At 41.2% G+C, this 288,358-nt stretch overlaps 6 protein-coding genes and 2 pseudogenes across 10 annotated transcripts; 2 read left to right on the forward strand and 6 right to left on the reverse strand.

The window, feature by feature from the left end:
- Positions 1–10,393: 10,393 nt before the first annotated feature.
- Positions 10,394–14,705, forward strand: COL8A2 (collagen type VIII alpha 2 chain). Its single transcript, XM_060142697.1, has 2 exons — positions 10,394–10,593; positions 11,209–14,705. Exons 1-2 carry the CDS (start codon positions 10,395–10,397, stop codon positions 13,125–13,127), a joined length of 2,118 nt encoding a protein of 705 aa, XP_059998680.1. The 5' UTR covers position 10,394; the 3' UTR covers positions 13,128–14,705.
- Positions 14,706–16,861: 2,156 nt separating this feature from the next.
- ADPRS (ADP-ribosylserine hydrolase) lies at positions 16,862–22,489 on the reverse strand. Of its 3 annotated transcripts, none has more exons than XM_060140565.1 (7): positions 22,244–22,489; positions 19,473–19,569; positions 18,979–19,186; positions 18,694–18,878; positions 18,266–18,366; positions 17,870–17,983; positions 16,862–17,692 (listed from the first exon to the last, which is right to left on the reverse strand). In XM_060140565.1, the coding sequence occupies exons 1-7, from the start codon at positions 22,455–22,457 to the stop codon at positions 17,400–17,402; spliced, it is 1,212 nt and encodes a 403-aa protein (XP_059996548.1). In that variant the 5' UTR covers positions 22,458–22,489; the 3' UTR covers positions 16,862–17,399. The 3 variants fall into 3 exon arrangements, with proteins under 3 accessions (XP_059996548.1, XP_059996546.1, XP_059996549.1); XM_060140563.1 differs by having other exon boundaries at positions 17,840–17,983; XM_060140566.1 differs by lacking the exon at positions 17,870–17,983 and having other exon boundaries at positions 22,244–22,488.
- Positions 22,490–23,088: 599 nt separating this feature from the next.
- On the reverse strand, positions 23,089–26,890 carry TEKT2 (tektin 2). The gene is made up of 10 exons (XM_060142698.1): positions 26,749–26,890; positions 25,764–25,971; positions 25,555–25,680; positions 25,172–25,377; positions 24,511–24,654; positions 24,321–24,435; positions 24,034–24,141; positions 23,765–23,908; positions 23,524–23,603; positions 23,089–23,356 (listed from the first exon to the last, which is right to left on the reverse strand). The coding sequence occupies exons 2-10, from the start codon at positions 25,917–25,919 to the stop codon at positions 23,143–23,145; spliced, it is 1,293 nt and encodes a 430-aa protein (XP_059998681.1). The 5' UTR covers positions 25,920–25,971; positions 26,749–26,890; the 3' UTR covers positions 23,089–23,142.
- A 5,297-nt stretch (positions 26,891–32,187) lies between these two features.
- On the reverse strand, positions 32,188–34,690 carry LOC132515567 (succinate dehydrogenase [ubiquinone] cytochrome b small subunit, mitochondrial-like; annotated as a pseudogene).
- A 1,726-nt stretch (positions 34,691–36,416) lies between these two features.
- AGO3 (argonaute RISC catalytic component 3) lies at positions 36,417–164,359 on the reverse strand. Its single transcript, XM_060140571.1, has 20 exons — positions 164,026–164,359; positions 143,464–143,635; positions 125,461–125,581; positions 121,542–121,750; positions 120,602–120,738; positions 94,486–94,620; positions 90,228–90,315; positions 89,955–90,102; positions 89,408–89,527; positions 86,539–86,661; positions 86,073–86,206; positions 82,711–82,895; positions 69,806–69,965; positions 68,455–68,545; positions 64,919–65,113; positions 64,452–64,586; positions 61,985–62,086; positions 50,423–50,622; positions 49,615–49,852; positions 36,417–38,148 (listed from the first exon to the last, which is right to left on the reverse strand). Exons 1-19 carry the CDS (start codon positions 164,042–164,044, stop codon positions 49,744–49,746), a joined length of 2,583 nt encoding a protein of 860 aa, XP_059996554.1. The 5' UTR covers positions 164,045–164,359; the 3' UTR covers positions 36,417–38,148; positions 49,615–49,743.
- On the forward strand, positions 103,150–103,228 carry LOC132516627 (U2 spliceosomal RNA; annotated as a pseudogene).
- Positions 164,360–174,316: 9,957 nt separating the features above from the next.
- LOC132514955 (protein argonaute-1) lies at positions 174,317–204,507 on the reverse strand. Of its 2 annotated transcripts, XM_060140567.1 has the most exons (19): positions 204,389–204,507; positions 199,242–199,425; positions 196,856–196,976; positions 196,233–196,414; positions 195,698–195,834; positions 195,339–195,473; positions 195,101–195,188; positions 194,295–194,442; positions 190,135–190,254; positions 189,641–189,763; positions 189,372–189,505; positions 186,039–186,223; positions 180,609–180,768; positions 180,333–180,423; positions 179,040–179,234; positions 176,719–176,853; positions 176,004–176,105; positions 175,476–175,675; positions 174,317–175,237 (listed from the first exon to the last, which is right to left on the reverse strand). In XM_060140567.1, exons 1-19 carry the CDS (start codon positions 204,411–204,413, stop codon positions 175,129–175,131), a joined length of 2,574 nt encoding a protein of 857 aa, XP_059996550.1. In that variant the 5' UTR covers positions 204,414–204,507; the 3' UTR covers positions 174,317–175,128. The 2 variants fall into 2 exon arrangements, with proteins under 2 accessions (XP_059996550.1, XP_059996551.1); XM_060140568.1 differs by lacking the exons at positions 195,698–195,834; positions 196,856–196,976; positions 199,242–199,425; positions 204,389–204,507 and having other exon boundaries at positions 196,233–196,302.
- Positions 204,508–229,208: 24,701 nt separating this feature from the next.
- On the reverse strand, positions 229,209–271,677 carry LOC132516283 (protein argonaute-4). Of its 2 annotated transcripts, XM_060142699.1 has the most exons (18): positions 271,628–271,677; positions 265,148–265,313; positions 252,892–253,012; positions 250,924–251,105; positions 250,613–250,749; positions 250,385–250,519; positions 249,606–249,693; positions 247,276–247,423; positions 246,914–247,033; positions 246,646–246,774; positions 246,271–246,404; positions 244,984–245,168; positions 243,755–243,914; positions 240,094–240,409; positions 239,809–239,943; positions 232,854–232,955; positions 232,400–232,599; positions 229,209–230,317 (listed from the first exon to the last, which is right to left on the reverse strand). In XM_060142699.1, exons 1-18 carry the CDS (start codon positions 271,644–271,646, stop codon positions 230,209–230,211), a joined length of 2,586 nt encoding a protein of 861 aa, XP_059998682.1. In that variant the 5' UTR covers positions 271,647–271,677; the 3' UTR covers positions 229,209–230,208. The 2 variants fall into 2 exon arrangements, with proteins under 2 accessions (XP_059998682.1, XP_059998683.1); XM_060142700.1 differs by lacking the exon at positions 271,628–271,677 and having other exon boundaries at positions 252,892–253,004; positions 265,148–265,276.
- Between the last annotated feature and the right edge of the window lie 16,681 nt (positions 271,678–288,358).

Consider the following 288,358-nt stretch of genomic DNA (forward strand, 5'->3'; position numbering starts at 1 on the left):
CTCCAGCTAATTCAGGGCAGGGCATGGGGCTGAACCATTTCTTTGTCCCAAGGCCTAGCCTCAGGTCCCCTACCTAGTACGAGCTTCCCCAGGCAGGAACCCTAGTCTATAGTAGGGGCCACCCCAGCTTAGGGCCTGACAGAGTGTAGGGACTTCTCCGGTATGGACCCTGGCCCACAGAAGGGGCTTCCTCAGCCTGGGCCCTAGGACAGGAGGAACTCCATCAAACCAGGGCCAGGTCCCCCATGGGCATTGCTAAGTGCATGGAATGAATGGAGTTGGTGAGGGGGGGACCTGGCTCCCTGAGAGGAGACCGAGGTTGGGGGCCAATGTTCCAGCAGGGGCTCCTGGTAAAAAACCCATGGCAGGCGCTGGGGTGGCTGAGTTAGCGCAGGAGGCTTCGCCAGCTCCTGGCATCTTCCTCGCGTCTCCCTCTTTCGTGCTCAGGCCTTGTCTCTGCTGGCACCTTCAGAGGCGCCTCCGACCTGAAAGGTGAGCTAGATTTGGGGGCAGGGCTCTCTGACATCCCCAGCTGGATGAGACCTGTGCCTGCCGCTACCTACCCTTGCTCCCTCCAGCTGCAGCAGATGCCCCTCCCAGGCTTGGGGTGGCCTAGCGGGCAGGTGACCTCAGCTCCCTCCGGCCCAACTTGGAAGCGGCTTTTTCTCATTTGTGAACTATTTCGCCCGGCTCCTTGGCGTGGCCGTGTTTGCTTGGCCTGCCCGGGTGCAGTGGCCTGGCCGCGCTCCCGCCGGGCCCGCTCCCTGCCCAGCTCAGCCCCTCCTGCCGATGCCGAAGCTGCCGCCACTGCGCGGGGAAGCCGCGAAGGCCCAGGAATCTTGGCAGGCGTCGGGAGGCAGCGGGCGGCGGGCGGCGGGTGGCGCTCCGGAAAAGGCTGCAAATGCGAAACAGAAGGCGGGGGACTGGCGGCTGAGAAGGCCCCGCCTGGCTCGGCCTGGAGCCTGGGGGTGCCTGGGTCCGGTGGCCCACCCTTGTCCGGTCTCGATCAGAAGCTCAAGGCCTCTTCTGGGAAATGAGCAATGGCACCAGCTGAGGCCTGAGCCCCCCGGCGAGGAAGGGCCGGTCTCCTGGCCACCTGCCTGAGGATACACTGTTGCCCTGGGTCCTGTCCACTGCTGGGCCTCTTCTGGTTCATCTCCCCCCGCCTGGCTGTCCCTACCTCCCTGGATGCTTTGTTGCCCCGCCGGAAGCTCCTACCCAGGGTGGTAGTGGGGTGGCTAGCCTCAGAGATGGGCAGCGGCTGGGGGTCTGGGAGGTAAACCTAGTTACCTGCAGGGAGGGAGGTTCACCGCAAGCCCCCTCCAGCCCAGAGCTGAGAAGGACCCTGGAAGAGCCACAAAGAAAAAGGGACCCTATGAGAAGCCATCTTGCAGGCTTGTCTGGAGGTGGGAGGTGGCGTTGTCAGAGGCCAGGAGCTGGAGCACACAGGCTGCAGACTGTTCCGAGTGCCAGTGTGCTGAGCCCCAGCTGGGGATGGGGTGGGGTTGGGGGAAGACATGCCCTGGAGGAGGAGCTGTTCTGCCTGAGAGAGGCACGGAAGGCTGCTTGGAGGAGGCGGCATTTGAGCTGGGTCTTAAATGAGGAATAACATGTTTGCCTGGAAGAGAAAGAAAGAGGAATTCAGGCAAAGGCAGGCAGGTGCGTACAGGGAAACATCGAAAAGCTTGGGTTGTCTGGATTCAGGACGCTGGGGCTCAGGGTACAGTGGGCTCCTCTCACTCCCTGAACATGGGTGATTTCCCTAAGGGTGAGTCCATGGCCCTCACCCAGGCTGCAACAACCCTGCCGATGAAGCCCTATTTTTATCTCCAGGCAATCTCTCTCGCTCTCAAGTTTCAGAACCACAGGTTCTCTGCCTCTTAGATACTGCCCAGCCCAGAAACCCCTCAGTCTTCCTTGACGAGATTTTTGCTCTGCTCTCAGTTTGGAATATTCCACCATCACTTGCGCCTATGAGTATGTTGAACTCTCCTCTGTCCTTCAAACCTCCTTCCAATGCTGCTTTGCAAATGGAGGTCCCCTGTGGTCTGGGAGCCTCACCTGCAGAGGTGAGGGATGTTAGGACTCTTGAAGCCTGGTTGGGTAGACAAGGTGTGAAGAGGGCAGCACTCCTGTCCTGCCATCAACCTGGATGATAAGGTGTCCTCCAGGCAGCCTTGTCCCAGCCTGATCACCTCCCCCCACCTCGCCAGCTTCCAGGTTCCAGGCAGCCCTTTGACTCATGCCTGCACATTTAAATTTGAGGGGTTCAGAGTCCCAGTGGCCTGTAGGACAGTGAGCTCAGCTCATGGGCTCTGGGCCCCACAAGTCTCCACCCAGACCTTGTGGGGCTGCTTGTGGATCGTCCACGGTGGTCAGCCCCAGACCTGACATTAACATTAAAGCCATAAGTGCTGGCCTCCTAGAGGCTCCCATCAAGTGACCCACAGCTAGAGGTTTCAGAACCTGGAACTCTGACAGGATCTAGGTACAAGGAACAAGAGAGGACGGAGAGAGACAACAGAGAAAGACAGGGTCACAGAGGTGGGAAGACAAATGGGATGGCGACACAGAGATAGGAGGAGAGAGACACACCAGGAGATGCCTCAGATACACAGGCAGGTGAGGACCTGGATTCAGCGACACAGAGACACAGAGGAAGGGACACAGGTGGGCATGTCACATACCCAGAAGTAGAGAAGACAGAGTCCATAAGACTGGATTGGGGGTTTGAGGGTAAAGGAACAGGGCTGTCATGTACAGTTGTGCAGGTTGGTTACTGTTCAAGGGCACTCGGGAAAGGCAATGAGTAAGGCCTGAGTTGGCTGGAAGGAGGGGTAGCCTTTTCTAATTGTGCTAAGGCATGGTATAGGCTAGAGAGATTCCATGTAAGGAAGGAAGGGTCAGAAGTGTCAGAAGTGACGTCCAGATTTCTGGCCTGGGCAACAGGGAGTGGGGGAGAAGCAAGTAATAGGGGAGAAGGTAGTGACAGCAGTTTGGGTGGAGGTGTATGAGGGACAGCCAGGCGAAAATGCTCAGCTCATAGTCAAACCCAGGAGTCTGGGGCTCAGGAGAGAGGTAGCTGGAAACAGATGTGGGAGTCCTTGGTGATGGGATTGGAACTATGTGAGCTGGGGAGAGCTGGAAACTGCAGGAGAAACATCCAGAGAGAAGAGAAGAGGCCTGAGCCAGCTCCTTGGGGCAAGCCTGGGTCTGCAGAGTGGGCAGAGGGAAGGAGCAGAGAAGAATCTGAGGAAGAGCCTTTCCAGGAAGGAGGAAAGCAGGGCCACAAGGCGGGAGTCAGTGCTGGCGAGAAGGAAACACGAGGTGAGAGGGTGAGGGGTAGAGACAGTTCTTTCGAGAAGCTTGGCTGAGAAGGGCTGGAAAGAGATGAGGTGGCCAGGGGCGGGGGTGAGGCCTGTGTAGATGTGGGATGGAGAGGCTGGAGGCTGGGGGAGGCATCCACAGAGAGCGAGAGGCCCCCGAGGAAGAGGAAGAGGTGTGGAGGGGCCCGGGGCCTTGAGTGGGAGACAGGACCCCCTTCCTCTGAGACTCAGGAGAGGGGGGCGGGGAAGGGCTCTCTGATCTCTGCAAGCCGGGAGAGAGGTGGGGGGGCTGGGAGGCTCAGGAACCCCAGAGAAGTCCGGAGCCACCCTGCTCAGCAGTGGGGGTGGGCATCATGCCCAGTGAGGGAGGAGGGCAGTTCCTCTGCTCCTCTCCAAGATGCATAACTCCATCCTTGTCCTGAGCAGGCTGTGTGACCCCTGCTCGGTGTCATCTCAGGGCTGGTTAGGGAAAAGGCCTAGCAGGCCAGAAATTTGACTTTAGGCAAATTCACAAGGTGCTGGCCTTTGGCGGCAAGTCACCTGAGGTTTTCAAGGGTTGGAGGAGATGTTGCTTTGCAGCAGGAGGAACTGAGGTTAGACTGAAGGGAGGACTTTCTGGCCACCGGGGTAACAGGACAAAGCCGCATGGAGGGGCTGATGGCTTAGACCATCTCAGTTAACCCTTTCACAGATGAGGACACCGAGGTTCAGAGAGGTTAAGTCACTTGCCCAAGATCACCCAGCCGGTAGGTAGCTTTGCTGAAATGGGAGTTCAGGGGCTGCCGGGACCTAGAGGGCCTTAGGGCCCCCCAGGGCTGGATCCCTGATAGGGAGAGCCTGAGCAAGAAATGCTGCTCACCTGTTGAAGTGGCAGTGACCGGGTTGGAGAGAGAGAGAGAGAGACAGAGAGAAATGAGTCAGGGCCAGAGACCCAGGGACAGAACAGAGCAAGGCTGGACGAGTGGGGAGGCAGGAGGCACCGGGGGAGCAAGTGGGGCAGCCGATCCCGCAGAAATGTCTCCACAACAGGAAGCGTCTCATAACATACCTGTGGTTTGGCCAGGCCCCGGGCTGCCTCAGCTCCCCAGGCTTCCTCAGCTGCAGCCGCCCTTCTGGGGTTGGGGGCTTGGAGCAGCGGGAGCCTGCACAGAGCCGCGTTCCATCCACCCACCGGGGGTGGGGTGGGGTGAGGTGGGGGTGCTGCCAGGGCCACGCTAGCCACACCCCTGCACGGTCTGTCGGGAGCCTGCGCCCCACCCTCAGGCTCCCCTTTTTATCTGGACCTCTGATAGCTCACGTGTAAAGTGGGATGGGGAGTGGGCAGGCCCTTAAATTCCATGGAATCACCTGGGCCCCCTCTGCTGGCCGCCCCCTGGGACAGGACCCTTTGAGAGGGGACTGGTGGGGAGGAGTCACTGCTGCTGATGCCCCTTCCCCTCCCAAAGCCCTGTCCAGGGAGAGAGGGGTCTGTATTCATGCGCTTCTTCTTCCTGCTGGGGTCCAGTCCCCTCCCCTCTCAATTGGTCTGAAAGACCCTGGAGCGCTACCCGCTCCCAGCCAACCTCCTCGGCCGCCCCTGGAGGAGGCCCAGGCTGCCACAAAACGCTGACTTGGACAAAATGCTGTTTTACGGGGATTTGTTGAAAAGGGGGGAAATCCCCGCTAAGGACTTGCAGCTGTCCAAACACCGCGTCTACCCTGCTGCCGCCACCGCTCCATCCCTTGAATTACCGTCTCCTTTTGCATCCCATCTCCTGCCCCTGCCAGCCCAGCCCCTTCCCAGCTGCCCTGGCTCCTGCCTTCCTTCCTAAGAGGTCACCAGAGAGGGTGATGGACTGCCCAAGGTCACCCAGCAGAGCCAGGCTTGAGCCTCAGGGCCCTCCGCCAACCCCTGACACCCCTGCTTGGCCGCCATTCCTCACGGGGAGACCAGGAGGAAGCAAATGGATCACAGCTGTTCCTCCCTGTGTGCCTCTATTCCCTGCGCAGGCAGTTCTTAGCTGAAGATCCTTGATTGAGGCCACGGGGATGTCCCACCTGTTCCCATTCTAGCCAACAGATAAGCCCATCTGGCGTAGGGAGGGGGCTCCCAGGGCCGTGTGACATGTGTCTGTGCGAAGTCCTGGATGCTTCCTGGAGTGAGTTACTGGTGTGATCATTAAATCTGACGGCAAATTGGGCTCATCAGACATTTATGGAGCATCTCTGTGTGCCATCAAGTCCTGTGCTGGTCATGGAGTCGGGGGAATGTGGCGGGGAGAGAGCAGAAGAGCCAAAGAGGGAAACAAGAGCTGTGAGGGAGAACTGCAGGTGTCAGAGGAGCCCGGGGAAAGGCATCCAGTAGGCGTCCAGGATGTCCAAGAATGAGGAAGAGTTAGGAGGTGGAGAAGCAGTAGGGTGAAATGAACGTACAGAGGCCAGAGAGCCTGCGGAGCCTGCAGTGGGGGGGGAGGGGTGGCAGTGAGCAGGGGCTCAGGGGCGCCCAGGCACCCTCGGCTCTGACGGTGGCCGGCGTTGGGGGGCAGTCCCTCCCACCTGGGCTGCCACGTCGCACCATTCCAGGGCCATCAATTCTCAGCCCCTTCTCTGGCCAAGCCCCCCACCTGGAGTGGCATAGCCACCTCCCCTCTAAGAGCTAGAGCAAGTTTTCCCTCCTCAAACCCCCAGGCAGCTTGGAGCTGGAAGAGAGACTCTCTCTCTCAGTTTGCTTCTCTCTCTGTCTAGCTTGTGCTCTCTGGCGCACTCTCCCCCACTCCCTCCCCCATGGCAGTCTGTCCCAGCGGTTAAGAGCTCAGGTTCTTAACAGACCTCCGCTCAGATCCTGGCTGCCAGCTGTAGCCAGTGGGCACATCACTGTCCTTGTCCCAGCCTCAGACTCCTCACCTATAGAAAGAGGAAGCACAATAGTTCCTTTTTCCCAGGGACCTTGTGGGAGTTAAATGCAGAATATGCAGCACTTAGGCGGTGCCCAACCAGTGGTGTGAGCTGTCATCCTCACTCAGACACCCCTCCCTCCAGAAGAAACACCTGCTCTGGGGTCCTGCAGCAGATCTGCCCCACCTCCACGATGCTGGCAGTGCTGGGATAGGGCAAGTTCAGGGAGCCACAGGGTGTAGGGTGCGGATGCTTCCTGGAGATCCACCGTGCCAAGGAGGAAAGAAAAGTGGGCAGCTGGCAGGGGGCCCTGCCCCTGCCCGGGCTCCTGAGTGGACTGGGGGCTCTTCCTCTGGCGCCCGGCCTGCCTGTGCTCCTCCACAGTTCTTCCCACCCCAGACACCCTCCCAGCTGAGCCTGAGGCTGCCTGCACCCTCCATCACCCCCCCACGCCTAGTGAGGCCTCAACTCAGCATGGGAAGGGGACCAGGGCTCCCCAGAGCCAGGGTTCTCTTGAGTCCTCCTGTGGTGGTGCCGCGACCTCGGCCTCTGGCCCACCCAGGCCAGAGCTGCTCCCTCCCCTCCCCCTGCTTCCTGCTGCGAGCTCTGCCCCTCCACCTGCTCCCCCAACCCTCTGCCCCCCTACCAGGCAGAACATCCTGGCTCTGTGCTGTGTGAGCACCACCTCCACCCCAACAGCCCCCCCAGCTCGGGTGGCAAGTGCAGGAGGGCCCTTCCCCCTCTCCGGAGAGGACGCGTGGTGTGGTGGTTAGAGATTGGGGCTCAAGAGTCAGACTGCCTGGGTTTAGGCTCTGACAGCACCTCGGTTTCCTCATCTGTAAAACAGGGCCGACAAGCCTCGCAGGGCTGCACGGGGATGGAATGTCCAACAAACGTCAGGGCAGTGCATGGCCAGAGCTGCCATCAGCAGTAGCTGAGTGCCAGGCCTGCACCCTGTGGCCTCTCGAGGCCCAGCACCAATTATGGTGCGGACAGAGCAGGCGGCCTGTGTCGAGGGAAGGTGTTCTGGGCAAGATGCTTAGTCTAAGCTTCTGCTTCTACGTCTATAGAATAGGGGATTATAATTGTAGGAGCTGGTGGGGGGTCATTAAGAGGGTTAGTGATGTGAAGCTGGTGAAGCCCCGCCTGGCACGTGGGGAGCCCGTAGGTCACAGGTGTTACTATTATGCTGGGGCTGAGGGAGGCTGAACGACCCGCCCAGGGTTACAGAGAGGTTATGGCAGAGCTGGGCTGGCAGCTTCACCGACCTTCTCCGGAGTCCCGCGTTCGTTCCTGCAAAGCCCTGAGTGATACTGAGTTTGGAGGAACACCGCACTGCAGCTCCAGACTCAGCCCCACGTGCATCCCTGGGTGTGCACAACGCGCCCGCACTCCCTCCTGCGCCCGGGCAGGCGCAGGTGTGGAGAGGCCCCTGGGTGGGGTGAGGGGAGCCGGGAGCAGGGATGCCAGGGCAAGTGAGACTTTCCTGGGGCGTGTGAAATGCCAGGCTAGTCCACTGTGCAGATATTGATGGGTGCTTGCCGTGAGGCACTGTGATATCTCTAATCATCACAGCAGCCTTGAGAAGCAGGTGGTTAGCCTAGCTTTAAAAAAAAATTTGTTTTTTAATTTGTTTTATTTTATATTTTTGGCCACGACCAGAGACCGAACCCGGGCCCCCAGCAGTGGAAGTGCAGAGTCTTAACCACTGGACCACTAGGAGATTCCCTAGCCTAGCTTTTTCTAAAAAGAACTTTATTGAGATACAATTCACATAGCATACAATTGGTTCATTAAAGTGTACGAATCAATGTTTTTTTTAAGGTATTCACAGCATTGTGCAACCATCACAACAAGCAATTTAGAACGTTTTCATCACCCCTAATAGAAGCCCTGTGCCCATTAGCAGTCACTCCCCATTTCCACCCCCCCAGCCCTAGGCAACCACTCATCTATCTACTTTCTGTCTCTATAGATTTACCTATTCTGAACATACAAATAGAATTAGATAATATGATTTTGTGACTGGATTCTTCACCTGGTATAATGTTTTCAAGATTCATCTGTATTGTAGCATTTATCAGTATCTCCCTTCTTTTTATTGCTGAATGACAGTCCGTTGCATGGATATACCACACCATCCATTCATCAGTGGGTGCACATCTGTGTTGTTTCTACTTTGTGACTGTTACGAATAATGTCACCATGAACATTCATGTACACGTTTTTGTGTGGACGTGTTATTCCATTTTACAGATGAGGAAACTGAGGTTCACAGAGTGGAAACCTCTTGTCCAGGCTCCCCCAGCTGGTGAGCGGAGGACTCAGGCTGGCCATCCAAAGCTGGAGCCTGTGCTTCTTCCCAACCCAGGCCTTGTTCTCAGAGCTGAGCTAAATGCTGTGACAGGGCTAGATCGGGACACAGGAGTGAGGGGTTAACTCTATAGAGGAAGGGATGACAGCTTCCCTGGGCCTTGAAGGACGAGTTGGAGAGAGGAAGAACACTGCAGGCAGAGAAATAGCAGGTACAAAGGCCCAGAAGTGTGAGGCTGCCTGGTGTCTGGGGCAAAGGTATGGGGGAGGGGAGAGGCAGAGAAAGGGGTGGCAGGTGATAGGCAGGCACCCACTAGGTGATTAGATTTAAAAGGCTTTGAACGCCATGCTGGGCACCAAGGACTTTTTTTTAATGTTTGTCTGCATTGGGTCTTCATTGCTGCGCGCAGGCTTTTCTCTAGTTGCGGCGAGCGGGGGCTTCTCTTTGTTGCTGTGCGCGGGCTTCTCATTGTGGTGGCTTCTCTTGTTGCAGAGCACAGGCTCCAGGTGCGCAGGCTTCACTAGTTTTCGCACACGGGCTCTAGAGCGCAGGCTCAGTAGCTGTGGCGCACGGGCTTAGCTGCTCCACTGCATGTGGGATCTCCCGGACCAGGGCTCGAACCCGTGTCCCCTGCACTGGCAGGCAGATTCTTAACCACTGTGCTACGAGGGAAGCTCTTTTTTTTTTTTTTTTTTAAATCAATTGATTTTTGGCCACACGGCTTGCGGGATTTTAGTTCCCCGACCAGGGACTGAACCTGGGCCCCTGGCAGTGAGAGCACGGAGTCCTAACCACTGGACTGCCAGGGAATTCCCACAAAGGACTTGATCCTGAAGGCAGTGGGGAGCCCCAGAAGGGCATCGACATAATGTGAGGTCAGAGAGACCTTAGTCAAATCCCAGTTCTGGGACTTCCCTGGTGTCACAGTGGTTAAGATTCCACGCTCCCAGGGCTTCCCTGGTGGCGCAGTGGCTGAGAATCCGCCTGCCAGTGCAGGGGACATGGGTTTGAGCCCTGGTCCGGGAGATCCCACATGCCGAGGAGCAACTAAGCCCGTACGCCACAACTACTGAGGCTGCGCTCTAGAGCCCGCGAGCCACAACTACTGAAGCCCCCGTGCCTAGAGCCCGTGCTCGGCGCACCACAACGAAGAGTAGCCCCCTCTCGCCACAACTAGAGAAAAGCCTGCGCGCAGCAACGAAGACCCAACGCAGCCAAAAATAAATAAACAAATGAATGAATTTATGTTAAAAAAAAAAAAGAATCCACGCTCCCGATGCAGGGGCCTGGGTTCGATCCCTGGTCAGGGAACTAGATCCCACATGCATGCCGCAACTAAGAGTTCTCATGCCACAACTAAGAAGCCTGCCTGCTGCAACCAAGCCAAAATATAAAATAAAAATAAAAAAATCCCAGTCTGCTTCCTAGAGACCTCTGCGTTAGTTTTGTCATCTGGAAAATGGGGATGACAATAACAATACCTCGTTAAAGTGTTAGGAGGATTAAGTGAGCTTCCATCTCTAGAGAGCTTAGCCCCTGGCTGGCAGAGAGCCAGCCCAGCACATGGTAGTGGGTGTAATCACCAAACAGTTTCTGGCAGAGCTGTGCCAAGGTTAGAGATGCTCTGGAAGGGCATCTGGCCGCCAAGTGAATAGTTAGGGGGAGGCTACTGTCCAGGGAGGGGTCCTCGGTAGACTTGGGGGGGCGGCGATAGAGAGCTATGGGCAGGATTAGGAGAGACTCTGAGACTTTGAGAATTGCTTGTGAATAATATCTAAATCCTGATCTTTTTGTGAGTCCCTGGGCCCGTTGCCAACGTACCCATGGGCTGGCTTGATGGCCCCTCTCGTTCCTCCCTGCAGCAAAAGCCTAAGGACGCCATGCGGGGGGCTCTGACGTCCCTGTCTTCGCTGCCGCCACCTCTGCTGCTGCTGCTGCTGGTGCTAGGGTGCGGGCTGAGGGCGGCCGCCAGCGGTGGAGCCGCCGGGGCAGCGGGCTACCCGCCGGTGCAGTACGTGCAGCCCATGCACAAAGGACCCGTGGGGCCGCCCTTCCGCGAGGGCAAGGGCCAATACCTGGGTGAGCACCTCCCCGCCCCGCCCCGCCCCGGACAGTCCTGACCCCCAACTCCCTGCCTCCCGACCTCCACCAGCTCTTCCCAGGCGCCCCCGCCTCCGGCCACAGCCCCTCAATCCCCACCAAAGACTTTCCCATCTCCACTTTCTTCCTGATGCTGGTCCGGGGCGGGTGCAGAAGTGGGGTGGGGAAGTGGGGTGCCGCTGGCTGGCGGAGATGGTCTTTAGGTAGAGGGTGGGGCGGGAAGGTTTGTGGGGAAGTGGGGAGGGCGGGGCGGCTCAGATCGGCTCTAAGGAGGGATGCTGCTGCCACCTGGTGGCCACTCCACCCCGGTCAGGCAGGGATGAGAAGCTCTTAGGGAAGGCCTAGTCTGGGTGGGTTGGGTGCTAAGAGCCCTGGGTGTGGATACCCTGCGGTTCCCAAGGTGGCCACTGAACCGCCTAAATTCCATCTTCCATGAGAGCAGGGAGGGGGAGACCGGGACTGGTCTTCACGAACAGATACAGAACCTTGTCTTCTCAAGTTGCACCACACGCTGGTATGGGGAGTGGGAAGATGGGTCCCCTGTTCCCACTGTTCAGGCCCCTGACTGACCCCTTCTCTCTCTTTCTCTCTCAGAAATGCCTCTACCGCTGTTGCCAATGGACCTGAAAGGAGAGCCTGGTCCCCCAGGAAAACCCGGACCGCGGGGTCCCCCTGGCCCTCCTGGCTTCCCAGGAAAACCAGGCACTGGAAAACCAGGGCTACATGGGCAGCCTGGACCCGCTGGCCCCCCTGGCTTCTCCCGGATGGGCAAGGCTGGTCCCCCAGGGCTTCCAGGCAAGGTTGGCCCACCAGGGCAGCCGGGGCTTCGGGGGGAGCCAGGGATACGAGGGGACCAGGGCCTCCGGGGGCCCCCAGGGCCCCCTGGCCTACCTGGGCCCTCAGGCATTGCTGTCCCTGGAAAACCAGGTCCTCAGGGGGTGCCAGGGCCCCCAGGATTTGGGGGGGAGCCAGGGCCCCAGGGAGAGCCTGGGCCCCCGGGTGATCGAGGCCTCAAGGGTGAAAATGGAGTGGGCCAACCAGGGCTTCCTGGAGCCCCAGGCCAGGGGGGTGCCCCCGGACCCCCTGGTCTCCCTGGTCCAGCTGGCTTGGGCAAACCAGGTTTGGATGGGTTTCCTGGGGCCCCTGGAGATAAGGGTGAGTCTGGGCCTCCTGGGCTGCCAGGACCCAGGGGGGAGCCAGGAGCTTTGGGCCCAAAAGGGCCCCCTGGGCTGGATGGTATGGGGGTACCAGGGTCAGCAGGGGTGCCAGGGCCACAGGGCCCACGAGGGGCCAAAGGGGAGCCAGGCACCCGGGGCCCTCCTGGCCTGATAGGCCCCACTGGCTATGGGATGCCAGGGCTGCCAGGTCCCAAGGGGGACAGGGGCCCAGCTGGGGTCCCGGGGCTCTTGGGGGACAGGGGCGAGCCAGGTGAGGATGGGGAGCCGGGGGAACAGGGACCACAGGGCCTTGGGGGCCCCCCTGGACTTCCGGGGTCTGCAGGGCTACCTGGCCGACGTGGGCCCCCGGGGCCTAAGGGGGAGATGGGGCCTGGAGGACCCCCAGGAGTGCCTGGCATTCGGGGTGACCAGGGGCCTAGTGGCCTGGCTGGGAAACCTGGGCTCCCAGGAGAGAGGGGGCTTCCAGGGGCTCATGGACCTCCTGGACCGACTGGGCCCAAAGGCGAGCCAGGTTTCACGGGCCGCCCTGGAGGACCAGGGGTGGCAGGAGCCCTGGGGCAGAAGGGTGACTTGGGGCTCCCTGGGCAGCCTGGCCTGAGAGGCCCTTCTGGAATCCCAGGACTCCAAGGCCCGACTGGCCCTATCGGGCCGCAGGGTCTGCCAGGCCTGAAGGGTGAACCAGGCCTGCCGGGGGCCCCTGGAGAGGGGAAAGTGGGAGAACCTGGCATGGCTGGGCCTACAGGGCCTCCTGGGGTCCCAGGTTCCCCAGGACTCACGGGCCCTCCTGGGCCTCCCGGACCTCCCGGGCCCCCTGGTGCACCTGGGGCCTTCGATGAGACTGGCATCGCCGGCCTGCACCTGCCCAATGGCGGCGTGCAGGGAGCTGTGCTGGGCAAGGGGACCAAGCCCCGGTTTGGGCTGGGCGAGCTGTCGGCCCACGCCACGCCCGCCTTCACCGCTGTGCTCACCTCGCCCTTCCCCGCCTCAGGCATGCCCGTGAAGTTTGACCGGACCCTCTACAATGGCCACAGTGGCTACAACCCGGCCACCGGCATCTTCACCTGCCCCGTGGGCGGGGTCTACTACTTTGCTTACCACGTGCACGTCAAGGGCACCAACGTGTGGGTGGCCCTGTACAAGAACAACGTGCCAGCCACCTACACCTATGACGAGTACAAGAAGGGCTACCTGGACCAGGCGTCTGGGGGGGCCGTGCTCCAGCTGCGGCCCAACGACCAGGTCTGGGTGCAGATGCCCTCGGACCAGGCCAATGGCCTCTACTCCACCGAGTACATCCACTCCTCCTTTTCAGGATTCTTGCTGTGCCCCACATAACCCATGCTGCCCCGGCCTCCTCCTCTTTAGCGGTAGAGAGACCTTCTCACTTACAAAGAACCTCCATTTAAAGAAAAAACCAAAGGCCAAACAGAGGCGGGAGCAGAGGCGGCCGCGGCCTTGGCCCGAGGAGACTGACTGGGTTTCTCCCTCCGCGCAGGCTGAGGTGGTTTCTGGAAGAAGGTGGCCTGCGTTCCTCTCCCCCGAGTGTCTGTGCAGCGTCGGGGTTGTGCCCCCTCTCCTGCCCTGCCTGGCCTGCAGGCAGGGCCCCAGGACGCTCTGCCCAGCTGGTGGAGACCCCTGGCCCCCGTGAGTGCTGGGCCCTGCTGGGCGGCGAAGGATGCTGCTGCTGTGCGAGTCAGAGCTGAGAGGGGACTGAATTCCCCTACCCGTTCCCCCGGGGAGACATCTTCGCAGCCCTGCCCTTCCTGCCTGCCCACAGACGGCCCCCTGCTCAAGGAAGGGGGCAGGGCCTCCCTCAGTTCTTGGCTGCCCCCGCGCGGGACCTCCAGCATAAGACGGTGGGTCCCCTGAAGAGTTTTTGTTTCTCTCCAGGGGAAGGGAGAGGAGGGGGACCATCGAGGTGGCCAGTGGACACCCTGTCAGGACTGCCACCCTAGCAGTGGGGCGGTGGCATCAGGCCTGTCCCTGGCAGGTACAGGCGTGTGGCCCCTCCTTCAGGCTCCCAGGAAGTGCCGACCCCCCTTCACTGCTCAGGCTGCAGCCATGGGGAACGGTGGTTTGTGAGGGGTAGGGGCATGGGTCTGAGGCAGGATGGCAGCTCTTCACGTTCGTCTCCATCCCCCAGGCTGCCTCCACCAGCTCTGGCTCTGTTCATCATGAGGCCAGCCACCCAGGCCCCTAGGGACCGCCACAGGCGGGCACGAGGCAGGATGGGCAGTCAGCGAACATGAGTATTCCTCCCTTTCTCTCCTTTCACCTGCTGGGGGAGGGCTGATTTTCTCAGACAAAATTGTAAGGGATCCTTGCCACCCCCAACCCCAGTATCCGCAAGGCAGAGAGCTTCTTGTTTGCCCTCAGAACAAGGTGCACACAAGCTTGGGGATGAAGGCCACCGCCCGCTTTTTCTTAATAGCCATATGATGGGTGTGTGTCGACTACAGGGGTTAGTCTGCTGGGGCTTCTTCTCCTTCACCCTCTGGTTCCAATTTCCTGTCCTAGGCAGGATTAAGGCCCAGGAGGATGAGGCCCTGAGAAAAAGGGTGCCAACAGGCCCGTTTGGAATGAGTTGGATGTTTCTGCCGTTTTCCCCAATCAGAGCTCCACCCTGCAGGAAACAGACAGGACCCCCTCCCATGCCCTCAGCCGCTAGTTCAAGCCGAGTGGATAGAGCTGAGGACCCAGCGTGAACCTGCTCCAGCTCTGGCCCATGCCAGCCTTCCTTCCCATGTTGAGGAAGGAGACTGGCCACTGACTTCTTTTTTTTCTTTTTTTAACATCTTTATTGGAGTATAATTGCTTTACAATGGTGTGTTAGTTTCTGCTGTATAACAAAATGAATCAGCTATACATATACATATATCCCCATATCTCTTCCCTCTTGCATCTCCCTCCCTCCCACCCTCCCTATCCCACCCCTCTAGGTGGTCACAAAGCACCGAGCTGATCTCCCTGTGCTATGCAGCTGCTTCTCACTAGCTAGCTATTTTACATTTGGTAGTGTATATATGTCCATGCCACTCTCTCACTTCATCCCAGCTTACCCTTCCCCGCCGCCCCATGTCCTCAAGTCCATTCTCTAGTAGGCCTGCGTCTTTATTCCCGTCCTGCCCCTGGGTTCTTCACGCCACTGACTCCCGACTTGTGACTCTGTGGCTCCTCAGGCCCATCGCCTGGCCACAACTTCTCCAAACAAAGCAGACCGTTTACTTGCTTTAACTTGCAAAAGGAGAGACAAAAACCCAAATCTGCCCAAGTGGCACTTCAAGAGCAGGTTGTGGCTACGGTTCCTGGTGGGTTTCTTATTCATCGGCCCCCACGGGTACTAAGTCTCAAGTCGTAGCTCGGGGAGCCATCTGCTCAGCCTCCTTCCTGGGTCAAAGCCGCTGCCATCTGACCTGTTAGGGAGGCTTCTGTCGGGCGGAAATGCATCAGGTCCTAGTGGGAGCCCAGGGCCCTGAGGAGGGTACAGGGAGCCAAAAAAAAAGAAAAAGTGCTGTTTCACAGAACTGAGTTTCTGCTAAATGTCATTCCTGAAGCCTTTGGGGAGAGGTGGGTGGTGCTTCCGAAATATTTATGGGATTTCCAGGTGTCCACTTAACTGACTAGCTTTGATAAACTATGTCAGGTTTTAACAATGAAAACTACATTACCTTGTGCATTTTTATATTGATTCCTCATTTTAAGATTAAGGTTTAAATGTTTTCCGTTAGTAATTTCATTTCTAACCTGGTATAGGAGCTTAGTTCTCTACATACCTATTATGTACCCTGTGTCACAGAAGATTCGGGGAAAAATGCACTTGGGAATCAAAGAAAATGGGACTTCTTTTTGAAAAGAAAAACAACGGTATTGACTGTATTGACACAATCTCAATAAAGCCTGTTGAATAAACAGCCCTGTGCTGAAACTGGCATTGATTCAGAGGTGTCTCGAGCCTCTGGATTTCATGAAGCACCCAGGGAGCTCTCTGGGGCTCTTGCTCTGCACCCTCTCGAGGAGCGTGCATTCCTCCCAGCCAGGGGTTCTGTCACCACCGCATCAGAAATGCTTGATTCTCTGAAGCTGCCGAGGCTCTGCACCAAGTAAACGCCAAGAGGCATTTTAAGAAAGCAAAGTGAGGCAGTGGCTGGAGCTAGGGGAGACGGATCAAGCTTCCCTGGAACATTCCTGCAAGCTCTCAAGGGTAGTGGAGCATGACAGCTGGCTCAGGATCCCAAGGGTCAAGTTTCAACATCTGATACAAATTATGAATGAAATCAGGAATCTTTGCTCCTGTGGGGCGGGGCTAGTGCCAGGCCCAACGCTGAAGGCAGGGCCAGGGGAGCTGTCCTGGGAGAAAGCACTGCCCCATAACTTGCCGTACTCTGGGAATCTGGACAGCAGACCTGAGACCAACCTGTGCCCTGAAAAATCCTGTGGTTTTCCCCAGCCTGGAAGAACCCCATCTTGGCTGAAAGCAGGCCTGTCCGACAGTCCTGAAACCTCAGGCTAGCTGCAGAGCTGGGCATGCGTCTCTCTCCACCGAGGCTGGAATATCCCTCAAGTTTGAGGGGCGGTGTCTCCTCCATTTCGATTTTCCTTTCTTCAGAATGGATGGTGTGCAGAACTTCCCAGCAGGCCAAGGCCTTTGAGGCCCAAGATGCAGAACGAGGCCCGGCCTTCACCTGAGGCGATGTGCCCCCCTCACACAAAGGTCAGCGGTCCCGTGATAACACGGTCCCCTCGGCATCGTCCTACAGCGTTCTGGTTCCTGGCTGGGCCTGGGTTCTATCTGGGGAGCAACCTATGAAGCCAGGCTCTGAGAGCAGGAAAATCTGGCTTGTTCCTGCCCGCTGCCTGGGCCGCTGTGAGGGATCTCCACCAGGACAAAGCGCCAGACCATGCCTGCTCTGCTTTTCGTGGCTGAACAGCTGGAGGAATATGCCTCCACAGGCCAGCAGCTTGGGTCCCTGGCTCCTCGGAGAGTGAGGCCCAGACAGAGAGGCACAGGCACAGAAGGGCGAGGGGGGAAGAATCCGCTCAGGGCAGAGGAGAAACACAGGAAACAGTGGTGGGATTTAAAGAACTGTTTATTGCTCTGTAACTTCGTCGGGAAGCTGTTAACAAGACCCATGACAGCCAAGGGCCAGGTGTGCATCTAGATCAGCTAGATTCACGTGTCCACCTCCTGATCCATATAAACTTGGCGCTTGGGGCCCTGTGCAGTCAAAGGCAGGCATCCTGGCAAACTGGTTAAATCCCAACAAGGAGAAACGATGCCGCAGATCATTTCCACCTCCCCAAATCCCATGTCCTAGATAATAAAGGAAAACACCACAAGTACTGCTCCAAAATAAAACCTGCCCCGGTCCCTTATGTCTGACTGAGGAGCCAGGAGCACCGAGGCTCTGCAGAAGCCAGGAACCCAGCACCAGAAGGCACCCGTCCCTCCCTCACTGTTCAGTGACCTCCCCAGAGGAGTCCCCAGCCCCAAGGGTGCACTCCGGCCACACCGCAGGAAGGCCGAGGCAGGGAGCCAAGCCTAAGGGAGCCCAGGGTTTCCAGTCCGAGCTGTAGTTGGTCCTGCTGGGTATGGCGGAGCTGTGGCCCTCACAGATTCTTCTGGAAGACCCGGTGCAGGCTCTGGGCCAGGACGTCAGTCTCCTCATAGCCCTCACAGCTTTGCTGCCAACTCTCTGGCACCTGTTCCATGCCATAGTAGGCGCCAGCAATGGCCCCGGCCATGGTGGCAATGGTGTCTGTGTCCCCACCAAGTGAGATGGAATAGATGAGAGTCCTCTGGAGGCTGTTGAAGGCAGAGGGGATCTCGGGGTCGGGCTCCATGCAGCGCAGGAAGCAGTAGATGGCGGTGGGCACAGATTCAAAGGCAGCAATGCCATTCCCTGTGGGGAAGCCAGATTATGGGAACTTGAGCCACCCCCCTTCCCGAGCCCCACATGTCCCCAGGCTTCCTGCCACCTGCCACAAGTCAACACTCTCAGCTTCAAGCTGGGCTGCGATTAAGAGCACAGGCTCTGGAGTTAGGCTACCTGGGTTCAAATCCCAGCTCGCCGACCTACTGGCTGTGTGATTCCTGTATCCTGGGTTCAGCTCCTCGTGTAGAGAGTGAATAAAGTTAGGAATTCTCGCAGGGCTGGTGCAAGGGTGAAATGACATCCTAGAGGTGAAGCATTCTGCATAGTGCCCAGAACACAGTAAAGTACTATCACCATTAGCTGTAAAAAACCAGCGGCCGGCTGCCATCTCTGGGATGTTTATCTTTAAGGCTGAGGGTACTGTTGCCCTAGAACAAGAAGGAGCTGTGCTCGCAGCCTGCCAAAGACCCTACGGAACGTGGCTCTGCTGTCTCAGCAACCCTGGCAAAGGTGTGACGGCAGCAGGCGTGACTCCAGGCACCCCTCCCACTCCTGAGCCCAAGACTGACCCTGAAGGATGACGGGTGGGGGACTACCCACCTAGCTCGGACACCACCTCCTCTCTGGTCACTGAGTCCTGCTCTAGAAGCTCCCCAATCTTCTTCAGTCGGCTGGAGTACGGACGCTCCTCCATGCCCAACCTGTGGGTTGGGGGCGAGATTTCAGGGAGGTCGGAGCCAGCAGGGTGGAGAAGGCAGGAGGGGGAAGGGCTGCATGGGAGGGCGAGGCAGGGACGTGGGCATCTGACACTTAAGCACGGGTGTCAGGGCAAGAAGTGGGAAGGGCGAGCCACCCGGTTTGTTCTCTGGGACCCGGAGAGCCCTGAGGCACAGCCAACGCAAAGGGCTTCTTCCCACCCCTCCTTAGGGCCTGCAATTAAAGGAAGGTCTCAGCTTGAGGCAGGGCCACCCCACCAGCATGCACATGCACAGACGCGCCTCCAGCCCGCCTCCAGCCCGCATACTCACTCCCGGGCATCTGACACAGACTGGGCATCACTCTCCAGCTCCTCCATGTGGCCCAGGAGTTGTTCAAGGAAGTGCTCACTGGACGACTCACCCTGCAAAGCCAGGTGCACAGCCAGGGCCTGCAGGATGGCACCGTTGTAACCCAGGGAGGAGGCGTGTGTCAGCTGGGCCGAGAGCCGGGCAAACTAGGGCAAAGATGAGGGAGGCAAAGACCTGCTGTCACAGCACCCAAGCTGCAGAGGAGGGAGGGACGAGAGTGTCCAGAAGCCAGCCAGCCCTAACTACCTTCTGCACATCCTGGACACTGCTATAGGCCAGGGAGATGCCGGCCACCCGCATGGCGCCCCCGTTGCCGTAGGAGCCTTTGCCATTAAACTGGGCCCGGGCAGGCTCGAAGACATCACGGCACTTGGGGCTCAGGAGCTTCCTGAAGACGGTGATCACTCCAGCACCATAACCCCGGTCAGGGTCCTTCTTGTACTCCTGAGCAAACCTAGGGGAGAGAAGGGGACAGCGTAGTGATCTAAGAGATGCCTGCCAGGGCTGGGAGAGAAGAAACCTGGCTGGTTTGGGAAAAGAGGAATCCTTGGGCCCTCAGGAGCCTGTGTCAGCGGTGCTGTCACTTCTAGCTTGGGAAGCTGCAGCTGCCCTAGGGAGAGTGTCCTGCAGCGGGGTGTGCGGGGAGGGTGTCCCGGCATGCACAGATGTCACTGCTCTGGTCAAGGGGTGCAATAACTCTGCCCACCTGGTTTGCTTCACCCCAGGACCACTGCCCTCACCTGTGCGCCATGTCCATCTCGTCGAAGGCCTCCTTGGCCAGCAGGGACTGCACCAGCGCCCTGGCCATGGCTGTGTCGTCTGTGTAGCACAGTGCTTCTGCAGGGACAGGGCGGGGGGCGGAGATCGAGCTGCAGGGCTCGAGGGTGGCGGCTTTGGCCTCCCGCTCACTCCTTTTATCTACTACTTCCAGAAGGCCTCAAGTCAGCCTCTCACTCCCATCCAGTTTCCAGGGCTCTGAGTCAGTCACACGCCCTGCTGATTTCTGGAGGAAAACCTTCCACCCCTTCTGGCTGCATCTCCAGTCTTAATGGACCTGCTTTGGGCCTCTCAAATCTCCTGCATATTCCCCACCCTCCAGCCCAACCTATATGTGCAGCCAGAAAGAGTAGCATATCACTTTCCTCATCTCACTCTCCTGCTCGAATGGCTGTCTGCTGCCTTCAGGATGAGGTCCAAACTGACTGCCTTGGCCATCTGAAGCCCGCCCTTCCTCACCCATCTTATATCCCACTGCTCCAATCCACATCCTCAGAACCAATCCTGGAGCCTGGGCCAAGTCCTTCCCACCTGGGGCTGCCCCCCGCCCTCCTCTGGCCCTGTCCCCTTCCTCTGGGTGCCCAAGTCTACTGCTCTGGCACTTGTAACACACACCATTGGTTACGTGGTAGCTTCTCAAATAGGCTATAAGCCAGCTAGGCCCAAGGACTTGGTTTTATCTGAAGAAGAGACAGTTACAGAGAACTAAGCATACTCCCTAGTGAGCCCCTTCCTATTCCTCACATCTGCCTTCTGCCCTTGCCCCCCATCCCTGCCCTGCTCTGTGTATCCCAAGTCCCAACCCTGCCTTCTCCTCCCCTTTCACTCTCAGGAGCCTCCACACCCTACTTCACCAGGAAGAGAGGCTCACAGGCACCTACTCACAGCCACACTCTCCAGTCTGTCCTCAGAGGGACTGGTCCCTCTTGAAGTGCCCCCCAAGCCCAGTTCCCCAGGGACCTTGCCCTTCCTTTGTCTCAACTCCTCCCTCTGTAATGCAGCAGCACCTGGTCTCCCTCTGATCGGTCCCTGCACCCTGCTTTCCCCCAGGGAATCACTTCTCTCCCACTCCCAGTCCAGATGATAGGGGAGGGAGCCAATGCCACCTCCAGCCCAGCCAAACAGCACCCCATTCCCTGTTTCAGTGATGGACGGGTGACATAAGCGAGACCACTGAGACTCCATCAGAGACCTCTGCTGGTGCCACTGCGAAGAGAAACTTCCTCTGCTGGAGATGCTGAGCTGGGAACTGCTGAGGGCCACCCCGTGGGAAGGGTCTGTTACAGTGAAGCCCACCCAGAAGAACGCAGATCTGAATAAGGAGAGGAACTGAGTCTTGAGGAGATGGCTTGATTTAGCTCTGCTTAAAGCCAGACCTGCCCTGGACTTCTCAGTGATGCCAGCCAATGCATTCTTTTTGCTCAGGCCATTCTGAGTTGGGTTTTCTGCCACTTGCACCCAAAGGGTCCTAAAATCTCAAACTAAAATGTCTTCCCCTCATCTTAACATCAAACCAAAAATGAAATTATGAACTGTCCCCCCCATCCTGTCTTCACCTCAGCCACAGCTCATCTCTCTCCTTCCCTTCATACCAAACATACTCTATTTTCTCCTTTTCCATTTCCTCCTAAACCCACTGAAATCTAACTTCCAAGGTTCAACCTTCTACTGAAGATGCTTTTCTAAGTCTAGACTTCCCCCCACTTAACCTCTCTGTAGCCTCACACCAGTAACCAGTGTCTTCATCTTGAATTTTTTTTTTTTTTTTGCTGTACGCGGGCCTCTCACTGTTGTGGCCTCCCGCCGCGGAGCACACGCGCAGGCTCATCGGCCATGGCTCACGGGCCCAGCCGCTCCGCGGCATGTGGGATCTTCCCGGACCGGGGCACGAACCCGTGTCCCCTGCATCGGCAGGCGGACTCTCAACCACTGCGCCACCAGGGAAGCCCTGAAATTCTTTTCTTGAGTTTTGTTGTTACCCACCTCCCCTCTGCTTCTCCTCCTATAAACTGTTTCCTTCTCTAGCTCCTTTTCCTCCTCCAGGGTTCCGGGTGTGGCCCCTTTTTCTTACTATTCTACATGCTCTCCAAGAAGAATCATCCTCAGCCGTGATACTGCGCTGAGATCTGGGTGATGAGTTGACTGCACAGGGAGGGAGAGGCAGAGGGGAGAGAGCTTTACAGGCAAAGGGATAGCAGTATATGCAAAGGCCTGAGCTAGAGGAGGAACGAAGTGAGAGGAAGTGCAGCGCAGACAGCAAGGCCAAGGGTGGTATAAGGTGAAACTGGAGACGCAGGCGAGGGCCGGCCACGTAGGGAACATTAAGGAGTTTGGCTATGTCCTAAGGGTAATGGAAAATTACTGCAGAGATTCATGAGGGGAGGCCGCGATAAGATCTGCTCTCAGAAGTGCCCTCCAGCTGCGTGGAGATGGACTGGTGGCCAACTGACTCGGGAGACCCGGGTAAAACGCGTAAAATGGGTAAAATCGGCAGGGACTTAAGTATTAGACTAGGCGCAATCTAGGCGTGGCTTGCACGGCTGGGAGGTCTGTGTAGCCAAGCCCCGGGCTGGTGCACGTTCGGGGCGAGACGTGCGAAGACGGGGCTCGGATTTGGACACGCTGAATCCAAGGTGCCCGCGGGTCGTGCAGAGCGGGCCCCTCCGGCCGCTGTCCCCTCCCCGCCTGAGTCCCTCGCAGCTCCCCGGTGCCCAGTGCGCCCGGCCCCGCCCACCTGTCCGCGCGCTCCCCGGCGAGCCGGGGTCCGGCTCCAGGTCCTGGACCCGACGCAGGACTGACGTCAGGTCGACGGTGTCGCGCGCCTCGTACACGGCGCCCACGCAGTCCCCGAGCAGCGCGCCCGCCAGGCAGCCGCGGAAGCGGGAGAGGGAGCGAGCCGCCCCAGCCCCTCCGCAGCCCGCCGCCGTCATCACCGCAGCCGCCGCCATCCGCGCGTACCAGCCGCCACTTCCGGTGCGGCCCGCGCGCGCCCCACCGCGCGGCTTTCCCCGGCCCCACAGCGCCACCCGGCGGCCCGGAGTCGCAGCTGCCCCGCGGGTGACAAGGGGCGGTCCCGCAGACCTCGTTTCGATTGGGCCCGGCCTCTGTATTTAGCCCGCGTTTCCCCGACCTGTAAACGGCGTCACAGCCGGGCGGGACGGCCACTAAAGGGTCCCCGAGGGCTGCGCACTGAGCCAGACCTTCGGGCCACTGCCCCCACGGTCGGCCAGCCGTGCCACAGCAGCCCCAGCTCGGGTCATTCAGTCCTGGGCGGCCACCCCCAAGCCCTCCCCCTGTCACCCTAGCCCCCTCTGGGCCTCCCCTAGGCGTCAAGAGGGCACGCAAGGGTCCAGCTGGGACAGAGCTGGTTAGAGATCACGGCGCTGGAGCCCAGGGTGCTGGCCTAGCCCAGAGAAGGGCATGGGATTGGGAACATGGAGCTTGAGGGATGATGTTACCATCTTTGCTCCTCCGTGCACAGGACAGCCAAGAGCCCTCTCCCCACTGGCTACATGCAGGGGTAGCAAAGAACCGTCTGGACTGAGAACCCCCGACCTTTATTAGATTCGTTCTCTCCACTGCCCTCCCTCTTTCATTTTCCACCAGCCTTCCCCTCCTCCCTCAGCCCCCTCGCTAGGTTAGCTCCAGCGGGCAGGTTTGGAGTGGACTCAGGGTGCGGTTTGTGGTGCGGGTGAAGGTGTCCACCTCCGGCACAAACTTCTCAGCCGGCATGGTCAGCTTCCGCCGGGTGTCCATGCACTTGGTGTCCAAGAGCATGGAGTTGGCCTTGCAGGCGATGTCAGCCTGCAGCCGGGCCAGATGCTGGTACAGGGCGTCCAGAGCATCCCTGGGGAGGAGGGATTAACAGCCCACCACCGCCGGTGTGAGGCTGGGAGGTCAGGGCTGAGCTCACCAGCCTTGAGTCAGGAAGACAGCAGGGAAGCTGGCAGGCAGCAAGGGACCCCAATGGTGGGAGGTGTCTCTCCGCCCGTCCTGCCCACTCCCCAAACCTACTGTGCCTGCGCCAGCTTCTGCTTCAGGGCAGCAGTGGTTGCCTCTAACTGGTAAACCTCCTCAGTGAGGCCGTACTGTGCCTGGAGGCAGAGGGGCAGGTTGGGAGTCCAGGTCAGCCACACTGTCCTTCTGCCCACGGGTCTGGGGGCTGCCCTGCGCCAGCACCCCTGCTTCACCAGGGAGTGAGTCATCCTGAGGAACCTTAGCCAGGGGCCCATGCCCCACTGGGGTGCCCTCGTACCTGGTCCCTGCAGAGTTCCACGTTGGGCCGGTAGGTCCTGGTCTCTAGCCGGGTGTGGCATAGCTTCAGGTTCTGTAACTTTCTGCGCAGATCCTCCTCCAGATGCCGGATGTCCTCCTGCAGCTCGGCAATCTCCTCCAAGGTCTGCAGGGACAGAGTGACTGGTCTCCACCTGGTGCACCCAGTCCGGGGCTTCCTGGCAGGGCCTCAGGCTCCTCATCCCACAGCGGGAAGTCCAGGCCCCAGGAGACCAAACGGAGAAGGCTCACATTCTTCTCTTGCCACTTGAGCTCACTGTACACTTTCTCCATCTCCCACAGCCGCTTCCTGAAGGCAAATTCCGTTGCAACCCTCTGGGCTTCCAGTTCGTTGTTGGTCTGAGGACAGAAAGTAGGCAGGGCAAGGGGAGGGTATGAGCTCTGGCCAGCTGAGGATGTCGCTCAGGTGAGGGGTGGGATGCCACATGGCTGACAGGGAACAGAAGACAAGCGCTTGAGTGCATGCTGGGGCCATCTCTTAGTCATGGAGGATCGGGGTAGGGGGAGTGGTCAGTCACCTTGGCAATAGTTAGGGCGATGGCCTCCCTCAGCTCTATGGACTCTTTCATCTCAGCCTCTGCTCGGTTCTTGTTGAACTGACTGTAGTCATCCCACTGCTGGAGTGTGGTGGAGCTGCAGGTGGCAGGAAATAATCAGAATATGGCCTCTGCGGGGAGGAAGAGAGACTGAATGAAACGCCCTTCTTACCCGTTGGGGACACGTGTGGGATTAATCTTCAGAGAGATGTTCGGGGACTTGAGGTTGAGAGAGAAGCAGCCTCCGTCAATGTCCACTGCCTCCATTTTGCCCCGATGGTCAGAGTTGAGCTGCTGTCGGACTTCCTGCAGGAGGCTGGGGACAGAACAGACTGGATCAGGAGCCATACCTCCAAGGCCCTGGAACACAGCGCCCATGGTACTGAAGGGACAAGGAGGGATGGGAAAGCTGAGGTGACAGTGGAGCTGCCGCTGCAGCTGAGACAAATATAGGCACAGCTGGATGAGCTCCCCACAGACAAAACTATGGCACCAAGTGCTTGCACACACCCACAGGGCACACTCCAGTAGCCACACTCACAAGGCTCACACTCCCAGAAAGTCGGCGTGGTGGCACATGGGCTTCATCTCTCATGCTTCCAATAAATTGATAATGGCTGCCTAGAGCAGGTTCATGAGAAGTATTCTGAGACCACGTCCAGGTGGTGCAAAAAGTACTACGATCAGTGGGTGAGTGGTTTCTGCCATGGGCACGGCGGGGGCAGAAGGCGGCCTGAGAGCCAGTGACTTGTAACCCACGATACACATGTCCTACATTTAAAACACAGCCTTCAAAGGCGGGTGAACGTGCGAATGACACATCTCTCTCTTACCAGAGCTTCTCAAAGGCCTGGCTGATCTTCTGTTGCAAGGCCTCCTTGGTGGCTTCAATGACCTCTACCTCTTTGTGCAGCTCTTCCTCCACGGGGTCCTTCACCACATCAATGTCACGCCGACTCTCCCGCAGGGTCAGGCACTCAATGGCCACATCCAGAGGCAGGTTCTTGGCCTGCAGGTTTTGTTCTGCTGACTCTTTCATCTAGAAAAGAGAGGGCACAGGAGGCTGGTGGGGCCATCCGCTGGGAAGCAGCTCTCATCCCCACTTAGGCCAAGTGACTCAGATGGACATGCCACCAAATACCCTGACCCGGAAGAGGGGAGGGAGAGGGAGGTCCTTGCAGGCAGGGTCTCCTGGCACCCTGCCCTGGCTCCCTGCCTGTGTCAGGGCGTCGATCTCGGCATCTAAATCCGTCAGACACTTGTCCAGCGTCTCCTTCCACCGGTTGACAGAATCAATCCTCTCTGCCAGTCGAGTCCTATTGTCATGTTCGTCCCAAATGGTCTGGAAGAGACAGAGCCAGATAAAGAGGTTATCGGGAGTTGGGGGCTATCCCTTTCCCACCCAACTGGGCTCCGGCCCCCAACCTGGTTGTTGGTTTCGTTGCAGAGGACCCGGGCCTCCTGGCGGATCTGGTGTGAGGCATCTCGCTGCCGCTCAGCGTTAGTGGACAACAGGCAGCTGTTGGTGTGCCAGTCTGGCAACTGGAAACGTGGCCTGGGCTTGACACTCAGGGTGGCCATGGCGCAGGAGCCGAAGGCTCAGGGACCCAGGCCTGTTCCAAGACACCCACCTCTGCTGGAGGGAGCAAACAAGGCTGCAGGAGACCACTGAGGAAAGCCTCCAAAGGATGTGCTCCCGTCCGTTTCGCTCCAAGCCCCTTCCTGCTGGAAGCCTGCTTGGAAACAGCACTCCCTACACTCAACTTCGTGTGAGGCATTAACTAAGTTTCCTCCCACCCATGCATCCACAGACACAAACTGCTGGATCCTACAGGTCCTGGAGCAGGTGAAAGGGGATAATGGGGCTCCTCAGTGTGTGTGTGTGCGCGCGCGTGTGTGTGTGTGCATGTGCGTGTGCGTGTGCGTGTGTGTGTGTAGTGCCAAGTGCTCGGCGGGGCTGGCGGAAGGGGGGGGGCAGGTAGCAGGAAAAGTAGTCCTTAATCCAGTTTCCACCACTACTTCCAGTAACCAAGTCCTGTGCAACTTTCTTTGCTTTCCTGCCCCAGCTTTGGGCTAGGGCCCTGCGGGATCTAAGAGAAGGAGCCCTATCCCCATCCAGAGAGGACCGGCTTGTTTCGAAGGGGCTTCGAATTGGCCCTAGGGAATTGGTGGTGGGGGGCTGGTCCCCTCCCCACCTGGGTCATATTCCCTCCCTCGGCCCTCTGCTGGAGGAGGAGGAGCGGGTGTGTGAGGGGCCCCAGCGGGAGGAGCTGCGGTTTGTCTAGTTCCAGCCCAATCCCTCCCTTCCCCTCCTAGGATAATCATCTTCAGTTTAAATTAATACCCCGGCGCAGAGAAAGGAGCGGGAGCGGGTGAGCACCTCCCCACCCCTGTCCCCTCCTCCTCTCACCTTCCCAGCGCGCACTTCCGCCTCCCTTCGCCGGCTCCTCTGTTAAGCGCCCCCGGTTGCTAGGCACCCCTCTTCCGCGCGCGGGTCATCACAGCCCGCGTTCAGCTTGGTCACCGCCGGGCGGCGCGACGGTGGCGGCGGCCATTGGGGCCCAGAGGCCTTCCGGGTAGGAAAGGGCCGGCGGCGGGGCTGGTGCAGCAAGAGGATGCGGAGGAGGAGGGCATCAGGATATCGCGTTCACTTCATTCACAAGTTAAAAATCTTTACTTTGATAAAGGTTACGCATCGACATGGCAAAAAAAAAAAAAAAAAGAAAGAAAAAAAAAGGTGCCGTGCATAGCCAGACTAATCTCCCAGTCAGGCTCACTCTCCAGCAGGTATCCTTCCCAGAACTTAACATTATTTACACACATTCTACTGATTCTGTCTTTCCCAATAATTTCATCATCTGCTTGACGGCATAGAAGGAATGATCATCGTAATTGGAGAGGGCACGTCCCTGGGAGAGGTAACAGGTATTAGAAGTAATGCTCAGTATCCAACCATTTCTCTAAAAAGGAGAAGGAAAAAAAAATCCAATCGTGCTAGTACCGTTCTAGACATTGGAAGATGTTGACAGGTAATGTACATAACTAATAGGTGAGGTAGGCATTACCCCCATTTTTGCTAGTAACTGAAGAGACTGGTAAGGATGGAAACCCAGATGCATCTGGTCCCCAGGTCTACCTTCTCTCAGTTACGACTCCGCACTGCCTCTAGTGGTGGCGCTGGACAGCAAGAGGAAGGCAGGGATGCTATCCCCAGCTTGCCCGCCTGCTCCTCTCTGAGGGCTGTGCAGAAAAATCCTAGGAGATGGATGCTATGACCACCATCGTCTTACAGGCGAGGAAACTGAGGCACAGAGAAGTGAGGAACGTACCCAGGGTCACAAAACTAAGTGGTAGAGCTTGGATCCAAACTCAGGCAGTCTGCTCCAGAGGCTAAGTTCTGGTTTGATGGATGGAGGGTAAGAGAGGAGTCCAAGAAGAGTCCTCAGTTTTAAAACCTCAGTGATTGGTGGGATGGGGTCACAGTGGGAAGAGAGGCAGAGAACCCAGGGCTTGGCAGGCAAGGGGATGATGAGGTTGGCTTTTGAGTAGTTTGAGGTGATTGTGGTGGATCTAGGTATTGCTGTCCAGGAGGCAGTTAGAAATGTGAGTCTGGAACTCTGCAGAAAGACAGACTGGAACATTTCCAAGACTTCCTTGATCACAGAATTTTGTTTTTTCACAGAATATTTTCTAAACTCTAATACATGGCTCATAAACCAGACATGCATGGGAATTTGTGATATAGCTCTTTTACTAGGATTAAAGAAGACAGACAAATAAAAGGTCCTGGACAAATTAATTGCTGGGAGAAATGATAAGATTTTGGCATAGATATTTGGAAACTTAACAAAAAGAAGTAAACAAATATGGAAGAATGGTGGTGGCTTTGGCGTGTATCTCTGACCATGGTGGTGGTTTTGGTGTTCATGACTCCCGAGGCTCCTGCACATCCTGGACAAAGGAAGAAGATATTAGCAGAAAAGGTCGGACAGCTGATGGACTGGACTCAGAAAAACAGAGTGATAAGAATGAATGATGCCATGTTCAATCGTTTTGTATTAGAAAAACCAAGAAACTATTCTGTTATTGTGATGTTTACTACTCTCCAGAAGTTTAGATTATGTATAACATGCAAACTTGCTCTTCAAGAATTTCAGATCTTGGCAGATTCCTGGCAATTCTCCAGTGCATTCAGCAACAAGGTATTTTTTGCTATGGTGGATTTTGATGAAAGCCCCGAGGCCTCTGAAATGCTCCAGGTGATGTCTGTTCCGAATGTCCTCCACTTTTCTGCTAAAAGTAAATTTACAGCAGATGACATTTAAAATTTCAAAGAGAGGGGTATCATAGCGCAGCAAATGTTCACATGGGTAGCCGAGAGAAATGAGAGACGGATGGTCAATGTCAGAACCAGGAAGCCTATAAATTATTACTATTCCTTCAAGTTAGGGATATCTTTGGCTCTCATCGGTGGACTTGTGTATGTATTGAAATGGAATAGGAAATTTAGTTTTAACAAAAATTTATGGGCAGTTTTAGCTGTGTTTTGATGTCATCTGGTCCAATGTGGACTCATATACGAGGAGCCCCATTTGCTCAAAGCAATACACAGGACAGACACATTATATTCATGAAGTGCATTACTTTCAGTTTGTAGCAGAAATGTATATCATTGCTCTGTTTCATGTGTGCATTACCCTGGGAATGTTGCTCTTCGATACAGCTGCCACCTCTCCTATGATCATTATAAATAGGAAGATAATGTCCATGACTTGTTTGTGTCTAGTTGTAATATTCTTCAGTTGGCTGCTTTCTCTCTTCAGATTTAAAGAACATAACTATCCATTCCACATTCTCGTGGATTAAAAAGGATCCTAGAGATGTAGACAAGGAAGCAAGAAATTTTTTTAAAATGTGAAAATAAAAACATGAAAACAGCAGAATATGAACTTGTAACTTTTTTAATTGATTAAGACTTAGCCAAAGGAGACATGAGGTGCCCTGACAATAACAAGCTATTTTCTCTCAAAATCTGTGAAGTGTTATGTTATGTATCTTCTCTGTTCTTCTCAATTTTCTCCTCCCAGTAAATGTCATAGATTACCTTACTTAGTGAATTCCAATAATTAAAATCCTCAGAGTATACACCTTTTACTGAATTAGGACAGTGTTTAAAAGTACTTTAGTTAATATTTGGTCAGCTGATCTTATTCTAATATGAAAAATGTCTTGATAAGGTATCCATCCCCACATCTAGCTACTGAAGTTAAAACTGTATTGCCTTTTTTGGAGGTGTATATTTGCACAGCTTACTTCGTGTGTTGTTCCCTGAAAACTTATCTTTCTTTAGCGTGCACTTCCAATGTCTAGAGGCAGATACAGTACTACGTGGTGCTCCATCTCCCAAGTCTTTTCTACTGAAATACGCTATTGTGCTTCCTGATGGTTGTAGATATTACAGACTAATTAAATACTGGATTGTTTCTCCACGATCGTTAACGACTTTTTATCCGGAAAGATTTCAGGTAAATTATCTTTCTTTATTTCTCTTCCAAGAGGGCAATTTCTAACAAAATAGTAGTTCCTATTTTGGTGTTGATGTGAGGTTGTTTTCAATTAAATTTAAATCTAAGGGAAAAATATAAAGACAATTCAGAGGATGAATGATGATTTTATTCACCCTTTTCTGTTTAGAAGCATGCTAAAATGTCAGGTTATTTCCAATATGCAGAAATGTAAAACTGAATGTCTTAAAAGCTGTTCTATTTTGGCCTTTCTACCTTCTTAAGTGGAGAAACAAAGTACAAATTTGGAGATTCCACCCCCCCCCGCCCCCTTACCTTCATTCTGTCGTATGTAGATAACCAAAGTTAAGTTCCAAATGGCTTATTAATGTGCTTGGCAAATGACAGCAAAGTTGTATTCTACTATTAAATTGAACTCTGGTCTTCCCTCTGGAAATTGCAATTTTAGAAAAGTGAGAACTGTGATTGTGAAAATGTTTTTCAAGCAACAGCAATTTAGTGTCACATCAGAAGATTTCTGCTTTAAATTGGGACTGGCTTTGGCTACTTACAACCAAGTGACCCACCTTCGAGGTACAGTGGAAGATCTTGATGTTTTTTTATTTTTATTTAATTTATTTATTTAATTTATTATTTTTGGCTGCGTTGGGTCTTCATTGCTGCCCGTGGGCTTTCTCCAGTTGCAGCGAGAGGGGGCTACTCTTCGTTGTGGTGCGCGGGCTTCTCACTGCAGTGGCTTCTCTTGTTGTGGAGCATGGGCTCTAGGTGCGCGGGCTTCAGTAGCTGTGGCTCACGGGCTCAGTAGTTGTGGCTCGCGGGCTCTAGAGTGCAGGCTCAGTAGCTGTGGTGCACAGGCTTAGTTGCTCACGGCATGTGGGATCTTCCCGGACCAGGGCTCGAACCCGTGTCCCCTGCACTGGCAGGCAGATTCCTAACCACTGTGCAACCAGGGAAGCCCCGAAGCTCAGGTTCTTGATGTCTCATCGCAGAAAGAATTCAGTGAGAGACAAAGTGATAGGTAAGAAGTGGATTTATTTAGAGAGAAACACTCCACAGAGTGTGGGGCATCTCAGAAGGTGAGAAAGGCCGATCTTGATGTTTTTGTATGAGTTGTTTGCCAAGGGATTTGGGTATAGTTGCTCTAGTAAATTGCACTTTTTTAAAAACACAGAGAGAGTGGAAATAGTTTCTCTCTCTAACTTAGACATTTTTGTTTGTTTGTACACTACTCCAAAGGAAACTGCTTGACTCTGGCCTTTTTTCCAGCTTACTTTTCTGTTGCTCTCACACCTGTCTCAGGCCAAATAAATTCACGTTGACATCCTCAAGGTTGAGACTTAAGTGAGACTAAGTAGTTTTGTATACAATAGTCAGAGAGAATGAACCGCTGTTTCAACTACACAGCTGCAGATGATTTAATCTGGAGGTTGAAACAACCAACAACCCCCCTCCTCGACTCTATTTGCCCTTCCATTTTCTTGTATAAGAAAGAAAAGTCTATCAGTTTAAATGAATGGAAAGTAGCTTTGCTGCATTCAAAGTAAAGTGTTATACTTTTGTGCAGATTTAAAAATGAGTATCTAGGGCTTCCCTGGTGGCACAGTGGTTAAGAGTCTGCCTGCCAATGCAGGGGACGCGGGTTCGAGCCCTGGTCTGGGAGGATCCCACATGCCGCGGAGCGGCTGGGCCCGTGAGCCACGGCTGCTGAGCCTGCACATCTGGAGCCTGCTCTCCGCAACTGGAGAAAGCCCTCGCACAGAGATGAAGACCCAACGCAGCCAAAATAAATAAATTAATTAATTAATTAAAAAAAAATGGGTATCTAAAGGGTCTTTTTTTGGAGTAGAATAAATTTTTATTACACAGCATCTTATTTTAAAAAAGACTTTATCTTCATAGAATACATCTTCACATTAGAGATTCCCACAATGGGAAAACAACAACTTATTACTTATAATTTTATATCTGTGGACAGATTATTTTAGGACAAGTAAAATAAACACATTTGATGATTAAGTCTAGGTTTAGAATCTGTAACAATTTGAAACATCTATAAAGGGACCTCTTCCCTACATGGAACTTCTCTATATTCAGGAACTCTCCAGGCTCTTCTTCCTAGGATTTAGAAATCAGTAATGTGAAACATCAGGATTTCTAATTTGCCAGTTTACCTTGGACATGTAACCATCAGTAACTGGTATCGACTGAACAGAGCGGGAAACTTTGCAAAAACTAAACACTGCCTAATTTTCTGAAAGTCTTTATTCTCGAATTAACAGTCTCTCCCTTTCTCTACCATCCTAGGACAAATATAGAAGTCTGATCAGCTATTGAGAGCAATAAAGCTGAATTCCCTTTAAGAGTTTGATAAATTAAAAGGCAAAAGCTCATATATAATGTTTAGTTATACTGTGAGTCTTGTGAGAAGCTGAGAGACACCCCATTAACTCCCCAGCATAGAGAACTCAGTCTGACAATTTTTTGGTTACAATTGCTCTCAAATCTTTCCTCAAAGATTACATTCTAAAAATAACGAGGTGATTAGGAGAAGAGGTTTGTCTCACCAGTGGACTTATCTGTTATTTCCTCCTTATTGTGAATTGAATGGCATGACAGAGCAGAGGCAAGGGAGGTGTACAATCAATTTTCAAGGTATTACGTCTAAAAGGTCAGAGCTTCCATAGCATAGCAACAGCTATGCAGATGCCCTCATCATGATCGTTGAAATAACAAAGCCTAGCAAAGGTGAAAGCTGAGAGTGCCAATCCCTGGAATATAGTCACAACTTGTCCAATGTCCCAGTGACTATGAAGAGGGAGGGGCTGCAGCCAGGGAGTAGTTCATTGCAGAGCAAGGATTCAAATAAGCAGCTGGAATTAGGCCCAGGAGCAAACCACTGACAACCCTCTCACCAATCCAGTGGAGACATGCAGCCTTGGAACCAGAATGGTGGCTGGGTGACAGGTGAATGTCCTGTATTCCACACCATCCTGGGGTAGGTTGGTCCTGGAGAAATGCTGAGACATGAATGGTCTGACCACTGGTGCTCAGAGGAACAGAGCTTGTCCTCCTCAGGCACCACAGAGGACACGGCCTCCAGAGAGTCGCCCTGTCGCTCCTTAAAGGGTCTTAATGTAGATATTAGTAATACTTTTAAATTAAAGATTTAAAACACACCTTTTAATATAGTAAAAAAATAACACTATTCAAAGAAATACCACAAACGGCAAACATTTATAATCTAAAATCTTTATAAAAGTACAAAAATAAATTAGAAAAATTAAACTCATAAAATGGTTAAGCAACCTTAATTTTACATTTGTATAAAATACAAGTGAAAACCATCTGAATGATGGTGGTGACTGAAATCCTGTTTGGTAAAGTATCCTATTCCTATGTTGTTTTTGGTTTTGCAACATAGTATGCAATTCCATTTGACAGTTTATGTTGCAGTAAATAAAGAGTAATATTGTACAGTTAGCAGTTGCAAGTACTTTTTTTTTTTTGCAGTAAGCAGGCCCCTTTTTGCGGTACGCCGGCCCCCCACTGCTGTGGCCTCCCCCGTTGCGGAGCACAGGCTCCAGACGCGCAGGCTCAGCGGCCATGGCTCACGGGCCCAGCTGCTCCGCGGCATGCGGGATCCTTCCGGACCAGGGCGCGAACCCACGTCCCCCGCATCAGCAGGCGGACTCCCAACCACTGCGCCACCAGGGAAGCCCACAAGTACTTTTGAGTTGGGCTGTTTCTGAGGTCCGTTAGCAAAAAAGTCCATTAACATTTTATTTCAGCTGAGAATCAGACATCATATAAAGCTTCATAATCCTAAACCACGAATATGTCTGCTTTGTTTATAAGTAAATCTTGAACCCAAGCATTATTCTTTTTTTTAAAAAAATCTTTACTGGAGTATAATTGCTTTACATTGTTGTGTAAGTTTCCCAAGGATTACTCCTTTTTAAAAATTATTTATTTATTTATTTATTTAGGCTGTGTTGGGTCTTTGTTGCTGCGCACGGGCTTTCTCTAGTTGCGGCGAGCGGGGGCTACTCTTTGTTGCAGTGCACGGGCTTCTCATTGCAGTGGCTTCACTTGTGTGGACCACGGGCTCTAGGTGCGCGGGCTTCAGTAGTTGTGGCACGTGGGCTCAGTAGTTGTGGCTCGCGGGCTGTAGAGCACAGGCTCAGTAGTTGTGGCACACGGGCTTAGTTGCTCTGCAGCATGTGGGATCTTCCCGGACCAGGGCTCGAACCCGTGTCCCCTGCTTTAGCAGGCGGATTCTTAACCACTGCGCCACCAGGGAAGTCCCCCAAGGATTATTCTTAAAGGAAAGTATTTTAATAGAGAAAAGTATGAGACAAGTGCTGCTCTATAAAGGCATTGCAAAGATCTCTATAGACTGTGGAAATTACAGAAATAACAAAAGTGGCAGAAGGCAGGAAAACAGTCTTTTTTCTACAGATAAAACTAAAGATTCCAGTCCCCTTTATGATAGAGACATTTTATCAAGTATAGTAAAAATGATCCCATCCTTTCCTGGCACTGACAGATTAACCCAATTAATTTCCTAAAAGCATCTGCAAGGCATGCAAAACTCAGCAGCCAAAGAATTTGTCACATGATCAGACGACTGAAACATGGAAACTACATGAACTGAGAGTTCAAGATGTATGGCCCCCCTCCAAAAAAAAAAACCACCTCGGAATTTTACCTTAGATTGCCGCCTCATTTCTCCATGCTTTAGTGTAGTGCTCTGAGCACCCTTTTACCTGAAGTTTCAAGCAGGTGAACTCTCATATAATTGGTGACTTGTTCTGTCCAGTCCAGCATGTCTTATTAATCAATTAGAGCAATCGTCCGATTACTGTCTGCCTAGATAACCGTCATGCTTTTCTGGTACTACACTTAGGGATGCTACAGCCTGATTTATCAGAGCATGCCTTCGCATCACCGTTACACATATTTCCCCCATTTAACTGTATGAATTTGGGTGTAGTTATTGACGTTTTTAGAATTTTCCTTATCAGTGTAGTTACTGGGAAGATTGACAGTAGAGTGATCCTCTTCAATTTGTCAAACTTAACAACTGACACACATAGTTAAAAAAAACTCAACCCATCAGCATTTGTTAGTTAAGCTAACTAGAGCTTCTTCAGCATCAGTAACAAGGTCCTTTAAGAAAACAAACTGTACTGTTAGGGCTGCACAGACTCTGGCGACATGTAGGTGGGAGAAGACTGGGGTGAAGAACACATAATAGCCAGAAGGGAACAGACTGAATTCTCTGATGTTCTGGAGAACAGAAATAGGGTAAATGGAAATAATGAAGGGACAAGTTTTTAATATTTAGGCTGGACTGCTTCAAAGTAGTGAGTTACCCCCAGGTAAGGCGCTCATCCTCATAGGGATTCCTGCTTGCTTGGAGGCCTCACCTCACACTAGGGTTCCTTTGAGTCCAGACCTGTGCAGACTGGGCAGAGTGGCGGGGCTGTGGAGAGTGTGCTCCATCCAAGGGGACCAACCACTCTTGAGCTTCCCCTGGTGGCAGCTGTAAAGGGATACTGAAGGAATAGTGAAATCGATGACCGTCCTTACTTTTTAAGGGATTTTTATGTGAGATCTTCTGATTTTTTTAAATATTAGGGACTAATAAAAATATTTTAAATACCAAACAAAAATTATTTGCAGGCAGAAATTGGCTGCCAACTTGAGACCTCTGATTTTACTCTATTAACTTCAATTATGGAATGAAAAGTGATATACCTGAAGCTATGCCGTTAGGACAGTTGAGAGCTGGTTTTCAAAATTTCAGTCCAGGGTTTTCTTGCATATCATACCTGGGCTGTGTATCCACTTCAGTGCCTGTGACGATTCCCCGTCCATTTCAGTTTCTTTTTTATCCTACCTATTCTTAAGTTCTTTCACTGCCTGGCAGAGTTCGCAAGCCTGGCTTCTTGCTTACCCCTCTTTCCACGCCACCCAATGTCTTAAGGGAGGAGAGTCTAAAAGACCCAGTGTCTTTTATTTAAGGTGGGGGAGAAACTATTTATTTATTTATTTATTGAATTGTATTTTCCATCACTTTAATTTTTTTTATATGGAGCCCCAGCCCCACTAGCGTTTTTTTTTTTTTTTTTTTTTGGCCGCACTGCAGAGCATGTGGAACTTCTCCAAGCAGGGGTCAAACCTGTGCCCCCTGCAGTGGAAGTGCAGACTCTCTTAACCACTGGACCGCCAGGGAAGTCCTGGGTTGGTGGGGGGCCGGCGCAGCAGAACCTCTTTAAAACCTGAGTTCCATCTACATGCCCAGCACTATTAAGTACCCTCCATCTATTAACTCATTTAATGTCCCAACAGCCCTACTATTATCTCATTATAGTGGAGGAAACTTGAGATTTAGAAGCATCAAGGAACTTGTCTATCGTCACGCAATCACGCAATCCAGGTTTGAATTCAGGACTTCGTGATTATGAAAGCCTAAATTCTTTCCACTCTATCACACCAACTCCCTTTCCCTAAGCCTGAAGTGCTGTAATGATGTGACCACAAAACAAAGTTTGGAGCAAAGCTTTTCTTTTTATTGCAGTTATTAGTGAAAGTTACACTTCAAACTGAAGCTAAGCAACACTAAAACCATTAATATTTTAAAATCAAGGATTAAAAACAAATACAACTAAGAACACTTCCAATACACAGAATGGCAGAAAAAAGAGGAGTGGTTCTGTCACAGGACATTTTAGTGACAGTTTGGCTCAGAAAGAATTATGACAATTTCTTTAACATAAAATATTGTAAGTGACTGAACTGCTTAAAAAGCGGCTTGAAGCTTCTCAGTCTCAACCCTAGGTTTTTTTGTAGTAAATTTTTTTTGGGGAAAGAAAATTTAAATACCCCCCAAAAGTAGTTTTGTTTAAAAACTTTATTTGCCTTCTGCTCATCTTAATGACATATAGTCTTTGAGGAATTAAAATGACAACCATATCCAAAGCCTGGCCCCCAAGTACACAGTGATAGGACTCAACATTTGGTGTTTCTAATTATACAGTGATTACATATATATCATAGACTAGCTCCCACCCACCATATAATCCAATTTCCTCTTAATAAAATGTGGCAGTCAAGTTTAATATCACTCAAGATTTTATCTTGTAGCATATTACAAACTCAGACTTACTCCATTGTTTTAACTAATGTTATCGTGTAACCAAACATTAACAAAGGAAGGCTTATAAACATTTTGAAATTCTGCAGTCTCTAAAGTACTACAGTAAATTGTTCTTACTTATGAAAAGCCAACAAAAAATATAAGGCCAGACCAGGTGTAAGACAGGATAGGGAAGATGAGGAAGGAGGTTTGAGTGTCCATCATTTTACCATGCTGAAACTTGGTATATTTGGCAAGAAGAGTCAGTGTGGAAAAGGAGGATGGAGAAAGAGGTTACTCTGATTTTATGTAATAATTCAGTTTCAAAACATACTGATATTAACTCCCCAAAATATTTCACATCTGCAGTACAAATAGGCACACACGGTTAAGATGGTTAAAAAGTAAAATTTAAAAGGCTATTTGTCCATCTGCAGGGCATTTGCAGGAGGCCCCACCTCCCCACATGTCCTACATTTACATTTTACTTTTCAGAAAAGCCCCTTTTAAAAGAGTGCTATTTCCTGTCCACTACTTCGGGCTTAAAAAAAAAGCAGCAATTATCTCAAGTGGGAGCAGTTAGCAATGCTTTAGGGGTGTGTATTTGTGTGTAATACAAATGTTCTCTAGACTGAGTGGTCAGATTACACTGGAATGGTTATATTACAATTTTAGTCCCCCAAACACTAAAGAAACACATTATTTTTTCTATATAAACTTATGTAATACACAGTGTTATAAACATAGAATATTTATACACACACACACACACACACACACACACACACACACATACACACATCACTGCTTCCCACAGCCTATGAATGCATCCATATACTAGTTCACAAGAATGATCTTTATTCACAAGATACAGTAATACTTTCATGGGGTCCATAACTGAAGACAGATATTAAAGCTACACATTACAGCAAAAATTGTTTAAGTAAAAGTATTCCTGATATATCCAATGTTCTCAGCTATCTCACCCAGCAAGGTGGATTTTTTGTTCATTTCCCAAGCATGAATCTCCCCAACTTTTCAGTACTTGTAATTCTCATTATCCTATAAAACTAAGATAGATCTCATCCATGTTAGTGATGAGCTGGAAAAGCCCAAACTGCCTGCAACAAGGGGAGATCAGCATCTACAGAGATAAAAAAATAAATGTTGAATGCATTCATACCCTGTGTACCTAAAATGCATCCTTTTATTTCTTAAAACAAAACACAAACCAAACTTGTCTGTTTCAACAAGGAATTGCTTACACAACCTGTGGTGATGTGCCCTTTGTTTTTTTCCTAGAAACAAGCGCCCCTTCCCCTCAGGAAAGTGGGTAAGCCTGTAGAAATGTAAGGTTCTGCCCACAATCCATAAAGATAACTGGGTCAGACACCAACAGGCTGCCTGATATCACCTGCAGATGCTCAGAACTGAATTTAAATGAAGAAAAAACCCTTTACTATATTTTAATTTTTACAGGTACATGGTGATTGGAAAGCAACGGTCAACTCTGCAAAGTGGTAAGTGAAATAAGCACACTTTTCCTTCTTAAAACCTAACCCCTTACTCCAAAAAAAGGTTCCAAAAAAAGGTACCAAAAATCTGCAAGAAACAAAGGGATAACTATCTGGTTGTACAACAGCCTCTGATGCCAATCTGTAGCAAAAATGCCTGAAGGCAAAAGGCAAAGTTAATTTCTGATTATCTGATGGTTTCACCACATTAATCTAACTCAAAATACAATCACAGCTGCCATAGCACCACTAAAAGGAGTTTGGTTTTTGAAGTTACACTTTTTCCAAAGATTATTATAAAGAAAAATTCAGCTTGTGCAATAAATATCCAGCAGGGGAGAAACAGAACAGAATACGTTTGTAGGTGAACACCATACCATGATAAAGCCTCAGTTTCCCTTACACTTGTTTGATAAAATGATCTAGGGTAACTAAAGATACTTTCATAGAAGCAAACTGGAAATGAACCCTTCACACAACAATATTCTTTTATCTTGAACTTCTGAATAGCTTTGCTTTTGGAGAACTCAAGCACTGTCACAAACATTATCCTATTCTTACAACTACTTTGTGAGGGAGGTGAGGGCAGGTATTATTATCACTACCATTTTATAAGAACCTAGGCACACAGAGATTAAGGAAATTGCCTTATGGACACAGAGCAAATTAGTGGTAGAGCTCTGACTAAACTCCAAATCTCAGTTCAAGTTTTAGAGCCCTTTCTACTCTCAAAGGCAACAAGTTCTCAACAGTCTTTTTCCAGTTGTGATCTTCTAAAATTTCCTGCATTTTAAACCTATTTATGCCTTCTTTACAGTTCAGGTTTGACTAGGAAATGAGTTTAAAAAAACTTTTAATATGGAATTCTGCACACACCAAGAGGCATATATGTGAGAAAGAAATCAATATCTATAGAACTAAGGTCTGAAAAAAATCATTATGTAAATTAAGAGGAAAGAATAGTCTTAAGTATTCATTCAGTGTAATTTTTACATATTTAAGAAGATGTGTCAGAATAAAAGTTACAAATCTTCTGAAGTTTAAATCAGAGTCTGATTCATTAAAACCAGGAGCTACATTCATTTTCCTTAAGAATATGGGCATCTCTGTTAGAGAAGATTGAAATATTACTTTCAAGAATAATTTCTTTTATCACTTTGCTGTAACATCATATTTCAGGTATATATTCTGTTCATATTACCACTCTATAGCTAGCAAAAACCTCTATGGATAGAGATAATACCTGCAGCACTAACACTTTCAGTCTTAATTCTCATTTAGCCAAGTTAGGATTTCTTTCCATCTATATTAACTAAAGTTACATTCTAATGATTCTCATTACCTCTCTTTTTTTTTAGTCCTCCCCCTTTTATTTTTAACAGTGTGTGTGTGTAGGGTGTGGAGAGGGAAAAACTGCACAATTCATAAATGGCATAAAACACTGATTTCATCCCAATATAGAATCATGGCACTCAAGTAAATCAAAGAATGGTAGGTCAAAGAAAAAACTTTAGAACCCAAACATGAAAAACAGTATTCAAAGAGTCTCTCAATCAAGCTATAAATTGCGGCATGTGATCTTCCTTTCCCAAGTATTTTGAAGACCCTATTATTTTTTTTTTTTTTTTTTGCTCTACACAGGCCTCTCACTGCTATGGCCTCGCCCGTTGCGGAGCACAGGCTCCAGACGCGCAGGCTCAGCGGCCATGGCTCACGGGCCCAGCCACTCCGCGGCACGTGGGATCCTCCCGTACCAGGGCACGAACCCGTGTCCCCCGCATCAGCAGGCGGACTCTCAACCACTGCGCTACCAGGGAAGCCCTGAAGACCCTATTATTTACTCATAGTAGAATTCTATCTAAACTGCCTCTAAATCCTTTTTCTTTTCTTTTTTAAAGAGGAGCAAGGCATTGTACCCTGGGCTAAGAAAGGAGAAAGCTCCTGGAAAACTTTTAAAGAATCTTATAGGACAAAGTGTTAGGAGATTTTGGTTAGTGCTTGCTAGTCCTGATTTTTGAATTAGAGAAAGAGCACAGGCACATTTGCAGGATCATCATCAATACTATGAGATCATTCCCTTTCTATGAAACAGGGAGATATCCGCAGTTAACACTGGAGATCCAAATCTGTTGCTACCAAAACCAAAGGTTTAACCTGCTACCAAAGGCTCCTCTTGTTAAACTCCCTGGGATCAAACTGTATCCATTAACCTGGTTGGACCGTCCATGTTATTAGGCAAAATTCCCCCTTCATTACAATCTACCAGTGTTTCCCCCAAATCTGTTATCAAAAAATATTTTCTTTACAGGAAAGACTACCTTGTCTGGAAAGGTCCTATTTTGTGTTTTCTATATAAAGGGAAAAGCTGGAGAAGCCGTGTTGATAGCAACGCCATGGCTCTATTTAAGGATAAATACTTCGTTTCTTTATTCAGAAGCAACTTCTCTAATCAAAATAGATGCAGCTTTAGATCTGGGACAACAACATAAAATAAATTTAGGTTACAGAGACTCTCTTCCTAGGTTCAAATGGCAACAGTTCCTCTTTTACAATGTGACTGTGAGAACCAGACAAATATCAAACAATTATAAGGTTTCTCTCCAAGGATTCCGGCAAAGAAACCTTTTCTTTTTCCTCATTTACCCCCTCACTACATACTCTTACAATCCCACTAGTCCATTTCTTCACAAAGATCTCCTATCACACCTGCAAACATTTTTTGTAGAAAGAGTCTTTCCTTCTTTGGTTCTAAAAATAAAGGGCCAAATGAAAGGATTTTTGTTTGTTTGTTCTTCCAACTAAAGCCATGAAGTAAATGAAGATGGAAAGTTTTAGGCATTAAATACCAGGGTAATCTCCCTCTCTAGTTTCTGGCATGGCCTCTTAAACTTTAAACATAAAATTACAGATGTGCATGCAGTCAATTTTTAGAAATAATAAAACCAAAAAAAAAAAAGGCAAAGAAAATAAAGTTCTAATGACCAACAATCCCATCTGTTTTCTACTCACATAAGCCTATTCATGACAGTTCTAAGAGATGACTGTAAACTTGAACAAGTCACCAAGTACTTCACTGTGGTAATTCAGTTACTGATGCCAGGTACCCTGATTTATGGAGCCAACCAGTTAAAAGAGCAAAATAAGCTCTATGTGTCAGGTTCCTATGAGCTTTTGGAAGGAAAAAAGAAAATAAAGGATGATTTCTACTCAAAGCTGCCTTAAAAATATTGATCTACAAGAATTATATGCCTGTCAATCTAGGACAATGTTGAAGCATAATGAATAAAACTATTAAAATTATAACTACAATAAATATCCTTAAGAGGGGAGCATATATTTGCAATAAAAATATATCTGATTGAAACATATTTAGTTTTTTAGTATCAACAAATTCCTATAATCAGAATACCAACGTTCAATTAATACTTGATGTAGGGTAAGGAATAGCTGTGTGTGTGTGTGTGTGTGTGTGTGTGTGTGTGTGTGTGTGTGTGTGTGTGTGTGTGTGTGTGTGTGTGTATCAACCTACTGAAACTGGCAAAAACGTGGGGAAAAAGTGATATGGCTAATGTCTATACGAAATCACATGCTGATTCATTTTAAATCGTTAAATTTCACATAACATAAAAATAATACTTTTCCAATTATAGTTACTTGAAACTTTCTCATTTACCCCTCTCAGTGAAAGAATGCAGTATGGCAAAATGTCATACATTAAACCCATTTAAAGCTCAGAGGAGGGATAAAGTTTATCTTTTAATCTCTTACAGAAAAAAATGGCTTACCAAGCAAATTCACTGTGTAAAAACACAATGGAAATATTGTACCTGTTTAACAGAATTCACTTTTTTCATGCACCTTTATAAAAAGTTAATGTCAATACAAATTACCTTGATCTATTCACTAGGAAACTGGAGTAACCACATATGCTTGAAATTAATTTTCTATAATCATACTTTTAACTGTCTTCCAATTAATTCACATTCATAATTATTACTTAAATTTTTAAGTAGCTGAAATACTATATTAGCCTTTATCTCTGATTCTACCTAGCCACTTAAACTCTGTTTCTTCATTGATGAAGAAGAAACAACTTTAAAAGTAAGGTAGGGTTGAATCAACGTTAAAGGTATGGTAGGGAAAAGATCAGGGTAGCAAATCTTCCACTCAACATAATCATGGTGGGGGCTGGAGCAGCCCATTTCAAAGTCAATTATCACTGACTTCTGGATCATTTGCTCTTTGTTTTCCAGGCCTATGAGAATGGTATCACAATCCTAACGCTGGATGATGTATCCACCTAAAGCAGTTTCAATGTAGCTGAAGTGAGAAATAAGAAGTGTAAACAATCAAGTTGCCCCAAAACTGCAGATCAGGTAAAATAAATCCAATCCATTAGTGTTAGTTTTCTACTTAAAGGAAAGAAAACTAAAGAAAAGCCCCACCTCCCCTCCACGTTTAGAAATCTGTCTAAAGACTGTCTTTAATGCCCACTATATAAACAACATTAAGTATTCTAAGTTAGAAAATAGTGTTAATGGTTTATTGGTAAAAATCCAAACTCTAGACTTTATGGAATTAGTAGTTTGGTTGGCATATTAACATTCCATCTTAATCTTTGCTAATATTACAAAGAAAGAGGAAAAGCTAGAGATATCTATAAAAATAAAATACCTTAAAACCAATATCTAAGCAAAATATAAAAGTTGCGCACAAATTGCCAATAAATATAAACATCACAATAGAAAAATTAATATTAAAAAAATAAACTCGTAATTGCTATTATGACATTATAAAAAATGAAAAAGTTTAATGTGCATGTGTATTTGCAGACAGACATAGTACACTCCAAACAATCAATATAATTTTACTATCATTATTACATAATGCAGCATACAAGGTTACTGAGGTGTGTTTTTTTGTGTGTTTTTAAGTCTATTTTCTGGAAGAGTGCTCACCAAATTCACAAGCAAGAACTGGTTAGGTGATCATTTACTGCTGTTTACTACTTCCTAGTTCAGGGGAAAATCGCTTTCTGGTAGATTACCAAATTACCAACCAGTATGAATAGTCCTGCTATTATCCTCCCTCTTACTTATTTCCTCCAAAGCCCAATTTTACCTGTTCTATTTCTAATTAATTGATCATATAGATGCACTGTCATCATTTTTCACCTATGCTAGAAAAAAGAGGGAAACATTTAGAATATTTCTTGCTGCCTGAAAAAGAAAAAATTTCCCTAAAGATAGAGAATCATTTTACTTCTCCTCTTACACTGATTTCCATGATGACTTGGCTCCATCTTTATAAGCAGTCTTCTTTAATAAAGATTAATTAGAAAAGGCTGCCAGTAGATATTTACAAAAGGGTCAATATGCTGGGGGGGAAAACGTAGCCTATGACATAATTTCTGGCAAGTTACCTTTGCCGTCGGGCACTTACTACTATATCCATACTCTTGTTAAAAAGTTAAGCAAACTTGCTGTTTTATATGCCTTATATAATACCTGCAACACAGCTGAGAACTGAAAGGGTTAATTCTGTTAAAAACTGTGTTTTTAAACTTACAAAATATATTTGGTGAGCATTTACTTAGATACTTTACTGAATAAAAGCTTTACTTGGTTCCCTTGGACCAGATTCAGAACAACAAATAACATTATTTATATGAAACGGTCATACTCTTGGAATTCTAAAATAATTTATCTTTCAAATTTTTAGCCTCATGCTATTTGAAAAATAAAAATCTACAGCACCATCTTCTGAAAAGGCACTTTCTAAGAACCGCCTTGCTTTAAAAAATGATTTAAAAATTTAATTCATTGTCTACCCTGAAGAACATCTCTGCTTTACTGACACGCTAACATGGACACCACATTAGAGTTTGGTTACCTAAGACACTGATTTCAAAAAGGAAGGGAGACCAATGGCCGGATAGATGATTTGATAGCATCTTAATTTTGTCACACTGTTGGCTACCTGATATTTTAATAGGGCTTCTCATTGGTAAATCTCAACCCTCCATATGAAATTTATTAAACTTCTATCTTTAAATCAAATTAAAATCTTTAACTTCCGTACTTTAAGAGCAAAAGATTCTTACAACGATGTAAAAATATAGAGCACTATCTTTGATGGGTAAAGAAAAATAAAATTGAACTAGCAGTAGATAATATTAGCATAAGCCTTGACCATTATATCTTAGTTAAAAGAAATGATTTTGACCAAAATGGAAAATTATAAACTGAAATGTACCACTTTTAAAAGTAGGAAAAAGTTAAAAATATTTTTCCCTTTGAGGATATATATATATATATATATATATATATATATATATATATATATATATATATGTACAGAGAGAGAGAGAGCGAGAGAGAGACTGAATTTTTCTTCCTGGGAGTCAGCTTAGGTTTCACTAATCACAGCATCATTTCCAATATTGCCACCGATCAAAAATGTTCTTAGTATAAGCAGGAAATTTTTTAAAAAAGATTTTTTGGAGAAAATTCTGACTTTCACATCTATGTACTGATTTTACACATTATTCTTGGCTTGTTTTTCGACTCCTGTAGAATCACAAAGTGCTTTATATGATCAAATGAGAGGGAAAAAGGAAAATAAAGACAGACTTTAGAGTCAGGGTTATACTGCCACTCACAAAGGCCTCACTTGATAAAGTCTCCCAGGTATTATTATTGAAGCTTTAAGACATCCATGAATTCTCAAAAAGAATGAAAAGGATTAAAAAAGCCAAAATAAAGATGCCAGTTCAATGGTGTCCTTTCGCAGCTTGACTGATAACTCATAAAAGATAATTTAAGTAGCAAGTTACTGTTAGGGGCAACTTGTCTTTAAAAACTATTCAGTAGGAGAACATCTAAGAGGATGAGTTAAATAAATATTTAACCCAGGTTTAATGATACTGAATAAAATTTATGCCGAGCTGTCAGTTAAGCTTCTTGGCAAAACATCACTATCAAGTTTTAACAGCAAGACTACAAAATATTCTAGCTGAATCCAAGTGGCTAGCTTCACAGATTTCATAAAAATCACCACCCATGGCAAATTCATGTTGGCCTCTGAATCAAACACCCACCAAATTCCTTGAATAAGAGTCTCTAATTCCTGGTCTATAATCCATCAATAATAGATCCTTCAGACTGATTACTGGCACTCTGAGTGTTCACCTTGTCCTTAAACATTGAGATCCTCAGCCAGCCATTTTTACTGAATGGCAACTCAGCTTCTATCTCCTTAGTCATACTTTAAGTCTGTCATGACTAAGCCTGTCATGAGGTCTGTCATACTAAAATCCATTAGAGAATATATAAGTAAACTTTAGGCAGTGGTGGGTCATCAGAGAACCTAGTTTGGAAAACCAGTATAGGCGTTTAGAGGGCTAGAAGTCTCCATGCTAGAAAGTAGAGATGAATCTTTATCAAGTGCCTTCTAAAACACCCAGTACATTCCTACTAGAATCCCACCTAGACTCTCTTGTAGGAAGATAAATAAATTAATAGGTTACAAACAGGAAGATTTCCACAGAGTACTTTTTCTGAGAAACTTGTTTAAAGGTAAATATTAAGAAAAAAATAAAGGGCACCTGTACTCCTGTAAAAAATATGCTAAAAACCAGTACTGAGGAGGCTGAGGTACCCTTTTCCAAAACTGCTAAAGTAAAAATCCACATTTCTAAAACAAAGAAAGAGTATCCTGATATTAAATTGAAACTAAATTGGCAGCACCCTTTGTTACCTTGATATTTCATGTTCTTAAATCTTATTTAGGAAAAAAAAAAAGTCTAACACTAGCCTTGAATCCTGCTCATTTCCTTACTGTTAAGTGCAGTAACTGTCAGACTCTACTTCATTAAATAAATATAGCAGCTACGGTATTATAAATGCATGGTCCTCAATGCCAGTAACTTGATACTGTAATATAAAACATGTATCAGCACTTTACACATTTGCCATCCAGAATATACATTAAACTCCCAATTCTGCTTCACATGAAAATCTATTATACCAGTTGCTGGGACTGACATTTTAAAGTCACTCTTACATCACAGAAAACAGCAGACAGAAATTTAGCATTCACTGTATAGTTAGTGAGCAAGGGCAGGAACAGAAAGGTCACTGTTGAGTTTCATAACCATTAAACTCAAAACAACCTTTTTTTTTTTTTTTAAATAAAAAAAGATCAGCAATTCTACACCAGAAGTATAATAACGAAACAAATTTCAAAAAATATTTGCCACTTAGTATTTACCTTAAAGTTCTAAGCACAAAGTTTCTTATAATTAAGTTTGATATACCAATTTGTTAGTAAGCAAAATAGAATATACTATACATATTCTTTCAAGTTAACCAACTTTAAACTAGCAATGTTGAAACTCTAAGAGCACCCTAAAAAGAACTCACTTCAAATGTAAAGCTTTATATTAAAAAAATTTTTTTTTTCCTCTGTAAAAGTCCTTCTAAATAGTTTTAAATTATAGGCTTTACTTTAGCACATGTGAGATTAAGTGACTGAAAATTAGGTAAAGCAGGTAAATAGGGAAAGGTTATCTACAGTTCTTCCCTGGGCTCTAAAGTTTTCCACATCAATCTGTACAGCTCCCACTGATAAAGGAAGATGTTTTACTCATACTGAGCAAACATACGCCATCAGGTTTTTACCACCTAGGATATACTATTTTCTTCTCTTGCCTATGTTCTTGCCTATATTCAGTGAAATTTCAATGTAAAAAAAATACACTCTTTATAGAAATTTTTTGGAGGAGGGGGGAGGGTTGGGAGAAAAATGTATACACTACACAAACATTACCTTATGTAAAGAGCTTTAAAACAGTGTTGTAAATTGCATTTCATACACGTCAATATAATAAACATACAAAATACAGTACTTTCTTAGTTTTCTGGCAGAGGGACAAAAGATTTCATACCTGTTGGAGGATATGGGCTCAGATTTTAGGCTCAAAATACAGTAAATTGGCAATAAGTGTGGATTATAGGTAAGAGAGAACTAAAGAGCTAATCCATTTGTTTTCATGTGCAGATGGAATTCTGAAAGGTTAACAACAATGCCCACTGGAAACAATCTGTAATATCTATACTCTGAACCAGTGCAAAAAAAAAAAAAAATTAAAATGCTATTTTCATGAGTTACAAAGTGCAAAGCTCCCCTGAATCCAAGGTTACTGATAAACTTGGTTTTGACAGCTTTATAGTATTTTTTAATATCTTAAAGTGAAGTCAATAAAACAAAAGTTTTGCAAAACTTTTTTCAACATTTCAGTGATTTAACTAATTTCAAATGCTCAAAGTCCTAACTTCCTTTGTCACCATCACCCTAATTTTAAAAGGAAAGTTACACTGGTGATGAATTAGCAAAAAAAGTTTTTAAAATATCATTTTATATTTTCCTGACTCATGTTAGTAAGTGAAAATGGGCACCTTACCAGTATGATTCTTCAATAAACATGATTTATTTTCAAAGAATTTAAATATCTTCTAAATCTAAAGCTAGTTGCTGTCATTACTTAAATCAAAGTTCTTCAACTTTATTTCTAATATTCAAGGTCAACACTCATTTAGGAAATTTAACTTCCTTCATTTTCATTATGATTTTTATAAGACATGCTTTAAACTTGAAAATTACAAAACTTTCCTTCTGAAATTAAGGCTATATACTTTGCCCTTTTAAAATTATGGAGGTGCCTGTTTCTCCCACTATCTGTGGTAAAGATGTCAAACAGACACAGCTTTCTTTTAAAACTGCTTATTGCACTAAAAGAGAGCAAAAACAAGTTGTCAGTTCTTAAAATAAACATGATTATATTTCTATAAAAGATGTTGCCAATATGATTCTATAATTATTAAAGCACTATTCTAATAAATATAAAAGAAAAGGAAGCTATACTTCAAAACACATACATATATGTTTATATATATACAACACACATATATATAAAAATATATATATATGAAAATCACATTAAGGTATGAGAGGCAGCAAATAAACTAGTAAAAAAAAACCCAAAAAAACCCTCCGCAATCCCTTCTCTCCACCCAATTTCAGAGGCCTCAACCCTACACAGTTCCAATCATTTAAAATATTTACCCTTTGTAAAAGTTTTAAGGGATTTCCATGTATAACACATAGAAACAGAAGACTTTAGAATACATATCGCTTATATATAGAGTTACAACTTCTGACAAAGTTGTGTGTTTTTTTTTTTTATATATTTATAGCAGCTTTAACAAACTCACTAGAGAAAAAGAATAGTTTAGGTTGCTACTGCTTATGTACACATTGCACAAATGGCAAATGTAAGTTGAGAGCAGGAGGGGGCAGACATTCACTCTCACAAAAACATATTTTTTATATATATATGTGTGTATATATATATATAGTTTCTTAAGAAAGCAATACTAAGAGTTGAGGACTCAGAATTATGTATGAGACAAGACAGGAGTAGGGCGTGCAAAATAAAAATCTAGTTTGCCATGCTTCATATTCAAATGAACCAGATACATGAACATCTGAATGTTACTGGTAGCATCAGGGAAAAACAAATGTAGGTGATGAAGGCAAGGGCGGTAGAGAGAGAAATCATAGTGGTGGTGGGAGGATAATAAAAGGGAAAGAAAGTTCCCCAATGGAATGAACTATAAAATATATACAGAGATACATATATATCTATTATCAGTGTAGATACAGATATATATGCATATGCAGTATGCATGTATATAAGTAAAATATACAGATAACTTTTACAAGAATACATGAATGCACATTTTTTGCACACATAATTGTGAACAATCACTTTGATTATTCATATAGGTGTGTTTTTTAAAAAACCATCATTTACTTTTTCTTTACTTTTTTTTTTTGCAAAGAGTTGTGCTGCCAAGCAACTTGAGGTAAAGGCATTAAAAGGGTTAGACTACAAGAAAGTGAAAACTAAATGATCGCGATACTTCCTACAGGAGACCGCACAAAAAAGCAGTTGGCTGGTTTCATATTGCATAATGGTGCTGTGTTCCTTGATGAAGTAAACAATCTTCCTTGTATCAACATAAAGATCATACCCTGGCCCCCACACAGTGTTGGTTTCTGTATGGCTGGAGGCATCCCCACTCAGCTGACTCCACTGGAAACATAAGTTGTATGTTGATTCATCTTCCAGTTCTTCCTCTCAGAGAATATTCTTAGACTTTTTAAGCAAAGTACATTGTGCGTAAGGTATCTTGGTGAATCTGTACAGCCTTGGCAAGAGCTTGTGGATCTCGTCCATTGCTCTGTCCTGAAACGTGACTTCCTTCAGCACTGTAAGAAAAGTGGCAGTGAACACAAAACCAAACCCTATTCTGATGTAAAAATTCTGAAAAATATTATTTGTAGAAAATTTTTTAAAAATTAAAAAACAAGAGGCCGGTATAATGAACCCCTACATGTCCATCATCCAGTTTCAATAATTATTAACTCAAGGCCAATTCTGTTTTACATCTCTCACCCCTCCAGGACTATTTAGAAGTAAATCCAAGACATCCTATAATTTTGTCTGTATATATCACTTTTATTACCAATAATCTCTCCCTTGAATTAATCTGGTAAAGCAACAAAATCACTACATCACACTATTACTAATAAGCCCAGACTGCACATTTTAATAGGAACCCTCATCTTGGGCAGTCAGTTCTATCATAGCTTTTCATTTGGATCACTGACTCTTCTAACAGCCTGTGGAACTTTAATTCTAAATGGCAGTACTTTATGGCAAAGACAGAGGCACCTACTTACATGTAAACACTTAAAGAAATTTCCCACGAAAATCCTAACACACAGAGCATACTTGGATTTGGGTGAGAATCTGTACTTGTTATGCTTTTATATTACCTGTCATGTTCTTTGTCCACAAGATGATATCTGGCTCTAAATGCTACCAGGTGAGCATAATACGCTGGTGCAGGTATAGAAACAGATCGTGTGCAGCGCACGTAAGTGTGGCAGAGCTGGTAAGTTAGCAGTTGAAGTTCATCTGCAGTAAAGCAGTTATCATCCCATAAAACATGATAGTGTGAAGGACGGCTGGTACCCTATAGAAGGCAACAGAATATTCTGCTGATTTCTAAACTTTTAAATAAATATTCACCACAGACTAAGTTAAGTGAAAAAACAAGCTTTGTACATTAGCAAAATATATCCTAATTTAATAATCAATAAAAAAACATTTAGTTGATTTTGGGTATATATCCCAAAGAAGTAAAAACAGGGACTCGAACAGATATTTGCACACCTAGGTTCAAAGCAGCATTATTCACAATAGCCAGAAGGTGGACACAATCCAAGTATCCACTGATGGCTGAATGTATAATAAAAGGTGGTGTGTGTATATATATATATAACGGAATACTATTCAGTCTTAAAAAGGAAGAAAAATCTGCCACATACTACAACATGGATGAACCTTGATGATGTTCTGCTAAGTGAAATAAACCAGTCACAAAAGGACAAATATTGTACAATTCGCTTACATGAGCTACCTGAAGTAGTCGAGTTCATAGAGACAGAAAGTAGAATGGTGATCACCATGGGTTGCGGGGATGTGGGAATGGGGAGTTAGTGTTTAATGAGTACAGAGTATCAGGGAAGATGGAAAAGTTCCATAGATAGAAGGTGGTATGACTGCAGAATAATGTGAATTACTTAACGTCACAGAACTGTATATTTAAAAATGGTTAAAATGGTACATTGTATGTTATGTGTTTTTTACCATAATAAAAAAACAAGAACATTAGTTGAGCTCCTATGTATTAGTCACTATGCTAGGAACTGTGAATTCAAAGAAAAACAAAGTCAAAACAATGGAAACATAATTCAGTAGAGGAGTAGAGGAAATAGAACATCTGTAATTATAAAACAACTAATAAATGGCTATAGTACTACTGGTACTTAGTCCTATATGAGAATACCAAAGGAAGTAATTGTGAGGGTGAGCCCTGGGGGTTCTTCACCAAGAGGGGAATGAGTGAGATTTGGCCATTATGGGATGGGTAGGGTGAGGAGACACTGGAGAGAATGAACAGCCTTAACAAAAGCACGGGGGCATAAAGTTTCATGGCACATTTGGGGAATAGCTAATAGACTAGGATGAACAGAATATGGGATGGGGCATGAGGGGAAAAAGATGAAATTGAAATGAACATTTGGAATCAGACTGAATGACATGCTTAGGAATTTGAACTTTCACTTGTAGGCAGCAGGGAAAGCACTGCACAGCTTTTTTTTTAACAGGAGAGGTTTTGGGTGTGATAAGATTGGGGGTTTTATAAAAGTAACATCAGCAGTAATATGGAGGATGGGTTAGAAACAGAATCATGATGAAGCAGAAAATAGAAAATCTGAACAGACCTATTACTAGTGATTGAATCAGTAATCAGAAGCCTCCCAAAAAATAAAAGTCCAGGACCAGACAGCTTTACTGTTGAATTTTACCAAACATTCAAAGAAGAATTAATACCAATCCTTCTCAAACTTCCAAAAAACAGAAGAGGAGGGAACTCTTCCAAACTCATTTTACAAGGCTAGCATTACCTTGATACCAAAACCAGACAAGGATGCCTCAAGAAAAGAATTACAGGCCGATATCCCTAATGAACATAGATGCAAAAATCCTCGACAAAATATTAGCAAACCAACTTCAACAATACATTAAAAGGATCATAAACCATGATTAAGGGGGATTTATTCTAGGATGTAAGGATGGGTCAACATCTGCAAATCAATCAATGTGATACACCACATTAACAAAATGAAGGATAAAAATCATATGATCATCTCAATAGAGGCAGAAAAAGCATTTGAGTATTTATAATAAAGACTGTGAACAATACAGGTACAGAGGGAACGTACTTCAACATAATAAAGGCCACATATGACAAGCCCACAGCTAACATCATACTCAATCATACTCTAAGATCAGGAACAAAGACAAAGATGCCCACTCTCACCACTTTTATTTAACATAGTTATTGAAAGTCCTAGCCAGTGAAATTAGCCAAGAAAAATAAAATATTATACAGATCTTCGTTGACTTACGATGGGGTTATGTTCCAATAAACCCATTTTAAGTTGAAGATATCCTAAGTCAAAATGCATTTAATATACCTAACCTACCGAACCTCATAGCTTAGCCTAGCCTAACTCAAACGTGTTCAGAACACTTATGTTAGCCAATAGTTGGGCAAAATCATCGAACACAAAGCTTATTTTACAATAAAGTGTTAAATACCTCATGTAATTTATTGAATACTGTACTGAAAGTGAAAAACAGAATGGCTATATGGGTGCAGAATGGTTGTAAGTGTATCAGTTTTTTTACCCTGTGATCATGTGACTGCTTGGCAGCTGTGGCTTGCTGCTGCTGCCCAGCATCATGAGAGTGTTGTACTGTGTAACACTGGCTGGGGAAAAGACCAAAATTCAAAATCTGAAGTACAGTTTCTACTGAATGCATATCACTTTTGCACCACTGCAAAGTCAAAAAATAGTCAAACTATCATATGTTGGGGACTGTATATTATAAAGCTATACTAATTAAACAGTATGGTCAAAACAGGCACATAGATAGATCAGTGGATCAGAATAGAGCCCAGAAATAAACCATGCATATATGATCAATTAATTTATGACAAAGGAGGCAAGAACTTACAATGGGGAGAGGACAGTCTCTTCAATAAATGGGGTTGGGAAAACTGGACAGCCACATGCAAAGAATGAAAATGGAGCGCTATCTTACACCATACACTATACACTAAAATTAACTCAAAATGGTTTAAAGACTTAAATGTAAGACCTGAAACCATAAAACTCCTGGAAGAAAACATAGGCAATAAGCTCCTTGACATAGGTCTTGGTGATGATTTTTTCTGATCTGACACCAAAAGCAAAAGCAACAAAACCAAAAATAAACAAGTAGGACTACACCAAATTAAAAAGCTTCTGCACAGCAAAGGAAGCCATCAGGAAAACAAAAAGGCAACCTACTAAATGGGAGAAAATATTTGCAAATCATGTATCTGATAAGGGGTTAATATCCAAAATATATAAAGAACTCATAAAATTCATAGCAAAAGGAAAAAATCCAGTTGAAAAACGGGCAGATCTGAATAGACATTTTTCCAAAGAAGACATACAGATGGTCAACAGGCACATGAAAAAAAGGTTAACATCATTACTCATCAGGGAAATGCAAATCAAAATCACAACGTGATATCACCTCATACTTGTTGGAATGGCTATTATCCGAAAGATTAGAAATGACAAGTGTTAATGATGACAGAAAAGGGAACTTTTTTTTTGGGGGGGTGGGGCACATGGTGGGGCATGCGGGATCTTAGTTCCAGGGATTGAATTTGTGCCCCCTGCGTGGAAACGTGGAAGTCCTAACCACTGGACTGCCAGGGAATTCCCTGGGAACTTTTTAAAAAAAAAATTTATTGTATTGAAGTATAGTTGATTTACAATGTCGTGTTAGTTTTTGGTATACAGCAAAGTGATTCAGTTATACATATATATACATTCTTTTTAATATTATTTTCCATTATGGTTTATCACAGGATACTAAATATAGTTCCCTGTGCTATACAGTAGGGCCTTGTTGTTTATCCATTCTATATATAATAGTTTGCATCTACTAGTCCCAAACTCCCCATCCATCACCCCTGCCACCCCCAGCAACCACAAGTCTGTTTTCTATGTCTGTGAGTCTGTTCCTGTTTTGTAGATAAGTTCATCTGTGTCATATTTTTGATTCCGCATTAAGTGATACCATATGGTATTTGTCTTTCTCTTTCTGACTTACTTCACTTAGTAGGATAATCTCTAGGTCCATCCATGTTGCTGCAAATAACATTATTTCATTCTTTTTTATGGCTGAGTAGTATTCCATTGTAATATATACCACATCTTCTTTATCCATTCATCTGTTGATGGACATTTAGGTTGTATCCATGTCCTGGCTATTGTAAATAGTGCTGCAATGAACACTTGAGTGCATGTATCTTCTTTTTTTAAAAAAAATATTTATTGGGCTTCCCTGGTGGCGCAGTGGTTGAGAGTCTGCCTGCCGATGCAGGGGACACGGGTTCGTGCCCCGGTCCGGGAAGATCCCACATGCCACGGAGCAGCTAGGCCCGTGAGCCATGCCCGCTGAGCCTGGGCGTCCAGAGCCTGTGCTCCGCAACGGGAGAGACCACAGCAGTGAGAGGCCCGCGTACTGCAAAAATAAATTTTAAAAAAAAATTATTTATTTATTTATTTTCTCTATTTTTTTGGCTGTGTCGGGTCTTAGTTGAAGCATGCGGGATCTCTTGTTGCAGCGCGTGGGTTTTCTCTCTCTAGTTGTGGCACACGGGCTTCTCTCTAGTTGTGGTATGCTGGTTTTTCTTTCTCTAGTTGTGGCGCACAGGCTCCAGAGTGCATGGGCTCTGTAGTTTGTGGCATGCAGGCTCTCTCATTGAGGTGTGAGAGCTCAATAGTTGTGGCACACAGGTTTAGTTGCCCTGCGGCATGTGGGATCTTAGTTCCCCGACCAGGGATCGAACCCATGTCCCCTGCATTGGAAAGCAGATTCTTTACCACTGTACCACCAGGGAAGTCCCTCATGTACCTTTTTTTTTTTACTAAATTCCCTCACTTCCTTTCCTTCTTTTTAAAAAATTTATCTATCTACCTATCTATCTATCTATCTGTCTGTCTATCTTTGGCTACTTTGGGTCTTTGTTGCTGTGTGTGGGCTTTCTTTAGTTGCGGTGAGCAGGGGCTACTCTTTGTTGCGGTGCACGTGCTTCTCGTGGTGGCTTCTCTTGTTGTGGAGCACGGGCTCTAGGCACGCGGGCTTCAGTAGTTGTGGCTCACAGGCTCTAGAGCACAGGCTCAGTAGTTGTGGCACACGGGCCTAGTTGCTCCACGGCATGTGGGATCTTCCCAGACCAGGGCTCGAATCCGTGTTCCCTGCATTGGCACGTGGATTCTTAACCACTGCACCACCAGGGAAGCCCCCCACATGTATCTTTTGTATTTATAGTTTTCTCTGGGTATATGCCCAAGAGTGGGACTGCAGGATCATATGGCAACTCTATTTTCATTATTACTTTTTTAAATTAATTAATTAATTAACTAATTAATTAATTATGGCTGCATTGGGTCTTCATTGCTGCATGCAGGCTTTCTCTAGATGCGGTGAGCAGGGCTACTCTTCGTTGCTGTGTGAGGGCTTCTCATTGCGGTGGTATCTCTTGCTGTGGAGCATGGGCTCTAGGCGTGCAGGCTTCAGTAGTTGTGGCACGTGGGCTCAGTAGTTGTGACTCGCAGGCTGTAGAATGCAGGCTTGGTAGTTGTGGTGCATGGGCTTAGTTGCTCCGTGGAATGTGGGATCTCCCGGACCAGGGCTAGAACCCATGTCCCCTGCATTGGCAGGCAGATTCTTAACCACTGCGCCACCAGGGAAGTCTTGGCAACTCTATTTTTAGTTTTTTGAGGAACCTCCATACTGTTTTCCATAGTGGCTGCACCAGTTTACTTTCCCACCAACAATGCATAAGAGTTCTCTTTTGAACCCTCCTACACCGTTGGTGAGAATGTAAATTGGTGCAGCCACTATGGAAAACAGTACGGAGGTGCCTCAAAAAATTAAAAACAGAAATACCATATGATCTACCAGTTCCACTTATGGGTATTTATCTGAAGAAAACAAAAACACTAATTCAAAAAGTATGCACCACTATGTTCATTGCAGCAATATTTGCAATAGCTAAGACATGGAAACAACCTAAGTGTCCATCGATGGATAAATAAAGAAATTATGATATATATATATATATATGGACATTATGCTAAGTAAAATAAGTCAGACAGAGAAAGACAAATGCCATATATCTGGAATCAAAATGAATGAATGAAAATTTAAAAAGCATGGTCAAAGATACAGAGAACAGATTGGTGGTTGCCAGAGGCAGGGGTGGGAGAAGTGGGTGAACTGTTTTTTGTTTTTACTTTAAATAAACACCACCACCACCACCACCCCCATGGGAAAAAAAGAAAAGAAAACAGGAAGAGACTAAAAGCAAGGGGAGCAATTAGGAGGCTGGTGCACTAGTGCTGGTATGAGATGATGAATGTATGAAGTATGAAAATGGCAGTGGTAAAGGAGAAAAGAGACAGGTTAGCTCGTACGTTAGCAAATATTTATCATTTTTCAGACACTGTGCAAGATTTTGGGGATAAAGTTCAAATTACTACCAAATCCTTCCTCCTCCCAGGGAAGTCCGGATCTTACCTGTTTTAATTAATCTAATGAGAACAGACTAAATGAGGGCACCCAGGATAGGAAAGTAATAATGAGAACTTGAACTAAGCAGGGGAGGTGAGGATAAGGATAAGAGATAGGGGCTTCCCTGGTGGCACAGTGGTTAAGAATCCACTTGCCAATGCAGGGGGCATGGGTTCGAGCCCTGGTCCGGGAAGATCCCACATGCCACGGAGCAACTAAGCCTGTGCGCCACAACTACTGAGGCTACGTACTACAGCCCGTGAGCCACAACTATTGAGCCCGCGCACCTAGAGCCCACGCTGCACAAGAGAAGCCATGACAATGAGAAGCCCGTGCACTGCAACAAAGAGTAGCCCCCGCTCGCCACAAGTAGAGAAAGCCCACGCACAGCAACGAAGACCCAACACAGCCAAAAAAGAAAAAAAAAGAATAAGAGATAGGTCTTAGACTAAGAAGATAGATTCTGTAGAGTTCAGGGATTCCATTAGATAAGGGTGGCAGGTGAGAGGGTACAATCAAAAATAACTTCAAGATCTGGAAATCAGGAGAAAAGTTGTATCTGTAAAAAGAGATTTCAAAGTCATAAATATTACTTGAACTTAAATTTTTTTTCTTTTTGGATGTGCTGCACAGCCTGCAGGATCTTAGTTCCCTGACCAGGGACTGAACCCAGGCCCACGGCAGTAAAAGAGCTGAGTCCTAACCACTGGACCGCCAGGGAATTCCCTGAACTTAAAATTTCAAAAGGTGGGTGGGGGCTTCCCTGGTGGCGCAGTGGTTGAGAGTCCGCCTGCCGATGCAGGGGACACGGGTTCGTGCCCCGGTCCGGGAGGATCCCACATGCCGCAGAGCGGCTGGGCCCGTGAGCCATGGCCGCTGAGCCTGCCAGTGCGTCCGGAGTCTGTGCTCCGCAACGGGAGAGACCACAACAGTGAGAGGCCCACGTACCGCACCAAAAAAAAAAAAAAAAAGTGGGTAGAAGAACGAAACCTAGAAAAAACATAAGGGTAAGATGACAGGTAGGATAAAATGTGTAGTGGAAGCCAAATGGTAGACGGTTTTGATGAGTGCATGATTATAACAGCGTCAGAAGTTACAGAGATCAAGGAGAAATAACGGTGGGGCAGAAGGCAGTTTGCTATAAGTTGAAGAGGAAATAAGTGTAGTCTTTTTTGTTCTTAATGTAAACCTTTTATAGACGTAAATATATAGAGAGAAAAATTCATGTACCATACATGTAGACTGATGAATTTTTCACAAAGAGAATATACCCATGAAACCAGCACCCAAATCAAGAAACTAAACGTTAACTGCAACCACAAAGCCCCTTTGTGCCCTCTCAGGGTCACTACCCTACCTGCCACCCTGCTCCCTGTAACCTGACTTTTAACATCATAGATTAGTTTTGCTTGTTTTTGAAGTTTATAATGTATGTACCCTTTGGGTCTAGCTTCTTTGATTTGACATTGTGAAATTTATACATACTGTTGTATCATTCTTACTGTTGTATAAATCACATTTGTATAGTTATTTATCCAATCTACTGATCATGGGCATTTGAACTGTTTGTACTGATAGTTTTTGTATTGACCATTATGACCAGTGCTACTATGAATATTAACATACTATCTTTTGGTGAACATAGATATGCATTTCTGTTGGCTATCTTGGAGTGGAAATCCTGGTCATAGAGCGTACGTATATTTAAGTTTAGTAGATAATGCCAGCCAATTTTTAAAAATGTTCACATTAATTTACACACCTACCAGGAGAGTATAAGAGTTCCAGTTGCTCTATATCCTTAATACGATTTGTCTTTTAAAATTTTAGCCATTTTGGTGAGTGTGTTTAGGCTATCCTTTTAACAACAGTTTGGTGACAAATGGTAGAAAGACAGTACCTTAAAGGAGAACAGCAGGAGCAAGGAACTGTATTTTAGGACAGGGATAACTATAAGCTAAGGGAATGGAATCAGAAGCTTAAAGGAGACTGAAGATATACGAAAGAGGGTAACTGGTGAACTAATGCCAACTTAAGGCAGGCAAGAGCAAATGAGAACAGTTCTACAGGTTGACCCTTTTTCCTGTGGGAAAGGAGGGAAGAAAGTAGGCATGACTGACAATGTAATTTCTTAGTGAGAAAAAAGGAAGGGGTCATGTGCTGAGTGGTGGGGCAAAAGACCAAGTTAGGAACCCAAAGAAAATGGTAGAGAGAGCTAATTAAAGTGGAGTCAAAGGAATGTTAAATCACAGTGAAGGACATCTTCGAAGTTTGGGAGATTCATATTAGGAAGTTATAATTTAGGACGCTGCCCACTCCTCAACAGGTACATTTATGTCTTCAGAAGAATTTCCTTTGGTAGGTCAGAGGGGTCACATGCTCCACCCGGTTAATGTGTTTCTAACAGTATGGTAAGTAGGATTTTTTTTCCCTGCTGTCCTAGAATTTCAACTAAGGTCCAAAGCAGGGGACTAAAGGTGCTAAGCATCTTACATTCTAAAGAGCTACCAACCTTTGGAGTCAGCTACCCTCCCTTAAGGGCTCACCGAGAGGAGACAGTTCAGGACAGGTCTTACCATCAAATCCCGGGCTCTGGCCTCTTCTCACCTTACCCCTATCCTCTCAATATAGGAAGAGATTGAGAGTTTTGTGAAAATACAGAATTTCAGTTGTGAGGAAAGGCACTCTCTCTCCGCTAAAGACATGTAAGGGGTACTCCAAGAGAATGAGTTGTAAAGATGAGAGCCTGTTAGAAAGGGAGAGACTATCCCATCTCATTCCCCAACTGGATTATTCCTGAGTTCAGAGTCCATAGGCCCACTCTCCCAACTCCATACAGCTAGAGCGATGAGAGCTCTTGGAAGCAGTTCTGGGAGTCTAAAAAAATGAAGTTGAGTAGAGAAGGAGGGGCCATGGAGCCATGCAATGCGATATCTAACCTAAAGAAGGGGCTGGGGTCTATACCACAGATGGGGCTAAAGAAGGACACTGCTGCCCTTTGAGGGTTCTCAGCTCCATGGAGGCTAAGGGATTAGAAAGAATCAGAACGGACTAGAGAAAGACTTGTGTCATCTCCCCATTACTGACATTCTGGCAGTCAGCAGTACCAGATGAGTTAGAGTCCTAGAAGGAGGAGGGGAAGGAGGTATTTCGGAGGCAAGCCATGGTCCCCTCCCCTACTCAAAACACTAGGACCAAAGCTCTAGAGCCTGTCTTGGGCAGGTGGAGAGTAGAAGGGAAAAGCCAAGCTTTAATTTTATTTGTAAATTTAAGTTTTAAAAATGAATGGGAATTTTATCTCAAAATGGGGAGGGGAGGAAACGGAACTAAGCTGTAAACACCAATATGACCAACATAAATGTCAAGAAGTTACAGAATTTGGCCAAAATGTTGTTAAAGGATCTGTTGTTCACTGGTAAAGTTAAAAGTAGTGATACAAAAAAATTATCTCATACTGGTTAGGAATGATTCGATTTTAATTTTAGCTGTTAAAATATAAGACTCCTCCTTTTGATCTCAGAGAAGTTAGAAAAGTCTAATAAAGCTGGGAAGACATGTAAAGAACGGTCTTTGGGTACTTCCCTGGTGGCACAGTGTCTGCCTGACAATGCAGGGGACATGGGTTCGATCCCCAGTCTGGGAAGATCCCACATGCCATGGAGCAACTAAGCCTGTGTGCCACAACTACTGAGTCTGTGCTCTAGAGCCCGTGAGCCACAACTACTGAGCCCGTGTGCCACAACTACTGTAGCCCGTGCACCCTAGAGCCTGTGTGCCACAACTACTGAGCCCATGTGCTGCAACTACTGAAGCTTGTGCACTCTAGGGCCCATGTGCTGCAACTACTGAGCTTGCATGCTGCAACTACTGAAGCCTGCACGCCTAGAGGCTGTGCTCTGCAACAAGAGAAGCCATGGCAATGAGAAGCCCGCACACTGCAAGGAAGAGTAGCCCTCACTCACTGCAACTAGAGAAAGCCCAGAAAGTCCCTGTGAAATATTCCTGGTTATTTGCTGACTAGAGCAAAGTTTCAATTTGGTGTCCCCCCAAAATACTGGTCCCTAAAGTTTCTGGTTAAATACATTGGAGAAATAGTCCTGTCCTGAAAATTCATAACAACCATTTGCATGTCAATGGTATCCAAAAGTTCTAGAGTAAAAAAACAATCTGTTTGACCAGCATTTCTAAAATTTACGTGAATAGAGAACCTTTTTTCCCCCTCCATTATATTAACTAAAAAGTCATAGCAGTAGGGTTCCTTGGGATACATGGAGAGAAACTTAAGGTTAAAATATGTACTCGAATGATAATAGATTTTATCTCAGAAGGTACTTTTAACTTTGTTTTGCTGTTACCACCCACCATGAAAATGTACCACATTGACTGTAAACAGAAGCAGTTATAAGAACATATATAAATGAGTAGGACAATAATTTTAAAGCCCTAAGAGTGAAACTGTGGTTAGTGTATGTGGGACATATAAAGCTTTAAGATTCAGATATACAGTTAGCTACATCTTCCTGAAATTTCTATTTTAATCAATGGCAAGTAAACTAAAATAGTTTTGGGCTACATTCTCTCAGGTATCCTGCGAATGTGGATTCACTCTCTGCTGCTGGAAAGTTTGAGAAGCACTCAATTACAGCTTATGTTTTACTAAGTACAGCTAACAAATTAACAAAAAGATTTTCTGAAAAATAAGAAAAGACTTAGAATTATTTAACTGAAACTTAAAGCTGTAATTCTACAACTAAACTCTTTCACATGCTCAATATCTGCCAGTAAGTGTCAAAGTTTTCTATGAAGTATTATTATGAAAAAGAATATATCAAAGGAACAATCAGGTATTTTAGATTTTTTTGAAGTTTTGCATTAAATTAAGGACATAGTTTAGGGAGATGCCTTCTATTAAAACACTTATATTCTGGTACTTCCGTAGAAATAAGTCCCTCTCAAGGTGAAAAAGGGGATATGATTTAGTTACCGAAAGTTTCATTCTAATTTCACGTGGAAACAATCTGATGTGTAGAGAAGAATATTTCTTTCTCTCTTTTCTGAGATTTAAAAAATATGCCTAAGAATAGAAGTTCCTGAATAAAAACATTTCACCCAAAGTATAGGCTTACCTGTATTCCAGCATGGCTACAGAGGTAAAAATCAAACTCATATGGGTGTGTAATGTCTGTATCAACTGTTGTTCCAGCTGGGATATTGCCACTTCTTCCGACCTAGATTGTTTGGTCAAAGTTTAAACAAACAAGACAAAGGTAAAGAATGTGTCTGAAAGCACTTTTAAAAAGATATAAATACATAGGCTGATCCCATGTTTCACTATTTTCGGCTTGAAATATTACTTAAGCAGCCATTAAGAGCAGACCTTATTCTAGTCCTAGTTCCTATTCTTAAATGTTGCTGAAAGTGAAAGCTGATAACAAAGTTATTAGTTTCTACTGATGCTTAGCTGGTAGTTGATCGTAATACAGGTAGAAAACTTAAAAAAATTTTTTAAAAAAAGTTACGTTTAGTGCTCCAATTTATGATGTCTGTGCAGAGCAGGTACTCTTGAATGTGCAGTTTTATGAAAATTAGCATTTTTCTCAGAGAACCCTATATTTTTAGAGGGAAAGAATGCTGACCACAGCATCAACTAGAGTCACCATTTGTTAACCATTTATATGCCAGGTACTTTACATACGTTATTTCTAATCCTCATAATCCTGCAAGTTAGGTATTATTCCCATTTGTCTGGGGGGAATCTACAGCTCAGGAATACAAAATAACTCGCCCAATAGCATACAATAAAGGGCAGAACTGAGAGTCAAACATGGAAATGACTGCAAAGGCCCTATTTCTTTTATTTTATATTAGCAGTTTCAACATCTTGTAAGAAAACAGACACCATGATTTTCTCTGAGTAATACATGATGTAAATGAAAAAGTTCGAAACTCCTGATAATGAAAGTCTCCTAATAAAACACTTTAAATGCATATACATACTTACCTCTACCTCCTTATCCCTAACATATTTAAACTCATTAATTGTAAGTCGAGGTTTAGAAGGCTAACAAATCAGAGACTCTTTTACTGACTCAGACATTATTTCTGCTGTGTGAGGGACTGTTACCAGGTGGTGGCTGGAGTTATATCTGTGTGGACCAACCAGCTAGCTTCACCAAATCACAAAATAAAGAAAACAGTTCATAAACTACTAAGTTATGCCTATTCTTAACACACAAATCTCCTAATTAATATATATTTAAAAGCTTTATTCTCTTTAGAGAGGCGGCAGAATGCCTGGGTTCATATCAGAGCTCCACCAGTTTCTAGTCATGAAATCTAGGGCACAGTATTTTCCTCTCTGTGCCTATTTCCTCATTTATAATTATCTCTCATCTATTATGATTAGTAGATTTAGAGCAAAGATGAAAGAGAAGCAAACAAATGAAGGAAAGGCACAATTAAACATCAGTTGCAAGAAATCATTAAATCTAACTTAGGTTTTCCTGATCTAACTTTTGAAGAAAGCTTTGGTTTTCTAGGTACAGAAATGTAATTTGGGGCACAGGCCTTTAACAACACGGAGGCCAAAATAAAACTATCATTACTGCTATTAGAGATGTGGTATAGGACAGTGATTAAGAGTACTCTGGAGCCAGATTGCCTATTTTGAGTCCTAGCTCTACCAATTTAACCTCCACGTGCCAGTTTCCTACTGTGAAAAATGGGGATAATAGTAAGTACCTCATAGTGTTGTTTGTGAGGGTTAAATGAGCTAAATTTATAAAAAATATCCAGAACAGTGCCTGCCATTATGCCCTCTTTTTCTCTATCACTACCACCATTATCACCACTCTACAACTAGGTAACCTCCACTGAGTGCTTAGCGTGTGCCTAAGCACCGTTCTAAGTACATTACACATTTTAATTTAAAAAAAACCCTTTCAAAAACCCAAATAAGGCAAATATTAATATTATCCAAGCCTTGCTCAGAAAGAAACTGGCACAGAGATGTTAAGTTACTTGCCCAAAGCTACACAACCAGTGTAATCAAAGACCAAATATGTACCAAAGACAAGACACACTCCTTTCTTTTTCAGTCTTTTCTATTGATCCCCTTTCCCAAGGGGACTCTGACCCTTGTACTCCTCAGATTTCTCTGCTCTAAGGTTTACAGGATGGGGGCAGAGCACTGAAAATGAAAGTTAGTTTGCATGAATTTTCACTAATCACTCTAGAATGTCCCTAGCTTGTGAAATTAATTTTTACAAGATATTTAAAAAATAGAACATACCTTTTTTCTTCTGAATATTTAAGGAAAATATGAATAAAAAGAACAATTTTAAAACTATGAGTTTCTTCACAACAACAAAAAAGTACAATGGGATTTTGAACATTTGGAGTGTTACTAGAAATTCTAGAAAGTTAAAAATTAACTTATTTTGATGCTCCTATACTCATAATCAATCTGCTTTGCTGTAACCTACTACTATATATCAGAAACTCTGCTGTTGGCAGAGAGCCTTTGTTAAGTGCTCTATGAACTATGTTAGATAACCTTTGCTTATAATAGTATTACAATAAATGTAAGATTACCCTTTCAGTCCTATCAGCACAAAATAATCGAGTGTGATGTCTCTTCTGAACTACAATGTAAGTTATTCCAGGTTGATAGTCTTTCTCCAAACTGATGCAGGCTTCTCGAATTGCTAGTAGTTCATAATATAATACCTAGAGAAGATGAAATGGAAAGACTTGATCTAGTCAGTTGTTCTCCTATACATACTTCAAAGTAAGACAATGATTTAGACTTAGAATTTCTTAAATTCATCACCTCACAGCTAATTATACTTCTCTATTCCATTTTAACTATTATCAGAGCATGGTCTTAGCGATCAAGGCTTACATATCCAGTAAATATTTTAAAAGGGAAAATCTAAGGAAGTATCAAAATTTGACTTTAGGAACTCTCAATTAAGGCTCCTAACTTCAGAACTGGACACCATATTATAAACACAGTATCTGATTTAACCACAGTATGATGAGAATCCCAGGCAACCAACCTGCCTAAACTGTCCCTCTGAAACACCATCCCGATAAAAGATGATACGAGTAGGTTTGAACCGAGTTGACTTATAAAACTGAATGAGAAGTTCTCGGACCATGGAGGCAAGGTCCTGGATGATCTCCTGTCGGGGTCTCTGAACTCTTACTGTAGCACAGTATCTGCTTGGGTGGGCATCCATACTACCTACAACCTAGGTTGAAAAAAGTAAAGAAAACATAGAAATTAAGGTATTCAAAACTATATGAATATGAATTTTACCATAAAAAAGTTGAAAAAAAAAGGATTTCATTTAAATTTGTATTTTATTATAACCTTAACTATTTATCACAGTTCATTTTGAAAGTAATAAAAATAGATAATTCCAGTGAAGAACAAAATAAAAGACACAGTCTAGGGTCAAAAACTATTTTCCCATAAGTAGGCTGTACTTTATATTTAACAATTTGGCTCTAATTTACAGATGTTGCTGGTAAACCTAAATATTAGTAAGGATAGAAAGACAAAGAGATGTACATAGAGGAAGGAGATAAATAAAAAAGGTCCATTCAAACTCTTGATTTCTCTTTATAGCTCTTACAGTTTAGCAAACTATCCCAGAAGCCATATTCAAGATGACTTTGGCATTACCTTAAAAACTCTTATGCTTCATAAATTTTAAATCTTGGTTTTGAGAGCAGCTATCTTAATTTTTTCTCTCTGTCTCTTAATATTGTTATGTGATTGGAGCAGAGGGAACTCTGAAGCATGAACTTATAAGTTCTCCTTGACTGTAGTCACTCATAGATCTACTGAAGCATGATCACTGGAACCAGAATATTTAAAAGTGTTCACACATCAGTGATCAGAGCCTGGGCCAAGAACCAGCTGGTTATTCTACCTCCAGCTTCTCTTTCTTCCAGGGTAGTATCTATAACAAAGTCATGCTTCAAAAATGGACCTCTGCACCTCCATGTTCACTGCAGCATTATTTACACAGCCAAGATGTGGAAACAACCTAAGTGTCCATTGATGGATGAATGAATAAAGAAAATGTGGCATATACATACAATAGAATATCATTTGGCCATAAAAAAGAATGAAATCTTGCCATTTGTGACAACATGAACGAACCCTGAGGGCATTATGTTAAGTGAAATAAGTCAGACAAATACTATATGATGCCACTTATATGTGGAATCTAAAAACAAAAAACAAACAAAAAATCCCAACTGATTTCACAGATATAGAGAACAGACTGGTGGTTGCCAGAGGGGTGGGGTATGGGTGAAATGGCTCAAAAGGTACAAACTTCCAGATGTAAAATAAATAAGCCATGGGGATGTAACGTACAGCATGGTGACTATAGTTAATACTGTACTGCATATTTGAAAATTGCTAAGAGAGTAAATCTTAAAAGTTCTCAGCACTTGCAATTCAGGGGATGCCAGTTTGATCCCTGGTCAGGGAACTAAGATCCCAACATGCCTTGGGGCAACTAAGCCTGGGTGCCACAACTAGAGAGCCCTCACGCTGCAACTACAGAGCCCACGCACTCTGAGCCCACGAGCCACCAGAAAGATCCTGTGTGCCACAACTAAGACCCGGAGCAGCCAAAAAAAAAAAAAAAAAGTTCTCCCCATAAGAAAAAACTTTTGTAACTATGTATGGTGACAGATGTTAACTAGACTTATTGTAGTGATCATTTCACAATATATATGAATATCAAATTATGTTATACACCTGAAACTAAAATAATGTTATATGTCAATTATATATCAATTAAAACATAAATAAATAAAACCACACTATTTCAAAAGAGTACCTAAATTCCTGTCAGTAATTTAAACATCTTATTAGAAACCAAGATATGGAAAATTCTTACATTTCTCTTCAGTCTTAGGTCAGATTAGAAAATAACCAAGAGTTTTTTAAAAAGTGAGCTACAACTTGTCTACTTCTTTAGGTACATGGAATTGTATCTGCTTTTTTAAATCTTCTCTAAGTAAAAAAAAAAAAAAAAAAAAAAGGAACCTGACCATTTCTTTTCCACTGCTAAAAATAAATCCATACCCCCTCTGATGGCAAAATAAGCCTTACAAAATCTTACAAGCCTCACAGTCTGCTATGCTACATTCCAATTCCCTGCATTTGGAATTCCTCAACACACCAGATTTTTGCAATTTTAATTTACATCACTATCATGGTAGTATCTATTATACTATATGGCATTTATTACTTACATTGTTTCTCACACTAGTTTTTAAGTTCTTGGGAATAGAAGATATATAGCAAAAATAATCAAATTCTGTTTACAAGACCTCTGATAATTATAAAAGAAAGTGAATATTTGGTAGAAATGGATTTAGCAAAAAAGGACAATGACAACCCAGAAGTCCAAAAGAATTTAAATGTGCTTAAACTTCCTTGGAAAACAACCCTAAAATAGCAAATCCAAAGTAAGTCTTTAGAAATTTTGTATTATTTTATCTTCTCTAGGAATATTTTAATGAATATCAGAGATTGCTCAATACTACCTCTAGGACACTTGAAATGTACAGAATTTATGCATAACATTAAGAATACAAGGAAATATAATTTATTAATAGATAAAAGTCAATTTTCTTCATTAATGAAAAGAGCTTTGGAAAAATCAGTGAAAAATTTAATATTACTATCATTTTCAAGGAAAGATTAAGATTTATCAGATTTTTAAAAGTAAAGATTATAATGAATGATAGAAAAAATATATAAAAAGTCTTACAGTTTAATTTCTGAAATTTATCAAGTATGCCTAAAATATGTTGACATTTTCAAAATGTTGGCATTTGTTAAAATCAAGCAATTTTCTTTCTTTCTTTCTTTTTTCAACATCTTTATTGGAGTATAATTGCTCTGCAATGGTGTGTCAAGCAATTTTCAAGTTGGGTAAAATATCATCTGGCTTTATGAAATTTATAAGAAATACACTTTTGAACTGACACAGAAAGGTTACAAATATAAAGGTGGGCAAAAGACAGAACAGGCAGATGTTAAAAGTAAGAGGAGCAGTAATAAAGAATTCAAGTGCAAAGTATAAAACTGGACAAAGATGAGATATTTTATACTGAAAAAAATGCAATCCAGCAAACTTATATGTAATGCATCTTTCTGTAACAAAGACACTACTGAAATACATAAACAAACTCTGAATTACAAAAGGTAACTGAAAATATACAACCATGGAGAGGTCAAACAGACAAATTAAAGTAGGATACAGAAGAGTTGAGTAATATAATTAATAAACTTCATTTAATAGATATATACAGAACTTGCAGCCTCCAAACCAGAGAATAATCATTCTTTTAAAAAACCCAAAGAACATTTGAAAGTTGGCTCTGCATAGATCTACATATAGATATATATATTTATAAAACTTTATAAACATATTTTTTAAACTTTATATTTATAAAAGTTGGTTTCAAAGAAAATGTAATTAAAATTCAAAAAGTTAAAACCAAAATGTTGATCTTTGTCTAAACTTTAGATAAGATAAACCTGTCTAAAGATACTCACAGCAGCAATAGAAGGCTTCTTCCCATCACCAGCTGGTGGATGAGTGACATCTGCTCCCAAAAAGATCACTGGTTGCTGGAACACAGAAGGTCTTAAACACAGTTTTAAAAAGAGTTAGATCATTTTTTTCATTATTCTTTTACCTATTTCACACTACTGCAACACAACTGCAAGTTGCTGGCATAGCACAGAGGAGGTCCGTTACAGACAACTTCATAGGCTTGAACTACTGACAGCTTTATTCTCTTAAATCATGAATCTCTAGTAAGAGAAGTATTCAGAGCAGTTTTCTGCCTTAAGCAGCGGTGCTGGTGGTTGCAAAGGTCAACTGCTGCTAGCATTCTTAATAGGCATAAAATGATAAACTTCTTCATATTAATCCACTGATTTGTATCAATAATTCTTTAACCTACTTACATTTTAAGCCAATGTAATCTCTCAAGGAGATAAAGAATCATTAAACCACATTGGAAGGGATTATGGGACTCTACTACTCCCCCGCCTCTGACCAAAAGTATAAAATTTGAGTAACATACATTTAATAGTCATAAAGTAGCTAGCACTTCATTTTATTTTAAAACTGTATCCTTTAAGATTCAAATGACTCTTAGCTCTTGGAGTTGTTGATAAAATTCTATATTCATGTCATTTATGAATCTCATATTTAATAGGGATGGGAAATAGAGGCAGTATGGAAAAACAGGAAAAAAAGAGCTTCTGTGTCAACAAGATATTTAATTTTTTAGAGCCCTAGTTGCTTCAACTATTAAAAGGAAACCTGTTGTTCAATTCTCCAAATAACAGCCTCTTCCCCAGCACCCTATTTCTAGGTCATTACGTGTCATACTTCCTAAGACCTCTTAGACATGATGGTGATATAACAGTAACATCTGTTGTCCCACTGACTCCACCAGGAGTTGATATGGCTTCCTTAATTGATTTACTTAATTGACATGCCCCCCCATCCAACTCCACCCAAAGCCCCTAAAGGAGGGAAGAAAGGCTTCCCTCACTTTCTAGGTGAGTGAGTTGCCTCATGACACCAGCTTCAAGATGACTACCAAACAATGAGAAAGTTCTTCAAGCTGGGCTCTCCAGTGAAAAATAAATAAAATCCTCAATACTTTCTAGCCAGGGATGAGGTACTTTGCACACTAAATGAAAATGGAGATGGGAGGGGATTTTTCATAAAGAAATCTTGTAAATTTTGCCAATCAAAACTCCTAAGTTTTTGCCAAAACGTCTACTTATTTTCCTTGGCAGGAATCAACAAAGCTGTCTCTTACACAGGTGTTAGATATGGCAATACAGAGAAAAATTAATATTTCATTAGGTGATTAGCTTATCTTACCTTTGATGAGGTACAAGAATATTATTGATCCCTCCAAGTTTAACATTTATCTTTAGGCACAGGTTTGAGAGAGTTTGAGGGGATGTTTTTATTACATTCTTGACTTGAACACACTGTGTAGCCATACCCAAAAGTGTATCTCCAACACGTTTCACCTCCGCTGTGGAACAAATACAGATACCTCTGGTTATAAAAAGGCAAATTTTACTGAAAATTAAGCTGCTATGTATGTTTCCCCTTGTGAAATACATCACTGTATTACAGGATACCAAAACTTATACCAATACTGAAACAATGCTATTAAAATTTAAAGTATACTGCCTTTTTTTTTTTTTTTTTTCAGCCATGCTGCGTGGCTTGTGGGATTTTAATTCCCTGACTGGGGACTGAACCCGAGCCCTCTGCAGTGAGAGCGCGGATCCTAACCACTGGACCGCCAGGGAATTCCCTATACTGCCTTATTTGATTATATAAATGTGCAGAGTTTTGAGGGCATTCAAGAGTGCAATTAGTGGGACTTCCCTGGTGGTCCAGTGGTTAAGAATACGCCTTCCAATGCAGGGACGGAGGTTCGATCCCTGGTGGAGGAACTAAGATCCCACATGCTGTGGGGCAACTAATCCTGTGCGCCGCAACTACCGAGCCCATGTGCTCTGGAGCCTGCGCCTGCAGGCCACAACTAGAGAAGCCCTCACGCTGCAATGAAGACCGAGCGCGGCCAAAATTAAAAAAAAAAAAAGAGTGCAATTAGTAATATACTGTCTATCTTAAATGTTTTAACTTGATATCTAGCCAATTAAAATAAACTAGATCTTTTTTTTAAACTAGATCTTTTGAATGAACTGTTTCCAGCATTTGTGAAAACTGTGTTCTACAATATACAACTATAAAATATGAAAAATAATCCTGAAAAATAAAGTATACTTACTGCCTTGAAGATTAGCTTAAGTATTTAGTGATAATTTTTTCCAGTTGTTTTCTTCATATATAAGGAAGCATACTTTTGTCTTCACAAAAATAGTATAACCACAATAACCGAAAAACCAGAGAAAAATATCATACATAAACCCTTATTAGTATTTAATTGTACTCTCTTCCAATAAGGTTCTCATTTGCATTATTTTAATGCAGTTATAATCACAGTATACTTATAGCTTTCAATCCGATTCTCTAAACTTTAATTTAGAAATATAGAGGTATTACTGTATAAAGGTTTTTATCCTGTTCCTTTCCTTATCCTGTTTCCTGTTCCTCTCCCCCTCTCTGCCATTGTAACTACCATAAAGAGTTTGGTGTCCATAACTTCTTCTTTTTTTTTTTTTTTTTTTTTTGCAGTACGCGGGCCTCTCACTGTTGTGGCCTCTCCCGTTGCGGAGCACAGGCTCCGGACGCGCAGGCCCAGTGGCCATGGCTCACGGGCCCAGCTGCTCCGCGGCATGTGGGATCCTCCCGGACCGGGGCACGAACCCATGTCCCCTGCATCGGCAGGCGGACACTCAACCACTGCGCCACCAGGGAAGCCCCATAACTTCTTATATATAACATATGGAAAACACTTTTAAACAAAAATTGAGAATATACTATACACTCTATTGTGTAACTTGTCATATTCACTTAATAATATAGTATGTTCTGAATGCCAATATATAGATGCCCTTATTATTTATAACAACAGCAGTTACTTTGTTTTTAAATGCCATAAGGTATCTAACCACTACTCATACACCGACATATTTTTAACTTTTTCCAGGTTTCCATTATGTCAAACAATGCTATGAATAACATCCTTGTACATTTAACTTTCATTTGGTTGTATAACTATAGCTTCAGGATAAATTTCTACAGGTAGAATCGAGGGATCAGAGATATATATACTTAACATTTTTATAGATATTGAAAATTTGCCCTCTAAAAAGGTTTATTAATTCATTCAACAAATATTTAACGAGCCACCTAATACATGCTAGTACTGTGCGAAGCTCTGGATATACAATGTTAAGTCAAGAGAGACATTGTTCTTGCCCTCACAGAGCTTATAGTCTAGTCAGAGAAATAGCCATTAATTAAATAACTTCAAATTTAACATTGTAACTGTGAAACAACATAAAGGAGTGGTAACAAGGTGCTGTAAGATATTAAAAGTGAGAGAATTTGACCTTGTCAGGGAGGTCAGGCAAAGCTTCCCCAAGGAAGGGATGTCTGAAATAAAATTCAAAAGAATGTGTGTTTACTTGGTAAAGGGTGGAAGATGGATTATGAGAAGCAATACAGGTAGAAGGAAGAGGATAAACAAAGAGTTTCTGTGGGGAAAAACAAGCATAAAGTGAGCTGAATTCTGAAGAGGTAAGAAGTCATGGATTAAGGGCTTCCCTGGTGGCGCAGTGGTTAAGAATCCACCTGCCAGTTCAGGGGACATGGCTTCAAGCCCTGGTCTGGGAAGATCCCACATGCTGCGGAGCAACTAAGCCTGTGTGCCACAACTACTGAGCCTGAGCTCTAGAGCCCTGAGCCACAACTACCGAGCCCTCGTGCCAGAGCTACTGAAGCCTGCGCGCCTAGAGCCCATGCTTCGCAACAGGAGAAGCCACCGCAATGAGAAGCTCATGCATTGCAATAAAGAGTAGCCCCCACTTGCCACAACTAGAGAAAGCCTGTGTGCAGCAACGAAGACCCAACTCAGCCAAAAATAAAAAATAAATAAATTTATTAAAAAAAAAAAGTCACGGATTAGAACATGCAAACCTTTGGAAGATAATCTTAAATATCAATTTTACCAATTGTTAAATGAAGAACTACTGAAGTGGGGGTGATAGGGAAGGGGATAAAATCAGATTTGTACTTAAAAATACCATTCTGGACATTAACTATAGCACCAACACACAAAAGATTAGAAGTCATCATTTCCATCTTCACAACAACAACAAAAAATCAATGACTGAAAATCAATGACTTGTCTTAGTCTTAGATCCATCAGAGAAAACTGCCACCCCCAAAACAGGTGAATACAAAGAATCACAGCCAAGATCAGCTTATTAGAAGCAGAAGCTGATGAAGCCATTAACTGCAGGAACAATTAAACACTGACTCCTGGGAATTCCCTGGTGGACTCGTGGTTAGGACTCCACACTCTCACCGCCAAGGGCCTGGGTTCAGTCCCTGGTTGGGGAACTAAGATTCCACAAGCTGTGCAGTGTGGCCACAAACCAACCAACCAACCAGCAAAACAAAACAACATGTACAAAAAACCCACACACACTAACTCCTATAACTCAATAAGAAAAAACCCAAACAATCCAAATAAAAATGACCATAGGACTTGAATAGACATTTCTCCAAAGAAGATCTACAAATGTTCAGTAAACACATGAAAAGATGTTCCACATCACTAATCATTAGGAAAATGCAAATGAAAACCATAAAGAGATACTACTTCACACCCAATAGGATGGCTAAAATAAATAAATATTGGCAAGAACGTGGAGAAACTGGAACCTTGTACACTGCTGATAGGAATGCAAAATGGTGCAGACTCTGTACAAAACAGTAAGGCAATTGCTCAAAAAACTAAAACAGAATTATATAATCCAGCAATATCACTGCTGGTAATATACCCAAGAAAAGTGAAAGGAAGGACTGGAACAGAGAGCTGTATACTCATGTTCAAAGCAGCATTATTCACAATAGCCCAAAGGTGGAACTAATCCAAGTACCCATTGATAGATGAATAGATAAACAAAACGTGTATATACATACAATGGAATATTATTCACCCTTAAAAAGGAAGAAAATTCTGATACGTACTATAACATGGATAAACCTTAAGGACATTATGCTTAATGAGATAAACAGTCACAAAAGGACAAATACTATATGATTTATTCAGTCAAATTCATAGAGACAGAAAGTAGAATATAGGTTTCTAGGGGTTGAGGGAGGGGAGATGGGGAGTTAGTGCTGAGTTTCAGTTAAGGATGATGAAAAAGTTCTGGAGATGGATGGTGGTGCTGGTTGTACAACACTGAATGTACTTAATGTCACTGAACTGTATACTTGTTAAAATGGTAAATTATTGTTTTATATATTAGTATATTTTACAACAAAAAAGGGGAAGAAAATTCTGATACATATTACAACATAGATAAACCTTGAGGACATTACCCTAAGTGAAATAAGCCAGAAACAAAGGGATAAGTATTATATGATTCCATTTATATAAGTTACTAGAATAGGTAAATTCATAGAGACAGAAAGTAGAATAGAGGCTACCAGGTGTTGGTGGGTAGGGGAATGGGGTGTTACTATTTAATGGGTACAGAGTTTCTGTTTGAGATGATGAAAAAGTTCTGGAAATGGACAGTAGTTATGGTTGCACAATGCTGTGAATATACTTAATGCCAGTGAACTGTGTACTTTAAGGTGGTTAAAATGGTAAATTTTATGTTATGTATATTTTATCACACATATACACAAAAACTTGTTTAAAAATAGTTAATTCAGGGGCTTCCCTGGTGGCACAGTGGTTGAGAGTCCGCCTGCCGATGCAGGGGACACGGGTTCGTGCCCCGGTACGGGAAGATCCCACATGCCGCGGAGCGGCTGGGACAGTGAGCCATGGCTGCTGAGCCTGCGCGTCCGGAGCCTGTGCTCCGCAACAGGAGAGGCCACAGCAGTGAGAGGCCTGTGTACCGCAAAAAAAAAAAAAAAAAAAAAAAAAGTTAATTCAGGAACACTCCTATGAAAACAGTACCTCAGAAGGAATGAAAACTACAATCAAAATTTGGCACCTGGGACTTCCCTGGTGGTCCAGTGGTTAAGACTCTGCGCTTCCACTGCAAGGGGTTCAATTCCTGGTGGGGGAACTAAAAGCCTGCATGTCACGCAGCGCGGCCAAAAAAAAAAAAAAAAATGACACCAAGTGACTGATTTATAGAAGGCATCACCTACACCAACATGAGACAAATGTAGAGGTCCCAAGGTTCTGGCAAAACAGGGCAGGACTACAGAAGAAACTGAAATACAGGCAGCAGCACTCAATAAACAAAAATTAAATTTAAAAAGTGGCAGATGATGAAAGAGTTTTTCTATGAAAAAAACAAATGGGATGACAGCTATAAAGGTGCTGTTTTTGAAAATAAGAATTCCAGAATGATTTAACACTTGAAACTATGTGAGTAGATAATTTGATTTATAAGTAAACATAAGCAAATAATTTTTTAAAAAGTGAAGGGGAAATATGACAAATAAAAACTAAGGGAATCTGTTGACAGTAGACTTGCCTTGAAAGAAATGATAAAAGACATTTTTCAGAAAGAAGGAAAAGTATACAGGTCGGAAGTCCAGATCTATATATAAAAAAAAGGTCAGAGAAGGAATAAATAAAAGTAAAATAAAATCTTTTACTTTCTTATTCTTAACTGAACTAAGAGATACTGTTCAAAATAATAATAGCAACAATATATTGTGTGGTTACAACTTATGGATAGGTGAAATGAATGACAGAAATATTGTAAGGGGGAGGGAGGAATTGGGAATACTTTGTTCTAAGGTATCTACACTATCGGTGAAGTGGTACAGAATTATCGAAAGCAAATTCAGATTAGTTGTTAAGTGTATACTGCAAACTCTAGGGAAACCATTAAAAGTAAAAAAAAAAAAAGTATAATTGATGTAAGAGAGAAAATGGAATAATATAAAATGCTCATTTAAAACCATAAAAAGGAGGGGCTTCCCTGGTGGCGCAGTGGTTAAGAATCTGCCTGCCAATGCAGGGGACATGGGTTTAAGCCCTGGTCCAGGAAGATCCCACAAGTCGCGGAGCAACAAAGCCTGTGCGCCACAACTGCTGGGCCTGCACTCTAGAGCCTGCGAGCCACAACTACTGAGCCTGCGTGCTACAACTACTGAAGCCTGCGCGCCTAGAGCCTGTGCTCCGCAACAAGAGAAGCCACCGCAATGAGAAGCCCGCGCACCGCAACAAAGAGTATCCCCGCTTGCCACAACTAGAGAAAGCCCACGTGCAGCAACGAAGACCCAATGCAGCCAAAAATAGATAAATTTATTTTAAAAAAAACATAAAATGGAGAAAAAGAGGGGAAGATAAAATATAAGACCCAGGGACTTCCTTGGTGGCACAGTGGTTAAGACTCCACGCTCCCAATGCAGGGGGCCTGGGTTCGATCCCTGGTCAGGGAACTAGATCCCACTCGCATGCTGCAACTAAGAATTCACATGCCACAACTAAGGAGCCTGAGTGCCACAACTAAGGAGCCTGCCTGCTGCAACTAAGACCCACCGCAACCAAAAAAAAAAAAAGACCCAAACTACATGTTGCCTACAAGAAACCAATTCTAAAATAAAGTGATACAGAAAGATATACCATGCTAACACCAAGAAAAAGAAAACTGAAGTTGCTGTATTTTTTCACACAAAGTAGATTTCAGAACGAGGAAGATTAACAGGGATAAAGAGGGGTATTACATAATAATAAAAGTGTCAATTCTTCAAGAAGACAGGACAATCTTTAACATGTATGCAGCTAAGAAAAGAATGCCAAAACAAGTGAGGCAAAAACTGATAGAATTGCAAGGAGAAACAAACAAATCCACTATTATAGTGGAGACTTCAATGTACTTTCATCAGTAATTGACAGATCCAGCAGGCAGAAGATAAGTGTATATTCAATAGCTGACTTGAACAGTACCATCAATCAACTGATTCTAAGAGTCATTTATAAAATACTTCATTCAATAACAGCAGAATACACATTCTTCTCAAGCTCACATGTAACATTCATTAAGGAAGACCACATTATGGTCCTAAAACACACTTTAACAAATTTGAAAGAACAGAAATCATACAAAGTATGGTCCCAGACCACAGTGGAATTAAACTAGAAATCAATAATGGAAAGATAGCCAGGAAATCCCAAAATATCTATATATTAAACAATATAATTCTATGAGACATGGATTAAAGAAAAAGTCTTGAGAAATTTAAAAATATTTTAAACTAAATGAAAATGAAATACAACTTACCAAAATTAGTGTGATGCACAGTACTTAAGAGATAAATTTATGGCACTGAATGCAGAGAAGAAAGATCTAAAATCAATAATCTATGTTTCTACCTTAGAACGATAAAGAAGAACAATATAGGCCTAGAACAAGCAGAAGGAAAAAAATCTTAATTAGAGCAGAAATCAATGAAATTGAAAATAAGAAATCAACAGAGGAAAATGAAGGAAACCAAAAAGCTAGTTCTCTGAAAAGTTCAAAGAAATTCATTAACCTCTAGCCAGACTAATCAAGAATAAAACAGACAACACAAATTATTAATATCAGAAATGAAAAAAGGGTCATTGGCCCCAAGGACATTTAAAGGATAATAAAAGAATATTATGAAAAACTTTAGGCCCACAAATTTGTTAACTTACATGAAGTGGACCAGTTCCTTGAATGACACTACCAAATCTCACACAGAAGAAATAGATAATCTGAATAGGTGTGTACCTATTAAAAAAACTGAATCAATAATTAACAACTTTCCAAAAAAAGAAAGTACCAGGCCCAGATGGTTTCACTGGCGAATTCTACCAAACATTCAAGGAACAAATGAAACCAATTCTCTGCAATCTCTTCCAGAAAACAGAAGCAGAGGAAATACTCATGATTCTGAGGCCAAAATACCCTAATACCCAAACCAGAAAAAGACATTACAAGAAAGGAAAACTACAGATCAATATCTCTCATGAACACAGATGCAAAATCTTCAACAAAATATTAGCAAATTGAATCCAACAATGTGTAAGAATTATATACCATCCCCAAGTGGGATTTATCCCAGGCACGCAAGGCTGGGTTCAACATTTCAAAAATCAATTAAAGTAATTAATCACATTAAGAGAAAAAAAAGAAGAAAAATCATATGATCATATATCAACAGATGCAGAAAAGGACATTTTGCAAACTCGATCATCCATTCATAATAAAAACTCTCAGCAAAACTAGGACTGGAGGGCTTCCCTGGTGGCGCAGTGGCTGAGAGTCCACCTGCCGATGCAGGGGACACGGGTTCGTGCCCCGGTACGGGAAGATCCCACATGCCGCGGAGCGGCTAGGTCCGTGAGCCATGGCCGCTGAGCCTGCGCGTCCGGAGCCTGTGCTCCGCAACGAGAGAGGCCACAAGAGTGAGAGGCCCGCATACCGCAAAAAACCCCAACGAAACAAACAAAAAAACCTAGGACTGGAGGGGAACTTCCTCAACTTGATAAATAACAATTATAGAAAGCTTATAGCTAACATCATGTTTACTGCTGAGAAACTAGATGTTTTCCCCCTAAAGTCAGAAACAATGCAAGAATGTCTCCTCTCACCACTGCTATTCAACATCGTATTGGAATTCCTAGCTAACACAAGGAAAAGGATATAAAAGTATACGGACTGGGAAGGAAAAAAATAAAACTGTCTTTGTTCATAGAGAACATGACTGCCTATGCAGAAAACCCCCCAAAATTGACAAAAGCTTCCTGGAACTAATAAGTGACTATAGCAAGGTTTCAGGATACAAAATAAATATACAAAAATCACCTGTATTCCTAAATACTAAAAATGAACTAGAATTTAAAATTAAAAACACAATACCATTTATAGTAGAAAAAGAAAAAAACAATATACTTAGATATAAATCTAAATGAGGAAAACTATAAAACTCTGATAAAAGAAATCAAAGAAGCTCTGAACAAAGAGATATTCCATGTTCAAGGATAGAAGACTTAACATTAAGATGTCAATTCTTCCCAGCTTGATCTATAGATTCAATGTAATCCCAACAAAAGTCTCAGCAAGTTATTTTGTGATATTGACAAACTGATTCTAAAGTTTATATAGATAGGCAAAAGACCTATTAGCTAATACAACAGGGAAGAAGAAGAACAAAGTCAGAGAACTGACATTATCTGACTTCAAGACTTATCACAAAGCTAAATTAATCAAGACAGTGTGGTTTTAGCAAATGAATGGACAGACAGACCAATGAAACAAAATAGAGTCCAGAAATAGACTGACACAAATATAGTCAATCATTCACAGAGTAGCAAAGGCAATTTCATGGAGAAAGATAATCTTTCCAACAAATGGTGCTGAAACAATTGGAATCCACATGCAAAAAAAGAAAAAAAAAATCTAGATACAGACCTTACACCTTTCACAGAAGTTAAGTCAAAATGGATTACAAACCTATATGTAAAAAAGGAAAACTATAAAACTACTAGAAGATAACACAGTATAAAAACTTAGACTATAACACCAAAAATGATCTGTGAAAGAAAAAAATTGATGACTTTATTAAAATTTGGACTTCATTAAAATTTAAAACTTGTGCTCTATGAAAGACACTTAAGACAAGGGCTTCCCTGGTGGCACAGTGGTTGAGAGTCTGCCTGCTGATGCAGGGGACGCGGGTTCGTGCCCCGGTCCGGGAAGATCCCACATGCCGCGGAGCGGCTAGGCCCATAAGCCATGGCCACTGAGCCTGCGCGTCCAGAGCCTGTGCTCCACAACGGGAGAGGCCACAGCAGTGAGAGGCCCGCGTACCGCAAAAAAAAAAGACAAGCCACAGCCTAGGAGAAAATTATCTGCAAAATAGGTATCTGATAAAAAACCTGTATCCAAACATACAAAGAACTCTTAAAACTGAACAATAAGAAAACAAACACATCAATTAAAAAATGAGCAAAAGATTGGAACAGACATTTCATCAAAGCTATACAGATGGCAAATAAGCACATGAAAAGGTGCTCTCTCTCTCTCCCTCTCTCTCTTTCTCTCTCTCTATTTTTTTTTTGCCAAGCTGCACAGTTATGCAGGATCTCAGTTCCCCAACTAGGGATTGAACCCGTGCCCTCTGCAGTGGAAGCGCAGAGCCTTAACCACTGGACTGCCAGGGAAGTCCAGTGCTCAATATTGTGTTATTAACGAACTGCAAATTAAAATTACAATAAAATACTACTACATGCCTATTAGAATTGCTAAAATCCAAAAAACTGACAATACCAAATGCTGAGGAGGATGTAGAGCAATAGGCACTCTCATTCACTGCTGATGGGAATACAAAATGGTACAGTCACTTTTTGGCAGTCTTATCATTTGATACAGCAGTTGTGCTCCTGGTTATGTACCAAACTGAGTTAGAAACTTATATCCACACAAAAACCTGCACATGCATGTTTGAGCAGTATTATTCATAAATGCCCAAAACTGGAAGCAATCAAGATGACCCTCAACAGGTACATGTATAACAAACTGTAGTACAACCACACAATGCAATATTAAATATTATTCAGCATTAAAAAGAAATGGCTTTATCAAACCACAAAAAGACATGGTGGAATCTTAAATATTGCTAACTGCAAGTGGCCAATCAGAAAAGGGGACATACCATATGACTCCAACTATATAACATTTTAGAAAAGGTAAAACTGTAGAGACATAAAAAGCCCAGTGGTTATCAGGGGTTTGAGGAGATGGAGGGAGAGATGAATAAGTGGAGCACAGGGGATTTTTAGAGCAGTGAAACTATTCTTTGATACTGTCCTGGTAGATACGTGACATTATGGATTTGTCAAAACCCATAGACCTGTACACATAAAGAGTAAACTTTAATGTAAACTGTGGACAATATGTTAATAATAATTTATCAATACTGGTTCATTAAATGTACCACTCTAATACAAAATGTTAAAAATAGGGAAAACTGGGGCTTCCCTGGTGGCACAGTGGTTGAGAGTCCGCCTGCTGATGCAGGGGACATGGGTTTGTGCCCCGGTCCGGGAAGATCCCACATGCCGCGGAGTGACTAGGCCCGTGAGCCATGGCCGCTGAGCCTGCGCGTCCGGAGCCTGTGCTCCGCAATGGGAGAGGCCGCAACAGTGAGAGGCCCGTGTACCGCAAAAAAAAAAAAAAAAAAGGGAAATCTGTGTACAGGGGAAGGAAGGCATATAGGAACTCTCTATACTATCTGCTCAATTTTTCTGTAAATCTAAAACTGTTCTAAAAAATAAAATCTATTAATTAGAAAAATTACTCACTGAATCACTGAGGGAAGCAGTGTAGAAAATGCACTGAAAGTGAATTAGAGGGAATGAAGGCAAGAATATCAGCTTGGAGGCTATGGTAATATCAACTTTCTCTCCCATCAACAGTGTATGAGAATGTACATTTATTCATGCCTTTGCCAAAAATGGGTATTATCATTGTTGGTGAAAAATAATTTGTTCTAGTTCATATTTCTTTAATGACTAATGAGGCTCAGCATCTTTGCATTGATAATTGACCATTTGCATTTCTTTTTTATGTCCTTTGTCTTTTTCAGTTGTTTGTTCTTACCTTGATTTACAAATTCTTTGAGTTTAACACCTTCTGTATTTTATCACAACTTAAAAAATATCTTTCAAATTTTATAACCATTATTTTTAATCACTGCATATTATTTCACCAACATACAACTTACTGTTTAAAACCAGTTCTTAGTAGTTTTTCAGTGTCATAGATATCATTATGAAAATTTTGTACATAGAGATTTTTCTACATTATGAATTCTTTTCTTTGAACATATTTTTGGAATGGGAAATACTGAGCTGTTGACTGCAAGCACATTTTTATACTTTCGATGAAAGGATATTATCAATTTATACTGTCATCAGCAATATATTAAAATACTAGATTCACTGCATACTCACAATCACTGGGTAGTACAGTATTTAAATATATTTGCTAATTTAGTAGCATAAAAATTTTCCTTTTATTAATTTGTACTTTTCTTTATTGGTGAAAACCAACATTTTCTCAAATATTTACTTGTTTTTTCTTGAGAAATTTTGGTTTATATTCTTTGCTCATTAATGTAGGAGAATATAAAAATTTTTTCCTTTGAATGCAATAACAGATCCATATGGATATTTTAACTAATAATAAACTAGCCCTTTGCTGTCTCCATTTGCTGCAAATATTTTTCACGTTCTATGGTTTCCTTTTAATTTTAGACACCTGTGATGTATGGAAAATTTAATTTTCATGCAGTCAAATCTAACAAATTTTCTTATGTGAATTCTATCATTTTAAGCTTAAATAATTATACTCCATTCAGTAGTTTGAAAATTATACTTTCTTTGTGTTTTTCCATGTTTCAATGATTTATACTTAACATATTAATCTCATACACTTTAACTTGTTTACAATAATAATAGCTAACATTTATTGAGCATTCACTGTATGACAGGTGCTATCATAGACCCAGTTTACATATGTAAATTTATTTAATCCTTACAGCTACCTTCTACGGGTTAGGTATTTGTAGTATCCTAATTTCATAGATGAAGAAACTCAGGCTTTGTGTGGTTAAGTAATTCAGGTAGTATCACACAGGTAGTATACCTGGCAAAACCTGGGTATTAAGCAGCACAGTCTGACTCCAGAGCCTGTGCTTTTAACTGCTACATTATACTGATACTCAAGTTATCTCAATGACATTTTTAATAAATAATTCTTCCCTTAATCATTGTTTTGTAATGCTTCCTTTACTGAAATTCTTTTCACAGGGTCTCAGACTATTTAGTTTGCTCTCCAGATTTGTCTTTTTATAGTAACAATACATGGTTTTAAATACTATAGCTATAAAATATATTTTAATGTTTGATAGTTTTAGGATATGTGTTAGCATAATTCTAAAAGGAATATTTTTTTCTTGGCCGTGCCGTGTGGTAAGCAGGATCTTAGATCCCCAACCAGGGATTGAACGCATACCCTCTGCACTGGGAGCGCAGAGTCTTAACCACTGGACTTCCAGTTTAAGTCCCTAAAAGGAAGACTGAGTACTTGAGGAAAAATGCAATCTTAATACAATATCCTTACCATACACTGGTGTCTTCCCTGGCAGGATGACAATAATGAGCTGTAGCCCAGAGTACGTGTTCTTGAGATGCCGGAACATGGGCTCCACGCTGTCTGCCCCCTGTGCGTATTTGCAGAAGCAAGGCTGGCCCTGGATGGGCATCCCTGCATCTTTAGAAATCTTACGCAGCTGGTCCGTGAAACCCCTAGAAGGAGAAATCACTAAAAATAAAACCTTTGTCTAGTCAGCAACACCTACAAATTAGTAATAGAAAGTTTGAGAAGGGAATGGAGAATGAAGCAAAGATTTGTGTGCTACATATAAGAAGAGGTGACCAGACTACTGATGTTAAGGGCAATGGTTGGTCAGTAATCTATTTGGCAAACTAAGCACACTACTGTACAGTTATGTGGCATTTTGTAGTTCACAAAGGACATTAGTAATAGAGTGTGCTGGTTAAGAGCTCAGCTCTACAGGTTCCAGTTCTAGTTCTGTTACTTACTAGCTATGGAATTTTAGGCAATTTTTTTCAGTTTCTCTCATCTGTAAAACGACCACTTTCTATATAGGGTTGGTGTGAAGATTAAATGAGATAATACATGTGAAGCACTTAGCACACTCATACATTTTCTAATTTGATCCTGACAAGATTCATAAGAAAGTGGTAGGTAAAGTATTACTGCCATTTTATAAATCAGGAAACAGTTTCAGGGACATTAAGTATTTGACCAAGGTCAAATGCTTATTAGACAAATGGCAAGAGTAAGAACTATGACCTAGTGCAGAATTTCTTTCTACAATAATACCTATCTGACACTTAGGATAGCAGGAAAGATTCTGTCCTCAGAAAAGATTAAAAAAAACAAGAAAACATTTAGAAAGAAATGAGGCAGACAGCACTTTAATGTACTTTTATCCACACTGAAAAAACAAAAGATTAATAATTTCTTATTTAAACAAAATTCTGCACTTAGCCTAGGATAAATAAGTAATAATGTTGGGATTTAACAATCATTTTACTTGTTTTTAAAACAAATACGGTCCTACGTCAAGGATCTGAGTGATCTTTGCTCAAAAACACTAATTCCCTCAGGACAGAGATGGAGTTTGTAGGAATTCCCTTCTCCTTTTCCTTATTAGTATTTAATTCAAGAAAGTATGAAGTTGAATATTTTCAGTTAGCCTGAACAAGAGCCATAAGCCCAATGACTATGAGACTTCTATCAAGCCATGAATAAAAAATGTAAAATGAAAAGAATATCTCGAAGCTTGAAAAACAGTTGGAGGTGTTTTCTTTGGTCTCTGGAGGTCAAGTAAGATAATAGCAGCATTCTCCTTAACTGTCCTCATGACACTTTACTTGAAAGCCAGGGGATAAAAACTATACTAAAAGGGCTTCCCTGGTGGCGCAGTGGTTGAGAGTCCGCCTGCCGATGCAGGAGATACGGGTTCGTGCCCCGGTCCGGGAAGATCCCACATGCCGTGGAGCGGCTGGGCCCGTGAGCCATGGCCGCTGAGCCTGCGCGTCCGGAGCCTGTGCTCTGCCACGGGAGAGGCCACAACAGTGAGAGGCCCGCGTACCGCAAAAAAAAAAAAAAAAAAAAAAAAACTATACTAAAAAAAATATACTAAGTGAACCTTAAGACATAAGATTTGGAGCTAATAAAAAGAAGTGAACAGAAGTAAATAGAAAATAATTTTTCTCACATGAAGGAGGCAAATTCTGAATTAACCTGGGGTAAACTGGTCTCTATGTCACTCAAGAACTATTCATTATGGGCATATTTTATAGGATCTGTTAGTGGAGACTTAAATTAGACCATAATCATTTTCTTAGGGAAATTAGATTCCAGAGGGGAGACAAGAAACTTACACAGAAAATTATAATATAATTCTATTTTATACAGGAAGTGACAAGTACAAATGGAGAGGATATTGATAAACTACTATGTTTACTACTATGGATTATTTCCAGCATCACAAATCACAGAAGACTGGCTATTATTTAGAAATGTAGAGATAGGAAGGAGGCATTTTCAGTAAAGAGCAGAATGAGTGGAAATGGAAAAAAATACCAGACAGTTAGAGGGCATACAGTACTCAGTTTCTTTGTCCAGAATATATGAAAATGGAGAAAGGACTTAAGAGGCAAATGAAAATTTTTAAACGTTATATGATTTTTAATGTTATTCTTTATCAAAGACAAACCTAAAAGTTTTAGAGCGGAGGTACTCACAAGTGGAGCTGGTGCTCTTTTCACAGTAGCACAACTCCTCAAACAAGAGTAACAGCAGAAGCCCTTGAGACTGCCAATGCCCCAAAGATTAGAGAGTCCCAAAGGAGATGGTGTAGAGGAGAAATGAAGCCAAAGTGATAAAAAGAAAGCAGGAAGGCAAGAATGGAGAGAATGTCAGGAAGGTAGTCAATTGTATCTAATGCTGCACAAATTTTGAGGAAAAATAATGGCTGAGAGGAGACCATTAGAATTGATAAGCACAAAGATACTGAAGTTCTTCCAGTAACCAGTTTCAGCAGACCAGTAAGATTTCAAGGAAGGAGAGAGAATGGAAGCCTGGAAGCCTTAAATCAGGTAAAATGAGAAATGAAGGGCTTCCCTGGTGGTGCCCTGGTTGAGAGTCCCGCCTGCCAATGCAGGGGACACAGGTTCGTGCCCCGGTCTGGGAGGATCCCACATGCCGCAGAGCGGCTAGGCCCGTGAGCCATGGTCACTAAGCCTGTGTGTCCGGAGACTGTGCTCCGCAACGGGAGAGGCCACAACGGTGAGAGGCCTGCATACCGCAAAAAAAAAAAAGAAGATTTTGTGTTTGTTTTAAATTTAAACAGAAGATTGTTGAGGGAAAGAATCTGGAGAAGAGGAAAAGTAGTGGAGATGCAGGTCAAATTTTGGAAAGTAAGGAAGTGAAAATGAGAAATTAAATGACTCTTTCAAAGAACTCAATTGAGAAATAAGGATGTTATTTAATCCTCATTCAGTAAATAGGTACTATTATCTCTATTTTTAAAAGGTGAAAAGTGAAGCATAATGAGATTAAATAAATTATCCATGGTAGTAAGACTAGGAAGTGGCAAACCTGAGAATTATATCTAATCTGTTCGCCATCAAAAGCCAATGGTACTCCTGCTATACCACATAAGCTAGTCCATTAGGATGCTTGTAAGAATGAATCAGTGACTTAGATATGACCAACAAATTCAGGAATCTTCATCAAAGTAACGAGAAGAAACATTTTTAAAGGTTCAGTGATTAAATATACTTCATACTGAGGCAACACTGGTTAGAATATTAGCTGAGTAATTTAAAACTGAAATACAAAATTTAAAAACAAAATGGTCCCAAAGTGAAACTAATGACAAGCCTTACTTCAATATTTCTTCTCTGCACTGCCTCTGTGTGGCAAAACAAGCTATAGCCCACATTTTGATTTCAACTCCTGTGTGGAACTGTTTCCCTCGCATGTCCCATACTCCATGGCTTGGTGTTGCTACTGTCCGATTCTACAGAGAAAGAGAAATAATAAGGCAAAAATGAACAAACATTTAATATATAACTTATTGGAATGAGCTGAAAATAAGCATTTCAAATTGCTGAACTGATATATATCTGATATTCTACATGGAACAGGCTGTTCTAAATCAATATTTTATATTTTTATCATAGAAAAACAAAAGTTCTACTAAGTTCAAGCAAAGACACTGATCTTGAAACAAACAAAAAAAATTGTTGGAACAATAAAACACTTTTTAAATTCCAGACTTAGCTAGGAAGCCCTTCTCTCCATACACAGAAACTGTATGATTATAATTTAAAAACTATCAAGAGGTTTTACCCGGCCACCATACTGGAGCATAGGTGCTGGAAGTACGCGTCCGGTTACGTGGGCCATTTCATCCCGAACTTTAAATTGAAACTCCTGAACAAATGGATCTGTTTCATAATTTGCACTTCTTACCTAACAACAGAAAAAGTTTGTAGTTACTTTCAAAATTCCCCCAAATTCCCTGCTTTAGAACCCTCTAACTTTTTTTCTTCACTGTGTCAACAATGTTTTATAATACTGACAGGTGTAGATAATGGTACCCTCACTATAGAGCAGAGAATCTTAACTTGGGGACCACAGATCATGAGTGGACTGTAGGAAGTCTGTGAAACTCCTGATAATTTACAGAACATTTAAATGTATTAGGTTGCATAATAAGAAATTTCAACTATTTATGACTCATGAAAATTGTAACTTTATATGATTAAGCCTCATATACTTTGGGAGGGTGGTTGAGAGACTGCAAGAGAAATATAAGGTTCAAAAAGTTCGTATGGGTTTTCCCCTAATATCTTATGGAAAAACCCGAATGAACTTTTTGGCCAACCCAATACCTGACCTAAAAATGGTTAATTACTTCTAATTAGAGGATCTGGATATATACTATTGAAATTTATTTTATGTAGATCTCGACAGCAAATATCAATAATCCTAAGGCTTTCTTTCCTAACTGATTACAAGTTATACAAAATCTCCTTGAATATTTTCAGATAAAACACAGCACATTATAAAATTTACTTAAGAGATACACTTGAGACAGAAAAGAAAGCCAGTATGAGACACAGATTATAATTTTTATGTAATATACCAAAATGTGCAAAGATAAAGAATTTATTGTAATTCACTGTAGACTTGAATCTCAAAAGTGTAATTCATGCTCATAGTGTGCTATAATGCGTTTTCCAAAACATATTTACTTAGTCTCAGAATAAAGGTCAAACAAGGTTACAAAAAAACGCAATGCTCAATTCTTTGAGTAACACTCTATTAAAAAACACTATATAGGGCTTCCCTGGTGGCACAGTGGTTGGGAGTCCACCTGCCGATGCAGAGGACATGGATTCGTGCCCTGGTCCGGGAAGATCCCACATGCCGCAGAGTGGCTGGGCCCGTGAGCCATGGCCACTGAGCCTGCGCGTCCGGAGCCTGTGCTCCGCAACTGGAGAGGCCACAACAGTGAGAGGCCCGCGTACCACCAAAAACAAAAACAAAAAACACTATATAATCTAAGTATGTAAAAAGAATCTCCCCACAATGTGCAGGAAAATTTGTTTTCTAAATTAGGCATCTAATTAATGCATCTAACTAATGTATCTTTTCTTCAAGCTTAAATGCCATTTTTTTTCTGTAAGGTTACAAACAATAACAACAACTACTATTTACCAGGAGTTGGTAGGTGATGTGCTTGTGCTAAATGTTTTATAATTAATTTTCACAATAACCTATGACTATAAAGTCTTTTATAATCTTTATTTTACAGAGGATAAAATTAAATCTCAACAGTTAAATGATTGGCCTAAAACCATATAGCTAAGCAAGTGATATATAATTTGAAACCATGTACATTCTGATTCGAGTTCCTACTCTCAATCACTGCACCAGCCTACCAGATGCTATAATTATAATAATACAATAATGGTAACAGTAAGTGAGTAAAGAAGTTAGACTTTGAACCCAGAGCTGTTAGATTCCAAAACCTGTGCTTTCAATCACTGTACAATATCATCTCTCTGAACAGAAAAGCTGTAATAAATGAGGTAGAACTAGTTATTGAGATTTTATATTGATAGTGAGAGGTTCTAGTCTCTTAAAGGTTTTAAAATTTTGTCATAGTAGATCAGAGAAAAATCCATGATGAGAGTCAGCCTGTATTTTCCTAATTAAATATCATGTAATAACTTACTCTTTACAAACTATATTGGAAAACAAGGTCTTCTTTTTTTTTTTTGGTAATTGCCTTACAAAATGAAAGAGCCAATTCTGTAACCCTTTTCCAACAATCTCTAAAACTGCTTTTGAAAGTGTTATTAAGTTGTTTTGGGTAATGTTCTGATTTCTAGATTTTTTTCTCTTCACTTGGGCAATTTACATGGTATTCAAGAAGAGAGTAAGATAAGATCCAGTTGCCTTCATTTTTCATTTTGCCTTAATTCCGTCAGTTTTTTTTTTTTTTTTTGCGGTACGTGGGCTTCTCACTGTCGTGGCTTCTCCCGTTGCAGAGCACAGGCTCCGGACGCGCAGGCCCAGCGGCCATGGCTCACGGGCCCAGCCGCTCCGCGGCCATGTGGGATCTTCCCAGACCGGGGCACGAACCCGCGTCCCCTGCATCGGCAGGCGGACTCTCAACCACTGTGCCACCAGGGAAGCCCCGTCAGTTTTAAAAGTAGTATTGATGTCTCTTTTCTCCCCATTTAGAACAAGGAGACAGCTTAGAGATCCCATACGGCTGGAGCTGTCTTATATTTCTTTATTCATCCTGTACGGTTACCAGTGTTTACAATGGAGCTAAGCCATCCTACTTTGTGTGTTAAGACTCTCACCATTGCTAGTCATAAAACTTTGACTTTTCTTCCTTTTCTCTTCCTCTTTTAGGTGGAAGGTAAGGAAGGTCCAGTTTGCTAAACTGAAACATTAGTTCTGAGAGTATCTGTTCTGAATCTAATTAAAGAGCTTGGGGTTAAATTAGAAGGATCTAGTCTAACCCTTTTCATAGAACCCACTAAGATTCACCCCTAGAATACCACTAGATTACTTTCATAATCTCTTTTAATTCTGACAGCCCATGAAATGGTAATAAGGTATCAGTTGATAAGGACATGGTTCTTTAGAGCTCACCCTCATATGTTTTTAATTTTCATTTCTAGGGTTAAGTACTAACCAATCTGCTAATTTCCTCTTGTCTATCTGGTGCAGATCTTGCTGTTGCTTTGATCATAGTGGAGGTTTGATTGTCCGTTAGCTTCTTGATACATCGTTGCCCTGCCACAATATTACAGACCTACAAATGGAAAAAAGTTTTGTACTAGATATATACATCTTTCTTAAAATTCTGAGTGCCAATTACATGTGAGATTAAATTTTAATATCTACTCCATTAAACCACTTCTGTTTAATATCATGTTAAGTAAAAAAGCAGTAAACAATACTGCTTTACAGTATGATTATAATTAGGTAAAATATACACTGCATAAAAAGGCTGAAAAGAAGTGTACCAAAATGCTAACAGTGGTTACATTTAGAGTGGTAGGACTGTGGATGAATTTTTTCCCATATTATTTTATAGCTGAAAATTTAGAATAAAAGGAAATTTAAAAACAGTTCAGTCTCCAAAATAAATGTGAGAGTATGAAGTAAGTTATAGGTCATTAAAAACCCCAACAGAACGATGAATAAGAGGATATTAATAAGCAGCCTAAACACATTACTTCTAGTGGCAGATAGGTATGTTTCTGCTCCTGCCCCACTTGCAGACAGGGAAGGTGTGGGTACTTCAGCTGAAGAGTATACTTTTCTCTGAAATACTGTGCTACTGTTCTCTCCACAGTTTGGCCATTTTCTAACTGTAAAGGAAAGCTGGAAAAAAAAAATTACACATTAACAACTCTTATCTCATTATGAGCCAGCAAAACTCCCAATCTACTAACTAGAGCAAGCTGCCTCACATCATCTCTGCTCTGACAAACACCAGCTTTTCTTACGTTTGATGACTGGCAGGCCTTCTTGTTACATTACAAACACGGTATTTCCGTCTCATTGTTCCACAATGAGTCACTTCAACCTTCAGACCTGTTCCCAACAAGAAAAACTGAGGTTATAGAACTGTCACATGTAAAATATTTATAACTATAAAGCCTCTTCACTACTATAAAAACTCAAATTCTAAATAGAAAATCTGTGATACAGGCAATGTGATATTAGCAAAGGATTTTATATATAACATTGTTAACAACGGTTACAATCATGATAGACCTAACTCCAAACCTTTTCCCTATTCTATCAAGCTATTAAAAAATAGTATAAAATTTGCAAAGCCTGTATATCAAGGGATAAAGTTCTCCATTAATTAAAAACCCTGCTTATAATGCAGGTTTTTATGCTGGTTGAGGGAAGGAGCAAAGGGAGTTATGATAATTCTCAAGATATTCTATAACCTTCAAAGTATGTGATATCTGATTTGCCCAGTAATCACATACTGACTGAAGATCATAATTTCATATAGCTGAAGAAGAAAGTCCTTCAAAGATTTTTAATGCAGGAAGGAAAAAAAAAAAAATCCCAGGCCCTTTTAACAGAAGTGGAGTGACAATTTCGCTGAAGGATAATATAGTGATACAGTTCTTTTACTACTATTAGAAAGCAAATGCAACCAAAATAATTCCTAGAACAGGCAATCCAGACCGTCTTATGGAATCAATGATCTCTTTGAGAATCTGATGAAAGCAATAAATTCTCAGAAAAATGCAACATACACTTAATTTAGCATATGATTTTAGATGTTTGTGGATCTGTACGTCCATTTGTGGACCCTAGGGGTTTGCAGATCCTAGGCCTGCTTTAGAAAGTGAAGCTGTGGGCTTTTAAAACACTGGCTGAAATTCTTTGGGATGAATTTTCCCGTGCAGTGGTGTACAAAAGAATTTTCTGAGATGATGGATTGTTCTACATCTGTGCTAAAATCACCAGCAATATGTTACTGCACACATGAAATGTGGCTAGTGTGACTAAAAAACTAAAATTTTAATTTAACTTTAATAAATTAAAATTTAAATAACTACATGTGGCTAGTGGATACTCTTGGAGCTACCTAGAGAAGAGTTAACAAACAGATACAGTGGCTACTGGTCACAGATAAGCAACTCCATTTCTAAGGCCTATACTCCAAAGGAGGAAAATCTAAAAAGGGGTAGATGGAGGACAACTTTTAGTTCCCTGATAGTATTTACGGTTATACTTTTGTATTATTTTCCTTTTATATCTGTGTATCCTATAGTGCAGAGGTTCTCAACCAGAGGTGACTCTGACCTCCAGGGAAGGTTTGGTAATGTCTGCAGACATTTTTGATTGTTATGACTGGGGGTGCTACTGGCATCTAATACATGCTAGATTTTGGAATGCTTGGATCCAGGGATGCTGCTAAATTATACTGCAATGCACAGGACATCACTACCTCCCATCCCCAACCACAACAAAGAATTATCCAGCCCAAAATATCAATAGTGCCAAGGTTGAGAAACCCTGATACAGTATAACTTATTTTCGTATCTACTAACTGCAGAACCAAACACAAAGTTCAATCATAGTAATATTTTCTTATGACATATCAGCATAAATTAAGATGTTAAGTGGACACAGTGTCACTGTATCAGATTGGTATGAGGTTTTCTTAAGAACTACTCCTAATTGAATCAGTGAGAAATAGTTTTTATTAGTAACTACCTTTATAAAACTAAAATTTCAGATCAATTAGAGCATTTACTATGCCTCTATAAATAAGACTAGGAAATACTACCAAGAGAAGGCGTTTTAAGAAGGAAACACCAACATATGAAGTAAGCAAGATGTAAAAATATTGTTTAGGGGGAAAACACGATAGAAAAATTTAAAACAAATTTCTGTTATCTATACCACTTAGCAATTTGTTTTCAAATCTTCCCCTTGAATTAAAAAAAATTATCAGTAAGGTTCTACAAGCCTACTAAATAAGTTTTTATCAAAAATAAAATTGATGTAAAGCAACTATACTCCAATAAAAATTAATAAAAAAGTAAAATAAAATACTCTTACATACATATGGTACTTTTACCATAAACTTCCTCCAATATTTCTGCTATTTAACTATGATGAATTACTGCACAAAGAAACCACCCTAAAGTTACCATTAAATATTTAGGAAAAAGTTCAACTAGAACCAAATAATATTGTACTAGGAAATCTATTCATTATAGCACCCTTTGTATCACTATTTAACAAGCTTCATCAAATTCCTCATGCTAACTAAAAAATAAACCCAAATACATAATACAAAACATGTAACTTTGATTCTCTTGTGTAATTGAGGTAGGAATACATGACGTACTTTAAAGAGTCCTCTTTAAAAAAAAAAGCCTTCTTGACTCTGAATGGAGGAAAAAACCATCAGTATGTCAGTTAGATCCAACTCAGATTTTTCTACCCCAAATCTACAGTCATAGGTGCCTAAGGATTAGATCCAAATCCAGGGGTTAGCAAAAAGCTGAAATTTAAAAAAATGGACTAGATAATTCTCTGCCCAGGTCCCTCCCCAAACCCTCCATCCAACAAAAAATGTTTTTGGCTTTAATAAATCAAATATTTAACCTATAAACTTGGCTTTACCTTCACTATAACATCAACTTTATAATGCTTTCTAGTCATTTTTTCAGTCATTTCTTTGGCCCCCTGAGCAGTTGAAGTTAAGATCGAGTCCATGCTCTTCGGGCAGCAGTTGAATCCTTGTTCTGTACATCTTGTATTTTCTGTGATAGAGTGGTGATATGAGTTGATTGCATAGTTACCGCAAAATAATGTAAGTGACTTCATGATATCAGAGGTGGTAACTAAGCAGCAACTCCACTGGAAACCATGGCATTTAGATGATCACATATTAATGGTGGGTAATGCACTACCTCCCAACAATGCTAACTGTGCAGTTAATACAGATTATGAAAGGACAATGGTATGATTGCAATATAAGAATATATAACACTTTCTTATTCTGACACTTAAATAACTTGAGATAAATGGATGCCTATTTTCAAAGCAGGAAGAATTTTCCTTTAAATGTTTTATTACAATGACCATCTCTCTCCTGGTTACTAAATGGCAAAGAATAAAGGATTACTGGAGCAAGCAGGATGTATTCAACTATACTAATTGATTTGGGGAACTGAAAGATGTTCAGAGAACAAACTTCAATGCTTCATTCAAACCACAAGCTAAAAATTGCCTGTAACAAATAGGTAAAACCTTAAAATAAAACGACATAATTATTTCTGACAATTGAAGATCTAACATTTAGTTTAAATAGAATTTATACTATTCATTCTAATTAGAGAATATCTAATATCTCTTTGTGTCTAAATAATAAAGAATTAAATACAGTGGAGTCACATCTTACATGAGGATTAGGTTCTAAAGTCATGAACAAGGCAAGAATTTTACGTAATCAAAATTACTGTTGAAAAATCCCTTAAATTGCAGATAAAGTACACTATGTGTGGGTTTGCACATAAAAGTGTACATGTATATAGAAAGCAACAATTATATAAATAATAAGTATATACAAAATATAAATTTTAGGACACAATTGAAATTAATTTTTAATTTTTCTCTTTGGAAGACTATGTAGAGATGAATTTGTATTAGTAAAATATACATACAATGCAACCCACTGTATACATTTTAGCTACTAACTATAAAATAGTCAAGATCAATGGTCTACTGAATAATGTATACGAAATTACTAAGTTTCAACTCTAGAACAACACATGAAACAGGCTAGTCTCATATCCATAAATTTACAAAGGAATAAAATATTCTGCTATCATTTCAGAAAAATAAAGAAGTCATTATATTATCGATAGAATATGTTCAAAGAATGGCTCCAGTTCTGAAGTGACAATGTTTTTGGAATAAGCTTATTTTTAACAGTATCATAGAAGCGTTTTCCTAACAGATACTCTTACACCTTCAGCTAGTAAGGGAAAGTATTGACAAAAAATTAGCTAGTATCAATATTAATTCCATTACTTGGTATTTCTTTCATTGACACACTACCTAAGATGTTATGGTAATGAATTTAATGTGACATTTTATAATTAGTCCATATTTTTACCGGTGATGTTACATGAACAGATTTATATCTTAAAAAATTTCAATGAAAGTTTGTTATATTCATGTATTTTATAGTTAAGTTGTTCCAAATGCTAATTAACTCACCTTTTATCTCTTTGGTGAATTTTACCCGATGAGAATCAGTCAGAGGTCTTGGCTGCTCATCAATATTATGAATGTCAAGAACTTCACACATGAACTGAATTACAGGTTGTGCTTTGTAGAAGGCAGTGGCAGAAACTAAGAAGAAAAACACAAATAGTACAAATTAATGTTTCCTTTAAAAAACTCAAAAACTTGATCTTGGGCTCCATGATAATTAACTAATACAGAGTTAAAATTACCCTTTTATGTATACCTATATACATATAAAAATATTTCCAAAGTTAAGCTGTATCAATTTGAACTGTTTGACTGGAAGACAAGCACAACAACAGAAAAACCTAATATTACAGTTTTTATAATCTATCTCTTATCATGGGTAACTGAATCATTCCATTTCCTACTACATGTACAGAGCAGTGTTCTGGCTATGAAACAAGGTCTGTAAGGGGACAAAGAAGGCCAGAGCACCTTAAAGAAGAAAAGGTTAGGTATTATTTCTTAAACAAAGCTTTTTAAGCCACCCTAGACTGCTTATCTATTCTAGCGAGAGCTCTCCCTGTCTTGCACAGATTTGAGAAGACAATGGTATTAAATGTTACTAGTGCTAATCCAAGCTACAGGTAGTAATAGTAAGGTGTATCTGCCCAATGTTATCTAGCTACAGTCAGCAGTCTTCCAAGAGCCAACAAGTACGATTTCTTAATCTTGGGTTTTGGAACTAGAAGAGCTTCACCAATAGTTAGTAGACTACCATCACTCATTTCTTAAATACATACTTACTGACTGCTATTATGTGCTATAAAGGCACTGGGGATACAGTGAAAAGTAAAACCAAAACAGACAATAAGCTACATGCTATCATGTTATTTTTTTATTTAAAAACATGCCTATTGTGGTGCTCTTTCTCTTACTCTCCTTGGTTTAGGATTAAATGTCTTCCACAAAATGTCCCTCATCTCTGGAAGGATATTTATCAAGGCTTTAAGTAGTTATCTTAGGTAGTAAGGCTACTGTAGATATTTTTTATTTTCTTCTTTTTGACTTTATCTTTAAATCTTCATTTTTTAATAGTGAGCACATATTACTTTTTCCTTTATTACAGAAATAATACATGAGTGAAGTCTCATCCTAAAAAATTTAAACAATATAGATATCCACAGTAAAGACTTCTGGTCTCCAAGTATCTTTAAGAAGCAACCATTATTAGTACTTAGGTATGTATATATCCTATTCTTTTAATATGCACTTAGAGATAAAAATGCATATACAACTTTCTTTTTTAACATGAGATCAGATAATAAATGTTCTATGACTTCTTTTATTATTATTTTAAAAACTAACAATGTGTCTTAGAGATCTTTTTATTCTGCAGTTTGGGTGCATGGTAATTAAGTGAATATATATTCCCTTCCCCTCTTATTGAAAAGGAACACAAATGATAAAACATTAGACACACTATTCTGGCCTTTGATTTCTTTTTTCTCATTATACATCTTAGAGATAGATCTATATGTACTAATATGGAACTATATCACTCTTTTTCACAGCTGCAGGATATCTCATTGCATGGACCTACTTCATGTCCCTCATGATGGAGAGTTATGTTGGTTTTGTACTTCCATCCAAATAAACTTTAGAAATACCTCCACAATTTCAAACTAACTAAAAAAAGAGAGACTGGTAAGACTGTATTAGCATTCTGGGTATCTTATTCAAATCCACAGTACTTTAAAAAAATGTATACATTACATTCTTCTATTAAAAAATGTGAGAATGTTGTCGTACATTAAAACAAGGCTGGCAGGATACATACCAGATAAGCACATATTGCTTCTGTGTTAATTAAAAAAAAAAGTGAATAAAGGAAAATAAATACATGGTAATTAACATGCTTATTTTGTCTTTCCTTTAATCCTACAGGTAAATTTTCTTCACTGGATTATTATAATACTAGCATTCACAACTAATGTGTCCTATCTCACAGAGTTGAAACTACTAAACAAACATTATTTATCCTGTTTAACATTCTATTAATTTTCCTTAGTGTTTATCCCACTGTTCTTCTAATCATTACTGTTCACCATCTTCCCCACAGCAATGTGGGCATCTGAGGTAAAAATTAAAGTTAGTGAAGGAAAGCTCTTACAAAAGATGGGATGAAATCAGTGAGTACAGTTGAATTAGGCATGAATTTCAATCAGCAAAGATCTGCCTCTCTATCCCTTGGTTAAATCCTTAACATTTTATAAACCTACATATTTATGCATTTTTTCCTTCTTTCCCTTTCACAAATCAGCTGAGTTTAACTGAAAAAGTAATATTTACATTTAATATTTTTAAAACCTATTAACAAAATATACTAAAGGAAATAAACATACACTAAAGGAAATAAACATACAATCATTTCTACAGATAATTACCCTCAAAAAAGCATTAGATAAAACTCAGCACCATAACTAAAAGTCTCACAGTACCAGGACTAGAAAGGAGCTTCCTTAATTTGATAAAAGTTATCTACCAAAAATCTATGGTAAATTCAACTTCATTTAATAGAAAGTGCTAGCTGGCACAGGAATGCAAGCTAAGAGAAGTAAAAGGTAAAAAGATTGGAAAGGGAGAAACAAAATTATTATTCTTCACAATATGACTGTCTAGAGAGAAAAGCCAATAATCTATAGATAAATTACAGAATTAGTTCAGTAAGGTTGCTAGATTTAAGATCAACATATAAAAATAAAATTACATTCTTATACACTAGCACCCAACTTAAAATGTAATTTTAAAAAGATACCACTTAATATCACAACAAAAAAACCACAAGACACTTGAGATAAAATCTGAACAAAAGATGCATAAGACCTATAGAAGTAATAGGTATCTTTACTACTACAGAAAATCTAAATAAATGGAGTATATACCTTATTAGTATAAATTGTTTGTAAGTTAATCTGCAAATTCAAGGCAATTTCAATCAAAATACCAATAGGATATAACCCCCTTGACCTCTGGAACTTGAGAAGCTGATACTAAAATTAACATTGAAAGAGAAATGGAACAAGAATAGTCAAGATAGTTTTTAAGAATAAGGTCTGCTCTAACATTCATCGAGATCTGTTATAATCCAATTCAAGTCAAGAGACTGTGGGGACAGACACACAGACCAGGAGAACAGACTTGGAAGCCCACCTTATACAATATACAAAAACAAATTCCTATTCAGAGAACTGAACATGAAAAGAAAAATAAACATTTAGAGGAAAATATAGAACATCTTTATGATCTTGGAGGCAAGAAAGAATTTCTTAAGATATAAAAACTATCATAAAAAAATACCATAAGCAAAGCCAGAAAAAAAAAAAGACAGGCTATAGATATGTGTAATACATACAACAAATGATTACTATCCAGAATATATAATAAGTTCCTATAAATCAAGATAAAACAATAAAAGTGGCAAAGGATACGATTAGGCATTTCATAGAAGAGAAAATCTAAATGTCAAAAAACAAATTTTCACTAATTATCTTATTTGTAATTAAGGAAATATATACAAAAACTATATCAAGCTATCATTTTACACCAATCAAGACTGGCCAAAAATATTAAGACCGATAACACAAGCTGACAACAAGCCAAAGGAAGACTGAAGAATTAAAGCTCTCATACAGACTGTAGGAATATAAACTGATATAGTCAGTTAGGAACAAATGGTAATTTATAGTAAGTTTGAAGATGAGCATAATTTTCAACTCAACAGTTTCACTCTAGGACTTCCCTGGTAGTGCAGTGGTTAAGAATCCGCCTGCCAGGGCTTCCCTAGTGGCGCAGCAGTTGAGTCTGCTTGCCAGTGCAGGGGACACAGGTTCGAGTCCTGGTCCGGGAAGATCCCACATGCCGTGGAGCAACGAAGCCCATGGGCCATAACTACTGAGTCTGCGCTCTAGAGCCCACGAGCCACAACTACTGAAGCCCATGTGCCTAGAGTCCGTGCTCTGCAACAAGAGAAGCCACTGCAATGAGAAGCCCGCGCACCGCAACGAAGAGCAGCCCCTGCTCACTGCAACTAGAGAAAGCCCGCGCACATCAATGAAGACCCAACGCAGCCAAAATTAAATATAAGTAAAATAAATAAATAAATTAAATAAATTAAAAAAAAAAAAAAAAGAATCCGCCTGCCAATGCAGGAGACACAGGTTTGAGCCCTGGTCTGGGAAGATTCCACATACCAGGGAGCAACTAAGCCTGTGTGCTACAACTACTGAGCCTGCGCTCTAGAGCCCGCGTGCCACAACTACTGAAGCCTGCGCGCCTAGAGCCCGTGCTCCGCAACAAAAGAAGCCGCCGCAATAAGAATCCCGTGCACCGCAACAAAGAGTAGCCCCCCTCGCCGCAACTAGAGAAAAGCCCGGGTGCAGCAAAGAAGACCCAATGCAGCCATAAATGAATGAATGAATGAATGAATGAATAACTTAATAAAAACCCAAAAAACAATTTCACTCTATTGGAGTATATACTCTGCAAAAATTCCGTATCTGTGAAAGGCAACATGAATGAGAATGCTTATTGTAGCACAGTTTATAATGGTAAAAAGAATGGAAACAACTTAAACACCAGCCAAATGGATAAATTTGTACTACATGCATATAATTACAATTAATGGGCAGGTGTTAGAATTCAGATAAATACAATTGAGAAGTAGAAAACTTGAGAGGAGTTTGGTAGAAAATGCGATCTTACCAACTACTTAGATTGCCATTATCTAGATATGTATAATACACAACTAAGGCAAAAAAATTTACCAAAATAGACTAGATGTCTAGAATACCAGTGGGACAGCCTTTCAATTCATGAACATAATATCTCTGAATTTATTAACGTCATTCCAGTTTCATTAAGGTTTTGTGATACTTTATAAGTCATTTATTAATAATTGATAAAAATTTTGTTGCTGTTGGAAATGTATCCTTTAATCTTTCATCACTTATTATTTTTTAAATTTTATTTATTTATTTGTTTTTGGCTGTGTTGGGTCTTCGTTTCTGTGCGTGGGCTTTCTCCAGTTGTGGTGAGCGGGGGCCACTCTTCATCACGGTGCACGGGCCTCTCACTGTCGTGGCCTCTCTTGTTGCGGAGCACAAGCTCCAGATGCACAGGCTCAGTAGTTGTGGCTCACGGACCTAGTTGCTCTGTGGCATGTGGGGTCCTCCCAGACCAGGGCTTGAACCCGTGTCCCCTGCATTGGCAGGCAGATTCTCAACCACTGTGCCACCAGGGAAGCCCACTTATTTTTTTAATTAGGTTTATTTTCTTCTTTTCATGGGTAACAGTGTTAGAATAATGAGAAAAGGATAGGCTTGGAAATGAAATAGATTTTAATTCTAGATCCAGACTTGAAATTCAGAGAAATCATAATTCGTTCATTGCAAAATTAGAAAAACATCTAGTACTTATAGCATTAGGGTGAAGATTCAATATAAGGTACCTACTTGTGCCCAGAACATGGCAGGAGCTCATCAGAGCTCTTTTTCTCATCTTTGAAGAACTGTCTACTCATGTCTTTTGCTCTCTCATTTACTGAGGTTTTAATTCTAGGCAAAATCATTTTGTCAATGTAAACTAACTCCTTGAAGAGGCTGATGGGAGAATGTTCCATGAAAAAGTGATTAGGATTCTTGAATTTGCATTTTACTGTGTCAAAACTGAAAATTTTTGTTAGGACGCAGCTAAAATAACAGATGTGAAAAAAGAAAATAATAAATATTTGCCATATTTAAGATAACTAGGACTACAAGTACCAAAATGAGCCCAGGTCCAAATGATGAGTATAAAATAAAGCAGTAAATAATGTTGGATCCTGGTAAAAACATAACTACAATTATACTTTAATCTCCTGAGAGGTTATGTGCCTTAATTTTATATGTATACTTTCATTGCTCTGAAGATATAAGAACAGAAACTTATTATACAATGCCTTTTTATGGTAATAGTGAGCAATTAAGAGGTCACATTAAACATCTTGGTGTGTCTATTATTACCTAGCAAAATAATATTAACATAGTACTCAGGAGATATTGATAGATGAAAGGATTGCTTTTCTTTTTCTTTTTCTATTTTTAATATAAAATATCACATATTTACTAGAGTGTCACTAAACAAATTATAAAGTGAATATCCACATAACCAACATTCATATCAAGAACTAAATATTGCCAGCATCTTAGAAACCTCTTCCCTATCCCTTTCCCAACCTTAACTTCCCCTCTCTCTGCTAGAGGTAACCAAAATCCTGGCTTTTATGGTAATCACTTCTTTTTCTTTATAGAATTACAACATAAGTACAGATCACTAAGGACCACAATTTAGTTTTCCTAGTTCTTGAATGTTATGTAACTGGAAACATAAAGCATGTAATCTTTTTGAGTCTTTTGCTAAACACTGTTTCTAACTAATCTATATTAATTAAATGTAACTGGTTTCTTCATTTTCATTGCTCTAACACTCTGTTGAAGAAATACACAATTTATCCACTCTGATGTTGATGGACAGGGAATTCCCTTGCAGTCCAGTGGTTAGGACTGGGAACTTTCACTGCCAGGGGCCCAGGTTCAATCCCTGGTCAGGCAACTAAGGATCCCAGGCGTAAGCTGCCCCACGGCAAAAACCAAAACCAAACAAAAAACCAAAAAAACCTGATTATTAATGTTGGTGGACAGTTTATGCTGGCACTTTCCTTTGGTTATTAGAATAAGGTTATGAATATTCTTATAGCCTTTTTTTTTTTTGGCTGCACCACGCAGCATGCGGGATCCTAGTTCCCTAACCAGAGATCTAACCTGTGCCCCCTGCAGTGGAAGAGTGGATTCTTAACTGCTAGACCACCAGGGAAGTGCCTAGGTGGCCTTATTGATATACGTAAACACGTATATTTCTCTAGTAGAAAAGGCAATATCTGAGTAGAACTGCTGAGTCATTAGGGATGTGTATCTCTGATTCTCCTAGATAATGTCAAACTCTTCCAAAGTGGTTTTAACAACTCTCCCACAAGCAGCATTTAAGAGTCACTGTCGTGAGAAATTTTCACCATTAGTATCGTTAGACTTGAATTTTAGCCCTTCTGGTGGATGTGTAATGATATCTCAGTTCAAGAAAAAAGACAATTTGAGGTATAACTTACATACAATAAAATGCATTTCAATTGTAAAGGTCAATGATTTTGACAAACGTATATACATCTATGGTATTACCACCCCAATTAAGACAGAACCTGTCATCACCCCAGAAAGTACTTTCCTGCCCCTATGCAATCAGCTTCTGTCACATCTGCCACAGGCAAGCACTGATCTGATTCGTTTCATAATAGAATAAATGGTTCCAGAATTTCATATAAATGGAATTATACTGTATACACCACTTTGTCTAGCTTTTTTGTACATCTTACTTGAGATTTATCCATACCATTGTATAAATTAGTAGTTAGTTCTTTTTAGCTGCTGGGTAGTATTTCATTGTATAAATAAATCACAACTTGTTTCTCAATTCACTTGTTGCTGGGCATTTGGGTTGTTTCCAGTTCCTAATTATTATGAACATGTAAACATATATGCACAAATCTTTGTATGGACCTATTTTTTCATTTCTCCTGGGGAAAGACCTAAGAATAGAACTGGTAGGACACATGGCAAGAAAATGTTTAAATTTAAAAGAATCTGCCAAGGGCTTCCCTGGTGGCACAGTCGTTAAGAATCCACCTGCCAATGCAGGGGACACAGGTTCGATCCCTGGTCCGGGAAGATCCCACATGCTGCGGAACAACTAAGCCTGTGCGCCACAACTACTGAGCCTGTGCTCTAGAGCCCGCGAGCCGCAGCTACTGAGCCCACATGCCACAACTACTGAAGCCCACGCGCCTAGAGCCCGTGTTCTGCAACAAGAGGAGCCACCGCAACGAAGAGTAGCCCCTGCTCGCTGCAAATGGACAAAGCCCGCGCACAGTAACGAAGACCCAATGCAGCCAAAGATAAATAAATATTAAAAAAAAAAAGAATCTGCCAAAATATTTTTCAAAGTGGTTGTACAATTTTATACTCCTACCATTTCTGATTGCTCCACACCCTTACCAACACTTAGTATTGCCAGTCTTTTTGATTTAGCGAATCTAGCAGGTATGAAGTGATATCTCACTGTGGTTCTTACCTGCATCTTCCAGATGACCAATGAATGATGTTTAGCATCTTCTCAAGTGCTTACTGGCCATTCCCATCTTTTGTGAAGTGTCTGATTTTGACCACTTTTTTAAATTGTCTGAGTTGTGCAAGTTTCTCATATATTCTGGACACAAATCTTTTGTTTAGGATATGTTATGCAAATATTTTCTCCCAGCAGTAGCTTGTCTTTTCATCTTCTTAACAGTGTTCTTAAGAGAATGTGTTCATTTAGATGAGGTTTCCAACATATTAAGAAATCTTTGTCTATTCCAAGGACATGAATATTTTTCCTCTTTTCTTACAAATTTCTCAGTTTTAATGGTTTCTTTTTTTGTACAAATACTCAGCTGTTCTAGCATCGTTTATTGAGAAGACTATTCTTTCCCCTTTGTTGGCCCCTTTGTCAAATATCAATCAACCACGTAAGTGGGTCTATTTCTAGCTATTTCTAGCTATTCTAATCACTTCTTAGCCTTTTGGCTAAGATCAAGTGTAGTATCTATAGCTATCATGTAAATTGATTTGTATGTCCATCTTTAACCCCAATATCACAGCTTTGATTACTGTAGCTTTATAGCATGTCTTCAAATCAGGGATTATGAATCCTTCAACTCTGTTCCTCTTCAAAATGGTTTTAGCTATTCTAGGTTCTCTGCATTTCCATATAAATCTTAGAATCAGCTTGTCAATTTATATTATTAAAAAAAAACAAAAAGAAAGTCTGGTGAGATTCTGGGATTGTGTTGAGTCTACAGATCAATTTGGGGATAATGGACATCCTAAGAATTTGAGGCTTCTGGGCCAAGAACATGGTATCTCTGTTTATTTATATCTTCCTATCTTTGTCAGGAATGCTTTGTAGCTTTCAGTGTAGAGGGCTTGTACATCTCTTTTAAAATCTATTCCTAAATATTATTATTATTATTTTTTGCGGTACACGGGCCTCTCACTGTTGTGGCCCCTCCCGTTGCGGAGCACAGGCTCCGGACGCGCAGGCTCAGCGGCCATGGCTCACGGGCCCAGCCGCTCCGCGGCACGTGGGATCCTCCCGGACCGGGGCACGCACCCATGTCCCCTGCATCGGCAGGTGGACTCCCAACCACTGCGCCACCAGGGAAGCCCTACATTTTGTGATATTATGAATGGTACATGTGTTTTTCACTTTTCTAATTGTTGAATGCTGGGTATTATTTATTATACTGCTAGTATTTTCTTTTTGTATATGCAACTAGTGTCTTGTAATCTTGCTAAATTCATCTATTAATTCTAGTAGGATTTGGGTTTTTTTGGTAGATTTCTTAGGATTTTTTACGTAAACAATTATGTCTTCTGCAAACTGAGATAGTTGTATTACTTCCTCTACAATATTATGCCTTTATTTTTCTTGGACCACCAGCACAATGTTAGAAGTAGTGAGAGCAAGTATTCTTGCCTTCTTCTTAATCTTATGGCAAAATCATTCACACTTTTTATCATTTAGTATGAGGATGCCTGTATGTTTTTCTAGATGCTTTGATCAGGTTGAATAAGTTTCCTTTTACTGCTAGTCTGTTACAAATTTTTATCATGAAAATGTTAAAATGTGTCAAATGATTTCTTCTGTCTGTTGAGAGGATTACATTGTTTTTGTCAGGTGTCAGATTCCGGGGTATACTAGCCTCATAAAATTGAGTTGTAAAGCCTTTCTTCTTCTTCTGTTTTCTGAAAGAATTTGTGAAAGATTGGTATTATTTTTCCTTAAATGTTAGATAAAATTCAGCAGCGAAATGATTTGGGACTAGAGTTTTCTTTGTTAGAAAGAATTATGGATTTAATTTCCTTAATACATACAAGGCTATTCCAATTTTCTTTGAGCCAATTTTTGTAAAGTTGTGTTTCATTTATCAGATTAATTGGTATAAATTTGTTCCTAACATTCCCTTATTAATCTTTCAGTTCTGAAGGATCTTTAGTGATAACCCCTTCTTTCATTCCTGACACTAGTAATCAGTTTTATTTTTTTATTTTTCTTGATTAGCCTTGTTAGGAGTTTAAAATTTTTATTAGCTTTTTAAAAGGAATTAACTTTTGGTTTCATTCACTTTCTATATTGTTTGTTTTTCTATTAATTTTTGCTCTGATCTTTATTATTTCCTACCTTCTACTTACTTTGGGTTTAATTTGTTCTTATTCTAGCTTAAGATAGAAAGTGTGTGTGCTAGCCTGCCTCCAAAGACGGTCCCTAATAATAAGTCTTGCCTCATGGGATTTCCACGTTTGTGTCTCTCCTACACTGAATATAACTGGTTTATATAACTAATAAGACATTACAAAACTGGCAGAATATAGCTTTCAATGCTAGGCCTTAATGTCATTACAGCTTTTGCCTTGCTCTATCATGGATTACTTGCTCCAGAGGAAGCCAGCCACAATATCATGACAACACTTAACCAGCCCTGTTGAGAGGTCCAGATGGCAAGAAACTAGGCCTCTAGCACAAACTTGTTACTGAGTTTTACAGATGTAAAACAAGACTTAACCATCCATTTAAACATTCATCAAGTACCTACCATAACAGGGACTCTTTTGTGGGTTGGAATTTAAAGATGACTCAGACAAAGCCTCTGCCTTTTAAGAACAGATCCTGGGTTAGGATGGCAGAGGAACCACACGCAGCTCATTTCATTCTTTCCTCAAACTCCACTATAACCATGGTAAGGAATTAAAAGAAAGAAAGAAAGAAAGAAAAAAGACATAAACCTAGAAGGAAGGGAGAACAGAAAACAGAAAATGCACCAACATTTTAGAAGATGAAAAGCGAGTAGACAAGTTGTAACTGACATAGCAGATAGAATCCTCAGAAGGCGTGAGAAATGGCAGTGCTAGGTACCTCTGAAACCGATAAAAGGATGGGGGTAGTGCATGGGGGTAGTGCAGAAAAATGAAGAGGAAAGCTGTTTGAGAAGCAGGTAGAATCCTAGATCCCTTGTTCAGCTCCATTCACATTGCAGAACAACTGCCTCGTCTTTATCCTGGCATAAACTGTAGGTGTATTCTCTGGAAAAAGTAAAAGACTTTTGGAGGGAGGATGTCAGGCACAATTAAGGGCACAGGACTGTACCCAAAACAAGGAATTAAATAACTATAAATATTAAATGCTGAATGCAGACATTCCCCAAGCCAGAATCCCCAACTTGGCTTCCAGATCGCAGGTAATGAAGACTATTACCCTTCAAGCAGGAGGTTTGGAGGGCTCATCTTTGGGTAATTTGACCAGGTAAGACATAAGGATAAACTAACATTATAGGTTCCCCAACATCAGCCCAATCAAATCACCCTATGATAAAGCTCAAAGTAAACAGGCTCCACTGATGAATTCAAAGCATCTAGTCAGTGTTTTAGAGTCCCAATGCATCATGAATAAATAATCAAGGATACTATATGCTTGAAGGAAGCTTCCAAAATGGAGGATAATGATCAAAACAAACAAACAAACAAAAAAAGAATTTGGAGGAAGCATAAGCATGTGTAAGAAAAATAATACCCCAAAATAAATGATCTACAGTGAGCTTAGAGAAGATACTACCATATATGAAACAAGAATAGTATGCTACTATAAAATAACATTCAGGAAATAAAAAAGAACGAATAGAAATTTTAAAAAGCGAAGGGGGTTAGAAAATGAAGGTAAGTAAATTTTCCAGAAAGTAATACAAGGGAAACAAAACCTCACTAAAGCCATTTAAAAAGTGGAGCACCACTTTCAAATTTATGAAGGAAAATTATTTCCAACATAGAAACCTAGCTGAACTTTCATTTAGGTTTGTTGATACATTTTCCAATGTGTAAGGCATCAAAAAATTTTGCCTCCTGTGTACCCTTTTCTCATGAAACTTCTAAAAAAGGGGGGAGGGGTAGGAAGGGATACAGATAGTGAAGTTTGATCCCAAGAGGACAGCTGTGCACCAAATATGAACATACTCTATCAGACTGAAGCAGTATGGGTCAAGAAACAGATTTGATTAGACTGTCACTGAAATTCCTGATGCCATTATACTCTTTTTCTAATGTGAGGATAGACTAGACAAGCCTGATACAGGTATCTTTACTTGGCTGAGCTTGACCAGTGCTGATAAAGTTCCTGCCCTGTTGCCTGACCCTTTCACCCTAAAGAAATATTCTGCTTTGGTCTACTTCTGAGGACTAATTTGAATACTGTAAAAATCAAATTATTTCTTAACCTTAGGGATCTTATACCTGAACTGAAGACAAACATATGAAGCAAGCAACACTAATATTGTGATTAATAAATTACTTATTAGAAATCTGTTTTCCTTGCAAAGGAAGCATATTCAGTGAGAACTTTTGACTCTTAAGCAGCATAAATTATAATTACCAAATTCTACAACCATTTATATATTACGACTACTTTCTTCTAGTAGCAAAATAGTGAATGTTTTATAGAAAGCTACTTTTTACTGAAAAGCACAAAGAAGTAAATAAAGTATATAAAAATAAAAAACATTTCTCAACTCAGATGTCCTGGGTCTGAGATTTGTCTGCCAGGAGTCTTGCCTCTTAAAGGATGCAGTAAAGAGCTGTGAATATTAAGGGCATAATCTCTGGAATCAGAAAAATTGACCTCTATCATTTAAATATAATAACTATTGTGCCTCAAATATAGTTATATCTAAATATACCTTTAATAGGTTATATTACATATATCAATACATTAATAAAAATATAAAATACAAACTATGTGACATTTTGAGAGAGAAAGTCACTTTAGAGAAAGTTTAGATTTTGTCTCTAAACTTCAGTTGGGGGTATCACTTAACTCATACAACTGTGATGACGTTCATAGGAGATACAGTTGTCTTTTGGTTCCTTGGGGAGATTGGTTCTAGGACTCCCTTTGGATATCAAAAGTCGGTGGATGCTCAAGTCCCTTATAAAAAAATGACATAATACAGTCGGCCCTCAGTATACATGGTACCCAGGTAACAAGGGCTGACTGTAATTAATGTAAAATGTTTAGCATTCTCCCTGTGGTAAACAAAAATATCTTCAGGGACATACAACTAATGAGTACCAGATTCACTCTTTTTTGGCTGTGTTGCACGGCTTGTGAGATCTTAGTTCCCTGACCAGGGACTGCACCTGCGCCCTCGGCAGTCGAAGTGCGGAATCCTAATCACTGGACCACCAGGGAATTCCCGAGATTCACTCTGATGCTCTTAAAATGCATAATTACAAAAATTAAATGCAAGTTGCAAATGAGTTAGGCCTAAAGGCAGGCCAACCTAAAAAAATATTCTGCATTTCATTGACTCTAAAATGCCAATTATGGTAAGGTACATCAGTATTGTGTGTATCCTAAAAGAGAAATTTGCCAATTCAACTGTGACAAACAATCTACTGCAAGACATCTCCTGATTTCAGAGATAATGAAATGTGAGAAAAAGTTTTTTGTGTGTCTAAGATTGGTAAAATTCATTAAAGTTACATAGTTGAGAGTTAGGATGTTAAACACCATGAAAACAATCATTTTGAAGACAAGATTAAGTCACACAATTAGAATTAAATTGCTTGCATTCTTAAAGTACTATTCCATGCTTATCTCCACCGCAAATTTCACCTAGCTCCCACCTGTCACTTCCTCAGAGAAAAGTTCCTTGAACACGGAGACTAGAATGGATCCCTTTGTTACGCAGTCCCACTGCACTTAGTACTTCCTCGTAGTACTCATTATATTGCTCAATACTAATCTTCTCTGGTTGATTTCAAGTTCAATAAAGACTATTTTGTTCAGTGCAATATACCAAGTGGAAGGGTTGCAAAATCAAAACCACACAAACAAGAAAGGAAATATAAGCAAGTAAGGTGGTCAGTGTAATATTTTCCCTCATTATTTTTCACAGCAGCATTATATATTATTGACAATTTAAAAATAAACTCATTTAAGTGCCTTCTTAGCGCAGTAGGCAGCACATCAGTCTCATAAGAACAAACCCGTTTAAAATTTTAGGCTTTGGGACTTCCCTGGTGGCACAGTGGTTAAGAATCCACCTGCCAATGCAGGGGACACAGGTTTGAGCCCTGGTCGAGGAAGATCCCACATGCCGCAGAGCAACTAAGCCCGTGAGCCACAACTACTGAGCCTGAGCTCTAGAGTCCACGAGCTGCAACTACTGAAGCTCACACGCCACAACTACTGAAGCTCACACACCACAACTACTGAAGCCCACACATCTAGAGCCCGTGCTCCCAACAAGAGAAGCCACCACAAGGAGAAGTCCGTGCACTGCAACGAAGGTAGCCCCCGCTCGCCCCAACTAGAGAAAGCTCGTGCACAGCAACGAAGACCCAATGCAGCCAAAAATAAATAAATAAATAAATAAATAAAAGAAAATAAAATTTTAGGTTTTATTTCATTTCATTAAGATAACACAGATCTTTTTGTTTCTTTGCTTCACAGTGGCACCTGAAATTATCTACACACTTTGTTCACACAAATAAACATACTGTCACATGTTTCCTGAAACATGTAGCCTTATAGGTCTATCTCTTCTCCCTATCCCAACCAACCTATTTCATTCCTCTTTCTTCTTTCCTTCCTTCTTCCTAAAGGGAACCACTATACTGAAACTGGTGTGTATTTGTCCCATCTATGCTTTTATGGTTTGTTTTTTTGTTAACATCTTTATTGGAGTAAAATTGCTTTACAATGGTGTGTTAGTTTCTGCTTTATAACAAAATGAACCAGCTATACGTATACATATACACCCATATCTCCTCCCTCTTGCGTCTCCCTCCCACCCTCCCTATACCACCCCTCTAGGCGGTCACAAAGCACCGCCATCTATGTTTCAATACTTTTACTGCATTTGTTTGTATCCAGTATATACTTAAAAAAAAAAATTCACGTAAGTAGTAACATAACCTTTTGCTATTTGATCATCCCCCCAACATTGTTTTCAATAATAATCCATGTTGATATATGTAGACCTGGTTCATTCATTTAACTGTTACATAGTATACCACAATAGAACAATTTATGTACTCATTCCAATGTTTACTTATTCTGTTATTGACAGGAATCAGGCTGTTTCCAATTTTCTGCTATTACAAATAATGTCTCAGTTTTTGCAAGATACCTCTATGGTATATTAAGGGTTTTAAGACATGTTCAATATCATCTTTACTGGATATTGAAAACGGCCTCCAAAGTAGTTGTATTAAATCATACGTCTATAAGCAGTGCATGATAGTTCCTTATACTTTATCCTCACCAACATTTGATATAAGACTTAAATTTTTATAAATCTGATAGGTGTGAAATGGTACTGATTTCACTTGCATTTTCCTGATTACTAATGAATTTGAGAATCTGATTTTCTATTGGCCATTTGTGTTTCCTCTTTTGTGAATTACCTTTTTTTTTAACTGATTGCCTTATACCCCATAAAGATCTTGGTTATATATGCTTTAATATTCTTCTAGCATTTTAACTTTGTTTATGGTGTATTTATAACAAATAAGTTTTAAATTTTGACAGAGCCAAGCTTACCGGTATTTTCTATTATGATTTATACATTTTACATTTTGTTCAATGTTAGAGATATTCTCTTACTTTTTCTCTGAATGAATCTTATTTTTTATTTTGGCCACACCACATGGCATATGGGATCTTAGTTCCCTGACCCGGGATGGAACCTGCACACCCTGCACTGGAAGCGTGCAGTCTTAACCACTGGACCGCCAGGGAAGTCCCTGACAGAATTTTAAAGTTTTGCTTTACAAATTTTAGATTACAATCCACCTAGAAATAAATTTGGGATATGATGTGAGATGGGTCTAATTATTTTTTTCATATAGTTAACAATTGCATAAACACCATTTATTAAACATTTTACTCTTTCCTCAGTGATTTGAAATGCCAACTTAATATCAACGAAGTTTCCACACACACACACACACACACACACACACACACACACACACACACACAGCTTATTTCTAGGCTTTATATTCTGCTTCATTAATCTGTCTGTCCCTGCAGTTTAAAAAGTGTGCTAAAATTGTTACAGTTTCAACATAAGGAGGGCAATTCCTCCCCCTTTACTCTTCTGTAAAATTATATTGGTTTTTCATCGTCACTTATATTTTCCATATAAATCTTAATATTGACTTATCAAGTTTCACTATATACCCAATTGAGATTTTACTTAAAATTGCATTTACAGATTAATTTTGGGAGAATTGACATCTTATCAAACAGAGTCTTCTCAATAAGCCTAATATATTTCTTTCATTCAGATCTTCACTTATATCTTTCAATAAAGTTTTATATTTTAGAGACCTCTCAGAAATCTTTTATTCCTGTGTATCCCCTTTTCAACCCAAACTCTCAATGTCATCACATTTTCTAAAGCTCAGTTAAGACATCATTTACTTCTACAAATATTTTTCTAACTTTCCAGGCTCAATTAGATACTCCTCCTCCATGTTCTTGGTTTTATTTATTCATTCCTTGCTTAATATGACCGAGAGTTGTGCCAGGCATGGAGGTAGACTGGTGAATAAGATGGACAGTCCCTAGCTTCATGGAGCTTTCATTCTAACAGGAGACAAAGAATAATAAACACTTATAATTCAAGGTGACACATGGTATTACAGGGGAAGTATACTGTACTATGGGAATACATAAGAGAAATACCTAACTCAGACTTGGGGGAATGGCTGGATGGGGGGCAAGAAGGGTGTCAAATACTGCTTCTCAAGGAAGTAACATGTAGACTGAAACCTGTAAGAAGAACAGAAGTTAGCAAACACAATAGTGACTAAATATCATAGTACTGACATCCTTGTCTTACTCTTGATTTTACTGGAAAAGCTCCGCTGCTTAACTGTAAAATCTGCTCTCTGAATATGTTTCCTCCCTTGGCTTCCTTGACACCATTTCTTGGCTCTCATACTGCCTGTGATAATCATTAATTGCTCACTGGTTCCTCTTCCTTAAATGCTAGTATTCTCCATGGCTCTATCCTTTTCATTCCTGTTTTCAATCTAAATACTATTTCTAAAGTTTTTCCATTTTCAGAGTTTCAAATATGGATTTATATACTAAGGAGTCCCAAAACTTTTACTTTTAGCTCACACCACTACAGATTTTCACATCTGCATTTCCAACTACATACTAGATGACTCTGTCCATATGTTCCATAGAATCCTCAAGCTTTAGACATATTTACATTTGACATATTTATACATGGTATATACTGCCAGCTAACCAGCAACAGCAGACCTACCTCCCATATTCAGTATTATCATTCATACTTGGTATGAATGAGTCACTATTCTGAATGTATGTTGGTGAGTATGCCCTTCTTGAAAGCTAGTTTATAAAAGCCAGCACCGTTAGCTAGCACAGTCACTGAAGGTTTGGGAATATGAAGGTTGTTTCAAAGACTGAATAATCATAGAATTCTGTAGGCCAGGTATGGGGTTTTGTTTTTTTATTTTTAATATGTCAATTTGGCTAGGCTACTACTTGTCAGTTATTCAATCAAACACTAATCTAGGTATTGCTGTGAAGATATTTTATAGATGTAATTAAAGGGATATTATCCTGGATAATCTAAGTTGGCCTCATTTAGTCAGTTGAAAGGCCTTAAAAACGGGGCTGAGGTATCCCCAAGAGAGAGAAGAAATTCCACCTATGGACAGCAGCTACAGCCCATACCCATGTATTCTAGCCTGCCCTTCCTGATAGCCTACCCTAAGGATTTCAGACTTGACTAGCTAGCCCCTACAACTGTGTAAGCCCAATCGCTCTCTCTCTCTATGTGTCTCCTACTGGTTCTGCTTCTCTGGTTGAACCTAATACACTAAGATTGTAGCTTTACTTCCAAAAACCATTTCCTTCAAAAACCTAGTAAACCTTCTGGTCTCTTCATTTCCAATCAGTTCCATGTACCAGTAACTATACCCAAAGTTTTTTTCTGGACATGGTTTTTAAACCTATTTTTTCAACTTAATCTTTGTAATATGTTCCTTCCTCTCCATCCCACATTAGACCATCACCATCTCTTACCTGAACTAGTGATTGAAAAAGCCTCCTAACTGGCTTCTCAGATTAGTTTTTTTCTCCTCTATCTATTCTCCACACTGCTGCCAGAGGTCTCTTTCTGGAAAACAAATATGATCATGTCACTATCCTTCTTGAAAACTTTTGAAGTCTTCCTACCTACAGGATAGAGGTAAATTTGTTTTCTATTTCATTATTTTCTGTTTTTAACTCTTATTTCCTTCTATTTTTCTTTGCATTTAATTATGTTATTTTTCTAACTTATTAAGATGAATGTATAGGTAATTGATGCTTTTCTTCTTTTCTAATAGGCATTTAAGGTTTTAAATTCTCTCTAAGCATTGCTTTAGCTAATCATACCGATTCTGATATGTACTATTTTCAATACTCTTCAGTTCAAAATATTTAAAATTTGTGATTTCTTCAACCAATGGGTTATTTAGAAATTATTTTTTAGTAATATCCAAAGCTGAACTTTAAGTTCCAGTAGGAAAATAGCAGCAATTTATTTCCAAAATTTCCCACTTTCCTCCTAGAACTCGATACAGAGCAACAAAGATAATGTAAAAAAGAGAGAAAAGAAAAGGAAAAAACATCCTACATCTTCAATGAACCTAGGAGACAATAAAAACCTGAAAATGCCAGATTGTAAGTAAATATGGCCCAAAGTACTTGGGACTAGTAGAACCTATGCAAGGGAGAAAGACATGAAAGATGAAAGAAAGCCTAGTGGGGCAAGAGTAAATTTTCACTCCAGAGAGAGAGGGTCCTACCCTAAGTGGGAAGTGCAATGTTTAGTTCTGAGATTGAATGGGGGAAATCTCAGAAGGAAGTAGAGAAAGGAGGTGTAGAAAGTGTCATGAGAGTGAGTAGAGGGTGAACTAGAAGTGACAGAGCTCAGATAGGATTACCCTTCTAAAACCAAGGCTTGCATTTTTCCTCTGTAATGTCAAACTTGGAGAAGAGTTAAAAGAAGAGTACAATGAACTACCATGTACTCTTCACAAATTCTCTAATTGCTAATGTTTGAGCAGGCACTTTCAAAGGCAGGAGTTGGGCTTCCCTGGTGGCACAGTGGTTGAGAGTCCGCCTGCCGATGCAGGGGACACGGGTTCGTGCCCCGGTCCGGGAAGATCCCACATGCCGCGGAGTGGCTGGGCTGGTGAGCCATGGCCGCTGAGCCTGCGTGTCTGGAGCCCGTGCTCCACAATGGGAGAGGCCACAACAGTGAGAGGCCTACATACCGCCAAAAAAAAAAAAAAGGCAGGAGCTGAATTCCCCTGGTAGCAGAAACTCCTTAAACATATATTACTCAGAGGCAAAAGAGATGTGATTTATTTTGAAGAAAGAACCCATCAGAACAACAGAGGACAGAGGCCTTGAGCAGAGAAACCTGGAAAACCACCTTGTTCCTAATGTCCTGTCCCACCTCCCTCTCCCACTCCAGTCTCTTCTAATAGGTGGTTTGGGAAAACTCATCTCATTCAAATACGAATAACAAAAGTGATAAGTATCCATACAAAAATACCATTTAAAAAATGTAAAAAAGCAGCACAACATCCCTGACAAAGAAAACTCAACAGAAAATACCACCACGAAGTAGATAAAAAATTATAACACTACTTTTTAACATGAATTCAAAACTTCTTAATGCAGCTATGAAGAAAGATCTCAGAGCAGAAATTTAAGAACTAAGGGGAAAGACAAACAGTTAAGAGAAGATGAAATAAGCACTGAGAACTCATGAAAGAAATGGAAGAAAAAGGCTTTTTCAAATTCAAAAAATGAAGACTGAGCAAATGGTAAAAATTATATCACAAAAGGCACAGTAAGGAGCAAGTAGGATGGAATTTTTTTTAAAAGAAAATAAAATGACAGATTAAAAAAAAGATAAAAGAGTTGAACCTACATTTTCAAAGGGAATTCCATGTTTTAAATAAAACTGACCCAAAATGCTCAACACTGAGAAAAAAATCTAGTAAAATAATTGTAAAAAATATTTTCAGCAACCAGACAAAAAAAGCAGGTCCCTTCTAGGGAAAAGAAAATCTGCTGACATCATATTTCTCTATTGAACATTCACTGTGAGAAGACAGTGGGAAAATACCTTTAAGAAACTCAAGAAAGTGTCATTCAGATATACCATAATGGAAAAGAATATTAAAAAAAAAAGCATGTCTCTACGTGTAGAACTGAGTCACTTTGCTGTGCAGCAGAGACTGCCACAACATGGAAATCAGCTATACTTCAATAAGAAAAAATTGAATGAAAAAAAAGTGTGGTTCAATCATTTTATGTCTAGCCAAGCAGTCCCTTCAGGAAAAAGGCTATAGACAAATGGTTTTCAATATGCAAAAACTCAGCTCTTACTCATATGAGCCCTTCCTGAAGTAACAACTTGAGGACAAACTGCAACCAAGAGATGACAGGAAAAATTTTAGCAAAAGGACTTGCAGTTAGCACCAACACATATAACTGTAGATTTAAGATGAAAACGAATGAATATACAGGTGACAGAATGGAATGTAACTGTTAACATGCTCAAAAAACACTGGAACAGTAATATATACAAATAAATGAATAACAGAAAAATCATAAAAAGTAGCATAAACTCACTGATTTCACTTTACAGTAATAGACAGGAATCAAAGTTGAAAGTCAAGTAGTATAAATTTAAGCAAAATCATAACAACAATAAAATAATGCTATATTGGCTAAAACTAGTTAAAAAAGGAGAGGGAGGAAAGAAGGGAAGGAAAAGAATAAAGCTAATATAAATGTTACTGATTAAGGAAAGCAAAAGATACTGTTTTAAAGAGAGGGAAAGATGATTATTATATGAAGGTAACCACTGATGAGAAAAAAAAAAAATCTTTCCTAATAACAGAACTAGCATTTAAAAAGCACAGAAAACATACCACATGGATTATAATCCTTTTGTTAGACAATGTAGACTTTTGGCCCAAAAGTACAAAAAAAGTCACTTTATCATTGTAAAGGGTATAAATCAATGAAGAATACAGACAGGTGTACATATGCTCCCAATACTATAGCAGCAACATCATGAAAGTGGAAATATAAGAAGAAATAGAAACACAATAGGAAATTTAAATTTATTTCTCCCATCTGAGACAAGTAAACAAAAATAAATAAGGAAATAGATGATCTAAACAACATAATCAAAATTGAAGTGCTGATGAATATTCATTTAACTCTATCCTAAAAATTGATTATATCTTATTTTCAAATAGCTATTGAACTTTCATTCACAAAATCTGACCATATATTAGGTTACTAAAAAAAAAAAACCCTCAACAAATTCTAAAAATAGAAATACAAACCACATTTTCTGATTAACAGCAAAATGAAACTAGAAATTTATAACACAATCAGAAAATAAAAAGATCTTCAATCTGAAAATTTAAAAAGTCTCTCAAACAACATTTGGATAATATGGGAAATACAAATGAAATCTGTGGTGTTTTGAGAAAATGATATAATAAAAAACTAGGTATTAGAAGCTTTGGAACATAGCTAAAACAGTGATAAGAAGAAAAATAACTGTTCTTTTTGGTTTTTGTTTGTTTTTATTTTTGGCCATGCCACACGGCCTGCAGGATCTTAGTTTCCCGACCAGGGGTCGAACCCACACCCTCAGCAGTGAAAGTGCGGAGTCCCAACCATTGGACCACCAAAGAATTCCCGAAATAATTTTTTTAAATACTTTTTTTAATAAGAAGAAATGAAATTAAATGTTACTAATATAGTTCAAAAAGGAAGGAAAAACAATTAAATTAACTGAAGAAAAGTGGAAGAAAAAATTTATAAAGCTAAAAAGAGAAATTAAGGAGTCAGAAAGCCAGAGAACTAAGAAAAAAATTCAAAAGCTCTTTGGTGGGGGGAGGTGGGGAGAACCCGTTGATTAAACTACTACCTCTCCTAATTAAGAGTAAAAAGAACAAAGCACAAATATAAAAAAGAAACTATGGGGATAAACCACAGAAGTAGACAAAACTGAAAAAAAAAAAAAGGAACTACTTAGTAAAGATACATTAGATATAGATAAAATATATATTTCTAAACAGACTGATTTTTCACAAAATAAATGAAAGATTTAAAAGAGCTACCCACCAAACAAAACAAAACACACCAGGCCACAAGATTTTACAGGGGAATTCTACCAAATCTTAAAAGAGCTGATAATTTCAACACTATTTAAAAACTGTTGTACATTTTAGAAAATGGGAAACTTCTAAATTCTTTATGAAATAAAATATTAATACCAAAACTTGAAAAAGACTGCATAAAAAAAGAGAAGATTGCAGATCAGATCAATCTTACTTTTTGCAATTTGATTAAAAAGGTAAAGCATTAAAAAACAGATTCCAGCATCACATTAAAATAATCCAAAACCACATGTTTAGTTCAGTGTTTGTTAAAAAAGAAGAGAAATATCATATCATCAGCTCCATAGCCACTAAAAGACATCTGACAAAATTCAACATCCATTCTTGATTAAAAGTACTCAATAAAATAGGAACCAACAGATGCTCCTAAACATATACATACATATATGTATTTAATGCAGAAACACTGGAAGCATTCCTTCTAAAGTAAGGAATAAAAAGAGGATGCCCACTATTCTCTAATGGTTAACACTGTCCTATCTAATTAGTCAATATAATCTGATAAAAAATATTAGAGGTACAAAAATCCAAAGGAAGACGTAAACCTATCACTATCATAGATGAAATGATTATAATCTAGAAACTGCAAGGAAATCACTTGAAAAGTTAATGTAATTCAATAAGGCAGAGAGAAAAAAGTTACTATACAGAAATTAAATGCCTTCATGTACATAAACAATAACCAGTTAGAATCTATAAACCCATTTAATAGGGAAAAAAGAGAGAGAGGACATATCCAGGAATGATAATAAGAAATGTGCAAATTTTATGTGAGGAAAACTTTGAAACACTCCTGAAGTAAACAAAGGCAATCCGGAACAAATGGAAAGGCATAGTGTTTTCTTGGATAGAAAGACTCACTATCTTAAGACTCAGTAACTTAACTTAAAAATATAATGAGGTCACAGTAAAAGTAACAGTCCATCCTCCCATAACCACTAGTTCTGACAAGGTATTTCTAAAGCTTATATAGTGAGATAAGTAAGAATGGCCCAGAAATCCTGAAGAGAAAAATGAGACTAGCCCTAGAAGATATTAAAATTATAAAAGAAAGGACTGACTGAAACACACAGCCCCACCAAAAGACAACTTTCTACATGACAAAAAGCAAAAACAAGACCACACCAAAGATCAAAAGACAAATAACAACCTAGGGATAATATTTGCAATTCATATCACAAAGGGCTAATCTCCTTGATTTCAGAAAGCTCTCTCAGTAAATAAGACCAAAAATCCAACAGAAAAAAAGGAGCAAAGGACATAAAGAATTAATAAAAAAGAAATAAGGTGGCCCTTACATATGTGAAAAGATGGTCAAATGCAAAATAATAGTACATAAGGAAACTATTTCTTGTAAATCTGATTGACAAAAATCTAGAGTTTGACACCTCTAGTGGCAAAGGTATAGGGAAACAGGTAGTCTCATTTACTGATGCAAAATATTTACAATCTCAGTGGAGGGCAATCTGGCAGTAACAATCAAAATTACAAATATATCTGCTTTTGACCCATCAATCTCACCTCCTGGAATCTATCTTAAAAATAAAAATATATGAATGGGGCTTCCCTGGTGGCGCAGTGGTTGAGAGTCTGCCTGTCAATGCAGGGAACACGGGTTCGTGCCCCGGTCCCGGAAGATCCCACATGCTGTGGAGCGGCTGGGCCCGTGAGCCACAACTACTGAGCCTGCGCGTCTGGAGCTTGTGCTCCGCAACATGAGAGGCTCGCGGCAGTGAGAGGCCCGCGCACCGCGATGAAGAGTGGCCCCCGCTCGCCGCAACTAGAGAAAGCCCACGCACAGAAAAGAAGACCCAGCACAGCCAAAAATAAATAAATAAATGAATTAAAAAAATATATATATGAATGATGTTCTGAAATGGAAAATAATTAAAAACAGCCCTAGTCTTCCCTGGTGGCACAGTGGTTGCGAGTCCGCCTGCTGATGCAGGGGACACGGGTTCATGCCCCGTTCCGGGAAGATCCCACATGCCGCGGAGTGGCTGGGCCCGTGAGCCGTGGCCACTAAGCCTGCGCGTCCGGAGCCTGTGCTCCGTAACAGGAGAGGCCACAACAGTAAGAGGCCCGCGTACTGCAAAAAAAAAACAACAGCCCTAGTATACACCTAAAGATGACTTTAAAAATACATCATCTCGACGTATCCCCACAATGGTAGATGCAGCTGAAAATAATGACAAAACTATGTACTGATCTGGAAAGACCCAGGGATCCTTGGAGGAATGGCTGATTCCAGGTATAGAGGAGGAAATACAGGATGAATCTGGAAAATTCTGCTGTGCCAGAAAGCAAGAAAGCTATCAAAGACTATGAATTATCAACAGGACAATGTGATTTTCCACATAAGAATTCCACCTAATGTAAAAGGAATAACAATTAGAAAAAATACCAGTTTTTCTAGTGAAAAAATGACTAGTGAAATAAATGACTCAGGTAACAATGATCAACGAATGGAATATCAGTGACTGAAAGACTGACTGGGAAATTTACAATGGAGAGATCAGGCCTACTGGTCTCTGAACATACTGATCAATCTTAGTACCACTAAAGTTGGGACCACTATATACTATATGCCTCCTAATATGATACAATACAGAGCATTTATGAATCAGAATTGAATCAAGCTTACAGGGCCCATTTTCATTTTCAGGAAATATAGGGGATAGAGGAAGAAGACAATGACACCACAAGAAAACAAAAGACAAATCCAGATTTTTGGATATTCAACAGGAAAAGTGAAAGTTTCTACAACAAGTCAATGACATAAAAAAGGAAAAAACAAAACGAAACTAGAGGGAAGGAAATGGGACTACTACATTTTTAAAAGGCATAATAGCCAAATGCGATGTGTGGATCTTGTTTAAATCCTGATTAGAACCAATCAACTATCCCTGAGACTATCAGGGAAATCTGATTATGGACAGAGATTAGAAACTACAAATAAATGATTAAATTTTTTACATATGATAGTGGCATTGTGACTGTGTAAGAAAACATCCATATTTTTAGAGGTGCACACTGTAGTAGGGAAAAAATAACATGCTGTATGGGATTTGATTTAAAATTACTACAGTAGAGGAAGAAATGTACATAGTTTAAGCAAAGGCAGAAAAATCCTGACAATCTGGATATTGGCTACATAGGCAGCAGTTTATCATACTATTCTCTCTACTTTTATATATACTCGAAAATATTCTTAAAAAAAAAAAACACCTAAAAATGAGAATGCAATTAGCACCACATTAAACATCAGTAGTAGGCACAATCTAAGGGTCACCAAGACCAACAGACTTCTCTTCCTTTAAAATACGTATTTCATAATGAAATACTGACTTATATAATTGTTAAGGACAAAAATGAATTATAATTGCTCAGATGATCATGTCAAGGCTTTTACATTTGCTTCCATTTGCTTACTTCATGTTTAGTAGCATTCCAGGACAAGTTCTATATAAAGGATTTCTAAATGAAATACAATAAAAAATAAAGGTTTTTCCAGTTTGTCTTAATATATGTCCAAATATTAATTCAAGACACCAGTACATATAATTACATATAAAATGTACTTATATACAGACACACACACACAGGCCATATAGAAATCAACTACCCAGCACAGAACATGGTTTTAATTCCCTTACCATCAATATTAAGCATCATTTTCCACATGGCAGGCCGAACAGACTGATGGAATCCAAACCAAACTTCCCTGCCCCCTCCCAGAGGGTGGTCATATCCTTCTGGAGCTGAGAAAAAGGAACGCCCCACAGGCGTATATCTACAAAAATTAAAATGGCATGTTCAATCTTTTCCTTCCCATTGAGTATTTAAATCTGCAGAACAGGTGAGTCTAGAGGATATAATCTTAACTTATAATAATGCCTCTCATTATTAATATATGAAACTAAACATTTTCCAAATTTGTGAAATCAAAAAGCAACCACTCAAAATGAAAAAACACCATCCCTCACTGAAATTCTCTATATTTAAAACTAATATTTGAATAAGATTAAATTTTATTTAAAATAGTTTTAAAAAATAGTTCTAACCTTAGAAAATGCTAAAGAATAAATAATTATTGATCAAAAAGCTACTTCTATAAATGTTGTTTGTAGGACATAATATTTTTCTTTAAAAAGACACACTGATCCTATACATATACAAATAGATATATATATACACATGTGAGATGCTACTGTGATTAAAAAAGTAACGATTTCAACACACTTTGATACTATTATACAAACAATGAAATTACCTTTAAAACACGGTGATTTAACTAAAATACTAAAACTGATAATGTATCAGTTAGTTAAGATTTATAGCTCCTAAGAAAAAGGGTTAGACATTTTTTTCTGAAAAAAATAGCTACGCTAATGATGTGCATTTACTTTCACAAGTCAGAGAATTTTATGTAACTTACTTCTCTCAATGAATTTGTATGCATGCTATTCTTCAACTACGATAATCAAAATATACAACATCTGAAGGTTAACCAAAGGAAGACTGCACAACCTACTTTTGGGAAGAAAGCTTTCACACTTAAAACCTAAAGAGGAAAAAAAAGCCAGAAGCACCCACTTCATGGAGGGCAGATGTCGTAGCACCACATCAACGGCATGGACAGGATTAGTGCTGATTGGCTTGTCTAATTCCAGTGGCTCTGGCAAGGTCCGTCCTGTCAGTACTTCATGTAGTAGGTGCCAACTCACCCGAGAGACAAATTTGATTGACACCTTGAAAGGTCGATCTTTTCCACCTTCCCCAGGTAAAGTAACATCTAAATCTACCTGTTGATGGGAGAAGAGTCAACTGGTAAAAGTTTTAAAAGATAAATACAATAATTTTTAACTGATACAAATATTTAAGAGAAAACAAGGCAAATATAAAAAAAAAACAATCTCAATGTGAAATCGATAGACTAAAATGTAAATAAGTTATTTATGCCAGCATTCTTTGCCATTGCAAAATATGGAAATTACCTAAATGACCATTTAGGCAGATATAAAAAAAAAAGGTAACGGAACTGCTATGGAATAATTTCCAAGCTACACTGTTATGTGAAAAAAAGCAAGTACAAGAGATTACAAATAGTATGCCATATTTTATGTGAGAAAGGGGGAAATGGAAAAATATTCATATATCTGCTTATTTTTGTAAAAAGAAACACAGAAAGCATGAATCAGAAACAACAAAAAAAAGGGGTTACTTTCAAAGGATATGAAAGAACAGATTGGAAGAAATAAAGGAAGGATTAACAATTCTGAGTATATTTTTCAGCTTAGTTTTGACTTTTGGAAGCATGTTAAATTAAGTTCTATAACATTAAAAAAATAAAAATAAGATCAACAAGGATGGAGAGAAAAAACTAAAACTGAATAAATACAAAATCAAATGAAACCAAATGCATTTCAAACAAATAACATAGCCAGATTGAAAGAATATTAAAAAAAAAAAAGAAAGAAAGAAAGAAAAGAAAACACTAATTCAGGTAACTCCTGAACATAATATATTTTGACTATACTCTTGGTTAGGGGTGTGGAGGAGGGGTGGGTGGGAAAGAACTGCATACAAAATAAAACCTTAAACTCTTACTACTATGTTTGTTTTCTGTAGTGATATAGTGTAGTAATTCAGAAACTATTTTATATGTACTGTAGGACTGAACAAATAAGTAAAAGTGGTAATATTTTGGAGAGTCAGGGGTTTAAAGGAGAAGCAAGACACAAATATGCAATGTAGGGAGTAAAGGAAGAATCCTTTTGGGATAGACTAGAACTGGAAGAATCAGTTTGAATTCATGATTTCCAATAAACATACTGTACAATATTGCATACAGTAAGTGGTACTTGCAGGATACATATGTTAGGTTTATTATATGAATGTAATATTTATTATCTGTTTTGTTTATCTATTTACTTATGTATTTATATTTTCTATCTCTGTCCATTGAAAGGGCTTATAAGCACATATACCCCAGCAGCAATGAGCACATCCAGTACCCAGATTTTGGTTTCTAAATTGTATTCCCTAACTAAAAGAAACCAGTGTACCTTTGAGATATGGCTGGTTGCAGGACTACAGCAGGGAAAACACAAGATGAACCTGGAACATCTTGTGCCCAAAAGTAAGGAAATACTCAAAAAAAAAAAAAGATGTGTCATGACAAAAGCACACAGGAACCAACTTAAAGGGGCTGCCACAGGCAAAATCTGGGACAATTTGGGCAAATAAATAAGGATAAAGAACTAGAAGAGATGAAAATGTGCTCCCTTACAGTAGAATAACAATGATTAATGTAGAAGGAATGACAGAATTAGAAAATCACCATTAGTACATAATAATAAACCTTCCAAGCAAGAATCATCAGCTACTAAAAAAGTCTAAAGAGAAATGGGATTCTTAAAAGTATCTCCCTTACAAAAATTAAAAACTTTGGTGCATCAAAGGACACAATCAACATAGTGAAAAGGCAACCTATGGAATGTGAGAAAATATTCCAAAACATATATCCCATGAGAATACATAAAGAATTCCTAAAACTCATCAACAACAACAAAATCAAATAACCCAATTAAAAAATGGGCAAAGAAGCTGAATACATATTTCTCCAAAGAAGATACACAAAAGGCCCATAAGCATACGAAAAGATGCTCAACATTATTAGTCATTAGGTAAATAAAAATCAAACCCACAATGAGATATTACCTCACACCCAACAGGATGACAACTATCGAAAATTCAGAAAACAACGAATGTTGGCAAGGGTGTGAAGTATTTGGAACCCTTGTCCACTGTTTGTAGAAACATAAAATGGCATAGTCACTATGGAAAACAGTATGGTGGTGTCCCAAAACACTAAAAATACAATTATCATTTATATGATCCAGCAACTCCACTTCTAGGTATATACACAAGAGAACTGAAAGCAGGCATTAGAAGAGAGATTTATACACCCATGTTGCATTATTGCATTATTTTCAACAGCCAAAAGGTGTTCATCAGCGGATGAATGGATAAACAAAATGTGGTATATACATTCAATGGAATATTATTCAACCTTAAAAAGGAAAGAAATTGTGACACACGTGACAACATGAATGAACCTTGAGGACATTATGCTAAGTAAAATAATCCAGTCACAAAAGGACAAATACTGTATGGTTCCACTTATACGAGGTCCCTAGAGTAAATCTATGTTCAAATGGGAAAGCAACCCGAGTGTCCATCAACAGATGAACGGATAAGTAAAATGTAGTATACACATACAATGGAATACTATTCAGCCTTAAAAAGGGAGGAAATTCTGACACATGTCACAACATGGATTAACCTTGAGGATACTATGCTAAGTGAAATAAGCCAATCACAAAAGACAAAACACTATGATTCCACTCATATGAGGTACTAAGAGAGGTCAAATTCATAAAGACAGAAAGTAGAATGGTGGTTGCCAGGGCCTGAGGGGAGGGAAGATGGGGAGTTAAGTGTCTAATGTGTACAGAGTTACAGCTTTACAAGATGGAGATGGATGATGGTGATGGTTGTAAATGTACTTTGACACTGAACCATACCTTAAAAATGGCTCAAATGATAAACTTTATGTTATGTGTATTTTACCACAATTAAAAAAAATATGATCTCCCCACAAAAGAAAGAAGAATAACTTGAAAGGAGAAACTTGGCAGATACCAACTTAACCAAGTGATCGAAGTTAACATCACCGTTAATGGAACAAATACATATTATGTGCCTCCTGATACGATGCACTATTAAGGAAAGAACACTTACGTAATATTCCTGCCAAAAAAGCTTACTCAGAATCTAACCAAGAGGAAGCACCAGAAAAACACAGAGGGACATCCTACAAAATAACCTGCCTGTAATCTTCAACCATGTTAATGTCATAAAAGAAAAAAAAAAAAAGGCTGGGAAATTGTTCCAGAATAAAGAAGACTAAAAAGACGTAACATCTAAATACATTCAGGAACCTGGATTGGATTCTGTACTAAAGGGAAAAAAAAATGCTGAAGGACATCATTGGAATAAATGGCAAAAATGGAATAGGGGCAGATTAGACAAAAATATATCAATGTAAAATTTAGGGAAGTTAGTAACTGTACTATGGTTTTTATCCTTGCTCTTAGGAAAAACACATTAAAGGGCATAATGTATAAAACCTACTCTTGAATGGTCCAGGAAAAAATAAGTATGTATATGTATCTCTATATATAGCTGTCTCTATAGATACAAAGAAAGTAAAAGAGAAAGGAAAGAGAATGATAAAACAAATGTGGCAAACTTTTAAGAACACTGATGAATCTGGGTATACATGAGTTCTCTGCATGATTCTTACAACTCTTCTTTGAGTTTGAAATTATTTCAAAATAAAAAGTTAAAATAGATAAATGATACATATATAGACTACAATAAAATGGCAATAAGTGCATTTAAAAGACATTGCAAAAGTATAGCTTTCTGATAAAGGAATGCATCTTACCCCTGTAGTTGCCACAGGAAGTGGATTGGCTGTGTAAAGGCTTCTTTTTCCATCATAAACTGGTCTACGGTCCCCAAATATAGTTACTTTAAAATGCTGAACCATTGAGTCAACCACCTCCCTAAAAAAGGGAAAAAATGCATTCATATAATCCTCTGCATGATGAAATACAAAAATCTTACCTAAAGTAATTTCTTACACTATTTAAAGCTGTCCAAATTCTAAAAGATAATCATACATGGTAAAGATTTTGCTTTCAGGACCATGGCTTAGGATACCAGAAAGATTGATTTCTGGAAGGGATGATATGAATTTCACAAAAGACAGAGAAGAATGAATCCAGTGAATTACTTAATCATTTTGGGACACAGTTGACCTGCAAAATATTATCCTTATAAACTGATCCAAAATCCCTTTCACCATCTCTAAGCACTACCTGACACATTCACCTCTCTTTATCAAAGAATATCATGCTCTTTCCTTTGTGCTCAAATAGCACCTAGTACATATATCTATTAGAACACTTTCTTCACTGTATTATAATTATTATTATATACTTCACTTCTACTAGACTGTGAGATTTTAAGAGCAATAAACACACCTGTATCCTGTACCCGCCCCATTCCTCTACCCACCCATTCTTCCAATGGTATCTAGCCAGTAAGGATATTTTGAAACCTCCATTTTTTTACCCAGCAAACATTTTTATCCTATATACTTACATGGAATGATATTAAAGCTTTTTCAGACATTTAAAAAAATTTGCAGACTACAGAGAGAATAATACCAAATATCCACAAATCAATATTTATTTTTACGTACACATAATTTGTAAAAGCAGTGGAAAGATATCTAGAAGGGTATGTACCAAACAGATACAGTGGTTAGTTACCTCTGGAGAAAGAAGTGAAGAGAAGAATGATTTTTTATTTTGTTTACACAATCTAAATATATTACAATGACAGTACACTCACATAGTACTGGTATAATTTACAATACATTTAAAAGAATGGGAAAAATATTCAATTCTAGCCCAGTGAAGCAGAAGAGAAAGGAGAGAAAAAAGCATTTTCTGGAACAAAATAATTAAGCTGATTTGATACCCAGAGGAATTTTCCAAATGCTCAAAATTTCTATTTCCCCGCCTTTCAATTTTATTTTGCAAGTATTTCTTGCACCAGTCTTCTACTTTCCATTCCCAATTACCATCATCCTAAATTAAAACCTCATGTTCTAGTACCTGAATTATTTTAAGTTTCTTGTTTTTTATGCCTTTAATTTTTTCTTCTCCGGCCCAACTTATATCCCACTGCCAAATGAGTCTCCAAACCCCACTTTTATTCTCCAGGTACAAAAGCTTAAGTTAATCATGCTCCTCAGTTCATGCCACATTATCATCATTCATCTATATAAGACTCCTCTTCTAACTAATTGATTTCTTTCCTTCCATATTCATTTCTTATTCCCATTCTTCCTAATAAGTTATTTTTTCTAATGTGTTTGATAAACATTCTTCTGTTTGCATATATTCCTAGCTTTAACCTCTGCACTAGGTTTTTAAAATCTGTTCACGTTGCTGTGGGACACTTAGTTCCTTGTGATGCAAAGTACTCCACATGCTGTCTACTTACTCTCCCAGCAATACAGACTCAGAGAACAGTCAGCCACCAAAACAATGCTACAATGCAATATCCCCTTCTATGTCCCCTTATGAACTTGTGTGAGAATTAATCCGGCTATATATACCCAGGAACAAAACTGTTAGGTCCAAGTGAATTTTATCAACTAAATGATGAAGAACTGCCAAACTGCTCTGCAGAATGGCTGCACTGAACAATCCTCCTGGAGGTTCCTATTTCCCTACATCCCAGACAAGATTTGGCATTATCCAGCTTTGCTTTCTAATTTTTGCTAGCCCAGTAAATTATTTGCCAGCCCAATAAAAGCTTGTTTTATTTAGATTTCTCTTATTACTAATGAATTTGAGCATCCCTTCATTATTTGTGTTTCTTCTCTTGTGAATTCCCTGTTTGTTTCCTTTGTTCATTGTCTATTGGGGTCCCAGTTTTCTTGTTGAATTGAAGGAGTTTCTTTGATATTCTAATGTTAATTCATTTAACAGGTTTAGTTGTTGCAAATATCTTCCCCCAAATGTTACCTACCTGTTAACAATGTCCATGTATTTACTGAACTGAAATCTTTAATGCTGTATCATCAAATTAATCATTTTTTAACCTTATGGTTTCATACTTTTAAGGTTTTAAGAAATAATTTGCAAATATTAACTCACAAAGATGTACTATGTTTCATTAACTCTATAATTTTATCTATATTATGTTGGTCACTAATCCATTTGAGGTTCTTCTTTATAAACAGTATTATGTAAGAAATCAATTTTATTTTTCTCCCTACCAGTCTTCCCACACCATCTACTAAACAATCTATATTTAACTGATCAATTTATAATGCCAGTTTATCTTATTAAGTTCTGATCTGAGTTCTCTATGCTGTCCCAGTGGTCTCCTTGTCTGTTCTTGGACAAGTATCATATGTTTTCATGATTACTGGAGTGTTTTATTATGTTGTAATGCGGGGTAGGGCAAGTTCCTTTTCTTTCTCTAAGATATCAATAACTTGGAAATTCATGGAAACATTTATTCAAAATAAATTTCGAGTCCTCCCCCACTGCCCCAAACTATCAATACAATAAGGAAAAGAAACATATCTAGTGCTCTACATATAGTAAACAATCAAAAAATATCTGTTGGGACTTCGCTGGTGGCGCAGTGTTTAAGAATCCGCCTGCCAATGTAGGGGATACGGGTTCGAGCCCTGGTCTGGGAGGATCCCACATGCTGTGGAGCAGCTAAGCCCGGGCGCCACAACTACTGAGTCCATGAGCCACAACTACTGAGGCCCGCGCGCCTACAGCCCCATGCTCCGCAACAAAGAGAGGCCACCGCAGTGAGAAGCCGTGCACCACAACGAGGAGTGGCCAACCCCCCCCCCACCCCCGTCACAGCTGGAGAAAACCCGCACACAGCAACAAAGACCCAACCCAGCCAAAAATAGATAAATAAATTTATTTTTTTTAAAATCTGTTGGTTAAGAAACCCTCAAATAATACAAACTCGAGAGACAGGGCTAGTATGCTAAAAACAAATTAGTGTATTAAAAGCTACTGACAAACTACCACAATAAACAAAATAAAAGAAGATGAAACATAATACGGGTAACTGTAAAGTCTAAACACTTATGTTTGAAAAGTTCAACTGCAATAAGAACAAATTAGAGGATCTAAACTTACCCACTGCTCTCCTGCAAAGGGGATTTAGGTGACTATAAATCCAAAATCAACTAATACTGTGATGTAGTTTCTTCAGAATTAAAGAACTCAGGTTGCATATATTCAAATACCCAGTATAAGGCAGGTAACCATCCCATCAAATATTACACAGGTCATTTCAAACTGGAGTACTCTGTTCAATTTGGAAAAAACTTAAGACCCTAACAAATGAAATATAATCATAAAAAGGTAATCCTGATAGAAACTCACATAATATGAGCAAAAATAAATCAAATTAAGGACTCTTAGTCTAGAATAGGAAAGAGTCAAAGGAAATTAGAGAAGTCTTCAGCTATTTTGACAGACTGTCATGTGAAAAACTGCGTAGAGTATCTTCCTTGTATGGGAGGACAGAATTAGGACAAATAGTTGGAAAATATTAAGAAGCTAGATTTTGGAACAAAAATTTCCAACATTTGCTAACCACCAGAGTTATTCACGAGTGGATTACACTATCTCATAAAGTACCTGAGTTCATCCTTGCTAGAACTGTTCAAAAAGCACTTATGTCAGAGAAGATACCGACTAGAAGATTGAAATGAATAATGTCTACAATCCCCTCTAACAGCAAAATTTAATTAAGAGAATATCAAATAATGAAACTGCAGATCATAGCATCAGATACAGAAACTCCTTTATAAATAATTACACTAAATATTGATTTGAACTTAAGGCTTCTGAGCCTTTACAGAATGGTATTAGAATTCTATGTACATTGGGCAATTTTAACTTTAATCTCTTACTAATATGATATAATTAAATGATATATTTAGACTTTTAATGGAACTTTATTATGCAAATTAACAAAATGACAAATGCAGGAACTGCAACTTGTCTTTTTTTTTTGCGGTATGCGGGCCTCTCACTGCTGTGGCCTCTCCCGTTGCAGAGCACAGGCTCCGGGTGCGCAGGCTCAGCAGCCATGGCTCACAGGCCCAGCCGCTCCGCGGCATGTGGGATCCTCCCGGACCGGGGCATGAACCCGCGTCCCCTGCATCGGCAGGCGGACTCTCAACCACTGCACCACCAGGGAAGCCCAACTTGTCATTTTTTATCTCAAATGATACTATAGCAAAGCGTAGTTTATTAGAATATTCATCAGGCAGGCATGTGAAACTAGAGGAAAAACTCTCTAAAACAGTAATTTATCTAGTCATCTAGTCAGCTGTAGCAGCAAAGGTACTCACTATATTATGAAGAAAGTTTGAACTGAGAAATGGCCAACTTGAGGAGCCTTTAAAATATGTGGTAACATATGTACTGGAGAAAAAATAAGTAGACATGAGTTTTTAGTCCCACTCTGCCACTAAATTGTTGGGAAATTTACTTGGCCTCTCTGAATTTAGTTCCTTTATCAATAAAAATGAGATAATAGTCTCAGGGCTGTTATAGGGACCATGTGGGATATTAGTGGAAGTACCTTGGGGGAAAATGGTAAATATGTATCATACTATTTTTATATAAAAATTTAAGCACAATTATCTCAAAATTGTACTTCAAGAATGATACTGAGGTACGGAAGTCTTCCTAACAACAAACATACATTACAATGCAGTAGCATCAAATATAGTAAATAATACAAACAATGAATTCTGCTAATTAACAGAAACTGTGAACTGAATTTTCCCTACATTGTAGTTTGTGGAGCACTAGTCTTTTATTATAACAATGAACAATGAGGGGAGGAATCGTTTGTTCAAATGTAGAAATTTCAGGATAACATTTTAAGTGTGTACTGTTAAGCCAGCTTCTTAGCTTACAATAAAAAGTAAAGCTACCAAAACCAAAATACATAAAATATTTTAACTTCTAAAGCAGTATGTAGGAAAGAAATTTGGGAAAGAAAATCTGAGTAACTGGGTGTAAGAACTTCTAACCAATCTTTAGTGGCTTCCTTTTTTTTTTGCTGTACACGGGCCTCTCACTGTTGCGGCCTGTCCCGCTGCGGAGCACAGGCTCCGGACGCGCAGGCTCAGTGGCCATGGCTCACGGGCCCAGCTGCTCCGTGGCATGTGGGATCCTCCCGGACCAGGGCACGAACCCGTGTCCCCTGCATCAGCAGGTGGACTCTCAACCACTGCGCCACCAGGGAAGCCCAGTGGCTTCCTTTTACTAATAACCTTAGTCCGAAGAGGGAAGAATTCTTGCAGAGAATAATATGATGCATTTTTGTAGAACCTCAGGACAGAATTTTAAAATCCTGAAGAATATCTGGCAATCACTACAAAAATGGAACCTCCCTGAGTACATTAGGTCTTACACAGGGCTACAGCCTACCTTCCCACTCTTACCTCAACCACCACTTCCTATATTCTGGTACCAAGTCTTTTGACTCCATCATGCTCTGGTGCACAGACTGTAAAGTAAAATTTAATATTGTTTTCAGTAAGTTCCACTTTACCACCTGACTCATACAGCAGAAAAATGGTAGGAGAGGGAAACTTTAACGTAAAAAGGAGAGGAAATTATTTTCCTGTTAATTGTTACTATAAACTCACAGAGACCCATCTTCATCTTGTTTTTAGGTACCTCTTAATTCTCTGCTCCCAAAAGGTAGAATGGGAAATATTATTTTAGTCTTTAGGAGAAAACGTAAAATAGTATTTTCCTCTAAAAGTGACTATTCACCTTAGTTTAGTATTCCCAGCTACAATAAATTAACCTGCCACTATAATACAGACAGAACAAAGGAAGGTTGCTAAGGTATAACAAGATGCTAAAATCACCCAGAAGTTTATAAAACACAGCGAAAACAGCTGACAGCCTCTCCTAGTATCCTTCTAACCTCTAATTTATCTTCATAACTCTGTACCAAGTAGCAGAGAAGGTAGCCATACCTTTGCATCAAGTTAAAGTTTAAAGATGCAGAGTAGAGGAGAAAGGAGTTATACTTTAGATCAACTTTTTAATACCTTATAAAATTTGTAGTACATCAGAGCATTTTACCATAAACTATCTTCACTGCTAATTCATATGGGTGTGAATTCTTTCATAATCTTATATAACCACACTAGCTAATCTAGTAACCATTTCTAGTATTCACAAACAATTGATAGATTACTTTAGACTGAGCAACAGATTTTTAACTCAGTGTGGCTTATACTAACAATTCTCCTCTAGAACACTTCTCCCTCAGGCCACCATTGACTTCTTAATAGACATAGCCTCTTTTCAGTCTCTACGTTCCTCGCTTCTTTTAGCATTTGCCACTGTGATCAATCCTTGAAAATCACAGTCCGTCCTTTACTTTCTCTGAACAGCTTCTACTTTGTCCTGGTTCTCCTACCTTTGCAATCTTTAAGTGTCTTCACTGGCAACCTGAAACAACAGTATCCCCAGAGATCTATTCTCAGTTTTCTTATCTTGACGCTACACATTCTCCCTAGCTTTTAACTATCACCTATATGCTGACACATCTCAAATCTCAATCTTGACTTATTTCCTGAGCTCTAGGCGCTTATTTCCAATAATCGATTGAACTTATCCATTTTGATGTTTCTTACACAATTCAACCTCCAAATAGTCAAGAGAAAATAAAAAACTTGGTCCTTTCACCATCTGTATTTCTGTTAAAGCCATCAACATTGTACAAGCAAGGAACTATGAAGCCATTCTTATCTCTTCCCTTTCTCTACACACCTAAATTATTCATTCTTCTTCTAAATCTTACATCTAAGCCTTTGCTCCACCGCCACTGCCACTGCTACTAGTTAAGTCTTAGAACACACTATCTCTAATCTAAAAAAGTAGGTACCAAACACGAATTTGAAAAGATACAAGCACCACGATGTTCATAACAGCAGTATTTGCAATAGCCAAGACATGGAATCAACCCAAGTGCCCATCAACAAATGAATGGATAAAGATGTGGTGTATGTGTGTAAACACACACACACACACACACACACACACACACACACACAGAGATAATGGAATATTACTCAGCCATTAAAAAGAATGAAATTCTGCCATTTGCAGGAACATGAATGGACCTAGAGAATATTACGCTTAGTGAAATAAGTCAGACAGAGAAAGACCAAATACTGTATGATATCATTTATATGTGTAATCTTAAAAATAATACAAATGAATGTATATGCAAAACAGAAACAGACTCACAGCTATAGAAAACAAACTTCAGTTACCAAAGGGGAGTGAAGAGGGGGGAGGAACAAATTAGGGCTATGGGATTAACAGATATAAAGTACTATGTATAAAATAGGTAAGCAACAAGGATATATTTCATAGCACAGGGAATTATAGCCATTATCTTGTAATAACTTATAATGAAGTATAATCTGCAAAAATACTGAATCACTGTTATACACCTGAAACTAATATTGTAAATCAACTATACTACAAATTAAAAAAAATAGGGGACTTCCCTGGTGGTCCAGTGGTTAAGAATCCCTCTTCCAATGCAGGGGATGCGGGTTCGATCCCTGGTCGGGGAACTAAGATCCCACATGCCGCGGGGCAACTGAGCCCACGAGTCACAACTAGACAGAAGCCCGCGCACCGCAACAAAAGATCCCGTATGCTGCAACTAAGACCCAACGCAGCCAATAAATAAATATTAAAAAAAAAAGTATTAGAGGTGCTAGTGGCTATGCTGGAGTATGAGAAAAAATGGTTAGAAGTATTTATATTTAATTTTCATCTAACAATTACAAATTGAGATGGACTAAAATTCATGAATAAGGATTGACACTGGTATCCTCATTTAGTCCACATCTGACGATCAGGTGTAACATAGGTAGGTACACAAGGAATCCTAAGACAATAATGGGAGTTCTGCAACATAAGAGTTAACAGTGGAACTCCCACTCATTCATGCATCTTCAGCATGTTGTAACTTATTTCCGTTCAAGTGTGTGGCACATATTCTATCAGGTTTTGGTACAGTAATCAGAACACGTCAGATTACTAAATCTATTCTTAAATAGTTTATTTCAAAATATTGTTTCCCACCTTTAATTTTTCAATAGTTATGCAATGTTAGAATAGTAGTACATGTCCATAAATTAAAAATTTTTAAATGTGTGTGTGTATTTATTTATTTATTTATTTATTGTTGAATGCATGGGTAAGTATGTTTTAACTAATAGGGATGCAAGATCAAAAGTTTGAAGACTACTGCAATCGCCTTCCAAATGTTCTCCATGACCCCGGTCTTTCTCTTCTCTAATTCATTCTCCCCACTGCCATTAGAAATGCTTCTTTTTTTTTTTGGCTGCATCATGCCACTTGCAGGATCTTAGTTCCCTGACCAGGGATTGAACCTATGTCCTTGGCAGTGAAAGCATGGAGTCATAACCATTGGACCACCAGGGAATTCCCTAGAAATGCTTTTATAGAACCCTTGTACACTGTGAGTGGGAATGTATATTGGTGCAGTCACTATGGAGAATAGCACAGAGGTTCCTCAAAAATCTAAAAACAGAGTTGCCATATGATCCGGCAATCCCACTCCTGGGCATATACCCAGACAAAACTATAATTCGAACAGATACATGCACCCCTATGTTCAATGCAGCACTATTTACAATAGCCAAGACATGGATACAATCTAAATGTCCATCGACAGATGAAAGGCTAAAGAAGATGTGATATATATACAATGGAATATTACTAAGCCATTAAAAAGAATGAAATAATGCCATTTGCAGCTACATGGATGGACCTAGATATTATCATACTAAGCGAAGTAAGTCAGAAAGAGAAAGACGAATACCATATGATATCACTTATACACGGAATCTAAAATATGACACATATGGGAATTCCCTGGCAGTCCAGTGGTTAGGATTCTGCGCTTTCACTGCTGAGGGCCTGGGTTCAATCCCTGGTCGGGGAACTAAGATCCCACAAGCTGCGTGGTACAGCAAAAGAAAAAAAAAAGACACATATGAACTTATCCACGAAACAGAAACAGACTCACAGACATAGAGAACAGACTTGTGGTTGCCAAGGGGGAGGGCGGAGGGGAGGGTTGGACTGGAGTTTGGGACTAGCAGACGCAAACTATTATATATAGAATAGATAAACAACAAGGTCCTACTGTATAGCACAGGGAACTATATTCAGTACTCTGTAATAAACCATAAAGGAAAAGAATATGAAAAAGAATGAACACACACACACACACACACACACATAAAAAAACTGAATCACTTTGCTGAGCACCAGAAAATAAGACAACATTGTAACTCAACTATAATCCAATTAAAAAAAAAAAACACTGAAAAGAAAGAAAGAAAGAAATGCTTTTAAATATAGGTGTTCCTCATTTGCTCAAAAGCCTCCAGTGGCTCTCTACTCTTTCTGAATTCACAAGCCTTGGCATGGATTTAAGATCCTTTATAACCTACTTGCTGGCCAACTTTTTCAGACTCTAGCTACTCTATTTATACTGGCCTATTTCTGTTACATAAACATGTCACACCTTTGCTCATGCTCTCTCTCTATGGATTATTCTTTCCCTTAGTCCACTGGGTAACTATTCAGCTCAGGTAACAATGTCATGTACCCTATCTTCCTCGCTAACCAAAAGCAGGAATCTTTTATCACAGCATATACTGCACATCTCACAGAACTTGTCATTCTATACAGACTATATAATCCTTGGCAGGAATCATGTCTTATTTATCTTGTTATCTCCAGAACTTAGCACAGTGCCTGACACAAACAGGGGCACAATAAGTTAAACAGTTAATGAAAACATAGGGAAGTTTTTAAAAATTATCTTTTTAAAAGTTACTGCAGGCTTTAGAATTACAGTTCTAGTCAGGATCCATATATCCTGAAATCTAGTACTAATAGCATTCTGCTTTGGTACAATAATATGGTACATTCAGATAACTGCTTTAAATTAATTTAACTCAGCCTAAGAAAAAAAATGGAGCATACTAGAAGTAAACAAGTCAAGGCACATCCTACAATGGAATACTATACAGCTGTTATTGTAATTTAAATCTACACAAATAGATAGATATTAGGAAAAAACCCTACCTACTAGTCCCTGATGTTCAGACATATATTTATTTATAAGACTATCTTTGAATTTCAAATATATTGTAGGAATATTAGCCAAAAGGTTAATTTCTACTGAGTAATTTATTTAAATGCTACTTTAAAAGAATCTTGAGATTTGAAATAATCACCATCTATTAGCTTTCCTATCTTCCAAGTGACTAACAACTAACAAGGAAAATAAAATTTGCTTTTTTTTTAACTGACATATTTTGCATGATATAGTTTCCCCAAGATAGCTAAACGTTCAAAACTATACCATTTGATTTTCACCGGCAGTGTTTTCTGGTGTATGTCTTCTAAATCATTTTAATCAGAAGCATACCCCTCTACAGATAAGACACCAAAAGAACAGCTGGCAAAAGAAAAAAATAATTGTACTTCATCAAAATGAAAAATGTGGGCCTCCCTGGTGGCGCAGTGGTTGAGAGTCCGCCTGCCGATGCAGGGGACACGGGTTCGTGCCCCGGTCTGGGAAGATCCCACATGCCGCGGAGCGGCTGGGCCCGTGAGCCATGGCCGCTGAGCCTGCGCGTCCGGAGCCCGTGCTCCGCAGCGGGAGAGGCCACAACAGTGAGAGGCCCGCGTACCGCAAAAAAAAAAAAAAAAAAAAAAAGAAAAAAAAAAGAAAAAGAAAAAAAATGTTTGTGTTTCAGAGGATACCATCAAGAAATTGAAAAGGCAGCACAAGGAATATAGCCAATATTTTAAAATAACTTTGTATGGAATATAATCTATTAAATATCAAATCACTATTTTATATACCTGAAACTAATAATATAATATTGTAAATAAACCATATTTCAATTAAAAGAAAAAAGAAAAAATTTTTTAAAAGGAAGTAAAAAGGCAAGGTGCAGAAAGGGAGAAAATTTTTGCAAATCATCTTATCTGATAAGGTATAAAGAACTCCTACAACTCAGTAACAAAAAGGCAAATGATCCAATTTAAAAATGGGCAAAAGACCTGAATAGACATTTCTCTGAAAATATACAAATAGCCAATAAGTGCACAAAAATATGGTCAATATCACTAGCCATCAGGGAAATGCAAATCAATGTAACAATGAGATACTACTTAACAGTCACTATGATGGCTATAATCAAAAAGACAGATAAATGTTAATGAGGATGTAGAGAAACTGGAATCACCACACACTGCTAATAGAAATGTAAAATGATACAGCCACTTTAGAAAAGAGTCTGGCAGTTCCTCAAAAGGTTAAACATAGAGTTACCATATGATTCCCCTCTTGGGAATACACTCAAGAGAAACGAAAACACGTCCCACACAAAATTCTGTACATGAATGTGCATAGCAGCATAATTAAGAGCCAAAATGTGTAAACAACTCACATGTCCACCAACTGATGAACTGATACACAAAATGTCCATACAATGGAATATCATTAAGCAATAAAAAGGAATGAAGTACTAATACATGTTACAACATTATGTGAAAACGTGAAATGGGGCTTCCCTGGTGGCGCAGTGGTTCAGAGTCCACCTGCCGATGCAGGGGGACATGGGTTTGTGCCCCGGTCCGGGAAGATCCCACATGCCGCGGAGCGGCTGGGCCCGTGAGCCTTGGCCGCTGAGCCTGCGCGTCCAGAGCCTGTGCTCCGCGACGGGAGAGGCCACAACAGTGAGAGGCCCGCGTACCGCAAAAAAGAAAAAAGCAAAAAAAACGTGAAATGGGGCTTCCCTGGTGGCGCAGTGGTTGAGAGTCCGCCTGCCGATGCAGGGGACACGGGTTCGTGCCCTGGTCTGGGAAGATCCCACATGCCGCGGAGCGGCTGGGCCCGTGAGCCATGGCCGCTGAGCCTGTGTGTCTGGAGCCTGTGCTCCGCAACGGGAGAGGCCACATCAGTGAGAGGCCTGCATACCACAAAAAAAAAAAGAAACAAAAACGTGAAATGAAAGAGGTCGGTCACACAGAGGCCACATATTGTATGATTCTATTTATATTTAAATGTCCAGAAAAGGCAAATCTACAGAGAGAGAGAGTAGATTAGTGTTGGGCAGGGACTGCAGGGAGGGAGGCAATGGGGAGTGACTGCTAGTGAGTATGGGATTTCTTTGGTGGAGGACAAAATGTTCTAAAGTATGACTGCAGTGACAGTTGTACATTATCACTGTGAACATACTAGATGCCACTGAATTGCACACTTTAAATGAGTGAATAGTGTAGTACGTGAATTTTATATCAATAAGGATGTTATTTAAAAGAAGAATGTCCTGTACTTCCCTGGTTGCGCAGTGGTTGAGAGTCCACCTGCCAATGCAGGGGACACGGGTTTGATCCCTAGTCTGGGAAGATCCCACGTGTCGTGGAGCAACTAAGCCCACGAGCCACAACTACTGAGCCCGCGCGCCTAGAGGCCGTGCTCTGCAACAAGAGAAGCCACTGCAGTGAGAAGCCCACGCACCGCAACGAAGACTCAAAGCAGCCAAAAAAAAGAAAACAAACAAACAAAAAAACCCAATGTGTTAAAAAAAAAAAGAATATCCCTTTCTTGGCACACTACCCTGTTATTACACTATGCCAATAATATTCCTAATAACAGTAGAAGAGAGTTTCTTCACTCTGACTTGCTATTTCTATTTAAAAGCTAAAATCATATCAATATAGATTTTTTCCTTCTAAGATTCAATCATTAGAATTACATTACATCCATATGCACTATGCACACTCAGCACTATGTCATTAATCATAATAGAATAGTAACAGCAATCATACTAGTACAATGACTATAAGATAATGCTTAATTTGTAAAAGAAAATTAAACCAAAAACTTCGATCACAATCTATTACCAACTATTTCAACATTCCTTCAAATCTTTATGCAAGGAGATCTTATATTTATAATCATGCTGCATACACAACTTTCCCCATCTATTTCACTATTTAACAATTTTGAATAAATATGGAACAGTCTATTCATGGTTTACCCTCATATATATTTAGTAGCTGGACAAACTAGCATAAAAATCTCAAGTTACAGATTTTATACTTTAGGTCATAATATTTCTAGAAATTAATTTTTAAGACCATTCACTTGTTAAAAGAAAACAAGAAACATCTGAAATCTGCTTTACATGCTCTTTTAACTAATGATGATTTTATAATCAAATCATTAAATTGGGAAAAAAAGAAACACATAGACACACACTCCCCAAAGAAGTGAGGAAAGGATAAAAAAGGCAACAGACAGAAAGTCTAAAGTAGAAAAATTGACTCACAAGATGATTCACAAGCATTTCCTGGATATTTTGTCCAAGAAAACTCTTCTGACTAAAGTGGAAACTTGTTTGGCTGCAATACATCATTCTACTATTATGATTAATGCCACAGTGCCAAATATTTGAGCATGTGGCATATGGACAAGAGAAACCTCATATGTGTTGATTTAAATACTGCTGCATTTTGGCCCATAACTGTTTAGTTCATATTGAAAAGGAATTGTAAAGTTCTATTTAGTTTCTTCTAACTTCTAGAATTCTAGTTGTTGAAGTGTAAGAACTGAACCAATTTAGGAAGCCCACCAACAATTTTAACTGACTAATTACATGATATTGCAAAAAGTGAAGACAAAAGCTAGGCTTTTGAAGAAAATAAAGGGAATAAGTTTTGTGGATGTTGACATAAAATTAAATCAATATTATTAACAAAGTATAAAGTTGGTTAAGCCAATTTTAGAGTCCCAAGGAAGTCCTATAGCTCCTATCAAAACTCAAATAAAAGGTACACGATAAAAAAAATTTCCATTTGGGAACATCTAAATTGCAGATCCTTTACTCCTACTGACAAATAACCTAAGAAGACAAAGCAACATAAAGATGAAATATAATTAGGGATGCCAAAAGGACTGTAAGTTAAAACCAGAATGTACCACACTAATTTATTATATACATTTTCCTCCCAAACTTAACCAACATGTTGAGCATCTACATATGAAACTCTATGGTACGCAACTTCATATACACACATATAACATGTGATTATTCCTCTACCAAAAAAAAGGTAGGAAAAAGAACAAACCTAATAAACAATTTTGTTCTTTTTTACCCAACGTTATTGTCAATGCCCTAGTCCCTCATAACTCATCTGAAATACTAAAAAAAATTTCAATTGACATCCCTCTAAGTCCCAAGCCTCCAACTCCTACCACTTCCTCAATTCCATCCCATTTTGTCTTCAAGTGATTTTGTTTTTCTAACATTTTCGTCATGTAATTTTCCTATTCAATAAATAATGTATAAGAATTCTTCACTATATACTGCTAAAGTTAGGGGCAATTTTTTCAGGCAGGGCAAGGTGAAGAGGCAATAATAAGGAATTCAGCTAAGAAATATCTGCCTTAGACATTCTATCAGTTAAGAGACTTCCTTAGATTAATAAATGCCCTTTAAAAATGTAAACATCTACCAGAAAGGTCAGAATTATCCTTCATTCAAATTTACACATTAACACCCCCATTTTGAGAAACAAGAAAAAGGGAATTTGAGAGTGCAGCATAAGACAGTTGGTCCCTGTAAGCCCAAAGACAGACAAAAGAGAAGGACACTAACATAAAGACTAACCTATATATCCTAGGAAAGAAGGGTAGGGAACTGAAAATCCATATCTAGGCATACAAAGCCCTCTATAATGTCCAGTTCTCTTTCCTGTCTCCTACCAACACACTCATCCCATTTTACTTTTATAAGCATTTCATTCATTTTACTGAGTATTTATTATGTGCCAATCATTGAGCTAAGATCAGGGCTACAAAGATGATGATAAAGAATATTACTTTTCATGAAGAGGTTACACTGAGAGAAGAGGGTAACAAATAACGCACTAAAAATACTGTAATGAAAGTGTACACCAACCAAGTACTACAAGGTCATAGTAGAATGAACTACCATCTGGCCTTTCGGCTGGAACCACCATCTTCCAATAATTCACCAAAATGACCAACACAAAGGGAAGGAGAAGGGGTACTTGCTATATGTTCTCTAGGCCTTTTAGAAAACACGGAGTTGTTCCTTTGGCCACATACATGCGAATCAAGAAGAAAGTGATATTGTAGATATCAAGCGAATGGGCACTGTTCCATAAGGAATGCCCCACAAATGTTACCATGGCAAAACTGGAAGAGTCTACAGTGTTACCTAGCACAATGTTGGCATCGTTGTAAACAAATAAGGGCAAGATTCTTGCCAAGAGAATTAATGTGCCTATCAAGCACATTAAGCACTCTAAGAGCCAAGACAGCTTTCTGAAATGTGTGAAGGAAAACGATCAGAAAAAGAAGGAAGCCAAAGAGAAAGGTACTTGGGTTCAGCTGAAGCGCCAGCCTGCTCCACCCAGAGAAGCACACTTCATGAGAACCAGTGGAAAGGAGCCTGAACTGTTGGAACCCATTACCTATGAATTCATGGCATGATGGGTGTAAAGAAAACAAAAGACCTGGACTGTACATATGTTTCTCTTAATTGAGTAGAAGTGTTGTGTCCCTTCTCCCAAAGAAATATTTAAAGCACATTTTAACTGTGTCCGAATTCAGTGGGTGATGTCTTTACTTTTCAAATTTAATTGTTTTTCTTCCTGAAAGATGTGAGGTAATTTGTTGTGCAATATACTCCACTGGTTAATAAACTGCCAAATATTATTTGTAAAAAAGGAAAAGAAAAAAAGAATGAACTACTATCTGACTATGGAGTTCAAAAGGTTTGTCTTGAAAAATAATAGAAGTTTGCCAGATAGGTAAGGGCAGAGAAGGCATTCCAGGTAGGAGTTGCAGAATATGAAAAAAGATAAAGGTTAGAGCCAAACTAAGAAAGGTATGCTATACTAAATTTGGGATATTATTCTGTAGGCAATAGGGAGCTGAATACATTTTAAAGCAGGGGAGTGATATAATCAGATTTCTTATTTAAAAGAATAACTACGCCAGAAGTATGGATACTTATCGAGAATGGGGAAAGAAAGAAATGTTAGGGGAGACCAATTTGAAGATCATTACAATAGTCTAGATAACAAATAAGGGTCTGAAACCAAGGTGGTAGCAGTATGGATGGAGAGGGGCCAAATTAGGGAATAATTTCTGAAACAGAAGCAATAGGACTTGATAACCAACAGGAGGAAAAAGGAAGGTCTATTTTGGGAATTTGGGTAGAGCAAAAGAATATAGTAGTATGAGTGGAGTGTGGGGATGGGGATTGAGAGAGTAAGTTGTTTTGACCTGTGTTTGAAGCACTTTATAGATATTCAGGTGTCAAGTCTGAAGCTCAGGAAAGAGGTGGAGGCTACAGCAAGATTAGGAAGTCATGTACTCACAGATGGTAGCTTATTGTAGTACCTGACCAGAACCTCCCCCCTTAAGCCTGGCTTAGGCTCACTAAACCTGGTTCTTCTCAATTGTTGTACCTTTGTTACTGCTGCCTCATCTTAAAAAAAAAAAAAAAAAAGTGTTCTCTTTATTACACGATCTGCAGTTCTACCAACTGTTTAGATTAGCCCAATTCCTTTCCTTCTTGCTTTACAAATATTTCTTAATGACTATCAAGTCAGGATTCTGGAGTGCTGGTCTCACCTTTGCTATTAGAAATGTTGTTGAGTAAGCCTCTCAACCTTTCTGGATTTCAGCTACAAAAAAGGTATCAGGAAAAAAAAAAAAGGCATCAGATTAGTTGATAATTTTAAGATTCCTCCACTTGTAATACTCCACAACTTGCTTCCTGACCTCAGAAAGAACTCTTTATTACATGTTAATTATAACACTCATATGATGGTCTTCTTTTATATGTTATTAAAAAGTCTCTTAGTGCTCATTCATGTCATATTTCTTATGTGTCTTATCTCTTCTACTAAATTACAAATTTCTTGACAGCAATAAATCTACGTTTTAAATGAAGGCTCTTAATAATAATACTTACTGAGTAAGAAAAGGCTGGGGTATTTGATAGTACAAACTAAAAGGCTAAGTTGAACATCATTGTTTTCTAAATATTTTGTCCATAAGTCATTTTTTTTTAAAAACCCTCCTTTGTGGTATACATCACGTCATAAATTCCTTTTCTGTTCCTGTATTATCTAAACCACATCCATATCCATAGTATTTGGGGGAAGTGAAAGAAGCTTATTGAAAGCAGATTGATAAATCTTTATATATCATACATACTTGTTCCTATAAAAGAGTAGGGAACAGTTAGGAGTTGAGGATCAGGAGAACAGAAGGCATGAAACCATGACAACCACCATCATCTTAAAGGGAACATCACGAAAGGGGTAAATAAGGTCGAGGTGGGGTGGGGAGAAAAAAGAAAGCACCGATAGATATTACCTAATAGCAAAGGAAAAAATGCTCAGTCTGATTTCAAGAGCACATAAAAATGACTTGCACCTTTTCTATTATCACAGAGAAAACATATGAATTTATGTTATAATGGAAAAATTTCAAGGCTGTTTGTAGATTTTTCCCATCATCACACCTCTGAAGTATAGTCAATTTCAAAGCAAATTACCATCTGTTCTTGGTCAAACTGTTAGACATTATCATTGCTATTTAGATATACAAGATAAACATAATTTCTAAAGCAAAGACAAATACCAAAAGCAAAAGATCTCTGAATTCTTACCTGTTCACTCTCCTAGGACACTTGTCTGGTTTAATATCTACCTCATAGAGGTAGACATCAATCTTTGGAATTTCAACTTGAAAACAGTTAGCCAGCAATTTAATGGGTTTGCCCATGGTGCCATAGCCAGGTCTTCTGGGCACCATGAGTAGGGGCTGGGCCCCAACAGGTCCTGCCAGGGAAGGGGAAAAAAAAGAGAGACACACTCTTACAAGCTGCATTTAATAATCTTGTCAACCAGAGTAAGTTAGAGTTTTAAGTACAGCTGATAATGCTTGAAGCCTAGTGCTGAAAGATGACATGGTTTCTAATACCAATTTCTTTCACCCCACTTTACTTTCCTCATTAAAACAAACATACAAAGAAACAAAAACTGGGTACCTTTGGACAATTGTTTTGGAAGGGGTAGAAAGGAGCACACAAACCCAGGTGAGCATAAACAAAGCACAAATCGTTATCTAAAATGTATGCAACCAATAGCAAAGTAAACTTAAAGAAGGGTAAGAGCAGATGAACAAAATAAAAACAATATACAATAAAAAGGAACAACAAACTCAATTATTTGAAAAGATAACTAAAATTGATAAATTCCAGTGACTTTTACAACAGAAGAAAAAAAGGCTTAAGTAACCAATATAAACGGGAAAAAAAGTATCAGTATTACTACAGATACAGAAGACATTACAAACATTGTTAATAAATTTGAAAGTTTGATGAAATAGACTAAGTCCTAGAAAGATACAGCTTACTGGTACACAAAAGCATATAAAATTTGAAAAGTTCTCTTTTCAAATAAAATGTAAAATGGTGCAGCTGTTTTGGAAAACAGTACAGTGGTTCCTCAAAATATTAAAAATAGAATTACCATACGATCTAGTAGATCCATGATCTACTTCTGGGTATAAACCCAAAAGAATTGAAAGCAGGGTATTGAAAAGATAATTATACACCTATGCTCATAGCAGTACTATTCACAATAGACGAAAGGTGGAAGCAACCTAAGTGTCCACTGACGCATGAATGGATAAAGAAAATCTGGTATATACCTATAATGGGGCATCAATCAGCCTTAAAAAGGAAGGAAATCCTGACACATGCTACAACATAGATGAACCTTGTAGAGGTCATGCTAAGTGAAATAAGCCAGTCACAAAAAGACACTGTATGATTCCACCTAATACCTAGAGTAGTCATATTCATAGAGACAAAGCAGAAGGGCGGTTGCCAGGGGCTGGGGGAAAAGGTAGAAAAAGGAATTGTTGCTTAATGAGTATAGTTTCAGTTTTGCAAAATGAAAAGAGTTCTGGCGATTGGTTGCACAACAATGTGAATGTACTTAAATACTACTAAATCGTACACTTAAAAATTGCTAAGACAGCAAATTTAATGTTATATATATTTTATCACAGTTAAGAAAAAAACAAATCCTAGGTGATATCTAACATTAAGTTTTTGAAGCTCAAAATGTTGTAGCTTTGTTAAACAAAATTCAAACAATAAATTCAGTTAGTAAATATTATCTAAATGAATTTACATTTAAAATATCTGAAAAGTCCTGTAACTATCTGAAAAAATTAAATCCACAATTAAAAATATTCACACACATGCACACACTAAATAATTCCAGATCCAGATGGCTTCACTAGAGAATTATACCAAACATTTAAGGAAAGAAATAATACTAATCTTAAACAAATTCTTCCAGAGAATAGGAAAAAAGATAATTAACAACTTTTCTTCACTGTGGATGAAAGTACATTAAAGTGCCACCTGCATCACTTATTTTTAAATTTTGTTTTCATATATTTGTAAGATCTTTTCTGAGGGCATAATCTTTCCTGCTATCCTAAACTGAGACAGGTAATAATGAGTAATTCTAGACTAGGTCATAATTCTGGCTCTGCCATTTATCTAACCACTTGACCTTTGTTAAATATTAATAGCCCTGAAATTCTATTTCCTGATCTATAAAATGGAAATGATACCTAACCTGCCTCTTTCTTATGAATCCTGTCAGGATAAAATCAGAACATGAACAACAGATAAAATTTATCAAGCTCTTACCAAACCTTGCAATAATTTTTTTTTTACTATTGAAGTATAGTTGATTTACATTGTTGTGTTTAATTTCTGCTGTACAGCAAAGTGACTCAGTTATACATATATATTCTTTTTCATATTCTTTTCCAATGTGGTTTACCACAGGATATTGAATATAGTTCCCTGTGCTATACAGTAGGACCTTGTTGTTTATCCATCCGATATATAATAGTTTACATCTGCTAATCCCAAACTCCAAGTCCTTCCCTCCCCAACCCAGCCTCTCCCTTGGCAACCACAAATTTGTTCTCTCTGTCTGTAATCTGTTTCTCTTTCATAGATATGTTCATTTGTGTTGTATTTTAGATTCCACATATAAGTGATATCATATAGTATGTCTTTCTCTTTCTGACTTACTTTGCTTAGTATGATAATCTCTAGGTCCATCCATGTTGTTGCAAATGGCATTATTTCATTCTTTTTAATGGCTAAGTAATATTCCATTGTGTACATATACCACATTTTCTTTATCCATTCATCTGTTGATGGACATTTAGGCTGTTTCCATGTCTTGGCTATTGTAAATAGTGCTGCTATGAACATAGGGTTGCATATATCTTTTCGAATTACAGTTTTGTCTGGGTATATGCCCAGGAGTGGGATTGCTGGATCATATGACAACCCTATTTTTAGTTTTTTGAGGAACCTCCATACTGTTTTCCATAGTAACTGTACCAATTTACATTCCCACCAACAGTGTAGGAGGGTTCCTTTTTCTCCACACACCCTCCAGCATTTATTATTTGTAAATTTGATGATGGTCATTCTGACTGGTGTGAGGTGATACCTCACTGTAGGTTTTTTTTTTTTTTTTTTTGCGGTATGTGGGCCTCTTACTGTTGTGGCCTCTCCTGTTGCGGAGCACAGGCTCTGGACGTGCAGGCCCAGTGGCCATGGCTCACGGGCCCAGCCGCCCTGCGGCATGTGGGATCTTCCCGGACCGGGGCATGAACCCGTGTCCCCTGCATCGGCAGGCGGACTCTCAACCACTGCGCCACCAGGGAAGCCCTCTCACTGTAGTTTTGATTTTCATTTTTCTAATAATTAGCGATGTGGAACATCTTTTCATGTTCCTGTTGGCCATCTTTATGTCTTCTTTGTAGAAATGTCTATTTAGGTCTTCTGCCCACCTTTTTTAATGGGTTTTTTTGTCATTGAATTGTAGGAGCTGTTTGTATATTTTGGAAATTAAGCCCTGTCGGTCGCATCACTTGTAAATATTTTTCTCCCAGTCCGTAGGATGCCTTTTCATTTTGTTTATGGTTTCCTTTGCTGTGCAAAACCTTGTAAGTTTGATTATAAATCATACCAACGTTTCCCAAGGCAATAGAAATAAAAGCAAAAATAAACAAATGGAACCCCAAACTTCATAATGATTTTATAGATGAGGAAAACTAAAATGATTTGCCTAAAATTTCATAGCTAGTAAGTAGCAGAACTGAGATTGGAACCCATTCTGCTGTGCTCTCTATTGTGTTCCATTGATATATTTGTTTATCCTTTTGTCAATAATACACTGTCTCGATTATGATATTTTACAGTAAGTTTTGAAATCAGGTACTGTCAATCAGTTCTCTGACTTTAATCTCCTTTAATATCATGTAGCTGTTCTGGGTATTTTGCCTTTCCCTATAAACTTTACAATCAGTTTGTCAATATCCACAAAATAACTTGCTGGGATTTTGCTTGGAATTGTGCTAAGTATATAAATCAAGTTGAGAAAAGCTGACATCTTTATACTGAGTCTTCCTATCCATGTATAATAAAATATCTCTATTTATTTAGATTTTCTTTGATTTCTTTGATTTTTTTAAACCAGAGTTTTGTAGTTTTCCTCACATAGATCTCGTACATATTTTGTTAGATTTATACCTAAGTATTTCTTTCTTTTCTTTTTTTGGTGCTAATGTATAAGGCTACAATAATTGCGACAGTGTGGGTTTTTGTCAAAGAATAGAAAAATACATCAGAGGAATACACAGCCCCAAAATTGAACCACAAGTCAACTGATCTTTGACAAAGGAGCAAAGGCAATTCAACGGAAAAAGGAGTCTTTTCAAGCAATGGTGCTGATAAGTGGATGGATATCCACATGCTAAAGGGGGAAAAAAAAAAGAATCTGGACACAGACCTAAAACTTTTTTCAAAAATTAACTCAGGGGGTACTTCCCTGGTGGCGCAGTGGTTAAGAATTCCCCTCCCTGCCAATGCCGGGGACACGGGTTTGATCCCTGGTCTGGGAAGATCCCACATGCCTCGGAACAACTAAGCCCGTGCGCCACAACTACTGAGCCCACGTGTCACAACTACTGAAGCCCACGCGCCTAGAGCCCGTGCTCCTCAACAACGGAAGCCACCGCAACGAGAAGCTCGCACAAAGAGTAGCCCCTGCTTGCCACAACTAGAGAAAGCCCATGCGCAGCAAAGAAGACCCAACGCAGCCCAAAAATAAATAAAATACATTTATAAAAATAAAGGGAAATAGTCTCCCAACTAGTGGTTGTGATACAGAATGTCTGATTTTCAGTAACCTATTCTTAATTATTCCATCCTCTTAAGAAGGCATTTTGTTCCATCTTATCCAGATTTTTTAGTTTTCTTTAGTGGAAGTTCTGAGCCTAATAAAATAATCTGTCTACTCCACATAGTAGCTAAATTCTATAGCTATTTAACTACCTGCATTTTCTTACAAATTGAGTGACCTGAGGACAGAGTTTATGAGTGACTCATATTTCTATCCCTAATACTAAAGAGCACATCATATTAAGTCCCTTGTTCTGATTCCACGATTACAAAGCAACCTTCTGATTACTGTCTGTATACCCATATAGATGGCCGGAGGGAGATAAGTCGCTGACTAGTCAACATGAATCTTCTTTATGCTCTGGAAATAGTATTTTTCTTTGTAAATAATTAAATTGGCATTATGACTTATATATTAGTTTCTTGTGAACTTGGTTAGCATCAATCGGTCCCTCAAGGTGATGATCAGCTCTGGATGCCTGGCAAAACCAAGCATCAGGATCTGCAAAGCTAGGGACCAGACTGTGGAGCACAGTGACCCTCTGTCACACTACCTCATAAATTTGTTTGAGTAATCTGAATCCCTTCCATTACATTTTCAAGTTTCACAGTAGCAAACACACTGTATATAAAATGTTATATTCTGTTCCCACTTAACATAGCCTCATAAGCATATCTGTATTACTAAGGTCTTCATATTCATAATTTTAATGGTTATGCAATAATACATTAAGTTGATGAAGTAAAACTGACCAGGTTCCACTCAAGAATATTTAGCTTGCTTCCAATGTTTCACTATTATAAATAGTGAAACATAAGCAGTTGTAGTGGATATTCACAGGATTGTATGCTAAACACAACCCCACCCTTTTCCTCCACCTACTGGCTATTCTCTTGAAAACTACACACTCTCTCACGTACTACATGAATACCAGCAATTGATATATTCTTACGTGAATTTGACACCACAACTGACTCATCTAGGGATGGACACCAGAACCAAGAGAAAGTAATAAGCCTTTTCCCTGGGACTTTTTTTGTTTTAACTTGGGACCTAAACAATCAGGTATTTCCTCTTCAGGGACTAAAGCTGTGAGATATAATAGCTGTTGGAGATCAGGTGTTCTGATGTGTAGAAAAAGCCAATCAACAGTGAGAGAAAATGGAAGCTACAAGTAGAGAGCTACAAATAGAGAGAAATCAAAATAAGAGATGGAGTAGTCTGATACCATCAGTTACTAGTTCCACCTGCTCCAGATGCAAGCTCAGCTGCAAACCGGTTCTTCCTATTGCCTTCTATTCAACCTGCCTTGCGTTCCATGAGCCAATAAACCCCTTTTGCTTAAATTAGTTTCTGTTGGATTGCTGTTATTTGCAACTAAAACTCTTAACTGATAAAAGGAGTAATTATATTAATTACTTCAACTGAAGTATGGTCTCAAACCTGAGTTCAAATTCCAGATCTAATGACCAGGGGAAAGTCACAGCCTCTAAGACTCAGTTGCCTATTATTATTATTTTCACTTATATGTGGGATCTTTTTTTTTTAACATCTTTATTGGAGTATAACTGCTTTACAATGGTGTGTTAGTTTCTGCTTTATAACAAAGTGAATCACCTATATGTACACATATATCCCCATATCTCCTCCCTCTTGCGTCTCCCTCCCACCCTCCCTATCCCACCCCTCTAGGTGGTCACAAAGCACAGAGCTGATCTCCCTGTGCTATGCGGCTGCTTCCCACTAGCTATGTATTTTACATTTGGTAGTGTATTTTTTAAAATGGTATTTAGACTGCACAACACAATGATTTGACATACCTGTGCACTGTGAAAAGATTCTCCCCATCAAGTTAATTAACTCATTCATCACTCCACATATTCACCTTTTTTGGGGGATGAGGGGGGACTTAGAACATTTAAGTTCTACTCTCTCAGCAAATTTCAATTATACAACAGAGTATTATCAACTATAGTCACTATGTTATACATTAGATCCTCAGACCTTATTTATTTTATAGCTCAAAGTTTGTACCCTTGTACCAACTTTTCCCAATTTCCCCCACTCCCTGGCAACCATTTTTCTACTGTTTCTGAGTTTGACTTTTTATTTTTAGATTCCACATATAAGTGATACCATGTAGTATTTGTCTTTGTCTTATTATACTTAGCATAGTGCCCTCCAGGCTCATCCATATTGTCAGAAATAACAGGATTCCCTTCTTTTTTTAAGGCTAAGTAATATTCCACTATGTGTATACGTGTGTGTGTGTGTGTGTATATACACACATCACATTTTCTTGATTCATTCATCCGCTGATGGATACTTAAGACAGTCTCCATACCCTGGCTATTGTGAATGCTGCAATGAACATCAGAGTACAGATATCTCTTCAAGATAATGGTTTCGTTTCCTTCGGATATATACCCAGAAGTGGGATTGCTGGAATATATGGCAGCCCTATTCTTTTTTTTTTTTTTAAATATTGGAGTATAGTTGATTAACAATGTTGTGTTAGCTTCACGTGAACAGTAAAGTGATTCAGTTATACATATACATGTGTCTATTTCTTTCAAATTCTTTCCCCATCTAGGTTATTACAGAATATTGCGCAGAGTTCCCTGTGCTATACAGTAGGTCCTTGTTGGTTATCTATTTTAATTACAGCGGTGTGTACATGTCAATCCCAAACTCCCAATCTATCTCTCCCCTCCACCCTTCCCCCCTGGTAAAGGAACATATGGTAGCTCTATTTTTAATTTCTTGAGGAACCTCCACACAGTTTTCCATTGTGGCCATACCAGTTTATGTTCCCACCAACAGTGTATAAGGCTTCTCTTTTCTCCACACTCACAACAGCATTTATCATCCTGTCTTTTTGATAAAAGTCATCCTAACAGGTATGAGGTTATATCTCACTGTGGCTTTGATTTGCATTTCCATGATGACTAGTGATGCTGAGCACCTTTTATGTACCAGTTGGCCATTTGTATGTCTTCTTTGGAAAAATGTCTATTCAGGTCCTTTGCCCATTTTATTTTTTTAATAAATTTATCTATCTATCTATTTATTTATGGCTGCATTGGGTCTTCATCGTTGGGTCCTCGTTGCTGTGCGGGCTTTCTCTAGTTGCTGCGAGCGGGGGCTACTCTTTGTTGCGGTGAGCGGGGGCTACTCTTCGTTGCGGTGAGCGGGCTTCTCATTGCAGTGGCTTCTCTTGTTGCAGAGCTCAGGCTCTAGGCACGTGGGCTTTAGTAGTTGCGGCACGCGGGCTCAGTAATTGTGGTTCGCGGGCCCTAGAGCACAGGCTCAGTAGTTGTGGTGCATAGGCTTAGCTGCTCCGCCCTTTGCCCATTTTTTAACTGAGTTGGTTTTTTTGCTACGGAGTTGTAAGAGTTTCTTGTATATTTTGGATACTAACCCTCTATCAGGTATGTGGTTTGCAAATATTTTCTCCCATTCTATAAGTTTCCTTTTAATTTTGCCAATGGTTTCCTTTGCTGAGCAGAAGCTTTTTAGTTTGATGGAGTCTCACCTCTTTATTTTTGCTTTTGTTGCCTTTGCTTTTGCTATTAAATTTTAAAAATCATTGCCAAGACCAATGTCAAGGAGCTCACGTGCTGTTTTCTTCTAGGAGTTTTATGGTTTCAGGTCTTCTGTTAAAGTCTTTGATCCATTTTAATTTCTATATATGGTATAAGTTGGGGTCTAGTTTCATTCTTTTGCATATGGCTATCCAGTTTACCCAACACCATTTATTAAAGAGACTATCCTTTCCCCATGTATAGTCTTTGCTCCTTTGTCAAAAACTAACTGACCATACATGCATGGGTTTATTTCTGGGCTCACATTGATCTATGTGCCTATTTTTATGCCAATACCACACTGTTTTGACATAACTTTATAATATAGTTTGAAATCAGGAAGTTTTCTTTGTTCATCCTTCTCAAGACTGCTTTAGCTATTGGGGGTCTTTTGTGGTTCCACATAAATTTTAGGATTGTTTTTTCTATTTCTGTAGAAAATGCCATTGCAATTTTTTTCTTTTTTTTTTTGTCATTGCAATTTTGATAGGGACTGCACTGAATCTGTAGATCACTTTGGGTAGTGTGGACATTTAAACAATATTAATTCTTCCAATCCATGAGCACAGGATATCTTTCCACATATTTGTGTCTTCTTTGATTGCTTTCATCAATGTCTTATAGTTTTCAATGTGTAGATCTTTGACTTTCTTTTTCTTTTTTTTTTTTTGGCGGTCTGCGGGCCTCTCACTGTTGTGGCCTCTCCCATTGCGGAGCACAGGCTCTGGACGCACGGGCTTATTGGCCATGGCTCACGGGCCCAGCCACTCCGCGGCATGTGGGATCTTCCCAGACCGGGGCACGAACCCGTGTCCCCTGCATTGGCAGGCGGACTCTCAACCACTGCGCCACCAGGGAAGCCCCTAGATCTTTGACTTTCTTGGTTAAATTTATTCATAAGCATTTTATTGTTTTTGATGCTACCATAAATGGGACTTTTAAAAAATTTATCTTTTTGATATTTAGTTGTTAGTGTATAGAAATGCAGTAGATTTTGGCTTTTTTGTTATAAATTTATTATTTATTTGGCTGCATCGGGTCTTAGTTGCGGCACGCAGGATCTTTGTTGAGGCATGTGGGATCTTTCGTTGAGGCATGTGGGATCTTTCGTTGTGTTGCATGGGCTTCTCTAGTTGTGGCACACAGGCTCCAGAGCATATGGACTCAGTAGTTGCAGCACGTGGGCTCTCTAGTTGTGGCACGTGGGCTCTAGAGCACACGGACTCAGTAGTTGCGGCGCGCGGGCTCAGGTGCCCCACAGTATGTGGGATCTTAGTTCCCCGACCAGGGATCAAACCTGCGTCCTCTGCACTGGAAGGCGGATTCTTAACCACTGGACCACCAGGGAAGTCCAGAAATGCAATAGATTTTGTATATTGATTTTGTATCCCGCAACTCTACTAAATTCATTTATTACTTCTAATAGTTTTTCATGCAGTCTTTAGGGTTTTCTATATATAATAGCATGTCATCTGCAAATAGAGACAATTTTACTCCTTCCATTCCAATTCAGATGCCTTTTCTTTCTTTTTCCTGCCTAACTGTTCTGGCTAGGACTTCCAGCACTATTTGAATAAAAGTGTTGAGAGGAGGCTTCTTGTCTTGCTCCTGATCTCAGAGGAAAAGCTTTCAGCTTTTCACCACTGAGTAGGATACTAGCTGTGGGCTTTGTCATATATGGCCTCTCTTATGTTGAGGTACATTCAGTTACCTTATTTTAAAAATTAGATAAAATGACCTATACATTCTAGATGTGCCTGGCACAGAAGTCATTAAAAAAAGTAGTAGCTCTTCAATAAATATTAATATAAATAAACAGCTACAACATTTCACACAACTATGCTAAGTGAATTTCTCTGCATCAAGCACCTACTGTTTTATTTGGGGGAGCTACAGAGGGAAAGTGGCATATAGAATTTTTTCCTTCAGATAAATTTCAGAAAGAGACCTACCAGGTCAAAGGATAGGAACAGAAACATGTTTCTGACTCTTGGTATTTACTACCAAACTGGCATATAAATGCATTACTATCACCAGATTTCTCTCCTATGCCCTCTCTAGCATTAGGCATTAAAATTTTTAAAAACCTTTTATGTGTTTAAAAAAATAACTTTCTGCTGTTTTATTTACATGTGATGACTATCAAGATTGGCTTAATAATGTTTTATTTTTCTATAACCCCCATTCTCTTCTGAAATTCACTGCCCCCATAGACAATTTTTTAAAAATCAAAAACATAAAAAGTCATTTATCTATTCTATTTATTGAACAATTATTATGTTCGAGGTTTTATAGATACATGGATTAATTAATAAGTCAGTTACTTTGCTTAAGTAGTTCACAATATACTCGGGGATAACCCAAAATTACAACAACAATAACAGCTAACATGTATTGAGTATTATATATCTGATATACATTTGGTGACTTCTTACAACATAACTTTTGAGGCAGGTACTATACTATACTGAGGAAACTGAAGCACAAGGAGATTAAAAAACATGTTCACAGAAAGTGGCAAAGCTACAATTTGCAAACAGGCAGTCTGATTTCAGAGCCTGGGCTTTTAATCAGTACACTATACTACTACAAACTAACACGTGCTGAAAATCTATCATTCATTAAGTCATCCATTCATTGACTCGTAAATGTGTTCAAATATTTACTGTAGGGCTTCCCTGGTGCCGCAGTGGTTGAGAGTCCGCTTGCCGATGCAGGGGACGCGGGTTCGTGCCCCGGTCCGCGAAGATCCCACATGCCGCGAAGCGGCTGGGCCTGTGAGCCATGGCCGCTGAGCCTGCGCGTCCGGAGCCTGTGCTCCGCAACGGGAGAGGCCACAACAGTGAGAGGCCCGCGTATCACAAAAAACAAACAAACAAGCAAACAAAAACCACAAATATTTACTGTATCGTAAGTGCGAAACATTGTTCAAGTGAATAATTTTAATAATAACAATAAAGACCTGGTCCTCATGAAGGTTTTATAGGGGTGTGGGGCAGATTATATTGTATTTCTTTTTTGCCAATTAGGTAGTAATAACTGCTATAAAACAGTAAGATAGGTTAGGGTTTCCCTGGTGGCGCAGTGGTTAAGAATCCACCTGCCAATGCAGGGGACACGGGTTCGAGCCCTGCTCTGGGAAGATCCACATGCCGCGGAGCAACTAAGCCTGTGCACCACAACTACTGAGCCTGCGCTCTAGAGCCCGCAAGCCACAACTACTGAAGCCCGTGCACCTAGAGCCCGTGCTCTTCAACAAGAGAAGCCACCCAATGAGAAGCACGGGCACCGTAATGAAGAGTAGCCCCCACTCGCCGCTTAGCCCACGCACAGCAACAAAGACCCAATGCAGCCAAAAATAAAAATAAATAAATAAATTTATTTTAAAAAAATAAGATAGGTTATGGGGATAGAAAATGTGTGTGTGGGGGGGAGAGGTAGTTAGCCATATTAGATAGGTTTGTCAAAGAAGACCTCTTTGAAAAGGTGACAAGTAGGCATAAAACAGAAGTGAAAGAAAAAGTCATGTAGACAGCTGAAAGAGCATTCCAGGCAAGGAAAAATCAAGTATAAAGGAAAAAGCAGGAGTTTGCTTGGTGTTTGATGAACAGCAAGGAGACCACTGTGCCTGGAGCAGAGAGAACGGTAGGAGATGAGGTCAGAAAGATGCTGGGAGATCAGATCTTATAGGATTTGCAAGCCATGATGAGGTCTTTGGATTTTATTCTGAGACATGAGAAACCAACAAAGGGTTCTGAATCAAGAAGCATTATGATCTGACAAACTTTTTTTAAACAATCACTCTAGCTGCTGTATGAAAAATTATATGTAAAAGTACAAGCAGGGAGACCAGTTAGTAGGCTAGTCGACTTTCCACGCAAAAGATAATGTTGGCTAGGGCAGGGGTGGTAGCAGCTATGGGAATGAGGTCACTGTGGAAAATATTTAGATGGTAGACCCAACAGGAACTGCTAATGGATTAGGTGTGGGGTATGAGAGAAAAGAGCTCTCAAAGCTTTTTGGTCTAAGCAACTAAAAGAATTGGAAATGCACTTACTGAGACAGGAAAGACTCAGGAATAATAGAAAGCTTTGAGAAGAAATCAAGAGGATTTTTAGGACACGTTAACGTCAAGGTTTCTGTACAAGTAGGCATCTAGTAGGCAGTTAGATGGGTGTGGAGTTCAAGGGAGAGGTCCAGGCTGGAAATGTAGCTATGAGTGCCCTTGGCATATTAGTAATATTTGAAACCACTGGACCAGAGGAGATCACCCTGACTGTGGCAGGATACAGAAGAATACTAATAAGCTCTGGGAAACTCCCAATGTTTAGAGATTGGGGAGATGAAGATGAAACAGCAAGGAAGCAGAAAAGTGATAGCCAATAAGGTTGGAGGAGGATCTGGAGAATGTGGTGGCCAGGAAGCCAAGTGGAAAAGGAATGTCCAGAAGGAAGCAAAGTAATCAAATAAAGTTGAAGAGACAAATAAAATTAAGATTTGGGAACTGACTACTGGGTTTAACAAATTCTTTGTTGACTTTGATAAAAGCAATTTCAGTGAAGTTCTAGGGACAAAAACCTGACTGCAGTAAGTTCAAAAAGAATACCCTGGGGTTCCCTGGTGGCGCAGTGGTTGAGAGTCCGCCTGCCGATGCCGGGAACACGGGTTCGTGCCCCTGTCCGGGAGGATCCCACATGCCGCGGAGCGGCTGGGCCCGTGAGCCATGGCCGCTGAGTCTGCGCGTCTGGAGGCTGTCCTCCACAATGGGAGAGGCCACAACAGTGAGAGGCCCGCATGCCAGGGGGAAAAAAAAAAAAAGAATACCCTGAGGGGACTTCCCTGGTGGTCCTGTGGTTAAGACTCCACACTTCCACTGCACGGGATGGGGGTTCGATCCCTGGTTGGATGGGGAACTAAGATCCCACATGCCTTGAATCTGATCAAGCTTTTTGGTCCTAGCAGTTTACAGTAAATTTAGAGAAACACGTTAAATTACACCATGAAGATGGAACCAGCAAAATCCAGACTGTGAGAAAGTCTAAAAGGACAAACAATCCATAAATAGTAGGGGGAAAGAGGATAGAAAACTTACAAATTAAGAGGCACTTAAAAGACATATCAATCATTCACAATGTGGGAAACTTATCTGGATCCTGACTCAAAAATGAAATAAATTTTAAAGAGGCAAATTGTTTAAAAAAAAAAGAATAATATCTGAGACAAGCTGAAATTTGAATAGTGACTGAATATTTGATATAAAGGGTTATACTATTATTTTATGCTGTGATAATGGTACTGTGGCTTATTTAAAGAGTCCATAACTTTTTTTTTTTTTTGGCTTCGCCTTGCAAGGTTCCCCAACCAGGGATTGAACCCGCTCCCCCTGCAGTGAAAGCATGGAGTCTTAACCACTGGACCACCAGGGAAGTCCCCCATATCTCTTATAGATGTACTTAGTAGATATTTATAAATAAAATATTATTATGTCTAGAATATGCTTCAAAAAATACAGGGGAGGGGAAAGTAGAACGGACATGACTGGACATGGGCGATGGGTACATGGGAGTTTATTATACAGTTCTGCATATACATCCTCAATTTTCTATAATAAAATGTCTTAAAAATTAGGAAGAGAGGAATGTCATTTCCTTTGCATACTGAATCTCTTTACTATACCATTATACAGATAAGGAAACTAAGATTAAGGAAGATTAAAAGCACTGCCCAAAGTCACAATTAATTTTTAATAGACTTTATTTTTTAGAGCAGTTGTGGGTTCACAGTAAAACTGGGCAGAAGGTAGAGATTGCCCATATGCCTCCTGCCCCCACATATGCACAGCCTCCCCGAATATCAACATCCCCACACCAGAGTGGTACATTTGTTACAATCGATGAACCTACAACGACACATCGTTACCATGTTAATTTGAGAGCCAGGATTTGTTTCCAAAACCCATGCTTTCTACACTATATTACACTGACGATTTTTTTCTCCATTATTGTTATTTTCCCTCATGCTTTTTATACAAACTGGTAAAAACCAAAATTCTGTTTCATGAATAAGCAATGTAACAGAACTCTACTGTAACTGACCATAAAATCATCAAATTTAAGTATACAAAATATTTTAATGTAAATTACTGGAAGAAATAATTCTGTCAATACAACAAATTATACTTCCAGAGAGGCATATTTTAGTTATTTAACAAATACATATATTGCCCAATAGAGTTGAAAATGTAATTACACAGAAATAAAAAGCACTATCTGGCATTTCTACTTCAAACTTTTCTTTTAGTAGCTACAGCAAGTACTGGCTAATAACAACTAACCATGTTAAACTTCAAACAAAAAACCATACATTTTCAAAGCATATGTGCGTGTTGTTCACTGACCTAACAATCTAACATGTACTAGTGAGTCCAAAGCTAAATTACAGTCTATAGTAAATGTGATTGATGAAAATAAGCAATGAATAAATAAGAATCAACTACAGCACTACTACAGCCTATTACCAAATTGTGGATTTTCACTGGGAACTTTTGCTTTGATATTCATGGGATACCTCGTTTCAACCATTCTACTTCTAGGAATTTATCCTAAAGCAATCACTGGATCACTATACAAAGATGTATATATTAGGATAATTACCAAAGTTTTAGTTATAATTTTATAAAAAACTGGAAAGAAATCTAATCCACCATCAATGACACTAATTAATAATATAAAATTAAATGCGGGAATTCCCTGGCAGTCCAGTGGTTAGAACTTTGTGCTTTCACTGCCAAGGGCCTGGGTTCAATCCCTGCTCTGAGAACTAAGATCCCACAAGCCATGCAGTGCAGCAAAAAAATAAATAAATAAAATAAAAAATTTAAATGCTATGTACTCAGTAAACATTATTATGTTGCTATATTGCTACATAGATATAAGTAATGATAAAGAAAAATATCCATGATACAATATTGAGTAGAAAAAGCAGGTTAAAAACTATATGATGACAGATGGATGGACGTTTGAGAAGATATACAAGAAAAATTTGCAATGGTTTTATCTGGAGAATGGGATCATATTATTGTCATTTCTATTTTAGACTTTCCTATACTGTTTGCTTTTTTAAAAATAATAAACATGCATTTTTACAAGCAGGAAAAAAATTTTATTTTTGTTTTGAAAAAATAAATGTGTTGACCTCAAAATCTGACATAATTAAATGGCTCTGTTTACTAGTTAACTCCACAAGGCTAACTAGTAAACATCAGCATGAGATTTCAGTAACTTCTTATCTACTAAGTCTACGTATTCATTCAGTGAACCTGTACAAACACAATGCACTTATATCAGATTACATTTATTATATTCACTGTAGCTAAATAATCACTCTAGAACATTCAGACTGTTGGGGGCTAAATTTCTCAGATGCACTATGGGGAACCATTATTTCAAAGCCATTTTTCCCCCTGGAAAACAAGTAGCCCACGCACTATGGAAATGCCTTGAGATTTATTTTATAATTAAAGTTTGGGTAGCTTTTGAAAAACTTTGATCACCCAAGCAAAAATTTAGAAAAATTTTGAGTAATTTTAGAGAATGCCACTTTTATGTTAAATACCCAGAGAGCAAGTCCTAATTTAGAAGCTATAAGTTTCTTCAAACAAACAAAAAAAAGGACTTCACTGCTAAGATATAAGCCTATTTTGCAATCTATTCTTCAACATTTTTTAAAATTCAGAGATATATTAATGAACTTCTGTTGTAAGATTTAGAAATCAGTTAAAATATCAAATATTGGTAATGACTCAAAAATTGTATTATGTAAGCCTACAACCGAGAACACTTTCTTGCAAAAATGAAGAATATAAAAATATCCCATGACTATATCCTACAGATATCTTCTGATTTCTCAAGAACCTGATAATTTAGAAACAACAGAGGAATAACTGGCTGATTTAAAACAAGAATTCTTACAGATTATTTCATTAAACTAACATTCCAGACTAATGTACATAATTTATTGCAACCAAACCACAGAGAGCCCACATTTAAGATATAAGAGAAAGCATCAGTTGTGTAACAAGATTTTGCTAAATCTCAGTAGTCTTTTTTTTTTTTTTAAAGCAATGGGTAGCCAAAGAAAATCATTAATATTAAAAACACAGATAATGGCAGAAAACTATAGAAACTCCAAATACAGAAAGGCTGTTCATGTATCCTAACAGCATAACCACTATGGTTGAAAAACCACACAATATTCTTTCTCACATCTGTTTTGTTAATGAGCCAAGAATGAGGGTCTATTGAGTATCCTAGACAACTGAATTAGAAGCAGGAATGTCTGGTGAATGCTGTTCATCACAACAAACCGAGACTAAACAGGTTTGGAAAGAATACTATTCTTAAATAAATTATCTTTTTAGCTTTACCTTCCTGAAAACAGATCACTTGCCTTTTCCTCCCATCCATCAAAACAAAAGAAAACCAAACCACACATAAATTACTTAAGATCCAAGTTTTAAGTATTATAAGAGGAAAAAAATTTTTTAGATTAACGAAATATAATATTTAATTCATCTTTCAGGTAGACCCTCAATTATTTTAAGACTATGGAAACCAGTGTGAAAAAAGATGGTTGTGATATAAAGCAATGTAGTATTCAATTAGAATCTAACAGTTTATGACAATTTGGCAAGAATTCTCTCTCGAGCCAGGGTTTTTCCATATACAACATAGAACTTTTCCTGGAAATGTCCCCTTTACAGGGCCTCTGGCCTCTTTGCATACTTTCAGACCAGGCCTACAGAACCAAACAAATGCAATGTTCCCACTGGAGAATATAAATTAATTCTAAATTATCAACCTATTACATAAAATTCTCTGAAAGAGCAAACGTAGCACTTAGAAACTGTTTCATTCATTTTAACCACTTTCCTAAATAACTTCATTAAAAAAATTTTTTTAAATTAATACATTTATTAGCTTGGAAATTGGTTTAAAACTTTAAAGAGTGGTTATATCAGGGTGATGAAATCAAGGATAAGTTTTTAAAGTCTTCATCATGTTAATCGAATTATGTTTAAGGGTTTCATAGATGTTCTTTTTCCCGCTTTACTTTCAAGTCTTTGTTTAGAAGAAAAACGTTGTTTCTTGCCTCCTTTACAGTTTTCCCTCAGGGCTTTCCATCACTGTCAGAGAAATTAAATTCTAAAACAAAAATCAAAATAATCTTGCACATTTTTATAAGTCCCAATGCCAGTCAACAGCAATAAATACTAGGAAAAAAGTTATAATGGCCACTCCAGAGCAGCACTAGCTAAAAGTTAAGCGACAATAAAGTAGAAAAACCTTTTCCATGTTTATAATTCATGCCCTCTAGACAGAACAGCATTTTATCTTCTTCAAGACAAAAATCTACAAGTGAGAAAATCTATATAACAATAAAAACATTTCCCAAGGGATTAAAGAAATACTAAACTGAAAACCTAATGGCATTACATATTTTAGTACTTTGAATCCACAACTTTTATCCACCTCATTCAAATTGAGCTTCCACACATCCTTTGGAACTTGTTCTCAAATAACTTCTCTTGATTTTTATTATTAAAGAAACACAGAGTCCTAAAACAACTACATTCAAACAGGAATTCAAGAATATAACTAAGAAACATAGTCTATTCACTTTTGCAAGACTGTGTAAGACATCTACCAAACATATCAAATCACTTTGCATTATTATTAACTTAAGGTAATAGAAAATGTTTTTCTTCTTGGTAGGTAAGTACAATTCCTTCTGCCCTTAACAGTAGTCTGACTTTACCTAAAAATACAGACTAGAATAGTACAGTCCTAAAAAATAGCTACTCAGGAGAACTGATATCTTAATGAACGTTTCTGCTTCTTTTATTCCCACTTTATTTGGAATGAAAATATATATACTCTTAGTCCAGCTGTAATTAAAGCATAAAAAAATAGGGTTTCATCAGAAGTTCCTCTAACTAAGGAGTCACAGGCACAGATGCTAAACTATTGATTATTATTATTTAAAAACCAATTGTGCCTGCCAGCTTTTTGGTTAAATCAGAGTTAACACAGTACTAAATCACTACATTGTACAGGACATCCTTAAAAGATCACTTAAAATATTACATGCAAAAGGGAAGAATAGACAAATATTAACTTTTAGTGAAGAACGATTTGCCAAGAAACAATTATATAGAATTTGTATCTCTAGTCCTCTAATGTAAATAAATTTAAGTTTTCTATGTATCCACCTAACAATTAGAATTTAAAATATTTTGCCATAAGATGATTCCTGAGAATCTCCACACAAAAGAAAAACTTAGAACAAAATTGGAGAGCCAAGATCCAACACTGACTCAATAGACTATCAGAGAAAATATGCATCTAAAATTTTTTAAACCAAAATATGTATCTGTCAAGTTCTTGATTTTAGACTTAGTTGCACATTTTTCCCAATTATGCTTTCGATTTCACTTGCAGCATAACAATTACACGTCTCAGGAAGAATGAAAATTTTGGTTTTGATGACAATCTTAAGCCAAATTATACTTTATCTTCATCATTAAATTACAATCATGTATAAACTGCACTGAAGAATAAACTTTGTGTTTCACGATGTCCAAGCATATGGCTGACAAATCTAACTATACCTCCTCAGATGGGCGGACAGTTAAATAGGTATATATTTCAGCAACGGCCCATGCAAAAAGAAGTAAAACTTATCTATAGCTCAAGAATTCTTAGGAGCGTTTACTGAATCGTACTTGGTGAGTTGGACCCCTTGGCTAGGCAGTTTGACTTCAGAAGTATTTTCTAAGATGTTGCCCATATATTTGGGAATAATTTCACATGAAAAACCCAAAAAAGAAAAGAACCTTAAAAATTTTTGGAAATATCTTTAAAATTTTAGGATAAGTAGTAAAGTGTTTAACTTTCATGTTTGTTTTCCAGGCTCAACAACAGAACAGTTATGTAAAAATCACGTATAGCTCCCAAATCATCACATTCCCTAAACAGTGTATTAGAAAACTGGAAAACAAAAGCAAGACAGTTTCGGAAACCTACAAATCAATGATAAACAAACGAGAGTCTAAAGCTCTTCACAATCTAGACAAACCTTTCCCTTTTAAAGGAGACATGAAAAAAAAAAGAGCATGCAAAAGAGACACGGTAAAAATTGATTAGAGAAAATTCCATATAATAAAACTTGTAATAAACCCTTCTCCCCAGCCCACCTCTACAATTCCTAAGGGCTTTTTGCATCTATTTGACAATTATACTCCTTAACGTAGTCCACAAAATCTTTAATATCATTATGTCACTGGTTTCTTTCATATAAGTTTTTCTTATCTCATATTCAGGTGCCTCTCAAATTGGCAAAATGAGATGTGAATTTCAGGGACTTGTGGTACTATTAGTAAGAAGACACCCGCCGCTTAATATTTTCATAATTAAGTTATAAAACTGTGACTGGCTGGATGAAGCATACTTCCAAATTTAACATACCAAATATGATCATTTGGAAAGCAAATCGTTATGTAACACCTACTTTATGTCCTTCAATTAATTACAGACCATAAAAAGTGCTTTTTCTTTTTTTAAGATAAGTACTGCCCATGATGCAATTTTTTCTCAAGACTGTCATTTTTTCCCAAGGAAAGAAGCAGTTTTCTTAAATTCCAAATTTCCAAGAATATCACAGCCGATTCTCTAGGGAATATAGAATGAAAACATATATATAGTCAGCAATTTTAAGATCTACCTCCTCACATCAGCAGTGATCCAGGCTGATACGACATTTCCAAGATCCTCAGGAACTATATGTACCATGCTGCCACAAACATAGATGAGAACTCGGGGATGGAAGAAATTCCATCTTGCATTTGACGTTGCACTAATACCTGTTTCAAACTTAATTCTCATCTGTTATCTTAATGCATCTTCACAACTACAGAAGGGAGATACATAAGGGAGAAGGCTGGCCACCCAGTGCCTCTACGGGACACACTACCCGATTAAAGAATACACACCCCGTTGTATCTTCAACTGGAGTAACAAAAAAGATGGCAAACCCTTCTAGACTCCGGGGAAAAAAGAGTAATATGGCCTAGGGAACCCCAAACTTCAACCCTTTGAGCAGTCTCTTCCCCGCAGTGTCATCGCCTACTCCGTGGCTCCAGGGAACTGCGGCGGGGCTGCGGGGAGGCGGAGGAAGGGCCGGGCGGGGGACCGAAGGGGGACGGCGCTCACCTCGCGCACCTGGGCCGGGGCGCAGGGAGCGACGATGCTCTGCGGTTACCCCCAACGGACGGACCAGCAGCTCTGACTCACTCACCTGCGGAGCCGATTTCCATTCATGGAGCTGGGGAGAATGCTTCCAGCGAGAAGGGCGCCCGCCACTGAGGGCAAGGAGGCGGCGCAGGGGGCGACGCGGCGCGACAGGAACCCTCACTCGGCCCCGAGGCGGGGTGGTGACGGCTTCTCCTCAGCAACCGCACTCCGAAAGCTCTCGTCAGGAAGAGCGGCCGTCGGGAGGCAGCGCGCAACTAGGAGAGAGGAAGAAGCGTGAGGCGAGAAGAGACGGGCTCCGTGCGGAACTTGCGTCGCCCGCGGCCGCCTACGATCCCAGTGCCCCTCCACGACTGCGGCGCCGCCGCCGACCTCCCCGGGGGCCGCCCCCGGAAGCCTGCTGGCGTCAGTTCCGCTGCCCGGGCTCTCGCCCGACATCCAAGCCTCGCCTCTCCGCCCTAACCGTGCGGACGCGACGTCTGTGCGGGCGCGGCCGGCGCGGAGGACGCAGGGGAGGTGTCGCGGAGCGGGCGCCGAGCCTGGGCGGGGCCTGGGGCGAGCGCGATGGGGTGCGGCCAACGGCCGCGAGCTGGGCGGGGCCTGCCCTCCCGCGGCCCTCCGCCCAGCCCTCTGCCCGGCCGTGCCTGCTGGAGACAACCCCGAGGGGTTGGACTGCTCCCGCCACCTTGGTGCGGGACAGTGCCTGCCCGAGGCGAGGTCGCGGAGGGCGGCAAAGCTAACCTGGACAGGAGCCTTCGTGAAGCGTGGCTGGTCTGAGGTGCAGCACCAAGACCTGCAGCTGTGAAGGCCCTGGGCCAATCTTGTCCTGGGGAGAGGCCCCCTTCTTCTCGAGGCCCTCCCGCCACGCCCAGTTGGGACCGACCCACGCACCTCCTCCTCTGCAGGCGGTCAAGTGACCACCAGCAGTTAGTTGATCAAGCCTGTAGAGTTGCTTTGAGGACCATGTTTTTTTTGGGGGGCGGGGGAATGTACAATATAACTTGGGGAAAGATTATGAAACAGGACTTGACACAAACATCAGTTCTTATAATTTCCATGTTAAAAACTCTTTAATAACGCCTGGTCACACCAGGACCCAAACTCCATCGCGGGGCCAGCTGTAGGCATAACGGGGCCCCTGCCTTTCCCCTCACGCGAGACTCTTCCTCATCATGCGACAGCTATACTGGTCGGCCTCCCCTAACGGGGAAAGCGCTTTTCTATTAGACCTGGAGCCTCTCTGCTTCTGGTTCCCTTGGCCAGGAGCCCTCTCCTTCCTCTTCACACTCACCCCTTCCCCTCCGCCCCCCAACCGCTCTTCACACCTCAACTTAAGACATTTCAGATGCCTTTCCCGGACCTCCGATCTATAGTGAGGTACTCCTGTATACTATTACAGTATCTCCTTAAGAACCCCTCTCCCAATCTGCAATTTTTGTTCACTAGTTTATTGGGTGCTCCCTCCTCCACTAGAATGTAAGCTTTATAAGGTTATTAAGACCAGCACATTAGTATTTGTTGCCTGAAAGAAATGTGATACTATTTTATTCAGGTTGAGGAATGATTCATGATTTTTCCCTGTCTCTAAGTATCAGTAATGTTTAGACTTTTAACAATCAAAATACATTATTTTTTTAAAGCTTGGGACAAAGAGGAAAGGGGGGGAAAATCCTATCTTTAGTTCCCCCCCAGTCACTGTGGGACTTGGATCAGTCACTTGAACCTCTGGGCTTCAGTTTCCTCACAGTTGTTGTGAAGTTAGGGAATGTACATAAAGCACCGAGAAAATCCTCCCTAAATGTTAGTGAGGGCATTTACTATTGTTATCATCTTAAAGCACTTATTAGATGCACCTACAGTAAACACTTAATGGATGGGATTCAAACCCATATCTGACTCCAATTCTGCCTCACTTCTTCCTTCCCATCCTTACCCCTTATACTGAAAATGCCCTCCCCAATTTCAAACTATCAAATGTCACTAGATGAAACACTGTATCTTAAAAGTTATTTTCAATCTTTGACTCTACACAATCCAAGTCCTTAGCAGCATTCAACAGGGGTAAATAGAGTCTTTCACCCCTCAACCCCCTCAACTGGTTCCCTAAATGACTGCAAGCTTCTTGGCTTTGTTGACATGGATTTAACAGGATTGGGACCTTCTAATTCAGCCCAATTTAATAAATGTCAATGATCCCTTCCCATCTACCTCTGCTATCCATGGACCCCACGTGTGAGCCCATTATGAAAGGCTCACAAATTGTAATATCACGAAATAGGAAGGCAAAAAAGTTTGAATGATTCTGCCCAAAGCCAAGCTGTATGAGGCTCTCCCCTGACAACATGCACATCCTAGTTTTGGATAACCGCATTCCCAAATGAGTCTGCTCTTAAGGGTATGGTGCAGGGTCTTTGTGTATCTTAACTGTCATAGCCCCAGTGCCTAGAACAGTGCCTGTGCCTCGTACATAGCAGCATCCCATAAATATCTGTGGGGCAGGTGGATGGACCAATAAATAAGTGGGCTTCAAGAATGGCAACTCTGCCTTCATCCCTTGTGGTACTGGTTGCTCTCAGAAGGGAGAACTGTAAAATAGTACAGAAATCTTGGGGGCAAAGAAATCAGTGCCCTCTGAAAGTTGCATTCCAAGCTTCCTGTGCTAGAAAAACATCACTGGATGAGGAAAGCAACTGGATAGAACCCTTTCCTCTTGCAGGGGCTGAAGTTAGCCGACTTGACACTTTGAAATCTCTTCTCCGAGACAAGCAATTTTTACACGGCAGAAAGGAAGCTACTTTGTACTGCAGCAGAACACAATATAAAACATACTGGCTTTAGGGACAGTCAGAGCTGACACTGAAGGCCCTCTGCTACTATCTGTGATTCTAGGAAAGACACTCTCTCTGAACATCACATTCCTCATCTGTAAAAACCAGAGTAGCTAGGTAGAGCAGACACTGCTTGATGCCTACCCAAGAGCCTTTTATCCCTTCTTGCCTAGCAAACATGATTTGTCTTTCTAATCCACATGACTCATAGGATAACTTGTAATTAATCTAAGCCACTCATGATGGATGATCTCATTTGCTTTGCCAATGACAGAATAGTGGGAAGATGACCCATTTCTAGCAAATGAGACGTTAGGCCAGATCTGCTGGGGCTTCCAGGGATTCCCTTTCTTTAAAATGAAACATTGGGAAAAATTAGTCCCTCTTCTGCTAGACTTTGTTCTGTCAGCATTTCCTTCCTGGAATTATAGCAGCCATCTTGGGATCCTGAGGTGAACTAGCATGAGGATAAAACAACACAAAGGATAGCAGAGCAAAAAGATTGCAAGAATCTGTTATGTTGATATTATCATTGAGCCAGTGAATTATCCAACCTTGGAGCCATATGAAATCAGGACTTCTTGTCATGTGATAGTTTCCTTATTTAAGCCAATTTACTTGGGTTTTGCTATTGCAATTGAAGGTAACTGATAAACTACTTCACACGAATGCTATGAAGATACAACCAAATTATAATGGATACTGTACAGAACACCTAGCCAAGTACTTCAAAGTACCCAAAGTCCCTATTCCTTTTCCAGTTCACTTCCATTAACAACCCAAAAACCTGGCTAGGAGCTCCCACTGCCTCTTTTACAAGGCAAGTTCCTTGCCTTCAGAAGGTGGGGAAGGTCCCCAGAAAAGTTCCTCAAAATTTCTCTGTCCCAAAAAGACACTGCCAAGAGGACAGTGGTGAAGCTGCTGCAGTCTAGAATAAGAGGACAGTGTGTTCCTGCAGGGTAAGCCACAGTGGCCTAAAAAAATCTTGATACGGTATCCTGGGAAGGTAGTTGTGGTACTTAAATGGAGAGCTTCTAAATGCACCTCACCTCCAGCAAGTCCACTTTTCCAGCTCCTCAACACTGCTGCTTTAAAAGAGTGCTTCTGTCATGCTCTGTGCACTTTCTAAGCCTGCCAGGTCTCCTTAGCTTACAGCCAAAGGAATAAATATCTTGAAAACTAGGAAGAAAAATGGAGAGCTAATTTCCCAATTCGATGCTTCTTTACATTTAAGCAGTACAGACAGTAGTCTGAGGATGGCCCAGGCTCAGAACTTGAAAATATTCTTCTTTTTGCACTATAACCCTTTCCTTTAGCCACCAAACCCTAACTGCCATGTGATTCTGGGGTCTATTAAGCCAAGTGATACCCAACAAATACACAGCCTCATTCTACCCTAAAGGCACCTGACAGACAAGAATGTGCTACAGTATATGGTGCCAACTGACAGGGCAGAGGGAAGGCTGCTCAACCAATCCTGAAAAGGGATATCCAGGGGTGCTAGGACAAGCCTTAAATCAAACCTTGAGCTCTAGGACCAGATAAATCAGGCCTTGGGCTCCCACCATATTTTTCTCTTGAGTAGCAACCAACAGCCAAATGCTGAAATCTTTTTAACATCATTCATTTATGGCAATGAAATTTATAACCAAAATGTGGTATAATGATTATCTTCCCATTCGCTCTGCTAAACACTTTCTGCTTCATTAACGGTCAAAAATTTGTCTTGTTTCAACTGGGAAAAATCTCCTCCATGTTCCAGTTTGCTCTTCAAGTCCAACCAACCTCACTACTCCTTGCTGGTGAAAAGGAGCATGGGTCTGGCTGGCTTGCTTCCAAGCAAATCTGGCAGGGTAGCCACAGGTTAGCAATTTGAACACTTGGCCTCCAGAGAAATGCTAGGCCCACTTTTGTACATACTAACTGCCACTGAAATTTCTCACTGGGCCCTGTGCCAGAATCATTCTCTGTGCCATCTTCCCCCAACACACAGAAATAACAATAATCTAGGAGTACCAGGGAGGCATGCTGAACTTACATGCTTGACAACTGCACCAACAGTTTAAGGCACAAAATCATAGAACCTTGAAGCTGGGGTGAGAGTAAGAAAAGGTGATGATAATCTGGTTGTTTCTGCTTACCTGAAGATTCAGGAATACTGAGCCCATCCTGTAGACTCAGTATCACTTCTTAATTCTCCCCTCTGTACTCAAGAACCACAGATTTCTAGCTCATTTCTACTCACAAATATTGACCGCCCCCGCCGATACACGCTATGGCCCTGAGATGATGAAAATGAATAGAATGTAGCTTCTGCTCCTAGAAATTCACAGGCTCTGGGGAAAACAAGTCATGAGAGTAAATAGAGCAAGTTGCTAAGTGCTACTGAGTGCACTGGAACACCACCTATGACACTAGTTAGGAACAAAATTAGGTTTGTTTATTTTATTCTTTTACAAGCATCTCCTGAGGATAGGAGGAAGCTGGAGGTGGAAATGGTGCTGGTGGTTGTGGTGAACAACCTGGAAGTCCCAGTCTTAGCCTCGTTTAAGTTAGGTTTTCCAATGCTCATTTTCAAAAAATACTGGAGAATGACCATATACTTACGAGATCCCAGACAAGATGGGGTGGAAGACAGCAAACTAAGTAGAAAAAAATAACCCTCCCCCTTCACTGCAGTTTTCATGTTGTTAATCTTGTCTTTCCTAAATCCTATTCCACCCTCTTGACTATTCTCCCATCTCATTAAAGCAGTCAAAAACATACAAGGTATCTACGTGTGATCTGTCATCTTAGGTTCTACTTCCTCTCCTCATCTCGTTTCCTACATTCGTACGCTAGGTTTCTCTTGCTCTACTCTTTCTCTAAGCCATCTTGTTCATTCCTATGGTTTTAACTACCATCTATATGATTATGAATTCCATATCTATAACTACAGTTTTGCAGTCTTCCCTGAGCACCAAAACATAAATGTTTACTGGAAACCTTAACCTTGTTACCCCATGGGAACCTCAAAACTCAGTCTAAACAAGGCTAATTGTCTTTCTTCACAAAATGTACCACCTTCCTTCTATAGTCTCCCTTTCCCCCCAGTCTTGGCTAGAGGAATGTCCCAATATACTCACTTGCTCAAGAAGAGTGAACATTATTAGCCTCTACTCTCTTCCTGTTCCATCATCCATGGAGTCCTATTAATTCTATCTCCCCAAGTGTCTCTCCAATTTGTGCTTTCCTTTCTATCTTCACTGATACAGCCCTAGAGCCTTGTTCCAGTCCTCATAATCTCTCTAAATGGTACCAGAGAACCATCTGGCTACTGATATCCACCACCAAACTTTTTAAACTCCTTAAAGAGAGAAACACTGTTTTCCTCATTTTTGAATTGTGCCTGCTTACTCCCCTCATAATACTTCTAGACACAGTGCTTTGCATGTTTGTTGAATGAAGAATAAATGGAGGCCCTGTGAAGTGATTACATACAATCTGCAGTTTCAACACTCCGGAATTTGTTTTACCCACTTTACTCCTTTAGAAAGTGATGGTTCTGCTCTTCTAACAATCTGTTATTCTAACGTAAAATCTATCAGAGATTATAATTAATCCCAACAGTTTGCTTTGCTAAGAAAAAAAAAAGAGAGAGAGACCGCACTTTAGAAATAGAAGCCACTGTTGTCTTTATAAAACACAGAATTGTGCTGCTGCTGTTGCTTGCTTCAGAAGAAACTGTACATTACAGCTGCTGGGATAATTTTACAATGGACTGGACAAGGTACAGCTCAAAGCAGGACACAAACACAAGTCTCAAAGGGAAACAAATGCAAACAAGTACACAGCTGTGGGGCTCCAGGGACATTTCCCCACCCATGCTGGACTTGAGAGGGATAAAAAGTTTAGAAACTAAAGTGAAACCCAGAGTAGACACACATGCCCACCAGATGGCTGCTAAGTGCAACATTACACACCAATCAGGTTGGACTGTGTGCACAGGAAAGTCATTTCATTTTTCCTTATTGCTACTACACCAGGGGGGTCAGTGCATTCGACATATTGTCTTTACTTGCACAATCCTTGGAGGGTTTCCTATTTTCCTTTTTAAAGAAGGAAATCTGCCTTCCCCACCTTATTGTTTTTTTGCTTTGTTTTCTTTTGTTTTGAGCCCATAACCTCCACTACCTTTCTTGGGCTCCCAAACAGCAGCCAGAGGTTCTAAGTCAGTAGGAGTAGAGTAAGGGGAGAGCACCAACCTAGCCTCTCTCCCTGTCCAGGGAGAAGGCAAGTCCTAATAAATGGGCGAAAAGAGAAAACCAGAGAATCCCTTCTCCCCAGTCTGCTTAGAAGGCCAAAGAGGAAAGAGTGCCCTGCATAACCCTGCCATGATCAGACTTTAAGAAGGAAGGCATCCCAGCTACTATCCTGGATTGGCCTACGCCCAGCAAATATAAATAAAAATAACTTCCCCCAATGTAATTTCCAAAACTGCATTTTAGTTAGAGATGTCTCTCTACCCTGAAGGGGAAGGAACTTTCATCCTTCTTTGTTACACATGACGCCAGGTCTAAAACACTGTCCCACCAGCCTTGCAGATACCCTATGGGCCAGCTAAGAAGTCACAGTGTCCCCCTGGCTGCCCATCTTGCTGGCCTCATTTACAGAATTCTGGACAAGAAAACTATCCAAGAACATCATTGCTGAGCCAAAGAGGAGGCTGCAGTGGAGCTACTGAGTAGGTGGGAGCTTCTTAGGGAGGTTTCACACTGTTAGGTACCTTCTTCAGCATTAATCTAAGCCTAAGTTTCCCACAACAACAGCCTTAGGCTTATCCCCAGCGGCCAGCAGTAGCACCTCAGCCCCAGTGAGTTAGGCTGGACTGGAAAAGTGATCAATGAGCAGCGCTCTCCTTTCCCAGATTTTAGCCAAATTCTCTCCATTCTCTTCTCATCCCTCTCTTCTTCCCCCATGTCTATCCCCTAACCCTTCAACGCTGGATAACCAAGTAGGTCAACCCTAGGACATCCTCAGAAAAGGGAGGTCCCAGGTAGAGAGAAATGAAACCAGATCTAGAAAAAGCAATGAGAGAAACCAACTCCAAAGAGTGGACAGGTGTGGAAGTTGCCAGAAGCCCTCCTGATTTCATGCCAGTTGGGCAGGCCTTCTGCTATGCCCTCACGTAAGTTTGGGGGCAGTCCAGCCCAGTGAGGACATCACTGGGCTTGGGAAGAAGATTCTTGGTCTTCTGCAGCCGAGGAGCTAAGCCTGACCTTGTCAGCGAACAGTGCGATCATTTTAGCCATGCAGAGAATTCATCATCACAAAGGCAGACAGGCAGGGAGGCCAGCAAGCAAGCTGAGTGAACAGAAAATAAAATAAAAGGAGGCCAGGGAAAGAGAGAAGAGGAAAAGGAAGGTAAAAGAGTGGAACAAAGGGAGCAGGAGACTTCTCTAAGAGGATGAGGCTGGGGTCTCCCCAGAGCTTCTTCAGAGCCTAAGTAAGAAGCACCACTTGAACGAAATCAAAAAGCCAAAGCTTGTTGCCAACACCACTTCTCAATCTGCATGCACCACCTTTTAAACGAGTAATCCTCAAGGTCAAGGGTGTTTTTCAAGTTTCAAAGATAAAACGAAATAGAGAAAATCACAGCAAGATGTCATATTCTTGCCACTGCCCAAGCTGTTTCTTTTGCTTTTATTTCTTAAATGGCATGTACAATGCCAAAGGGCTAAAAAATGCATGTCAAGCCTCAGCTCAAAACCCAACTGGACAGAGTGAGGCAAAGAGACAAAAAGGAGAGAACACAAACTTGCTGCTAAGAGTAGGTGGCTGCCACCAGCTCTCAATGGACATTTGCAAAATGCTGGTGAATGACTGGACCCTCCAGGAATACTGCCCTGATCCCAGCCCCAAAACATACCCGAGAAGAGAACACTCAGAGCCCACTGTCCCAAGAGAACTCCCCTCCCCAAAGGGTGACTGAACACAAAATAGACAGTATATGAAGGCGATGGACAGGGCAGATGGAGTGTTGGCATCACTCTCTTTAGGCACTTGTGTAAGGAATGTAGGCTCTCCAGTGAGCTGCCTCCTCCCAGAGCCCTCCATTCTGTTCTTCAGCTGGGCTGTGCCCATGGGGCACCCCACACTGTAGCCAGCAGGAAAGAAGTAAAGGAAGAGTTACTCAACAGCCCTGATGCCTTCTCCATAATCAATGTTTGTGCTACGTTTTGTGAAGTTGCTGAACAAAGTAGCCAACCAGAACAGAACCTGGGATAGACTGTTTTGCATAGCAAATCTGGGTCTGTACAAAGGCTGCTGGGGAGGGGAAATGGTAGCTCTAACTTCATACGCCCATATTCAGACCAGCCTTCCTCTGGCTGGCCTCCAAGCCTGAGCTAGGTCTAAAGTGTCGTGGCTTCATCACCAGATTGGGGCAAGCCCAAGCCCAGGCTCCTCAAAAAGAGGAATTTCCACACTGAAGCTGCAACTCCTCATCCCAAGCAGTGGGACAGGAAAAAATGAACAGTCAAGAAATGAGGAAGCCTTGCTTCAAGGCCAACAGGCCCCAAGCTAGAACCCCCTACTTTTCCAGTTCTGCAACACAGCCAAACCCCATCTCTACCCAGGAAGACAGGAAAAAATTTTTTAAAAAGCCCATGCCACCCACTCACATGCCCTAGTGGGAAATCAGGAAAAATTCATTTGTGTAAACAGAAGCAAAAGGGAGCAGCAAAATTCCCCAGCCTATCCACAGGACACACTGAAATCTGGGATAAGCCAAAGTGTCAGAGGACAGTCCAGAGGAAGGGAAGATGCACTTGCAGAAAAGAGTGCAGGGCAGTGCAGAAGGGGTGCCCGCAGCAAGAGAAAGGTATTATCTGCACAGAGGAGGGTGGAGACTGAGCCCCACCTTGGGGAGATAACCACCCCCTACAGAGCCAGGCCAAAGAACAAGTCAGGTACATAGTTCCTTCTGACGGCTCAATGCTTCTGGGATGTAAACTCATTGGGCATGGGAGGGATTTCCAGATTTTGGCAATAGACTCAAGTTATGGTATAAAAATAACATTTAGTTTTTGCTTTTTTTTTTTCTTATTTTAGACCTAAGGATCGTTTGTTAAAAGACACCCCAGTTAAAAAATATTGAAACATAAACAGACTTGATCGTCAGGGAAAAAAAAGAAGCCAAGAGTGAGAAATGCTATGAAAGTAACTCCAGACCCAGGCAGGTGGGGAGGAAGCGGGGACAGGAAGAAAGGAGACGTAAGTGGAAAGGCCAGAGGCCAGTCACCTCAGCAGCTCCGAGAGACTTGTCATGTCTGAAAGTGCAAATGTCAATGGATTTTAACCATCTTGAGGTGGCAATCTTTTTAAAAGCTCAATGAATATGGAAGTCAACTCCTTCAAATGCAAAACAGCTGGCGCTCTGGCTGGAGGCTTGTTGGGTTAGGGGTATTTCATCCCCACCTACCTCCTCTCCCACCCCCACCCCGCCCCCACCCCCCAAAAATAGGTACAAAAGGTTGCAGTTCTGCAGCATTACCGTTACAGGGAAGGCACTGGTTACCCACCAGCAGGCGGAAGGAAGACAGGGTCGTGTCACTTCAGAGCTAAGTGCCATAGTGCCTTAAGTCTTACTAGGGGCTGGATGTCTGTCAGGGAGAAGGTGTAAGGTGGGGTAGAAAAGGTGGAAAAAGAGGAATAAGGGAAAGAGGAGTGGCAGCTGGGGGAGGGGCAACCAAATCATTAGCATTAAAAATCTTCCTACAAGCTGGATTCTCAACCCATTAAAACATCTAGTATCCTAAAATATTGATCTGCATCTGGTTTCGTTTTTCTTCTTAAACAAATCTAGACCTTTTCTGATTAAGGCTCCTAAAAAATCCTTCCCTCCTCCCACCCACTTTTCAAGCCCCTCACTTTCCCATCTAAAGTATCAAACCCAAACCTACCAGCTTTTGTCTGCAGGGCTGCAGGGCCGACCTTACCAAGCTGTCAGGCATGAGTCTTTAGCACTGTGAGTCACATGCGACATCTGTGTGTATGGTGGGCACCGGGGCTGCCTCTCTTGGTCCAGTGGAGTCAGGGCCAGATGTGACAAGATGGGGTGAGGGGTGGAGGGCATGAGGTGAATATCAGAGATTTCTGGCTGGTGGTCTGGCTTACTGGCCCTGTTCCCCACCCTTTCGCCCCCTCTGTAGAGGAAACAAGGCCTTCTGCATTCCTCCCTGCCCCATCTCCCTCCTCCCTGCTTCCTCTGGATTTGGGCGGCACAGCTCTTGGGGCTTGGAAAGCTTTCTTCTATCCAGTGAGGTAACAGCGTTCTGCCTTCAAGCGAAGTACATGGTGCGCAGAGTATCCTGGTGAACCTGCACGGCTTTGGCCAGGGCCTGGGGGTCCCGCCCATTGCTCTGCCCCGATATGTGGCTCCCCTCTCCACTGAAAAGGAAAAATGAAAGAAGTCCTTCCTGGTGAACTGAGCTGCTAATTCTTTCCCCCACCCCTAGGATGCCAATTCCCATAACAATTTAAGAGAAAACCCCAACCCAGATTTGGGCTGACGAGCCCAAGGACATCAAATCGGACAATACTCATTTCCTACTACCCAAGGAAAATTGAGAGGGTCTGGTACCAGAGGCTGAAGCAAAAAGGAAGCCAGCCTGATCCCAGGCCTCACCTGTCATGCTCCTTGTCCACTAGGTGGTATCGTGCCCGGAAAGCCACCAAGCGGGCATAGTAGGCAGGTGCTGGAATTGAGACGGAGCGTGTGCATCGTACGTAAGTGTGGCACAGCTGGTACGTCAAGATCTGGAGCTCATCCGCTGTGAAACGGTTGTCATCCCAAAGGACATAGTAATGGGATGGTCGGCTGGTGCCCTGGGAAGATAGGAAGGTGAGGGGCCCCAGGTTGGGCAGAGGGGATGGTTGACAATAAGGAACAGGCTCACTATTAAGAGTATGGCTGGGTTGGAAGACCCACCTATGAAAAGGCAGACACAAAGCCACCTATGTCATAAAGCACTCATCTTATGGGCAACCTGCCTAAGACGTTCAAAGTGCACTCATGTTCAAGTGCACGAAGGGCTTATTAAGAGAACAATCCTGATTTGAATGCCACTCAGTGAGGAATGATATATTCTAGAGGCAGTGGGAATAATCAACTAATCTTTGACCCATTGGAAATCCCAGGACATAGCCCAGCTACCTGGATGCCTGCGTGGCTGCACAGATAGAAGTCAAACTCAAATGGGTGGGTGATGTTGGTGTCCACAGTGGTCCCAGCTGGGATGTTACCACTCTTCCCAATCTGTATAGAGACAAAGACAACCGAGATCCCAAGACCTGCATGACCCTAACTAGGGCCCCGACTCAATTCTAATCTGATTCCATCAGAATCCCAAGAGTAAAGTAGAAGCTGCTATTCCCAGAGGGTACTGGGAATTGAAATAATAGGCTTCTAAAGTCATACAGACCTGTGTTTAAGTGCTGCTTTCACCATTTATTAGCTGTGTGATCTTAGCAAGTCATTTAACCTTTCTGAGGCTAAACTGGAGATAATAACAGTACCTACCTCACAGGGCTGCTGTGAGGAAGACGCCTTGTACAGTGTCTGGCACATAGGAGAAGTTCAATAAATGGAAGTTCCCTTTCCCTTCTCTGGGAGCTGGTCTATATATGGGGTCTATAGGCCAGGGAGCTAGGAGGAGGGAGATGAAGTATAAGGGAAGGAGGGGAGAAGGGGGAAACAAAGGGAAGGAAGCAGCAGAGGAAGGACCACAAGAGCTAAGGGGAAGAAAGGGACCAGGGAAGATGGACAGGCCAAGGACTAAATCCCCAGATTTTATTTCAAGGGCTTCTTCCATATTAAGAGAAGGGAGACAAGATAAGGGTATGGGTGGCTTCCTCAATCCCTCACTCACTCGCTCATTCTTGTCAGCACAAAAAAGGCGGGTGTGATGGCGTTTCTGCACCACAATATAAGTGATCCCGGGCTGGTAGTCCTTTTCCAGTTTGATGCAGGCATCACGAATGGCCAGCAGCTCATAGTGGAGGATCTAGGCACAGGGTGAGGAGGGAGACAAAGAGACATACAGCTCCTCTTGAGTTCACGCATCTTTCTGAACTAAGGGGTTGCCACTTGTAATACGGCTTTTTGTTCAGCCTCTCTTTATAAGCTGATACCCAACCATTAGAGATGATAAGCCCTTCCTACCAAAATCAGCCTTATACAGGCATACCTCGGAGATATTGTGGGTTCAGTTCCAGATCACTACAATAAAGTAAGTCACATGATTTTTTTGGTTTCCCAGTGCATATAAAAGTTATGCTTACACTATGCTATAGTCTATTAAGTGTGCAGTAGCAGTATGTCTAAAAAAAAAGTAAATACCTTAATTAAAAAATACTTTATGGCTAAAAACTGCTAACTATCACCTGAGCCAGTGAGTCGTAGTAGTAACATCAAAGATCACTGATCACAGATCACCATAACAAATATAATAATAATAAAAAAGTTTGAAATACTGCAAGAATTATCAAAATGTGACACAGAGCCATGAAGTTTTAGCAAATGCTGTTGGAAAAATGGTGCCGACACACTTGCTGGACGCAGGGTTGCCACAAACCTTCAATTTGTAAAAAATGCAGTATCTGCGAAGCACGATAAAGCGAAGTGCAATAAAACGAGGTATGCCTGTAGACAGTTCACCTGATATGTTCCTATAAAGCTTAGCTGGGAGGCTTAGTATCAGCAGAGAGCACTCACCTGGTTCCTATGTATAATTAGACCTAACATAAAGACACAGAACCAAGGTTCAGAGAGAAATCACAATGCCCAAAGTAAGGCTGAATTTAGGATCAGAAGGAAAATGGAAGTTACCCATGAGCTCTAAGAGCAGACAGGATTGGGACCACCATAGAAGACTAGACACATAGTTCAGAAATGGGTGTAGAGGGACTAGATAAATTCAGTCCTGAAAAAAAGCAGTATTATACAAAAATGGACTAGCTCAAGAAGCCACAGGTGAAAAACCATAGTCAGTAGTTGCCTTGTGGCCTTGGATGTCAGGTATAGGGAGTAAAAACTGTATGGCAGAAGTAAATACAATTTAGAATCAATTAGAACTAGGTTTAAACCCAAGCTTTATCTAATTTTATTACCTTGAGCAAGTTACTTAACCCCTTTAAGTCTCATTTTCTCCACACTGACTAAAGTTACTAATAAGATCAGCTTCACAAAACTGTTGTGAAGACTAAAACAAATAATTAAGTAAAAACACAAAAAACCTAGTAGTGGCTTAATAACTGCTGACTGCTTTGCTTAGTAAGCAGTTTGAATTTTAACCCCAGGCTATGTGAGGTCACTAGACATCTCTAAACACAGACATGTTATGATAAATGCATCTGGCATTTTAGGAAACACTGTATGACTTGGAGGAAATTGAGCATAATGGTTAAGAGCATGAACTTTGGAATCTAACCAATTTGTCTGAATCCCAGCTCTACCACTTATTAGCCTGGATGACACTGAAGAAATCATTTAACATTTTCAAGCCTCAGTTTCATCATCTATCAAGTGGAACAATAATTATTTCATAGGGTTATTGTAAGCATTAAATAGAATACATACAAAGTGCTTAGCTCAGTTTACGGCACATAAGAGGTACCCAATAAATGGTAGTTATATTACTATGTTTTAATGGTAGGCAAGGAGACCAGGTCAGTACACTAATCTAAACAACAGAATATGAAGGCTTAGCAGGGAGAAAGAATAGGAGGAACATCGTGAAGGTCAATAGCAGTGATTCTCAAAGTGTGGTCTCCAGACCAGCAGCATCACCTAAGAACCTGTCAGAGCTACAGATTTTAGGGCCCCATCCTAGACTCACTGAAGCAGAAATTCTAAGGGTAGAGCTCTGCAAACTACTTTAATAAGCTCTCCAAAAGATTTTGATGGATGCTAAAGTTTGAGAACCACTGGTCTAAAGAATCAGTCTTCAACATGGACCAACTAGTAAATAGGCACTGAGGGTCTTTTATTACAAGAAGAAAGGTCTATCAGTGATTGTACACACCATCTCTCAATTGTGATCTCTGCTTTCAAGACTACTCCATTTAGCAAACCTCCCTAAGTAGTAGCACCTCCCAGTGTCAATAGCTCAGAAAAGACAGCAGTACTCTCTGCTACCATCAGGCCCCCTGGCCTCAATGTGAGGTTTTCTTGACCTATTGTGGGCCCTACCTGGGGGAGCTGGCCTTCAGGAACCCCATCTCGGTAGAAGATGATGCGGGTAGGCTTGAAGCGGGTGGACTTGTAGAACTGGATGAGCAGCTCACGTACCATGTAGGATAAGTCTTCAATGATCTCCTGCCGAGGTCGCTGCACCCGCACAGTAGCACAGTAACGGCTGGGGTGGGCATCCATACTGCCTACCACCTGATAACCAAAGAGGCAGGATAAGCTCCCAGAACCTCCACCCTCCCAACACTGTTAGGTTCTGGGTTTGGGGAAAGGCCTCTTAGCAAAACAACTATGCAATTGAATGAGGTTTTTTGGATTCAATAAGCCCTGGTTCAATCTCTGTTCTATCACACGTGTGGAAGTTACTTAATCCACGTGATCTTCTTGTTCCTCCTCTGAAATGGAGATAAGAATACCACCTACTTGCAGTGCTGTTGAAGCACATATAAGTCATCTTGTACAGGGCCTAACACACAGTAGGTACTTGATAAGTTTGATTTCCCTACTTCTTGCAGAGGGGCATGTGAAGGTTTGGCACTACTAGCTCAAAGAGTGACCTCATTCAAAAACAAGTTTATCTTTTTTTTTCAATTCAAGTGCTAATCTACGCTAGGAACCACAGTGAAGAGTGTTCTTGTGGGTGGTGGAATAACATCATTTTCTAAGGGGACAATAGCCAAAGCCTACTAGGATGGATGGCCACAAGGAAATTAAAGATAAGCATAGTATAGAGTTCCCCACATTTACTGAGAGAGGCCCAGTCTGCCTAGAGAAACTTGAGGGTTGAAGAAAGAGAAGTGGGAAAGAAGGCCTGGTCCCTTTAGCCAATTCAGAAGCCCCTATGAGACAGGGAGCAAAGATGTCAGGAGAGGGATTGGAGAGCTATCTAATCTACTAGGTGGATCAGGGGTAGGGATGGGGAAGAGTAAAGGACAATCGCAGCAACTAAGTAACTCCCTTAAAAGGGATTTCAGAGAAGAGATATGTTCATATTCCAAAAGTGGGCACAGAGAGAGAGAGAGGGAAACTCGAACACAGAACAAAAGTGATGGAGACAGGGCCAAGTCTCTGGCCACAGCCTACACTCTCACTGCTCTCTCTCTGAAAAGAAAATGCCATGCAGAGTTAGTTTTATTAAGAAACCAAGGGAGTGGTTAATGGGGATGATCAGCTGAAATAAAAAGATCTTGTGAAGGGTCAAGCACCAGAGCTAAGGGAAGGAAATCATGTGTAGTCTTGGGGGCCCAGAGCTAAGAGAAGAACCTTATGAGGAAGTTGGAAAGTAACACTCACTGCTGTGATAGAAGGTTTTTTCCCATCCCCTGCTGGGGGGTGTGTAACATCTGCTCCCAGGAATATCACTGGTTGTTGAAAGACAGCAGAGCTAAACAAGGAAGAGAAAACAAATGGTGAGGACTTGGGTCTTCTCTTCCTAGCACCATCTAGCACCCACTTTGGTCCTCTCTCCCTTGTGTGTGATTCACTTGGCCTGGACGGGGTCCTATCTTTTCATCAATCACCAGTATGGTACCTTGCTTGACAAGGGCAAGTGGGCAATAGAGTTCATACCGTTGGTGTGGAACTAGGATGTTGTTAATGCCACCAAGTTTGACATTGATCTTCAGGCAAAGGTTGGACAGAGTCTGAGGCGAGGTCTTGACCACATTCTTCACTTGCACACACTGTGTAGCCATTCCCAAGAGTGTATCTCCAACACGCTTCACTTCAGCTATGAGCAGGGAGAGAACTGATTAGTGCATTCAACAAATATTTACTGAATGCCTCCTAGATGCCACGAAGTATATGAGGTGCTAGGGAACACAATGATGACCAGAAACACACAGGGTCCCTACTCTTATAGTGCTTACTATCCAGTGACTAATTTTAAAAATTATGAAAAGTATAACAATGACAAATGCTACAACAGAAAACTCCATGGAGCTGTGAGAGCATATAACGTGGGGGTAATAACCTAGTCAGGAAAGGATTCTTGAGTAAGTAATGAGTGAACTGAAATCTAAAGGTAGAAGAGAACTTAGAAGGGAGAGGGAATATGGGAAAGAGCATTCCAGGCAGAGGGAAGAGCGTGCAAAAATGTACGCTGATAGGAGAAAGCAACATACTTTTGAGAAACTGAAAGGCCAAAGTAACTACAAAGGAGAATAAAAAGGAACCATAGTGTGAGAGGAAGAATGTGGTCATGAGACCAATCTAGGGAAATGAGGGTAGCTTAAGAAGGCAGCTGTCAAGATGGAAAGAAACAGATTCAAGAGACTATATATGTAAGGGAAAATAATTCTTATGGATAACCTCTGAGTTTCTAGATTTTTATAATAGAACAGATAGATCATAAGTTCTTTTTGAGACATTTTGAGTTTGAAGTGTTTTTTGGTCATCCCAGTGAGGATATCCATCACGCAACTGAGTATAGTAGTTGGAAGTTCAGGAGTAGTCTGAAATGGAGATGTAAATTTATGAGCTATTTAGGTACAGGCAGTAATTGAAAACATGATCTTGAGATCACCAAGGAAGAGAACAGAATGAAAGGAGAAGAAGGCTTAGACCTGTATCTCTGAACTCACAATACTTGCAGAACAGGAAGAAGATGAGTCTGCAAAGGACAAAAATTCAGAGAACCAAGAGAAAGATCAAGACAGTATTATATCATGAATGCCAGGGAAGAAAGAGTGTTTCAAGAAGGAGCAAGTGTTCAACTAAGTCAAATGCTGCTAAGAGATTGGTAAAATGAGGACCAGAATTTTGTGATAGTGAGGCAAAAATTAATGTATAGAGGCAAAAACTGTTTTTGGTAATACAAAGTACCAAGGAGGAGATGTAGGATCAATGAACGGTATGATATGTTTTCAATGGGAGAGATTTGAGAATGTTCAAAAAGCTAAAGGGATCATTTCTACTTCTAATAGATAAAGTTAGAGGCAAACCAGTGTCTCTGCACATAACATTCAGAAAAGCCAAATAAAATATAGAAATCATCTTTTTGTAGGCAGTAGAGAAGTGCTAAGACAACAAGAACTGGAAAGGTTAACACTGCAGAGAGGGAGAGAATCTCACAGAGGTGAGCCATCTGCTGCAGCTGCTTTTGCCCTGGGTACATGTGCTGATTCTAGGTGTGGGCAGGAGGCTGAGATTCTAGGCTTTGCACCAGAAGAGGAACCACTGCCAAGGGACAGAGAAAGCAACAGTTTCTGGCGAACACAGGCTAGTTCTAAACGTGAAAGGTTAAAAAAAAACATTTAAAAGAAAACACAGACTAGTATCTTCATGACCTTGGGATTTCCTAAACAGGACTCAGAAAGTACTAGGCGTAAAGGAAAAATATTGACAAATAGGACTACATTAAAATTTTAAATTTCTGTTCAACAAAAGAACCCATTAAGAAAGTAAAAAGGCAAGCCACAGATATGTATAATACATATAAATTTAAATAAAGGAATTATAAAGAACATCTATAAATCAATAAGAGAAAGGTAGTGAAGCCAGCAACAAAAGGAAAAGACTTGAGCAGGAACTTCTCAAAAGAGGCTCGTGAAACAGCCAATAGAAATATAAAAAGATACTCAACTTTATCAATCACCGGAGAATTCAAATTAAAAGCAAAATGCAGTATAACTAAACACCCATAAGAATGGCTAAAATGAAAGCGACAATACCAAGTTTGGTAAGGACATCAATAACTACAACTCTCATTTGCTGCTGTTGGAAGTATACATTTGTACACTTAAAATCCCTCCTAGTTACACACCCAATAGAAATGGGCATATATGTTCAAAGGACATGTACAAGAATGTTCAATGAAGCATTATTTATAATAGTAAAAACTGGAACCAACCCAAATATGTCCATTAACAGTAGAATGTATAAATACATGTAAATTGTGTTATCATATAATGGAAAAACTGTAGCAAACTACAACTAAACAAACACGGATAAATCTTACAAACATAATGTTGAGTGAAAGAAGCCAGACACAAAAAAAGGTACATGGTATATGACTCCATTTATATAAAGTTCAAAGACAGTCAAAACTAATCTATGGTGTTAGAAGCCAAAATAATAGTGGTTAACACTGATGGGGAGTTGTAGTGATTGGTAGCCTGGGATTGTGGTAATGTTCTACTATCAAAACTAGGTACTGGTTACCTTGCTAAGACATTTTGTGAGAATTAATTGAACACAAAAGATCTCTATATGTATACCGTACTTCAATAAAAAGTTTACATTAAAAAAATTGTACCAGTTTAGTGGAGAGGAAGGAGTTAAAAATACTAAGAACAGGGTGAGGTATGGTAGCAGATTAGAACTGGACAAATGTGACACTATCCTTTTACACTCTCAGGGCAATCACAATGCATATGGACCTTGCTGTGACCATCACTTGGCCTACCAGGAAGGAGGATGAAGGATCTTTAAAAGAATCTGACTGTTCCTCTTATCTGCAGGCTTAATTCCTAGGCAATGCCCCCATTACCTAAGTGGTATTCAATATAATCAAAGAACAGCATGTAAGTGGAAGAAACCCAAGGTCCTAATCAAGGTATGAGACTGGAGAGAGGTATAACATGACTGAGCCCAGGGAAGGGAAAATTTTCTGAGTAAGCACTGACTTCTCCAAGCATGCCGCACTATACTCCACATGCAGGCCAAAAACACTGGATTCTCCCTTTATGGAGGAAACCAGAAACATGGATAATTACTCAAGGCAGTTCTCCTAAAAAACATCCAATAAATCAATAAGAAAAAGGTAGTGAAGCCAATGAAAAAAGGAAAAGACTTGAGCAGGCACTTCTCAAAAGAGGCTAGTGAAACAGCCAATAGAAATATAAAAAGACACTCCACTTTATCAATCACAAGGGACACCAATTTATGGCCCAAGAGAGACATGGACTGGAGGTGAACCAACTTCCATAAGTATTGAGTATCATGTGAGCGGAAGGCTCTACCTTGGGTATATATGTGCAGAGGGAAGAAGATTTCAGAGCAGAATCAGATCCACTCCATGCTCAAAACAATATCAAGCAAGACCGTAATTGATCAGCAGCCTGATACAATTTCTAGAGGAATCCAAAAAGAGACAAGTTAATCCTGTAGGTAGGATGACAAGAGAAAGCTTCCAGGAATAAGTACATTTAAACTAGGACTTGAAGGATAGAGAATTTTAAGGGCAAGGTGGAGGATAAAAAGAGTACTTAAATATTCTAGGCAAAGGCAAATGATGTAAGCAAAACCAGAGACTAGACAGCAGAGACAAGGAATGAGCATTTAGAGCATCTACTATGTCACAGGCACTGTGTTAGATGCTGCATTTTATATAATTAATTAATGAGGCTGAGAAAGGTTAGATAATTTGCCTAAGACAGTAATCTGGCATAGCCAGGATTAAAATCCAGTTCTATCTAACTCCAGAACAAGTCATCTTTCTGGTATGTGTGGCAAAGGGAACAGTACCTGAAGCTGAAAAGGTTAAACTAAGATCAGGGCCCTAAAAAACTTTTATTTTGTGAATGGGGGCTAATGAAGGTTTTTGGGGTTTTTTTGAGAGTACAATCACAAAAAGTCTCATCCAGTAACCTATACAAGAAAAATTTAAGAAGAAATGTTAGAACTAAATTGAGAAGAGTGGGTGGAGAGCAGGGAATACACCTTAATACTGTAAAAAAGAGCATTAGAGGTGAGGCAAAGAGAAGACAGACTGTCCCCAAAGTCTGGATGAAGGTACCCAGAAGCAACTGTGATGCCAACACAGAAGAGAAAAGTAAAGAGAAGGGCTTACTGGTAGACAGAGGAGACAAGCTAGTAAAGAAATGGTTCACCAAAACACTTTGTAAGAGCAGAGAGCACATACCAATGTATTCAGGATCTAACGGTGTTTCTTTTCACACACAGTAGGTGATCAATAAACTCTTGTGGAAAGGAGATAGGTCAAAGGGAGAGATCGGAACTGCAGAGAGGTCAAGGGTGGAATCAAGATTTTAATAATACAATATAACATACAGTAACAATAGTTGGTGACTGAAACAACTGAAATGGATGAGAATTTCACTAGAATGAAAAGGCAGAGAGGGCAGAGTACAGAAATCTGGAAAATGCCAGGCATTCCTGGTAATGACAAAAACAATTAAGGAGAGACAGGAGAAAATATCAAGAAGTCAAGAGGAGAAAGGTCATTGGTGACCCTCTGCAGAGGAGGTTTAGGAGAATGGCAGAGGTAAAATAAATGAAAAAGGCTAAGGAGTAAGGGGCTGGTGAGGAAGTGGGCGTAGAAAATGTAGAGAACTCATTTAAAAACGTTGATGAAGAAAAACAAAAAAATAGGAAGAGAAAAGCTAAAGGAGATGGCATGACTGTGGTAATGTGCTCTAGGGTGGGGAATCTAAAGATGTTTGAGGGTTCAAGGGTCCCAAAGGTAAAAGGAAGGAATAGAAACAAGAGCACACGTGGGTTGAGTAAGATAAAAGGAGAGACACCTCTTCCTTTGAAGAGGAGACGTGGAGAAGGAAAAAGAGTAAGAGAAGAGCACTGAGTCAGAGATGTATATAGTCATTCTCATTCTTAAAAGAGAGGAAAAGAGAGGGAAAGCTTCTCAAAAAGTCTCCATCATTCCCAGCAGTGGAACACCAACAGAACCACCACAAATTCTGCTTGGGTGTGCTGCCCTATGTCTTGACAGACAATGCACTCCTGAGAATAGGAATCTGGACTGACCCATCTCTGTATCCAGCTCAGCTTAGCCTGGCATACACACCAGCACACAGAGGACCCCAATAAATGTTACTGGGAAGGATTGTGAGCAGGTAAACAGGACCAGAGATGACTAACTGGCTCATATAGTCTAATATTTCTCCTCTAAGAAGAGCACTGACACTAAGGAACAGCTCTGGCTAGAGCCAAGAATCCACACTGAGTCGTCCCTAGGATCTTCCAGGGAGCTACCCTGAGAGGAGTCCTATCACCGTAATCACTGTCCCAACAGAACTGTACCATACACTGGCGTCTTCCCTGGCAGGATGACGATAATGAGCTGCAGCCCTGAGTAGGTGTTCTTGAGATGCCGGAACATGGGCTCCACGCTGTCTGCCCCCTGCGCATATTTGCAGAAGCAAGGCTGGCCCTGGATGGGCATCCCTGCATCCTTGGAAATCTTCCGCAGCTGGTCTGTGAAGTTCCTGCAGCACAAGTATGGTCATGACAGGAGGCAGGTAAGTCCCACTTTAATACCTCTAACCAAATGCCTCCATCTTAGGTGCCTAGCACTATGACAGGCACTGACAGATTATAAGATGAATGAGACATCATCACATCTAGTGTAAAAAGCACATTTACAGTTGGATAGGACAAGATAGAGCTTGCCAAGTGTTCAATGGTATGAGCAGAGAGCTGAGGGAGCCCAGAGAAGGGATCTGTGGGAATTCTCAAAGTCCCCCATGTTGTCCCATTCAAGCAGCTGGTTCCTATGTTTCAAGTCTACAGCAATAGGAAGATGCCCAAGAGGAAGGCCTCTTGGCTCAAATTAAAATAAATAAGGTTCCAACAGTGATCAGAGCACAGGAGATGCTCAGAAAAAAATGAGCTCCCTCCTCCCCTACTGGTTCTTTGAAGCCTGAGAGCAAATAATTAAACAAGTTTCTTTCTTTTGCCTTTAGAGCTTTACCCTAGGAAAGGAAGACAAAGCTGGAAGAGAGGGTTCACATGCAACAGATTAAAAAAAAAAATCGAGCTACATAAATATAATGACAGACTGAAAGGAGCAGCAGGAAATTCAATTGTGAAAGTCCTGCATTTAGATTAAAAGCAACAATGTACAAATAGAGAATAAAAGCAATCGTTTAGGGGATGTTATTATATAGCATATAAATATCAATAAGATGGATTTAAAAGCCTATACAGCGAGGAAATAAATTTTTTACTTATTAGTTAAAAAGAAAAAAACCCCATAAGATTAATATAGTACAACACTGTTGTATAAAATTTTAAATCACTTATATACATATAGGTATATAAAATACATAAATTGGGTAGGAAGGTTATAATAATTCATGACAGTGACTGCATCAGAAAGGAGGAACGGGACTAGAATGGAGAATATAAAGGAATGTCAAATTTATCTTTACTATTTTATTTACTTTTTAAAAAGGATAAAATAAATATGACAATACTCTGGATGATGGACACATGGATGTTTTCCATATTATTCTAATTTAAAAAATTCTTTCAAATAAACATTAGAATAAAAAATATAACCTATTATTTCATGTAAATAAGAGCCAGGGCTCTGATGGACAACCTAACAGTGTTTCTTCCATTTCTCTGCTTTGTATACAACTACAGTATAGCTATTTAAAAAGCCAAGGTGTTACCAGATTCCATCAATAAGTGGGTCTTTACTTCCAGGAAAGTGGTTTTCCCTATCTTCTATTACCAGATCACACTTGGGATATTATGTCCAGTGCTGGGGGCCACAAAGTGTTTAGAGAACTCTAGGATGGAGAAAGTCTTAAAATCCTGTCCTAAAAGTGATACAGCTGAGGTAACGGCTTCTTTAGCCAGAAGAAAATTCTGAGGGTTGACCCTAGGACTCCCTTATACCTCCCCAATTACCAATTTCTCCACCTCATCTCTTCCCCTTTTGTCTCAGTGGAAAGGATGGCTTTTCCTGTGCTTTGGATCCCATTCCCTCATACACATGTAGGAACTTTGTTCTATTTCCTTTCTGGTTTCTCTGGGTTCTATTTTCAGCCTCTGTTCACTATGCACATTCTCCCTGGACAATCTCATCCACTGCCACAGCCGAAAACTCTCAAATCTTAATCTTTAGCCCAGAACCATACATGCAACTGGGTACCCTGACCCAGGTGTACAAGTCACATTTTTACTCCCTGAATCTAGGGATCATTGCAAGAAGGGGCTGTCTGATGAACTGACTCCTTCCAACTCTGAGATTCTAGGTTTATCAGTTTCTGTACCCCAAAATATCCAAAACAACAAACTGCTTCTCAAAAGAATGGGACAGGGGAAGGACACGGGAATGAGAGAGAAACACACCAAGAGTGGAGCTACCAACAATGTGACACAAAGGCACAGCGCTGAGAGCCTTTCTAATATTGGTTAAGGACCAGCCCTCCAAAGCCTGGCCAAGGCTAAGAGCAGCCTGGCTTAAATGGGGCTAAAATCCCAAGAACCCAGGAAAGGAGACAAGAGGAACACATTTAAGAGAAACTATAATTGTGTGGAAGTAGTTATGTATCTGTGAGGGGAGAAGGAGGGCCAGAGTCTCCATATTCATCAGGAGCTGCTGTAACTAATTCTTATGAAAATCCCAAGGCCAGCTGAACCCACCAGGGCACACATCTCTACTAATTCTCATCACTGCCCGAAGTGGTCAGCTCCACTGATTCTTTCTCAGCCCCAGAGTGCACTGACCTTACTCCAGATCCAGAGAAAAAAAAAAGCTACCACTTCAAAAGACTGCAGGAACACTGAACTGTACACTTTAAATGGGTAAATTTTGTGGTATTTGAAAAATATCTCAATAAAGCTGTTAAAAAAAAAAAGAAGACTGCAGGGGAAGGGTTGGTGACTTCTTCACTTACTTATTCACTCATTCAAGACCATTACTCCCCTAAACTGTTCCTTTAAACCATTTGGCTATATCACTTTCTTCATTGCTATCATCTACTCCCAGCCACTCAGCCACAGGTGGCTCAGAGGCCCTTACAATTCATGTTCACCTAATTCAGGTCACTTGGACCCGACGGAACAAATTCTGTGCACAGGAAAGGACAGCTCAGAGTACCAGCTGAACTTTTATTTCCAATTAGGAATATAAGCTTTGAAACCTCAGAACTGATTTGATTCCAATCTGACACTTTCTTGATATGCAAACCTTGTACAAGTTACTTAACCTCTTTGAGCCTCAGTCTCCTGAAAATGGAAATACCACCACCTACTCACTGTGAAGATGAAATAAGAGAACATAAAATTAGGTACAATGTTGGCACAAACATTATAGTCATCACTACTACTGTTTACCATCCATGTTAATAATTATAACAATAAAATAATTCAGGTCTCCCTTAGGAGATTCATGTCCTGAAATCATCATCTCTGACGCAGATATGGCTCCTTATCAAGACTCCTGACCACAGATGGACAGAAAAGAAACAGGCAGAAGTGTGAGCCAGACAGCACAGGTGGGGAGAGTCAAGACTCAGAAAGAACAGACTACAGATCAAATCGTGGCCCCCTGGGAGTAGAGGAAGTTAGGCAGCTCTAGGATCCTTCCCACCCTTCCATCCATACACCCAACCTCCTTACTTGAGCACTTCTTCTCGACACTGTTTTTGGGGTGCGAAGCAGGCAATGGCCCAGACTTTGATCTCAATTCCATTGTAGAACTGTTTCCCCCGCATGTCCCAGACACCTTGATTGGGTGTGGCAATGGCCCGGTTCTGGGGATAGGCAAAGGGGGCGTCCAGGTGAGCCTCAGTAGAGCCAGGTGCGTAGGGGAGCAAAAGCCATGGGCTATACAACCCAGCCTCCCCCCACATGTCCCAGAGATGTTGTCTGGCCCTGACCCTGCTCACCCGGCCGCCGTACTGCAAGATGGGCGCCGGCAGCACTCGCCCCGTCACCTCCGTCATGTCATCCTTCACCTTGATCCCAAATTCCTGAATGTAGGGATCTAGGTTGTAGCTGGCATTCTTCATCTGTAAGACAAAAGAAGGGGATCTCAGGAGAGCAGTAGCTTGGCAATACTGCTCACCTTCCAGGTCCCAAGCAGAAAGCCCTGAAGAACAGCTGAGGCTGGCAAGAAATAGCCCTAAAAAAGGGGTTGGGGGGAAGTGGAAGATGAGGTAAGTGGGAATGGATAACATAGGGAAGTAATACAGGAGAGAAAAAGAGATAGGAAACAAAGTAGCTACAGGGTCAAGAAACAAGAGCAGTCCTATGGAGTCCCAGGTAACAAATCCAGACTTTTGTTTTCCTAAGGGTCCTGCCAGGGCAGAAAGGCATCTGTGCTACCAGGGACTCCCATGACTGAGCAACCAAGCATACGTTTCTCTGCATCCTCACTGACCAGGCGGCTGATCTCCTCTTGTCTGTCTGGGGCCGATCTAGCTGTAGCCTTTATCATGGTTGAAGTCTGGTTGTCAGTCAGCTTCTTAATGCAGCGCTGCCCAGCCACAATGTTACAGACCTAAGGAAACAAGAATATGTACCGCTGGCCTGAGTATAGTTCACCCTATACCCGGAGCCCCATAGTAAGGAAAGAGGACTTGGCTGTCAGTCCTGGGAAATGGACTAGAAAATCCCTTGTTCATAGACAGGTAAGTTAGAAAATAGCCACGTGCAATACAAAAGGTAATACAGCCACTTTGTGATTAAGAGCTTGGGATCCAGAGGCAGATCTGGGCTCAGGGCTCATATATTAAATAGGGAGAACAGTAACAATCTCCTAGGACTGTCTGGAGACTAAATTAAATAAAGCACTTAAAGAACCAAGTACAGTTCTGAACATTGTAAACACTCAGTAAGTTGTAGCATAAATTATTATTTACCAAAGGACCCAGTCTAGAGCTCTTCTTAAGACTAAAAAAACTCAATACACACAAACTGGATGCCTAGGTAGCAGACAGCTCTCCAATGGTAGCAGGCAGTCAGTCGTTCCACACTGCAACACACCAGGAGAACCAGCAGTGACTCAACTCTTGAGCCCGAGCCTACAGATGATCACTGAGCCCTTGGACTATAGAAATCACTGTCTGTTGACTGACAGTGTGCTCTGTTGGTGTGAGGAACATCCTGCCACATGGTTCTCTGTATTGGGCCCAAGAGAACACAATGGAGATCAGAAAAGACTTCCTAGTGATATATAAGACTTCCATTGCCCAATATACTATATTCAGGAAGCAGTGAACAGGAAGTCTTTTGGCAAAGTAGAGAGAACTCAAGAACACTTGAGTTTGAAGTCTAGCTTTGCCAATTCTAGAAGATGCTACCTTGGGTAGGACTCTTAACCACTCTAAGGCTCTGCTTCTTTAATTTTAGCCACCGGAAAAAGCACTAGCTGTCTCCTGAAGCTGTTGTGAGGATTTAGATGAAATGAAATGTAAAACTTGTTCCCATAGGGCCAATACACTAAGTACTGCTTCTCTGCCTAACTTCCAGAGTTCATGCTGAACAATGGTAGGGAAAACCAGGACAAGGTCACCTGCCCTTAGACTCTGTACCTCAAAGAATTAGTCAATTCCCTTAATGAAAATCCAGAATTGTTAAAATTTGTGAGGTTGCTCTCTTGAAGGTAACTTTAAGTTGTAGAACTCTTTATGGATAATTTCAACTACAGAATCAACACTGGAAAAAAGACTAAAGCAGGGATGTAGAGAAATCGGACCCCTTGTGCATTGCTGGTGAGAATGTAAAATGGTACAGCTGCTGTGGAAAACAGTATGGTGATTCCTCAAAAAATTAAACACAGAATTACCATATGACCCAGTAATTCCACTTCTGGGTATGTACTCAAAAGAAATGAAAGCAGGGACTAGAATAAATATTTGTACGCCTATATTCATAGCAGCATTATTCATAATAGCTAGAAGGTGAAAGCAACCCAAGTGTCCATCAATGAATGAACAAACAAAATGCGGTATATACATACATCGAAATATTATTCAGCCTTAAAAAGGAAGGGAATTCTGACATATGCTACAATATAGATGAACCCTGAAGACATTACGTTAAGTGAAATAGGCCACTTAAAAAAAGGCCATATATTATATAATTCCATTTATATGAAATGTCTAGAATAGGCAAATCCACAGAGACAGAAGTAGATCAGTGGTTAGCAGGGGCTGGTGAGGAGGGCAGAAGGAATGGTAAGTGACTATTAATGGGTATGGGCTTTCTTCTGGGGGCAATGAAAATGTTTTAGAATCAGACAACGGTAATGGTTGCGCAACTCTGTGAATTAACTAAAACCCACTGAATTGTACATTTTAAGAGGGTGAGTTTTATGGAATGTGAATTATATCTCAATAAAGCAATTCTAAAAAAAACCGATCACCTACAATAGCCTATGTGATTTGACCCTGTACCTCTCTCCAAAATCATCTCCTACTACTTCTCCCCTCATACACTACATACCAGCCACTAAGCCTTCTGTCTCTCTAAGAAGATCCAAGCTCCCTGCTGCTTTAGAGCCTCTGTACTCACTATTAAACTCTTGCCTGGAAGGCTCTTCCTTCAGGTTGTAAAAGGTTGGTTCTATCTCATAATTTGGGACTCAGCTCAAATGTCTCCTAAAAGAAGTCTTCCCTGGTGGTCCAGTGGTTAAGATTCCGCACTCGCACAGGTTTGATCCCTGGTTGAGGAAGTTCCACATGCCGTCAGTGTGGCCAAAAAGAAAAAAAAAAAAGAAGCCTTCCCTGACCACAATAACTAAAGTGAATCTCCAACCCGCTCCACCCTTATGACTATCCCCTTAACCTGTTTTATTATTCTTATAGCACTTACCACCAACTTATTTACCAACTTATTATCTATCTCCCCCTTCTAGATTATAAGCTCCATGACAGCAGGGACTTTATCTGTCTTGTTAATCTCTGCTTTCCCCACACCTAAGAGTGTATGACTCATAGTAGGAGTTCAATAAATATTTGTTAAATAAACAAGCAACAGTAAAAATCAAAATACATAAGTTATTCACCTTGGAAACTATTGTTTAAACAGAAGTAATGTCAATTTGCTAACAAATCTCAGCTTGCAGTAGATATTACCCAAAGCCTATCTACTTAGCTGTAATTGCCATTAAAGACTTCTGTTTACATCTCAGAGAACATACTGTCTTCATCCCACTTTCTGTGCATCAGCAGCTATTACTAAGTCAGAGTTCTTGGGCTTTGGGATCTCTTCTCCCTTCAGCCTAATTTCCTCTGGTTAGTTCTGAAATCCCAGAAGCTCACAGAAAGAAGGCTTAAGTTTTGGTCCCAGCTATCTGACTCCTGCTGCTAGAACAGAGGACGGTCATCTAGGCTAGTGCTTTTCCAACTTAAATGTTCATATGAATCCTCTTTAGATTCTGTTAAAAGAGATACTGATTCAGTAGGTCTAGGTGGAACCTGAGATTCTACATTTCAAACAAGCTCTCAGGTAATACCTATGCTCTTGGTCCACTGACCACACTTTGAGCAGCACTAGACTAGACAATGAAGCAGTCAGAGACAGTTTCTCATTAGACATTTTGGCTAGTGTATTGAAAACCAAATACAGCCCAGTGGTTCTCCATTTGCATTCTATGACTTAATGCAAATGACTTAAAAGCATTACTTAAGTAATGACTTAAGTAATGACTTAAGAGCGTTACTATTCTTTCCTTAATTGCAGAATTCAAAGGTCTGCTGAAGCATAAAAATATGACAAATCTTGGAGCGAAAACTTTTTCAAAAGGAACACATTGGGTTTCCCTCGTGGCGCAGTGGTTAAGAATCTGATGCCTGCCAATGCAGGGGACACGGGTTCGAGCCCTGGTCTGGGAAGATCCCACATGCCGCGGAGCAACTAAGCCCATGCGCCACAACTACTGAGCCTGCACTCTAGAGCCCGTGAGCCACTACTGAGCCCTTGAGCCACAACTACTGAGCCCGTGAACCTAGAGGCTGTGCTCCTCAGGAAGAGAAGCCACCGCAATGAGAAGCCCACGCAGCGCAACGAAGAGTAGCCCCCGCTTGCCACAACTAGAGAAAGCCCGCGCATAGCAATGAAGACCCAATGCAGCCAAACATAAATTAATTAATTTTTTAAAAAAAGGAACACATTGATCACTGGGGATACAGGATTCACGTTACAGGTAACGTTCATGTCCATTTTCTGTAAAATAAAGTATACTTGTATCTTTAGGTCATTTAGATCCCCAGCTCCAGACAGGGAAAGAGAAATTAAGAGGACATGAGTGTAGGTATCTGAAATCTCTGTACTGAATGAACTAATTACTTATTAAACAGTAAATACAGCTTTCGCCTCTGCCTGGCAGTCCTGAAAGAATACGAGAGCAGGATGCGGGATAAGTAAAGAACTCAGCAGTTAAGAATGAGGCCTACATTTCACAGAATGACCTCTCAGAACATCAATTTTCCAAACCTAAAAATGATGAGAGACTACAAATGGAAGAATAGACCTCTGATGATCAGTGTGCAGGTACCGTGCTTGTTCCCCAGCCAGGCCATTACTTGGCAGTCTCACCTCTAGGGGAAGGTAGGTATGCTTTTGTTCCTGGCCAACTTGCAGGCAGGGCAGGTGGGGATACTTGAGCTGAAGGTTATATTTCTGCTTGAAATACTGTGCCACTGTGCACTCCACAGTCTGTCCACTCTCCAGCTGCAAGGGAAACCTGTTTGGGGGAAGGGAAAGAAGTGTCATAGCCTAGCATTCAGTAACACCTTTCTAGACCTACAACCATGGGAAGCGCCAGACTTGACTTCATCCCTATCCAACCTCTTTGAGCACTCCCACCACTCACAGGAAAGCAGAGGAAATACAGGGCTCCAAGAGTGAAGCCAAAGATGTGAAAGGCAAGTTCCACAATGGTCAGATCATATCTGACTCATCTCTATGTCTAGTGTTGTGCATGAAGCCTGACACACAGTAGGCACTCACAGTCCAGCACAGTCTGAAGTGAAGGACGTAGATGGAATCAGTGACAACTTTCCCAAGGGTCTAGCCTAGGATATCAACTTGCTTTTTCAGGAGGAAGAATAAGTTGAGAGAGATCCTAACATTTATAGAACTGAGAAAGAAGCCAGAGAAAGACACCTGCTCTCCAGTAAAGGCCCAAGAAGGAAAGGTGGAGACCAAGAAGGTAAAAATGGTAGGGAGAGTATCAATAGATCTGGGAAGGTTAGGGGAGGGATGCCAAATTCCCACAGCTTATCTTCAAAAACAGGGCTCATCCTCAGGGGCAGGTGTGGGTGCAGAGAAAGTGAACAGAGTATGTTCAAATATCGGCCCTCTTCCACCAACAGTATGGCTTAGCAGCCCTGTCAACTTACGTCTGATGGCTGGCAGGGCGGCGGGTAACATTACACACGCGGTATTTCCTCTTCATCTGTCCACAGTGGGTCACTTCCACCTTCAGGCCTGGGACACACACACTGCTTGTCAGGGTTGGAAAAGGTTGCTCATGTGCCCAGGCTTGGCCTCTCCCCTGAATATATCCCAAGGGGATTTCCTTTTAGGACTAAAGAGAAAGTAGCACTGATTCCCCTCCCCGCCTGGTTGGGTCCTCACCCTTGATCTCCTTGGTGAAGCGCACACGCTGAGAGTCCGTAAGGGGCTTGGGCTGCTCATCTATGTTCCTGATGTCCAGCACCTCACACATGAACTCAATCACTGGCTGCGCCTTGTAGAAGGCAGTGGCTGAGACTGTGGGGACATGGTAAGTACAGCTCAGCTCAGGTTCTGTCTTCCAGAATAAATGGAAGCACTGCTCTTTACACCCTCTTCTTTATAGGGTATTGGGATGGGGGAGGGGTCCCAGGGCTGTAGGGATTAGACTAGGAGTGTGGTTACAGAGCTGGGAGGGATGAGGCTGGGAGTGTGGTCACTGGACTCAGGGTGCCCCTGGCTCCATAGCTCTCCCCACTCACCATCAATGTTGAGCATCATCTTCCACATGGCAGGGCGCACAGACTGGTGAAAGCCGAACCAGACCTCGCGCCCACCCCCCAGCGGGTGGTAGTAGCCCTCAGGCGGTGAGAAGAAGGAGCGGCCCACAGGGGTGTACCTGGCAGGGACAGGCAGAGAACTGGTCCCTCGGGCACAGGCCCCCACCCTGTGAGGCATCCTGGGCACGGAGGAGCCCTGGCCTGGAAGGCAGGACACCAGGGCTTTAATTCCAGCTCTGATCCTTTACTAGTTGTGTGACTGACCTTGTGCAAGTCTCTCCCCTTTTACTGCCCTGCAGGGACAGATGGGGTGAGGTCCAAAGATATCTACAAGGGACAGGGCCAAAGCTTTAAACCATCTAAATGTATATGCACACTTGCCTGGTATATGGTAGGGCTTCAAAGAAATTTTTATTTGAAAGGCACACGGTGGGACCTTAATATACGCTCATTCCCCTCCTCCTCCCACAGCACTTCTGCCACCACTTGTAGCCCAGATACTAACTACACCCAGTACCTCATGGATGCCAGGTGCCTCATGGCCACATCCAGGGCTTGCACAGACTCCAGGGGAACGGGGATCTGGCCACTAACCAAGGCCTCATGCAGCATGCGCCAGCTCACAATGGCTAGCCACTTGATGGAGACCTTGAAGATTCGATCCTTCCCTTCCCCAGGGATTGTCACCTCAAAGTCAACCTTCAGGAAAGAGAAAGGGGTGAAAGATTGCTGATGCTGTCCCACAGTCCAATATTCCCTGCCTTGCCCCTATTATCCTTCACCCCATAAATTTCCCAGAATCTGCTTCTTAAGCTGATAGGGACTCACAATGAAAACTTCAGAGTAAATCCAGCCCCTTAGTCTCCAGCCACCTTGGCTCAGTGTATCTGTCCCTCTCAACCACACTTAGTAGGAAGTCCCTTAGGTCTATTTTAAGTCTAATCTCAGTCTGTTTGGACAGGGACAGACATACAAGAGGCTAAATAAACATCAGCACCTACCCATCCCTCACCCTAAAACACACTTTCTCAGCACAAAAGACGAAAGGGATCTCTGGACTGCCAGACTCCAAACAGGCTTAGTTGAGTTCTGTCCCTCCCCAGACCCCTCACACAGGTCCAGCCTGACTCCCAACCTTACCCGTTCATTGCCAATGGGCAGTGCTGTGACAGTGTAAATGTTCTTCTTTCCATCATACACGGGCTTGCGATCACCAAAGATCTGAGGCTTGAAATGCTGGACCATGTATTCCACCACTTCCCTGTGGGGAATGGGAAAGGCCAGTGGAAGCTGAAAGACTACTACTTCAAGCTCTTGGAAGTAATTTAAACTCCAGGCAATGTCCCATCTACTATATTCTGTCCTACCAGCTACTAATCTCTATTCTAAGCAGTGCTTCTCAAGCTTCAACATTCATATGAACCACCTAGAGATCTAAAATGCAGGTTCTGATTCAGCAGATTTAGAGCAAAGTCTGAAATTCTACGTTTCTAACACGCTCCCAGGTGATATTTTTGGTCCTCGGATCACCCAGGCTCCGAAGGACCTATAAGAGTGGTTGTGAGTGCCTTCTGAGCAGAGGGGGAGGCTGAGGGGAGAAGGGCTTAATCTCAGGGTCTGTCCAGAATCAGGAACAAAATCTAGGCTGCTCCAATCCCCAAGCTGATAATCAAGAAAGGTAGATGGGAAGAGACCTGAATTGGAATAGGAATAAAGTGTGGAAGAAGAACCTCACCTCTTCCATCTCTCTGAATTCCTTAGTCCTACCACCCTGTTTTCTCTCCATTAGCATCTCTTTCCTGATTTCAGTTCCTGTGCTCTGCTACTTAGATTCCAGAGTATCCATCTAGCCTTCAAAATCCCAGTCCATCCAACTATCTGAACTCTTCGCTTTCTAAACCAAAGCTCTTGAATACTATTGGATAAAAAGACTCAAACTATACATTGGAAGCAACTGTAAACACATGGTTTTAATGCCAATTAGGCCTCAGTGCTGCCCAGCAATCTTTTTCATATCTCTGATCACTTCCATCCTCATAGATTGTGTCAAACCTTCTCCACTACCCGCCTAACGACAGAATCCACTCCTACCTCAGATCAAAAAGCATCTTTAATAATTTTGAAAGGAGTAGAACATAGAAGGCAAGGCCACCCTCAAGTTCCCAGACATATAAACAAATACATTTATATACACTTGCCTCTTTTCCTCTTTCTTTCCTCTCACACTTGAAATATCCCTTCCATATATAATTTTTAAACATCTGAAAATATGTTCAACTTCACTCAGTAGAGAAATACAATTTAAAATTAGACCAAGATACAATTCTCTACTTATCAGAATGCCAACAACTAAAAAATCCAATATACTGAATTGGTGCGGATATGGGATGATACCTTACTGATGGGAGTATAAATTGGTACAACTTACCTTAAAAAAAACTGGTAACATCTCAAAAATTTTAAATGTATTATGCCAGCAATTCCAGCCTAGGAACTTATCCTACAGATACACTTGTATTTGCGTGCAAAAATGTATCTATATTAATATTCTACACAGTTTCACTTTCGTAGCAAAAGTTTAGACTCAACCTAAATGTTCCTGAATAGATTTATTAAATAGGTTATAATATATCCATTCAATGGAATATCTATGAAGCTATGCAAAAGAATGAGACAGATATGTAGGTACTGATATATATTACTTTCCAAATTATATTGTTCAGTGGAAAAAAGCAAGGTGCAGAGCAGTGTATATAAGATTCTGTATTCTGTGTGCTTTAAAAATGTTCTGTAAACATATAGGCTTGCATATGTATAGAAAAATATCTGGAAGTGTACTCAAGAATGGTAATAATGAATGCATCTGGGGAAAGGGACTAGGAGACAGGAGGCCAGGGTAATATGAGACATTTTTCATTGCTACTCTTCCTGTAATATTAAATTTTTTTTTTACATTGTGCATATATATATGTGTCCTCCTGCCTCAGCAAGGACATCCCACTCACTCCTCTCCTCTCTGTCTTGTACCTTTAACCTCTCCTGCACTAGCTCCTTCTCGGTTTATAAACATACCCATGTCTCATTCTTAAAAACTTTTCATTTATTCATTTCAACAAATAATGAAATGCAGTAGGCACTATACTTGACCCCTATAATCTTCTCTAGCCAACATATTCCCTCTCTCCCCATGCTTCACTATCAAGCTATCTAGAAAAAAGCTATCTGTTCTCACTATCCCTACCACATTACCTTCCATTTATTCCTTAACTCACTGTTAAGATTACTAGCCCAACTCCTCTACTGAAACTACTGTGGCAATAGGTACCAATTGTCTCCTAATAGCCAAATCCAGTGATATTTTTCAACATTTACCTTACTTAGAATCTCTTCCTCAAGAACTTTCTTGAATTTGGTGATATCACCCTCTACTAGTTTTTCTTTTACCCCTCTGGATTCTCTTTTAAGGCTGTGAGACTCAGGAAAATAAGGACTACTGGACTTAGTGGCTTAAATGTGCATTACTTACCGGTTGACTCTGCGAGGACACTTATCCGGCTTGATATCCACCTCGTAGTGGTAGACGTCAATCTTAGGGATGTCCACTTCAAAGTAGTTGGCCAGAAGCTTGATTGGTTTCCCCACGGTGCCAATGCCAGGCCGGCGAGGTGCCTGGAACACCTGCTGCAGGGGGGGCAGGTAGGTGCCTGCAGCTACAAGACAGAGAGGCTGGTGAGGGTAGAGTCTGGTAATCTCCTTACCACTCTGATCAGAGAAGGCACAAGGCCTCCTAGAACGGGAGCAGCAAAGTGTAGGAAAAGCCTCTTTCCTGACTACCCAACCCAACTGAGGGCTTCCACTGGCTGAAACAACCCAGGCTCATTTTTCAAAAACTCTTTCCAGTTAGGAAAATTACCCTTGTTGTCTATCTTAAATTCATCAAATGAGTATGTAATATCTTCCTATTACATGTTAAGTAGACGGGCTAAATCTGGCTCTAGTAACAAAACTCTTTCTTCCCTCTACTAGATGAAGACTCCTTCAGGTATCTAGCAGACCAAGAAAGCCTTATTATCTGTCAGCCAGATGCTCACTTCACTCATCACCATCCTGAACACAAAATAGTATCATCTTAATGCTTCTCTGCACTGCAGGCAGGAGGAAGACCTAAAGAAGGCCAAGTGCTGGGGCGGGCAGATGGGGGGAGGCCACGCAAGGAACAGGGCAGTGTCTGAGAAAAGATTAAGGCAACCGAATGGCTGAGGATGGTGCAGAAAAGGAGAAAAGGCTAGAAGGATGGATTTTGGAGATTAAGGAAAGGAGAGAGGCTGAAACACGGAGCTGGTGAAGAGGCTGGAACTGGAGGTCACAGCCCAAAAATGCTTGAACTGGGAAGGAAGAAAGGCTGAAGTTAGGGCTGGGGCAAGACAGTTTAGAGTTGAGAGCCTGGGCAAGAAGCAAGGCTGCAAGTGGGGAGACAATGAAGAAGTTCAAAAGAAGAAAAAGCTAGGGAATGAAGACAGGCTAAATATAGGAGACTGAGGCAAGAGTAAACTAGAGTAGAGGATTTGGGAAGGAGGGGCAGACAGTAGCATCCTGGAGAAGACGAGATTACTGCTTCTGGGAAGAAGAATACAAGATTCTTTCCAGGCCCACAGCTCCTTCTACACAGAGGGCCCAGACAGTAGCAGAAGGGGTTTAAGACAGAGGCAGCCCTTGGGAAAGGGCTAGAGCAGGGCCAACTCCCACTACTTTCTCTTCTATTGCCACCAGTCTGATTGCTGCCCATGGTTTTATTTTCTAGCTTGAGGGGAAAGGGAAGAAAAGAGGAAACTGCCTAAGAGAACCCTCCCTCAGCATCTACTATTGTCTTTGCCAGCAGAGGACCAGCCCAGGTGGGAGGAAAGAGGGACAAAACAGCCCAGAACCTCCCATTACCAGAGATCTGCTTTCACAGTTGGCGAGGCTGGGGGGATGGGGCATATCCTCAGCAGGGGGGTCAGGAAGAGGTCAGAACCATTCAAGGGAGGGGCCTGCTTTCCAGAGCTAAGCTGCTGTGTCTCCTTCTAACCACCTGTCAAGCCTACCCTACTCCACAGACAGGGAAACACAGATGGGAATGGCAGCCCAGTCTGGGGAGAAAAGGCCTTCAGGATTCAGCTACCTGGGGAAGTGAAAGCTTAACTACTAGCACCTGGCCACATACCCCAGAAAGAGCTGAACAGAAGTTATACACAAGCCATAGATAGACATACACATCCAAACACATACTTAGATCTGGACAGTGTACCTTCATACACATACCCCTCATCAGCCTAGATTGTGAGATCTTCAAAGATACAGGCTGTATCTGCCTTGGTCACTGCTGAATCTCCAGCGCCTGGCATATAGGTGTTCAATATACAGATACTAAATGAATTAACAAACAGATCCATAGACACACCACAAAGAACACACAAGCATACACAGCACACAAAACACCTGCACACTGCTCAGAAACAATTATAAACCCAGCACAGGACAAACATGACCCTAGTGGAAGTAGCTGGTAAGAGATACCCTTTCCCTCCCCAAGTTCTTACATTCCATTCACCTCCTTAGCCTCCCAGGCTGAATAATTGTTAGGAGCCTTGGGAGAAAGACATCCCCTAGAGCTAGGGGCTGGGTAGAAATGATGGGGGATGGGACAGACACTCTAGCCTCAAAACCTTCTCTTTCCCAGAAACAGGACTACACACCAGACTTAGCCTTAGGCACCCTCCACTCCTAGGAGGCTTTGGAAAAACAAGGAGCCCCCACCCTCCCCTTCATACCCAAACTAGGGAAGGCAGGAGGAAGAGAGAACCTCTCTCCCACTCCACTCCCCTGCAAGCCTTACAGCAGTACAAGGTTCCTCCCCTAACCCCACCCTGCCCCCAGCTTTTAGTCTGAGAAAGGGAGACACTTCCCTTCAGACCCAGACAGGGACAGACGGCCACTTTGTGATGCAGATGAGGGCCCCAGCACAGAGGACAAAGCTTGGGCCTTGGGGGAAAGGGGCGGGGCCCTTCCCTGCAGACAAAAGCATGGAGGGAGGGGCTATGAAAAGGACACTCCCCCTCCCCCATCCTCAACCAGCCCTGAGAAGGAAAAGTAACAGAGCTGAAAGGCCTGGCTCAGGGATTCCTTCCCTGCAGTTCTGAGGCACACATACCTCCCAATAAGCTAGACAGCCCACTCAAAAGACAAACTCAAGGTTGGGTTAGCTGTCCGGTAAGCAAAGCGTAAAGGGCCAATCGCTCCAAAAAGAATTTGTCCACACACTGAGTACACACAAATTATTAAATATCCACACATGTGCTTAACCATTTATGTTCACACTGGAATGTGATTCAATTCAAAAAATAAAGACGTACTTGTGTCAGGGCCTAGACATTGGTTGGTTCCACAGATAAATCAGACACCACCTCTACCCTCTGGGAGCTCCCAGTCCAGTATATGTACTTGTAACACACCTGAGCACAGAAGGCACACCTGGCCATAAGCCCAGTGAAGCCAGCAACAATACCTTGCTTTGTGTACGTACTGTGTCCTCAAACCTCCAAGAAAATAGTCCGAGCCTAGGAAGGAGGCAGTTATGGGATCCCTCCACTCACAGCTTCCAGAATGAATTTCAATTACACCTTTTGATGAGGTAAAGCCTGCCTCATTAGGCTACAGCCAACTCCAGATACCAGGCTCTAGTTCCTTCCCTAGAAGCTATAAATATGTAACATGAATCAGAAAAAGTCAACTTTTTCATCACTCTAGAGGCTATTAGAAATTCACCATAATAGATCAATCTGGTATGGGTGCCAGCTCCCAGCAATCCATCTGGACCTCTGGGACCTCTACTACTCTAGTCCCTGGGTTGCTGCAAGTAGTCTCCAGCCCAGAAAACCAGGAGAGCTCCTGGAATGGAGAAAGGGGCCTAAGGGAAGGAGGAAGTAGTTTTCTGAAGTCAGTTGCTCCCTGCATTCCATCTTAAGGCTTACACAGCCTTTACAAGGTTGTTTTTGTCCTGGGGAAAGTAGTCACTAAGTACTTATAGATCACTGAATGGATGACTCGAAGAATGAGTCGGCAGGAGCTATTTCCTTAAGGGGATTAGATCTGGTATAAAAGACAAAGATGCTTCAACCAGAAATGAAATTCCTGTCCCAAATGGAAATCCTGTTCCCACCCCGAGATCAAATGGAAGGAAGTAGTGAGACAAGACCTAAAGGATTCCCAGGTCCAGACTGCTCCTCCCATCAAAAGGGTAAGAGACAGGACACAGGAGGTGCCACCACTACACAACACATCCAGGGACTCTGGTCTTCTTGGGGCAGCCTTGCCTCAGTTTCTCCTCTATTCTTACCGCCTTTTCTCCTGATTGTAAATAAGGAGAAGTTAAGGCTATCAACCTGGGACACCATGGTGAAGGCTATAGACTTCCCCCTACCCCAAACAACGTATTTGTGACAAAAGGCTAGCTTGACGACCTTGGGTCTAATAACATGGCCCTGACAGTTTCTGGGGAGTAGAGAGAGGAAAAAGAAAAGATACTCAGTGGGGGACAACAAACATAAAAATATTAAGGTATAGAAAGATTAGAATGTCGACTCAGGAGACATTCAATAGAGAGGTCATTTTCCTTGGATTAAAAGATCCCAATTCTGCTCACTGTTGGACCATGCAAACCAGGCAGAAAACCCCTTCTAGGTAAACCTGGTCCTGGCCTTGGTACCTCAGTAACCAACACATTTTTTAAGGCCTGTCTTCAAGGGGGACCCGTCCATAACCTAAAACATTGCTTCCATCCCAGTCTTTCCTCATCCCAGTGGCAGAATAAGGCACTTTAGCAGTTTCCCTCAACCTATTCTTGGCAAATTATGACTGAAGGTTTTCAGGGCCAAGTGCAAGAGCCCCAAGATGGGGAAGGGGCCCATTTCCACTTGTACTCTGCCAGCATAACCTAAGAGAGACTGCAGCCCAACAGTGCGCTCCTTTTTGCAAGCCAACCTGCGGGTCTGGGGGTGGGGGGTTCGGGCGGCCACGCCCCCACCACATCGGGCAACCCGTTCCAGCTGCCACCTCCGCGCATGCTCCGGCGCCTCCGCTCCATCTCCCTAGACTGGGGGGGGCGGGAATCCCGGGGCTGGATCCCCACCCACTGCCCCCTGACCCTCGCCCCCGCGTCAGGCCCGGCTGGGGCGGAGCTCACAGCCCAGCTCTGGCGCCTTCTCCCAAAAGACATCAGCCCAGCCCAGCCCGGCTGAGCCCCCGCCCCCGGCATGCGGCAGCTCTGGGCCCATCTGTGTCGACCCCCCTCCTCTCCTGGACACCTGGGGCCCGCCCCCTGCCACCTGCCGGGCCTCTCCCTAGGCCTCCCGGGATCTCCGAGTGTCCTTACGTGCGTTCAGGCCCTTCTCCCAGAGCACTTCCCACCTCCAGGAGTGCATACAGCCTCCTTTGATAAATGGCCCCCGTCTCTGAGCTCCCTTCACAAGGTTTCCCCCGGAACTGCACACAGCCCCCTTCAAACTGGGCCCCCCATCTCACAAGAGCCCCTTTCCTCACTCAGGAAACCTTTCCTCACTCGGAAATCCTGCTCTTCACGCGGGAGTCCCCTAGTCCTTGGAGCATGCACCGTGCCCCTCTGCCGGGGGCCCTTACCTGCTCCCGAGGGTCCCGCTTCCATCCCATATACCCGTGCGGAGGTCAGGCGGCCCGGAGACTGTGGAGTCCAGCGTGAAGGGCCTAGGTACCCCGCACTTTAGCTGCTTGGGCTCCCGGGCCGGGCTCGGCTACCCCCCCAAGCCCGGCCGCTCGCGCCGCCGCCCCCGCAGCCTCCGTTGCAGCCGCCGCCGCGGAGCCTGCAGCAGCTCCCCCAGCTAGCGCCCGGCCCGCTGCCAGTGCGCAGGCGCGACCGCCAGGCCCAGGGGGCGGACGGGAACGAGTCAAACGGGGCGCTCCGACAGCAACAAAGGCCAATGGAGAGGGGCGGGGGCACCGGGGACCGGAGGCAGCGGCCCCTGGCGGTCACCCGTCGCCATGCAGCCCGGCGAGAGGGCTCCGGTAGAGGCGCCGCGGATCCACGCAGTGGCTTAAGTGGGGCGGGGCGGGAGGACAACCCCCCGCAGCAGCCTCCGGCCTTGTCTTTTCCCCAAACCTGTCCCTCCAAGCCTACACACAGCCTCCCCCCTTCACACAGGGCCACGCGCACATTTCCACCTCATTCCCAGGTCACCCTCACACACTCCGAGAGCCCCGTCACCCAGGGGCCCTGCCTCCCACCTCTCCTCCCAATCACCCTCATCCTTCAAGCCTCGGCTGCAAAGCGATTGCCTCCGCGAAGCCTTTCTCCGTCCCTAGTCACTGAACTCACTGACGCCACCCTCTCTTCCAGGCCTACTACCGGGCGCTGAGACCACAGATATGAAAGAGACTGCCTACCCTGGAAGATGTCGCAGTCTCAACTTGAGTGCAGCTCCTGAGCTCTACCTGCGGGACCTGGGAAACACCTGTCTCCACTTTCTCATCTACAGCTCACGCCTCAACTCAGTCAATCCGTTTCTGCCCTCACCATGTCACTTAAAACACTTTTTGTGTCGAAATTCAAAGGATAATTTTCAACTCTTATTTCTCTGCAGCATCTGACACTTTGCCTCTCCTTCCTTTTTGAGGCTTCTACTTGGCTTCAGCATTTTCTGAGGTCTCCTATTGCCTAAGCCCTTTTCAGCCTTCTTCAAGGGCCCCCCTCTTGCTTTTGATTCATTAAATAACAGTGTTCACCATGGTTTCAAACCCACCTCTCTTCTCATTCCACTCTCCACTTTTCCCTTAAAGGTCTCATCCATTCTTATGACTCAACTATCCTTCCAAATCTCTATTTCCAACCATGTCTCAGACTCATATTTCCAAGTGTCTGCTGGACAGCTCCACCTGGATCTACCAGCACTTCAAATTTCAAGAGTCCAAATCCAAACTCTATCTTTCCCCCACAAACGTGCTTGTCCTATACCTCCTGTCTCTGTGAAGGGCACCTTCATCCCAGAAATGACAGTTTCTCTCTCTCCCTTGCTTCTTCCCCTATACAGCTGTTCACAAAGACCTGACATGTTTACCCCCTGAACTGCTCTCGCATGATCTCCCTGACATTCTTCTGATGGCTCCTTGTGCTGGTGCAGACCTTTACCATACCTTGCCAAAAGTATCACAATCACCTCCTTGCTGGTCTCACGGTTTCGGGGAACATTTCTCCTATTTGGTCTGCATCAATTGATAGGTGGTAAGAGACCCCAGCTCAAACATCACTTTTCCATATATTCATTCATATGTATGCATCATCCATCTGTATTTTTTGATGCCTACTTTACACTAGATGCCGTGCAGAAGGCTAGGAACTTAAGAGAGAGACCATATCCAGTTGCTACCCATTGGGAAGATTAATTTCTGACACTTTTCATAGTATGCTTTGCTTTTCTCTAGCAGAGGTTCTCAAATAGCAGGCATCAGAATCACCTGGAGGGCTTGTTAAAACACTGAATGTTAAGCACCGCCTCCAGAATTTGTGATTCAGTAGGTCTTGGGTGGGACCCAAAGAATACATGTTTCTGGTAAGTTTCCAGATGGGGCTGCTGCTGCTGATCTGGGGACCACATTTTAAGAACTACTGCTCTACAAGATAAAGTTAAGAACAAAGACTCTAAAGCCACACTGTTTTGGTTCCAATCCTGGTGCTGCCATTTACTAGCTGTGAAAATTACTTAACTTCTGTGTGTCCCAATTTCCTCCTCCCCTATTTTAGGGGGTGAAAATAGTACCTACCTCATTGGACTGTTGTTAATATATATAAAGACCTTAGAACAGTACCTAGAAGAATGCAGGTGAAGTATTGGCTACTACCATAATTACTGTCTGTCTCTTGTACTACATTCTAAATTCTTTAAGAGCAGGGACCATATCAGATGCACTTCTGTCCCCCTTTAGTGGTTCGCACAAGCTGTGCCCAGAATGATCAGTAAATTTGGGTTGATCTGTGTCAAACAGATGGCATCAAAACATCCTCAGAAATAGCAAGATCTCTGCCTTGGTGTAACTAAGCTAGAAGCTCAGCATTCCTTAAGAAGAGTTTGAATCCCCTGTTCTAAATATGAAGCCTCACACTTAACTTTGTGGAAAGGCACTGGTCACTATTCTGATCCACCTCCAAAGTGGCTAGTGGAGTCAAGCCTTGCCCTAGCCTTGCAGGGTCTCTCTGCAGAGTGTCTTCATCATCAAGGATTTCACTCTTGGCTAGGCAAAGTGGTAGAGTATAAAGGAATTCCAGATAGTATCTTGTTTTCTTATTCAGACTTCTTTCAGTAACTCCTGATGTACCTTCCCAGAAAGCTTATTGGCTCCTTCTGTTTCCAGTTCAATCCTTCCACCTCAATCCATAGCTAAGTCACACCCAAGGGCCTCTGCTACGTAGGCCAGACCTCAGATCTTTCCACTTACACACCTTCCCTAAACGCAGAGCTTCCTGGCCCCAAAACAACAAGAATGGCCTAAGAAAAAAACTGTATCTCCATCTATATTTTCCTTTTTTAAAACATTAAAAGAACAGCCTGGGAACAATGAAATCAAGGTAGTATAGTAGACATAAAACAAATCGTATACCCTATTATCAGAAAATGAATCACTAACACCTCCTGCATGCACCATCTCTTTTTATCTATAATAAAATGTATTTCTTGTATAATATTTCAGGAGATAATTTGAAAAATCAGAAATCATGAACAATGGAATTAATAAATGTTACCTTGTACTTTGAAAAGATTTATGCAATTGGTAGACTTTTTAAAATTATGCTATCATTGACATACATAAACTGCACATAAAGTATACAATTTAATCAATTCTAACATATGTATCGATCTGTGAAACCATCATCACAATCAAGACAGTGAATATATTTATCTCCCCAATTTTAAAACTCATCACAGAGATTTAACAAATACAAGGGAATTTTTTTTTTTTTTTTTTTTTTTTTGTGGTACGCGGGCCTCTCACTGTTGTGGCCTCTCCCGTTGTGAAGCACAGGCTTCCGACGCGCAGGCCCAGCGGCCATGGCTCATGGGCCCAGCCGCTCCGCGGCATGTGGGACCTTCCCGGACTGGGGCACGAACCCGCGTCCCCTGCATCGGCAGGCGGACTCTCAACCACTGCACCACCAGGGAAGCCCAACAAGGGAATTTTTTTACATAACTATAGACTAATGAATCTGATACCTGATCAAAAGTTTAAACTACAATTTTTTTCCTTTAAAAAATTCAAAACAGAATAAAAAGCAAGAATTGAGCAACAATTAAGGAGGACACTGAGAAAACTATCAAAAATTACCAAACAACATCTGGCCCAGAAGGTTTACTGTGTAATATTTCCAACCATTCCTTAAAGAGATAATTCTGTTCCATGTTATATGAATGGTTCTAGAACATGCGAAAAAGGGGAGTTTTCCCAATTTGTTCACAATAGCAGATAAAGATCCACACCTCTTATCATATGATGATATTACAAAAAGAGATCTCAGGAATATGGATGCAAAAATCACAAGTCAAATACTAGCCTACAGAATTCTGTAAGAGAATAATTAAAATTATGATAATAATATTAACACTTAACATTATTAAGTATTTACTTAATATTAAGTGTCAGGCACTGTTCCAACACTTTACATAAGTTAACTCACATAATCCTCACAAAAATCCTGGTGCATCATAGAACATATAGGTGAGCTTGGGCTAAGAAGCAATATGTAAATAAACAGCACAGGCAGATATTATCATTAAAAATAAAGATACAGAGGGACTTCCCTGGTGGTCCAGCAGTTAGGACTCCATGCTCCCAATGCAGGGGGCCCAGGTTTGATCCCTGGTCAGGAAACTAGATCCTGCATGCAGCAACTAAAAAAGATCCCACACCACAACAAAGATCCCACGTGCTGCAACTAAGACCCAGCGCAGCCAAATTAACTAATTAATTTTAAAAAAAATGAAGGGCTTCCCCGGTGGCACAGTGGCTGAGAATCCGCCTGCCAATGCAGGGACACAGGTTTGATACCTGGTCCGGGAAGATCCCACATGCCGCGGAGCAACTAAGCTCGTGTGCCACAACTACTGAGCCTGTGCTCTAGAGCCCGTGAGCCACAACTACTGAGCCCCGCGTGCCCCAACTACTGAAGCCCGTGCGCCTAGAGCCCGTGCTCCACAATGAGAGAAGCCACTGCAATGAGAAGCTCGCGCACCGCAACGAAGAGTAGCCCCCGCTTGCCGCAACTAGAGAAAGCCCACGTGCAGCAACGAAGATCCAACACAGCCAAAAATGAATAAAATAAATTTTTTTAAAAATTAAAAAAATTAAAAAAAATGAAGACACAGAGAGGCTAAGTAACTTGCTCAAGATCACACAGCTTACAACTAGCAGAGGCAGAACATGAACCCATGCTGGATGGTTCCAAGGTCAACACTCTTCACAACACTATATGACATTATTATTAAAAGAGCAGCATATCACAAGCATAAGGGTAATTCAGGAATGGTTCAAAAATAGATATATACCATATAGGTAGATTAACAAAAAATAAACAGGATAATTGTAATAGATTAAAATATTTGATAAATTTTAAGACCCATTCCTTTTTTTTTTAATTTTTTTAATTTTTTATTTTTTTTGCTGTACGCGGGCCTCTCACTGCTGTGGCCTCTCCCGCTGCGGAGCACAGGCTCCGGACGTGCAGGTTCAGCGGCCATGGCTCACAGGCCCAGCCACTCCGTGGCATGTGGGATCTTCCCGGACCGGGGCACGAACCCGTGTCCCCTGCATCGGCAGGCGGACTCTCAACCACTGCGCCACCAGGGAAGCCCAAGACCCATTCTTAATAAAAATCATTAAAATCAAGATAATAGAATAATAATATTATTATTATTAATTATTATATTAATTATTTATTTATAGTTATAATTTATATTATATTTTATTATTTATTAATATTTATTTAATTATTAATTATTATTAATAATATTAACAAGATAATAGAATATCTATCTTTAGCTAGTGGAGAAGCAGAGATGCTTTCCTGTTTTTAAGGAATAAATGAGGTCACTCTTCACCACTAATACTATTTTAATACTGCTTTGGATATTTTAGCCAGAGCAGAGGGAATCAGAGACAGAGAGAGAGAGAGAGAGAGAAATAAAATTAAGTATATAAGAAAAAATCTTTATTGCAGTTGTTGCAATTATATAATAGGAATATACAGTCTTGCTAATTTTAAAATTAGTAAGACTAAGTGGAAAGATTCAAGAAAATAAGCAGAAATCTATAACATTCACTACTGGTATAAGTAATAACTAATTAGAAACTATAAGGGTAAAATATCTCATTTAAAATACTTAGAAATAAATTTAATGAGATGCTTGTGTTCTATAAGAAAATCTGTAAGAATCAATAAGACATAGAAAAAAGTAAGTTAAGTAGAGTTAAAAGTGAAAACTCTTAAAGAGAGTTTTCTTAAATAGAAAAAGTGAGTTAAGTAGAGAGAGATGCCAAGTTCCTGGATGGAAAAACCAAATAATGTAATGATGTCTGTTGGACCCTTGTTTTCCAGCCCCAAGTTCTGAGGACTAGCATCAGGTATTTCCATCATTCCCTGTGTACTGAGCTTTAGAAATACAAAGAGATAAGGATGTATTAGAGCCAGTTCCTACCCCTAAGAAGAGACAAACATACAGTTGAGTGCTATCCAATATAAATACCATGTGAGATACATTTGTCATTTTAGATTTCTAACAGCCACATTATAAAAAGCAAAAAAGAAACAGGTGAATTTGATTTTAATATTTTATTTAACCTCCAAATATTATCATTTCAACATGTCATCAATATAAAAATTATTAATATTTTACATTTTTTATATAAGTTTTTGAAATCTGGTGTGTATTTTACACTCATAGCACATGTTAATTCAGACTAGCCACAAATTTAAGTGCTTAATACATGTGGCAAATGGCTACTGCACTGGACAGCACAGATGGTCATTTCAATGCAATTTTGAGTATGACAAAGGCAAGCATGGGTGCCATGGGAACTAAGAGGAGATATGTCTAACTCAGTCTGGGATAATCAGGGTAGGTTTCCTACAAGAGATACCTACTTAAACAGGCCTGGGAGGATGAGCAGGAATTAGCCAGGCAAAGGAAGGATGGGAGAAAGGCATTCTAAGCAGCATTAACGGAGAGCATGAAAGTAAGAAAGAGCACTTATACCAGGAACTATCAGTAGTGCTATCCTAGCATAAAGAAGGAAGCAAGAAACACTGAGAAGAGGCTAGAGAAGTACACCATTCCCAAATCTGCCCAGTCTCTCCCCAGCCGAAGCCAGGGGAGGGGCAGCAGGGGGAGGAATGGAAGGAGCTGTCCCTGGTTCTGACATCCAAGGCAGATTCACAGTGTAAGTTCCACCCAAGCTGGAACTGACCCAGATCAAGTCTATTTCTTTGGGCTTTCTGCATGCAGCACACATGGAAGCCCCAAAACGCTACACCTGGGCTGGCAGAACAGGAGAGTCCTTTGGATAGGCTGGCCCTGAGTGGGTTAGAGAATCTTATGAACATCCATGTCTAGGAACAGAACTCTGGGATATTGAAGTTAAGGGTCAGGTATGTCCAGGAAAGGCATCCTCTTTAAAATAAAAGTAGATGTAGATATACTATACCAAATGAACCCCAAAGATGTTAGTCAACCTGTGGTGTCCTATCTTGATCCCTTAGTGAACGTAAATAACAACTCAACTTTCGACCCAGAATCTATCTGGGTGGATGTTACCAAGCTGCTGATCAGTGGAAAGGATAGGGGCAGAATTAACTCCTATTATCTTCCTTCACCTCCATTAATACACAAGGGGGCTCAATGGAAAAGTATTTTTAATAAATATGGCCTCAGTATATCAATGGGCCAAGGAAAAAGACTGTCTGCATAAGTAGGACTATATAATTATCATTCATTCTTAAGAAAGTCAATATAGAATAATAATCCTATATCTATTAATTTAAAATTTTTTATTACATACTCAGTGATCAAGATATTGTGATGGAACTGATACACTGGCATTTTATACCAGTATGATCCTTTGGAAAGCAATTTGGCAATATTTATCAACAGCCATGAAACAACCATGTTTCTGCTCTTTGACTTATAATATTCCACCCAGTTACATACTGCAACACTTGAAATCAGACAAACCTGGGTCAAATCTCAGTTCTACCACATGTAAACATGTGATCTCAAGCAAAGCATAGTTCCACTATTAACTGTAATTTCCTCATTTGTGAAAATCTCATAGAGGACTTCCCTGGTGGCGCAGTGGTTAAGAATCCGCCTGCCAATGCAGGGGACATGGGTTCGATCCCTGGTCCGGGAAGATTCCACATGCCATGGAGCAACTAAGCCCGTGTGCCACAACTACTGAGCCTGTGTTCTAGAGCCCACGAGCCACAACAACTGAGCCCACATGCCACAACTACTGAAGCCCACGTGCCTAGAATCCATGCTCCGCAACAAGAGAAGCCACTGCAATGAGAAGCCCGTGCACCACAACGAAGAATAGCCCCTGCTCACCATAACAAGAGAAAGCCCATGCGCAGCAACAAAGACCCAATGTAGCCAAAAATACATAAACAAATATTTATTTAAAAAAAGAAAGAAAGAAAGAAAAGCAAGGAAAAGATAAACCCAAATTTCAAGATGGCAGTTACATCTGAGAGGGAAAAGAATGGGACTGGGTTTTGAAGGAACACAACTCAAAAGGTAAAGGTTAAAAAAAAAAAACACAAAGATAAAAGTAATATTCTCTTTATCTTTTCTTTTTCTTTATTATTATTATTTTTTTTTGGTAAACTGAATGGTAGGAGATTGGGTTATAGGTGTCTGTTACAGCATTCTTCTTTATATGTATGTATGTTATAAATATTCTCTTGTGACTATCTATGTGATATTAGGCAACTTATTTAGTCTTACTGTGCCTCAGTTTTCTCCTCTGTAAGTCAGGAAAAACAATAACACCCACATCTATAAGGCTGTTGGGAGAATTTAACTGTTTAATATTGATACACATTAAAGTGCCTCAATTTAATGTGTAAACGTTCACTTACTGCCTGTTTTCAGTGTGGTACTCTGTACCTCAATGATACTTACTGTCCCCCAGACTAAGACTGCTTTATCCTCTCTAGAGAATAAACCTTCAATCTTCTATCAGGCTGCATGTAGCAGAGATGGGCAGTCATCTGACGATTGTGAAGCCAGAGAGGATCTAACAGATTTTTACCGTTCTTTCAACCTATCTTCCTGTTTTCAGCCCCACTTCACCCCCATGTCCAGAGATTCCTGGTGCCTCCTATTCCAAACCTGTGTGTGTGTCTGTGTGTGTGTGTATGTGTGTGAAAGAAAGCTTGAGAGAGAGAAAACGATGGTGGTCCACAAGGAAAATTATCAATAGTTTGCCTTTTGGTTTTCTCCCACATCACTTTAGGATTTAGCTTTCTGGGATATGCAAAGTCAGTGACCATAGGTCCATAGGCTTTCTAACTTCCAAAATTTTGTAACTGTTTTCTCCTTTTTTCAATGTATTATTTATTTACTTATTATTTTATCCATTTATTTTTGTTTTGTGGGGTTAGTAGAAGAAACAGGTAAATATGGGTGTGTAATCCACCATCTTTAATCAGAAGCAAGGTCTCATTCTTAAATATGAGGCAGTGTAAGCAAAGGAAACCATTAACAAACAGTTCATACAGCTCAATATCAAAAAAACAAACAACCCAATCAAAAAATGGGCAGAAGACCTAAACAGACATTTATCCAAAGAAGACATAACGATGGCCAACAGGGGCTTCCCTGGTGGCACAGTGGTTAAGAATCCGCCTGCCAATTCAGGGGACACGGGTTCGAGCCATGGTCCGGAAAGATCCCACATGCTGCAGAGCAACTAAGCCTGTGTGCCACAACTACTGAGCCTGCGCTCTAGAGCCTGTGAGCCACTACTGAACCCATGTGCCACAACTACTGAAGCCCGCATGCCTAGAGCCCGTGCTCTGCAACAAGAGAGCCACCACAATGAGAAGACTGCACACCTCAATGAAGAGTGGCCCCCGCTTGCCACAACAAGAGAAAGCCCACATGCAGCAACAAAGACCCAACACAGCCAAAAATAAATTAAATAAATAAATTTAAAAAAAAATGCCAACAGGCACATGAAAAGATGCTCAACATCGCTAATTATTAGAGAAATGCAAATCAAAACTACAATGAGGTATCAGCTCACACCAGTCAGAACGGCCATCATCAAAAAGTCTACAAATAATAAACGCTGGAGAGGGTGTGGAGAAAAGGGAACCCTCCTACACTGTTGGTGGGAATGTAAATTGGTGCAGCCACTATGGAAAACAGTATGGAGCTTCCTTAAAAAACTAAAAATAGAGCTACCATATGATACAGCAATCCTGCTCCTGTGCATATATACCAAGAAAACTCTAATTTGAAAAGATACACGCACCCCAATGTTCATAGCAGCACTATATACAATAGCCAAGACATGGAAGCAATCTAAGTGTCCATTGACAGATGAATGGATAAAGACGATGTGGCATATATATATATATATATATATATATATATAATGGAATATTACTCAGCCCTAAAAATGAATGAACTAATGCCATTTACAGCAACATGGGTGGACCTAGAGACTATCATACTAAGTGAAGTCAGACAGAGAAAGACAAACATCATATATCACTTATATGTGGAATCTAAAAAAAGATACAAATGAACTTATTTATAAAACAGAAACAGGGCTTCCCTGGTGGCGCAGTGGTTGGGAGTCCGCCTGCCAATGCAGGGGACTCAGTTTCGTGCCCCGGTCCCGGAAGATCCCACATGCCGCGGAGTGGCTGGGCCGTGAGCCATGGCCGCTGAGCCTGCACGTCCGGAGCCTGTGCTCCGCAATGGGAGAGGCCACAACGGTGAGAGGCCCGCGTACCGCAAAAAAAAAAAAAAAAAAAAAAAAACAGAAACAGACTCACAGACATAGAAAACAAACTTATGGTTACCAAAAGGGAAGGGGGATAGGGATAAATTAGGAGCTTGGGATGAACAGATACACACTACTATACATAAGATAGATAAACAACAAGGTTCTACTATATAGCACAGGGAACTCTATTCAGTATCTTGAAATAACCTATAATAGTAAAGAATCTGAAAAAGAATATACATATATATGTGTATGCATATGTATGTGTGTGCATATATATATGTAAAACTGAATCACTTTGCTGTATACCAGAAACTAACACAACATTGTATATCAACTGTACATCAATCAATCAATCAATAAGAAGCAGTGCAGAATAGTGGTTAAGAACACATGTCCTAGGGGACTTCCCTGGTGGCACAGTGGTTAAGAATCTATCTGCCTGCCGGATTTCCCTGGTGGCGCAGTGGTTAAGAATCCGCCTGCCAATGCAGGGGACACGGGTTCGAGCCCTGGTCCAGGAAGATCCCACACGCTGCGGACCAACTAAGCCTGTGTGCCACAACTACTGAGCCTGAGCTCTAGAGACTGCATGCCACAACTACTGAAGCCCACATGCCTAGAGCTCATGCTCTGCAACAAGAGAAGCCACCGCAGCAAGAAGCCACCGCAGCGAGAAGCCCGCGCACGGCAATGAAGAGTAGTCCCTGCTCACTGCAACTAGAGAAAGCCCGTGTGCAGCAATGAAGACCCAACACAGCCCAAAATAAATAAATTAATTAAAAAAAAATTTTAAAAAGAATCTGCCTGCCAATGCAGGGGACACAGGTTCAAGCCCTGGTCAGGGAAGATCCCACATGCCATGGAGCAACTAAGCCTGTGCGCCACAACTACTGAGCCTGCACTCTAGAGCCTGTGAGCCACAACCACTGAAGCCTGCACGCCCTAGAGCCCATGCTCCGTAACGAGAGAAGCCATTGCAATGAGAAGCCCACATACCTCAACAAAGAGTAGCCCCCATTCACCACAACTAGAGAAAGCCTTATCTGTGGAGGATGCAGCAATGAAGACCCAATGCAGCCAAAAAAATAAATTTAAAAAATTATTAAAAAAAAAAAAGAACACATGTCCCAGACTGCCTTGGTTAGTTAATATCTTGGCTCCACCACTTTCCAACTGTGTGACCTTTGTTAAATTACTCAAGCTCTCATTTCCTTCATTTCAGCATTTATAAATTGAAGGTAGTAGCACCTACTTCTTTAGTTATTATGATGATTAAATAAGTTAATATTTGTAAGAGCTTAAACTTGCCCACAATGCTGTAAGTGCTCAATAAATGTTAGCTAATATTATTTGAGGAGAGGCCCCAACATGAAAGTCAGAGAACAAAACAAACTGTAAACACAACTCAAAGGAAATATAGACCACGCAAATGGAACACAAGAAAACCTCCCCCCAAACTGCATTTTACATTCTCAGAAAAATAAGATACTGCACTCATTTAACAGGAGGAGACTACAACAACAGGACCAATTTAGAGTAAAATATTAAGATAACTAACATTTTAAATTCATACACGAAAGATAAAGTTGAGAAAATTACCCCATAAAGTAGAACAAAAAGCAGAGATGAAAAATAGAAGAGAGAATGAAATAAAATTGGAGGTGCCACTCATTATGCCCCACAGGTGAACAATAGAAGATCCAATTCAGGAGAGAGGAGGGAAACAATGGAAGAGAAGAAATTATCAAAGATCTAATACAAAAAAACTTTCTCAGACCTAAAAGGCTTAGTTTCCTGTAGAGGGCAATTCTGTGCTCAACCCACTGAGAGGGAAAAAAAGGAGAAAAAAAAAACTCACACAAGAGCAGATCACAGTAAAATTTCAAAATTTCAGAGAAAGAAAGAGATCTTAGAGCACTTAGCACACTTTCTTGTTTATTATTTTGTCTGTTTTACGTGACGGCAGGGACTATGCCCACCCTCCTCACTGAAATACCCAGAGCCAAATGCGGTGCCCAGAGAAGAGTAGGTACATAATATTCGTTGAATCAATCTTGTATAATTTTTAAAAATACACCAATCTCTCCACTCACCCTTGGAAACCCCTCATTACTGATGGCAGGCATTTCAGGGAAGTCACTCACTGATTCGACTGCTGAATCCCAAAAGGAACACCCAACATTTTTTTTAGATTGTCATTATGCTTGGAAAGAAAGACCTCAAGGTTTGGAGTCCAAAAGTGCTAAAGCCGAACGTGGCTCTTACTTACAAGCTTGTGTGACCTGGGATTACTCAACCCGTTCAACAAAAACTTACTGACCACCAGCCATGGGGCCGGGGCGCATGTGGGGAAGGGGTACTTTGGTGATAAGTACAAAAGAGTCCTATCCCTCCAAGAGTTCGTGGTTGAATAGGGAGACCAACGAAGAGAAAGAAAAAAATTACCACAGCCTCCCGACGCGTCGTTCCCCACCCTCTCGAGCCCATTTTCCACAGAGCTTCAAAATATCGTTTCAAAATGAACACCGGCTTAAATCACTTGCCTGCTTAGAGTACTTCCATGGCGCTTCTGTGCCCTCAGGATATAAACTCACCGAGTTCTGGAAGGCCTCAGGCATCCCTGCTGCGCACCTCTCACGTGGCTCCTTCTCATCATGGCGGCCTCTCAGGTCTATCGGCGTCTTCAACTAGTCAGGTCGCCCAGCCGGGATCTGATTGGTGAGCGTGGAGGAAGGACTGAGCATGCGCGACCTAGCCCCTCCTCCCACCCCTCATTTCAGAGCCTCAGGGTTGCAGAAAGCTGGCCTTTTTGCAACCGCTCACTTACCATTCTGCAGAGGTTTAATTGACATTCAATAAACTGCAAGTGGGCAATCTGATGAGTTTTGACATAAGTATACACGTTACCCCATCACTACAATCAAGACAATGAACAGGGCTTCCCTGGTGGCGCAGTGGTTGAGAGTCCGCCTGCCGATGCAGGGGACACGGGTTCACGCCTCGGTCCGGGAAGATCCTCCATGCCACGGAGCAGCTGGGCCCGTGAGCCATGGCCGTTGAGCCTGCGCGTCCGGAGCCTGTGCTCCACAACGGGAGAGGCCACAACAGTGAGAGGCCCGTGTACCATAAAAAAAAAAAAAAAAAAAAAAGACAATTAACATATCCATCACCCTCAAAAGCTTCCTCCTGACCCTCGGTAATCCTACGTCTTGTCACTCCTTGCCTTCCCCTCCTGCAACCACTGATCTTCTTTCTGTCATCAAAGATTAGTTTTCATTTTCTCGTATTTTATATAACTGGAATAAATTCTTTTTTTTTTTTTTTGCTGCTTCTTCCTCTTACCATAATTATTTTGAGATTCACCTATGTAGTTGTGTGTATCAAGAGTTCATTGCTGGCTTCCCTGGTGAGGCACTGGTTAGGAATCCACCTGCCAATGCAGGGGACACGGGTTCGAGCCCTGGTCCGGGAGGATCCCACATGCCGCGGAGCAACTGAGCCCGTGTGCCACAACTGCTGAGCCTGCATGCCACAACTACCGAAGCCTGCAAGCCTAGAGCCCGCACTCCGCAGCAGGAGAGGCCACGGCAGTGAGAAGCCCGGGCACCGCAACGAAGAGTAGTCCCTGCTCACCGCAACTGGAGAGGGCCCGTGCACAGCAACGAGGACCCAATGCAGCCAAAAATAAATAAATAGATAGATAGATAAAGAAATAAAATTTTAAAAAAGAAAGAGTTCATTGCTTTTCAATGCTTAAGAGTATTCCATTATGTGGATATACGACCACTTGTTTATTCATTCTCATGTTGGTGGGCATTTGTGTTGTTTTCAGTTTGAGAACATTACAAATAAAACTGCTGTAAACGGGCTTCCCTGGTGGCGCAATGGTTGAGAGTCTGCCTGCCGATGCAGTGGACACGGGTTCGTGCCCCGGTCCGGGAAGATCCCACATGCCGCGGAGCGGCTGGGCCCGTGAGCCATGGCCGCTGAGCCTGCGCGTCCGGAGCCCGTGCTCCGCAACGGGAGAAGCCACAACAGTGAGAGGCCCATGTACCGCAAACAAACAAACAAACAAACAAAACTGCTATAAACATTTGTCTACAAGTCTTTGGGACATTTGCTTGGGTAAACACCTAGGAGTCAAATGACTGGGATTTAGGGTAGGTGCATAACTTTAAAAGAACTTAAAGAACTTTTTAAAAAGTAGCCAACCTGCTTTCCAAAGTGACTGCCTCACTTTACATTCTCACAAGTGTTATGAGAATTCCAGTTGCTCCACATCCTCCTGAACAGTTGGTACCCACAATCTTTTTAATTTTAGTCATTCCAGTGGGAGTACGGTGGTATCTCATTGTGGTTTCAATTTACACTTTCCTAATGAAAAATTATGTTTATTTTCCATTTGCATATTTTCTTTTCTTTTTTTAAAAAATGTATTTATTTGGCTGCACCGGGTCTTAGTTGCGGCACGGCATTTGGGATCTAGTTCCCTGACCAGGGATCGAACCCGGGGCCCCTGCATTGGGAGCGCTGAGTCTTAACCGCTGGACCACCAGGGAGATCCTCATTTGTATATTTTCTTAGGTGAAGTGTCTGTTCAAATCTGTCAATCATTTTTAATTGGGTTATTTGTCTTCTTAAGTTGTAGGAATTCTTCATATATTCTACATAAAGTCCTTTATCAGATATACATTTTTCAAATATTTTCTTTTAGGTTATGGCTTGCCTGTTCATTTTCATAGCAGTGTCTTATGAAGAGCAAGATCTTCAATTTTCATGAAATCCAATTTATTGATTGTTTTTCTTTTGTAGTTGATGCTTTTTGTGTTATGTTTTAAAACTCTGGGTCACTGAGATTTTCTTCCGTGTATTCTTCTAGAAGTTTTACAGTTTTAGCTTTTACATTTAGTTCTATCATCCTTTTTGAGCTACTTTTTATATATGGTGAAAGGTAAAGGTCAGGTTCATCGGTTCATCTTTTTTTTGCACAAGTCTATCCAGTTTTTGAAAAGATTCCTTCAGTTAATATGCCCTGGAACTTGTGTTGAAAATCAATTAGCCATTTATGCAATTGGACACTTTATTCTGTTCCATATATCTATCTTGATGCCAACTGTCTTGATTATTGTAGCTTTATAATAAGTCTTGAATCAGGTAGTGTATTCATTACCTATTGCTGCATAACAAATTACCACAAATTTGGAGGCTTAAAACAATATACATTTATTATCTCATAGTTGCTGTGGGTTAAGGATCCAGGCATGTCTTAGATCATCTGCTTAGCATCTCACAGGCTATAGTCAAAGTGTGGGCTGGGCTGGGTTCTCATCTGGAGGCTTGACTAGGAAAAAAAATCCACTTTCCAGCTCCTGTGTTTGTCATTTGGTTCACTGCAACTGTATAACCAAGAGCTTCTGTTTTTGTTGACTGGTGGCTGGAGGCCAACCTCAGGTCCTAGAGCCCACTCACATCACAACTCCTTGCCACATTGGCATCCCCAACACAGCCGAAAGGGAGAGAGAGAGAGAGAGAGACGGGGCGGGGTGGTGGTGGTGGTGGTGGGGAGGACTTTCTAGTGAGTCTGCTAGCAAACAGAATCGTATATAAATTAAGGTAATCACAAAAATCACATCCCATCACGTTTGCCGTATTTTATTGGTTACAAGCAAGTCACAGGCCCTGTCCACACTCAACAGGGGAGGGATTATACAAATGCCTTAACACCAGGATGTGGGGACCATAAGGCCATCTTAGACTACATCCTCCACAGATAAGTTCCAAATATGTTTTTCTTTTCAAAGTTGTTTTTGGCTATTCTAGGTCCTTTGAATTTCCAAATAAATTTTAGAATTAGCAATAAATTTCTACGAAAAAAGCTTGCTGAAGTTTTTATTGGAATTTATTTATAGATCAATTTGGGTACAAATAACACCATAACACTATCAAGTCTTCTGATCCATGATCGTATTGCATCTCTTCATTTATGTAGGTCTTTAATTTCTTTCAGCAATGTTTTCTAGTTTTCAATGTATAGATCTTGCACATTTTTTTCAAATTGGTTCCTAAACACTTTTTATTTTTGATGCTATTTAAATGGGATTTAATTTTTTTTCCATTTTATTCTAAATTGCTTAATCAGTACATTTGGAAAAGTAGACTCTTCCATTTGTGGAAAACCAAGGTTTTCCTGTGCTTACTATGACTAGGAAGGCAAGCATATTAAGTAAAGGGGAATGTTACACTCCCATTTGCCCTCACTTCTAAGCAAGTCCTCTTATCTAAGTCTTATCAGCAATAAAACTGACATCTTGCTCTTCATCCAACTATCTGATATCTATGGCTATTTTTCAGTTGGTTCTGAACTGTTGTAGGGAAGGGGGTATGATTTATTAATCCCCTAAAACCTCAACACCTCCTCAGTCAGACTGGTGAAGTTACTTGCTTCCTGTGTTCATGACAACTTCCTGACATTTCCTCCCATGTGTCCTTGCTTGCACTTCCTGTGATGCATGTGGCAATACTTAGCTGCTCTCCTTTGTTGATATAGCCTTCTCCATCCTCCTCCTCCTCCTCCCTCTAAATATGCAAAAGTCTCAAAAGCATGAAGAAAAACCCATACTTATCTTTGTAGCCCCAATGCTTAACACAATGTTAAGCAGGCAATAGGTATTCAATAAATGCTTGCCTAATGAATTATGACCACAAAATGACATGACTTCAGTCTTGAAAAAGGGTAACTGTTTGTTATGTAATAGTTAATGAAATAACAGAACACAAAATCCTGTACGCATTAAGATTACAACTATATAAAAATGTATGTGCATTGAAAGGTGATATGTAAAATCAATTGCCATTGTGTTTGGCATCTTTTTAACAAGAATTTTCTTAACTTTTCACTATTGCTGATGTCTGAATTGCCTCCCCCGACACACACACATGTGGGTTCGGGGTGGGGGTTAATGTTACATGGGACACCAAGACTCTGAGGGCAACCAAGTGAAGGAAGTTAGAGAAAGCAGGATTAAACATGAGAGAAACCAAGTCCAAATGCTAACCAAGTCCAGGGGCCAGGAGCAGGGTCAAGGAAAGAGATCACAGAGACTGGAGTTCAGAATTAGAAGAGACAGGATCACTGGTGAGCAAAGTTTAGGGTGGAGGGGAGTTCAAATATGACTTCCTTAAATATCTGTGGGAGTCTATGGATTTCATTTGTTTCACTTATGATTTTTAAAATTTTTGCTATTTTAATATTTTCTTTTAATTTAAGTTGATCCTATTGTTATAGTCTCCTCTTGTTTAATGAATGCAGGATCTTCTTTTATCTTTCTGAGAATATAAAATACAATTTGGGGGACTTCTCGTGGCGCAGTGGTTAAGACTCTGAGCTCCCAATGCAGGGGGCCCAGATTTGATGCCTGGCCAGGGAACTAGATCCCACATGCATGCCTCAACTAAGAGTTCGCATGCCACAACTAAGGAGCCGGTGAGCCACAACTATGGAGCCCGCAAGCCACAACTAAGACATGTAGCAACCAAATAAGTAAATAAATAAAATAAATATTAAGGGACTTCCCTGGTGGTGCAGTGGATAAGAATCTGCCTGCCAATGCAGGGGACACGGGTTCGAGCCCTGGTCTGGGAAGATCCCACATGCTGCGGAGAAACTAAGCCCGTGCGCCACAACTACTGAGCCTGCACACCAGAGTCCATGTGCCACAACTACTGAGCGTGCATGCCACAGACTGAAGCCCACGTACCTAAAGCCCTTTCTCCGCAACAAGAGAAGCCACCACAAGGAGAAGCCCGCACACCGCAACGAAGAGTAGCCCCCGCTTGCTGCAACTAGAGAAAGCCTGCACACAGCAACGAAGACCCAATGCAGCCAAATAAATAAATAAATAAAATTTAAAATCTTAAATAAATATTTTTTAAAAGACCCAATGTAGCCAAATAAATTTTAAAAATTAAAAAAAAAGGGGCTTCCCTGGTGGCGCAGTGGTTGAGAGTCCGCCTGCCGATGCAGGGGACATGGGTTCGTGCCCTGGTCCGGGAGGATCCCACATGCCACGGAGCGGCTAGGCCCATAAGCCATGGCCGCTGAGCCTGCGCCTCCGGAACCTGTGCTCCGCAACAGGAGAGGCCACAGCAGTGAGAGGCCCGTGTACCGCAAAAATAAATAAATAAAACAATTTGGGGGGGAAGTTTTCTTCTGCTCCCTTTGCATGGCCTCTATTTTCTTTGAGTTATGTTTACTGTTTGTTTTGTTCTCTGACTTTTGTGTTGGGGAATTTCCTCAATGATATTAGCTAACATTTATTGAGCATCTACTATATGCCAGACACTGCGTGCTGGTTTCACAAAGATGAATAAGACAAAGTTCTAAGCAGGATAAATATAAAGATTCCTAGGCCTATTAAAGTGTTGAAAATCAAAAACAAAGAGAAGATACTAAGAGCAGCCTGTACTGGTCAGTGTTCCCCAGAGAAACAGAACGAATAGGATATAGACATAGCTATAGTTAGATATATAGATATATATACTGATGGCTTCCAAATCCCCTTCTCCAGTCCATATATACCACTCTCAAATCAAATCCATCCAAAATTCAACTCACCACATTCTTACTTCCCACAAATCACAAATCTGCTTCTTCTGTGTTCATTTTCTCAGTGGCACTATTACCTACCCAGCTACCCAAGCCAGAAATCTGAGAGCCCTCCTAATGAGTCTTCCTTCCCTGCACTCTCTATATGCACTTTCCCCAAGTTCTGCTTCTTCTAAATTCTGAATATCTCGTGTTCATTCGTTCTCTCCAATTGCACTATCACTGCTCAAGTTCAAGCCTCATCATCTTTAGCTTGAGTTTCCACAGTAAAACTCTCAGAACTTCACCTTCAAACTACCCACAACACTACTGACAGCCTAAGTAACACAAATCAGACTGTGCTATTGTACCTGTGGACAAACTCTAAACTCCTTAGAATGCCATGCAAGTCCTGTCCTGTCAGGAACTGATGCTTGCCTCTGTGGTTCAGCCTCATCATTTCCACTTCCCTTATAATCCAAGAGTACTGAAATTACTTGTAATTTATCCCAACAAGTCATGATCTTTGTTTTCCTCTCTGTGCCTTTGCCCATGAAAAGAATCCTTAGAATGCCTTCTTCCACCTTGTTCATTTATAAAACTCTTATTTATTCTTTTTATTTTTTTTATTTTTATTTTTTTTGCGGTACGCAGGCCTCTCACTGTTGTGGCCTCTCCCGTTGCGGAGCACAGGCTCCGGACGCGCAGGCTCAGCGGCCATGGCTCACGGGCCCAGCCGCTCCGCGGCATGTGGGATCTTCCCGGACCGGGACACGAACCTGCATCCCCTAGCATCGGCAGGCGGACTCCCAACCACTGCGCCACCAGGGAAGCCCTCTTATTTATTCTTTATAAGACATCTCAGTCATCATTTCTTCTAAGAAGGCTTCCTTGATCTCCCCAAGCTGGGTTAGCAGCCTAAGTGGTCCCATGGTTATGTGTATATATTTCTCATAATACTTAACCCTTAAAGCTACCTTGTTACATATGTGGCCCCCAAGTTTACAAGTGAACCTTTCAATGACCAGAACTTGTGTCTTTCATCTTTATATTTCTTAGCACATAATAGGAGCTCCAAAAATGTTTGTTAAACTAAAATAATTTCTTTCCTTCTCCAGTCAATTTGCAATATAGTTGCTAGTTTTCCCATCTGATTTTGTCCCTCTTCTCCTTAAAGATTTGCCAATAGCTTCTGGAGAATAAAGTCAACATAGAGGAAATCAGAGCCAAGAGATAGAGAAAAAGAGACGGAGGAGGAACATGCCTTGTTTGTGACTTGCCTACTTGCTAGCCACTCCCTGACACAGGAGTCATTATGTGACACAACCCCCAGGGACTGATTCAAGGATGGACATGAACAGGACACAAATGGAGGGGGAAAAAGTGTGAGGAAGGCCATTTGGACTCACTTGAAACACACAAAATAATGGGGTTCCCGTAAGAAAGAGGGATTCTATCACCCAAAGAAGTAATACAGGAAAGAATTGGAGTAGATAAAAATTATAGCTAATCTACTGTGAGGGAACAGTGTGTCTAGAATCCCCTTGTTCCCCACTTATCCACCTGGCAAAGTCTGACTTGTGCTTCATGATCTATCCCAAAATTCATGACTCTGTAGTGTTTCCTGACTCCCCATGACAAAAATTGTTTCCCTTTTTAAGTTCCTATAATTTCACCCTCAGTAGCAGTTATAATGAAGTTAGATAGGCCTGGCTTCAATTCTTCAAACTTTGACTCCTCATCTTTAAAACAGGGATACCACCATCAACCTCAAAGGACTGTGGCTGTGATTAAAGATGTCAGTATAAAGTGACTGCATATATTAGGCACTCAGATGTTAATCTTGCTCCCTCCTCCTCCCCACCTTACGCTGTATTAGAATGAATTCTTTGGAGAATTAAGTTTTTTTTTGTTTTTTTTTTTTTTTTTGCGGTACGCGGGCCTCTCACTGTTGTGGTCTCTCTTGTTGCGGAGCACAGGCTCCGGAGCCATGGCTCACGGACCCAGCCGCTCCGTGGCATGTGGGATCCTCCCGGACCGGGGCACAAACCCGCGTCCCCTGCATCAGCAGGCGGACTCTCAACCACTGCGCCACCAGGGAAGCCCCTGGAGAATTAAGTTTTTACTCTTCTGTATTCCCAGCACCTAGGCAGAGCTTGGCATATATTGGGTTCATGATAAATGTTTGATAATAGACAAATATGGACAGGGGGATACCGTACTGATGGAAAAAACAATTACCTGTAGTAAAGTTGGCTGTATGTAGGACTTGCTCCTCTGGTAAACTATAAATTCCCTGAGTATAAGGGCCACATTGTGTAAATCTCTGCATTATCCTTGCCATGACTTAACAAAAGGGCTTTGCTGGTAAGAATTAAAAGACTTGAGATTGGATAGCCCCAGGATGGGGGAATTTGGGCAGCTCTTCCTCTGAAGAAGTCAATCTTATAAAGTACGTAGCTATACTGCCCTCTGAAGACTACGGATTTTTCTCAGAACATCACTGAAATAGATCTCCCTATTAAGAGCTATACCCAGAACTCTGCTGCAGCTTTAAGTTTTCACATGTGAAATGTTGCAAGAAGCTCTTCTAAATTTCCCAAATAACAATTTCTAAAAATAGGGAGACCCAGGAGTTAAAAACACAAAGTTTTCTCATTGTTCTTCTTTCTCAAATTTCTTATACCGAGGAAACTGTTTATAAAAAGTAAGCATGGGGAATTCCCCGGCGGCCCAGTGGTTAGGACTCTGTGCTTTCACTGCCGAAGGTGTGGGTTCAATTCCTGGTTGAGAAACAAAGATCCCACAAGCTGTGCGGTGTGGCCAAAAAAAAAAAAAAGTAACCATATGTATTGCTATTACAGTATACGCTATATTTATTAGACAATTGACAAGAAAAACAATGTTTGGCACAAGAATGCCAATTTATTCTTTTATGGACACATGAACACAAAATATCCCTGCAGGCCAAAAAAAATTGCAAAATTTAAACAACCATCATCTTATCTCAACTCGGGGTTACCACCCCTCCCTTAATAGTTTAGAAAGTACCTCGTATTGCTAGAGACATACATCCAGTCCAAATTTAATAAAATACATTTTAGAACATTACAGGCCTAACAATATAGAAACAAAAATGACACCATTAGTCAAATGAACAAATGCAAACATTTTTCAGCTACTAGACATAGAAAGAGCATGAATATGTCAATAGCAAGGGGTACGAAAATGATTAATCGATAACAAGATCTTCCCTTTAATTTTACAAGGAAAAATCCTTGGAGTTGAAGCAGTATTGATACAATGCCCTCAGCCTCCACTTTCTTAAAATGAAAGCAGAGCTACCACCTTGCTATTGAGCAAGAAAATCTTACAGCACATCCACAAAGGGTTGCTAGGGCAGGGCGGAGAGGGTGAGCCTGGTTAAACAGTGGATTACCTTTTCCCACAGGAAGGGTAGGTAGCTGAGCCAGGTAGGTAAGCTCTGATATAGGCTGGGCACCAGATCCTAAAATACAGACCATATAGAATGTCTGCTTGTAAATCATCACCTTTGGAAGCAGCAAATAGAATTTACAGTAAGAATGAATATGTTCTGCCTGCCCAGACAGCTGGGCAGCTAGTTCACTCTACAGCTAACAACAACAACAAAACATAATTGGTTCAACATTTGGATTTTCACCACTCTTTTAATGTCCCCGTGCCTTATCCCCAAATTGTTAACTCTTTAGCATTGCTACATTTAAATCTTTCACACCACATGACAGTGCCTGAACAGGCTGCATTAAAAAAAAACCAAACAGCCTACACCTACTTCTAGAGAATGCACACCTCCCATTGATTGACACATGCATAATGATTCAGTCAGTCCCAAGGGGTTAACGTGTTCAAATTGTCAAGCCGAATTAAAACTATGCATTCAGACCTGCTTGCAATGAGTATTGCTGCAACTCGGATTTTGCAGTAATTACCTCTTAAAGATTCACCGCTCAGCAAGTTTTTTCCAACAATCCTAATTCTTCTATATTTCTTTCCTTTTGTCCAAAACGGCAGCATTAAACCCTCAAAGGTATAAAATAGGCCTATATGTTTTCCTATAAAAATAGGCCTCCCGGCTTTTCCTCCACCACTACACTGATTTGCCCCAGTGTACTAGGACTGACTGAGGTCTTACAAACTACAGTTCAAGGTCGAGTGTATAGCCCATCTGCAAGCACGTCAGGGCTTCCTGGCACTCCGCCTTGCTCCCTGCTCCATACATGCCAGGAGATGGTGAGAAGTGACGCTTCTTCTGTGCATTGTTAACAAGCAAGTCCGAGGCACTCAAGTGCAGATGGGGTGCCCACTGGCCGGCCAGCCAGCCACCAAGAGTTCTTCACATCCTGGACTCCAGCAAGTCATCCTTTTCCTAGAGGAAACTTCCGTTTTTCCTCCTCTTGTATCCAGGGTGGCCAAGCTGAAGGGTATTTTCTGTGCTCTCCCTGAACAAGTGTGAATAAAAAGCAGCAGCCAGCCCCTCACCAACGTGTCCTGATTTGTGTGTCCAAGTGAGGTATTTGCAAAAAAGGAAAATCTTAAGAAATTAATATCTGCCATCTTCTTCACTCCTGCCTCTGTTGTGCCTCAATTACAGAGCTTGCTTTCATCCCACTCTATGAAGAGAACAAGGACGTCTGCACTTGTATCTTAATGAGCTTTAGGACTCCATATACATTATAAAACTCTCAGAGACCAGTCTCAGCAAACACTGGTGGCGCTGCTGATCAACAGCACATGGAAATGTAAACTTTAACGTATTTACAAGCTTGTTTACAAGACTGAAGAAAAACAGTGCTTTATATTGCTGGGATTTTGAGAAGGCTAGTTTAAGAGATTTGGACCAGCTAATAAGTTCAAGCAACATCCTTCACCATTAGATCCAGTGTTTCCCCCACCAGCAGTTTCCAGACAGAGGTGGCAAAACCGTTTTACCACACTGCATCTATCTCCCCAGCACCTTCCTCAGCCATGTGGAGTGGCTCTGGGCCTTTTATCCCTCCTTTCAGCTCTCACTCCTAAGGTTCCAGGACAGAGAATTCCAAGTCAGTAAAATTTGGGCTGGGAAACACTGGCTGGAACTATCAAGACTCTATGTAACTGTTGTCCATTCACAAAGTATTATCTACACTAAATACAAAATACCTTTTCCCCCACATTTTAACTGATGCTTGCTTTAGATCAACTCCCTTTGTTTGGACAAGAAAGGAATCCTCTCTCCCTGTGAACGCAATCCAGAATCTATTAAGAAAAAGCAACCTTTTCTATGCAGTTTTAGTTTAATAAAAGGAAGGAAACCCCACCAAGTACATTTCAGGTTGAAAGAGAAGCAAAAAATTTCCATTACAAGTAATTGTGTGAGTAACCTTGATTCCCAGGGAATAAAGTTTTAAATGCTGGTACATTTTTGCAAGTTGCAGCATCACTCAAGGTACCTTAAGGACTGGCAAAGCCTATTCAATAAGGAAGCATCCTGGTTCTAGCTTAGTTTAAAACAAAGTGACAGGACACCAACTGTGACTATAAAACAGATAAAAAGAATTCTTTAAAAAGGCATGGAGGGCTTCCCTGGTAGTGCAGTGGTTGAGAGTCCGCCTGCCAATGCAGGGGACACAGGTTCGTGCCCCGGTCTGGGAAGATCCCACATGCCACGGAGCGGCTGGGCCCGTGAGCCATGGCCGCTGAGCCTGCGCGTCCGGAGCCTGTGCTCCGCAACGGGAGAGGCCACAACAGTGAGAGGCCCGCGTACCGAAAAAAAAAAAAAAAAAAAAAAAAAAAGGCATGGAAATATATGCCTTTTCTGACCAGTTTCAAAAATTGTCAGATTATGATCTATAAGAAATAGCTGATAAAAATCATACCGAAATCTCATCTAAAAAACTACACTGTCAGGGGGAGGAAGAGGAGGGACTTTAAAAAATGTTTATTGCCAAAGTTAACTTGCTATGAGAAAAGTTAAAAAATCATTTAGATCTAACAAACCACACAGCAGCATAAAATGGGCATTTTTGAAAACTCTGAAAAATACTAAAAGCTAATTTTTTTCAAAGAGGGGGAAACATGAGTACTTTTTACCATGGCAGTGTTATCTGTCACCATGACATGCATCACATGTGTTACACATTCACAAAAGTCAACCAAATAAGAGAACTGCCTGTTTGAATCTGCAGCCAAATATAGTGCAATTGCCTGGCAGCCTGTACTTGCACCAGCACAAGTCTGTAGAGATCAATACATAAAGTAGTAAAACTAATAAAACTCTGTAAAACTTTCAAAAGTTAATGCTCGTTAAAGGCATTTACAGTGGCGAAGTCAGAAATCTCCATTAAAAAGCCTATTGACCCACACAATTAAATAGTTACACTGAACTGAAGTAGATTGGTTTTTCTCTCCCATTTATGCATATACCCCACTCGACGAATACAGGAAAAAGGAATAAGCTTCTCTTGTAAGACTAGAGGGATGCGGTGAACACCACAGCTAGCAAAATAGTCCATAGAAACCTTTCTCATAAAGTCCTTTAGAAAGTTCAGGCTGATTAGCCTTTGCATGATGAGGTAAAAATCCAGTCCAGTGCATCAGAAAAGATAATCAATGAGTATCTATTACTTTAAAAAAATGGCTCAATTTTGTTGATGCATCAGACAGTGTTGTGAAGTATAGATTCAGTGCAACTATTCTGAGTTGCTGGTAGAGGACCACCTGAAGTCAACTTGGCTCTCTCTAGAGGCAGTAGGCGTTTGAAACATTTTGAGCCTGCATGGTGTGCCAAACTGGTTGAGTTCTTTTTCTGAGACTCTCAAGCAAAATACATCGTGTGCTGGGTATCATGGTGGATCTGCACAGCTTTAGCCAAGGCCTGAGGATCTCGGCCATTGCTCTGTCCTGACACATGACTGCCTTCCGCACTGTAAAGAAAAGAAAGCAAAAAAACCAAGAGTGACAAAAGACCACTTCAAACTCCACATGTTTCAAATAGCATGAATAGTACTACAGTCAAGATCTTGGGCTCAAGGTGTGGCTCCTTAAATAATTTGTAACGTCTCTCTAAACACCAGTTTGCTCAACTGAAAATGCAATACAACTTATTTAATGGGCTGCTGCAATTAATTAGAATAATGTCTGCAAAGACCAAATCTTCAACAGTGCCTACACAAGGACTTCCATTTGTCTGCTATGTCTGGTTAATGCCTACTTGTCCTTTAGGCTTCAGTCAAATGTCACTTCCCCCAAAGAAATCTTCCCTGATTCTGAAGTTCAGGTCAGAGCCACCTGGAATATACTTTCACAGAATCCTCTACATTTATTTTATTTGAAAGATTATTATTTGGATAATTATTTATTTCCCTTACTGGGATGTAACCTCCAAGAAAGCAGCAACTTTGTCTGTCTTACTCACCACTAAATCCCTAGTGCCTGCCACATAGCATTGCCTCAATAACCATTTGTTGAATGGATGAATGAATGAATGAATGAATGTGCTTAGCACAGTGCTGCAACATAACAGATACTCAGCAAATGTTACTATGCCACCAGCCTTTCTTGTCTTCCCCTCACTAGCTATATGACCCTGGACAAGTAACAACTCCTGTGAACTTGATCTTTTAGGGTAACAGTAACAACTTCTGAACATACCTTTTAAGGGCACCATGTGATAAAAAGCTTAGTAAATAGGAAATCACCATCCCTCTTCTGACTTCTCTACTTAAATTATTATTACCCTTATCATCTAGGCTCAAAATCTTAGTCATTTTTTACTTCATCCCCTTCTCTGTCACTCACATCCAATTAACTGTTGAGTAATGTCTATTTTATCCCAGGATTAGCCTTTTACGTTAAACAAAGGTAATCTTGCTCTAACATATTCTTCCGGCTTCATGCCTGCTATTCCCCTTTCAAATGCTCCAACCAAAGAAAACTTGCTATTGTTCAAACATGTCACTTGTCTTCTCTTCTTTGTGTCCATTATTCCCTCTGCCTGGAAAATTCTTTTCTCTTCTTTGTAGAGCCAAATCCTACCCATCCAGCTATGAAATCTCTAACAGACTTTCCTCTGATGTCCAATTGCACTTTCATCTATACTGCTATGGGCTAATTGTCAGTTTTACGTTTGCGTGTATTGTATCCCATACTGAAGCATAAAATCCCAGGAAACATGTCTTCCTCAACTTACAGTTTTTAGTACCTAGTACAGTGTTGGGCACACAGGCAATACCTAGTAAATGTGTTGAATGAATATGTATATTACAGAATGGAAGGTACAAAGCCACAGCTGGGCATTTTCCATCATAGCGTACTTTCAACCCGTACAGAAATAGACTTGCAGTGGAATGTCTACTATTTAGCAGCTGAATTCGGACTTGGGGAAGAGCCCAGAAACAACTACACTTCACAGATGGCCATTTGGAAAAAAAAATTTAACGCAGAAAGCTTGTTTAGTTATTTAATAGTAGCTCAATAACAGGTCAATATGTCTGATTCTCCTGAGATCCTTATTTGGGGGTGAGAATGGTCTGGTACCCTACCTGTTCCCGACACAAACCCAGGTTCCCTCTGATACATCCTCCAAGACTGTACTGAAAGTAAAGTGAACTGGTCAGGACTTCCCCCTTGCATGAAGTGGAATCCACAGACCTGTGACTGCTCTGACTGGAGCCAGGGCACTGGGCTGGACATCTTTTGAGGCTGCTTAGGACTTGAGCAGAACTGAAATGCATTTGGCTCTATGGGAAATCCACAGGCAGTTTCAAATGAGACTGCTTTTTGGGGCAGACTTTAGACACATCATACAAGTATGAACAAGCCTGGGCAATTTTTGGACCAAAAGTCACATTATCAGCTCTTACAGGCATATGCAATTTTATCTGCTCCTTGAAATGTAAACCCTAAAAGGAAGTTTAACTCTTCCTAAAGGTTTTCTATAGTAGCTCATTTTTTTTAATATGCTGCTAAACACAGACAGAAAGATTTTATTTGCCTGAGAAACTTGCCTGTCATGATCTTTATCCACCAGATGATACCTTGCTCTGAATGCTACAAGGCGGGCATAATAGGCAGGGGCTGGAATAGAGACTGAGCGTGTGCACCGCACATAGGTATGACATAGCTGGTAAGTTAGTAACTGGAGCTCATCTGCGGTGAAGCAGTTGTCATCCCACAAGACCTGGTAATGTGAAGGACGGCTGGTTCCCTGGAGAAAGAGTTTTATGATTAATGTCTCTGACATGGGTTGATGACCTGAGAGAATTGAAACCTACTTAAATTCAGAAATATTCCTGCCTAGCACACCTACAAGCAGATACCTATACCAAAAGATAACAGTTCTAGGATACAAGCATTAACAAAGTTATGTACAGTGTTTAATAACAAGTCTACTCAAGCTAGTTGCTGAATTTGCAAACACCTCCCTATCAAATCAAAGACCTGGACTAGCTTCCAAATTACCTGAATTCCTGCATGACTACAGAGGTAAAAGTCAAACTCAGATGGATGTGTGATGGTGCTATCCACGGTAGTGCCTGCTGGTACATTGCCACTTTTCCCCACCTTAAAAAAAAAAAAAAAAAAAAAAGTGTCATTAGTCATCAAAGTGCTAAATTGAGCTCAAGCCATTAGTAAGAAGTTAGTATACTGCTCTTAAGGGAACTCTTGAAAATCAGTTTAATTCAAGATGTTGAATTTTCTGTAACTTTCCGTTAGCCCAACTATTTCAACCTTAGATATTTTCTCAAATATACTCCACTGCTTCTCTAAGGGAATCCAGACAAAGAATTATTTTACCTGTGGCTTTGGGCTACATTATTGTCATCTATTTTACAGATGACACTTCGGTGTGTTCACAGAGGGGGAAAAGAAGACATTTAAGATGGATAAGCTTCCTGAGGGGGAAAAAAAATCAGTTTTATTCCTTATTTGGAGTAAAAAAAAAAACAACCTACAACTTTCAGTAAAAGTTAAGATGAAGGGGCTTCCCTGGTGGCGCAGTGGTTGAGAGTCCGCCTGCCGATGCAGGGGACACGGGTTCGTGCCCCAGTCCGGGAGGATCCCACATGCTGCAGAGCGGCTGGGCCCATGAGCCATGGCCGCTGAGCCTGCGCGTCCGCAACGGGAGAGGCCACAACAGTGAGAGGCCCGCGTACCACAAAAAAAAAAAAAAAAGTTAAGATGAAGGAATCTGTGAACTGGTTCACCAGGTTCAACAAAATTAATACTTTTACAGGATCAATAAAAGAATTCACTGGCACATGTATTGTCAGGAAGAGTGCATTGAAATGAGAATTAGGAAAGCCACAGTTTCTGTTCTAAGCCCAGCCTTGTAACTACATAACTTGAACAAAGCCTCAATCTAATCATCCATAAAATTAGGTGATGATTTCTGATACTTTTAAAATTCTAAAGTTCTTCTAGAGCCAAATTCTAAAATCAAACTTCTAGAAAAGCAGAGAGGAGAACTTCAAGGAAAGGAATTAAATCTTGCTATTTGGTCAGTTTTCATCCACTTCTGCTGTACACATGGGTTCCACACGAGGTAGTACATTTAGCATATTGGCACAGATTTGATGGGAATTTATTTGGCTCCATTCTAACTATTGTTAACTTCAGCTGAAGACCATGCACCAATGCATATAATAACAACATACATGAGTATAGAAAAGTCTCATTCCATGAAATTCATATGTGACCTGGGGTACTTAGCTGGACAAGAGGAAATGTAACTGAGCTACAATCATTCTAGTATTGTTTCCCAAAGTGTATGCTTTAGAAATATTAGTTCTGCAGGATGTGTTTAGGTGTTTCATGGTCAAATAAATTTGAGTGATATGGGGTTAAACCACAGTTGAAAGGTTTTTCTATTGTATGACTTCTCAGAACCTTTATCTAGTAACGTATAATCTTTAAGAGGGAGATGGAGTATACAGCACTTCCCAAACTTATTTGACCATAGAATCCCTTTTTAAAAATCTCTTGGAATCTACAGATGAGAACCTAAAGAGGTGCTGCCCTGGGGAAAAGGGGGTCCAGGCATGTTCATTTCAATAATTATTGCTTGAGCACCACGTGCAAGGCTCTGCAACAGATGTTGGGGATGAGAGACAGAGTCACAGAGAGAACTAAAGAACCTGCCCTCCTGCTCTTCATGAAAGTCACAGGCAATGCACTGCAATGCAATGTAATAAGGGCCTTATGGAAGGCACTGGGAAAAGCTGGTGGGAGGAAATGGTTGAGCCATGCCTTATAGGATAAGTACAGGTTGGATGGAGGGGATAGAATGAAAATGGAAACATTCCAATACCCCTTGCAGTCAGGAATGGATAAACAAACTGTGGTTCATCTACATCACAAAATACTACTCAGCAATAAAAAAGGAACAAACTACTGATACACACAATAACGTGGATGAATCCCAAATGCATTATGCTAAGTAAAAGAAGCCAGACCAAAGGCTATGACTTCTTTTCATATGACATACTGGGAAAAACAAAACTATAGGGACGGAATATACATCAGTGGTTGTCAGGGGCTGTAGGTAAGGGAAAGGGTTGACTACAAAAGGGCATAAGAGAGTTTTTATGTGTGACAGAATCATTCTATATATTAAGGTGGTAGTTTTACACAACTGTATGCATTTGTCAAGACATGCAGAACAGTATGCTAAAAATAGTGAATTTTACTGTGTCTATATTATATCTTATTATAAAAATAATGGGGAAAAAAAGGTGGGATGGATGTGGTCATTCCAGGGATAAAAATACACAATGTATATGGGAAATGGAAATAGTCACATTGCTAATGGAAGGTATATGGGGGCATGGTGAAAGATCAAACTAAATGTGTTTTGGCTACTGTGGGAAAACACCGAGCACCATAAGGAAGCATCTGGTAGGCAACAGGGGTAACAAGAAGATTTTTGAGCAGTGGAGTGGCAGGATAAGATCTGTATTTTAAAAACTTAGCCCTCAGAATGGCCATCATCAAAAAATCTAGAAACAATAAATGCTGGAGAGGGTGTGGAGAAAAGGGAACACTCTTGTACTGTTGGTGGGAATGTAAATTGATACAGCCACTGTGGAGAACAGTATGGAGGTTCCTTTAAAAACTGCAAATAGAACTACCATACGACCCAGGAATCCCACTACTGGGCATATACCCTGAGAAAACCATAATTCAAAAAGACACATGTACCACAATGTTCATTGCAGTTCTATTTACAATAGCCCGGAGATGGAAACAACCTAAGTGTCCATTATTGGATGAATGGATAAAGAAGATGTGGCACATATATACAATGGAATATTACTCAGCCATAAAAAGAAATGAAATTGAGCTATTTATAATATGGTGGATAGACCTAGAGTCTGTCATACAGAGTGAAGTAAGTCAGAAAGAGAAAGACAAATACCGTATGCTAACACATATATATGGAATTTAAGGAAAAAAAATGTCATGAAGAACCTAGGGGTAAGACAGGAATAAAGACACAGACCTACTAGAGAATGGACTTGAGGATATGGGGAGGGGGAAGGGTAAGCTGTGACAAAGCGCGAGAGAGGCATGGACATATATACACTACCAAACGTAAGGTAGATAGCTAGTGGGAAGCAGCTGCATAGCACAGGGAGATCAGGTCGGTGCTTTGTGACCGCCTGGAGGAGTGGGATAGGAAGGGTGGGAGGGAGGGAGACGCAAGAGGGAAAAAAAAAAAAAGAAAGATCTAATTTAAAACAAACAAACAAAAAAAACCTAGCCCTGACAGTAGGTGGAGGATGCATTTGTGAAGGAGGAATGGAGACAGGGAGACTGCGAGGAGTCTCCTGCAGTACTGAAGAGTTCTGCCTAGGGCAGATGGAACACACAAGAGGAAGAGTTGAGCCAAGAGATTTCAGGGCAGAACACAGAGAATTGTTTGACCCACTGAACATGGGAAGCGGGGACAGGAAGAGAGGAGAAGAATTTAAAGACAACTCTGAAGTTTCTCACTTGGCTGACTAATATATAGTGATGCCAAGCAATAGAAGAATAGTAAAATTGGGGGAGGAATAGCTTTTAGATGTGGATAAAACAATAAGGAGAAGGTTTAGATGTGCTTTGCTTGAAATGCCTGTGGTAGATTGTATCACTGGTGCCAAATATTCCCATGCCCCTCCCTGGGTGAGGATTATACATCCCTACCCAATTAACTCAGAAGTGGCCACGTAACTTCCTTTGGCTAATAAAATGTGATGTGAAATGTGCTACTTCTGGGCAGAAGCTTTAACAGCCAGCATATGGCTTGTCATGTATCTTTTTTCCCCTCTACTACAATGACTGGTGAAGTTCCAGACAGATGCTTCCTCTCTGTCAGCCTAGGTTCCAGAGGGAGGACAGCGAGGTCCCAGCCGTAGCAGTGCCACAATGAATGTGTAATGTGAACAAGAAATAAATCTTAGTAAGCCACTAAGACTCTGGAGTCTTTTGTTACCACAGCATAGCCTAGCCTATCTTGACTGATACAATGCCTACAGAGCATCTAAGTAAACTGGTAGACAGAAGTGCAGATCAGGAGCTGCATAGAAAATCTGGGGCTGGAAATACAGATTTAGGAATCTATAAGCAAGTACGTGAATCTGGAAAAGTCGGTGAGACTAAGGGAGTTGAAATTGAGAAGAGAAGAGAGAAATATGAAATGCCAGGAAGCATCAATGTTTAATGGACAGAGGAAGAAGAGGAGTCAAAGAAAGCCTAATTACAGAGGTAGGTAGTGAGCCTGGAAAATCATATTGCTAAGGCCAAAGAAGGCAAACATCCATAAGTGCTTCAAAGAGGTCAGTGTGGGAATTTGACAAGATATCGCTGGATTCAAAATGAGCAAGTCATTGAGAGAACGACCTCAGTGGAGTCAGTGAAATAAAAGTCAGGCAACAGAGAACTGAAGTATTATGTGAGAAGATACAAAAAGAAAATCAAATCTTTTTTTCCTATAAGTTTGGTCATGAAAGGGAGGAAAGAAAAAATGGCAGGTAGATTGAGGGAGAAGGGAAGTTTTGAGAGAGACTGAGGAAGAGTTGAGAAACTTTAAAAGGTGAGGAGAGGGAAGCAACGGAATGGGGAAAACTGAAATTTTGAAAAAAAATGGATAATTGATGAAGTGAGGCTCTAAAGAAGGCAGAAAGCATTAAAAACAAAAGCATAGGTGGAGGGAAAAAAAGCATAGGTGGAGAGATTAGCCTCTGAGATTCAAGGAAGAAAATAAGAAAACACAGATTTAGCTAAATTTGAAAGTAAAGGGGAGGAAGCCAAGAAAATTCATGCCTTCTCCATTTTGTTTTCTGGAGGAAACAGAAGGTTATTCTATTGTTGGCAATGTAAATTGTTGGCAACGAATGCTTCATGGATGGGGTTGGGGACTTGAGAAGAGTATAAAGGTTTAGAACAGATGTTATGGGGAATACGATAAATGAAAAGAAATTGCAGCATCAAAGGCCTGGCTGAGATTTGCTGTCAAGCACTTGTATTATGGTTCATTATTAAATAAATGACTTTTTTCCTCAGCAACCTCAATCAGCCTAAGACTAGCAGCAAAAGAAATGGGCAAGTACACTAATTCAGAGTTGGAGACTGGCAAGAGGCATGTTTAGAGAATTGAAGATGCTGGTGTCAGGGGTGCAAAGTAGACCAAGGATTGGGACTGTCAATCTTCAAAGGTCAGGAGTGACACTGGATGGTCAAGAACAAAGCTATGAGATAGCTTGGGGGTTTAGAAAGAGAGTCCAGGTCCTAAAGTTACATGATAGCAAGTCAACAGCGGGATGGGGTATGACTATGCAGTTAAGGAGGGGATGGCAGGATGTTTTGTGCCCAGAGCTCGGTCAAGAACTCAGAGAATTTGAATTAGCAGAATTTAAGAAGTATTACCAAGTCAGAGTTTGGCAATTTGGAAGACAGTATTTTGAATCTGAGCTGATTGGTGGACCTGTGGCCCAAGGGTAAAACCTTAGTTCTCTAATGATTCAGAAAACAAGAAGAAACAGCTCAGCCTTGGATTAGAGACAGAAACTCTAATGTGGGAGCATGTGGGACTTCCCTGGTGGTGCAGTGGTTAAGAATCCGCCTGCCAATGCAGGGGACACAGGTTTGAGCCCTAGTCCAGGAAGATCCCACATGCCGCGGAGCAACTAAGCCTGTGCGCCACAACTACTGAAGTCCGCGCACCTAGACCTCGTGTTCCCCAACAAGAGAAGCCACTGCAATGAGAAGCCCACACACTGCCACGAAGAGAAGCCCCCACTCACCGCAACTAGAGAAAACCCGCGTGCAGCAACAAAGACCCAACGCAGCCAAAAAGTAATTAATTAAAAAGAAAAATCTAATCCTTAAAAAAATAAAACAAACTAAGCGTGTACTAGAAAACAGTGGGAGTGACCCACAAGGCGACAAGATCAGGAAACAGAAAGAACTGGTCTCTCTGGGAGTGGATCAGGGAGGGCCTGAAAAAGTTGAAGTAATGTCATAGAAAAGATCATAGAAGTAAAGTCATCCAACACTGTGTACCTAAAATTTACCTAGTTTACACATTAATAACAGATTATAAAAAGGTTACACAAAATGCCTTTTATCAAATGCTGGAAATTGTACCCAAAATTAACATTCATTTACTAAGTTAATCCTTAACAACAACCCTGTGAAATAGGTATTGTTCTTACCACACTTTACAGTTAGAACATTACGGCTTAGAGAAGTTAACCTGCCCATGGTTAGTAAATGTGACATCACAGGCATTCAAAGTGTGTACCCTAAGAATCCCCTGCACTGATGTAAAATCATTTGGAAGAGAAATTTTCTTTATACCCTAGAACCATGCCTTAGGCGCTGGTAGCAAAAAATAGCAAATGGCAATAAAGTCCAAGTAGTAAACCTTCCCTTTGGAGGTTTCCTGTATCACCATAGTGTACATAGCTTTTTTTAACTTCTCCCTCTAAAAACTCCAGAAACCAGTATTGCTGTCACATAAGAGAAATATTCGGTCTTGAAACCTGTATCATTCAAAATTGCTCATCTAAGCTCAACTGGAGTTAGTATGCTTATTAAATTATTATTAGGCACTTCTGCTTTAAAAAAAAAAAACTATATGTATGCCTACTCAAAAACACATTCACAGGACTTCCCTGGTGGTCCAGTCAGTAAGACTCTGCGCTCCCAATGCAGGGGGGCTGGGTTCAATCCCTGGACGGGGAACTAGATCCTGCATGCATGTGCAACTAAGAGTTCGCATGCTGCAATGAAGATCCTGCATGCTGCAATGAAGATCCTGCATGCCGCAACAAAGACCCGGCACAGCCAAAATAAATAAATAAATATTTTTAAAAAACCGAAAACATATTCACTTGCATCAGATAATAAAGCTTATCCTATGTGTTCTTACCCTCTCTGTTTTATCTGCACAGAAGAGTCGTGTGTGATGTCTTTTCTGCACCACAATATAGGTTATTCCTGGCCGGTAATCTTCTTCCAAACTAATACATGCCTTTCGAATTGCTATTAGTTCTGGCCAAGCTACCTAGGAGTTAGAAATAAAATGATGTTTAATTGAGAACTTGCCAATCTCTCAGGCATCTCTCAGATCTGATTTACTTGGAGTGGCAGATGGGAGGAAACTCCATCAGATACCTAGAAGCCCCAGAAGGCAACTATGGGATTAAGAGAGTACCTGTTTCATCTGTCCCTCGGATACCCCTCCACGGTAATAGATGATCCGAGTGGGTTTGAAGCGTGTGGATTTGTAGAACTGGATCAGCAGCTCTCGAACCATGTTAGTAAGGTCCTGGATTACCTCCTGACTATAGAGGAGCTCCTGGGAGATCTCCTGGCGGGACGTCTGCACCCGCACAGTGGCACAGTACCGGCTGGGGTGGCCGTCCATACTGCCAACGACAGCAGCAATGGAAGGCTTCTTCCCATCCCCTGCTGGGGGGTGCGTGACATCCGCTCCCAGGAAGATGACAGGCTGCTGGAACACCGAGGGCCTGCTCAGATTTAAGGAGACATTGCCACTCAGACATATGGATGAAAATGTTTTTGTTTAGCAAGATCACCAGACATAATCACAGGCATAATCTTATGAGAATAAAGACGTGCCCATTGGGAGAGAACTCTAATGCCCACTGAGTATCTGTGCCACCCAGTACAACGAATCTGAACTGACTAAAGAAGCCAACATGGTTCTTCTGCAATAGTGGGAAGGGTAGAGTCAAGAAGAGGACCCAACCCAAATTTAACAAAATCTCTATGTGTAAAGGGAAAACTTTCCCAGAACAGGCTTTCTCGGGATCCTGGGATTTCTACAATGGATACTGAATTGCACAATGTACATGGAACTGGGACAAACCCCCCAATATATGAGACTTAGGGAAGAGAATAAAGTCTATCTCCTTCCCTATTTTATTTTCTCCATGTATTTATCACTTTTACCACATATTTTACTTATTTATTTTATTTATTGTGTACACACACACACACACACACACACACAAATGTAAGCTCCATGAAGGCAGGAATTTTGTTTTGCTTTGTCTTGTTCACTGCTGTATCCCTGGTGCCTAAAACACTGCCTTGCTCACAGTTGGCACTCAACTAATATTTGCTAAAATAATGAATTCATTTATTTGGTACTAATTTATCTATGGAATTAAGGAGAAAAATATCATGCATATATTACTTCTCTGGTAAATTCTTTTTTTTTTTTTTTTTTTTTTTTTGCGGTACGCAGGCCTCTCACTGTTGTGGCCTCTCCCGTTGCGGAGCACAGGCTCTGACGCGCAGGCTCAGCGGTCATGGCTCCTGGGCCCAGCCGCTCCGCGGCATGTGGGATCTTCCCGGATCGGGGCACGAACCCGTGTGCCCTGCATCGGCAGGCGGACTCTCAACCACTGCGCCACCAAGGAAGCCTGATTTTTTTTTTTTTTTTTGGAAGCCTGATTTTTAAAGTATATCTAGGAGGCATCCCAAATCTGACAATCTCATGTAATAGGTACTAAAGATGAGGTTCCATGTGGGCAGAGCCTGGGTTGTATTTCTCTATATATATATCATCATACAACATGGGTTTGGCATAGTAGGGTATAAGAGCAAATGTATATACATAAGATACACACACAGAACATAATAACAGCTTACATATATTATGTACCAACCACTGTGCTAAGGACTTTACACGTATGAATTCATTTAGTCCTCACAACAATTCTATGAGGGTAGTACAATTATTATCTCAGATTTCCAGGTTTAAAAAATGAGATATAAGAGGATAAGGAACTTGCTCAAGATTACACAGTTAGGAAGTGATAAAGCTGGAATCCAAACCCAGGAAGCCAGACAAAAAGGTCTGTACTCTATGCCACTATGCTACATTGTTTGGGGTAAAATTAAATCATGCTTTAGGTTAACTTCCCCCATGGTCTGTATACCTCATCTACCAATGTTGCAGGAAGGATTTATTTACCTAGAAGTTTCATTCAAGGACAAAAATGAGAACTGTGATACAACTGTATAAGAGTAAAGCACTCAAATTCACCTTCTTCTCAAGTATGAAAATGACTAATATCACAGACAAAATTTAACTCCCCAAATCACTTCCACATACAGGTTTTCACATAAAAACATCGTAGAGTAGACAAGTCAGATATTATCTCAACAGACAAGGAAACTACAAATTAACAAGGAGACGCCCAATCTAAGAAATGGGCAAAGGACTGAACAGGCCCATCACAAAAGAGGATGTCCACTTAGCCAATAAACATATGAAAATGTGCTTAACATGATTAGTCATCAGAGGATTGCAAATTAAAATCATCATGAGATACTATTACCCCCAGCCAAAATGGCTAAAATTAAAAGGACTGATACCACCAAGTGTTGGCAAGAATATGAGAACTAGAACTCTCAGTGGAAATATAAATTGGTATAACCACTTTGGAAAACTACAGTAGTCCCCCCTTATCTGCAGAGTATGTGTTCCAAGATGCCCAGTGGATATACCAAATCCTATATTTACTGGTTTTCTTTCCTATACTAATGGATGGGTAGCATAAACAGCCTAAATACACTGGACAAAGGGATAATTCATGTCCAGGGCTGGATGGAGAGGGAGAGTTCGAGATTTCATCGGGCTACGCAGAATGGCATGCAATTTAAAACTTAAGAATTGGGACTTCCCTGGTGGTGCAGTGGTTAAGAATCCACCTGCCAATGCAGGGGACACGGGTTTGAACCCTGGTCCAGGAAGATCCCACATGCCGTGGAGCAACCAAGCCCACGTGCCACAACTACTGAGCCTGTGCTCTAGAGCCCACGAGCCACAACTACGGAGCCCACGTGCCACAACTACTGAGCCCACGTGCCACAACTACTGAAGCCCGTGCACCTAGACCTCGTGTTCCACAAGAGAAGTCACTGCAATGAGAAGCCCACACACCACAATGAAGAGTAGCCCCTGCTCGCCGCAACTAGAGAAAGCCCATGCTCAGCAACGAAGACCCAACTCAGCCATAAATAAATAAATAAATAAATTAATTAATTAAAACTGAAGAATTGTTTATTTATGGAATTTTTCCACTTAATATTTTCGGACAGAGGTTGACTGCAGGTAACTGAAACCAGGGAAAGTGAAACTGCAGATAAGGGGGGACTACTGTATTTGATAGTATCTATCAATGCTAAATACATATATTTTCTATAAGTCAGCAATTCCACTCTTGCAAGAGAAAGAGTACTTAATTCCACCAAAAATGTAGAAGACTTGTATAATAAATGTATAAGAATATCTAAAATTTTGTAGTATATTCATAAAATGAAATAATACACAACAAAAAATAAACTTCTACTTAAAATAGCAACAGGAATGAATCTCATAGACATGATATTCAGCAAAAGAAGACAGACACAAAATAGTACATACTGTATGGTTCCATTTATATGAAGTTCAAAAACAGGCAAAACTAGGGAACTCCCTGGCGGTCCAGTGGTTAGGACTCTGAGCTTTCACTGCCAAGGGCGCAGGTTCAATCCCTGCTCGGGGGAACTAAGATCCCACAAGCCGCGGGGTGTAGCCAGAAGAAAAACAGGCAAAACTAATCTATGATGCTGGAAGTCAGAACAGTCAGAACCTTTGGGGGTTATCTATTGGGAAGGGCCACGAGGAAGCCTGATGAGGTGCTGGATGTGTTCTATATTTAACCTGGGTGGTGGTTACATGAGTGCATACATATGTAAGAAAAAGTAACCAAGATGTATATTTGAGATTTGTGTGCTTTATTGTAAATTATGTAAGTTAGAGCTTAAGAAACAAATGGAAAAAGAGTTCAGGATCTTACCTTTGATGAGGTACAAGCACGTTGTTAATTCCTCCGAGCTTTGCATTTATCTTCAGGCAAAGGTTGGAAAGGGTTTGAGGTGAGGTCTTCACTACATTTTTTACCTGGACACACTGTGTAGCCATACCCAGGAGGGTATCTCCAACACGTTTCACCTCCGCTACAAAAATAAGTTTATTAATTAATTTTAAAATGTTGATATATTCTCCTGATTACTAAAAGTAGAGGGAAACACCCCCACACACACATTAACATTTACAGAGTGCCAACTATATACTGAACGTTGTGCTAGATGCTTTTCCTGTGTGGTCCTTTCATCTGCTAAACCCCCAGGGCAATTTTTTTGAGTTTGGAAGGCTCTCTCCCTACCCTTTTCTTCCCTCCTGCAGACTTTGAAGCCAGTCCACTTCCTTTATTCTAGCATGCAGCCTGCCGCCACTCACCACTCACTCAAGTCCCTTGAGGTTCCTTTTCCCACAGGACTGGTCTGGCAAAGAAATCAATCTCCCCAGCTCCTCCCTCTCAGTACACACACCAGCCCTCTGAATTCTAAGGGATTTTTTTTTCCTTCCTTCCCCTCCTCCCCCAAACACTACAGATAAAGAGAAGCTAACAAAAGAAACAAATATAGAGAGGCTTGAAGGCATTTTACAAAGTTCAAATGGTTGGTCTACATAGTTTCCAAATCCTTCACTTAGATGATAGCCAAAAGAACTTTGTATCATTCTTCTTATAAGAGATACAAACTAAGCAGCTCCTATTCTGGAAGTGGTAGGCTCCCCCCACTCTGATATTCCTAAATGCTTTTCACCAGGCATTCCAGTTCTCCCCGTTTTGGGGACGACGGTAAAATGGCACTACCCTCATTACCACTGCATTTCCTGCCCACCATCCCACTTCCCCCACATAGGTTGGGTGGGCCATATAGCTGGTTGTGACCAAGAAATTGCAGAAGTTAAGAACCCTCCAGGCTCTCTTTTCTCTCTGCCGTGGAGCCAGCAACATCCCAAATAGTGACTGGGTTCCAGAGTGAAAATGATATGATGACATGGAGCAGAGGCTGCAGTCCACCCTCAATGGACACATAGCAAAAGCAAAAAATAAAACTTTGTTGCTTTGAGCCACTGAGAGTTCGGGATTGTTTGTGACTGCAGCATAACCTAGTTTATCCTGACTGCTACAACTACTACTTGAAATCATCCCTCATTCAACATTAAAGGGGTCCATACCATATACTGGCGTCTTCCCAGGCAAGATAACCACTATTAGCTGTAGGCCCACATATGTCATTTTCAGGTGTTTAAACATGGGCTCCACGCTGTCTGCACCTTGTGCATACTTGCAAAAACATGGCTGACCCTGGATGGGCATTCCTGCATCCTTAGAGATTTTACGGAGCTGGTCAGTGAAACTCCTGTTAAAATAGAACCGGTGGCACAGTGCTTTCATTTCAGGGCACATTCTTAGCATTTATTTCCCTCTAAGATATTTCTTTCAGTTCGGTAAATTCTTAGCCAAATTTAGAAACAAATAAACAAACAAACAAAAAAACCCCATCTTTAACTGGTTGCCAAAAATAGCCTGGAAGTTGTATCACTGTAATTATAAGGCAGAAGACTCTGTATTATTAAACTATCAGATTATCATTTTGAATTTTTAAATAATTGTGCCTCAGCTGGGCCTCAGGGCCTAGAATAGCATTCCTGTTCAAAGATTTTTTTAAACATTCAAGTCAGTAATTCCAGACTGAAGAAAAAAGCAAGGTCAAAATTTCAGGTAACGTGTATTTTGGTAAGCCAGGTACAAGAATAGTTGGGTAAGCTTGTGTTCAACTGAGAACACAGAAACACACTGTCACAAAATCACCATATTTAGGATGACATTCAAACTTGTAATAGATTTGATTCAATAACAATGTCAAAAGAACTCATCACTTTAAGAAAAAGCAAAACTCATGGTCAAGTTATAAATTTTGGATTTGTAGGAAGCTTTCAGAATGATTTGTTTTCTGCATTTGCCAATGTTTTGTAGGATTCCTTTCTTTCACCCCAGTTCCCTTTTCCCGTCGTGATTTTTCCACCCTTTTCACTAACTTCCTGTATATAGATAACTGCATCTGTAAGATGTGAACAAATGATCTTAGTCAGTGACCCTGCAGTAAAACAAGCTCTCTAGTACACTGTAATGATTAAAAATGAACTAGTTTTTATCTTAGCTGAAAAGATACAATTAACCCCAAAGGAAGCTTCTCTAAGAACTCAAGAATTTGCCAATCGGCACTGCTTCAGCCTTGTTAGTCACAAATTTCTGCTCTAAATGTAGGAAGCTGAGTCAGATTCTTAACATAATTCCCAAGTCTGCGATTTACTATAAGAACAAGGTCTTTTTCCTATAGCCAGATGGTGTCACTATAGGAGTCTGGGATTCAGTGCCAGTGTACACAGCACATTCACATAAAGATGATATTTTCATATCTGGAAGGGATATTACTAAGCTGAAAATATGAAGATACTCACTTTAGTAAATCTTCCCTACATTGTTTCTGAGGCGCAAAACAAGCAACTGCCCAAACTTTAATTTCAATGCCAGCATAAAACTGCTTTCCTCGCATGTCCCAGACACCCTGGTTGGGTGTGGCTACCGTTTTATTCTTTAAAAAAAAAAAACACAAAAAAAGAAACAAAAGAAAAGAGAAAAGACATTACAATCTAAGGCCATTTTAAAGTTGATGAGGGGATAAACAAAACTCTATTTGATATTAGCCAAAAGACAAAAAGCAGTAATGAGCAAAGCTATGAGTAAATTCAGTGTGGTGTAGTGGAAAAACCCTGGATTCATCCCTTTTTGATTGGTTGTTGGAAGAAGCTTGCTGAATAAAATAAAAAGCTTACCCGGCCTCCGTATTGCAGCATTGGTGCTGGAAGTACCCTGCCTGTGAGCTCAGTCATTTCATTGTGGACAACAATACCAAATTCTTTAAGATATGGATCAGGTCCGCCCACCATGCTGTTACTCTTCACCTAAAGAACAGGAAAGCCTGCATATATAAAAACCAAAGAGTAACTGTGTCCCATCAGGCATTTTCTATTGTTTTTGTTTTGTTTTTTGTTTTTTTCCCATCTGAAAGCTAGCTTATCTTAAAGACCATGCCTTACTGACCAGTCTACTGATTTCTTCTTGTCTGTCAGGAGCAGATCTTGCTGTGGCTTTGATCATCGTGGAAGTCTGATTGTCTGTGAGCTTCTTTATACATCGTTGTCCTGCCACTATATTACAAACCTACCAAGAGGCAAAGAGGAATTAGTTTGTGTAATGGGCTTCTACATCTTAAGCCTTTGCTGAACTGTACCTTACATCTTCCATTTCCAAAAAAATGAAAATTCTGTTATATGGTGAAGTTATCTGTCCAAAGTATTTTAGAGATTAATATTAAATTCTATCACTAGTTTAGAACATTTCTTTTTTAAAAAACACATTCAAGAGATTGGCAGATTGGCAAAAGAAAATTTAGTTTAGCTTACCTCAAGTGGCAAGTATGTATGCTTTTGTTCTTGTCCCACCTGGAGACAGGGAAGATGGGGGTATTTCAGTTGCAGACTATACTTTTGCTTAAAATATTGAGCTACTGTACATTCCATTGCTTGCCCATTTTCTAGCTGTAAGGGAAAACTATAAAAGAGAATGTCTTTTTAGAAATTTCTTCAAGTTCTTTGTGTTTTTTTTCAAATAAGCAAACAAACAAAAGCCTACTAACATTTTCTACCTTGACCAGTCACTTAAAAAAAAAGGTCAATCTTTATTTGGCCATTTTCACTTAAGGGTTTAATCAGGATAGCGATTTTGTTGGAATTTTACATGTTTGTTTGTTGAAGCTAAGATGAGAAAATTTTTAATTAAAATGGAAAAAGAATTTAAATCAAGAAGAAGCCACAGAACCAGAAAATACACAGACTTACTAGAGAGGTCAGTTAACACCTACAGATACAAATACAATCTCTTGCTGGCTTCTTAGAGATGAGTAAATTCAAATAAGGTCCTGGGTCATCCACAGATGATAACTTAAGATAACTTTTGATAAAATGAATGTAGCACAGTTACTGGGGCCACATCTTCAGATCCCCAAACCAGGACAAACACATGTGGATTTGGAGGCCACAAGACCAGATACATGAACTTGAGACTGTGTCAAGATATTTGGTATAGACTGGGGAGCATGATTTAAGAGACTCTCCTGATTTCGCTCTTCCAGTGGACAAATTATCTCAAACACTTGGCACAATAATTACTTTAATCTTGCTTTCTTAGCTGTTAATGGCCCACAAAGTAATAATGCAGTGAGGATCACGCATGTGATATTTAAATCTATGTGCTTTTAATTTTCATGCAAAGATTATATAGTTCTATAAGTATAGTTATTCTTACAGGGTACTGTGAAGTAATTAAATAATGAGAAAGACAGTTCTTTTTGAAACAAATGCTATAATTCTCAACAGTGACTTCATTTTTTTCCTTAGAGAATGAAGTCAATGCTATAACATGAAGAGTATATGGAACACCACTTTACAAGTCAAGAAATTCATGTGATGTGTACATGAGTTCATACTGAAGAATTTTTTCAAATCAGACTGAATTTATATACTACATTTATCCAGAGGCCACCCCAAATTTTCAGTTATCTAGAACAAAGCGCTCCAGGTGATTTTGATGTACACTTGTTTGAAAAAGTCTTCTGAGTGAGGAAAATAATGTAGTTAATATAGTTAAGTTTATGCTCTTTACTTAGAAAAGCCAATATTCATATTTATGTCAGACATGAGTTTAATGATCTTGATTACAAGATTAAAACTTACATATATGGTAATTTAAAAAGTACTCTAATATATATTTTCTCATTAGGTATAGCTCACAGTGGACTACAAGCTGGGTGATTAGAAAACTGAGATTGCGTAAGCATAAATAAATGTGCTGCTGGAGGCATACCATACACACTGACAGCTGGAAGAAGTGACAGCTAGCTACAAAAGGGGGGAGAAAAATCCACATAAAGCACAAGGCAATATGTATCTTCCCATGACAGCTTTTATGACTTACAGGCCTTAAAAGATCCTTCAGGCCATGCATTGAGAATTACAACACTATAATAAATGATGTTCATAATGATGACTCTGCATCATTATATAAAAGTTGATCTATGTTTAGCATACTCTGTTTAATAGGTGAAATGACTTCCCTGGTGGCACAGTGGATAAGACTCTGTGCTCCCAATGCAGGGGATCCAGGTTCGATCCTTGGTTAGGGAACTAGATCCCACATGCATGCCACAACTAAGAGTTCACAGGCCACAACTAAGGAGCCCGTGTGCCACAACTAAAGAAGCCGGCGAGCTGCAACTAAGACCCGGTGCAACCAAATAGAGAAATAAATATTTTTTAAAAAAAAGAAAGAAAAACTGGCTGGATCATAATTACATTTACCAAAAAAAAAAAGAGGTGAAATGAATTAAAGGCATGAAATATGTTTTATAAATATTTCTATCAAAAATATTTAAAACATTTTCTATTTTTTTTATTTTTTATTTTATTGACCGCGCTGTGTGTGGCATGTGGCATGCAGGCTCTTAGTTCCTTGACCAGAGATTGAACCTGAGATCCCTGCAGTGGAAGCGTGGAGTCTTAACCAATGGACCACCAGGGAAGTCCCTTAAAACATTTTTAAAGCTTCGGTGCTTTAAAGTGAAGATCTAGGCGATTTTTTTTAATTACAATATGGGATACCAATTTCTCAAATTATTATAGTAGCTTCCTTTGTTACAAAAAATATAATGGTACAATTTTAGATGTGGTTAACATACGTCTGATGACTGGCTGGCCGCCTAGTCACATTACACACTCGATATTTTCGTTTCATCTGTCCACAGTGGGTCACCTCAACTTTAAGACCTGAAGTCAAAACAGTCAAAAGAGCAGTATTAATTAAAATCACAGTGACAAGAAAATACTCGAAGGTTGTCTTCAGAAAGGCATAGCATTGTACAGGACAAAAGTTGCAAGGATATGGGAACAATTTCATCATGCATAGGCAAAAAAGCCTCAGCCAAGCAGAAAAAATTAGAACCCAGACGACTTAAGACTTGCAACCTACTTTGATGTATTACTTCATTCAATAAGTATCTATCAAGCATCAACTACGTTTTGGTGCTTATTCTTGGGTCTGGAGATAGCCCTAATGAAGCTTATGGTATAATGAGAGAAGATAGCTAACAACAGGTAAAGAAGCAAAGAAATTCTGATAATAAATGAACTTGTGTTATTTTATTAAAATGGAAGTTTTCAAGTAAGTAAAAGTAACAGTTACTAAGTTCCTGACATGTACCAGGTACTGTGCTACTGTATAAAGAAGCTTTATACACTTAGTTGCATTTAATTCTCACAACAATCTTACAAGATACACATTATCTTTATCTTAGAGATGAATAAACTAAGGCTCACAGTGGTTAAATAACTTGCCCAAAGTCCCAATGATAGAACTGGCAGGAATGGGATGGAAGCCCAGGTGTGTCTGACTGCAAGACCGTGCTCCTTGCACCATGCTGAGCTGCCTCTCCAAGACCACAGTAATGCAAATACCTACCTCTGATTTCTTTGGTAAACTTGACACGCTGGGAGTCTGTTAGGGGTTTGGTCTGTTCATTGATGTTCTGAATGTCTAAAACCTCACACATGAACTCAATGATAGGCTGAGCCCGGTAGAAAGCAGTTGCAGACACTAACAAACAGAGAAGGATACTTAGCTTCAGGGAAAGAGGAAAGACCAAAAAACCAGCCAAAAGAGTAAAGGGTAAAGAGAGTTCCACCTTACCATCAATATTCAGCATCATATTCCACATGGCAGGTCTCACAGACTGATGAAAGCCAAACCAAACCTCCCTTCCCCCTCCCAGAGGGTGATAGTAACCTTCAGGAGGTGAGAAAAAGGAGCGACCCACTGGAGTGTACCTGAAGAAACAAGAGTTTGCATGTTTCACAGTAAAAACTTGAGTCTTTCATTTCACTCTCAATTTTGTAAACTGAAACCAAGTTTGAACTATGACTTGTGCAGAAACCTTTCAATGTCTCCAATGCAACCTAGCAAAAAAAGTCTGACATTTGTGGCAAGGAATTCAAACTAACCTCATGGAGGGAAGGTGTCTTGTGATAACATCAAGTGCTTGAACTGAGTCATCTGGGACTTCATTCAAGTGCCCGGCCAAAGCTTCTAAAAGCAACTGAAGGCTCACAACTGATACCCACTGAACAGACACTTTAAAGGTCTGGTCTTTACCCTCACCTGGAAGGGTCACTTCCATATCAACCTAAGGAAAAATACATAAAATACATACACATACATATTTACAAAGGCTGAGACATCCCAGGAATATTCATATGGTATATGCATAAGGATGTTTAACACTTTCTATAATTGCAAAACACTGGAAACAACCTATGTTCCATCAGTAGGGGAATAATTTAATATTGAATATTATGTAATAGTTAAAAATAAGGTAGATGCTACAACATGGATGAACCTTGAAAACATTATGCTAAGTGAAATAAATAGCCAGACATAAAATGACAAATACTATATGATTCCACTTATATGAGGTACCTAGAATAGTTAAATTCATAAATACAGAAAGTAGAATAGTGGTTACCAGGGATAGGGGAGGAGAAAATGGGGAGTAATTGTTTAATGGGCACAGAGTTTGAGTTTGGGATGATGAAAAGTTCTAGAGATGGCTAGTGGTCACAGTTGCATAACAATGTGAATATATTTAATGCCATTGAATTGTACACTTAAAAATGGTTAAAATAGTAAATTTTATGTTATATATATTTTACCACAATAAAAAAATTGAATTAAAAAAATAAGGTAGGGCTTCCCTGGTGGCTCAGTTGTTGAGAGTCCGCCTGCCGATGCAGGGGACACAGGTTCACGCCCCGGTCCGGGAAGATCCCACATGCTGCGGAGCGGCTAGGCCCGTGAGCCATGGCCGCTGAGCCTGCGCGTCCAGAGTCTGTGCTCCGCAATGGGAGAGGCCACAACAGCGAGAGGCCCGCGTAACGCAAAAAAAATAAAAAATAAAAAATAAGGTAGACTTAAATGTACAGAAATGGAAAGATCTCCCAGACATATTGTTAAATGAAAAAATAAATCATAGAACAATATCAAACAAATAAGAATATATATAGGGGACTTCCCTGGTGGCGCAGTGGTTAAGAATCCGCCTGCCAATGCAGGGGACATGGGTTCGAGCCCTGGTCCGGGAAGACCCCACATGCCATGGAGCAACCAAGCCCATGCACCACAACTACTGAACCTGCACTCTAGAGCCCGCAAGCCACAACTACTGAGCCCGAGTGCCACAACTACTGAAGCCCACATGCCTAGAGCCCATGCTCTGCAACAAGAGAAGCCACCACAATGAGAAGCCCACGCACCGAAACGAAGAGTAGCCCCAGCTCACTGCAACTAGAGAAAGCCCGTGCACAGCCAAAAACATAAATAAATAAATAATTTTTTTAAAAAAAAAGAATATATATAAATATGCATAAATAGCTAAGGCACAAAAAAAATATGAAAGGATATATACTGAACTATTATAGCAGTTTCCTCGGAAAGTGAAAATGGGATTGAGGGTACAGGCAAGTTGGGAGGCGGGAAACCATAGCATTTCTAGATTGTCTGAATAAGGTTATAATGAGTATATATTTATGTATTGCTTTTAAATTTTTAAAACAAATGTCTTAGGTTATTGTGGTATTAAAAATATTTTCATAAGTGGGTGTTATATAATATTCTACAAGTTGGCAGGCAAATTCGACAAGTTATAAAAATTCCACTCTTCAGATTCAGGTGGCACTTTAACACTGTGAGAAATCTGGAATATATGTAAAGATGACATAATCAACCTAAATTCTAATGCTCAGTTATTGGTTAACTAAGGGACAAGAGAATATGGACAGAATAACAAATCTATCATCAGCATGAGAAACAACTTTAAGTGTTGAATTGTTATTAGAAAGGGAAACACTGTTGTCCTATGTAATTACTACTAAATGACATAAGTCTAATCAATATTTCTTGCCGTTAACACTTACCCTCTCCCGTCCAATTGGCAGTGGATGTGCTGTGTACATGTTTCTTTTGCCATCATAGCCAGGCTGCCGATCACCAAATACCTGCATCTTGAAGTGCCGCACCATTGTATCTACTACGTCCCTTAACAGTAATGGAGATAGTGTAGGTTAGCTCTGAGAAGCGGTGGTGAACAGTAAGGAAACTATCACCATACCTTAATCAACTAAATTCAGTTCAAAACTCCTTGGAAAAAATAAGAGTTAAAGTTACAACTGACTCAAGTAATTAGAAAAATAGTTAACTAAAGAAAGGTAGGCAAGTGAACAAAAGCAATCATGAGATGACAACAAAAAGGAGGGAATAAAAGGAAAAAGAGAATAAACTTTATAGCATCCTCTCAAATTCTTGCTTTCCAAAATCCTCTCCTATGATAAATAGAGGCTTATAAGAATAACCTGTCTCAGGTATCTAAGTTTGGCATGTTCATAACTGAACAATGATAAGTGTGTTATCAAATAAACATCCTTATTCAAGTATACTGGTTTTGGAAAAGAGAGTGAGCAGAATTCAGAAATCTGGGGATCAATAAATCTAAGATGCATCAAAATCAAAGGACTAAGTCAACCCCTTTGATAATGCTAGAAATTTATTATTCTTCATACTGTCTTGTTATATTCCAAACTGCTTCCAAGCAGTAGAGAAAAGGGAATGTCGTAAAATGTCCTCATTCTGTAAAGATTACCAATGTAGTTTCTTTCTGTTTAGAAAGAAAGCCTTTCTCTCAATAGAGCATGAATAGCTTTATTTAAATGTTTCTTCATATACACCGGATCACACTGTATGCAGGCTCTGAAACAAATGCAGCTGTGGGGGAACCAGAGTCTACAGTTTAAGATGGACAGATCTGGGTCTGTGCGATTTTGGAATGCTAGCGTCAATGAAAAGTCAGGTGCTATGTCTTACCAACATTACTGAGCCCCATGTAGGGGAACTGTACCTTAAAATACATCACAACAAAGTTCTTTATCAAATAAATATACCCATGTTTCTATAAAAAAAAATATATCACAACTCGCTAAGGCATTAATATTACTACAAATGAAATCTGTGGGAAAGTCATATGTTTTCAAACCAAATCATGCAACTGAAAAAAACTGATGGAGAAATATAGTCTCATACATTCCCAATTTTAAAAAGCTGACTTAAGAACAGTATATTTGGGGCTTCCCTGATGGCGCAGTGGTTGAGAATCTGCCTGCCAATGTAGGGGACACGGGTTCGAGCCCTGGTCTGGGAAGATCCCACATGCCGCGAAGCAACTGGACCCGTGAGCCACAACTACTGAGCCTGCGCGTCTGGAGCCTATGGTCCACAACAAGAGAGGCTGCGACAGTGAGAGGCCCGCGCACCGCGATGAAGAGTGGCCCACACTTGCCACAACTAGAGAAAGCCCTCGCACAGAAACGAAGACCCAATACAGCCAAAAATAATAAATAAATAAATATTTAATAAATAAATACGGGCTGTTGTTAACTCACAAGAGGCTTGTGCTTATTTATTAAAAAAAAAAAAGAACAGTATATTTTCAGACTGGAAGGGTAATTTCTTATCTTACTTTCTTAAAATGTAACCATAAAGTTTTACAGTAAAAAACATATTTTCACCTCTATTCTCACTTAACCTTCAAAACAACCTTGTGAGACAAGCAGGGCAATAATTATTGAATTCAGAATGGGCAAGTAAACTGCCCCTGGTCACACAATGATTAAGTGGCAGAGCTGTATGACGTTGGACAAGTTACTTAATCTCTCACATCTGTTTCTTCATTTGTAAAATTATGGTAATCATAACACCCACCACAAAAGTTGTCATATTAAGTGAATAAATAGACACAGAATATTTAGAACAGTGCTTGTCATGCAATAAGCCTACTGCTTGCAGGACATTTGGTCCTGTCCAAAACATTCATAAGACATTTGGTCCATCCTAAAAGGTCCTCGATATTTGGTGATATTTGGTCATATTTGGTCCTGTCCAAAATGTCCATAGGGACATTTGGTCCACACCAAAAGGTCCTTGATATTCACTTCTGTCCAAAACAAAAATTTGGCATGGGCCAAATACGCTCATGGACGTTTTGAATAGGACCAAATTTCAGGGACCTTTTGACTTAGACCAAATGTCTTGTGGATGCTCTGGACAAGACTAAATGGCTGCTAACTAGCCTGCTTAACTCTGGTATGCTCAAGGATAACACTCCAGGAATCTTCCTCTCTCCTGAATCATCAAATTTTTCCACTATACTGAATTACTGCCTTCAGCAAATAAATATGCTATAATTTCTTCATCTTAAAAAAAATTTGAAATTTCCTGATCCCATTTCCTCCTCGTCTGAACATTCCATTTCTCTGCTCCCCATTGCATCAAAATCCCTTGACAGAGCTGTCTCTAATTGCTCTTCTCCTTTCTCTCTTCAATCTTCTCTAGTGAGGCTTTTCCTCCACCAAAGCTACTCTTATCAAGGTCCCCAGTGAGCTCCACATTGCGAAATTCAATGCTCCTCGAACATTAGATGATCAATTCTTTCAGCTTAAAACATCTTCTTCCCTTGCCTCCTCACTCTGTCCTGGTTATCTCTCATCCCAGTGGCCTCTCCATGCCAGTCTCCTTGCTGATTCTTCCTCATCTCCCCATTTGTAAGTATTGAGTCACCTCAGGACTCAGTCTTGAAATCTTATTTTCTTTAATCACACTCACTTCCTACATGATCTCACCCAGTCTCATGGCTTTACCACCAATATGCTGATGACTTTCAAATGTTTGTCTCCAGCCTGGACCTTTCTGCTGAGTCCAACCTCATGTATCCAACTTCCTGCTCAACATCTTCACTGGGATGTCCAATAGACATCTCAATCCTAACATGGCGAAAAAACAGATCTCTTGATCTGTCAACCCTGTTGGCCTCTCCCATAGTTTTCCCCATCCCGATAAATGGCAACTCCATCTTTCCATCCACTCAGGACAAAAACCCTGGAATCAATGATGATTCATTTCTTTCATACCTCCTGTTCAATCCATCAACAAATCTTGCTGACACTACCTTTAAAATATTTGTAGTATCTGACCAGTTTTTTTTTTTTTTTTTTTTTTGGCGGTACGCGGGCCTCTCACTGTGTGGCCTCTCCCGTTGTGGAGCACAGGCTCCGGACGCGCAGGCTCAGCGGCCATGGCTCGCGGGCCCAGCCGTTCTGCGGCATGTGGGATCTTCCCGGACCAGGGCACGAACCCGTGTCCCCTGCATCGGCAGGCGGACTCTCAACCACTGCGCCACCAGGGAAGCCCTCTGACCAGTTTTTATCACTATCACTTTTACTACCCAAGTTCAAGCCACCATCATTTTTCACCTGAATCATTACACATGCCTCCTAATTGATTTCCCTGCTTTTCACCCTTACCTGCTAGGGTTCGTTTTCAACACAGCAGCCAAAATGATCCATTAAAAATCTAAGTTAATCATACCAAATGTCTACTCAAACCCCATCTAATCAGAGTAAACACTAAAGTTCTATGACCACCTACAAGACTCTGCATGATAGGGCCCTTTGGAGTTTCTCTATCACTCTCCCCCTCACTCACTCCAGCAATACAGGCTTTATCTGCTATTCCTTGAATATACCATGCAAGCTGCTGCCTCTGCCTGGGACTCTCGTCATGTAGATATCCCTCACCTCCTCTAGGTTTCTCCTCAAATGTCACTTTTCAGTGAGCTCTTCCCTAACTATACTATTAAAATATTACATTATGTGTGTGCGCGTACCCATATATATACACACACGTGCGTTCACACAAACATCTTACATAATATATATATAACATATATACAAAATATATACGTATTTACAGTATACATAAATACTATATATACTATATGTATGTGTGTGTGTGTGTGTATATATATATATATATATATATATATATATATGTAAAATCGGTGACCCATCCTCCATCCCTATCTTCCAACCCTGTTTTATTTTTCTTCACAACAGTTATCATCAACTAACAAATAATATGTTTTCTTTGCTTATTCATTTATTTTTGGACTTTTCCCCCATTAGAATATAAGTTCCTCAAGGGTAGGAGCTTTTGCCTGTTTGTTCATGTTGTATTCCCAGAACATAGAACAATACCTGATACACAATGAGCACCCAACAGAATATATGTCAAATGGATCAATATTAGCCATTGCCACCGCCTCTGTTATTATTGATTTCAGTTATACAACAGCCAAACCATTAAGGGCTTGCATGAGACTGAACTATACCAGAAAGCCAAATAATTGATCTATAATGAGAAAAAAAAACCAAGCCACAAAGAAATACTTCACTTTACAGCAAAAGCATCCTTGGAAAGGCAAGAACTATAATATTAAGGACTGCCTGAATATCAGCGTGAAAACAGAGAAAAGTAAAGTGGGTGATCTCAGCACACTGTAAAAATATCTGCTATAGGGCTATATTCACTATTGGTAAATTCCTGTCATACAGACAACAATGCTTAAATCATCTTATCTAGACCCCTCCTGGATAATGCTAGAATTAAACAGAGCTTCTCAGTTTATGTTTTTCAATACCCCAAGATGATTCTTCTGTCTTTACACTTATATTTTTCTCATGTCCAATACCAACACATGATAATAAAATTTGAATTTCCACATAGTTCTATTTTCCATAGACACCAGTGGCTTCACCTGTTTTTACAAATTTCTGCTACCTTTGGACAGTGAAAGAGTGACCTTTCTTCTTCATTCATTAAGTATTTACTGACTAAACAGTGATGTATCCTGCATTCTGCTAGAATCTGTGGAGGACAACCAAGTATGAGACAGCAAACCTGCTATCAAGAAACTTAACATCTTAGAGAAAAAAAAAAAAAGCCTACATGTTAAAAGAGTTTAGAGAACAATACGATTCATGATAAATAAATTACACGTATTTAAATGTATAAGAGGGGACGAGGGGAAGATGGCGCAAGAGTAAGACGCGGAGATCACCTTCCTCCCAACAGATACACCAGAAATACATCTACACGTGGAACAACTCCTACAGAACACCTACTGAACGCTAGCAGAAGACCTCAGACCTCCCCAAAGGCAAGAAACTCCCCCACGTACCTGGGTAGGGCAAAAGAAAAAACAGAGACAAAAGGATAGGGACGGGTCCTGCACCAGTGGGAGGGAGCTGTGAAGGAGGAAAGGTTTCCACACACTAGGAAGCCCCTTCGCGGGTGGAGACTGCGGGTGGCAAGAGACTTTTTCTTCCCTCTTTGTTTCCTGGTTCGTGAGGAGAGGGGATTAAGAGCGCTGCTTAAAGGAGCTCCAGAGACGGGCGCGAGCCGCGGCTAAAAGCGCGGACCCCAGAGACGGGCATGAGACGCTAACGCTGCTGCTGCCGCCACCAAGAAGCCTGTGTGCGAGCACAGGTCACTATCCACACCCCGCTTCCGGGGAGCCTGTGCAGCCCGCCACTGCCAGGGTCCCGGGATCCAGGGACAACTTCCCCGGGAGAACGCACGGCACGCCTCAGGCTGGTGCAACGTCGCGGCGGCAGCCGGCCTCTGCCGCCGCAGGCTCACCCCGCACTCCGTGCCCCTCCCTCCCCCCCACCCCCGGCCTGAGTGAGCCAGAGCCCCTGAATCAGCGGCTCCTTTAACCCTGTCCTGTCTGAGCAAAAAACAGACGCCCTCCAGCGACCTACACGCAGAGGCAGGGCCAAATCCAAAGCTGAGCCCCTGGGAGCTGTGAGAACAAAGAGAAAGGGAAATCTCTCCCAGCAGCCTCAGAAGCAGCGGATTAAAGCTCCACAATCAACTTGACGTACCCTGCATCTGTGGAATACCTAAATAGACAACGAATCATCCCAAAATTGACGAGGTGGACTTCGAGAGCAAAATCTATGATTTTTTCCCCTTTTCCTCTTTTTGTGAATGTGTATGTGTATGCTTCTGTGTGAGATCTTGTCTGTATAGCTTTGCTTCCACCATTTGTCCTAGGGTTCTATCCGTCCATTTTTTTTTTTATTTTTTTCTTAATAATTAATTTTAATTTTAATAACTTTATTATACTTTACCTTCGTTCTTTTTCTTTCTTTCTTTCCTTCCTTCCTTCCCTCCTTTAGACAACGAATCATCCCAAATTGAGGAGGTGAACTTTGAGTGCAAGATTTATGATTTTTTTCCCCTTTACCTCTTTTTGTGAGGGTGTATGTGTATGCTTCTGTGTAAGATTTTGTCTGTATAGCTTTGCTTCTAACATTTGTCCTAAGGTACTATCCGTCCCTTTGTTTTTTCTAAATAATTATTTTTTAATTCAATAACTTTATTATACTTTATTTTATTTTACTGTATCTTCTTTCTTTCTGTCTTTTTTCCTTCCTTCCTTCCTCCCTCCCTCCTTTCTTTCTTCTTGCCTTCTTTCCTTCTTTTCTTCTTTCTTTCTTTCTTCCTTCCTTCCTTCCTTCCTTCCCTCCTTTCTTTCTTTCTTTCTTTCTTTCTTCTTTCTTTCTTTCTTCATACTTCTACTAATTCTTTCTTTCTACTTTTTCTCCCTTTTATTCTGAGTCGTGTGGACGAAAGGCTCTTGGTGCTACAGCCAGGAGTCAGTGCTGTGCCTCTGAGGTGGGAGAGCCAACTTCAGGACACTGGTCCACAAGAGACCTCCCAGATCCACATAATATCAAATGGCGAAAATCTCCCAGAGATCTCCATCTCAACACCAGCACCCAGCTTCACTCAACGACCAGCAAGCTACAGTGCTGGACACCCTATGCCAAACAGCTAGCAAGACAGGAACACAACCCCACCCATTAGCAGAGAGGCTGCCTAAAATCATAATAAGTCCACAACACTCCAAAACACCACCAGATGTGGACCTGCCCACCAGAAAGACAAGATCTTTGTCCAGCCTCATCCACCAGAACACAGGCACTAGTCCCCTCCACCAGGAAGCCTACACAACCCACTGAACCAACTTTAGCCACTGGGGACAGACACCAAAAACAATGGGAACTACGAACCTGCAGCCTGCAAAAAGGAGACCCCAAACACAGTAAGATAAGCAAAATGAGAAGACAGAAAAACACACAGCAGATGAAGGAGCAAGATAAAAACCCACCAGACCTAACAAATGAAGAGGAAATAGGCAGTCTACCTGAAAAAGAATTCAGAATAATGATAATAAACATGATCCAAAATCTTGGAAATAGAATAGACAAAATGCAAGAAACATTTAACAAGGACCTAGAAGAACTAAAGATGAAACAAACAACGATGAACAACACAATGAATGAAATTAAAAAGACTCTAGATGGGATCAATAGCAGAATAACTGAGGCAGAAGAATGGATAAGTGACCTGGAAGATAAAATAGTGGAAATAACTACTGCAGAGCAGAATAAAGAAAAAAGAATGAAAAGAACTGAGGACAGTCTCAGAGACCTCTGGGACAACATTAAACACACCAACATTCGAATTATAGGGGTTCCAGAAGAAGAAGAGAAAAAGAAAGGGACTGAGAAAATATTTGAAGAGATTATAGTTGAAAACTTCCCTAATATGGGAAAGGAAATAGTTAATCAAGTCCAGGAAGCACAGAGAGTCCCATACAGGATAAATCAAAGGAGAAATATGCCAAGACACATATTAATCAAACTGTCAAAAATTAAATACAAAGAAAACATATTAAAAGCAGCAAGGGAAAAACAACAAATAACACACAAGGGAATCCCCATAAGGTTAACAGCTGATCTTTCAGCAGAAACTCTGCAAGCCAGAACGGAGTGGCAGGACATATTTAAAGTGATGAAGGAGAAAAACCTGCAACCAAGATTACTCTACCCAGCAAGGATCTCATTCAGATTTGATGGAGAAATTAAAACCTTTACAGACAAGCAAAAGCTGAGAGAGTTCAGCACCACCAAACCAGCTTTACAACAAATGCTAAAGGAACTTCTCTAGGCAAGAAACACAAGAGAAGGAAAAGACCTACAATAACAAACCCAAAACAATTAAGAAAATGGGAATAGGAACATACATATCGATAATTACCTTAAATGTAAATGGACTAAATGCTCCCACCAAAAGACACAGATTGGCTGAATGGATACAAAAACAAGCCCAATATATATGCTGTCTACAAGAGACCCACTTCGGACCTAGAGACACATACAGACTGAAAGTAAGGGGATGGAAAAAGATATTCCATGCAAATGGAAACCAAAAGAAAGCTGGAGTAGCAATTCTCATATCAGACAAAATAGACTTTAAAATAAAGACTATTAGAAGAGACAAAGAAGGACACTACATAATAATCAAGGGATCGATCCAAGAAGAATATATAACAATTGTAAATATTTATGCACCCAACATAGGAGCACCTCAATACATAAGGCAAATACTAACAGCCATAAAAGGGGAAATCAACAGTAACACATTCATAGTAGGGGACTTTAACACCCCACTTTCACCAATGGACAGATCATCCAAAATGAAAATAAATAAGGAAACACAAGCTTCAAATGATACATTAAACAAGATGGACTTAATTGATATTTATAGGACATTCCATCCAAAAACAACAGAATACACATTTTTCTCAAGTGCTCATGGAACATTCTCCAGGATAGATCATATCTTGGGTCACAAATCAAGCCTTGGTAAATTTAAGACAATTGAAATTGTATCAAGTATCTTTTCCGACCACAACGCTATGTGACTAGATATCAATTACAGGAAAAGATCTGTAAAAAATACAAACACATGGAGGCTAAACAATAAACTACTTAATAACGAAGTGATCACTGAAGAAATCAAAGAGGAAATAAAAAAATACCTAGAAACAAATGACAATGGAGACATGACGACCCAAAACCTATGGGATGCAGCAAAAGCAGTTCTAAGAGGCAAGTTTATAGCAATACAATCCTACCTTAAGAAACAGGAAACATCTCGAATAAACAACCTAACCTTGCACCTAAAGGAATTAGAGAAAGAAGAACAAAAAAAAAAACCCCAAAGTTAGCAGAAGGAAAGAAATCATAAAAATCAGATCAGAAATAAATGAAAAAGAAATGAAGGAAATGATAGCAAAGATCAATAAAACTAAAAGCTGGTTCTTTGAGAAGATAAACAAAATTGATAAACCATTATCCAGACTCATCAAGAAAAAAAGGGAGAAGACTCAAATCAATAGAATTAGAAATGAAAAAGGAGAAGTAACAACTGACACTGCAGAAATACAAAAGATCATGAGAGATTACTACAAGCAACTCTATGCCAATAAAATGGACAACCTGGAAGAAATGGACAAATTCTTAGAAATGCACAACCTGCCAAGACTGAATCAGGAAGAAATAGAAAATATGAACAGACCAATCACAAGCACTGAAATTGAAACTGTGATTAAAAATCTTCCAACAAACAAAAGCCCAGGACCAGATGGATTCACAGGCGAATTCTATCAAACATTTAGAGAAGAGCTAACACGTATCCTTCTCAAACTCTTCCAAAATATAGCAGAGGGAGGAACACTCCCAAACTCATTCTACGAGGCCACCATCACCCTGATACCTAAACCAGGCAAGGATGTCACAAAGAAAGAAAACTACAGGCCAATATCACTAATGAACATAGATGCAAAAATCCTCAACAAAATACTAGCAAACAGAATCCAACAGCACATTAAAAGGATCATACACCATGATCAAATGGGGTTTATTCCAGGAATGCAAGGATTCTTCAATATACGCAAATCAATCAACGTGATACACCATATTAACAAATTGAAGGAGAAAAACCATATGATCATCTCAATAGATGCAGAGAAAGCTTTCGGCAAAATTCAACACCCATTTATGATAAAAACCCTGCAGAAAGTAGGCATAGAGGGAACTTTCCTCAACATAATAAAGGCCATATATGACAAACACACAGCCAACATTGTCCTCAATGGTGAAAAACTGAAAGCATTTCCATTAAGATCAGGAACAAGACAAGGTTGCCCACTCTCACCACTCTTATTCAACATAGTTTTGGAAGTTTTAGCCACAGCAATCAGAGAACAAAAGGAAATAAAAAGAATCCAAATCGGAAAAGAAGAAGTAAGCTGTCACTGTTTGCAGATGACATGATACTATACATAGAGAATCCTAAAGATGCTGCCAGAAAACTACTAGAGCTAATCAATGAATTTGGTAAAGTAGCAGGATACAAAATTAATGCACAGAAATCTCTGGCATTCCTATACACTAATGATGAAAAATCTGAAAATGAAATCAAGAAAACACTCCCATTTACCACTGCAACAAAAAAAATAAAATATCTAGGAATAAACCTACCTAAGGATACAAAAGACCTGTATGCAGAAAATTATAAGATACTGATGAAAAAAATTAAAGATGATACAAATAGATGGAGAGATATACCATGTTCTTGGATTGGAAGAATCAACATTGTGAAAATGACTCTACTACCCAAAGCAATCTACAGATTCAATGCAATCCCTATCAAACTACCACTGGCATTTTTCACAGAACTAGAACAAAAAATTTCACAATTTGTATGGAAACACAAAAGACCCCGAATAGCCAAAGCAATCTTGAGAACAAAAAACGGAGCTGGAGGAATCAGGCTCCCTGACTTCAGACTATACTACAAAGCTACAGTAATCAAGACAGTATGGTACTGGCACAAAAACAGAAAGATAGATCAATGGAACAGGATAGAAAGCCCAGAGATAAACCCACGCACATATGGTCACCTTATCTTTGATAAAGGAGGCAGGAATGTACAGTGGAGAAAGGACAGCCTCTTCAATAAGTGGTGCTGGGAAAACTGGACAGGTACATGTAAAAGTGTGAGATAGATCACTTCCTAACACCATACACAAAAATAAGCTCAAAATGGATTAAAGACCTAAATGTAAGGCCAGAAACTATCAAACTCTTAGAGGAAAACAAAGGCAGAACACTCTATGACATAAATCACAGCAAGATCCTTTTTGACCCACCTCCTAAAGAAATGGAAATAAAAACAAAAATAAACAAATGGGACCTAATGAAACTTCAAAGCTTTTGCACAGCAAAGGAGACTATAAACAAGACCAAAAGACAACCCTCAGAATGGGAGAAAATAATTGCAAATGAAGCAACTGACAAAGGATTAATCTCCAAAATTTATAAGCAGCTCATGCAACCCAAACCAAAAATGGGCAGAAGACCTAAATAGATATTTCTCCAAAGAAGATATACAGACTGCCAACAAACACATGAAAGAATGCTCAACATCATTAATCATTAGAGAAACGCAAATCAAAACTACAATGAGATATCACCTCACACCAGTCAGAATGGCCATCATCAAAAAATCTAGCAACAATAAATGCTGGAGAGGGTGTGGAGAAAAGGGAACCCTCTTGCACTGCTGGTGGGAATGTGAATTGGTGCAGCCACTATGGAGAACAGTACGGAGGTTCCATAAAAAACTACAAATAGAACTACCATATGACCCAGCAATCCCACTACTGGGCATATACCCTGAGAAAACCATAATTCAAAAAGAGTCATGTACCAAAATGTTCATTGCAGCTCTATTTACAATAGCCCGGAGATGGAAACAACCTAAGTGTCCATCATCAGATGAATGGATAAAGAAGATGTGGCACATATATACAATGGAATATTACTCAGCCATAAAAAAAACCCGAAATTGAGCTATTTGTAATGAGGTGTGTAGACCTAGAGTCTGTCATACAGAGTGAAGTAAGTCAGAAAGAGAAAGACAAATACCATATGCTAACACATATATATAGAATTTAAGGGAAAAAAATGTCATGAAGAACCTAGGGGTAAGACAGGAATAAAGACGCAGATCTACTAGAGAATGGACTTGAGGATATGGGGAGGGGGAAGGGTAAGCTGTGACAAAGTGAGAGAGTGGCAAGGACATATATACACTACCAAATGTAAGGTAGATAACTAGTGGGAAGCAGCTGCATAGCACAGGGAGATCAGGTCGGTGCTTTGTGACCGCCTGGAGGGGTGGGATAGGGAGGGTGGGAGGGAGGGAGATGCAAGAGGGAAGAGATATGGGAACATATGTATATGTAAAACTGATTCACTTTGTTATAAAGCGGAAACTAACACACCATTGTAAAGCAATTATACTCCAATAAAGATGTAAAAAATAATATTAATGTATAAGAAGCCTACTCTTTCTAATCCTTACCTGTTGACTCTACGAGGCCGTTTTTCTGGTTTAATATCCACGTCATAGTGATACACATCTATTTTAGGAATCTGAACCTGAAAATGATTGGCTAACAGTCGAATTGGTTTTCCAACAGTTCCAAGGCCAGGACGACGAGGCGGCTGAAACAGGCTGGTTGGAGGTCCTGAAGAGAATGAAAGATATTTGATGTGCTATTTGTTTGTGAAGGATAATATTCCCCTCATGATCATGATGATGATGATAATAGCTACAATTGGAAATTCCCTGGTGGTCCAGTGATTAGGACTCTGCACTCTTACTGCCAAGAACCCGGGTTCAATCCCTGGTCCAGGAACTAAATTCCCACAAGCCACGTGGCACCACCAAAACAAAATAAAAATAGTTACAATCATTGAGATCTTATTATTCACTGAACATACTCTGATATACAAAGATCAAAAGTTTTTTGACCTAAGACTCTCTAGATTTCTAAATATTTTGCCATGTTGCTATTATTCTGAATATGGGGGATGTCAACATTAGACACAGTATGATGAACCCTCAGAGGCAATCTACTGTCTAAAACCTTTTATCAGCATCAGTAGATCTACAGCTAGGCTTACAAAATTATATGCATTTTAAAATAAAACCATCTCGGACTTCCTTGGTGGCGTGGTGATTAAGAATCCGCCTGCCAATGCAGGGGACACAGGTTGGAGCCCTGGTCCGGGAAGATCCCACATGCAGTGGAGCAACTAAGCCCGTGCACCACAACTGAGCCTGCACTCTAGAGCCCATGTGCCACAACTACTGAAGCCCGCATGCCTAGAGCCCGTGCTCTGCAACAAGAGAAGCCACCACAATAAGTAGCCTGCACACCGCAATGAAGAGTAGCCCCCGCTCGCCACAAGTAGAGAAAGCCCGTGCGCAGCAAAGAAGACCCAACACAGCCAAAAATAAATAAATTTTAAAAAAATAAAATAAAAAAAAAAACAGTACTGAGGCTGAGAAACCTTGGTCTAGATACGGCAGTCATTCCAAATTATTCCACTGATGGTTCACAAGATATTCCATAAAAAGAAAGGATTCCATAAGCTAAAGAAACTGCATATTCCCTCCCCTGCTTAAAATTCCAATGTATATTATCGTGTTAAATTCTCTAAGAAGTCATGTAATAAATAAACCTGTTAAACTTTAACTCATCATTTACCTAACTTGTTTTTCCCTAGAACACACCCGCACACACACACTCTTTCTCTGTTTTTATTTATTTATTTAAATTTTTTTTTGATGTGGGCCATTTTTTAAATATAAATTTATTTATTTAATTTATTTATTTGTGGTTGTGTTGGGTCTTCATTGCTGTGCGCAGGCTTTCTCTAGTTGCAGCAAGCAGGGGCTACTCTTCGTTGCGGTGCACAGGCTTTTCGTTGTGGCAGCTTCTCTTGTTGCGGATCACGGGCTGTAGGTGCGCAGGCTTCAGTAGTTGTGGCTCGCGAGCTCTAGAGCGCAGGCTTAGTAGTTGTGGCACATGGGCTTAGTTGCTCCACGGCATGTAGGATCTTCCTCGACCAGGGCTCGAACCCGTGTCCCCTGCATTGGCAGGTGGATGCTTAACCACTGCGCCACCAGGGAAGCCCCTGATGTGGGCCATTTTTTAAGTCTTTATTGAATTTGTTACAATATTGCTTCTGTTTTATGTTTTGGTTTTTTGGCCGCTAGGCATGTGGGATCCTAGCTCCCGACCAGGGATCAATGCCGCACCCCCTGCACTGGAAGGCGAAGTCTTAACCACTGGACCACCAGGGAAGTCCCTCTCTCTGTTTTTAAAATCAAACATCTATCAATACTCAGTAGATAAGGATTTAGGGAAACACAGTCTGGGAAATATCTGTCTACAGAAAATCTTACTCCTTTTTGATTATAATGTCAAATGGACACTGGTCTAAAAAATAAACATCTTTTCTGCTGTGCATATGTGTTGAGTAAAGTGAGCTGTGTTTACAAAGGAAAGTTACAACAGGTTTTCTTGTTGCAATGGTATTTCACCAAGAACAAAGACAATTCAGTAAGGAGAGAAAACTTTGCAGCAAGAAGCTGTTCTGGTCCAATATCACTTAGGAAAATCAAAGCAAACACTTTAATGAAATTTGTGTTGATAGACCACTACATACTAATTCTTAAAGTACTGAAAATCTTTTCACGTATTAAATTCACTGTTCCTTCTTCCCCTAAATTATACTCATCCTTCAAAACTCAGGTTGAGTGCAACCTCCTTGGAAAGCCTTTCCAGAATCTCCCAGGCTGGAGGATGCATGTTCTGTGTTCCCAAGAACTTCTGTATAAGGGAGCACTTAGGACAAGTACCTAGAAACAACTTGTTAAATTACTGTCTCCTTCACTAGACTGTAAACTCTTAGAAGAAATGGACTTCCAGTTCGTTGTTATCTCAATACCTAATTCAATGATGAGCACATTGTAGGAATTCAATAAATGTTGAACAGAACAGTACCAATAATCCCTGTAGCAGATCCAGGTAGAAACTAAATAGAAACCTAGTCATTTCTAAAACAAAAGAATTGACGATCATCTTTTCATTAAAACAAAAAAGCACTTAATTTATACTAAAAATATTATTATTCCTTGGAGTTGAGTTCCACTTCTGGTGAACAAGGGGATCTACTCTTGGTGTGATACGGCATTTATAAACAAGGTAAGAAGTAGATAATAAATAATATCAGAGGTAGACAGGCATACTGAATTAACCCAATTAAATCACATAAAAAAGTCAGCCCTGCATATTCCAAGATATGCTTAAGCAATCTTTGTATCGCAAATCCAGCTTTATGACAGAAATTTGCAAACAGAAATTTGGATCAAGTGACTTGCCCAAGGACGTATGACTAGACTAGGTCTCCTTACTCCCAGTTCAGGGCTTTTTCTTCTCCAATTTACTTCACAATCCTATGGCATCTATACCTCTCTAAAGTACTTGATGCCCTTTAAAGAGGCAGAGGCAGAAGAAATGAAGGAAAGGGACTAAGAAGTGGAGAAAAGCAGAGTGTGTGTCTTTTCCATGGCAAGAGAGAAAAGTTAGAAGGTGAGTGATCATTCCTTTTAATAAGTTTAGAAGTCTTACTCAGAAAGATATATTCTAAAATTGTTCATCCCCAAAGCTGGTTTCTTTGAATTTATCAAACGACTTACGAAGAAATAAATCACAGTGGCTGAGGCTCTGGAACTCCTGGTTTTACCACTCCCTAACTGCATGACGTAGGGCCAGTTTCTTAGCCAATCTGTGCATCAGTTTCCTTATCTATAACATGGAGGAGGTATGATAATAATAGCATCCATCTCATAAGGCTACTGTGAGGATCTCATGAGACAATGTATATAAAAGGCTTAACACGGTGCCTCACAATGGGAAGCACTCGATAAATGTTAGCTATTATGACTGAGCTTGCATAAATGTTATAGTTATTGCTCAAAGGTCTTCATGTGGGGAGCATCTCCAAAATTTAGTGACAAAGTCAGAGAATGACATCTTCCAAAAAGGTAACAAATATGACTCAATACAGAGTAGATGAAGTCAGCTTAATAGAAGAGGAGGGCATTAGACGAGGAGTCAGGTGACCCGGACTCATCCTCACCACTCAGCCTTGAGACCTTGATAAAGTCACTTAAGCTCTCTGATCCTATTTTCTCATCTGTAAAATGGGGATCATACCTGCCTTGCCTACCTCACAGAGAATTAAATGAGCTAACAGCTAAGAAAGCACTTTCCAAACTGTAAAGCACTGTAAAAATCAATATTACTATTAATATAAGCAAAATAAATGGTAATATAATTAAATATATTTATTTCCAAGTTATTGTTGTCAGAAATCGAAATTGCGTGAGGGAGAGCAGAGCAAGACTAAACATGCTTCAATGATTGTTCAAGCTAGGAGAGAACAGAGCACTAGATCCATGTGCTTTAACAAAGAAGCAGGAAAGCTTCTCTAGGTTCTTAGCCTGGATGAAACATTCCACAAAACTATCAACTCCCTTTGCTCTAATTCCATGCTCAGCAAGCAGCTTCTTGTTTTTAACTGGGTTTCCAAGGTACTGTGACACCAGAAAAGGAGTCTGTCTCCTTCACTAGACTGAATTAACCCAATTAATTGGGTTAACCCAGCAAGCAAGAAAATATTCCAGTCAACGGAAAAGATCTACGTGACATCGTGGCTTATTCATTAGTGTATTATGAATGTGGTTAGTGAGAATTAATTTTCCTCAATCCTGGGTGAAATGATAAGTCCTGCAAAATCTAAAATCAAACCAAAAAGAGAGTCCCTGGGATGTTCCTAACACCACCAGGTTGATCTTTTCCATGAAATTTGGTTTGTATACACAGTTACAGAGTCTCTTTCAATATCAGCTCATAAATGCAACAGTTGATTCAATTATGACTTTCTAGCAGGGGAGGGAGGGAAGAAACATAATTGTTGAGTATCTCCAATGCATTGCTATCTACAACAAGACTTCCCACATACATTACCTTATTTCATTCTCACAACAATCTTGCAGCACATAATTATTATTACCCTTTTTTATAGATGCGGAAATGAAAGTTCAAAGGAATTAAGTAATTTGCCCAAGGTTATACAACTATTAAATTACTAGATTGGATTTGAACAGAAGTCTGTTACATTCCTAAAGACCTGATCATGCCTTTAGCCGGGGGACATAGCTGAAGTAACCCTGTGTAATACACTGAGGTTTATCAAATAATATTAATGTGACAAAACCAATTTATTTTTAAAAGGCATATGAAATTTGACTACGAAGTCCTTTAAAAAATACTCTAAGGGGCTTCCCTGGTGGCGCAGTGGTTAAGAATCCGCCTGCCAATGCAGGGGACACGGGTTCGAGCCCTGGTACGGTAAGATCCTACATGCCTCGGAGCAACTAAGCCCGTGTGCCATGACTACTGAGCCTGTGCTCTAGAGCCCACGAGCCACAACTACTGAAGCCCGAGTGCCTAGAGCCCATGTTCCGCAACAAGAGAAGCCACCGCAACGAGAAGCCTACACACCACAACGAAGAGTAGCCCCTGCTCACTGCAACTAGAGAAAGCCATGCACAGCAACGAAGAACCAAAGCAGCCAAAATAAATAAATTAATTAAAAAGAATCCCAAAACTCTAGGGACTTCCCGGGCGGTCCAGTGGTTAAGACTTCGCCTTCCAGTGCAGAGGGTGGGGGGTTGGATCCCTGGTCCAGGAGCTAAGATCCCACATGCCTCATGGCCAAAAAAACCAAAACATAAAACAAAAGCAATACTGTAATAAATTCAATAAAGACTTAAAAAAAAATACTCCAAGCAGCAAATTAAAGTGGAGTTGAATAATTCATCTATGTAAACAAGTTTCAAGTAAACAAACTTGAAAAGTTTCCAAACTCAAACGGTAGACTGAGTTTTCTATGCACTAAAAAAATGAAATGCTCTACAACTAAGACTACTATGTAGATAAGGTATGATATTAAAGTTAATTCTAACACAGCCCCTAAACCCTGCCCTACTTAGCCAAGACATCAGAAACTTGTTGGGGTTCCAGGTGGGAGCAGCAGACTCCAATCTGCAGGGCATTTGTTACAACTTGGAATGGTTCTTCTTGTTTGGGCAGAGTCGAGGAGATAACCAGAGGCCATTCATAATACAGTTTCCAAAGCACTTTCTCCTTCATTTGATCCTCACAACTACTTCTAACCCAATTAGAAGATACTCAGAGTATTAAAGCCGGAGCTGGAGCCTCTGGATGGTAACTCGCCTGTCACTGAGGAGCCACGACAGACCACTCTGGGTCTCTTGCACAGACTGACAGGTAGACAGAGGCCGAAGGCCACATTCCCCGAGACTTCAGGGCCTTTGAGAAAGGGTGGACACTTTGCCCCTTGGCCTTCGGGGCTAATGAGAAGTGTTTAGGGGAAGTTCTCTTTCTTCCTTATCTGAGGGCTCTGGACTGTCTTTCAGTGCAAAGAAAAATAGGGGTGCGGCCCCAAGCCAAGAATACCCCTGGTAGTAGATGGTGGAGTCCTTGCTGGTCCGGTCCGGTCAGGGCCAGGCCTCCACTGCGCACCTGGCACAGATCGCGTCCCTTCTGAAGCCCAAACTGGCCTCGCCTCCACCCTGGAGCACAAACCACCTCCCTGAGGTTGGGTCAGGTCTCCCTGAGACCTGGGGACGCGGGTCACCTTCCTCCGTGACCTCGTTCCTTCCTTAGACCTCGAGAACTGGCTCAGATCTCCAGGCTGGGGCGCGGAACGCCCCCCCCCCCCCCCGCCGAGGCCAGGGTCAGCTCCCTCCGCCTTGTGCAATGGGGTCCCCCTCCCCCAGGCCTGACGGCCCAACCCAGGTACGCACAAGCCGATGGGGGCCACGGGGAGCTGCCAGCCCGTCCGCCCGCCCACCCGTCCCCAGGTCCGGTCCTGGTCCCGGCCCGAGCGTCCTCCTCACCGGGTCCCAGAGCCTCCATGGCGGCGGCGGGGGCCGCCTCGCCGCGGTCCCCGGCGCCTCCCGCTCCGGGCCCCGCCGCCGCCGCCGCGTAACGCTTGATCTCCGGAATATTGGCGCTATGGGGGCGCCGCGGAGACGCGGGCGCTGAGCAAGGGGCGGCGGCGGCGCCCGGCCCGGGGACAGGGACCCGGCTCCCGCGGCTCTTCCGGCCTCAGCGACAACAAAAACAATCCCCGCCGCCGCCGCCAGCGGGAGCGGGAGCGGGAGCCAGCGCGCGCGCCCGTCGGGCGGGGAGAGGGCGCGGGGCGCGCGCGGCCAGGGGTCCCGGCTCACGGAGGGGGCGTGCACAGCCCCGGAAGCCGGGTCCACCCGGCCCGGCGTGGGGCAGAGGCGGGGTGGGCGGGGGTGGGCGCGCGCGCCCTGAGGGGGCAGCCCCCAGAGGACGTGTCGGGGGCGCGCCCGCCCGCCCGCACTGCCCTGTAGCCCAGGGAGGCCTTCCCCGGCGAAGGGCTCTGGGGGGGTCTACATGCTGTCCTCCCAGAGAATTCCAATACACAAGTGCCCGGAGAAAGATCGGGATTGCAGACCCCACTGATCCAGACACAGCACTCCACTTCCGCCCGTGGAAAGTGTCCTGAGATGCACGTCGGACACCTCTCCTCCTTCCTCCCACCTCAGACCACTTCTTTCTCCTCTGTCTCCTCTTTCTCCACTGTCCCGGGACTGAGAACACCAGGGTCACCACGGACGCAGCATTTTCCTTCCACTTCTTCATCCAAGACTGTACACCCAGGTGCTCTTCCCAACCCATGCAGCCGAAAGCACCACGGGAATGGACTATGATGAATGATGTGTTCTCTCTGTCTATGACCTCTGCTCAGTAAGTCACCAGTCACTTCAAAGAGAAAAGTTTTGCTTTCTTGGAAGCCTTCACTGTAGCAGCCAAGAGCCAAAGGAGCAACACCCCACTCCAGAATGGTGCGGTCAGCCCAGTAGACCCAGCATCCTCGGGGCTTTCAGTTGGGACTTTGAGTTGGAGAACATAGGCCAAGAAGGAGTTTCTAGTCTTCAGAATGAGGCAGCTCTGTGCCCACCAGTTAAAAAGGGACAATGTGTGTATGTTGTACTCGTTTGCTAGAGCTGCCATTACAGAGTACCACAGATTGAGTGGTTTAAACAACAGAAATTAATTTTATTACAGTTATGGAGGATAAACATCCAGGATCAAGGATTGGTTTCTTCTGAGATCTCTCTCTTTTGCTTGTAGATGGCATCTTCTCCCTGTGTCTTCGCATGGTTTTTCCTCTATACACATCTGTGTCCAAATGTCCTCTTCTTATAAAGACACTAGTCATCCTGGATTAAGGCCCACCTTACAGACTTCATTTTAATTTAATTGCCTCTCTAAAGACCCTGTCTCCAAATACAGTGAATTCTGAAGTAATGAGGCTTAGGATTTCAAGGTGTGAATTTTGAGGGGACACAATTCAGCCCATAACACGTGTAGTGCGATAGTTATTTGAGCACCTACAATGTGCAGCCATAGAGCCAAATAATTTTTGTATCATAAAAATGATTTAAAAAAATATTTGGGGCACACCATGGCCAGGCACTTTGTTATGGGCTTCACATGTCATCTAACCTTCACAACCACCTATAAGGTAGATATTATTAAGAAAGGTATTTGTGTAGATGAGGAAACAACCTCAGAGGAGCTAAGAAAATCAGGCTCTGCATTACATGATATGGCTGAGAAGCACGGAAAAATTGGAGTTCTAAATCCTGCATTCTAGTCCTGGCTGATTCCATCCCCGCCTGGCTATAGAACTGAGACTTTTAATCAAGTAACTGGACTCTAGTCTACTGATGACATACTCCAACTTCTTTCCGTAGTGCCATGCTGCTTCTCCGTTAAGCCAGATATTCACTGGAAACAATGATAGGGGACAGAAAGTTTGAAGGGGGGGAAGTATTCACTAAAAGAACAGACTGGTTGACAGTTAAGAGGATAAGAGGATAAGGAAAGCCAACTAAAGGCCAAGTTTTTTTTTTTAATTTTTTATAAATTTATTTATTTTTGGCTGTGTTGGGTCTTTGTTGCTGCGCGCGGGCTTTCTCCAGCTGTGGCGAACAGTGGCTACTCTTCGTTGCGGTGCGTGGGCTTCTCATTGCGGTGGCTTCTCTTGTTGCGGAGCACGGGCTCTAGAGCGCAGGCTCAGTAGTTGTGGTGCACAGGCTTAGTTGCCCTGCGGCATGTGGGATCTTCCCGGACCAGGGCCCGACCCGTGTCCCCTGCATTGACAGGTGGATTCCTAACCACTGTGCCACCAGGGAAGCCCCCAAAGGTCAAGTTTTGAGTTAAGCCTAGTAGCCACCTCCCTTCTCCACTCCAGGCTAAATTCTTCCCATTCACACAGTGCTGGTGGCTTCCAGCCTGGTTTGAGGCTGACTTTCCCCCTCTCACTTTCTAACAGATTTCCTCCCATATTTTATTTGGTACAGTGAGCAGAAACCATAGCTTGTTTCCTGTACTGAAAATAGCTTCAGAAACCTGAGTATGAAATGTATTTAGGCCATAGTCATGACTGCAACGCCTCAATTCCTCAGTCTCTCACCCCTGCCATTTTCGACTGCTCTGATGATCTACATTCTTCCAAAACTCACTCCTACTCAGGCACCCACTGCCCGCTTTCCAACTGAGCCCTTCTGAGCCCTGCCAAACCAATGTTCTATAGTCAATAAACTCTCCTAAACCTCAGTCTGTTCGACAAGCTCTCCTTCCACTTCCTGCTGTGTCTGAGAGGAAGCTCTGCCCCAGAATACCACTTCCCCCTCAGCTCTCTCTGATGTTGTCTGCTCATTCTCCCACAGCCCACACATCTACAGGACAACGTGGGGAATGGACAGAGAATTGGCAATCTATTTGCACCCCCATGACACCAAACCTTGAATTCTCATTCTCATGTTAAAGCTTCTTGCCCTCTGGCCAGACTACCACAGGGCCTCCCTTGGTGGTATAATTAGCTCAGCTCCTGGTCTTCTGTCTCAGTTCAGGCCTGGCTCCCATTGCATTATAAATCCTTGAAAGCAGGGCTTATGCCTTATTCAGGAATTCAGGTTTGTGTTTCTGTTGCCTAACATGTTACTTGGCACCAAATGCCTACTCAGGGAAATGTATGGAAGGAATGAATGAATGAATGAGCAATTAATGTGTAAACCATGGGAACTAGAAATGGTCCAGTGGAGGGGCCTAGGTAAAAAACTCTGGGTGAATCCCCAGCTTCTCCAGAGTGCAGACTTTCCAATCAGGTGGTCCTGGGTTCAAATCCCAGTTCCACAACATACTAGCTCTAAGGACCTGGGACCAGTCCCTTCACCTACTGCTCAAGGATGTGTGAGGAGGAAGTTAAACCATATATGTGCATGTTCCTGCGTGTCTGGCACAGAGTAAGTGCCCAATAGTAAATAATTCTCCTCTCTTCCCTCCTTTCCCCCAGCTAAAAGCTGCTCCCCTGCTGCTGTCTTGCTGTCCTTTGAGAGACAGAGAGCTCACGATCTCGGCTTAGTCCAAGAGAGGGAAGCAGAGTTGTCAGGGACCAAGCACGTTTACACAGCCTTTGTCTGAGCCACCTGAGGACAGGGACTTGGCGCACTCGTCTGAGGGTGAGAGCCAGAACACGCTCAGTTGAGGTTTATGAATGGAACTGGACTTTTTGAATGTGTCGATGCTCCCCTGAGACCAGATTGTGTCAGAGGGAGCCTTGCTAGTGGACCTTGTGCCAGATGGCAGGGCTCCAGCCACCCATGCTGCTTGTGACACTCCAACCCTTGTGTGGGCTGCTGGTCTCTGTTGGTGTTTTGACTTCCCAGCCTCTCCTCATACAATCTTTCCACAAGTCTGGAGCTTAGAAGTTGAGGACGAACTTCTTTGCAGTCGATCAGCTGGGCTAGGGACTTAAACTCTTCTTTAGCTGGGGACCCCCTTATTCAAACAAAAATCTTAAGTGGGAGCTGAAGTGGAGCCACTCTGTCTGAGGAAAGAGACCTGCATTGCACACTACTGAACTAGACTAGCTTGCCAAGAGACACCACCTGGCATCCCAACGGAATTTCTGCCCCCCCTCCTCCTACTCCATCAGCAGCCTTGCTCCTTTACAATTTTTTTAAATAAATTTATTTATTTATTTTTGGCTGCATTGGGTCTTCATTGCTGCGCGCGGGCTTTCTCTAGTTGCAGCAAGCAGGGGCTACTCTTCATTGTGGTGCGCGGGCTTCTCACTGCAGTAGCTTCTCTTGTTGCGGAGCACAGGCTCTAGGCGCACGGGCTTCATTAGTTGTGGCATGTGGGCTCAGTAGCTGTGGCGCATGGGCTCAGTTGCTCCATGGCATGTGGGATCCTCCCGGAATAGGGCTTGAACCCATGTCCCCTGCATTGGCAGGATTCTTAAACACTGCGCCACCAGGGAAGTCCCAGGAAGGCATTCTTAGCAAGACATAAAATTTAGAAACCACAAAGAAAACTACTGATAGATTTAATTACATGAAAAATTAAAACTTCTCACAAAAACCACCATAAAATTAAATATAAAGAGTTCCTACAGGGCCTCCCTGGTGGCGCAGTTGTTAAGAATCCGCCTCCCAATGCAGGAGACATGGATTCGGTCCCTGGTCCGGGGAAATCCCACATGCCATGGAGCAACTGAGCCCATGCGCCACAACTTCTGAGCCTGCGCTCTAGAGCCCGCGAGCCACAACTACTGAGCCCGCGTGCCACAACTACTGAAGCCCGCACACCTAGAGCCCGTGCTCCACAACAAGAGAAGCCACCACAGTGAGAAGCCCGTGCACTGCAAAAGAGCAGCCCGGCTGGCTGCAACTAGAGAAAGCCTGTGCACAGCAACGAAGACCCAATGCAGCCAAAGATAAATACATAAATAAACTTATATTTAAAAAAAGACTTCCTACAAATTCATAAGTAGAAAAATTGGCAATTCACAGAAAAAATACAAATGCTAACAAACATGAACAGGTGTGCAATCATTAGCAATCAGAAAAGCAAAGTACAAAAATGAGCTATTTTAAAAATTCATTGCTGGAAAAATATTTTTAAGTTGAGTAAATCCAGATGGTAAAGACGAGGGAAATTAATACTCTCACACAGTATTGGTGGGATTGTAAATTGGGACAACTTTCTTTGAAAATAGTCTATCAGTGTCTATCAAAAATTTAATTATGCCTCCCTTCAAACCCTTAATTCCATTCTTGGTCTCTGTCTTAAGAATCTTGAACTTCTGTACACACATAACATATAACAAGGACGTTTGTTCATTATAGCATTGATTGCAATAGGAAAAAAATAGAAATGACCTTAACATTCATCAAAAGGGAATGGTTTAAAAAGTAGATTACATTCATATTATGGAATAATAAGTAAAATGTACGTATTAAATGTATGAGATGCTTCTATATGTACTGACATGGAAGGATCCCTAAAATACACTGTTAAATTGAAAAAAAAAATCCAGTACAATAGAATAAGATGCACAGTGATCTCACTGAAATTGTGTATCAAGGAGATAAAATGTACAGTTCTCTTTAGGCTGCCTCCCAATTCCCTCATTAGAGGTGACTACTATTCATATTTTATATGTATAATCCCTAATTTTTTTCTGTGCATTTATAGTTGCACATATATAAGTCCATACCATATGATCTCATACACAGACATGCACAGAGGAAAGACTATGTAAATTGATACAGGGAAAACACCATGTAAAGATGGAGGATGGGAGTGTTGCATCCACAAGCTAAGGAACACCAAAGATTGCCCACAAACCACCTGAAGCTAGGAAGAGGCAATGATGGATTTCCCCTACAGGTTTCAGAGGGAGCATAGCCCTGCCAATACCTTGATTTTTGGACGTCTATCCTCTAGAACTGCAAGATGATAAATTTCTATTGTTTTCATCATCCAGTTTTTGGTATTTTGTTATAGCTGCCCTAGGAAACTAAAATAGGGAGTAAAGGTGGAAATGGGGAGACCAAGAAGTGAACTATTGCAATGATGCAGGTGAATGTTGATGGTGGCTTGAGTCAAGGTTGTAGTTGTGGATGCTGGATATGTTTTGAAGACAGACTTTGATGATGGACTGAGTATGAGGTATAAAAAAAAGGAGAGGCATTAAGGATAATTCTAAAGTTTCAGTGCTGTTAGTGCCCCAGGTGTCTGCATCTTAGTGCCTGAGGCCTTTCCCAGAAGTGCAAAAGGAAAGCCCATCTAACAATTCCTACCTTAGACTGGAAGTGCTGGGAAATTAACCCCACCTAGGGGAAGCCCTCAACCAGTGATTCTCAGGAGTTGGTGTATAAATATCCCAGCTCCTTTGCCCCTCAGATGGGATAATTTTGACATGTGTGTTTTACACTATTTCCCACAAGATTAAGCTCCAATCAATCAGTGGTAGCTGGGTTACCAACACATCTTTATTGGCTGCCTTCTCCTCCATGTATCTCTCCTACTGGTGACCCTTGTTTCTCCAAGATAAATTATTTGCACTTGAATCTTTATCTCAGAGTCTGCTTTTGGAGAAACCCAGACTAATACATGAGATTTTCAGCTTGAGCAACTGGGAAGATATTTATTCATATTTATTAATTAATAAATTGACATTTATGAAGATGGAGAAGACTTTGACAGGTACAGATTCTTGGAGGGGGGAAGATTAGTAGAACATTTTGAACACAATAGTTTTGAGGTGCTTGTTAGGTCACCAGATGGAGAGGTTGAATAGGATTAGAGATATACAGTCTGGAGTCAGGAGAGAGATTGGTCTAGAGATATACATTTGGGAGTCAACAACATAGAGATAATATTTAAAGAAAGCCATGAGTCTGGATGAAATCACTAAAGGAATTAGTGTAGCTGGAGAAGAAAAGAGGTCCCAGGATTAGTAGGGTTCTTGGCACTGTAACATTTAAAGGTCAAGGAAATGAGGAAGATCCCGCAAAGCAGATTGAGAAGGAATGGCCAGTGAAGTTGGAGGAAAAGAAGAGTGTGTGAAATCCCAGAAACCAAGGGAGGCAAGTGTAACATCAGTCCCTTCTTTTGATCTGTTTTAGTATCCTTCATTTATTTTGGAGGCTTTCCTCAAATGTCTGGTGGTCATATTTTGTCTTTTCACATTGAAGAGTTGGGTTTTAAAAGATTGATTTGAATTCTTTATCCATGTATGGGTTTTGTCTTTTGGTGGCTTTCACAGTAGAAGCTGAAACTCTAGGTCATTTCTCTGAGGCTGTTCAGTTTCTCCAGAGAATTCCCTGTTTTCAAGCCGAGGGAGGGAATACCCTAGTCACCAGATAAGGAGATTATGGGGTGGGGGAGGGAGTGAGAGTGGATAGAGAAGTGTGTGGCCTCTTCGTTCGGTACGTAGATTTCCAATGACTCTCCCTTTTTCTAGTAAGGTACCTCTCTGTCTCAATTACTGCACAGACAAGGCCTCCAGATTCCTGCCAGGGAGGAGTAGTAGTCATCTGACAGGAGCAAGGTTATAGAAGGGACCTGAAGGCTAATGGATCCTTACAGACACTTTCATCCAATCCTCTTGTCTTGAACCCATTCTTCTCCCTGGTTCTTTCTTTCTGGGTTTCTGGGTCCTCTAGTACTTGAGCTTAGCTGGAGTTCTGTGGCAGGAAATGGCTTGCTTCTCATTAGCACCACCTCTGTAGACAGTTGGTATGTAGCTTTTTCAGCCCTGCTAATTTTTCCACTTGGATTTCCACCTTCTCATCCTCTCATGTCTCCTCTCCCACTCTCTTTATCCTTGTGGGTTTATTTTGGTCTTATTCACTTGCTTTCATTTTTGTGGGGCTCGAAGAACTAGAAGAGATAAACACATGTGTTCATTTTTCCTTCTCAACAACAGTATTTTTTTTTTTTTTTTGCGCTACGCGGGCCTCTCACTGCTGCGACCTCTCCCGCCGCGGAGCACAGGCTCCGGACGCGCAGGCTCAGCGGCCATGGCTCACGGGCCCAGCCGCTCCGCGGCACGCGGGATCCCCCCGGGCCGGGGCACGAACCCGCGTCCCCTGAATCCGCAGGCGGACTCCCAACCACTGCGCCACCAGGGAAGCCCTCAACAACAGTATTTTGAGGTCATCAAATGTAGAGCAATTTTCTAGTGTTTGGGGCCAGAAATTCAAGAGAGACGTGAGTTCTTCCCTGGAGAAGCCACATTCCTTGAATTCTCGGTGCCTCTGGTCTTCCAGAGTATCTCTTATTTTCTTTTTCCCAGAGGCTAGAACTCGGCCAGAAGTATTTCTGCCTGGTCAATTCATCTATTTTCCAGTTACCTAACTGTGGAGGCATTTCCTACTTGCCAAGGAGCCAACTCAGGTTGACTCCTTCCTTTTGTCTATCCTTCTATGTCCATAATATCCACACAGGAGGAATGTATATGCATAACTCGACTAAGTCCGGAAAGTAATGGTAAGTTATGAAAGGGAATCTTCAAGTTATATGGGGAAAATGTTTGGAAACTTTGGGCCGAGAGAATGTATGTGGAGTGGGTGGGGGTGATTTAGACCATAAATTTTATTTTATTTCACTATCCACACATCCCGGTGTTTCTGAATATGCCAAAGTTAATGCTAATAATAGTTGGAAACATTTCTATAATGCTTGTTATAAGTCAGTACTATTCTAAATGTTGATCTCTTAACTTGTAAAATAAATCATTATATATTAACTACATACCTGTCAACAACCCTGTGAGGTAGATACTACCATTATCTCCAATTTACCACTAAAGAAACTAAAGTACACAGGAGTTAAATACAAGGCTATGGTGAAGGAATTGAACCTAGGTGTTCAAACTCCAGAGTTCAGATGCTTAACCACTAGCCTATGCTGCCTCTCTTCTTCGGGCTAGATCATATTTTGCTTCCTTTAACTCATTAGATGAAAATTTTAGGATACCAAGTGTCAGAAACCAGTCAAAGTTTTCCCATACCATTTATTTATAATTACACTTAACACCTAGACCACATCTTGATGGTACCCTCACTAATTTTGGCCTTCTGTTTTTAATTGGGATTCTTCAACCATCTGGATACTTCTGGCCCCCAGAGGTGGTATTGCTTCCCTATAGTTGGAGTCAGTGATGGAATGGATGTCTGCAACCTTACAACAGAGTCTCTGAGTACCTAAGCGCTTCGTTTGGGTTGCAGTTCCAACAGGAAGGGTCATTCTGATCATTTTTATTCTTTTCCCAGGGACAAGTTTGGGCTCATACTAAAATTCGATTACAGTTCCTTTTTTTCTTATTTGAGATATAAAAGGAAAAATCTTTTCTTCATCTATTTATGGATGCATGCCTTGGAGGAGGAGGAAGGATGAGCTGGGGCACTGCAGGCTGAGCCAAAGATACCACAGTCATTTTGCAAAAGCTGGAAGCAGAGCAGCAGGGTGGAAAGAGATATCCTGAGGGACAGAAAACCAGGCATGAGACTAAATATCCAGTAACTCCCAAAGCTAACATCTAAACTGTGAAGTAGAAAGAGATGGGAGCATGTTTCAGAAAGCTGGGAACTGGCTTAAAGCATAAAGAGTTTACTAAAATATTGCTGATACTCAAGAGTCCAAGTCTTGCTGAAGGGAAAGCCCTGATCCACCTTCAAAATATTTGAAAACAGTAGTGAACTGAATGTAATTAGAGCTGAAGCAAAGCTGAGATCCAGCTCAACTACAGGTTAGATTGACTAATTTCCCCATACTAGTGACCTGACAAAAAGGGGCTTGCCCTTTTTAATCTGTGATGGTTTCTACAGTCCTTTTTCACAAAAACATGTAATTAAAAACTATCAGATACACAATGAACCAAAAAAAAAAAAAAAGACCCATGTTCAATAGTGGAAATAGTGCTAGAAGCAGATGAAGTGATAGCTCAGATTTTAAATGATCAGACAAGGACTTTAAAATAGTTATGATAAATATGTAAATGCTCTAGTGGAAAGGTGGATAAAATGCATGAACAGATGGAGAATTTTAGTAGAGAAGTGTAAACTATGAAAACAGAATCAAATGGAAGTGCTAGAAATAAAAAATAAGATATAAGAAGTGAAGAATGTTTTTTGATGGGCTTAACAGCTGACTGAACACAGCAGAGGAAAGAATCAGATGCTTGAAGACAGGTCAGTATAAATTATCCAAACTAAAATACAAACAGGAAAAAAAAAAGGAGCAAAAAGTATGGAACAGAGTGCCCCAAAACAGAGACAAAATGAAATGTTCTAACATATGTGTAACTGGAGTGTCAGACAAAGAGGGGAGAGAAAATCAACAACAACAAAAAAGTATTTGAGGAGATAATAGCTGAGATTTTTCTAAAATAGATGAGAGGTAAAAAGTACAGATCCAAGAAGTTTAGTAAATCCTAAGCAGAATAAATACATATAAAACCACACCTAGACATATCCTACTCAGACGACTGAAAACCAAAGATAAAGATAACATTTTAAAAGGAACCAGAGGAGGAAAAAGACATATTACATACAGGGGAGTAATGATACAAAGAATGGGGCTTCCCTGGTGGCGCAGTGGTTGAGAGTCCGCCTGCCGAGGCAGGGGACACGGGTTCGTGCCCCGGTCCGGGAAGATCCCACATGCCGCGGAGCGGCTGAGCCTGTGAGCCATGGCCGATAAGCCTGCGCATCCGGAGCCTGTGCTCCACAACGGGAGAGGCCACAACAGTAAGAGGCCTGCGTACTGCAAAAAAAAAAAAAAAAAAAAAAAAAAATAGGGATAATAATAATAATACAGGCCTTATAGGTTTGTTGTGTTGATTAAACAATATATAGGAAGGGTCTAGTCTAGTGCCTGGCACATCAGTTCCTTCTAAAAAATAATAGTTGAATCTAATGTCACAGAATTTGGAAAGCTAGTGGTAGCTCAAATGGGAGAAATTAAAGCATTAATAGAAAGAGAATATTAAGACTAGAAGTTCTTTCAAAGCAGATGTCTTTAGTTCTTTATCTTCTCTGTACTTTGAATAAGACTAAGTGCTCTGCTTATTTGAAAGGTTTGCTTGCTTGAAATGATCCTGTCAAGCAAGAAGAGCAAGAGAATTCTAGCAGGTTATAGCCGCCATTTTTTTTTTTTTTTTTGGCCACGCCATGCGCCGTGTGAATCTTAGTTCCCCAACCGGGGACTAAGTGCGCTACCCTCTGCAGTGAATGCCCGGAGTCCTAATCACTGGACCTCCAGGGAATTCCCAGCCCCAATTTTGCTTCTAATGTTTGGTGACAGGTAAGAGGTTAAGCCCTTGCTTCAGGCTTAGACTAGTCTTTCTGCAGCTGTTCCATCATTCCACTTTATGATTTAACGGTGGTGAAAGGAATTAGCATTTATTTAATGCCTGCCACGTACCAATCAGTGAGTTAGGGGTCTTAACATATACCATCCCATTTTAATGGATTTTGTTTGGGGAAAACTGAACCTGGGAAAAAAGTGACTTCCCCACAGTTACATGGCTGATAAGTGGCAGAGCCAGCCTGTGAACAAAGAAAGATCTCTCTGATGCCAGTGTCCGGGCTTTTTCCATGGCACCATGCTGCACCTCTGGCCCTTGCCTCACCTGGACTATAGAGCAACAATCTCTTCACTGGTGTTCCTGTATCCAGTGTTTCTCTTCCCAACCCATTCTCCGGATGGCAGCAAGCTGAACTTCCTAAAACACTGCATCGTCTTGACTCAACACTGGTTGGCTTCTCTTTGGTACTGTGGGTCCATATTGTTTGTTTGGCATTTAATGGTGTCAAGAATCAATTTGCTACGTGACCTTAGGCAAATCATCTTCTGTCACAAACTGACCCAAGCCAACTTGCTATATTATATTAATAAACATTTATTTACTAATTATTGAGTGGTGTTTTGTTGTTATTGCAGGGGTGAGAGGAAGATATCAGTAGCCTTCAACAGTGAGAGATGGGCTACACGTTCTTTCTGGAAACCTTACTACCAAGTGGTGTGTTACAATGAAAGCAAGTCTCAGACTGAAATCTACTACATGCTCAACATATTTATTAACAAGCAGGCAAAACCAGTCATACAACTTGTAAGCTCAGTGAAGTCCCAGATCTTGATCCTTTTAGACACTTTGCTAACTCCCTTGCCTGAAAAGTTAACTTTAAGTAAATAAGACAATATTCTATTTAGCAGGATTCATCTAGCCTGCTAGTCAGAATCAGGTGACAGGATCTTCCACTAATGGGGAGAAAAATACTGAATAGGTCCCAGCCCATAACATCATTCTAAAGAATCTCGTTGCTGAGCTCACTAGATTCTTATATGTTGGTCAAGCAAGGGTGGAGGTACCTATATAATACAATGCTTCTAGCTAAATCACATATCTTGACACCATTTATTTCACCCATGAAAAAACATATCTAACATCTAACCCTATTTAATAGTCTTCTAATGCTGATTGACAATAAAGATAATTGAAGTTCTTGATGTAAACTGCTACTGGAATGTGAGATATTGATTAGAATTTCTCAGGTACTAACTTAACCACTCCTAGAGTGTTTATTTCTTATTAGGGTACTTCAGATGTTAACTAATAGCCTCCAAGCTTTACAGTAAAACTAGGTAACACGTACATAAAACTTTCTAGTCTGAAATATTTAAACATATATTAACATTATATATCATATATTTTATATGATATAATATTTAATATAAGTAAATTACAGACAACGTAACACCTTCACTGGGGTTCAGTTTGTTTATGTGAGGAAATAAGATGAGCTAACTTCTAAAGTTTCTTCCATGATTCTATAAGTGGATTTTAGTGTAGCTAGAAGGATCTGGGTTAGAATCATGGAAAAACTTACTGACAGTTATCATCAAGCATGAAAACCTCTTTTCTAGAACACTTTCATATTTTCTTCAAAGGATTTATTTTTCTAAATAAATATCCTTAGCCCCAACCTCACCTGTCATCCTCTAACCCTCTTTTTTATTTTTTAAAATTAAAAAAAAATTTATTTATTTACTTACTTAGGCTGCACAGGGTCTTAGTTGTGGCACGTGGGATCTTAGTTGCAGTGAGAACTTTAGTTGCGGCATGCATGTGGGATCTAGTTCCCAGACCAGGGATCGAACCCGGGCCCCCTGCATTGGGAGCACAGAGTCTCACCCACTGGGCCACTGGGGAAGTCCCTAACTCCCTTTTAAAAATAAACATTTTTTTAAATTATTGAGGTATAATTGACATATAACATTATATCAGTATCAGGTATACAACATAATGATTTGATATTTGTAAATATTGCAAAATGATCACCACAATGACTCTAGTTAACATTCATCACCACACAGTTACAATTTTTTTTCTTGTGATGAGAACTTTTAAGATCTACTCTCTTAGAAACTTTGGGATATGCAATACAATATTACTACTTATAGTTCCCATGCTGAACATTACATTCTCATGACTTATTTATTTTATAACTGGAATTTTGTACCTTTTGACCCCTTTCACCCATTTCGCCTGCCCCCCACTCCCTGCCTCTGGCAACCACCAATCTGTTCTCTGTATCTATGAATTCGGTTTATTTTTTAGATTCCACATATTGGTGAGATCATGTGGTATTTGTTTTTCTCTGTCTGACTTACTTCACTGGAATAATGCCCTCAAGGTCCATCTGTGTTGTCACAAATGCCAATACTTCATTCTTTTATATTTATATATATATATATCTATATATAACATTTTCTTTATCCATTCACCCTTTGATGGATTTTTAGATTGTGTCCATATTTTGGCTATTGTAAATAATGCTGCAATGAACATGGGGGTGCATATATCTTTTTAAGTTAGTGTTTTCATTTTCCTTGGTTAAATACCCAGAGGTGGAATTGATGGATCATATGGTAGTTCTATTTTTAATTTTTTGAGGAATCACCATATTGTTTTCCATAGTGGCTGCACCAATTTCCATTCCTACCAATAGTGTACAAGTGTTCCCTTTTCTCCACATCCTCAACAGCACTTGTTACCTCTTGTGGTTTTGTGTTTTTTGGTTGCTTTGGTTCTTCATTGCTGCAGGCGGGCTTTCTCTAGTTGGCGGTGAGTGGGACTACTCTTCATTGTGGTGTGCGGGCTTCTCATTGCCGTGGCTTCTCTTGTTGTGGAGCACGGGCTGTAGGTATGCAGGCTTCAGTAGTTGCAGCACTAGGGCTCAGTAGTTGTGGTGCACAGGCTTAGTTGCTCTCGGCATGTGGGATCTTCCTAGACTAGAGATTGAACCGTGTTCCCAGCATTGGCAGGCAGACTCTCAACCACTGTGCCACCAGGGAAGTCCACGTCTTGTCTTTTTGATAACAGGTGTGAGGTGTTATCTCATTGTGGTTTGATTTGCATTTCCCTAATGATTAGTGATATTGAGCACCTTTTCATGTACTTGTGGGCCATCTATATGTCTTCTTTGGAAAAATATTCAGATCCTCTGCTCATTATTTAAAAATCAAATTGTTTTTGTTTTTGCTCTTGAGTTATATGAGTTCTTTATATTTTGGATATTAACCTTTTCTCAGATATATGATCTGCAAATATTTTTTCTCATTCAGTAGATTGTCTTTTCATTTTGTTGGTGGTTTTCTTTGCTGTGCAGAAGCTTTTAGTTTGATGTAGTCTCACCTGTCTATTTTTACTTTTGTTGCCTTTGCTTTTGGTGTCAAACCCAAAAAAATTATCACCAAAATTGCTGTCAAGGAGCTTACCACCTTCATTTTCTTCTAGGAGATTTAAGGTTTCAGGTCTTATGCTCAAGTTGTTGGTTCATTTTGAGTCAATTTTTATGTATGGTGTAAGATAGTGGGCCAGTTTTGTTCTTTTGCATGTGGCTGTCCAGTTTTCCCAACACCATTATTGAAGAGCTGTCCTTTCCCCATTGTATATTCATGACTCCTTTGTTGTAGATTAATTGACCATATATACATGGGTCTATTTCTGGGCTCTCTATTCTGTTCCATTGATCTATGTGTCTGCTTTTATGACAATATCATACTGTTTTGATTGTCATAGCTTTGTAATATAGTTTGAAATCAGAACGTGTGATGCCTTAAGCTTTTTCTTCTTTTTCAAGAGTGCTTTGGCTATTTGGGGTCCACCCTGTAACTCCTTATTATTCTTTATTTTTTCCAAAACCTTTATCACTATCTGATATTATATATTTATTTACTTATTTGTTATTGTCTATCTTCTGCTACAAGACTATAATCTCCCTAAGAGTAGAAACTTTGTTTCAAACTGTACTTTCTATGCTTGACCTGCATAGAAGTCAGGCATAGAGGATAGAAGTTTATTTTGTCTTTTGCTGCATAGCAAACCATACTAAAATGTAGTGGCTTGTTTATTTAAAGCCCATGATTCTGTAATTTGGCTAGACTTAGTTGGTCAGTTCTTCTTTTCATCTGACCTTTGGTAACTCACGTGGTTGCATTCATCTGGAGGTTCAATGGGACTGGATGGTCCAAGATGGTAAAATCTAGTAGTTAACTGTTGGCTGAAGTGCCTTGATTCTCCTCTATGTGGCACATCCAACAAGATACCTTGTGTTTCTTAAATGGTGGCAGCAGTGTTCTAAGATAATAGAAGAGAAAACTGCAAAGCTCTTTAAGGCTACCTATACAATGTTACTTTCACTAGATTCTGTTGATCAATGCAAGTAACAAGGACAGCCCAGATTCAAGAGATCAAAAATTAGATGAGGGCTTCCCTGGTGGTGCAGTGGTTGAGAGTCCGCCTGCCGAGGCAGGGGACACGGGTTCGTGCCCCAGTCCGGGAAGATCCCACATGCCGCGGAGCGGCTGGGCCCGTGAGCCATGGCCGCTGAGCCTGTGCATCCGGAGCCTGTGCTCTGCAACGGGAGAGGCCATAACAGTGAGAGGCCCGTGTACCGTAAAAAAAAAAAAAAAAAATTAGATGAGAGGTGCAGCAAAATCACACTGAAATCACAAAGAGCTGTGATTATTCTAACAATCTATTACAAAGCTCAATAAAGGTTTGTGAAGTGAATGAATGTATTATTATATCATGTCTCAAGTTCCATGCTTCATATTCAAGGTCTGCTGTGATCCTGCTTCCAGAGCACAAATAACATATCTTCCCCAAGCACTCATCAAATCTGCTCTATAATTTATTTATTTGTGTGTGTGTTTTATCCTCACAGAAAGGACATTATCTTGTTCTCTTGGTATATCCCATGTATCTATCAGATATCCAGGCTCCAAAGAGACACTCTGTTGGTCTTTAATGAGTTTAATTTAACTTAACAACACTGACATCTCATCCCCTACCTTCCATTCCATCATCATGAAGTCACTAGTTGAACAATTCCCTGAAAATCTTATCATTATTCCAGTCTCCATGTCTTTACTCATTCCATTTTCCCCACCTAAAATATTCTCCTTCTTCCTCTTTGCTTATTTCGGTGTTTCTCACTGACATTTAGCAACTTTGGCCCTACCCACTAAATTCCAGTAGAGGCAGGGTCATTATGACAACCATGATAAATCCCCTGGTTAAACATCACTAGTAGACTATCCTTTGGGCCTACAGTGGGAGCAATATTGTTTTGTCTGTCCAGTACCACCTCCTGTCTTAGGAAGTGTTCCTTCCCCACTCCAACTACATCGTTCTTGAAGAAGTTACTCTATTCCTGTAAGTCTGT

The sequence above is a fragment of the Lagenorhynchus albirostris genome, chromosome 2 (genome assembly GCF_949774975.1).
Source record: "Lagenorhynchus albirostris chromosome 2, mLagAlb1.1, whole genome shotgun sequence".
Taxonomy (NCBI): domain Eukaryota; kingdom Metazoa; phylum Chordata; class Mammalia; order Artiodactyla; family Delphinidae; genus Lagenorhynchus; species Lagenorhynchus albirostris.

What these genes read in the sequence shown, in the direction of transcription:
- COL8A2 (XM_060142697.1), top strand. Translation starts at nt 10,395, where the DNA reads ATGCGGGGGGCTCTGACGTCCCTGTCTTCGCTGCCGCCACCTCTGCTG. An exon ending in GGGCAAGGGCCAATACCTGG is followed by an intron (nt 10,594 to 11,208) that starts GTGAGCACCTCC and finishes TTTCTCTCTCAG; the next exon opens with AAATGCCTCTACCGCTGTTG.
- ADPRS (XM_060140563.1), bottom strand. Translation starts at nt 22,457, where the DNA reads ATGGCGGCGGCTGCGGTGATGACGGCGGCGGGCTGCGGAGGGGCTGGG. An exon ending in GCCGGGGAGCGCGCGGACAG is followed by an intron (nt 19,570 to 22,243) that starts GTGGGCGGGGCC and finishes CTGTCCCTGCAG; the next exon opens with AAGCACTGTGCTACACAGAC. An exon ending in GGAGGTGGTGTCCGAGCTAG is followed by an intron (nt 17,984 to 18,265) that starts GTGGGTAGTCCC and finishes GGCACTATGCAG; the next exon opens with AATGCTTCACCTCTAGGATG.
- TEKT2 (XM_060142698.1), bottom strand. Translation starts at nt 25,919, where the DNA reads ATGGCCACCCTGAGTGTCAAGCCCAGGCCACGTTTCCAGTTGCCAGAC. An exon ending in GCAACGAAACCAACAACCAG is followed by an intron (nt 25,681 to 25,763) that starts GTTGGGGGCCGG and finishes TGTCTCTTCCAG; the next exon opens with ACCATTTGGGACGAACATGA. An exon ending in CAGGCCTTTGAGAAGCTCTG is followed by an intron (nt 24,655 to 25,171) that starts GTAAGAGAGAGA and finishes TTCTGTCCCCAG; the next exon opens with CCTCCTGCAGGAAGTCCGAC.
- AGO3 (XM_060140571.1), bottom strand. An exon ending in ATTCACCAAAGAGATAAAAG is followed by an intron (nt 90,316 to 94,485) that starts GTGAGTTAATTA and finishes TGTTGGGAACAG; the next exon opens with GTCTGAAGGTTGAAGTGACT. An exon ending in GTGCTGATAGGACTGAAAGG is followed by an intron (nt 62,087 to 64,451) that starts GTAATCTTACAT and finishes CAAACAATCTAG; the next exon opens with GTCGGAAGAAGTGGCAATAT.
- LOC132514955 (XM_060140567.1), bottom strand. Translation starts at nt 204,413, where the DNA reads ATGGAAGCGGGACCCTCGGGAGCAG. An exon ending in AGGCACCTGGCATCCATGAG is followed by an intron (nt 195,835 to 196,232) that starts GTACTGGGTGTA and finishes TGTCCCTGCCAG; the next exon opens with GTACACCCCTGTGGGCCGCT. An exon ending in AAGAGGAGATCAGCCGCCTG is followed by an intron (nt 189,764 to 190,134) that starts GTCAGTGAGGAT and finishes TTTGTCTTACAG; the next exon opens with ATGAAGAATGCCAGCTACAA.
- LOC132516283 (XM_060142699.1), bottom strand. An exon ending in AGACACCTTCCCTCCATGAG is followed by an intron (nt 250,750 to 250,923) that starts GTTAGTTTGAAT and finishes TTGTTTCTTCAG; the next exon opens with GTACACTCCAGTGGGTCGCT. An exon ending in TGCTGCAATACGGAGGCCGG is followed by an intron (nt 246,405 to 246,645) that starts GTAAGCTTTTTA and finishes TTTTTTTTAAAG; the next exon opens with AATAAAACGGTAGCCACACC.